General features: G+C 34.8%; 33 protein-coding genes across 37 annotated transcripts in view; 16 read left to right on the forward strand and 17 right to left on the reverse strand.

The window, feature by feature from the left end:
* Positions 1–352: 352 nt before the first annotated feature.
* On the forward strand, positions 353–11425 carry LOC101889639 (isocitrate dehydrogenase [NADP] cytoplasmic). Of its 2 annotated transcripts, none has more exons than XM_059126338.1 (2): positions 353–511; positions 9988–11425. In XM_059126338.1, exon 2 carries the CDS (start codon positions 9988–9990, stop codon positions 11215–11217), a length of 1230 nt encoding a protein of 409 aa, XP_058982321.1. In that variant the 5' UTR covers positions 353–511; the 3' UTR covers positions 11218–11425. The 2 variants fall into 2 exon arrangements, with proteins under 2 accessions (XP_058982321.1, XP_005182663.1); XM_005182606.4 differs by lacking the exon at positions 353–511 and adding an exon at positions 8464–9035.
* Positions 11426–17058: 5633 nt separating this feature from the next.
* On the forward strand, positions 17059–25249 carry LOC101889477 (uncharacterized). 2 transcript variants are annotated; one of them, XM_011293832.3, is made up of 9 exons: positions 17059–17532; positions 17609–18032; positions 20766–21170; positions 21231–21599; positions 21663–22034; positions 22091–22462; positions 22561–22693; positions 24184–24323; positions 24388–25249. In XM_011293832.3, exons 1-9 carry the CDS (start codon positions 17299–17301, stop codon positions 25149–25151), a joined length of 3213 nt encoding a protein of 1070 aa, XP_011292134.1. In that variant the 5' UTR covers positions 17059–17298; the 3' UTR covers positions 25152–25249. The 2 variants fall into 2 exon arrangements, with proteins under 2 accessions (XP_011292134.1, XP_005182662.2); XM_005182605.4 differs by having other exon boundaries at positions 21681–22034.
* Positions 25250–30267: 5018 nt separating this feature from the next.
* Positions 30268–39619, reverse strand: LOC101888826 (rab GTPase-activating protein 1-like). Of its 2 annotated transcripts, none has more exons than XM_011293831.3 (9): positions 39409–39619; positions 35483–35875; positions 35051–35422; positions 33819–34960; positions 33667–33751; positions 33359–33462; positions 32577–33296; positions 31768–32220; positions 30268–31203 (listed from the first exon to the last, which is right to left on the reverse strand). In XM_011293831.3, exons 1-9 carry the CDS (start codon positions 39611–39613, stop codon positions 31003–31005), a joined length of 3675 nt encoding a protein of 1224 aa, XP_011292133.1. In that variant the 5' UTR covers positions 39614–39619; the 3' UTR covers positions 30268–31002. The 2 variants fall into 2 exon arrangements, with proteins under 2 accessions (XP_011292133.1, XP_058982291.1); XM_059126308.1 differs by lacking the exon at positions 39409–39619 and adding an exon at positions 35994–36109 and having other exon boundaries at positions 30272–31203.
* A 3005-nt stretch (positions 39620–42624) lies between these two features.
* LOC101888650 (heat shock 70 kDa protein 14) lies at positions 42625–44498 on the forward strand. The gene has a single exon (XM_005182599.4). The coding sequence runs from the start codon at positions 42762–42764 to the stop codon at positions 44283–44285; it is 1524 nt and encodes a 507-aa protein (XP_005182656.1). The 5' UTR covers positions 42625–42761; the 3' UTR covers positions 44286–44498.
* Positions 44499–44534: 36 nt separating this feature from the next.
* LOC101888479 (DNA primase small subunit) lies at positions 44535–51586 on the reverse strand. Its single transcript, XM_005182598.4, has 4 exons — positions 51398–51586; positions 47039–47264; positions 46750–46906; positions 44535–45621 (listed from the first exon to the last, which is right to left on the reverse strand). Exons 2-4 carry the CDS (start codon positions 47232–47234, stop codon positions 44598–44600), a joined length of 1377 nt encoding a protein of 458 aa, XP_005182655.1. The 5' UTR covers positions 47235–47264; positions 51398–51586; the 3' UTR covers positions 44535–44597.
* On the reverse strand, positions 47546–50353 carry LOC101888304 (PHAF1 protein CG7083). The gene is made up of 2 exons (XM_005182597.4): positions 49632–50353; positions 47546–49553 (listed from the first exon to the last, which is right to left on the reverse strand). The coding sequence occupies exon 2, from the start codon at positions 49527–49529 to the stop codon at positions 48180–48182; it is 1350 nt and encodes a 449-aa protein (XP_005182654.1). The 5' UTR covers positions 49530–49553; positions 49632–50353; the 3' UTR covers positions 47546–48179.
* Positions 51587–51914: 328 nt separating the features above from the next.
* On the reverse strand, positions 51915–53223 carry LOC101887960 (peroxisome biogenesis factor 2). Its single transcript, XM_005182595.4, has 4 exons — positions 53050–53223; positions 52915–52992; positions 52413–52844; positions 51915–52355 (listed from the first exon to the last, which is right to left on the reverse strand). The coding sequence occupies exons 1-4, from the start codon at positions 53086–53088 to the stop codon at positions 52041–52043; spliced, it is 864 nt and encodes a 287-aa protein (XP_005182652.1). The 5' UTR covers positions 53089–53223; the 3' UTR covers positions 51915–52040.
* A 102-nt stretch (positions 53224–53325) lies between these two features.
* LOC101888129 (coiled-coil domain-containing protein 186) lies at positions 53326–57038 on the forward strand. The gene is made up of 9 exons (XM_005182596.4): positions 53326–54190; positions 54522–54734; positions 54794–54977; positions 55041–55195; positions 55262–55404; positions 55463–55643; positions 55710–56243; positions 56298–56657; positions 56718–57038. Exons 1-9 carry the CDS (start codon positions 53486–53488, stop codon positions 56790–56792), a joined length of 2550 nt encoding a protein of 849 aa, XP_005182653.1. The 5' UTR covers positions 53326–53485; the 3' UTR covers positions 56793–57038.
* A 275-nt stretch (positions 57039–57313) lies between these two features.
* Positions 57314–58174, reverse strand: LOC101887676 (PRELI-like family). The gene is made up of 2 exons (XM_005182593.4): positions 57846–58174; positions 57314–57777 (listed from the first exon to the last, which is right to left on the reverse strand). Exons 1-2 carry the CDS (start codon positions 58026–58028, stop codon positions 57391–57393), a joined length of 570 nt encoding a protein of 189 aa, XP_005182650.1. The 5' UTR covers positions 58029–58174; the 3' UTR covers positions 57314–57390.
* Positions 58175–61970: 3796 nt separating this feature from the next.
* Positions 61971–63934, reverse strand: LOC101891815 (uncharacterized). The gene is made up of 2 exons (XM_005182619.4): positions 63325–63934; positions 61971–63263 (listed from the first exon to the last, which is right to left on the reverse strand). Exons 1-2 carry the CDS (start codon positions 63368–63370, stop codon positions 62116–62118), a joined length of 1194 nt encoding a protein of 397 aa, XP_005182676.1. The 5' UTR covers positions 63371–63934; the 3' UTR covers positions 61971–62115.
* A 3568-nt stretch (positions 63935–67502) lies between these two features.
* On the reverse strand, positions 67503–76304 carry LOC101887504 (uncharacterized). Its single transcript, XM_011293829.3, has 4 exons — positions 76168–76304; positions 70850–72705; positions 68570–68868; positions 67503–68498 (listed from the first exon to the last, which is right to left on the reverse strand). Exons 2-4 carry the CDS (start codon positions 72701–72703, stop codon positions 67895–67897), a joined length of 2757 nt encoding a protein of 918 aa, XP_011292131.1. The 5' UTR covers positions 72704–72705; positions 76168–76304; the 3' UTR covers positions 67503–67894.
* Positions 76305–101060: 24756 nt separating this feature from the next.
* On the forward strand, positions 101061–154862 carry LOC101891287 (calphotin-like). Its single transcript, XM_020036450.2, has 2 exons — positions 101061–101150; positions 154274–154862. The coding sequence occupies exon 2, from the start codon at positions 154304–154306 to the stop codon at positions 154811–154813; it is 510 nt and encodes a 169-aa protein (XP_019892009.1). The 5' UTR covers positions 101061–101150; positions 154274–154303; the 3' UTR covers positions 154814–154862.
* On the forward strand, positions 121563–122802 carry LOC101887335 (mucin-7). The gene is made up of 2 exons (XM_005182591.3): positions 121563–121684; positions 121750–122802. The coding sequence occupies exons 1-2, from the start codon at positions 121673–121675 to the stop codon at positions 122506–122508; spliced, it is 771 nt and encodes a 256-aa protein (XP_005182648.1). The 5' UTR covers positions 121563–121672; the 3' UTR covers positions 122509–122802.
* On the reverse strand, positions 135604–136694 carry LOC101901797 (uncharacterized). Of its 2 annotated transcripts, none has more exons than XM_005182590.4 (2): positions 136263–136694; positions 135604–136140 (listed from the first exon to the last, which is right to left on the reverse strand). In XM_005182590.4, the coding sequence occupies exons 1-2, from the start codon at positions 136272–136274 to the stop codon at positions 135853–135855; spliced, it is 300 nt and encodes a 99-aa protein (XP_005182647.1). In that variant the 5' UTR covers positions 136275–136694; the 3' UTR covers positions 135604–135852. The 2 variants fall into 2 exon arrangements, with proteins under 2 accessions (XP_005182647.1, XP_011292129.1); XM_011293827.3 differs by having other exon boundaries at positions 135608–136143; positions 136263–136693.
* Positions 146102–147369, reverse strand: LOC101891645 (pupal cuticle protein G1A-like). The gene is made up of 2 exons (XM_005182618.3): positions 146980–147369; positions 146102–146910 (listed from the first exon to the last, which is right to left on the reverse strand). Exons 1-2 carry the CDS (start codon positions 146989–146991, stop codon positions 146104–146106), a joined length of 819 nt encoding a protein of 272 aa, XP_005182675.1. The 5' UTR covers positions 146992–147369; the 3' UTR covers positions 146102–146103.
* Positions 150656–151308, reverse strand: LOC101891465 (A-kinase anchor protein 14-like). Its single transcript, XM_020036449.2, has 2 exons — positions 151297–151308; positions 150656–151192 (listed from the first exon to the last, which is right to left on the reverse strand). The coding sequence occupies exons 1-2, from the start codon at positions 151306–151308 to the stop codon at positions 150683–150685; spliced, it is 522 nt and encodes a 173-aa protein (XP_019892008.1). The 3' UTR covers positions 150656–150682.
* A 3959-nt stretch (positions 154863–158821) lies between the features above and the next one.
* LOC101901633 (retinin) lies at positions 158822–159459 on the reverse strand. Its single transcript, XM_011293826.3, has 2 exons — positions 159392–159459; positions 158822–159309 (listed from the first exon to the last, which is right to left on the reverse strand). Exons 1-2 carry the CDS (start codon positions 159401–159403, stop codon positions 158887–158889), a joined length of 435 nt encoding a protein of 144 aa, XP_011292128.1. The 5' UTR covers positions 159404–159459; the 3' UTR covers positions 158822–158886.
* Positions 159460–164391: 4932 nt separating this feature from the next.
* LOC101901469 (calphotin-like) lies at positions 164392–165005 on the reverse strand. The gene is made up of 2 exons (XM_011293825.3): positions 164946–165005; positions 164392–164872 (listed from the first exon to the last, which is right to left on the reverse strand). Exons 1-2 carry the CDS (start codon positions 164955–164957, stop codon positions 164399–164401), a joined length of 486 nt encoding a protein of 161 aa, XP_011292127.1. The 5' UTR covers positions 164958–165005; the 3' UTR covers positions 164392–164398.
* A 2232-nt stretch (positions 165006–167237) lies between these two features.
* On the forward strand, positions 167238–167796 carry LOC101891115 (retinin-like). The gene is made up of 2 exons (XM_005182615.3): positions 167238–167249; positions 167323–167796. Exons 1-2 carry the CDS (start codon positions 167238–167240, stop codon positions 167794–167796), a joined length of 486 nt encoding a protein of 161 aa, XP_005182672.1.
* A 2608-nt stretch (positions 167797–170404) lies between these two features.
* Positions 170405–170968, reverse strand: LOC101901308 (calphotin-like). Its single transcript, XM_020036444.2, has 2 exons — positions 170957–170968; positions 170405–170878 (listed from the first exon to the last, which is right to left on the reverse strand). Exons 1-2 carry the CDS (start codon positions 170966–170968, stop codon positions 170405–170407), a joined length of 486 nt encoding a protein of 161 aa, XP_019892003.1.
* Positions 170969–171383: 415 nt separating this feature from the next.
* LOC101890941 (retinin-like) lies at positions 171384–171961 on the forward strand. Its single transcript, XM_005182614.3, has 2 exons — positions 171384–171451; positions 171518–171961. The coding sequence occupies exons 1-2, from the start codon at positions 171440–171442 to the stop codon at positions 171959–171961; spliced, it is 456 nt and encodes a 151-aa protein (XP_005182671.1). The 5' UTR covers positions 171384–171439.
* A 3195-nt stretch (positions 171962–175156) lies between these two features.
* Positions 175157–175865, forward strand: LOC101890767 (calphotin). The gene is made up of 2 exons (XM_005182613.4): positions 175157–175240; positions 175317–175865. Exons 1-2 carry the CDS (start codon positions 175229–175231, stop codon positions 175794–175796), a joined length of 492 nt encoding a protein of 163 aa, XP_005182670.1. The 5' UTR covers positions 175157–175228; the 3' UTR covers positions 175797–175865.
* A 2702-nt stretch (positions 175866–178567) lies between these two features.
* Positions 178568–178969, forward strand: LOC109612408 (uncharacterized). The gene has a single exon (XM_020036443.1). The coding sequence runs from the start codon at positions 178568–178570 to the stop codon at positions 178967–178969; it is 402 nt and encodes a 133-aa protein (XP_019892002.1).
* A 9224-nt stretch (positions 178970–188193) lies between these two features.
* LOC101890426 (cuticle protein LPCP-23-like) lies at positions 188194–188634 on the forward strand. Its single transcript, XM_020036446.2, has 2 exons — positions 188194–188255; positions 188325–188634. Exons 1-2 carry the CDS (start codon positions 188244–188246, stop codon positions 188610–188612), a joined length of 300 nt encoding a protein of 99 aa, XP_019892005.1. The 5' UTR covers positions 188194–188243; the 3' UTR covers positions 188613–188634.
* A 2825-nt stretch (positions 188635–191459) lies between these two features.
* Positions 191460–191913, reverse strand: LOC101901139 (cuticle protein LPCP-23-like). Its single transcript, XM_005182586.3, has one exon. It carries the CDS (start codon positions 191891–191893, stop codon positions 191465–191467), a length of 429 nt encoding a protein of 142 aa, XP_005182643.1. The 5' UTR covers positions 191894–191913; the 3' UTR covers positions 191460–191464.
* Positions 191914–196488: 4575 nt separating this feature from the next.
* On the forward strand, positions 196489–205958 carry LOC101900961 (cuticle protein-like). Its single transcript, XM_005182585.4, has 3 exons — positions 196489–196913; positions 205008–205012; positions 205389–205958. Exons 1-3 carry the CDS (start codon positions 196509–196511, stop codon positions 205942–205944), a joined length of 966 nt encoding a protein of 321 aa, XP_005182642.2. The 5' UTR covers positions 196489–196508; the 3' UTR covers positions 205945–205958.
* Positions 205959–207972: 2014 nt separating this feature from the next.
* Positions 207973–208786, reverse strand: LOC101890251 (uncharacterized). Its single transcript, XM_005182610.4, has 2 exons — positions 208735–208786; positions 207973–208671 (listed from the first exon to the last, which is right to left on the reverse strand). Exons 1-2 carry the CDS (start codon positions 208744–208746, stop codon positions 207973–207975), a joined length of 711 nt encoding a protein of 236 aa, XP_005182667.1. The 5' UTR covers positions 208747–208786.
* A 6109-nt stretch (positions 208787–214895) lies between these two features.
* LOC101900601 (chymotrypsin inhibitor SCI-III) lies at positions 214896–215370 on the forward strand. Its single transcript, XM_005182583.4, has 2 exons — positions 214896–215034; positions 215093–215370. Exons 1-2 carry the CDS (start codon positions 214959–214961, stop codon positions 215293–215295), a joined length of 279 nt encoding a protein of 92 aa, XP_005182640.1. The 5' UTR covers positions 214896–214958; the 3' UTR covers positions 215296–215370.
* A 16292-nt stretch (positions 215371–231662) lies between these two features.
* LOC101890087 (A-kinase anchor protein 14-like) lies at positions 231663–232316 on the reverse strand. The gene is made up of 2 exons (XM_005182609.4): positions 232147–232316; positions 231663–232086 (listed from the first exon to the last, which is right to left on the reverse strand). The coding sequence occupies exons 1-2, from the start codon at positions 232156–232158 to the stop codon at positions 231679–231681; spliced, it is 420 nt and encodes a 139-aa protein (XP_005182666.1). The 5' UTR covers positions 232159–232316; the 3' UTR covers positions 231663–231678.
* A 709-nt stretch (positions 232317–233025) lies between these two features.
* On the forward strand, positions 233026–233588 carry LOC101889922 (A-kinase anchor protein 14-like). The gene is made up of 2 exons (XM_005182608.4): positions 233026–233088; positions 233158–233588. The coding sequence occupies exons 1-2, from the start codon at positions 233077–233079 to the stop codon at positions 233563–233565; spliced, it is 420 nt and encodes a 139-aa protein (XP_005182665.1). The 5' UTR covers positions 233026–233076; the 3' UTR covers positions 233566–233588.
* An 8890-nt stretch (positions 233589–242478) lies between these two features.
* LOC101900425 (neuropeptide-like 3) lies at positions 242479–243173 on the reverse strand. The gene is made up of 2 exons (XM_005182582.4): positions 243021–243173; positions 242479–242957 (listed from the first exon to the last, which is right to left on the reverse strand). The coding sequence occupies exons 1-2, from the start codon at positions 243030–243032 to the stop codon at positions 242739–242741; spliced, it is 231 nt and encodes a 76-aa protein (XP_005182639.1). The 5' UTR covers positions 243033–243173; the 3' UTR covers positions 242479–242738.
* A 41563-nt stretch (positions 243174–284736) lies between these two features.
* On the forward strand, positions 284737–286345 carry LOC105262154 (lipase 3-like). Its single transcript, XM_020038646.2, has 2 exons — positions 284737–285459; positions 285647–286345. The coding sequence occupies exons 1-2, from the start codon at positions 284860–284862 to the stop codon at positions 285734–285736; spliced, it is 690 nt and encodes a 229-aa protein (XP_019894205.1). The 5' UTR covers positions 284737–284859; the 3' UTR covers positions 285737–286345.
* A 381-nt stretch (positions 286346–286726) lies between these two features.
* The window catches only part of LOC105262155 (lipase 3-like), a 3286-nt gene continuing 1654 nt past the window's right edge, over positions 286727–288358 (forward strand). Inside the window, exon 1 of the mRNA XM_020038647.2 lies at positions 286727–288358. This exon is cut by the window's right edge and continues 411 nt beyond it. The gene's annotated coding sequence lies outside the window, so the exon portion shown is untranslated.

A 288358-nucleotide genomic window follows, 5' to 3' on the forward strand; every position in this document is an offset into this window, starting at 1 on the left:
TTTTTTTTTTTTTTTTTGGAATTTTTATAAATATTTTTTACAGTCTCTGTATATTTTATATATTTTTATAACCAAATTAAATCAACATTGAATCTGGATTTCAAAATAAATTGCACAAATTTGATAAGCATAAAAAACTCTACAAATAAACAGCTACCTCTCTGATTTGGTCACCTTAATCTCTGCGAGTCGTGTGTATGGCTATGCGTTTTTGTTGTTGTTGTTAATTTCTGTATTTTCTGTTATTTCTTTTATTTTCTCATACGTTTTTAAGCGTCACTGATTTGGCTGGCTGACTGGCTGGCGCGATTGTTGGCTATCTCCTCCTCTTTGGCCGTTTCTGTAGTTTTCTCCTAAACAAGTTCCGCCGCAAGTTATCAAACACTCATTCATTCGGTTCAGTCTTCTGTCGTGTGTCGTTGGGAGTGGTTGTGGCTTTTTTCAAATCGTCCCCACAAAAAAGTGTTCGTTCATTTAAAATCGTTAACCCAGTGTAAAAGAAAGAAATAAGGTGAGTTTGTGTGTGCGTGAATAAAAGAGGATCTCTGTAATATTAAATCTTAAAGAATATTCTAAACTATTTTAAATAATTTTAAAAGATTCTAATTTCATTGTGGAATAACATTTTAATTCCATAAAATAAACTTTCTCTTTTGGTCACAAAATAGCCACATATTGAAGAAGAGTACCGCATTCATATGCTGCCACACAAGTTGTTTTTGTTATTGTCGGTTTTTTTCCTTCTTTCATATCTTTTTATCCATTCAAAATTCAAATGCAAATGTGTGGAGGATTGTTATTATGCAGCTTTGTTGCTGTTGCCTCACTCACCATTCATTGCATTCCCCATTGAAAAAAGAGTAGGGCAAAGAGCATTTCAATGCCATGAGAACTTTGAGCCCTTTCTCTTCTCCGATACAATGGGAGTATTTAAAGGTTTTTATTCTTGTTTTCTCATGATTGTTTCGATATGTTCATTGGCCTTTTTTAATGGATTTTCTTTTAAATTTAAAAATTTCTTTTGGCAACTTGTTTAACTGCTTTTTTTCAACAACACCTGCTTGGACTGGAAACGTAGATAAGTCACATAATTTTGGACAAACAGACACAAGAACAAATCTAGAACATTCCCAAATACTTTGGAGAGAAGAATATTATAACTTTTTCCGTTGGCATGGAAAATAAAAATTAGGTATATTTTTTAAATCTAGTCCCCATTAATAACGCGATTTTGTAGAAATTTGATATTTAGTAGATTTTGGATAGATTTTGAAATAACGTTTGTTTGAAAACATGTGTTGAAATGTAAAAATAGGGATGTCAATGTCAACCAAAATGTACATTCATTTATCCGATACCACCAAATTTAACCTTTTTTGTTGGGATAGAGGAGCTCTTCATATTACAAACCAGCAAATCAATATATATCGTATTCAAAACAAAATGACATCAGGGGATTATATTGAAAAATAAAATACTACTACTATGCCACTTAAATGGCATAATGACCAGAAAGGGAACAACTGTAGTTTAGTAAAAACTCATCGTTTTTTTAATTTTTTCCGTGTTTAAGACCCCGGCTAGACCCGGATCCACTTAACCGATGTAGACAACATAGGTATCATTTGAAATTTTATGAATACCTATCCAACAAGTGGCCGCATGGTTATTCATTAACGCTTTTTTAAGTAGCAGGCCTTCGGCCGGTGCTTGCGATTTCCTCCTCAGGGTATGCCCCACACCGGTTAACGCGAACCAAAATTTTTAAAATTTGATACCTTTTGTAAATAGCCGACCTTCAGCCGGGTATTAGCACAAATTGTAGCACTTTGGAAAGATAAGAGTGTCGGCTATAATTTGGCATAAATTTCGTTGACCCCCATATTAGAATTTTTTTTTGAATTTTTTTAAGGTTTTATAAAAAAACCCGGGTCCAAATAATTTACAATAAATTCCGAACCGCTTATAAATAACCCCATTATGAGACCACTATGCTTATATCGGGTAAGTTAATCGGGTTTTGAACCCACACTTTCGGATCTGTCCCCCAGATAATGACTCTAAACATATGGCAATATACACACAAATAGTTCCAGGTCCATAAAATAAGCATTTAGAATGGCCTGGATAATGCCATAATTTGAAGCTGGTCATGTAAACATATAGTAATTTATTTTAACTTTGTATGAAGAACAGGCAAAAACTGGTCTTTACAATGTGTATGTTCAAGCGAAATATGGGACTCATATTTCTCAAGAATAGTTTTATAGAAAAACTTCCTCAAGAACTGCATATTTCCTTTTTTTCTGATTCTTGACTAATAATCTGAGAAATACCAATTCCAGATAAAATTAAAATAGAAACTTCTGGATGATCAAAATAGGTGCTGGTAAAGAATTAGACCTTCTCCTGTTGGACTAAAGATTGATGTATTTAAATTTCGATCAGTTAATACATAGCAATTGCACCTGCAAAGTAGAAAAAGATAGGATTTTTTTGGAAATGTATAATAATCATATTAAAGGTGAGAATACATAAATCGCTTTTTTGGCTGGCTTAAGTTATCCGCATGGCTTCTTCGGGAAAGCACAAAGGAGCATAGGGCCATAAATCAAGTCAACCTTAAACGCCAGTCAAAAAAAGGCTTTTAATTACTCTCACCTTTAGAGATCCAAGTATGAAAGGGGATCTTCAGCTCACCTGATTACAAAACGATCTGTCAATTAAATTCGCTTACAACCAAAACAAAGACAAAACATGATTTTTACTGCTAGGTGCAAATATTTGATTGGCCATTTTAAATTTGTTGTAAAAATAAAAAGAATAACATACACACAAAATTCTGATAAAAATTATTTCAAAGAATATGTATAAAATTTGCAAAAGAAAAGAGTTACCAGGAAGAGTTAATTTTTTCCGTCCCCAAGGATAAAAAATGAGAGAAAATGGAGTAAACTTTTTCAAGTGAAGTTTACACATTACAGGTGTATTCGAACTACTTCAGCATGGAGCATGTAGTAAAATCCAGAAACAAATATAGATTATTACCAATAGCTGTCTCAGAATACCGACCACAACTGAAGCACATAAGTAATACATCGAATTTGGAATGAGGGATTATGGCACTATGTTATTCCATTTCTTAAATACAATATTGGGTTTATTTATTATGGAAACGATTTTCGACTTGTCTAGGCTTAAGATTGAGGCATTGTAGGTTCCAAAAAAAAACTGTAATTTAATGCGACGAAACTTTTTCTTCAAGTCTTCGAACTGAAAAACTTTCCTTTCGATAATAACTTAAAAAAAACCTCGGAGCCAACAAATTAAATATTTGGGATAGCCGTTTAGACTTTTTGAACTTTAAACCCTTTCTCTAGTAAATTTGTTAATTCCAAACCAAAATCAAAAGAAGATCAAACCAAAACAAAAATACAAAGGTTAAATGCAAATTTCCCTGTCTTTTTTGTTTTTGGGCTTTCTTTCTTTTGTATTTCATTGGATTACCAAATTATTCCACTCTTCTTGCATACATGCATAATGAAGTTTTAAATAAAACAAATGTTTTTCATTGCAAAAGTGGCTATAAATATTCATTTCGATTATTTAAACATTATTAATTTCCATAGCCTTAAATGTCTGCTGCAACAAGTGCCGACTGGAGGACGGAACCAGGGGTTAAAAAACGAGGTTGGCCACTTCAAGTATAACTTATTTGAAATTTCTACACCTTCTTCCATCTTATCTCATTCGCACTTGCTCGTTATTATTCGATAAACAAAAAAACGCAAAGTATATAGGGTATAATTAATTTTTTGCTTTATTTTACAATTTGAATACTAATCGCAATGTGTTAGTATTGGTGTTCTAATATTTGTTTGTATCATTCTACAAAGTTTCTAAATAATTCTACATGTGTTGGAAAGCAAACAAACATGAACACAATGATTTGCAATTTATTTGTTAAATTCGATACGAACCTCGGAATGTTCACAATTGTTTGCTAGAGATATCACCGCAATTAGAGGTTCGAATTACTTTTTGTTTTTATTTATTTTGGAATTTGAGATTTTAAACAGAGCAGTTTAAATATTAAATAATAATTACAAATGATGTGGTTAAATACCTTGCAAATGTTGGTAGTTTTGGAATGAGTGTGTAGGAGGCAAATTTTAAGAATATGGGCAAAAGTAAGAGTGGTAAGAGTAAAGAGAGAAATGTTTTCTGGAAGGAGGTGGAAGGAATCTTTGGGAAGAGGTAAAAAATCTTGAAGAATTTGGTTAAAAATCCATGAGTTATCAGTAAGAGTATTCAAAAGAAGAAAAGAACTGAATTTTGAAATAAATGTTAGGACAGAAAAATGTGGTCGAAATCCTCGACGACTGTCCGTCCGTCTGTCCATGTATTTTTTGTGAACAAAATTCGGATCTCATTTATTGTCCGTTTCAGATGAAATTTTTAAACAATATTTGTTTGGTCCAGGGACGAAATTGGTGAGAATCGGTTCAAATTTAAATATAGCTTCCATATATATCTTCAACCAATTTCGGGTTAATTGTGGCCAATATCAGTCCAAATGACTTAAATTTTGGCACATCCGACCGAATTTAGTCTAGAATCAAGTACATCAAATTTGGTGAAAATCGGATCAGATATAGCTATAGCTCACATACATATTTTTCATCCGATTTAGTGTTTAAGTCCCTTACATTCGTAATATGCACCCCACAAGAATGATATTTGGTACCAGGTATCTGATACAGAACAGAAATACCTCTGCCAAATGTTATCAAGATCGTCTCAGATTTGGATATAGGTTCCACATATATCTTTATCAGATTTCAGTTTTTTTTTTTTTTTTTTGTGCAACAAATGGCTAATAACATCCCAAATGGACTGAATTTTGGCATTTCCGATGGAATGCAGCCTAGAAACAAGTACTTCAAATTTGGTGAAAATCTGTTCAGATATGGCTATAGCTCCCATATAAATGAATACAACAATGATATTTGACACCGGGCATCAGATACTGCTCGAAAATTTTATCGAGATATACATCCTCATTCGATACGATACGATTATTGCTCAGCATGTATGTAATATCAGCCCAAATTAAATAGATTTTTTCATATTCAAACGAATTTTACCTTTTGGTGAAATTCGATCCGGTATATCTATGGCTCTAGTAAATATTTTTAATATAATCCTTATCAAAGCCATATACAGCAATCTTATTTGGTCCACAGTTGGTATGACTACTTCACATAATATCCCATATTTTTTTTTTTTTTTTTTTTTGTTGCGGAAGCTCTACTCAATAGGTATAGTGGTCTAGAGTATCATATAGTCGGCCCACCCGACTTTTAATATCTATTAAACATTTATTTTATTTATTTTTTTTTATTTATTTATTATTAATTTTTTTTTTTTTTTTTTTTTTTGAAAATTATATTGCGTCCTCTATTTTATCCATTTCAATATTCCAAAAACTCAGTTCCTAATTTAGCATTTCTTCATTTATTTCTTAAAATATATTAATTCAATACAATTGTATTCCAAATAAAATGCACTTTGTACTGAGTTTTAAAAATAACCAAAAAAAAAAATCCGAACAAAAATCAGAATTAATTAATTAATTATAAATGTCTAGACTCAAAAAATCGTGTTTAAAAAAATACAACAAAAACAAATTATGGTCAGATTCATCGATCGTATCACACCACAATTGCTATTGTTGTTGTCAAGTCTTCTAATCTGCAAAAGAAATTATCATCAGTCCGGCGATGTTATCTGAATTTGATTCTTGAAAAAAAATTTGTTAAACTCAGAAATACATTGTCATGTTGAATGAACAAGAATATAATATGCCTTTATAAAAGTAACACAAGGAGACTCAATATCCCCATTTTGACCAAAACATAAAAAATTAGATATTGTTTGAAAATTCATTTTAAAAAAATCAAGATTACAAACCCTTTCAATTAATAACTTTTGATCAAACATCAGCCTGAGCTTGTTCACAATTTTAACTCTCCAAATTTCTACTAAAATCCAAAAATTCTTCAAAAGTATTCCAGTCTCTCGAAAGACTATTTTAAAATTCTTAAGATTAGTTTTTAAAATGTACTTATGTTTTTCCATATTCTCCTAATTGGACAGCTTAAATTTATTCTTTATAACTATCTATCACACACCCATTTATTAATTTGCATAAATAAATAAAAAAAATACCTTATTATTTTCTAATTTGGATTTCAAACGTGTCCACTTGTTCTAACAAAAGTAAAACATCAGCTGATTTTCTTCTTTGTTCACCTACTACAACCCACAATTCTTTTTTGTAACGCGCCATTTCTATGTATCTTCCCCCCAACAACAACAACTCTACTCTCTCTTATCTCTTGGGCATAAATAATTGATTTGCCAAACCCCAAACTAAAAAGCAACAACTACTTACTTTGCATAACCTCCGCCCGGCCCGGCATTGTGTCAATGTCATCGTACGCGTTTGCCGTCGTACGATGTGTGTTATGTCTGTCGTGAGTCGTGGACGCACTTTTTATCTCCTCTGCTCTCTTCTTCGTGCCAAAATTTTTCCACAATTTAATCAATAGAGTAGAGTAGTTGTTAGTGACACTCTGTTCACACATACCAAAATATCAAACTATAAATGGTTTATATGATTGTGTGAGTGTGTTAACACACTTTACGATTTGTTGCTTCGATTGTTTAACAAACACAAATAAAAGGGGGCAAAAACAACAACAAGTCTTGTATTTGTATGTAGAAAGTTAGAAATGAAAAAAATTAGGATAAATAAAACTAAGGCAAACAAAAAAAAACCGGCTGGCGTGATGTTATTTTGTTTTATAAAAGCAAACAACAAAAACAACGAGAGGGTTAGAAGATTACATTGCAAAAAAAAAAATACTTTTGGGAGCAACAATGTTGAGAGTTTTGTGGGGACCATGAAAAGAAAATAATTGGAGAATTTCGTTGCATAAATTCTCTTCGCCTTAATTGGATAAATATTAGAGGGCTGCCTAGAGATTACGGTTAAAAATGCTGACTTATTTGTTCACCTTAGACAAAACTAAAACTCAGAAATGTTACGTTCTTGTTAGTCATAGTGTGGTGGGTTAATTGAGGCAAGCTTTTCCGATTTTGTCGAGCTTTTACGTATTTACTTTTGGTATTTGGAATATAATGTAATTTTCATTGAAAATGTGTAAAGTTAGGATTGTTCTTCAATAAATGGTTGCAAAAAACAACCATTTTCGAAAATTTTCACTATTCCAAGAAGAGAAAAATATTTTTTCTTTAAACTAACATTACACAATGTATTTGTTTTTAAAACAAACTAAAATCCAATGGAGAACGCTAGGTGTGTCACCAATTGTATTGTTATACCTATATGTATAATAAATAGTATTACTGACCTACATTAAAAGTGTAAAGTAATATGTATTTCTAGTCTCAGAACAAATCCAATTGTAATAAAAAAAAACTTAGTTGATTGCACGTTTTTTAAGGTTATCGGTTGACAATTATAATTTTTCCCTGCAAATCTATTAATTGTTTATATTTATAATAATAATACCAAAGCATTGCGCATTTTTTGATAATATTAATTTTAGTATTAATAAAAATAATTTAATGTTGCTAAGATGCAGTGAAATGCTGATAAAACCTGTTGAATTTTTAAACAGCGTCGGACAGAGATATTGCAAAATATTTTAAGGCGTCATAGAGGAATTGTTGTGACGTTATGAAGTATTCTGATTATTGTGTATTTGTTCCTATGAGGCTTAGAACCAATTCAATGAAAGATCTAAGCCCCAAGGTAATGATGCAAACATTGTGAGAAATTAGTTTTTGCTAGTCGGATTGTATTATTCATTATTATAAACCCTCCAGAATATTTTCGCATTTATTCTGATGCCACGGTCGATTAATATGAGCGGAGAGCAACCATCGGTTGTTATGGCGGCCCACAAATTGAATAAATGTCACTGACAATTCGTAATAAAATTGACACTTCTTTACACTCAACAAAACGCCATCACTTGTGACAATTTCATTTGAACCCTATGATTTATCATTCTTTTCTCCAACAAAAGAAAAGTTTAAGGTCCTAAGAGGTTTGCCCTTGGTTTCAATTGCACATTTTTAACTAATATTGATTTTCAAATTTTAAAAGTTTCTATAATTTTATTAATGCCCTCATATTTTGCAATAAAAAATCTCTTTATTCACCCATGCAATTATCATCATTTCTCCCTTCTAAGAAGAGAAATTCCCCACAAAGAGAAAAACACAATGATGTGGCAAAAATGCCGCATAATTAAAAGTCTCTCTCTTAAAAGTCCCCTTTCGACAAAACAGAAATGCAATTGAGAAACGAAGCAAAAACATTTTTGCTCAGCATTCATCATTACGTAGTGTGTTGGTCAACTGATAAAGTACCGGGTTAGGTTGCCGGCGGTAGCGAACGTCAATCGTATTCGTGTTTTGTTTTCCTTTTTTCTTCATATCAGTTGTGTCGAGTGGATTGTGTTTGTGTGGTGCTTTAGAACATTTTACGAGTAGATAATACAAAAAATATACTTTCATGAATAGTAATTTACAAATGTTTCTGTGAAATCTTATCAGTTTTTATATTCCCCAACGATTTTCTGTTATCATTCAAAAAAGAGAGATTTGTTTTGTGGAAATAACAAAAAAATAAACGAAACATTGCATAACCTCTCCAATCGTTGAGATTCGTTCAAAAGTACACAAGTCCATTTTGTCCATCCACTCATCGTATCAGTCTTTCTTTAAGTGTTAACATTCGAACGTGTTCAGATTTTTATTCGAAATTATTTAAGAATAGCAAATAAGTGTAAAATTTAAATTCAAATTTATACAAAAATACCTGCTCCACCACCACCGAAATGTTCTCTTTACGTTTGGCCACACGCTGTTTGTACTCTGCCCCAACCTTGTTGAGGTCTTCAGTTCAAAAAACCGCTTTCATGATGGCTTATGCTGGGGTAAGATAGAGAGAGAGAGGCGAAATAATTGAAAAAACACACAAAAATAACAACAACATATGATCAAAAAAAAAAAAAACAAAAACTTGAAGAGCAAAGAAATTTGCAAGTTTTAAAAACATATGGCAAAAATGCGAGGGGTATTGGCAAAGTGTTTGATAATTGGGGACCAGATTTCCATTATAGAGAGGAGGCTTTCTGAAGTGCCACAGGCGGCCTATGGGTAGAAGACCTATAAATGGCATTTCTTGTACAGGTTTTTTATGGATAGAAGTCTTTCCACAGACTTCTATGGATAGAAAATCTTCCACGGGTCATCCATTAATAGGAGACGTTACGCAGAATTTCTGTGAATGGAAGACTTTGTACTGCCATCTTTCAATAGAAGTCCCACAGCATATATTTTATGGTCGAAGGCCTTTCACAGATCTTTAACGAATAGAAGACCTTCCACATTTATTTTTTCGAGAGGTCTTCTAAAAAAACCTCTGGAAGTTCTTGATTCTATGGAAGATCTCAGGAAGGCATCGGTGGAGAACACATGTAAGACCTTCCATCTAAAAAGAAGACCGTGTCTTACATTCAGAGAAGAGTGCTGGTAGGTCTTCTATATTTTAGAAGGATTTCGGTCTTCTGAATTCCACTAAAAGCTATTATTTTATTTTTTATAGACCTTTTAAGAGCCTTTTTAGAAGACTTTGAAAGACCTTCTATCTGTAGAAGACCTCCGGAAGATTTCCTATCTGTACAAGACACCTAGAAGAGGGTCTCAAGATGTCCTTTCATCTCAATTAGGTCACTGTAATGTTTTTTGGATATATTCTACCTTGACGACACCTTTCTCTTAAAAAAAAAAACTCATAATATTTTTATTTTACTTTCATTTGTCTTTTTTCTTTCACATTGAAATAAATTTATTAATTTTTCAATTTTCTTCTTCACCTACTTTCAGATGGCAACTAAAATTAAAGCTGGTCCCGTCGTTGACATTTTGGGTGATGAAATGACCCGCATTATTTGGTCCTCGATCAAGGACAAGTTGATTTTGCCCTTCTTGGACATTGAATTGCACACCTATGACTTGGGTATGGAACATCGTGACAAGACCGACGATCAAGTTACCATCGATTGTGCCGAAGCCATCAAGAAATACAATGTTGGCATTAAGTGCGCCACCATTACTCCTGACGAGAAACGCGTCGAAGAATTCAATCTGAAGAAGATGTGGAAGAGTCCCAACGGCACCATTCGTAACATTTTGGGTGGTACTGTGTTCCGTGAAGCTATTATCTGCAAGAACATTCCTCGCTTGGTCAGTGGTTGGGATAAGCCCATTGTTATTGGTCGTCATGCTCATGCTGATCAATATAAGGCAACTGATTTCGTTGTCCCTGGTGCCGGTACCTTGACCATGACCTTCACCCCTGCCGATGGTGGCGAGCCTGTCAAATATGAAGTCCATGACTATAAGGGTGCTGGTGTTGCCATGGGTATGTTCAACACAGATGCCTCCATTGTTGACTTTGCCCATTCCTCGTTCAAATTCGCCTTGGCCCGTAAAATGCCTTTGTACTTGAGCACCAAGAACACCATCTTGAAGAAATATGATGGTCGCTTCAAGGATATCTTTGAGGAAATCTACAACAAGGAATACAAGAAGGACTACGAGGCTGCCGGTATCTGGTATGAACATCGTTTGATCGATGATATGGTTGCCTATGCCATGAAATCCGAAGGTGGATTCGTCTGGGCCTGCAAGAACTACGACGGTGATGTCCAATCGGATTCCGTTGCCCAAGGTTATGGTTCTTTGGGTCTTATGACCTCAGTATTGCTCTGCCCCGATGGCAAGACCGTTGAATCGGAAGCTGCCCACGGCACCGTTACCCGCCATTACCGCATGCACCAACAAGGCAAGGAAACCTCCACCAATCCCATTGCCTCTATCTTTGCCTGGACTCGTGGTCTGTTGCACCGTGCCAAGTTGGACAACAACGCCGAATTGCAGAAATTCGCCGAAACCTTGGAAAAGGTCTGCATCGATACCATCGAATCCGGTTTCATGACCAAGGATTTGGCCATTTGCATTAAGGGCATGAACAATGTTACCCGCAGCGACTACATGGAAACCTTTGAATTCATGGACAAATTGGCCGAAAACTTGAAGAAAGCCCTCGCCTGACTAGCTAGCGGAGATAATAAGTCTCATCTTTAGATTTAGTTTATATGGTGTCCCATAATTTAATATATTTTTTTAAATAATGACCGCAAACAATTTGTGTCCCTCCTCCACATCTTTGCATTTTATTTTCGTTTTGTTTTTTTGTGTGTGCGTGTACTGACTGTAACATGAAAGAGTTTTATACAACACCATATTGGCGTTTGAAAAACGTGACCAATGTAAAACGAAAATTTATAAAACTATTTACTATAATAAAATGAAATTCATTTTTATACCTTTAACAGAAAAAAAAATTCAAAAATGTTTTTAATCATATATATCTGTGTGAGAGGAAATTTTAGGAAATCACTGTTTTCTTAAAAACTAAAGAAGAAAGACATCACAGGAAGTACTGGATGTTCATTTCCTGACAGCTAAAAGACCATTTATCAATTCTAAAAGTTATATCATTAATTGGAGATCTGTTTTTGTCCTTGCTCCTTAGGAAAGATTTCGAATTTATCGTAGTCCCCCACACGACAGTAGAAATTATAAACATAAACCATAAAATGTGACTACGTTGCTCCCAGAGTCTGTAACCCAAGATTTATTGTAATCATTCTATACTGTCCTGATGTTGTGAATCCCATCTGCATTTAAAATTAAATCCACTTGAGACGACTGTCAATAAAATCAAGTTCATTGGCACGTGCTGACCCAGTCAGTCACAACAATAGATTAGCAGGAGGATGTATATGTACATTTAAAATAGGCTTAATCAAGAAACATGCTAGCCAAAGTAATCCGTATAACCTTTCACGAATACATATATTTTTCTATTTCTTTGTATTTTCTTCTCAATATTCCGCCAATCGACGTAATCCAATTTCAAGGTGATTGAAAGGAACAACAAAGAAACAACGAATATCTTTCGAATTCAATGTCTGTGTCCGACCCAGTTGCTTCAATCATCTTTTGTTTAGTACCGCCAACGCTTGAGTACTTAAATTTTGCAACGATCCTACACCACCATTCCCTCACCTCCGTCGTTGTTGCATTCTTCTGTAGTTGTACTTTTCGTTTTTGGTAAAATTTAAATATTAAAGGTCTTTAACCTGACCATCAGCCAATGCAACCAATTATTGTGGGTGAAATGAAAGTGTAGTTCGCCCACCGTTCCCCCTCTCGGGGGTGTTTGTGTGATTTTTGTCGCAAAAAGCGTTGCAGCTAGAATGTATGCATGTAAGTTATTTGAATGTTTTGTTTTATTTTCTGCCCCCTTCAATGGAAAATGAAAACATTCTTGTTTTGACACATGTATGACCAGTAGACTTCTGGTGGATTACCACTCAGGCACCTGTGCGTAACGTAAGAATTATTCAATAGGCTGAAGTGTACAGTGTTTTAGGAAATTTTGAAAATATTTTTTGAAATTCATTAAATTTAATTTTTTTCTAAATATTTTTTTAATAAAAATTCACCAACATGGATATTTTGAAAATATTTTTTTAATAAAATCCACTCACGTGGATTTTTTTAAATATTTTTTTAATAAAATCCAAAAACGTGGATCATGTAAAAATCCTTTTTTTTAATAAAATCCACTAACGGGAATTTTTTACAGATCCACATACGTAGATTTGTTAAAAATATTTTTTAATTAAAATCCACAAACGTCGATTTTTTAAAAATATTTTTTAATTAAAATCCACAAACGTGGATTTTTTAAAAATATTTTTTAATCAATCCACAAACGTGGTTTTTTTTAAATTATTTTTTAAACAAATCCACAAACGTGGATTTTTTAAATTATATTTTAACCAAATCCACAAACGTGGATTTTTTTAAATTATTTTTAATCAAATCCACAAACGTGGATTTTTTTAAATTATTTTTAATCAAATCCACAAACGTGGATTTTTTAAAATTATTTTTAATCAAATCCACAAACGTGGATTTTTTTTAATTAAATATTTCTTTTATAAAATCCACAAACGTGAATTTTTTTAATTAAATATTTCTTTTTTTAATAAAAATTCACCAACATGGATATTTTGAAAATATTTTTTTAATAAAATCCACTCACGTGGATTTTTTTAAATATTTTTTTAATAAAATCCAAAAACGTGGATCATGTAAAAATCCTTTTTTTTAATAAAATCCACTAACGGGAATTTTTTACAGATCCACATACGTAGATTTGTTAAAAATATTTTTTAATTAAAATCCACAAACGTCGATTTTTTAAAAATATTTTTTAATTAAAATCCACAAACGTGGATTTTTTAAAAATATTTTTTAATCAATCCACAAACGTGGTTTTTTTTAAATTATTTTTTAAACAAATCCACAAACGTGGATTTTTTAAATTATATTTTAACCAAATCCACAAACGTGGATTTTTTTAAATTATTTTTAATCAAATCCACAAACGTGGATTTTTTAAAATTATTTTTAATCAAATCCACAAACGTGGATTTTTTTTAATTAAATATTTCTTTTATAAAATCCACAAACGTGAATTTTTTTAATTAAATATTTCTTTTATAAAATCCACAAACGTGGATTTTTTTAATTAAATATTTCTTTTATAAAATCCACAAACGTGGAGTTTTTTAATTATATATTTCTTCTATAAAATACACAAAGGTGGATTTTTAATTAAATGTTTCTTTTATAAAATCCACAAACGTGGATTTTTAAAAATATTTTTTTAATAAAATCCGCAAACATGGATGTTTTAAAAATATTTTTTAATAAAATCCACAAACATGGATTTTTTAAAAATATTTTTTGATAAAATCCACAAACGTGTATTTTTTAAAAATAGTTTTTTAATAATATTATTTTTCAATGATTTTTCAATGATATATATAAATTTTTATTTTTTTTTAATAAAACCCACAAAAGTGGATTTTTTAAAGTAATTTTTTATTCAAATCCACAACCGTGGATTTTTTAAAAATATTTTTTAATCAATCCACAAACGTGGATTTTTTTAAATTAATTTTTAATCAAATCCACAAACGTGGATTTTTTTAAAATTATTTCTTAATCAAATCCACAAACGTGGATTTTTTAAATTATTTTTTAATCAAATCCACAAACGTGGATTTTTTTTAAATTATTTTTTAATCAAATCCACAAGCGTGGATTTTTTAAAAATACTTTTTTAATAAAATCCACAAATGTGGATTTTTTTAAAAATACTTTTTTAATAAAATCCACAAACGTGGATTTTTTAAAATTTCTTTATTAATAAAATCCACAAATGGGATTTTTTTAAAAAATTCACAAACGTGGATTTAATTTTTTTTCAAACACCTTTTTTCATAAAATCCACAAATGTGAATATTTTTTTTAAAAATACTTTCTTAACAAAATTTACAAACGTGGATATTTTAAAAATATTTTTTTAATAAAATCCACAAACGTGGATTTTCTAAAAATATTTTTTTAATAAAATCCACAAACATGGATTTTTTAAAAATACTTTTTTAATAAAATCCACAAACGTGGATTTTTTTAAAAATACTTTTTTAATAAAATCCACAAACGTGGATTTTTTAAAAATACTTTTTTAATAAAATCCACAAATGTGAATTTTTTTTAAAAATACTTTTTTAATAAAATCTACAAACGTGAATTTTTTTAAAAATACTTTTTCAATAAAATCGACAAACGTGGACTTTTTAAAAATACTTTTTTAATAAAATCCACATATGTGGATTTTTTTTAAAAATACTTTTTTAATAAAATCTACAAACGTGGATTTTTTTAAAAATACTTTTTTAATAAAATCCACAAACGTGGACTTTTTAAAAATAATTTTTTAATAAAATCCACAAATGTGGATTGTTTTAAAAATACTTTTTTAATAAAATCCACAAATGTGGATTTTTTTAAAAATACTTTTTTAATAAAATCCACAAATGTGGATTTTTTTAAAAATTCCTTTTTAATAAAATCTACAAACGTGGATTTTTTTAAAATTTCTTTGTTAATAAAATTCACAAACGGGATTTTTTTTTTAAAAAATCCACAAACGTGGATTTAATTTTTTTTTAAAACACCTTTTTTCATAAAATCCACAAATGTGAATATTTTTTTAACAAAATCCACATACGTAGATTTTTTAAAAATACTTTTTTAATAAAATCTACAAACGTGGATTTTTTAAAAATACTTTTTTTAATAAAATCTACAAACGTGGATTTTTTTAAAAATACTTTTAATAGAATCCACAAACGTGGATTTTTCCAATTTTTTTATTAATAAAATCCACAAACGTGGATTTTTTTAATTTTATTTATTAATAAAATCCACAAACGTGGATTTTTTTTAATTTTATTTATTAATAAAATCCACAAACGAGGATTTTTTTAAAATTACTTTTTAATAAAATCCACAGACGTGGATTTTTTTTAAATTACTTTTTTAATAAAATCCACAAACGTGGATTTTTTTAAAAATACTTTTTTAGAACAGTGTTTGGCTTGCTTGTTTGGGATACCATAGTATTTTGTTGTTGCAAAATCGTCAGGCAAAATCCCATTATTGTTGTTTTTATAAAAACAACGTTTCTTTATGAGTGGAGAACGATGGTAATGTTTACCAGGGGGTAAGGCAGGGAATACCTAGGTTTCGGAAAGAGCCACCAATCCTCATCAGTTCCCTTGTTTCTTGTCTGGGATATTCTCCCCAGAAGTTATTTTAAAAAATAACTTCTATGACAAAAAACATTTTTTTACCCAAGTGACGAGATCGTAAGCTCAATAGAAGAGGAACAAAAGAATTACATAAAACTAAAATTCTTTTGGAAAATCTTCTAAATCTTACAACCGCACTTATAAACATTTACATTTTTCTCCACTTGTTATGCTTTCGTTCAACCTGGTAAACATTACCATCGTTCTCCACTCATAAACAAACGTTGTTTTTATAAAAACAACAATAATGAGATTTTGCCTGACGATTTTGCAACAACAAAATACTTTTTTATAAAATCTGCAAACGTGGATTTTTTAAAAATACTTTTAATAAAATCCACAAAAGTGGATTTTTTCAAAAATACTTTTAATAAAATCCACGAACGTGGATTTTTTTAAATTTCTTTATTAATAAAATCCACAAACGCGATTTTTTTACAATTACTCTTTTAATAAAATCCACAAACGAGGTTTTTTTTTAATTACTTTTTCAATAAAATCCACAGACGTGGATTTTTTTAAATTCCTTTTTTAATAAAATCCACAAACGTGGATTTTTTTAATAAAATGTACAAAACACGAATATTTAAAAAAAAATTAATAAAATCTACAAACGTGGATATTTTTAAAAATACTTTTTTAATAAAATTTACAAAACGTGGATATTTTTTAATAAAATTTACAAACGTGGATATTTTTAAAAATATTGTTTTTGTAAAATCTACAAATGTTGATTGTTTTTATAATAAACAATAGTATTTATATGTATTTTTTATAATCAAAAAATATTTTTTAAAATTAAAAAAATAAAAAAATATATTTTATAATTAAAAATTATTTTTTTTATCTAAAATTTAGAATAAAAAAAATTATTTCTGTTTTTGTGGGCTATCAAATTCTGTATTTTTGTAAACCCATGTCCATGGGTCCCTTTCGGAAGCAAACATAAAATACACTTCTATGGTTTCTTCAATGTTCTTTTTTGTTTTCCTGACTGCAAGAATTGTTAACTATATTTAACAACGCGCCTACAAAACAATTTGTTGGTAGAAATTTGTTGCGAAAACAAAAACAAAATCCCAATGAAAAGCGTGGGGAACCAACAAAATCATGGAGAATGGCCCTTATTAAATTTTCGCCCAGAGCTGGCTGCAGTCTAAACATAACTTACCAGCAGACAACATGCATTAAGCAAACGGTTGGAAATTTAAAATAAAACGTTTTTATTTTTTCTACACCCATCCTTCGCTCTCGTTCTTTGTCTACGCACCTTACATAAGTTTATTAAACTTCGTTTTTTGGTTAAGTTTTTACGTTAAAAATAAAATTTAAAATACTCTATTTCAATTTAAAAACACACACACGCGTTCATATCCTCCCCGCGGCTTAGGATATGTTATCCAATACGGGTTTAAAGAATCTAAATATCTTTGTCGTTCTGAAACGGACCTATGTGAATATTGCGGTCGTCTTCGTATGTCTGCTATCCTCGGTTGTGGCGGCATATCCTTCGAATACCTACAAGGATTTGGATATATGCAATCACTGGAATGGTCGTCGACATTTCCTGGAATTGGGCGAACGTGGCGAATTGCATGCGCGCAATGTAACCACATCGGCATATCGTGTAGGATATTTCAAAACGCTTTTGTTTGCAATTTGGATTATAAAACGACATCAAACAATTTTTCAAAATTTTCCAGAGTACCCTGTATTCGTCGGCCTCATCAACTTCCTCTCCATCCTCGGCCAATGGGGCGACGGCTGGTGCCAACACCAATTTAAATGGCGCCAGCAATGCCTTGAAACTCCGTTCCAATTTGGATTTTTGGTATCAATGCAACCTGGAGTTGGTCACCTGTGCCGAATGTGTCATACGCATCACCGTCACCTTTGCCAATTTCTCCAAGACCTGTGAACGCATCGCCAACACAGCCGTGGGCAAGTCCTCCCTGTGTCCCTGTGAACACATACAATTTTCGGAACCTCCGTACGACAATACGATATCGGGTCAAGAGTTTTGCGGCGAGGGCAAAGTGTTTCGCAGTAAAACGCGAACGCTGTTGCTGAAGTTTTTCTATCGGGCAACCAATAGTCATGTCTTTTCGTTGCAGTACTTTTCCGAACGTGAGTAAAGGTGTCTAGTTTTAGGTGGAATTAAAAAAAAATCGGATATATGTATATCTTTATCCTGGTGGTGGAAAAGAATAAAAAGGACTTTGACAGTGATTTAAAAATAGAAAATTTATATAAAAAGCCCCAAGAGGACGCGATATTTGGAAATGTAGAGGTTGTAACTCCATTGTTTTCTGAAACGAAGTGATTCTGGTGCCGTATCCCAGAGTGCACCCCGGTTACACAATTTTCTTTCGCATCAAAAAAGAATATATTTCGATTTTATAATAACCATTTTCGATTGCATTTTCAATAATCCAGGAAGCCCTACACTTTTTTGTTATTTGCCTCGTTTTGTTGTGTCTCACTGTTCCGTGATTCGAAGAACATTCGCACTTGACCAAATTAAATTAAAAATATTTACTGTGACTTGAAATCAATATTTTCAACAGATATTAAAAAGCAATATTGGAAAGGAGGATTTTTTTAAAAAATCTTCTTTCAAAGGCTATCAGAATTGTGGATTTTTGGAAATATTTCCAAAAGGACCATTAGAAAGAGGATCAATCGTCGGTTTTGTTTTTATAATCAGAGGCACCAAAGTGGACTTTAAACATATTTTTTCAAGGCCCAACAGAGCAACATACATAAATTTTTGGAATATTTTATAAAATACTATCAGAGACAAAAGAAACTTATTAGGATTTTAAGAACAATTTTTGAGAGACCATCAGAGGCACTGATATGGATTCTTATTATTATTATTTTTGGAGGACCAGCAACGGAGGCACAAATGAGCATTTTTGGGAATAATTTTTCAGGGACCATTGGCGAATATTTTCTGAGGGACCCGTTGTAGGAATAAACGTGTTTTTTTAAGTATTTTTGTGGGAAAATTGGGGCACCAAGAGTGTTTGTTAGTAATATTTGTTTTAAAGTAACATCGGAGGTACAAACATGGATTTTTATAAATATTTTGTAACGTTCAATCTTGAATTTTTACGAATTTTAGATTGTGGCACAAAAGGGGTTTTTAGGAACATTTTCTGAGGGACCAAATTTTATTTGTTGGGACCATCGAAGTCCCAAAATTGGGGTTTCTAAGAATATTTTAATGAAGGAACATCAGAGGTATAAACATGTGCCGTGTTCCAGAACTGCAAGATTGTAAAAGTTTTTACTACGATAACCGATTTTAGTAGATTTTTGCAGGGTCTGGAACAGAGCAATGGTTTTTAATGAATATTTTTCAGGAACATAAGAGGCACAAACAGGAGAATTTTTAGGAATATTTTTTGAGCCACAAACCTGAATTTTAAAAAGGTCTTAAAGAAACCACCAGACCACAAGGGACCATCAGAGCATAAAATGTTCAATTTTGGTCCTGGAAAAACGATTCTGAACCACTTTGCCTTGGTGTCTGATAGTATTGCAAGACTGCTTCTCGACATTTAATTATCGAATTGGATTTAATTATTGAATCATTTGGGCGCCATCAACCCAGAAATGAATGTTTAAATATACCCTCAGCCTTATGACTACCGAGGGTATATGTCATTTGATATGGCCAAAACGTGCCTCATCGAAATAGCGGGCTTAGAACCTAGGTCTATTTAGACCAAATTCGTTTAAGGACATTTGGAGTCGATCTATGGGTTTCCGTCCGACCGTCCATCTGTCTGTCTACCTGGCTGGCTGTTGCGCACGATAACTCTCGATGGGAGTATCCGATTTGGTCCAAATGTGGTACATCGTAAAATTATTGCCAAACTTATATCTAGTTAAGATATGGGCTATATCGGTCTACTCCTTTTGGTATCTCCCCCATGAAAGAAAATATCTTGTTGCACGGAAAGAGAAATGTTAATCCGATTTTGCTCCAACTTTGCAAATCATAATATTTGCATCAATCGATCCACTCTATAAAGTACCTCCCCAAAAAGGGTCAAAATTTTTAATAATTATAACTCTTATAAAATGTAATGTAAGTGTCCGATTGTCTTTAAATTACACACATAACAATATTTTTGTTAGCCCAAGGTCTGGTGTGAAGATGGAATATATCGGTCTACTCTTTCTGGAATCTCCCCTACAAAGGGTCAAAATTTTGAATATCCAGGAAGATCATAAAACACGAAATTAACATCCGATTCCATTCAGGCTTGGCGCATCTCAACACAAGATCTGTTGTAAAGATGATAGAGATCGGTCCATTATTTCTGGTACCTCCCCCACAAAGGGTCGAAGTTTTGAAAAACCAAAACGATCATAAAATCCGAAATAAGAATCTGATTCTTTTCCATCATCCGAAATAAGAATCTGATTCTTTTCCATCATCAATATGTTTATTAGCCCAAGGTCTGGTGTGAAAATGGGATATATCGGTCCACTGCTTCTGGTACCTCCCCCACAAAGGGTCTACATTCTGAATATCCATTAAGCTCATAAAACGCAAAATTAACATTCGATTCCATTCAGACTTGGTAATCTCAATATTTCAATATATATATATTTTTTTGCAGAGTGTTTTCACTTGGGCGCCAATAATAAAGAAATAAAGGTTAAATTTTAAGATAACCTTATCTTGTTTGTCCAACTTCGGTTTGAGTAAACCAGGGTTCGGATCATTCAAATTTAAATTTTGTTGACCATTTTAGGACATCCCAGAGCCACCGTCCTAACATTTAATTATGCCTTATAACATTTCTTCCCTTTTAAACTATTTAACCCGTTTATTCTCCACAGGTAATGTAAAAATCGTTAGCGGTATACCGCGACAAACCGACTTTTCGAATAATCCAAATAGCAATGTACCCCAGATAATATCCACACCCTATTTCCCCATGAATTATCCGCGAGATTATGGTACTGAGTACATACTGACATGTGATTCGGACAATTGTCATGTCCGTTTGGATTTCACCGATTTTCAATTGGGTCTGACATCGACAATGGAAATATTCGATTCGAATGGTCAAATGGTGGACTCATACACCGGTGAACATTTTCGTCCGCCCATCATCATAAGTACGGGCAAATCGTTGTTATTGCAATTTCGTGGTAACGGGGTAGCCAGTGCTGGATTTCGAGCCGAAGTTACGTTTGTAACGCCCAGTCAGCTAAAGGAAGATCGTTTGATGCCGTATACTGGTGAGTGAGGGAGAAGTGATTTTTTTATTATTTTCCAATTTTGAGGTGTTTCTCTGTCAGATTGTGGTGGCTTGGTTTCTGGACCTGGTGGTGCCATTACCATGATGAATATGATTGAAAATGCCACCGATGTGCGCATGTTCGATTGTATTTGGATCATTAAACCCAGCAATAATTACATTATGATGAAGACCCACATCTCGTTGCGTGTCGATGAGTTCCACAGCATGGCCTCACGTTCCGATTTGACCATACGCCAGGGCACCACCTCCGATGCCCCGGAAATAGAGGATGTGATGTGGCCCAATAACGGAATGTCCAAAGAGAATCATGTTGTACCCGTCCTAACGGGTTATTACATACGCCTGCGTGGGGTCTTTGGCATGTCCTCAAAACTGGCCATAGTCTACAGTGTCTTCAATTATTTGAGTAAGTATTTAACCCCTAAGTTAGGATTGTTTGTGTTTGGCCTATATGCAACATTGTATGCAGATCCCTATGTCCATTTAGATTGCTACATTGGGTCGGAATTCCTGTGCAACAACAACCACTGTATATCGATTCGTTTGCATTGTGATGGTTTCGATCATTGCGGCGACGGCAGCGATGAACCCGATACCTGCGAAGAAGATTGGGCCCATTTGCAAAACGATCGTCGTTGGTATTCGCATAAACCGAATTATTATTTTCCCAAAATTGAACAGTATCCGGATTTGAAAACGGCCACGGGTATCTTTGTGATCTCAACTTTGGGGATTTTTGCTGTACTCTCCGGTTGGATGGTAATACTCTATAGGATGGGTGTCAGGGCCAGGCATCAGAGAGAACTGCAAAATCATTTGCAAACCATAAGCGAGCTGTTGGGTATGTCGGGATATGTATTCCAACTTTTATATTTTATTAAAGTTCTCTTTCCCCAGACCGCCAAGAGGAAATCATTCCCGATGAACCTCCCAGCTATGAGGCCCCACCCGACTATGAGGAGGTGATAAAAATCGGCATGGATCATGAAATGCGTGAGCCACGTGATCGCCAGCGCAAACATCATCGACGACGTCGCGATCGCAGCTGTAGTCGAGCCAACAGCAACACCACGGTCTCCTCCACCGTACCCATACACAATTTCAGCGATATGCCCTCAACATCGGCAGCAGCTTCCGAAATCTACAACTTACGCAGCACCCCCGAAACCCTAATGGAGCTAGAGGGTGCCACAGCCAGTGTTGTAACGCCGACCGTAGTAACTACGCCGGATTTGGTTCAGCAGGTGGCAAGAGCAACACAAAATTGTGGTAATATGAAATGAATATTTTTCAATAGTATCCGCACCCCACCTCTCGCCTATTTTGAGAACCTGTTTTCTATATCAACTAAAGAATCTCGTTTGCAGGTATTGCAGGCACGTCTCAAGCATCAGAGACAGAGGCAGCGCAAGCTACATGCCAGTGTAATTGTAAGGGGCAGATGGGCCAATGCCTCCCGGCCGCAGCTGTAATCGAGAATATCGTCATAACACCCAATTCGTGAGTATTGTGAAATTTAAAAAAAATGGACTCCATTAAAAAAATAATTTTTTAAGTCATGTCCAAAAATATTTTTGAAAAAAATTCTCGACTTCTGATAAATTAATTTTGGAAAATGCACTTCAAAAAATCCACGATTTCTGCTAGAAATTCAAGACATCAGCTGGTCCGAAAAAATATTTTAAAAAAATCCACGATTTCTGCTGGAAATTCAAGACATCAGCTGGTCCGAAAAAAATATTTAAAAAAAATCCACGATTTCTGCTGGAAAGTCAAGACATCAGCTGGTCCGCAAAAAATATTTCTAAAAAATCCACGATTTCTGCTGGAAATTCAAGACATCAGCTGGTCCGAAAAAATATTTTTAAAAATCCACGCTTCAGCTGGACCTTGAAAAAATATTTTTAAAAAATTTAAGACTTCAGCTGGACCAAAAAAAATATTTTTAAGAAATCCGCGTCTTCAGATGGACCTTGAAAAAATATTTTGTAAAAATCTACGTCTCCAGCTGGACCTTGAAAAAATATTTTTAAAAAATTTAAGACTTCAGCTGGACCGAAAAAAATATTTTTAAAAAATCCACGTCTCCAGCTGGACCTTGAAAAAATATTTTTAAAAAATATTAGACTTCAGCTGGACCTTGAAAAAATATTTTTAAAAAATATTAGACTTCAGCTGGAACTTGAAAAAATATTTTTAAATATCCACGACATCTACTTGATTTGAAACAATATTTTTAAAAAATCCACGACATCTGCTGGCCTTGAAAAAATATTTTTAAAAAATACACGACTTCTGCTGGCCTTGAAAAAATATTTTTAAAAAATACACGACTTCTGCTGGCCTTGAAAAAATAATTTTAAAAAATACACGACTTCTGCTGGCCTTGAAAAAATAATTTTAAAAAATACACGACTTCTGCTGGCCTTGAAAAAATAATTTTAAAAAAATCCACGACTTCTGCTGGCCTTGAAAAGATATTTTTAAAAAATCCACGACTTCAGCTGGACCTTGAAAAAATATTTTTAAAAAATCCACGTCTTCTGCTGGACCTTGAAAAAATATTTTTAAAAAATCCACGTCTTCTGCTGGACCTTGAAAAAATATTTTTAAAAAATTCACGTCTTCTGCTGGACCTTGAAAAAATATTTTTAAAAAATCCACGTCTTCTGCTGGACCTTGAAAAAATATTTTTAAAAAATCCACGTCTTAAGCTGGACCTTGAAAAATATTTTTAAAAAATATTAGACTTCAGTTGGAACTTGAAAAACTATTTTTAAAAAATCCAAGACGTCAGCTGGAACTTGAAAAAATATTTAAAAAAAAACCAAGACGTCAGTTGGAACTTTAAAAAATATTTTAAAAAAATTCACGTCTTCAGCTGGAACTTGAAAGATATTTTAATAAAATCCACGATTTCAGCTGGACCTTGCAAAAAATAATAAAATTTGAATAAAATTTAAAATCAATACAATATTTCTTTCTTACAGCTCCCCCAATACACCCCAGATGGAAGAAAGTGCTCGAGATTTTTGTGATGATTCCTTGAATATATCCTGCACATTGGGTGTCATGCATCCAGTGTCTGCTCCAGTCCCTGGTATTGCCATAAACGAAAATATTAATGAAGGTAAAGTTACAAAAAACAACATTTCACCTTTATTGTGACCCCTTTCCTTCTCTACTCTTTTCAGCTACAACTCGACCCAAGAGTTCTGTCAATTGTACTGAACACACATATTTGAAGAAAACATGGATTGTTATGAACAACGATGGCAAAGGCTATCGGGTGCAACGTTTACGTCCCACCTTCTCCTCACCTGAATCATTTCTAAGCGATTGGTCGTGCTATGGTGATTCGCAGAATTATGGCTCCATATTGGCGCATGATCTACGGTCCATTGTCAGCAACAACACCAGCAATTGTATCTCGGATATATCGCGAGATCCATCCTATGATAATGGCATAAGTTTCAATATGCCCCGAGCGAAAGGCACGGGCAGCTGCAGCAGCAGTGGGAATAAAACTCAAGAGGCCAGTTCGTCTTCGTTATATACGGAAAGTCATAGTGCAAATCAAAATGAGGCCATAACCACGCAACTGATAATGACCAGTCTTGAGCAGGACAGTGATGATGATGATGAACGCAGTATTTCTTGTTTCAGCGGAGTCAATAATCCCTTTAGAACGGTGAACAACAATAAAACCAAATACACCACAGTGGCCGGGAGCAGTTATGGAGGTGGCAGTGGCGGTGGTGGCGGCAACAATGGTGTTGCACGCAATCGCCGCCGCCACTGTCGCAGTAAATCCTTTACAAATTCCGGCCGCTTCAATGATGCCCGGCAGCAGAACACCATCAAGCGTAGCTCGTCGGCTAATCTGCTGCAAAGTTTCGAAAGTGTTAGTGAAATTACGAATAGTGATAGCAAGGAATCGACGATATATTTAATTTAAGGTTATGTATGTGTATACGTATGTAGGTAGGTATGTATGTATGTATTTATAGGTGATTATATGCTTATGCAATTCAACAAACAATGTATGTAAGTAAACTAACAAACAAAAAAAACAGAAGAGTGGTGTGATGAATGATAGCCAACAAAAAAAGGAAAACCAATAAAATAAATTAACATTGTTTTATTTGATTAGATTAATCGATTTGTAAACAAACAAGACAGATATATGGCATCAGCATAATTTCTTCAAAAATATGAAATTACTCATCAAACATTTGAAAGTTGTATCTTGTGTACAAATTTTAATCTGGTGTTAAGTTGCAATTTCGAAGTATTTTTTGAAATTAAAATATAAACTTCCTGTAAAATGGCAATGTTTGAAGATTTTTTCAAGGACCTCTGGAATAGAATTGTTGATTTAAATAAAGCAAGGGCCATCCTGACTAAAATCTTGTTTATTTTTTTTTTGCTATAATATTTTTAGATTTAATTCCTGTAAGGAAATCAACGATTTTTAAGAATAAATTTCCAAGGACTTTGATTTGACATTGACTTAAAAAAAATTAAAAAATTAAGGACTCCAGGTATCGTGAATTATTACAAAGAGTTCCTGGCCAAATTCAAACGCCATAATTTTTACATTTTTTTAAATTTTATTGAATGAAAGCAAAAAATGCCGGAAATAGCATCAAATTTTCGAATACGTTTAGATTAGTTCGAATTGGTCATCTTTAGCACGAATTATGGCCTTCAAACGGCCAATGAAACCGTCACACACCGCCCCAATGTTGCTCTGCGATATTTTGGCCCATTCCCGGCGAAGCGCTTGCTTGAGGTGATCCACACTTTGGTATTTTTAGTGCCAACTTTGCTTTCCAAAATACTCCGGACACAATAGTCCAACGGATTGGTATCCGGACATTTTTGTGGCCATTGTGCGCTGGAAATGGAGCGAGGAACCTCATTTTGTAACCATTCTTGGGTGGCGCGTGCTGAGTGCGATGGTGCTGAGTCCTGTTAGCATGTCCAAGGTCTGTGGGCAAAATGTTTGCCCGCCCAAGGCTTTAATACACCCTTCAGAATATTTTCGAGATAATTTCCACATATATTCTGATGCCACGGTCGATTAATACGAGCGAAGAGCGTCCATCGGCTGTTATGGCGGCCCACACCATCACCATGGCCGCGCTTGAGTTCTTGTGGCCAACCGAAGGTGCACATTTTCAGCTGACCTCTTTGGCAAGTAAACACGATCATTTTGTTTGTTTACAAACTGCTGAACAACGAATGTTTTCTCATCGGAGACGGAGAAAACCAAATTCGGCAGTTCACCACTTTCGGCCAAGCGAAGTAACTCTTTACATATTTTGAATCTATTTGCTTTCTGTTGCTGTGTAAGTTCTTGCACTTTTTGGAATTTCAATGACTTTTCCCCGAGCTCATTTTTCAATATTTGCCGAATGGAATATTGGAATGTGTTCAGCTTACCAGCCATTTTCGGCCACTGAGAAGCGGGCTTCGATCAAATCGCTTCTTTACTTTTCGAACCATTTTTGCTTATTTCGCTTCTTTCTTCCGTTCACTTCCTTGGCTTTACCCCGAGCTTATTTTTCAATATTTGCCGAATGGAACATTGCGATATGTTCCGCTTAAGAGCCATTTTTCGGCCACTGAGAAGCGGGTTTCGATCAAGTCGCTTCTTTACCTTTCGAACCATTTCTGCTTATGTTGCTTCTTTCTTCCGTCCACTTTCTTGACGTCGGACTACCCAACCAGTATCACGGTAACGAGCGATGGTACGAGACACAAAAGATTTATTCACATTTAAATGCTGGAGTGCTCTAACGATAGCCACTTGTTGTTTTCCAGTCAAATATAAAAAAATCACACTATCACGCTTGAATTCCATCACGAATAACTTTTTTTCTGAAAAATTCTCACCAAAATGCTTTTGTACTCTTGTAAACAATATAATGAGCTGTCACTGGAATAATTTTAAAAGCTTTCGGAGGAGTGGCTTAGATATGACAACAGTCTGAAGTTAGTTGTAGTTTTTTCATCTCACCCTGTATGTTCCATAACTATTTTTCGCCTGACATAATATCTAAGCCTTTACAAACCCATTATATGCTAACTGTTGCATTGATGTTTGGTACGATATATTTTATACAGTCTACATATACCTCAGTCAAAATTAATGGAGGTAGATTCATATTCATATAAAACTCTCAGATACATAATCCATGCGATTCCAAATATGAACCGAATAAGCGAATTCAATTATGGACATGATTTCTGCCATTTTTGTACATTTTACATGGAAAATGTAACCTTGTGTAAGGTATTGGGTAGTCGACCTCATCCGATTTTTATCCTTTCCATGCGGATTTAAATAAAACAAAACGAATATGTGGTTATATGTTTTTTTTTTTTTTGTAATTTATTTATTTCATTTTGAGTCATTTAGGGTGTAGTATGTGTGGTGTGTATGTGGGTGTATAGTAGAATAGAAGTTTAAAAAATATTTGGGAGAAACTGGAATAAACATATATTAACTTTTGACAACTATGTATGTTTATATACACCATGGATAATTATTTCAAATAAAATTTGCAAATAATTTGGGTAAGTTATCTAAAATTAAATCTTTTTATAAAAGATCTTTAAACCTGTAAATTTAAAGTAAAAAAGGTTAGCAAACATTTTCAACCTCTTTTATTGGTATTGAAATAATTACATTTAATCTAGCTAGAGATGGATTAAATCTTATTTTTTCAAAAAAGGAATGTCATAAAATTGTTGAGTATAAACATCTGATAACAAATTAATTGCCATTTTGTTAATTGAAAAATATAAAATTAATCCTCTTTACAAAAAATGTAAAAAATAAGGAGAAATTATAGCGCAGTAGAATCCCTAAAAATAATTGAGAGTATCGGATTGAGGAGGAAACAGTAGGATGTGTAAATAAATTTCACTTTTTTCGAAATGCATAACATTGATCTTTCGACCGTCAGTATAAGGCAAATTGATTAGGAGCAAAACAGAAATACTAGCTTAGATAGGTATTTAGTAAATCCCTGTTCATCAAGTTTGTGTTTTAACATAACAAAAAAAATATATGTGTTTTATTATTAATATTTCCCTTTTGTTACTTATTACATTAATACATATATAGATAAATGTATGTATGTATGTATTTATATACTTGTATTGTTTTTCGAGATTTTTTATTTTGCGAAGAAATATATAATCTATAAGCCCTTATTTTATACTACATAAATATAATGTGTCTGTGTGTGTGAGAGTGTATTTCCATTAAATGTGAAGTTTGCAATGTTACTTCGTGTTTGTTGTTGTTATTACTATTAATTTTTTATTGATGACTAATTGGAGAGAATTAAATTTTACTCAAAATCACATGATTTGTATATTGCCCTTTCAGGAGTGTTGTTTGCCGTTGTGATTTTGTTAAGAAAATTTTTTTCCTACACCTTTGAGTCAAATAAAAATTAAAATTTCGGTTGATTAAAAATAAAAATTATAACGTCGATTTGACCGGAAAGATGGGCCGAAGTCTCAAAATACCGAAAATCAGGAGAGGGTTGTACCAAAAGCGGACCTACTTTGAATATTTTTTCGAGATGTAGAACTATCCCATTGAGAAGCCGAAATATGTACCTAAAGTTCACTTGGTAGGAAATTAGGTCCAAAAACCTTGAAAAAATACCGAAATGCAGCAGAGAGCGGACTAACACTGAATATTTTCTGCGAGGAGTTAAACTACCCACTGAGATCCCAAAATTTCAAAATATAGCTGATTTAATTTGTAATGGGGACCAAAACCTTAAAATATGTAACATCAAGTTATACCATTATATGGGACATCTTCCAAATACGAATGTACATTGAATATTTTTTGCAAGGTGTTAAATTACACACTGATTTCAATTTACATGTTATTTGGTTGGAAATCGGGAACAAAATCTTCAAAAAACAATTTAAAAAGTATCAGACGGTTTTGGCGACAGATGTATACCCTTAGCCAATGTCCGATTATTTAAAAATATTTTGACTTCTGTCATGATTATTCAAATTGTTGACTATCTATGACTTGGGATCCGAAGGATTGGGCCAATATTGTCAATTTCGTATCGCAGCTAAATAAATATGATATAAATATTGCGACGTGCAAAATCATAAATCCATATTCACCTCAGGTTTCTGAAGAATCGCTGACTTATTTCGCAAGTTATGGTAGAAATAAGTATTGCGACCGCTTGTGGGTGAGGTACCAGAAGGGGTTCGCAGATTTATATCATCTTTACAACAGATCCTGCATTCTGAATCTGAATGGAATCTAATGTTAATTTCGCGTTTTATGAGCTTCAAGGATATTCTAAAATTTGACCCTTTGTGGGGGAGGTACTAGAAGGAGTGGGCCGATATATATATTCCATCGTCACAGCTGATCTTATGTTAGTAGAAATAATGGGATGTGTGAAATATGAATAGAACCGGATGCATATTTCCGATTTAATAAACGTTTTGGTTATTCAAAACTTTGACCCTTTGTGGTGGAGGTACCAAAAGGAATGGTCCGATCTCTTCCATCTTCATAACAGATCTTGTGCTGATTATTTAGATGTGCCAATTCTGAATGGAATCGGATGTTAATTTCGTGTTTTATTAGCTTTAGGAATATTCAAAATTTTGACCCTTTGTGGGAGTGATACCAGAAAAAGTGGACCAATATATTCTATCTTCACATCAGATTTTGGATCAATAAAAATATTGTGATGTGTGTAATTTGAAGATAAAGGGACACTTACATCACATTTTATTATAGATATAACTTTGGGGGGAGGTTCTTAAAGCAGTGGACCGATATTGTCCGCACCTGACCTAACACTGATACAAATATAAGGATTGACAAAGTTGGAGCAAAATCGGATTATCCTTTCTCTTTCTGTGTTGACATTTTGTGGGGAGGTACCAGAAGTAGACCGATATTGCCCATCTCCGAACTCGATCCAAGTTTGACAATAATATAACAATGTACTCAGTTTGGATCAAATTGGGTACTCCCTTCGAGAGTTATCGTGAGCACCAGCCAGACAGAGGAAAGGACGGAAAGAAAGGACATCGCTAGATCGATACCAAATGTCCTGAAATGGATTTGGTTCAAAGAGACCTAGGATTTAAAACCGTTATTTCAATGAAGCACGATTTGACCGTATCAAATGATATGTACCCTCTCTAGCCATATGGCTGAGGATATATTTACCAAATGGGTTGTGCACCAAGAAGTGGACCTTAATTGAATATTTTAGGTGAGGAGTTTAACTTTCCACTGAGCATCCGAAATGACAAATGTCAAAATTGGGGTTTAAATGTTCCAAATACCAAAGATTAGGAAGTACAATTATATAGGAACTACACTGGATATATTTTGCGAGAAGTTAATCTACCTACAAAGAACTTAAACATCAAATTACAGATGATTTAATTGGAAATTAAATCCTAAATCTTCAAAAAACCATATAACAACAAATCTCATCTTCAATGCTTTACTTTAAAAGCCTACAAAGATTGATGAAAAATAAACTAAAAATCAACCATGAAATTACAAATAAAACAAATAAATTACAAATCGCATCAAGACACTAATAAGCCTCCATAGTTCTCGAAAAAAGAGGTGTAGGATACAACATAAAGGACTATTTCCTTCACGTCTAATTCTGTATTTGTTTCTTTTTTGTTCTCTGTATATATTTAGTACATTGCGATTGTTCGGAATGTTATACTGAGTTTGTGAATAATTAACACAAATAGTACATTATTAATAATTACTGCAGTTGCTGTGGTTGTGGTTGGGGCTGCTGTTGTTGTTGGTGCTGTTTTAAAGTCTCATTCAAAAGATGTTTTCCAGTATTTTCCAAAGGTACCACCATTATATTGCGTAAGCTATCAATACTGTTGCGTAGACGGGCAGCCTGGAATTTTGATGGCAATTTGGGTGAGTTACTCACAGAGAATGCCTTGAATTCCTGTAATTATTTAATTAGGAAAAAAACAATAACAGACACAAAGAAAGAAGACACCATAACGTTTGCATTAATTTATTTTTCTTTGTTGATTGATTATATTTACAGTATGTTTTTATCTGGGAATTCTTAGACGAAATATAACAAATAAGGAAAATAAACTAAAAACTAAAAGATTCGAAAAGAATATTGCATTTATTTTTTGAAAGCAGAAAAGTTAGGCGGGGCTTTAAGCTCCTAAGGACTGGCTTTGTATTTTGTTTTGGGAAAAAGCAATTTTATGTAAACAATAAACGAGAGTATATTATTAGATAATATAAATATAACATAAATTAGAAATTAAGGTATATATGTTTTCACAAAATAGAATAAATAAAGTGTGTATATATAACAGTTATTGTCATGTTTAACAAAAGATAAGTAAATTTAATGAAAGCAGGGATATTATAAAATAAAAAAAATTAATTCGATATCGGTGCAATCAGTTGCATTCTTGGCAACTGATAAATAACTGTAATGTGCTGTAATGATGTGTCATTTGAAGCGTATAACTATACACTAAGATACCTGATGTCCAGATGGTGAATTTGTCTCACTCCCAGTCGCCGATGACATATACGACTGAAATGAAGCTTGCTGTTCACGATTGTTGCGTGGCGTCACCTTTTCTTGTAGAGTATTTAATGTCTTGGAAAACCATGGCTGCCAACTGTTACGATTCGATTGCATCTCTGTAATTGTGGTACTCAGTTGATGATTTAAATCTTGATTTTTACATTCGGCTTCGACCTGGGCCAACTTTGCTTGCGCCAATTCCAGTTCTAGTTCACGTATATGCTGGAGTGCTGCATTTAGGGGATCCAACGGACCCAAAGTGGCTTCATTTGCATTTGTATTAATATTTGTTGGAGATCGATTGTCGTTCCGACTGTTGGACGACATTGTTGGATTGATGGCATTGTTGGCGTGCATGTCCTTTTCAATGTGTTTGGAACAATTTTCACATTTAGCCACGGTGCTCTGGATTAGACAAAAAATGGGAGATAGGTTAGTCAAAAATATTTCCTAATATAAATCAAAACAAATATATTTGTAGGGTATAAATATCCTTCCTTTAGATTGAAGGCTGTAAACTAATTAAAAAAGTCTATGGATGAAAGATCATGTATAGAAATTCGATAATTACATATCTTCAATGGGTCTTCTTTAGGCAATAGACTATGTAAAGCCGAAAAATCATATTAGGAAAATATCTTAAACTTTTCTGTATATAATAGGTTTTCTATATCTAATAAAAATATAATTTTTTAATCGATTTTTTAAATCCACAAATCTTAATTATTTCTTTTAAGAAAATATTCCAATCATATTCTCACCATTAAATTTCCCAATGTCTCATTCATTGTTGTCATATCCTGTTCCAAACGTTGTATAATCTGTTTATAATCCTGTATAATATTCGTATGCTTCTTCTCCCGCTCAATGGCACGTTCATTAGCCTCCGCTAATTTTTGCTGAAGTTCATTTATTTCACTTTGTAGCTTTCGCCTTTCGGCACCAAAACGATTCTCATAGATTTGTGACTCTTTCTCCAAACGTTCCTTGTCCTGTTTCTGTAGTTTAAATTCATCTTCGTAGAGTTTAAGTTTCTTAATTTTACGTTCACAGGCCATTTTCATTATTTTTGTCGACTGGCTGGGACTGCGACATTTTTTGGGTAAAGTGACACGGAAATATTTTAGAATACCCTCGAAATCAAGTTGACGCAAATCATTTTCACATATTGACAGCAGTGTGAGGGCAACTTGAAATAGAACATTAATGCCATCCAAGAGGAAAACGTCGAGTACATGAAAAACAAAACACAACGGGAAACGTGCTGTGAACAGGGTTAGAAACCATTGTGATGCATACATATGCGTCTCAATGCCACAATTGAGGAAATGTTCATGTAATTTGGGTAATTGATCTTTGATCAAACGTTCCAGCTGATAGTGTCGTAAATATAATGCCTCAAAGCCTTGCTTGTAAAGATCACGTAAGCCATAATCATACATTAGTGTGACTAGGACGCAAAAAGCATCCTCTTCGGGCATCTGCAAGAATAAAAAAAATAAGACATTGAAAAAGAAATATTTCTTTATTATCAAAAACTTACGTGCAGAAGTAAACTGGCAGCTATAAAACTTAGACCCTGACAATATCCAACCTCGCTGTCATACACAGCATAGGCCTTGGAAACTTTGAAAAGGGCATCTTGACCTAAATAAAAGAGAGTTTAAATTAAATTTATTTAAAGAAATTACTTGATATATAGACACAGACAATTTCATAAAAGGCACTTAAAGTTCCCATTCCCGAATAATTTTGGATTTCTTTTATGAACTTGATTCTGTGTGAATGCTAAATTAAATTATTTGTAAATTAGTAATTGTTTTTGAAAAATTTTTTGTTTAAAATACTTACCAGACCCTCCTGTTTCCCGGAAACATTTGTGAGCTGGAAATGTCCTATGTATATCCCGTAATATAACAGTCTCACATTTGGTTTCCTGCAAAAAAAAAAACATTTTCTATTTTTTTACTATTCTTAAACAATATTGAGAAAATAAAACGTACTTTGGTTATTAAAATCTTATACATGTCAAGCATTTCTGTTTTAGATTCTATGCCAGCCAATTTCTTCCAAATCATTTCACGCATTGCCTCCGGTATACCGACTCGAACCAAAGGTGCCAAGTTTTTGGGTCTTTTCTCTCCATCCCATTCCCTTAGGACGGGATCCCATTCATCCAATGTGTTTTGGGGACAATCTCTTGGTACTTCACCAGTACCACTTAGTAGAGGTTCATCTCCATCGGACATATCTTCCGAATCTGTTGGGCAATCATCTTCAATGGAGGCAATCGACGATGAACGTACAATGCGCTGCAAATTGTTCATGCCAATTTTCAATAAATACGACGACGATGACGAGCTTTGTTGTGGCTGTTCAATGATTTCTTCGGCGGGATCTATTGAACTTACTTTCCAGCTGAATTCATCGGTTGTACGTTTTAAGTGTAAATAAAAACGTAATGTCATGGGACGTTTAGAAATGAAATGATCCATGATTCGTAGCTCGCCAGCCGACTGTATGGTGACGGGAGTTTCAATGACGAATCGCACGGGTTCCTGTATGCCGCGCATAACAATGTCCACAGCTACGGTTAGAAAAGTTTTTGACGTTTCAACATTTAATTGTTCAAATGCTTTTTCACTTGTCTTCCATTCGGCCTGTATGTGATAGGGATTCAAACAAAGTGGCGTAATGGGTGGTGGAGCATCGCCGCTGCCACCACCTCCTGAGCTACTGTTATTCGAGGAAGCAGATTGTTGCACATAGCCCATGGATATCATATCGATTAAACGCATATCTGCCTGCCTCACCAATTTGCCGGGACTCAGGAGAACTCCAAAGCAGCGATCTATAAACAAAGGTTGCAATACTGTCGACGGTGTTTGTTTAACTGTGATGTAGACTTCTTTGTCGGTATTTGCTCGTAATTTAAATGTACCACGATCACGTGGTACCGGAGCATAGGAGTTTTTAGCCACCTTTTCTCTTATCTCAAGTGATACATGGAATTCATAACCGGCCGTGTTAAGGGGATTACCACTTATGTCGGAAGTAATGGAATTCATCATATTATTCTCGGTGGCCGAAATCAGGCTGCACGTCATGCTGGGCGGATAGGTTTGGAAAGCTTTTTGGAAGCAGGCTAAAAAAAGAACAAAATAGTATGAACTTACAATTTTAGCTGAAGTTTACCACCAACGGATGGTTGATGATATGGTTTATCTTTACTCACCGCTAACTTGATTTACTGCCTCCGGTATATGGCAACGAAATACATGACACTGAAACAGCGATTCACCATGCAACCAGGTGAAAGCAAAACAACCATGCTCAACGGTTTCAATCGGTCCACGAAAATATAAAATTATACTTTGTACTTCATAGGCTTGTATTTTGCTGTTGGTTTCGGCATCGTGCAAAACAACCAGACCGTCCGAACAATTCGGAATGCTAATGGAGATCTTTAGGCCATCGGCTGAGGTGCCGCTATTCAATTCGCTCATAATGCGATAGACATCCGTTTCCGATTTGGGGGCATTGATATTGGCCGCACCCAAATAGGTGACACCCGAGAAAATCGTGCAGCCTTGATCGATTTCTGAAACTATCGATATCAAAAGAGAATTGAAATATTCAATTTTCTTTATTTGATTATGAAACTTACTGTCATCATCGGTGTCATTCTTTTCTGGTTTCATAATATCCTGTTTTTCATCCAAATCGGCCCCATCACCTTTTACCCTTTCGCCAAGGGGTAGCTCCTGTGTTAGGGGTGGTGTTGCTGCATTACCATCTGTACAATCGTAAAATACTGATTGTCCCACACGATTTAAGTCCGAGGTGGAATCATCACTTTTGGGTGTTGGCGTATTACTGCCCGCATTACCACTCAAATGATTGACCAGAGTTTTTGTTTTCATTGTGGCAGCGTTATCTTTGGACTTATCCAATTGTTGGGGTACCACCAAAGCAGGACTTGTTGTGCCCGTCAGGGGTAGTGTTAGTGATTTCTGTTTAACACTGATTGCTGTTGTTGCTGCTGCTGCGCTTGAACCACCTGAAAAGAAATAAAAAAATGGAAAGAAAGAAGAAAAAAAATGACATAAAAACTGCGTGTGTGAATGAATTTTTTATGAAAAGCAGTGATTGATAAAGTACAATTTGTTGTTGTATACCTAGTTGTGAGAGAATATTATTTGTATACGAATTTAATTTTGGAACTTAAAAATGCCAGAAAGGGGGCGTCATGTGCAACACACATTTTTTAAGGGCATTGGAGTATAAAGTGTGTTGTTACCATAGCAGCCAATTGTTAACTGATTTTGTTTTCAATCTACAGCAACATTGATTTACACAGCTGTCTTCACTGTGTGAAGTTATAACAAAGGTTCAGTTGAAGATTGTCACTTCTTATCGATTCATAAATAGTGAAATAAATATTAAAACAAAGGCGAACCACAAGATACCCTACACCACTACCCTTAAAGTTGAATTTTCTTCAGATGTAAATCCCTTTTGGCTGTCATGAGCAAACCCTTAACTTACTTAACTGTAATCCCTAGGGGGTACTATTACAAATATTCAGCTGGGGATAGTCACTTCTTACGGATACATAAACTGGAATAACAAAAAATTAATATTAAAAGAAGAAAATAAAACCAGAAAAGTTAATAGTTGAAAAAGCAAGAGCGGGAACGATCTACACCACTGTCTCTAGATCTAAAACCATTTTGATTAGCATGAACAAATCTGTTTAAGTATTGACCTAAAAAATTTGTTTCTATTGCGAATCAATTCGAAGCCTAATTCCTAGTTTAGTAATGCTAGGTGTTATAATTAGGGCATTAATTTGCAACTTAAAAGTCGGATATTTTTATATATATATCGTTGTTACAGAGTGCATATTTCGGCTGCGGAGAAAAAAATATCAAATTGGAGGAGTAATATATATTGGAGCTATAGCTATATCTGAACAGATTTCGATCTTATTTGGCATACTTTTTACAGGCCTAATTTGGTCGTATGTGCAAAATTCCATACTATTTGGGCTGATATTACACGTTTGGAGCACAAAAGCAAACCGGGCGAAAATATATATGGGAGCAATATCTAAATGACTTGTGCAAAATTTCATCTGGATCCACGGTTTCTTGTACCTCTCACACAGAAGGTCAAAATTTTACAACTTCAATTTTTTTTATCACCGCAATGTCAGGTGCGAGAATAGATAATATCGGCCTACTCCTTCTGGTACCTCTCCCACAAAGGAGTTAAAATTATGAATAACCAAGGGGCTTACATAATGCCCAAAAAGCATACGATTTTTTTCAAACTTCACATATCCCAATATTTATATCAAAACAAAATCTGTTGTTAAGACGGCCAACTCCTTCTGGTACCTCTACTATAAAAGTTTAAAATTTTGAATATCAAGAATGCTCTTAAAATGCCAAAAAATATTCCGATCTTCAAATTTCACACATCCCGATATTTCGATCCGACATCGATCTGGTGTAAAGATGGAGGAGATCAGTCCACTCCTCTGGTACTTTCTTCACAAGGGAATCCTGTTTCTTTTCCAAAAACACAGATCCCAATATTTATGTTTCCTCGCGTATCCGATGATTTCTGTCATTACAAAATTTGCTTTGAAGATATACTATAGCGGACCATTCCGCCTGGTACCTCGCCCACGAAGTGGTCAAAAAATTTAATAACTAAATTTGTCTACTCACACGCCATTTGGTGGAAAAGTATAAAAGTTCAAAATTTTGAATTACAAAAATTCTCTTCAAGTGCCGAATAATATTTTGATCTTCAATTTTCACACATCTAAATATTTCAATCCGACACGCGTGTAAAGATGGAAGAAAGCAGCCTTCTGGTACCTTCTTCACAAGGGAGCCCAAATTTGAATAACAAAATCGCTCATAAAACAATGTTTCTTTTCAAACTACACACATTCCATTATTTCTATCAATACATCAACACAGATCCCCCACAAAGGGGTCAAAATTTTGAATAACTAAAATGACAAATAATTTTCCGATTTTTCTCATATTTCACACATTCCAATATTTTTACCAACACAAATTATTTTGATATGCATTTCCAGATAGGTCTCTGGTGGAGGGAGGTATAAAAATGTGGACGTGGTATCTGTTTATCTATATCCCCGGTATATGACTAAAGTGACTTTAAACAATGAAATGTCCAATGCAAATTTTGACATTTTTTAACTAAAAATGTTATATTTTTTACATTTTTTAAGATTGTTAAAATGTTTTCCTATATTTATAGATGAATTCTACGCTTCTGGAAATTCGGCCTAGATATGACCTACTTAGTACATAGTGAGTCTATGGCACATCGAGCTGTTACAAACTTCTGGATTTAATCAAACTGTTCACATAGTGGCGTAGAGTATACGTGAGTTCAACTGTTTTATCAATTTCATATCTGTTTCAACGAAAACCAATGCGATCGCATTGTTGTATTTAAATTGGATATCTTTTTAAATTTCCTTATCAAATATGAGCTTTATGTTTTCGTTAGTTCCTCATTTATTATGAATGAATATTGGTACTTCTGCAACAAGTGCAATCAAAAAAATTAGGTGAAGTATTTCTAGGCTGTAAGCTATATTGCTGTATGGAATATCTTTGCCATCTAGAGAATGTTTATTATGATTTTGAAAAGGTTTAAATATGAAATTTGATAAAGACATATATGAGAGCTGTGGCGTTATATAAACTAGTCTTGAAACATCTCATAATATTCGTTGGAGAACGCATACGATACAATATTTCAAATTTGGTGATACCCATCGGTTTGTTAAAACCAATATAGAGTCAACATTTTTAATACACCTCAAAAACATACGTCACGTTTCGGTTATGCCACCCTGTTTGGGAATTTTAAAGGTTTTAGCAAAAATTTCCAAATGGGTCAGAGATTTCTCTAGTTCCAATTTCTCATCGAATAATAGTCGCCTGATTTTGTATTTTTATGATATCTAACACAATATCCACCTTACAGTTTCAGATTTTCATTGGATAGTTTTGTATGCAGCTCTACTATTTGATATAGCTCAAATTTCAAATTAATTTACCCTAGTTATTCCATATTATGGCAACGTGTGTTTTGCTGGAGGGTATAAAAAGTTCGGCACTGTTTAAGCATTTCTAACCTGGTTTCTTTAGAATAATAATTTGGTCAAAATAATATATTTTTACTTTAATTCAAACAATTCTATTTAATCTTCTTGGTATATACAAACAAAAAATGGAAAGAAATCAATATGCAGCTGCCTATCTTCTTCAACAATGATAAGAGTTGGTGGTTACCAAAGACAAGACACACTCATGACAATTATTAAAAGAAAACGAAAAAACGATACTCCCCAGTCAATTGCATTATACTATGTACGGAACAAATGAAAATAAATGTGTGTGAGCAAGCATATACCCCCATACATCCTAGTCTGTTGGTTTTCTAAAAGGATACTATGCAGCTACTACTTCACCTACTTAAGTTGCAATAATTTATGAAAAAACAAATATACAGCCAACAACTAAGAGGCATACATACCCTCACTCGATTTGTCAAGTTCCAATTCTGCCAATGCATCTGTCATGGCATTTTGTATATCCGAGATATTGCGATTATTTGCAATATCCAATGAGGGCTGCTCTAGATCCATGGGTGATGTTACATTACTATCCGTAACGATTTCATACTCTCCACTGGTTGTTATAGACGATTCGGAAGATTTTGTGCTTAAATTATCATCCATGTTAGATAAAACGAACGTTTTGCGTTCTCACGTTTGCAGTTTGGGGGGTGGTAAATGTTTACAATGTAATTTTTTATGCAATATATTTCATTGTTTTTTTATTTATTGATAAAATGCTTTCACATGAAAGTAAACTTTTGTTTTATTACTTTTTCAATGGCCGATGACGATGACGAATCGGCTGTGTTTCTTTTTTCCTTCTACTGCGTTTTGATTACAATGAAGTGGGGCTGAGGTTGGCTGCTGGCTATTGTTTGACACCACACTCAATTAACTTTGAAGGGGGGGCCAAATTTTGGCATAAGTTGAGTTTAGGGGCTATGCTTGGATTGACCTGAAATTTTTACCGCAGGTAGGTATTTGTAACCTGATTACGGCAATGTAATTTTTTTGTGGGGGAAATACCCGGTTACCCGGTTATTCGACCCAAAAGTTCGGATACAACATCCGGTTTATATCCGGTTCTACGTAACCGATATCAATAAAATGGGTATCATTTGAAAGCTTATGAAAATACCTATCCAACAAGTGGTCATATGACGGGGTTGCTGGAACCGGTTTCGGAGAAATTTAGGAAAATGTGAATTTTTGTATGAGTAATTTTTGAAAAACCCATAAAAACTCGAAAATGGACCCATTATAAGGTCTTAAAATCTATACACAATATTATAGCTAACACTATTGCCTTTCCAAAATGGTGTCACATGTGTTGATATCTTTTGTAGTTCCGAAGATATTGACTTTTAAAGTCGTTACTTATGAAAGCAGTTTGAGTGAACCCAAGTTTTGTGTCGGGTTTAACGTTCTTGTTAATCCGCTTTGTTTTTAATTTGGTGTTGTTAGAATATTATGGATCGCGTAGTCGGTGTTGGACATATCCCAGAGGAGAAAATCTTAAGCCCCGGCCGAAGGCCGGCTGCTTACAAAAATTACAATTTTTAGAAAAACTATGGATCGCGTAGCCGGTGTTGGACATACCCCAGAGGAGAAAATCTTAAGCCCCGGCCGAAGGCCGGCTACTTTCGAAAACTACAGTTTTTAGGAAACTATTGATCGCGTAGCCGGTGTTGGACATACCCCAGAGGAGAAAATCTTAAGCCCCGGCCGAAGGCCGGCTACTTACAAAAATTACAATTTTTAGAAAAACTATGGATCGCGTAGCTGGTGTTGGACATACCCTAGAGGAGAAAATCTTAAGCCCCTGCCGAAGGCCGGCTACTTACAAAAATTACAATTTTTAGAAAAACTATGGATCGCGTAGCCGGTGTTGGACATACCCTAGAGGAGAAAATCTTAAGCCCCGGCCGAAGGCCGGCTACTTACAAAATGTACAATTTTTAGAAAAACTATGGATCGCGTAGCCGGTGTTGGACATACCCCAGAGGAGAAAATCTTAAGCCCCGGCCGAAGGCCGGTTGCTTAAAAAAGCTATAAAGGTCAAAGTCAAATGCGTCTAGACTGGAGAAAAATATAATTTAATGAATTCTATCTCTTATATCCACGGAACCACAAAAGATATCAACACATATGACACCATTTTGGAAAGGCAATAGTGTTAGCTATAATATAGTGTATAGATTTTAAGACCCTATAATGGGTCCATTTTCGAGTTTTTATGGGTTTTTCAAAAAGTACTCATACAAAAATGCAAATTTTCCTAAATTTCTCCGAAACCGGTTCCAGCAACCCCGTCATATGACCACTTGTTGGATAGGTATTTTAATAAGCTTTCAAATGATACCCATTTTATTGATATCGGTTACGTAGAACCGGATACAAACCGGATGTTGTATTCGAACTTTTGGGTCGAATAACCGGGTAACCGGGTATTTCCCCCACAAAAAAAATACATTGCCGTAATCAGGTTACAAATACCTACCTGCGGTAAAAATTTCAAAATGATCCGAGCATAGCCCCTAAACTCAACTTGCTCCCAAATTTTATGTACATTTTTCACATTTCGCTTTGCAAAAAAATCTTTGCAACGATTTTTAACATTTCTCAAAGTGTTCTTCACTTATTCATATATTCTTCGTTTTCCACATTCAAACACACGATCACGCTTTGTATCTACGATATTTTATATATAATTTTCGTTGAAATAAAAAAATTATTATTATTGTTTATCTGAGAGAATCCAAGTGAAGTAAAAATTATTCGAGTCGAGTCTTCTTCTTTTTGATGTTGCAAGTTATACAAAGCGAAATGATAACATTTGGAATTCTATGAACTATTGTTGTCTTGCTCTAAATAACAATGAAAGTAGGGTATGCTATGTGCGAAAGTAATTTGAAGGAAAATGTAAACAAGGTGAATTTTTGTAATAAATTTAATTTCCAATTCCGTTTTAATATATTTAAAAATAGTGAACCAAATATCACAGATTCTAAAAATGCATGAATCTTAATAACCAATTAATAAAAATTAACGGAAAGACAAAGGAGGTAAAGTGATTAGTCGCGTTAGGCGGATCGTCCCTTCATTGGTTTATATATGCTTAGTTTCATCAAATTTCATTACATGATATTATTCGTGTGTAGAATGGGACTTATAAATGAATAGAGGTGAGAGTACATAAGCAGCTTGAAACCTTCGCATGGCATATTATGTGACACATCATGCCACAGCCGCACTCAAATCCTGCTTTCGTTTCCTACCTATAAACTGACATTAATATGCCTGGCCATGATGCCAAGCTGCTGGTGTACCCTCACCTTAACTTTATGTTTTTCGATGTTTGGAGAACACTCCAGTATGGATTACAATCAACTTCCACAAATTTTACTATCAAAACCAAAAAATTTATAAAAATTCCATAAATATTTCTTAATTTTGTAAAACTAAACTAAAAATGTATGCATTTTTTTATTTTTACATTTATACCATAACCAACACTCTGTAAAGTTGAATGGGTTGTCCAAAATATTAATTTCACATGAAACAATTGTCGAAATGTTAATTCAAAATAATTGATAACACCAATCATTCGAAACTCGATCTAGATATCCCTCAACACCATGCCGCAATTTTTTTGACAGACGAAGGTTATAGCATAGAAGGAGGATTAGCTTGTGAAAGAATTTATAGAAATTATTAAAAATTTGTGAATAAATACCTAGTTAAGAACATTAGAAAATTGCAAAAAACAATGTGGCCTCGTTTCGGTGTAAAGGTGGGCAACAGTACCCTATGTATTGCTCAAGTTAAACCCTCGGATACAAAGCCCGATGTGATAGCCAACAAACAGGGTGACAGAACATCCCAAGCATGTCTGCTATGGGATGGAGCAGAGGAGATTGAATGTGGCTTGACGGCGAAACAAAAGATGTCTTCTAAGCCGAAACAGGCTGTAGCCAATAGTTTTCAATTCCTTAAAGAGCCCCAAGATATGTCCGAAGAATTTCTGGCAAAGGCACAGAGAACCATACCATGTGAGTACAACAGTGAGAAGCACACGTTCATTTTGAAAGCAACCCAACCATCAGACGATGACGAAGATAAGGTAGTGGCAAAAGAACTCTCCGCCTTTGCTGTGCAAGTTAAGCTATTTGAATCAGAATTGGAGCTGGCCAAACAATATTACAATGAACAAGGCAAACCCACGGTGGTGCTATCAATTCCCAGTTATTATCCCGAGAAGTCTTGGCCATTGCTGGCTAAAGCAGCGGAAAAGGCTGGCTTCCATGTGGCTCAGATTGTAGATGAGCCGACGGCAGCTATACTAGCCTACGGTATTGGCGAGGAAGATGGAAATGATGAATCAAAATATGTATGGACAATCAAATGTGGTGGTATTTATTCACATTTTGCTTTGTATGAAGTGAGACATGGACTCTATACAAAAATTGAATGTTTTGGTCCATTCCCCATTGGAGGACAACAATTCACCGAAGAACTCGTCAAGTTTATATGTGAAGAATTCCAACGTAAATACAAATTAGATCCACACGAAAGCCGGCGTTCATTGGCTAAAATACGTACTGCTGCTGCCAATTGTAAACATATTCTGTCAACACTGCCATCTACACAACTTTACATCGATTCCCTTATGGACGGTGTGGACTTTAATGTACAAATGTCGCGGGCACGCTTTGAAAGTCTCATACAACCTGTTATTAGTAATTTTATGCAAACGCTTAATGAGAATGTGGAAAAGGCACTGAAGAACCACCCACATGTGAAAAAGATCGATTCAATTGTTTTACTTGGTGCCACTACACAAATTCCCAAACTACAGTCTGCCATATCCTCGCGTTATCCTGATGCTGATATAAATAGCTCAATTTCGGCCGATGAGGTTGTAGCCGTTGGATGTGCCCGTCAAAGTCTGTTCTTGGTAGATAGCGAAAAACAAGTACTTGAACCCTCGGAGGAGTGTGACTGTGTTGAAGAAGAAGTAACCATATGGCATGGAACACCTGAAGATGATGCTAATGCTCAGAAATTATTAAATCCTGGTGATGTACTTCCAAAAACTGTGGTCTTGAATATTAAATTAAAAGAATCCTCCCTGGATTCGGAAACATTTCAAATACGCTTTGGAACAGAGACTGTTCAAGTTAATGTTCACAAGGCGGCAAGTAGCATACCTGAAGAGGGCTTTGTACGTTTGGAAGCGGATATACAGAAAGCCGAAAATAGCTCACCGTTGGTTCGTCTGAAATGTATATGATCTTGGTTCGCATAAGTCCACAGAAAGCGGCCTACAAAAAGGAGGATGAGGATGCACGACGAGCTCTGTTGTATGCAAAAATGTTGCCTGGAATTATGTTTTTAAATCCCCCGTACACGCAGAACGCCTTTAAATACATATTGCTTGTTTTTTAGTCTAAAGAAATTCCTTTTATTTAAAATAAAGTAACAACATTTTTCGTATTAGAGAAAATATGAACTAATTTTTGAATGGGAAACACAAATGGAAGCAAGGTTTTGATCTAAAAAGTTTAAATGTTTATTAAAAAGGTTTGTACATATAAACGGTGCTTTAAAATTCCATATTAATTTCATTCAGTTTTTTAGACTTGGCCTTTAAGCTAGTCTCCAGTTTGCGAACAAACTCCTCAAACACAACTACACCTTTGAACATGCTGGTCTTTTTGTAATCCTTAATACGTGACTTTTCGTCAGCCTCATCTTCAGCTTTATTCTTTTCATCGAAGGCATTGATTTCCTGTAACAGCTGGGCAATGGTGGGCACAGTTGTGGGATTGAATTTACCAGCTACACTAGCATTAAAGGGGACACAAACTTTACCCGTTGAGGGGTGTATACAAAAGGGAGCTTTAAGTAAATGATTAAAACCTTTTGTGACATTTATATCCAAACGCGGGTAGAGACACGCCAATTGTATTTCCTCAATGATATTCTTTAAACGTCGGGACCATACCGACTGTGTGGCATTGCAGCGCATAGAATTGGCGTAACGTTTAAAAGCCTCCCACACCTTTAGGGCGGGTGCGCCATCTTCAACATTGTTGAGCAAAAACTGTTCGGTTTCTTGGCGAGCCACCTCATCGCCAATGAAGTTACACAGCTTCTCTATGCCCTTGGGTGAACTAAAAAGATTTTGATCTCTTAAAATAATCTCCTCAAAGGCGGGTTCAATAATTTGATACGCTCTGCGGACACTATGATGCATTCTTTCGCCGATAAATACCCGCGAAACACTGGCACCATTCGAGCCCATTGCATTATTTATTATCTGTAGATATTCCGCCACAGCCGAACGTCCCTGGGTATCGAGATGACGGGCTTCGTAATCACATATCCAACAATGTATACCACGTCGTCCGGAGAATACCCAGAGAATATGTTCCCAGCCGAAATCCTCCTTAACAGCTGTATCCAAGATATTAGCAGCTACTGCCATAAATTTCCAGCATTTTTGGCAAACACTTTTATCGCTGCAACACGTGCGCACATCATCATAATCCGTCATATCTATATCGAAGACAAGTTCACGTTGAACTGGAGCCATGGCGGCGGCAGATATGCGATTATTTTTGGGCCTGTAAGGAAATTGAAAGAAAAAAAATACATTTCAAATTAAATAATGGTCCAGGGATAGATTTTGAGTTCAAAGAGAGTGATGTATTCAATTTTCAATGCAAACATCATAGGAATAATATCAAAGCCTATGCAAAATTGCAAAGCTCTATATTTTATAATAATAGCCATGGTAGAAACGATGATAAAAGATATATTGTGATATCAACAGATGGACATAAACAAGAATTTTAAACCGGGGTCTTCGACTTGTTACAAGGAGTCATGATGAAGCATAGACAATGTATTTCAAAAATCATTTTTGGTTCCTATAAAACATAAAAAAGTCCCCAAATTATGTCATTTTCAAATCCTAATAATTATCATGCTAGTGAAATTAAAAAACCACGTGTATAGTCCTCTAGAAACCCCAATAAAATCGATTATAAAATAAAAGTCTTTCTAAAAAATCACGTCTTGGATGATTCACAGAAACCTTTATAAAAACTGTGTTGTATTCGCTATTGATTAATCCAAGAAATCTGTATAGAGTCTCCTTTTATATTTGTCCTCGGACAATCCTAGAATTCTTTAAAAATCCATGTTATAGTTGCTTTGGATCAACCAAGAAAACTATAAAATCTACTTTTCTCGCTGCTCTTAGAAAATGTTAGAAGTTTTTTTAATTCGTGATTAATCTTCTTTCAAATCGACAATTGTAATCACCCTTGGACCATCCATTTTAATAGTCGCCCTTAGATTCTCATAAAAATCTACGTTTATAGTCGCCCTGGGGTCATCCTAGAAATATTTCAAAGATCCACATTTATAATCTTAATTACATCTACTTTTCTAGATTGCGGTGAAAAGTCCTAGAAGTCTTTCTAAATGTGGGCTTTTCTTCCGCCCATGGATCATCATACAAATCATTTATAATCTACTTTTATGATTCTCTTGGATCATCCCTATCTACTTTTTAGGTTTGGTGGATTAACGTAGAATATTTTTTTTTGAAAGATCCATTTTGGAATCATATTTTAATTATCCTGGAAATCTTTAAAAATTACCCATTTCCATAGTCCTTCTTTTGTATCGATTTGATACATATATTTCTTTCAACCTCTAAAAGGAGGCTCTTCACATTAACTCACCTTGTGTTCATAACAGCTCCTATATCAATCTTAAATGGACATCTGGTGCATAGTTCCTTTTCGAATTCCTGCTGGGTTTCAAAACATAAATAACGTATGTAAATATCATCGTGTAGAGTAAAGGAGATTTCACGATTGACAAAAATGCCATCCTCAGCTGCAATGAAGGAAGCAATATACGCACATAAAACACATGAAATCAGAAACATTACATATTTACATTGGCGAAAACGATCATGTCGAAACAAAAGATGTATTTTTATTGTTTCTCTAATCGTCGGTTACTTACATAGGCCATAAGAAAGCCATCTGTAAAATGGTTTGTGCGGAAACAAACGCCTATAATAGACAGGTAGCATATCAGGTAGACATTCTGGATCATATACAGCTGCATATGTTGTTTTCTTTTGTTTCTCGTCGGGATTTTCTGCTGTCACAGGTTCTGTGGTGGTAGAGTTGGTGTTTTCAGTCTCCATTTCGGGCATTGTGTCTGACTTTTTGTTTGAGATTTTTGTCTGGAAAGGAAGTAGGATGGAGGATTAGCAATGTTCTTTGAAACTGATTTGAAAAAAGCATTTAATTTTTGAAAAATGAGGTTGAAACATTTTCTTTGAAAATTGTGTACATCCTACAAAACACATTCAGCGGCTTATTTTTGGCACCTAAAGGAAAGTATACATAATTTCCAAATATTTATGAAATATCCACTCTATTTTAATAGCCTCAGAGTACTGCATATATCACTTACAGCTGTCTTTTTATACAAATCTTTTTATTAAATCCAAAGTCATATATATTTTTTTTAATAAATTTTCTTTTATTTTTGGTTTTTTTGTTGTGTTTTTTGTTTGTTTTAAATGTTAATAAAACATTAAAGAATGATAAAAGAATAATTGTTAATATTAATTTAAAATTAAACGTCGTACATTAGCAATGTTCATATTCGTCCATATCCGACAAATAACAAGCTACCTCCAAATAATGAAAGTAGTTGATGATTTACAGATCATATTTCATCATACACCGAATGATTTTTTTGCATTTTTTACTATTATAAAGAATTATTTTTTTATTTAATATATATATTAAATATATTTGATTATTAAGAATAATTATACTTTTTTCTTTTTTTTGGGAGAATTTGCTGAACAATTCCTCTGATTTGTGTGACGAAAAATGGCCATCACACTCACATGTACTCACTTGTTGATGGGTGGAGACCGACAGATTGACCACCCACCATCAGATTAGCTTAACATCATGTTGCATGCATGTTGCCTGCCTTACGAGTTAGGCCTTTGTGCTTGAGAATTCATATAACTAATGTAGAATATTATAGTTAATAATATATATGATTTAGTTTTCGAAAACTTTATATGTATGCGGTTGCGTGTGTGTGTAAATGTTCTTGGATGCCCTTAGCATTATTTTCACGCCACAGTCAAACGTATATCTTGCATTTTATGCTGCTGCCATAGATCTTCGGCGGGTTTTGTGGGCGCTGTACTGTATAGAGTGACCGAAGCTATGTGATTATTTGACATAACTTCAAATATGATGTCCTGGTAGCCATAACAGAATGTAGATCCAAATGGATTGGCGGTATTGGTCGAACTGGCTCTATGCAATACCACTGGGCGTTCTGAGGGAGCCATGGCAGCACTGATTTCATTCCATTTCGAATAGGCATTAATGTTGACGGGTGCAGTCGTTGAGGCAACAGTTTCGGCAACACTGCTGCCACTGCCATAGGAAGCACGGGAACCACCATTGTCGGTCAGTTGAGAACGTTCAGGTTGTAGTTGAAACTGGAATTCACAGCGGTGATACATATTAAAGTTGAAATGGCCGGGATAATTTGTATGCAAAATGAATTTTTTACAGGTCTGGGTGCGGGCATCGAAGAGCACATCAATGCCCAGCGTGAAGTAATTAAAGAAAATATCACTTCGCTTCGATTGAGCCTGGCGATTGACACTGGAGGAATGAATTTTCATTTTATCTTCACTCTTGAAGAATATACGATTTGGGGCTCCCAATTGTGTGGTTACATCCTGACAACTGTCGCCAAAGTGTATCTCTTTGGTGAAGCATTGGCGTCGAGGTTCCAACGAACGTCCGGAACCTTCGGTAAATAGTTTCAAACGTAGTCCTTTGGTACAGCCCAAAACCGATCTCAGAACTGTGGCCGATTCCAAATACAATTGACGATGATAGCAGGATAAGGGCAGTGGAGGTGTCTTATTTTCGGCCACATTACTACCAGCATACAGTGACATTTTGGAGACCACCGGTGATGCTCCGCTCAAGAACACCAACGAGCCCAAACCATGAGCATAGCCAGCATGCAATTTACTATCAACGGGAAAATAGAAACTTAGACCACGAAAGTGTAAGGCAAACAGTTGTTTGGCTGCATCATAAACACCGGGATGTGTGGCACCAAATGAGTGCTCGATTTGTTCAATGGAAGGCAACACTTCGGGAGAATTGAAATATACACCGCCATACTTGAGCTTCACCAATTTCATGTTGCACACTTCAATGATCTTCAGACGTTGGTTGACGGGATCAAATATTAAACGTAAACCGTCCTGCGGCAAATTGATGATAATGTCCACACCCAATGGGTTGGTGTCTGAATACAACACCTGGACACCCTTGATTATGCCCACCTGGGACTGTATGATGGCAATTGCCTGAGAGAAATGCATACCCAAAACGAATTCCCAGGCATCACAGCCCAGAGAAATTTCGGGGACAATTTCTAAGTCCAGCATTGTTTAGAAATGTTACAAAGTAAGCTAAAAATAGAACAGACAAATGTAAACAAGACAGTGAGCGTTAAAATTAGAGTTGCGTTTTCTAAACAAACATCATACCTTTGTTTATTTTGTGGGTTCCTAATTAATATTTGTTGTTGTTGTTGTATTGGCAGACTTGGGCAGTGTTGAAAGTTGATGTGTGGGTGTGTGTGTGTGTCGGTCTGTGTAGCCTCCCTACGCCTTTTATGTGTTTAATCAAACAGCATATATTCAAATTATTCCCTTCTTCGTTAAATTAGTATTAGATTTTGTTTTTTGCAAGGTCTTTGTTCGCTTGAAAAACTTGACCCTGATATGAGCAAATCGACTATTCTCTCCGTATGTATGGGTGAGGATTGATTGTGTTTGCTGCTCAAGATGATGATTCTTTGTTTATTTTGATGAAATACAACGGCTGACTGGGCTACTGTATCTTCGCTTGACGTTCCTTTTTTAAATTAAAACGTAATTCTTATTTAACGACTTCATTCACTTTACAGCAAACAAACAAACAACAACAACGACAATTGACCAACCAAACTATATCTTATTATTGATTATTTAATATGGTCTGGACAATCTTTGCAAAATACGATGTCGTTGATTATCGTGGTTATTCGCTTATAATATTTCTTGTCTTTTTTCGACTATATCTCTGCACTTTGTTTATTTCGTCTTATTTTATTTAATTTTTTCTCTGTACTGCTGCTGCTGCCCAAAACGAAAATCACTCAACACATTACGATTTACACTCAACACAACAAAGAAAACACCAAAAAACACTCAATCGAAAGAACAGATGACAGAGTAGGAAGTCGGAGGAAAAATTCGGACGGCGTTAACTTTTGCAAAATCTATTTGACAATGGCGTGTAGAATTTTACGCCAAATGTCAAGGTGGACATTTTTAGCTCCTTCCATTGTATACACGTTCATACCTTTTACATTAGGTATGTATGATAAATTGTCATTGTAAATTGATTAGTAATTTGTACAGAAAGAATTTAAAGGATATATTGCAGTATAAAACGACATTCCGTAAAATCCCGTAAGAAACCCACAGTTTTACAAAGTGTAGGTGTTGCACTTTTAAACTGTTGAGAAAATGGAATCAAAATTGCAAATTTTAAAATAGTTCTATAGCTCTTATTTACTAAAGTTTCAGTTTAACGAACAAATTTAAAAAAAATCTTAAATGAAACACAAATAGCCCAATGCTTCTGATTCTCGCCATATTCCACGCTACTTTACAAAAATGCATCTCTTTCCTACCCTTCTCGAACATACCCTCAGTCATTTCGTTAAAAATTATGCTTTTATTTACGTTAATCTACAAGAATACAGTTGTGTCGAAGAACTAAAAAGGTTCTACTACTTTTGCCACTTTTACACATTTAGCCAATGCAACCATTCATGTACTGCAAAAGGCGGCAAAATTATCACATCTCATTAAACAAATGCAATTGGTCGTGCAACAGAGGGAAATTCAATTTGACATTTTATTCAATTAAATTTCACGTAGTATTTGATTTTTCTAATGAAACTAAATGCACTATTTTGTTAAATTTTAAGGTCGTCTGCAATTTTAATAAAGAATTCTACGAATACACATATCTTTCAACTTTGTTAATTTATTTGGTATCATCTTATATGAAACTATTCGTAGTGACTACTGGAATGTATTTGTTGCAGAGATAAAACTATTGGCAACCCTGTGGTGGAAACTCCTTCTCTACTTGGCATCACTTTTACATTGCTCTCTTTTGTTCTTTTGCAAAAAAAAAATTGGCGCAATGTTGTTTACATGTTTTGCTAAGATGCGATTCATTTTCAAACTTTACTTACATTATTAATAAATAGATATATTTAACAATATCTATATATGTATGTACAAAAGATTCACTGTAAACTATTATTGCTTCAACTTTTATTCTTTGTTTCGGAATATTTATTTATTTTACACACAAATTATTCAGACGTGTTTTCGCACTTCACTTTCTTGTTTCTTTTTGAGAGAGTGACAAACGATAATTACTAATTACTCATATGTCAAATATGAGAGTAACTGATCTTTAATGGTACCTTAAATTTCGGCGTACGACATTCGATGAACTATACAATGGCCACCATGATTATAAATATTTAAAAATCTAATTTCACTTTATATTATTCTTTTTATGAGGACATCTGTCAAACTGCAACTGCCTATGAACCTTTGTGAATATGTGTCACAACTGCGAGGCTAAATTTAGCACATTTTCATTCAATAAGTTCTGTTGTAATTAATTTGAGAAGTTTACTGTTTCCGTGTTAGCTTTCCTCCAATCTCTTTTGAAATCAATCTATAATGAAAGTGATTCAATTTGATTTATTAAATTTTATTTCACAGTTTCGTTTGTATATAAAAAGTATCCCTATATCCGTATTTATACTCTGCTTAGAATAGATCCAACTACATAGTAATTGTTATACATAATTCACAGCTCGACTACAGGGGCTCTATGCCATTAGCTGAAACTGGACTATCACAAGCGGTGCAACAAAATTTCGAATCTGTCGATATATTGGCCGATAAACAATAATAACAGTAGATATGTTCACAACCCATATAGTGGGGCAATGTGGGGCGCTGGCCACAATATACACAAGTTGTGGTGGGAGTTAATTTTGGTTTACGATTAGCCGGTCGCAAGAAATTACCAGCTTCATCAAGGGCTTCTGATTTCTTAAAAAAGAATAAATTCCGTGCAACTCGTTGCAGTTTACGGAAATTTATGATGGGCAGGACTAAACCCAAAATTTCCTAAATAAAAAAACATATTAATCGATTAGTTTTTATAATTTTAAGATCATAGCTTACCATAAAGCCACCCCATAACAATTCACGGGTCAAATATTTATAACCAATATCACGCCGCTGGTTGTGACGTAAACTTATATAGTCTAGACCGAGCAGGAAGTCAATGAGAGTAGGTTTACGGCCTGTTTTCAAGAATCGAAAGAAATTCAATACCGACAACACCAATGCGGCATTCTCTCCATATTCTATGGCCTTAGAGAGCCATTCAACACGATGACTTAAACGGCGTTCCTCCAATTTTTTAATATAACTGGGCAGGACAGTGAGACAGAAATGTAAAACCAATCTGGATATGGTCAGACGTTCCGAGTCGTAAGCTAAAACCAATAGCTGCTGTCCAAATGTTGAGCATCGTTTCCCTACCGAACCAAACCAAATGGCCGATTGTATTAGCAAATCCAATTCCGGTTGTATTTTTAAGTATAATATAGGCTAGAATAAATTTCGAAGAAATAGTTTTAAACCGTATGTCAGTACATATATCCATGTGTAGTTTGCTTACTGATATTGCCTGTATGTTTTCCAGCAAATTTTCCCTTATCATACGAGTGATATCTTTGTTCAATGAGATAGCGTCAATCTGTAAAATTATTTGTTAGATTTTCTGTTTTATAGTATTGTTTATTGCCACACAAACCTGATTGACTCTGGGTACATATTGGTTTTTGGTCTCCATCGGCTAGTTTTATTAAAATAATTTATTTTAACATTTGTGGGAATTTGCTGGGCAGGTTGTTACTTCTGGTCAATGGTCAATTTGAGACAACAACAACGAGAAAAGTAAACAATGTTATTTTTCATGCTCTCTCACTTTTTTCTCCAACAGCTGATTGTGCGCTGTCAATTAAAATGTTATCAATGTTCAGTGACTGCGATTGGCAGAGATATTATATCCCTGTGATTAGCAATGAGAGAGGGAAAGAGAAGTCTTGACGCGTAAACACAAGGAGAAATTTTTTCACAAGCAAATATTGCAAAAATAAAATATTTTCTTGTCAAACAAAATGTGTTGTTAATTAAATAAAGCGGATTTAAGTTGCTGCAACTAATAGAATACAAAAGGAAGAAACAAAATGGAGGAATCCTCAGAAAACACAAAGCCAGTCACAACAATACAGAACCAAAATCTACATCTCGTAGAACTACATTCCATTGATAATGAAAGCACCACCACAATCAACAACAATAGCAACCCACAATCAACACAAGCACCCATTGATGTTGTGGAGGAGAAGGCGAAGGGTGACAACAGTGATCAGGTTGGAAGTCACACAGATGTAGAAATTGTAACGATGCCATCAAGTCCAATTAACGCCATCGAAATTGAGACAAAGTCGGAGAATGCATCAAAAACAGAAAATAATATGGAAGATATTCAATCAATTACAGAAAACGCTGCAAGTGACATCAATTCCAACGAAGGCAAAGAGGGGGAATTCTTGTATACCTGTACAAATGTAACAACGTCACCATCTAAGGCTAATGATGTTGAAAGTGTCACAAAATCTGATACTGCGAAAGCAAGTTTTTCAACACCGAATTCGCCCTCATCTTCAATACGTTATATGGATTTGGTGGAAAAGGCGGCCGATATTATAGAAGTCCACCAACAGCAACAACCATCTACTGAAGAACTAACTAAACTTAAAGAATATGAGGCCAAGTTACAGCAACAACAGCAACAGTTGGATCAACTACAAGCAGCTTTGACCCAGAAAGATAACATGATATCATTGTTCCAGAGGGAAAATGCCATATTGGAGAAAGAAAAAGAATCGGTATATTGAAATCTGAAAATATGTTCAAAAGAAGAATTTGAGTTTATGGAGCAATGAAGACAATCCCCAATATATCCCAAAAAGACCAGTTTCATTCAGGAAGATTATTTTGTTTCAACACAAGCACCCTCTTAGATCGGAAGAACAGATTCTATTGTCAAGTTTGCCGATATACTTTCCCTTCTTAAGAAAATTTCCTTTGGAAACTCAGGACCCCTGTGTCCTATGCATATTTTTTTAAATACTTTTTTTTGAGATTTACTATAATATTTTTATATTTTGAGATTTACTATATATTTATAATATTTCCTACACTTTTTTATAATTTTAGTTCCGAAGAGAAAAAGATTTGGCTAACAAGGCCAGAGAATCGACGGTCATTCAATTTGCCATAAAAGAGAAAAGTGTGATTGATGCAAAAAAGGAAAAAGAAGTGGTTGAAAAACAATTGGCCGATGCTAAGAAAGAAATCAAGAACTATACCACAAAATTTCAGGCCCTGAATGAAGAGAAGTCCCGAATAGCTTATTTAATGGACGAAAAGGTGAGAAAATACATTTTCAAAAAATTAATTTTTAATAATTACAATTCCATTTCTTCCAGTGCAACGAAGTAAGAAAATACCAAAGAGAATGTGAAAAACTAAAGACCGATTATGGTCATTTGGAATCGAAACTGAAATACCACATGAATAAACTAAATATGGAAACCGAAGCCAAATTGGCGTTGGAAAAGAAATTGGAAGAAGAAAGGAATGCACCAAATAAAATGGAAGAAAAAGCCAATGGTAGGAATTGAAAGAGAAATGCATTTTCAACCAAACTCAAATTTTATTTGACTGTTTTTTTAGAAAAATTAAAAATAGAATTTGAAGCCCAAACAATACTACTGAAACATGAAATTGCCAGTAAGACTGAACATTTGGACAAACTGCAAAAGGAAACGGAATCGCAAAAGGAAACAATTAGACAATTACAGGAACAGCTAAAACAAGAAACCCAGGAGGTACGAAAGAATGTGGTTTATACATGTCAGGGGAGTTAATAGTGCATATGTCTATTTTTATTTAAGAAATCCCAATTATCCGAGGCCTATAATCACCTGCAAGAGGAACACAATCAAATACAAAATTCCTATAGCGAAGAAATGTTGCAATCGGCCAAATTGCGGGGCCAGCTGGAGGAGTTACAAGTTTTGAAGACACAAAATACTTTGTAAGTGAAACAACAATCATTACTTAATAACATCGAATCATAATGGGTGTCATTTCAGAAATGAGGAGAAAATAGCAAATTTATCTTCGGAACTTGGCGATGCCAAACAGAGATTAGCAGACAATGAACAGGACTTGAAATTGCTGCATGACCGAGAAAAGGAACTACTTAGCTTTAATATGGAAATGAGTGGCAGCATAGTGGACCTGCAAAATCAAATATGTTTGTTAAAATCAAAGGCATGTATTTGTTAAACAAATCTTTATGATAATTTTAAATAATTGCTCAAAATCTATTGTTCTTAGGCACAAGGAATCGAAGCTGAAAATATGCTACTGAAAAAAGAAAAATCTGCCTACGATGAAAAATACTTGGCTCTTGAACAGCAATTAAAACAGGAACAATTACAAAAGAACGAGGAACGGCTGCTGTTGGCTAAACATCTGTCCGAGAAAACTAAGCTATACGAAAATACCAAACTGAAATTGGAAAATGTTCAGGGTGATTTTGAGGCCACAAAAAATAAACATAATACAATTGTAAAAGAACTCCAAAGGGAAATTATGAAATTGAAAAAGACACCAGATCAACAAGGTGATGCACCACGTACCTACATATGTTCCAGATGCGAACAAACCACGTCTCAAAACAATGGCTATCATAAAAGTGCCACCGATGAAAGGTTAAATGCAGAAACGAAAAGGTCACATAGCCGACAAAGCAGTATCAGTACCACAGTACAAAGTGTAAGCTCAACAGCGGGCAGCAGAAGGGGTAGTGAGTCTTCCGAATCTGATACCGTGACGGGAAGGGAATTAGATTTTAAAGATGAAAATAAGGTAAGCAAAATTAACATTGATGCTTACATCAAATTTAAAATCCACAATTTTTAGGGACCTTCCAAAAAACATTTAGTCGAACGTATTCTACGTTTACAACAAGCTTCCGCCCGACAAGCTGAGAAAATTGATTTCCTCGAACAGCATAGCCTCTCGTTGGTAGCAGAGCTGCAAAAGAAATCCAAAGTCGTCCAACACTATATGTTGAGGGAACAGGCTGGAGCCTTAACCTCTTCGAAAAGTGATCAAAATAAAAGCGAGTTGGCAAAATATGGCAATGGCGTTATGTCAGCCATATATGGTGGCATCAAGGGAGTCGAGAACAAAAGCATGTCTCTAGAATTGTCCCTAGAGATTAATAAAAAGCTTCAAGCTGTCCTGGAGGATACTCTATTGAAAAATATTACGCTAAAGGTGAAAACAAAATTTAAAAAAAATTGAATTTTTCGTAATTTTTTTTGTTTTGTTTTCTAGGAAAATTTAGATGTGTTGGGTTTGGAGGTGGATAATCTAACAAGAAAATTAAGACAAATGGAATCCAAACGCTAATTATAATCGAGATCGATATATAAATTTCTAAGTATTATTTATATTCCCTATTAAATTTATTGTATTTATGTATGAAATTTCTTTCGTATACTATTATCTCTATTCCAAATGATTGCTCCAATGAATGCATTTGATTAATTGTGTGTTTGTGTCTCAACGAACAAAGGATGTACTTGTATGTGTAAATATTAGAATAATTTATTACAAAAAGAAAAATAAAAAAGGTTTCATACCATAAAAAGAAAATTTCCTATTTACCTTTTTGAATTTTGATTAAGAGGAGCCAGGACCTTTTTATTTTCTTTTCGAACTGAATCCACGTTTTATAAAATCTTCATATTTCATTACAATTTTCTATTAAGGACACTTTGAGGACAAATGATTTTTGGACACAATCGTTTTTCTACCGTGTTTTAGGGATTGTTGAAATTTAACATTCCTAGTGCTCATCCATCCTACCGATTTCATTGTTAAATATACTCACACCATGTATTGTCACTCTTTAAAATTTCTTAGTCCACTTGCTTTTCCATATTTTTTTTTTTTTATTTTAACTTCATCCTAGATTTACTTTTCTATGCAGACAACAATTTAACACTTATAACACACCTTCATACAACTTCTTGGCTATGACAGAGGGTTGACCCAATCCCATAGTGACTTGTATTGTGGGTTTTTCGCCCTCCTTGGCGAGACGTACAAACTTATTATCGGTTTGCTTAAAATGCACCTTCATTTGGGGATTTTTGTTTCCCGTCTCCTCGGAAATGAATTCACGTAGCAATGGAGGGAATTCTACATAGGGACTAAGAATCTTTTCTTCGACTTTTGCTGTATTTTGTAAATATTTAGGTTCATCCTCCTTGTCCACTAATTCATAATCGGCCTTGTAGCTTGTGCTGAAAATTTCCACAGGTTTGGGTAGGGTAACACCACGCCAGGTTTTCTCCACGGTCACCTTAACTTTGCGGGGCTTATCACCGTCCTGGAAATTAAACATATTCAAACTTTAATATTACATAGTTATGGAGATGGTATATTTTGTCACATTACCTCTGCATCCACAGTATCAACCTTCAATATACGCATATAGCAAGGCTCTGGGTAACGTTGGAACATGTTGCGTACCACCAACCGGCCAACACCGAAATCTTTCAGATCTCCCACAATTTCCCATAAGGTTTTACCTTTGAAATCGGTGGTGCGTCCGATGTACTTAACTACTTTGGCTGCCATTAATAAATCTTTATAATTTCCGTGGTTTCACTCAAAAATTAAAGAATTAAAAAGTTGCGGGGTGTTACGTGTTACGATTCCGAAGCACGGCAAGCTCACACAAAAATGCCGAGAATAAAGAAACAATGTGGAAATGGATAATAAAGTTAAAAATCAAAGCAAAAACAACGACTGCTAAAGGGTTCTAATAGATTGAAAATGTCAGTCTATAGGGTTCTATAAGTTCGAAATGACCATTGTCGCCCAACAAAGCAGCTGATCCTTTACTAATGGAAGTAGTACCCATGGTACAATGATATCAAGGTAGGGCTATGATACCATATGATTTCAATTTTTTTCTTTTCTTGGCTTAATATGTCATCTATATTTGTTTATGTATGTGTTTCCTTTTCAATAACAAAAAAATTGTTCAGAAAACATTCAAATTGGGGTGTTTTCAAATTGTTTATTTCAACGTATGCATCGACAAAATCTAGAGTTTTTGTAGCGAAATAATCCTTTAGAGATATATAGAACCTGGTTTTGAAAAGAAGTGTTGATCTTTCATTCAGTTTTCGCGGTTTTCAATTATTTTTTCAAAATAAATGCAACAAGTTGTTTGATTTTGTTATTGTTTTGATACTATTTCTGACATTACAAGCCAAACAGGTAGACCTCTATACTTGCAATTTTTTCAAAGTTGACCTACCTTCTCTTCATTGTACCATGGTAGTACCGAATATGAGCCAACGAAATGAAAAATTGGGGGTGTATTTGGGAAGGCGCTTTAAAAAACGGTGCTTTTGGACTTTGACTCTGTTGGTCTCGTTGAAAAAGTATTCTCAAAACTTCGTTTGTGTAAGAGATACAAGTTCATGGATTGAAAAACCCAACGTGTGACAATTAGCAAAAAGCAAATCGAATGATTTTTATTAATTGAATTCTAAATAAAGGAGGTTTTCATATTTTAATAAACAATAGAGCATTGCAAAAATGTTTATCTTTTATTTTAATTTTATTTTCTATCATTTGACCTGGAAATTAATTTTAACGCGTTGCGTTTAGCTTCCTTTATTTAGGCTATTGCGAGAGAGGTTTCGGTCGAGTGTATTTTAAGGTAAAATGCTTTGCATTGTTTGAAGCTAAAATAAATAAGAATAAAAGGTAAGTTCTGAATGGATATCTGACTCTAAGGATAACTAAATCCATTAAATCTATAATTTGTATTTTCAGAAATGGTAAGACCTATGTAGGATTTGCGGGAACGAGCTAGGGGAATGTAAAGCCCTTCTATTTCATGTTATTAGTGGATAGCATATCTTCGCCTCTTCTTTAACTTCAATCAAAAAGCTTTGGCTCCAAGGCAAACTAGTGGAAAGGTTTAAGAAAATGAACAAAATTAAATCGCATTTTGAGTTTACGCAAATCATTTTCGTTTTTTAAATTCCGTTTCGCGTTTTGTGGCCCCGATCTTAAGAAATTTAAAGCTGCCGCGTACTTTGGAATCGAAAAGAGGAAAAAATCAATGTAAGTTTAGATTAAATATATTGTAAGGATAATCAATTTTAAAATTTATCAAATTTATGTTTTCAGATGCGGTAAGTCCTTTACTCGATGTATACACGATATAGCAGATAAAGAGTTACGAATTGTTACTTATCGGAGAGTTTTACAAATGTATGGCAGTTTGTGCCCAATACTGCAGATGCATGCCATTATCATCATTTATTTTTGATACCGAATTCTTCGATACAACATCTGAATATATGTAAACTGATGGTGACATTGATACCATAATAATATGATAGTAATTATCATTACTTTGTCTTCCAAAAACAAGGAAGGTATACTTTGTGCTCGTTTCTCGACGATTCATTCTACATTCTAATACGACTATAACCTTGTTGAGTTAGTCCACATATATAATTATTTATTTTTTCAATAGTCAGCAAAAAATCAAAATTTTTTAAAATCAGTAAGATATCACTTTCATTCAGATAACATTGAACCAAGGCGATATAACAATTTGGGTTATGCTGTTTAAAGTGTATTTGAAGATATGGATGAATTGCCCTTTTTTCTACTTTCCAGAAAAAAAGTTGTATGGCCATTTCATCAACATAGACAGGATATTGTGATAGGCGAAAAGTGCCCAACCAACGAAATTATATTTATTTAGAAAAAAGGTTAATATTTTTTCGCTAGTATAAATTATCTCCAATTTATAATTAGTTACGGCGGTGGTATAATATGGATGTACTTAGGACCTCCGTCTAGTTATGCCATCTTTCTTAAAGCACTACCACCTGGAAGATTCAGGATGGACTTCTATTCCGACTATAAATTATCTAGGTCTTGAGAATTGATGATAAAACATTTTCAATCAAGATGACTAAGTAAACCACCAAAATAGGTAGAAGATTTCTGATAAAAATATCGTTGCAGATCCACGTTTTGACTTACCCTCCGTTTAGTGGTACTGGTTATAAGTATTTTGGAGGTACTAATCAGATTTATATATCACATTTTAGAACTTGAATTGGAAGAATTTAAAATTTGTATACCAATCTGAACTATCAGATTTTTGAAGTTGAAGTGTTATATGTAATATCTTACGCATTGTGAGGGAATTGTAAGAACTTTCGTCAAAATGGTGTTTATCATTACACAATCCGGTGTCTGCCAACCATTCTATTTGGCTTCAATGTATGTTATGAATATTTTGTTATAGACACTCTGAGCATCAAACCTCGTTTTTTTAAATATTTATTTACCTATTTGTCTATGACCTATCTTAGTCAACAGAGTTGGTTCTTAGAAAAAATCAACCATTTGAGTTTCAGTTATAATCGTGATTTTTTAAAAATTTCATGGACTGTAATAGTTAAATTTTGAAAATAGATTAGATTGAGATGTGAAAGTGGATAATTTTTAACAGTTATTAAGGCTATTATTACAGGATTTTAGGAATATTATCCCATGGACTTTTAGATATAACTTCGTGGATATTTAAGAGAAATGATTGGGAATTTTTTTTAGTTTAATAAATATTAGTATTATAAGAATATCCGTTTATGGACTACCGGAGTCAAAACTCTGGACTTTAAGAACATTTTTTAATAGTTTTTGAGAGATATGATCGTAGATATTAATGGAATTTCAGAGATATGAAAATGGAGAAATAATTTTAGATTTTTAAAGGCCATAACAGAGAATCATTTTAGGACTATATGGAAGAATTAATCATGTTATAATAGTTGGTTTAAAACGTATTTCCATCTGAGCTTTAATTGTGGATTCATGCATTTTAAGAGTAACATTTCCAGGGATAGTCGTAGATATTTAAGATTTTTTCATGAATTATAAGAGTTGTAGTCGTATTTTTTTAATTATTCTACCATGTATTTTAAGATTTAACATTGTATTTTTTAAGAATAGTCTACAATCATGGGATTTTTGGAATACTATCTTATAGGATTTTAGATATATAATCGTATATTTAAAGGGAATTAATCGTGAATATGGCTGCATTTGAGAAGAAGGGCTGTAATCATGATTTCATAAGGGTATTTCTTGGACTTTTCTTTTTTTTGGAATTATAAAAATAGTCTTCCACTTGAAAGCTTTAAAGGTAGATGGTGAAGAACCTTTTTTATGAACTTTCAGTGTCAAAATCATAGAGTTTTTAAGAAGAACTATCAGAGTCAAAATCGTTATTTATAAACTTACCGGAGTCAAAGTTGTATATTTTTTAATATCAATTCTTCGAAATCTTAGAGCCCAAGTTGTGGAAATTTTAATGCTATTCTTTGAAAGCTGATATACAAAAAATTGTTTTTAAGAATTTTTGTGAATAGCTACCGGTGTTTAATTCTTGAAATATTTAAGACTACATTTTTTTAAGTACTACGAAAGTCAGATTCGTAGATCAATAATTTATTCTATTTTTATTAAATGGGATGATATTTATTTTTATTGCTTTTTCTCTTACAATTAAAAATGATTTGGATTACTGTAGTATTTGGATGCGTTTAGTTTAGTTTATATTTTTGATATAACTTAAAAATTATATAACATTATAAAATATGAAAAAGTTAACATTACATTTCTATTGCTTTTCACCATTTTCACTTCGATCAATGGAAGACGAATGTTGGCTCGGATGTCGACTGCGTTTACCACCCGAATGTACTTGATGGACAAATGCCTGTGCATCTTCAAATGAATCGTCTGCCGAGGCAGATGGTGGATGTTGATGAGTGCTATCGTGTAGTTCTTTGGTTGCATGCGCAGCCGCCTGAGAGGCATTCACCTGGGCCTCCGCGGCCGATGATGAAGCTTTTAGGGCTGCTTCTTTGGTGGCTTCGTAATCAACGGTTGCTTGTTTTAATTGCTCCTCAACTTGCTCTAGACGAGTTTTAGCCTGACCCACCATTGTCGACTGGGAAGCCAATTGATTGGCAACTTCCTGGGCAGCTTGGTCGGCGTGATCCGCAACCGCTTTGGCATTATTAAGGGCCCCCGTGAGTACAGATATTTGATTGCGGGCAGCTCGGGCAGTTTGTTGGGCCAGCTGGGCTGTTGTTTGTGCCAGCTTTAGTTGCTCCAATTCACGTGAAAGAGCTTGTTGAGCCATACCCGCTTGCTGCTGTAGTTCATGAAGAAGTATTTGTTTGCCTTCCAAGGCTGCTTGGGCGGTAGCAGCTGCTTGTGTGGCCGCTTGGGCTAGGGAGTTTTTGGCCAAAAATGCTGCTTGTTTGGCGGCGGCATGCTGAGATGCCACGGCACTGTAAGCCTGATGGGCAGATCCTTGGGCTATGGACCGCAAACCACTGCCAATACCGTAACCAGCTTTGGGAGCACTTGAAATTGTTTCACTTGTTAAATGATACGACACTGAGGGAACACTGCTTGCTGAGGAAACTTTTATTATCTGTTTGGAAGCACCACCCTTTCCTGCACCACTGCTCAAGTGATAATTGGAAGGGGCTGGACCGCTGGCTGGAGAGCCTGCTATTTTATAATCATAGTAGCTGTCATCATATTTAGCGTTAATTGGACCACCAACTCCACTTCCAGTACCATCATCCTGAAAGGAGATTTCATGATCAGGTGCTGAGTGCTGCGCCTGGTGGTCTTGGGGTATAAAGAGGGCACTACCACCAGCATGTGGACTACCCAATGAAGATGACGATTTGTATATGTAACCATTGCGTTTTGTCAGACGTCCCACTGCTTCCCCGGAAGAGTGAAGAGCTGGAAAAGGGAATAATTTGTTAATATGTTTTACATATTTAATATTAAAAACGGATCCTACCTAAAATAACGCAAGTTACGATTTTGAATGTGATGCCGCTGTTCATTACTATTCAACAATTATTTAAGGTATGTCCACTGAATGCTTGTTGTACATCAATTTTATACCACGGCAATGAAATGCCTATAAGACTTCAAACATTTATCGATTCCACTTAACCAACCAAGCCTGACTATCATCACCGTGGGTATATGAAGTCTGAACACATGTGGAACAATTTGTTAGCATGCTTTTTAGCCACCACCTCTCGATATACTATATTTTTCACATGTTTTAAAGCCAGTAATTGCTTCAATATTCGTTAACATTTTCAATTTTTCTTTTTTCGAATTTTTCCACAATATTATTATTAATATTTTCTAAAGCCCCTCTCCCTATACTTTCGCACTGGACATAGTGTGAGTCTTGGGCGTTGACGTTGATTGCTTTGAGGAAGTTTTCTTTTGGCTGGCTTATTTAATGGTTCCTTGGCATGCTTTTTTTTTGTTGTATGAGCAATAGAAAGAAGTTCATTTTGGATTCCATTGACACCGATGTATTTGCATTTAAGCAACAACTTAAAGGCAGTTTTGTTTACAAGCCATGTCCCTTTCATGTTAATGTTAGTTTTACGTGTTTTTTGATTTGTGAAAGCAAAAAAATATTGATTAAAGCAAAATATTGCTTGTTGTTTGTAAAACAGAGATTTTACCTTTTTTGTACACCATACCTTATTAATAATAAGGTATATTGGAAAATAATTTCCATAATTAATAATTTTATTTTATAATTATCAGTATTTTTCAGGATATTAGAGCTTTAGTCCGGGATATTCAAGAATATTTTCTTAGACATTATCACATGTATAATTGTGATTTCTTCGGTATACATGAACTATCTAGGCTATTATCTTAAAATTTTTAAGATCTATCAGAGCTAAACTCGTGGAATTTTTAAGAGTATTTTTGTGGACCATCATGTTTTGTTATAGTCATTATATCAGATATTCGGTATTTTCAACAGAAAATTACGAACACACAATTTTAGACACATTTCTCAATGGAATTATCTCAAAATTGGTATTTGAAGTGGGTAATGGGTACAATCTTGGTTTTTATGAGCCTTTTAAATCAACTTCGTGTGTTTGATTTTTTGGTATATCAGACACATAATTAAAGATTTTTGAGAATACTTTTTCAATTCAGGAAATTAACGTGAGCTCCTTAATTGCTATTTATTAAGAATATTTCTCCATCAACTTCATGTTTTTTTTTTTGAGAAAATATTTTCATAATTTTTATACCCTGCCCCATTCTATGGAGGGTATATTAACATTGTCATTTCGTTTGTAACTCCTCGTAATATTTATAATAGATCCTACAAAGTATATATATTCTGGATCAGTGTAAAATTCTAAGACGATCTAGCGATATTCGTCTGTCTGTTGTAATCACGCTATCTTTCAAACGAATTGAGATAGAAGGCTAACATTTTGCATACTAGCATAGTTTACCAGTAGGCAGGTTAAGTTCTTAAATGGGCCATGTCGGTCCACGTATTCGTATAGACCCCATATAACGGTACCTCCCGATATTCGGTATTTTCATGATTTTAGCAACAGTTTTTACCGAAATTATTTCAAATTTCATATTTGAAGTTCGTAATGGGTACTGCTGCCTATGACAAAAATGTTTGTATCCGGTCCACGTCCTCGTACAGCCCCCATATAACGGAACCTACGGATATTGGACATTTTCATGGTTTCAGCGACATTATTTACCGAAATTATTTCATATTTCGTATCTGAAGTTCGCACTGGGTACTACAGCCTATGACAAACATTTTTGTATGCAGGTCCATGTCTTCGTATAGCCCCTATATAACGGTAGCTCCCGATATTCGACATTTTGATAATTTCATCAACATTATTCACCGGAATCTTTTCAAATTTCGTATTGGGAGATGATAATGGTTACTACAACATATGGGAAAATAATTCGTATGCAGGTCCACATCTTCGTATAGCCCCTACATAACGGTACCTCCCGATATTTTCATTATTTTAGTGACATTATTTATCGGGATAGTTTCAAATTTGGTATTTGAAGTTCGTAATGGGTACTGCAGCCCATGACAAAATTTTGTAAGCAGGTCCACTTCTTCAAGTTTTTTTTTTTAATTTTTTTCAAGTTCCTTCCAAATGGTGGAGGGTATTAAACCGGCCGAACTTAGCTGCTTTTTTACTTTTTTTAAGATGGAAACGTGGATTTTGAGAATAGTTTTCACCATTTATTTTATTTAAAGAATTTATTTGACTTACAATCAGGACTTCTTATACATATTTTTTGAGGACTATCCAAACCAACCAGATAGATAATTGTCTTTATTCTTAAAAAAAAAGAAATTTTTTAATAACTTTAACAGAAAATTAAGATCCATTTTGTCTCTTGATATGATTATACTTACATTGAAACATACGTATCGGAACTATAGCTATATTTTAATCGATTTTCCCAAAAACCTATCCCATTTGAGCTGATATTATACCTATGGTGCACAATAAACCTGAAATCGAATAAAGCTATGTATGGGAGCTTTATCGAAATCTGAATCGATCTTGATAGAATTTGTCAGAAGTATTTGTGGACTGTATCTGATATCTGGTACAAAATATCGTTCTTTTGGAGTGCATATTACGAATGTGAGGGACTTAAACACAAAATCGTATGAAACATATATATTGGAGATATAGCTATATCTGAACCGATCTTCACCAAACTTGGTGTACTTGCTTCTAGACTGAGTTCGGTCGGATGTGCGAAAATGTAGGTCATTTGAACTGATATTGGTCATTTGGTGCACAATAAACTTGAAAACGGATAAACCTATATATGGGAGCTATATTGAAATCTTAAGCGATCTTGATATTATTTGTCAGAAGTATTTCTGGGTACCTGGTACCAAATATCATACTTGTGGGGTAAAACATATATATTGGACCTCAAGCTCGAACAACACTTGTTTCATTAAAATATAAAAAGGTCGAATAAAAAGAAAAACATTATTGGAGCTATAGCTATAGCTATCATTATCATTAAATTTAATGTACTTGTTTCTAGACTGAATTCAGTCTGATGTGCCAAAATTCAGGTCATTAGGATTGATATTGGCCATTTGGGGCACAATTAACCCGAAATATATATACAAAATAAGCTGGACACTCATATGAACCAGTTTTCCTATATAAGATAAAAAATATCTCCAGGAAATGGAAACATCCAGGAGTAAACTTAAATGGAAATGAAAGAGTAAACAAAGCTTTGAGATGCTGGTCAATATATAGAAGGACAATAGGTTCAGGATATGGACTAAATCCATAAACGACAGAAGCAATTTTCTAACGTATGTCAGCAGTCAAATTGACAGCAATAGAAAAAAGAGCAATATCCGAAAATTTGCAGAAAGTCGAACGAATATATTGCGTAGGCATAGAACGATATAGAAATCAATTTTTTTTATTTTCAAAATTCAAATGTGAATAATTTGAGAAAATTTTATAAGATATGGAATCGTCGATTTGTTAGGAATATTATTTATGGAATATCTTAGTTATAATCCTGAATTTTTTAGGAATGCGTTTTCTTGGATGTTTAGTGTAATGCACAGTAAAACTTTTTCTCTAAACTCTCTTTTTTTTTTAAAAAATTTGATTGATCTTTTTTCAAAACATTCGTAATCTTCCATCTTCATATCATCAGCCAAATGGCTGGATGAATCGCGCCGCCATCCCCCCCCCCAATCTGGCTAACATTTAGAATAGCCATAACACTCATAAAATGCGAAATAACCATCGTATTCTTTTTAAACTTATCACATTCCAATATATTTACCAACACAAGATCTGGAACGGGACATTCCCTCTGTTACCTTTCTCATAAAGGGCAAGAATTTTGAATAGTTATAATAATTACATGCGAATCAAAATATGGATTTTCTTGTATAATCGCATATTTCAAAATTTTTACCACTCCTGGCAACTCTCATAAAATTAAAAATAATTATTTTTATATTTTCAAATAAAAGTTGTTTTTTTCCTGCTAAAATTTGTTTGCGTTAGTTTTATTAATTTAACACTCCAGCGATTTTGTTAAACTCTCCCTATTATTTGGAAATTCTTCTAAAATAAATATAGGTTGCCATTTTATTTATAAATAAAAATTCACTTTATTTAAATAATCATTCATTACAAAAAATAAATTAAATACATATATAAAAAAATTAAATAGTTTTTGTTTCTATGTTTACGTGATCAACGGCGTTTTCACGCAACAATCTCAAATGACAATAAAAAATAATACAAAAAAAAAAAAAAAAAAAAAAACAACAAACAATAAGGATTAAAACAAAAAACAATAAATACATAAAGCTGAGAGCACGTCAGTTATCGGCTTACAACACTAACAAAATAAATTAAAAGCTCGTAAAAAAAGACAGACATTGAAAATTTGATGGCGATTTAAAAGTGAAACTCAAATATGTCCCGCGATTGGCAACATCTTCGAGTCGTGGTCACTGGCGGTGTGGCTTCCAATCATTTATAGTATTGAGTGATTTGACGGATCCAGTCCAAGTAGTGGGAAACCTTAACATAGACACCAGGAACATTAGCCTGGCCACAGCCAATACCCCAGGACACCACACCGGCAACTTGCCAGATGCCTTGACGTTCACAGACCAAGGGGCCGCCACCATCACCTTTGCAGGCATCTTTGCCCTCCTCACCGCCGGCACACAAGAAACCGGGATTGAGTTTGTAGCTATAGCCGAGACGGGTTTGACGCAGCTGGCTTTCACACTGGTGATGGGAGAGAATTGGCACATCGACTTCTTTGAGAATGTTTTGGTATTTGCCGTGTTCACCGAAGGCATCCTTGCCCCAGCCCGTGGTCCAGCAACGGGCACCGGTGAAGTCGGAGTATTTGTCGGGCAAACAGGCGGGGCTGATGTGAGGATTTTTGCTAAAATCAACAGGGCTATCCAATTTCAACACAGCCAAATCGTTGTCCAAGGTACCGGCATAGTATTCAGGATGGATGTGTACGGAGACAACGTCGCGTTCAATGTAGGGGAAGAACTCAACATCATGGTTGACATCCCATTCACCCAGACGGGCTCTCAAATCGAAGCCATTTTGACTGTAACGAGAGGGAAGAAATGTACTAGTTAGCTATGACGAAAAAATTGAGGTTATACTGCCAAAACTTACGCCTTAATACAATGGGCAGCTGTAATCACATGTTGGGCATCAATGAGCGTGGCACCACAGGCATAAATCGATTCTTTGGGATCCTTTTTCAAGATGGCCACATGCCAGGGATATTCACCGAATTCACTGTCACCATCAACATAGACGGGGTTCTTAATGCGACCAGTAATGCCAGCAGCATTGCGTACACCACAGCGTCCAAATTGTTGTGGGGGTGGTACAGGGCGCAAGGGGCGGCGGCAGCAGACTTCATTTACACGGCAGGTCTTCTCAACGGGACGGTTACCATAGTAGGCACGCTATTGGAAAAAGAGAGATTAAAAAAAATTAGTCGATGGAAAATAGGAAAATAATTTTGGAATATTTGTAGGGACATTTTGGAATTGGACCGCTTCGTCACTACCTCTTGTAATTTGGCAGTATCGGCCATAACACTACTTTTCCTATCAAGAGTTTCTTCATGATCTTGCACACTACGCCGACGACGATCTTTGGGAAATGTAACATATGAACTACCCTCTGCCGTGCCAGGAGCTTGGGTGGGTATGTTATGGATTTGTAAACCCTTTCCTTTGCGATTTCTTTGAGATTGTCCAAAAGTTAGGGACTGATTGCCATTTGAGTTGCGATCATAAATAATCTCGCTTCCTCCAGCTGCCGAACCACCATAACCAGTGTTATAGCCTTGATCTGGTGGATAGGAGTTGGAATTTCCAAAGCCACTATTACCACTGGGAGGATAAGATGGACCAGTGGGATAATTGCCAGCACCATCGCCACCACTTCCTGTACCACTGGGTGGATATGAAGGACCGGTGGCATGGTTGCCATTGCCAGTTCCACTGGCTGGAAACGATGAGGAAAATGATTGATATGAATTATGACTGGAATGTTGCTCCACATGATGCTGAAAATGATGCTCAACATGTTGCTGATGGTGTTCTACAACATGATGTGCAGGATGTTCTTTAACATGATGCGGGTGATGTTCTTCAACATGTAGCGGATACTGCTCTTCAACATGTTGAGGAGGATGTTCCTCAACTTGTTGCTGGGGATTGTCCACAAAATGTTGCTGATGATCGTGATTTTCAAAATGTTCCTGATGATGTTGACCAAAATGTTCCGGATAGTGGTCATGATGATGATGATGTGGCGGATGATCATGTATCGGACTTGGAATAGGGTGCACCTCTGGTGATACAATTTGTGGTCCACTGTGGTATTCAAATATCGGTTTGCTTGGATACGTTTCCACCTCATAATGTTTGAAGTCCGTTGCATAGGGATGCACACTTCCATGACCTGTTATTATTTCAGGTTTATACTCAGAATATATGGGACCAGGTCCGGTTATAATTTCCGGATGATGCTCATGATGATGATGATCGTGTTCGAAGCCTGTATAATGCTCATGATGATGATAGTGATGATTTTCAATCAAAGTCTCTTTGGGTTTCAAAAGACTGCCAATCTTTGAGAAAATATTCAAATTGGGTGTGACATGAAGATTGACCAAAGGTTTGACAACTTTTTCACCAAATTCGGTTTTTTGCACCTGCACCGAAACCAGAGGATTGACATGTATCAAACCCAGATTCAGGCCATTCGGACCTATGGCTCCAAAGAAGGGATTTTGAGCTGGATAATGATCACCCAAAACATTCGACGGATAACCCGCCGGATTATTGGGATAGGGTAGGCCGAATGAGACACCATAGGTGGGTAAGATTTTACGTTGGACCAATTGAATGGCTGCTATGGCTCCTTGATTGTCAAAGATGCGCTATGATGGAGGGGAAGGAAGTTAAGAGATTTGTTAGGCACCACAGCAGAGAAAAAGAGAGCGAATTAGGAACATGTTCATGGGGACATGTTGACACATTAGGGAGGCGTTGGTGTTTGGTGCGTGCGTTCTTTGCGAGCTCAGCTCTGGGAATTGTGCGGTTAACATACATGGCTTGTTGTAGTTGTTGTTTTAGTTGGTATTAGTTACGCCAAGCACATACGCCACCGCTCATAAACTAATCTCTTACGCAGCGAACATGGGACATCCCTGATCAAGGTGTTTTCTGCTGATATGGCCTTCAATCTTCTAAACTTCCTCCTGGGTAACTTGACATATGTTTACGAAGGGGCAGCGTAGTGTGCAACATTAGAAACTGTTTGCTTAGGATAATATTAGGAATTAAGTGTTTAATTTTTTGCTTGGAGGCGGGCAGGTTAAAACGGTACCAAAATTTTAAGAAATTTGCAAAGCCAAAGTAATGAACTACTTACCCCTTCAGCATCTAATGGCAAATCGGCAGCTTCATCTTGCTTATCCTTGGCTGCTTCTGCTTCACGTTTGCTACGTTTCTTTTCACCCTCCTCTTCGTGCTTCTTCTCTTCGGTAGCTGAGTCTTCTTTCTTTTCAGGCATGGCATTGGTGGTGATGTTGGCTGCGGCCTCATCACTCAAAGCCTCAATATCCTTACCCAAATTACGGGGATCAATGGCCAAAATCAAATCTTCCTTGCGGCCAATACGGTCAGCAGCTGGGCACTGGTTGAAGGGAACACATTGGCAGTCGACATATTGGTTGCGAGATGTGTCATAGCCTGCACCGTTGTTGTAAGAAGATTGGTCATAACCCGAGGTAAGGCTGTTGAAATTGTTCGAGGATGAAGCTTGGATGCCGCCGAAGTTTTGCAACTCCTTTTTGTAGTAGCTGGGATTTTGACTGTGATAACTGGAGCTAGAGCTGGAACCAGAGCCATATCCAGCATTGCTGGAACCCGAGGCATAACCTGCATTGCTGGAACCAAAACCAGTAGTTCCGGAAGCAAATTTGCTGCCCGAGTTAAAGTTAGAACCAGAAGAACCAAATCCTGTTGATCCATAACCATTTGAGCCAGCACCTCCGGCCGATGAACCAGCACCAAAGGAACCCAAACCGTTGGGTTTGAAACCATTGGAAGTCTGAGACAAAAGGCCACCCTGGGAAGCAGCATTGAATCCGGCATTGTAGGAATTTTGACTTTGTCCACCAAAGGAGGCCGAAGTTTGGGGATTGAAGGCTGTGGAGGATTGGGCCAAGGCAGAGAAATCAGTATTTATGGTTTGGCCATTACCCAAGGGAACGGGCACGGTGGGTACCTTTGCAGAATCGCCACCATCAACATGATGGAAATGATGATGGACATGTTGCTGGAGACCGGCAGCACTGGCTGAGACGGCATTGGCAACAGTACCGCCCACAACAACCTTGGTGCTAGAGGATTGGGAAGCAGAGGCCGATGATTGGTGACTATAGAAATTGGTTTGTTGGGAACCAGCGGCATGAATCTTTTCGGGATTTTCAAAAGCATAAGGAGGGATCTTGTTGCTAGCGCCATTACCGCTGTAAACAGGACCTGGAGGTTTGCTACCGTAAATTATGGCACCGGGTGGGGGTTTGTTGAAGGTAGTCAAACCGGAACCATCAATGGCCGAGGGTGGTGGAGACTCCAAATAGGGACCATTGTAGTTGCCTCCTGGGCCAGAGGGTCTGTAACCAGGTTTGTAAGATGATTCATAGCCAACCTTGCGTGGTGGACCAAAAGAGTTAACCGATGATGGAGGAGGTCCCATGGGAGGACGACCATTGTAGAATCCAGGTGGTGGCATGGGTTTGGCTGGTCCATAAGGTCCGCCACCGAATTTATTGGGTGGTGGTGGTCCCTGGGCATAAATGGTCGAATAGTATTGACGTTTGCCCTCGGTCTCACAGCTCATCAGACCCAAAGAACACAACTTATCACGCACCAGATTGCGGGCCTGCATATCATCACCCTGCATCAAGGCCTGATCAACATTACCATCAGCATAGACCTGATCGTAGTCATTCAAAATTCTACCCTCACGTCGGGAAGTGATGAGTTGTTCAACCAATTCATTGACCTCGGTTTCGTTGCTGTAGATTTGTTCATGAACGGCGTAGTTGCGACCTTGGACATCTTCCTGTTTGGCAGCTTCAGCATCGGCGGATCTACGAGCCAGCATTGATTCCTTCACCGACCAGCTGTCCGTGGACCAGGAGGGTTCTTCGGCTTGCACCGAACATATGGCCAATAAAACGGCGGCCAATACGGCCCACTGCTGTGTTACTCTCATGTCTACAACGAAGAAGAAAAGAAAGACAAACAACAATAACAAATTATTAACCTTCAAAATAACAATTTGGGATGGTGATAAATGTGAATGGTTATGAATATTAAGTAATCGTCGTTTCGCGCCGATTCGAAACAAACAAATTTGGCCTCGATCCCTAATACTTAAGTGGTCATTGTGCTACTTTTTCAAGCTCTGCGGCATTTCTACCAACATTTCAAAACAAACCCCATACCGGGCGTTGAAGTCTAGGCCAGCGGCAAAGCGCAGCGAAGAGTGGCACCCAATATTATTAACAATGCGGCTGTTGGTAAAACTTGTTTTGATTTGATTTTCTGGAGACTGACTCAACGAAACGCCAGAGCGTGGCTAATTTTGTTACTTTTACTTTCATTTTAAGGTCATTAGCTTGAGGCCGGTAATGTTGTTGTTGAAAATGCTCGCTCACTCACTCTCTCAACAACTCATTCATGGCTTACCGCTTGCTTGCTAAACAATCTCGGTATATCATCTCCAGCCATGGTAAATAGCCATGAAGCCGTCCGATGACTGAGTGCGCTGGCGCAAATGGTTAAGCAATATTTGATTATTTTTCTCAGATAATATTGGAGCATCTAAATTGAAAAAAGAAATAAAACATTTCAAGCGTGTTTTATTAAGTAATTTACTTTAAGCAGCAACTTTTGTGGTAGTCTTCCCTGAGACAATTTTGAGCTTATTTGCAAAGTGGTTTTGCAATTCAATTAAGTTAATGTAAAATTAAAGTTTATATCAAGCTGTTGAAGCTTGCCAGCTGGAGCTAAGAGGAAGTTGTAAATTTCCCCTCCATACCCTGTCGACTTTTTGAAAAGAAATGTATTTCTTTTTTGGTATGCATGACATAACTTAAAGCAGTTTTATCTCCCCGAAAATGAAATGCTTTAACACGCTTGATGTGCGGGGGCTGTATAATTTTCCCCCTTCCCTTCTCAGGTAATTGTTTTATTTCTGGAGCACAAAATGTTATGCAAAAAAAAGTTGAAGCGTTGGCGGCTCATGATCATTGCAAAACTCTGTTGTAAGTCTCCAGCGAAACCGGATGTCTGCCTTGCCCATCATCCATGGCTTTGCGAACGTACAAATATATATATCTCCATTGCATGACGTTATTTTTTTGCGTTATGTATTCCTCTACATGCCATTGTTTCCTTGCAATGTTGCATTTTATGTAAATTTTCTTAGTGGGTAATTCTGGGGATTTGGAAAACTATTGCGTTTTTGTTTGATTTTCCCTAATTTGCATTTGTTTACAACAATTTTTTCACAAATTAAATAAAAAAAGGGAAAATTGTAAAGGAAATTTATGAATTTTACAGGAAATGCGTTGTGGAATACTAATAATGTTGACCATTAATATGTGGTTAATGACATCGAGGAAATGCACGTTGATTCTTTCCATTTCAAAGAAAAGGTTGCAGACTAGATTAAATTGTGTTGTTCGAAATTTTGAAGAACATTTATTTAAACTAACCGTTTCTTGTGGTATTACAATTTAATTAAAACATTTCTTTCTTTCTTCTTTACAGAATTTTTGGAAAAAGATCTAGCCGAAATTTAAACAGTTGATTGAATATTTAACATATTTGCATTTAAAGTTATTGAGTCGAAATATTGTCCAAACAAGGAAGCGCTTCATGAAATGCCCATAAATGTATTATTTTTTACTCTAAATGATATAAGGAAAATCTTCGTGGAATCTAATATTTGCATTTAAGGTTGTTACACCGAAAGAATTTTTGAAATCCCGACAAAAATGTTCTAAAACACTAGTCGTTGTTCTTGCGCCTAATATGGAAAAATGAGAAATATTTTGACGAACCTAGTTCAGTGACTCCTGTTAGTGAATAGTTCAATAAAATTGAGTTGGATATGAACTGGGCAACACAAAAGTTGGCCAATAAGTTCATCGATATTTTTCGTGTCTTTCATGTATCCTCTACATTCTACTTGTCTGTTCCTTAATCCTATTTTTGTCTCAATATCAGCATAGTTTTTATTGGTTAGACACTTCCTATAGTTCTATAATGTTGATCTTTCTTTTAGTTCATTTAGTTTTTAGTTAAAGGTTAGTTCAACTTAAAGTAACTTCATGTAGAAAGGACTATATTAGACATAGGAATAGATGGGTTAAGGGCATCAGAATAATAGGATCTCATGAATGAGAGAGATGGACCTGGTTCTGACCGATCCCTTTGGAGAATAGTTTTAATTATAATAGCTACAAACAGAGTCCTCATAAATACTCAGTAATATTTTTAAAGAAAGGCCTCCTAATGGAACTTTTTTTCCAAAAACGTTGAACGAAATTTCAAAACATTCAAAGCTTGTTGTAAAAATCGAATTCCTATCTGATGTTCAAAACCTATCGGTTGAAGGTATTTTTGTTTAATAAATAAACATTAAACCAAAGGAACAAGATGAGCCGACGAAGCCACAACCAATGAATGAGGGAGATGGATCTAGTTCTGGGCGTTCCTTTCGGGGAATAAAGTATTCACTTGAGCAAAACACCCGTGTTTTCGAATTAGAAAAGGTTTACTATAAAAAATATTATGTTCAACAGGGATTTGAATTAGATTTTTGTAATAAAAAAGTAGAAAGGAGACTTGAAGCATTAAGCGATTTTTAAAATAAATTGATTCCTATGGGAGGTTTTTCTTCAACAAGCTTAAGAGCGGGGGAGGAATTTTTGAAACCGTAACTGATAACTCGAATTAAGTTCAGACCGTTCCATTTAGAGAACAGATTCAAATATAAAAGCTCTCAGATTAAATCTCTATAGTATTGTTTTATAGATTAATTTTATTTCAAATCCGTTTTGAAATTTTATGATTCAAAATTATACGAAAATATTCTCACAGTGAATCTTTTATGCCTATTTTGGAAATTAGGGTGGCAACATAGTTTAATTTCGCTTTAAAAACTTTGATAACGGTTTTAAAATTTCAAAAAAAAATTCCACAATAATCAAAATGTGAATTACTTCAATACATGAAATTATTGCCATTTCACATTTTTTACTAATCATTAAAGTAATGTAATGTGCCAAGGAAATTACACATTTTGCACCAAATCATAAGTTTTTTTTTTGGGAAGCAAATATTTGAAATACTCTTCGCACACCATTTTCAATTCACCATGAAATGGATAATTGTTCGTTTTGTCTTTCATTTCATTTTGTTTTTTTGCACACTGCAATTTTTTATGGCTTGTAATTTTTTTCTTCACTACTTTTCTTGCCGCATTTACTTCTTCATTCACTTTCGGTTAGTGCTATTATTATTATTATTTCACATCTTTTGTGTGTGTATGTTTGCCTGTTTTGTCATTTCGAATCCAAGGTCTGCGTTATTTCATAATCAAACATTACTTGTTTTTCACCTTTTTTTTATTATTTTTTGCTCTTTTGTTGTTTTTGGTAAACTCACTTTATGTTTTTGTTTATTGTCGTTTGTAATCCTTATGTAATAAAATTTGGTTGTGGGGAGTTTTGTAATTTAAATAAATATCCTTCTTGTCGTTGTAGTGGTTCCCTGTTTTACTGGAGATCCACTTCGTTTGTTGTCTTAACGTTGACTGTGCTCTATTGGCCAGAGCCGCTTCTTTTTATACTAAAAACAAAACTAGCATGAACAGACAAAACAGCTGGTATAATCTGCTCGCTTATACGCAAGATCACCTAGCCCAAACAGTCAGCAGTGTCTCTGCTTGGATTTTTGAGAAAATCTCCCAAAATCAAATCTCAATACACGAAATTTTTTTGAACTAAAACTTAACTTTGTCGCATTTGGCTTGGTTTACTCTTAAAGCTTTGTGTGGCCTGAGTCGTGTCGTGACGTCAATAAGTTTTGGCCAAATTAAATCTACTCACATTAACAGAAGTGACAAATATTATTTCAGTCTCAGCTCTAGTACACATTTCTACGAATAATTGGAGGACGCAGTAGGGTAGGGTTTTTCTTTAGTTGTTCTTCGATTTTTGAATTCATTATTTTATTTATTTGAGGACAAATCGGTGGAGATTCGCAGTATGAATTATTAATTAAGAGTTACAAATGAAAACAATATATTGATTTTATGACTCATTATGGCCCTTGGCAGTCTTCAATAAATATTGAACTAATATAAAAACTAATTGACTATTAAAGCCATCAGCGAGGATTTTTTTTTTAACATTTTTAGGGTCCAAAAACCCACAATTTGTACCTTTTGTGAGTTGTACCATAAATATTGTACCATAAATATGCCCTATTGCCCGTTTGCGGGGAAGATACCATTCCTTACTGAATGCATAGCATTGTGCGAATTTAGAAGAAGCATCGTTGAATTATTCATCATTTTAAAAGAGTTAGATTAATTCCAAATGCTGAGTCTTTTTGGGAAAGATACCATAAGGAGCGGGCCTAAACCAAAAAGCGTGAATTTTTTAAAAATATTTTTTTCACAAAAAATATTTTTTCCATAGAAAAAGTACGTCGATTTTCTTTAAAACATTTTTTCGAAAAAGGACATGAATTTTTAAAAAATATTTTTTCCATAAAATCCACGTCCTTGGATTTTCAAAATAATTCATAAAAAAGGACGTGGATTTTGAAAAAAAAAAAAAAATATATACCAAAACCCGTGGATTCAAAAAAAAAAAATCATAAACCAAAACCCGTAGATTTTCTTAAAAATATTTTTTTCTTAAAAAAAATTGGATTTTCTTAAAAATATTTTTTTCCATAGAAAATACTGGATTTTCTAAAAAATATTTTTCGATAAACAAAACGTGGATTTTCTTAAAAATATTTTTTCATAAAAACAAAGAGGTGGATTTTCTTAAAAATATTTTTCCATAAAAACAAAGAGGTGGATTTTTAAAAAAATATTTTTTTTTGCATAGAAAAAAGTGCAATTTCTGAAAAATATTTTTCAATAGAAAAAACGTGGATTTTTCTTAAAACTATTTTTCCATAGAACAAAAAATACGTGGATTTTTAAAAAATTGTTTTTCCCATAGAAAAAAATGGATTTTCTCAAAAATATTTTTCGATAGGAAAAACGTAATTTTTTTAAAACTATTTTTCCATAGAAAAAAAAGAACGTGGATTTTTAAAAAAATGTTTTTTCCATAGAAAAAAAGTTGATTTTCTGAAAAATATTTTTCGATAGAAAAAACGTGGATTTTTCTTAAAACTTTTTTTCCATGGAAACAAGGAGGAAAATAGTTTTTTCCATAGAAAAAAAATTGGATTTTCTGAAAAATATTTTTCGATATAAAAAACTTAATTTTTTCAAAACTATTTTTCCATAGAAAAAAAAAGAACGTGGATTTAAAAAAAAATGTTTTTCCATAGAAAAAAAATTGGATTTTCTGAAAAATATTTTTCGATAGAAAAAAACTTAATTTTTTCAAAACTATTTTTCCACAGAAAAAAGTTGATTTTCTGAAAAATATTTTTCGATAGAAAAAACGTGAATTTTTCTTAAAACTATTTTTCCATAGAAAAAAAAAAGAACGTGGATTTTAAAAAAAATGTTTTTTCCATAGAAAAAAGTTGATTTTCTGAAAAATATTTTTCGATAAAAAATGTGGATTTTTCTTAAAACTTTTTTTCCATGGAAACAAGGACGTGGATTTAAAAAAAATAGTTTTTCCATAGAAAAAAAGAACGTGGATTTTCAAAAAATTGTTTTTCTATAGAAAAAACGAGATTTTTCTTAAAAATATTTTTCCATAGAAAAAAAAGAACGTGTATTTTTAAAAAAAAATTTTTCGATAGAAAAAAAAACGTGAATTTTCTTAAAACTATGTTTCCATAGAAAAAAAGGACGTGGATTTTTAAAAAATTGTTTTTCGATAGAAAAAACGTGAATTTTCTTAAAACTATTTTTACATAGAAAAAAAAAGACGTGGATTTTTAAAAAGAATATTTTTTCCACAGACCAAAAACGTAGATTGTTTTAAATATTTTTTCATAGACCAAAAGACAATGGATTTTTAAAAATATTTGTTCATAGACCAATAGACACTGGTTCTATAAAAAATATTTTTTTAAAACCTCCGTTTTGAGGGTATTATTTAAAGGAACTATCAGACTCAAGACTATGAACTTGGGCCACTCTACAAGAAACTGTCAGTGCTGAAAGAATATTTATAAGAATAAGCAGAGCTATTATCCTGGATTTTAAGGACATTGTAGACTATCAGAAATGTAACATTTGGCTTATAAAGGCGGCCTTTTAAGGAGCTGTCATAGCTGTAATCATGGTTTCCGAATATATTAGTGAGGTAATCCTAGGATTTCAGGGATATATTTTGTTGGACTACAGGGTTGCCCATATTCGACGGACCCATGTTTTTTTTGGGCCCATTCCAATCGACGAGGCTTGTCCGCAGGCAACACTCTTTGCGTCAATTGAATTTTGTACGGGAACAAATGAAAATCAATGCGAATAATCTGTTGTAAAGTGGACCGAGCCATGCCCAACTGCTGAGAACGGCGTTTTTGGGATGTTCTTGGGGACCTCTCAACACTGGCTCGTACGGCAGCGATATTCTCGGCCGATCGCCTCGGTCGACTTTTATATGGCCTCTTCGGATTAGAAAGAGCCTTACCAGTCGAAAATTTTTCGTATAAACGCTTAATGGTGTTCTTAGAAGGCGCACTTCTCACATTTGGTAAAAATCTGCTTGGACTGACGCTTCAAACGCGGTAGGTCATTAAGCGATGTGACATCGCTGTCAAAAGTTATGGCGTTGCCAGATGGGTCCGTCGAATATGGGCAACCCTGTATTTATTACAACTATAAATCTGAGTTCCCAAATACAAATTTTCGAATCTATCAGGGAAAAGTCGTGAGTTTTTAATAACTTTTAATGACGGGTTTCAAAGCTATAATCGTGAATTTTTAAATAGTATTTGATTATGAACTCTCAACGCTCATTGATTTGTATAAAAAATGTATTTTTATAAATGTGTATGATTTTTACTTAAATTAAAAGAGCCTTTTAAATATTGCTGTTTGACTCACACCTACACGATTTTATGCAAATTTTATAAACTTTTCAAATATTTTTTTAAACATTTTAATCGACTACTTTCGGCATTCCCTAAAGATAAAATAGCCCAGCCAAACATTTGTCTGTCTGTTTGTCCAGCCCTCTCTGTAGTCTTGATTTGCTACTCGTCTCCCAGCAATTAAGCGGTGTTAATCAGATTATTAAAAAAGTTAACCAAATTTTACTCTGACCTTGAATTCGAAATTGTCTTTCGTTTTATTTATAATTAAAGTGGACCAAAAATAGACCATCATTTTTATGTACCCCCAAACGATGGATGATTCATTGCTTTTTATGGTAGTTTTGGCAAAGCACTGCATATCATTGTTGTTGTCAATTACTTTTTAATAAAATTTAAAAATTGTATGGCGTCTCTCAGAGCTGGATAAGAAAATGTTGTTCACGTTGTAAATTCGAGTGCGTGCAGTGTATATTAAATGAAAATAATGATTCCCAAACTCCGTGTCATTCGATTTTTGTTTACATTTCCAATAATAGGGAATACGTTGGTGTATTTAAAAGAGACGTGCCTGAAGGTTGTCTCCATCAACAAAATACATAAACTAATTAACAGTAGTTCGGCAATAAATTATCAAAGGGTTAGAACTGTTCGAAGACATAATACCAAGAACTTCGATTTTTTTTCTAATTTCAAATTTCCAAATCTATTGGGTTTTTATGTTCAACTTTGATTTCGCTTTCAATAACCTTAGCGAGTTCAAAGAACCAGTCGAGAAATTCCCACGAATCAAAATAAATACTAAATATAAATATCAAACCATTTTGGCACACTTTTGGCACATCAATCAACTGGTTTGAGTTTTTTGGGCTATTTTTAATTCACGAGAAACAGAAACTGAAAAAAAAAATCATTTAGAATAATTTTCGTAGAAATCAATTAGCATTTTGAGAGCTAATCAATTCAAATGGCCGAGTCAGTTCATACTTCAAGACAACTCGGTGTGAAACACTGACCATACTCAATATTTCGTTTTTGTCTACCCTCCTTCCATTCCATTCGTGTTATATTCGTCAGTCAAACATTATTGTCATGATTTTTTTTGTTGAACAGCAAACAAAAAATAATTTATTTGGTTTTGTTGTTGTTGTGAATTTTAAAATTTTAATAAATGAGTTGGTTGGTTTGTATTTTGGCATGTATTTAGATATCAATGATCTTCGGTAATTCCGAATGTCGCTGCTAAGTGGTTAACCCTTTGGGGAGCAATTTGAATTATTTGGTTTTATTGAAAAAAAAAAAAATCATCTAATAATTATTTATAATTGTTTTTTATACCCTCAACCATACCTAGTATGGAGGGTATATTAAGTTTGTCATTTCGTTTGTAACTTATCGAAATATTCATTTTAGACCAAAAGTACCTCCCTTTATTCGTTCTTTATGGTTCACCCGAATTGTTTCTAATTTCCTATTTTAAGTTCGGAATCGGTACTACAGCCTATGAAATAAAATTACACATGGAGGACCACTCCTTTGTATGGCTATACGGTTTTTATTTATGTGGTATTTTCCAGCTGCTTTTTTAATTTTTCAAGTTCCTCCCACATGGTGGATGACATTAAAAGTTCGGTTCGCCGAACTTAGTTCCTCTTTACTTGTTATTATATCAATTTGTTGTAATCTTGCTAGAATCCAAACGGCATCTGATAGAAAGCTAATATTTTAATAATCTAATAATCTTTTGCCTAAACACAGTTCGATTGTAACGATTGAATTGTAACTCCCGGTATCTTAGTAATTTTAGCCTCAGTTTTTAGCGGAATAGCTTTAAATTCGGCGTTTAAGCTTATAACGGGTTCTACGCCCTGTTCAGAACATTTCCTATACAGGTCGATATTTTGGAATATCCCCAATATAATTTTACCTTCTTAATCTATCGAAATCTTATTTTACATTTTATGAGCCTTTTGATTATTTAAAGTTTTAATTCTTTTGAGGGAGGTACCTGAAGAAGTGGACCGATATCTATCATCTTCATAGCACATTTTGTTTTTGTTTTGTTAGCGTTTTTTATTTTGGATATTTTTCACACCAGATCTTGTGTTTTTTAAAGATATTAGGATTTTGTGAAATTTGAAGAGAATTGAATTACTTATTTCTCATTTTATAAATGTTATAATTACTCAAAATTTTGGGGAGGTACCTTATGAGATTTTGTGTTGATTGAAATATTGGGATGTGTCGAGTTTGAAAGGAATCGGATGTTCATATGTCGTTTTATGAGATTCATGATAATTCAAAATCTTAGCCGGATGCGGGGGATGATCCTTTCTTGTTGTATAAGGTTGATTATTTCCTGTGAAAATTTTGAGATTTTGTTGGGGAGGCACCCGAAGCAGTGGACCGATATTGCCAATCTCCGAACTCGATCTTAATTTTATGTCTAAAATTTTTTGTTTCAATGAGGCACGTTTTAGCCTTATCAAATGATACCCTCTGTATCCATATGACTGAGGGTATAAAACTACACCCATGTTGATCTTCTTGAAAGAAGGTATTTGCAAAAACGACGTTTTAAAAACATAATATATCTTGGCTTCTATGAAAAACTTATTTAAACATTTCTCGTCTCTAAAAATTCTACGTTTGCTGGCCTACTTGAGGAAAATATTTTTAAAAAATACAGGTTTATTGGCCTCCTTGAAAAAATATTTTTTTTTTTCGAAAACAACGTTTGTTGAAAAAAAAGATAATAAAAAATAAAAACATGTTTGTTGTCCTTCTTTAAATTGGTCTCTAGAAATAGTATTCTTTAAAAAATCCACCTTTTTTCTTTCAGGAAAAATATTTAACAAAATTGAGTTTGTTATTAAAAAACCTAAAGTGTTTGGTCTCGTTGGAAAATATATTTAAAAAAACCAAGATTGAATTGTTATTAAAAAATCTAAAGTGTTTGGTCTCGTTGTAAAATATATTTAAAAAAACCAAAATTGAAAAATAAAAAATCTTCATTTATTGACAAAAACCACGTTTGTTGTTTTTTTTTAATATTATAACAAGTAAAGAAGCAGTAAATTCGGCCAAGCCGAACTTTGAATATCTTCCACCATTTGGAAGAAATTTGAAAAAATACAAAGTAAAATCCGTTAAATGCCGAATATAGGGAGCTACCGTTATATTGGGTTCTCGAAGGCATGGACCTGCATGGTGAATAATGTCGCAAAAACATCAAAATACCAAATATAGGGAGGTACTGATATTTAGGGGCCTATGCGAACTCCTGGACATGCATTGAAAATTTTTTGTCATGCACTGTAATACCCATTAGGAACTTCAAATACGAAATTTGAAACATTTCTGGTGAATAATGTCGCTGAAATTATCAAAATACAAAATATAGGGAGGTACCCATATATGGGGGCTATTCAAAGACCTTGACATATATAGACAATTTTCTGTCATAGATTGAAGTGCATATTAAGAACTTCAAATACGGAATTTGAAAAAATTACGGATATTAGTGTCGCTGAAATCATCAAAATACCGATATATGGGGCTATTCAAAGACCTTGACATATATAGACAATTTTCTGTCATAGATTGAAGTACCTATTAAGTACTTCAAATACGGAATTTGAAAAAATTCCGGATATTAGTGTCGCTGAAATCATCAAAAAACCGAATATGGGGAGGTACCGATATATGGGGGCTATATGAAGACTAGACTCGCTAAAATCACAACTAAACGTGGACCTATTTTCAATACCAAAAGTCCTGCAGACGAAACACACATTTGAGTAACATTTTATCAACCTACTTCAATTCGTTCGGAAGCTAGAGTGATTTCCGAAGACGGACCGACAGACGGACGGTCATCGTTAAATCCACATAGAATTTGTGGGGTCTAAAAAGTATATTTCGAGGTGTTACAAACTTAACATACATGGAGGGTATGTACTACGGTGGATGGTATAAAAATATACGTTTGGTAAGGAGGCCACAAAAAATCTTCATTTATTGTTTTTTTTTTTTTTTTTTAGCAAAAATATTTAAAAAAAAATGCACGATTGTTGTTTTTTTTTTGGAAAACATTTCTTAAAAAATACACGTTTGTTAAGTAGGCCACCAAAAATAACTGAACAAATACATTTAATATCGTCTTGAAAAATATATTAAAAAATTCTCTGGTTATCTCCTTGAAAAAAAAAAAAAAATTAATAAACACGTTTGTTGGCCTGCTGGAATATTTTTTCCAATATTGGTAAGTTATTAAAAATATTTTTATATAAAAACAAGTAAGCAAAGGCTACAGTCGAGCGGGGCCGACCGTTGAATACCCTACAACACTATAATAAACGATACAGTTTATATAGGCGAGATACTCGAAAGAATTCCACAAGATATTGCGACAAATTTAAAAAAGAAAACCATCAGGTTTCGTTCTCTAATTTTCGAATAATAGCAACTTAAACTAATTTGCTCATTTCCAATTTATTGGTAGATGTTGCACGTAAATGGTCTTCCTAGATCTGGAACCAATACTTCCCAAAGACCTATAATCTCTCAGAAGTGGCAAAATATTAACATTTATTATTGGTTTTTCACTGAAACGCATCTATATGAGATACAGACATTTGACTATATTCGTTAACGAAATAGTCAGAAGTGCGTATTTCCTGTATTTGTGAATTCTCCAAAAAGTCTCTGGAATAGACATTTTCGTATTTTGTCTACAAAAGTTGGCAAACTATTTCACACATTGAATATTTTTGGATGGCCATCCAAAACTGCTTGGCTTTTGCAATGTCCGGTAACCCCCTTTCAAATGTGCGTGAGGATCGGGCGATAATTACGACCTGCCGACAATTTTGCAGTTTTTTTGGTCCATTTCAACCCCTAAATATATGGCGATAATCTCCAAAAAGAGTAGGCTTCTATTCTGACCCTCATCTTATCCCCATGCAAAATTTCGTAAGGATCGGGCCATAAATTTGATCTGTATATGATATCCTGATATCCTAACTACTTAGTTTTGTTAGCTGTAGAAATATTACCAAATGTTTAATTCAAAATGAAAATATGCCAAAAATATGACAAAATTGAAAAAATATGAGAAAATGTTACAAAATCTATATTTTCATCTTTAGGGAGATATTTTTATGCAATTTTTTAGAAGTTTTTTCTTTCCTGCCAAGAGGCCATTTTGAATTAATGAGAACTGTCGAAATCAGTTCGGCCGTTCTCGACATATAAGAGATCTTTCAAGCATATCTTCTTTAATAGACATATATATCGCACATATTTTGCTATATATCCGATTTGTTGGATGTTAACATCAATGTATAGGTCAGAAGTAACCTTGTCATGGCTTTGTGATTTCGTCGGGATTTAAAATATTAGCGGTTTAATGAAAAATTTTGAATTTTTTCAACACAAAATATATGGTCTATTTTACCCGCTAAATATTATCCGATGACCACCCAAATTGGTAGGCTTCTTCCCCGCCCTAAACTCTAGCTACATGCATTCGCGTCGATTGGTCTATAATTGCGACCTGTATAGCTACTGCAAAATCCGAAATTGTTTCAGTATTTGGTCCATTTCAACCCCTAAACATTTGGCGATCATCTCAAAAAGAAATAGGGTTCTATTCTGACCCGACCTCCATTCCAAATTTCGTGAAGATCGGGCCATAATTGCGACCTGTAGAGTGATTACAAATTAACATGGACAGACGGACAGACGGACGGACGGACGGACGGACATACATAGCTACATCGACTCATCTCGGCGAGATAGGATGATCCATATATACTTTCCTATGTGGGAAACCAATATTTCGAGGTGTTACATAATTTTTGGGCCAATCAAACTTATAATACCCCCAACACATAGTGTTGTAGGGTATAAATATTATTTTAATATTTTAAAGAATCCAAGTTGATATGACATATTGTTTCTGTTGTCCTTTAAAAAAATATAAAAAACACTTTGTTTGTAAGTCTCATAAAAAATATAATTTAAAATTTTGGTCCTCTTGAAAACAAAATTTAAAAATATTTTAATATTTTGGTCTTCTCGAAAACAATATTTTTAGAAAATTCAAATTTTTTTTGGTTCCTTAATTTTATTTTTATTATTTTTTTTTGATTTTTTTTTTAATTCTAAATTTTTTTTTAAATTTTTGATGGCCTTGGTACAAAAAAAATCCTAGTCTGTAGGTATCTTTGAAAAAAAACTATTTTTAAAAATTCCCGGCGGTTTGCCTCTTTAAAAATATCAAAAGAAATCCACATTTGTTGTTTAATTAAAAAATGTATCTTCTAATTATATACGTGTTGTATTTATAACAAATCCATGAAAAATATATAAAAAGTAAATATAGACGTTGTCTTCGAAAAAAAAAAAATATTTACTATTTACTATATTTTCGTTTTGGGGCAAAAATCTGTTTAATACTTATATTTTTTGATCTTTTGGTTTATTTAAGATCTCGTTTGTTTATCTACTGCAAAAAAAATATTTTGATCTCCTTGAAGAGAATTGTAACCCTTATCTATCCACGATGGGTTAATTTAAGCCAACATTTGTTGTTTAAACCTAAAATAATCACACGCACAAATTGGATTTTAATGTTTTAGTACACGAATATGGTATTAAAGCCCTGGTAGCCGGCTTTTGGCTTTAAAATTCAAAACACACGAGCGGTGTACCCAAGCACATTGATGACGTATTTGATGGCATTGGGGTATTTTAAGAAACCAAACGCAGTTTGAGTCATCCGAAACCAGTGTTACTCGAAATTGGGGAACTGTACTAACAAATTATTTTTTACTGCATTGAAGGGTCAAACTAAACACGACAATAACAACAAAAACAATAAAAAACATAATTTAAAAAAAAAGTATGTGTTTTTTGTTTTTTTGGGGAAGCCTTAGTCATTTACCAGTCTGTCCAGTTTCGGTATGGATTTGACCTGAGGTTTGTTTTGACGTCACATTGTAATGTTTTTTTTTGTCCATGTTGTGGTCGAAGTTGTAATATCTGTGCCATCCATCCAGCCATGCATCCATCTGCCAGTAATGGGCTCCATCCATGTATTTGACAAGACCTTAAAATGAAGTATTTTGAATTGTTTTTAATTATGGAGAATTGTGAGTGTGTTTTTTTGGATTTCTTCAGCTGACATATTTCTTTTGACATTAATCATCTCCTCTTATTGCAATTTGTGGTCTGTTGCTCTTGTTTTTTTTCGAACATCTTTTACAAGTTTTTATTTTTGGTTGCTTGCGTCTTGTATGAAATCATGATTTGTTTTTGGCAATTTGGTTGAAGTGTAGTTTTGACACATTTTGTGTTTTGGTTCGGACTTGTTGCTGAAGTTGTTGTTGTGGTTGAAATGCTTGTGTTTACTCGATATTGCATAATATTTGTTTTTGTATAGTTTTTTTTTGTGGCTTTCCACTTCATTCATAAAAAAAAACTGTTGGAGATGGGACAGGTTTTGTGTTGTTGTGTTGTATGGATTTCGATTTTGTTTGGATTATTATTTTATATTTAAATTGGTGTTGACACATTAGTGCGAATTTAATTGGATTTAATTTCGTCGAGGAAATGCTTACGAATAAAGCAGGAAGAAAAGAGTTTTTTCTCAATGAATTGTTTGGAGAAGCTTTTCCTGGGCCAGAATATAGCGGTGCACGTAGACTTTAAAGAATACTTTTAAAACTACCAATAAAGCCATAAGAACATTTTTTTTTCATTTTTTCGCGGTAACAAAAAATTGTATATATATTTTTTAATAAAATATATTTTTTATATATTTTATTTTTTATATTTTTTATATATTTAAAAAAATATATATATATTTTATAATGATTATTATATTTATATTTTTAATAGACTTTTAATATACTCTCCATAAACAAACGAACGTAGATTTAAAAATATATATTTTTAAGAGACCAACAAAGGTGAATTTTTTAAAAAATAATTTTCCATATAACCAATAATCGTGTTTTTTAACCTTTTTAAGGAAACCAACAAAATAGATTTTTTTGAGTCTATCAATGTGGATTGTATAAAAATGTTTATCCAAGGATACCAAAAGAGTGGGGGTTTTAAGAATTGTTTGTTTTGCATAAGACTAATATGGATTTTTCTTAAAATATGTCTTTTTATGCTGACAATAAAGGTGGAATATTTTAAAGTATTTTTTAGGAAAACGGAGTCAATAAAAGTGGATTTTTTAAAAAATATATTTTTTAAAAAGACCAACAAACGTGAATTTTTTTTAAAAATATTTTTAAAAGGAGACCAACAAACGTGGATTTTTTTTAAAAATATTTTTAAAAGGAGACAAACAAACGTGGATTTTTTTTAAAAATATTTTTAAAAGGAGACCAAAAATCGCGAATTTCTTATATTTTTTTAAAAAGGCCATCAAACGTGGATTTTATAAAAAATATTTTTCGAAGAAAATATGTAATTTTTAATATATTTTTTTAAGAAGCCCAACCGATTTTATAAAAAATATTTTTCGGAACCTTAAAAACAATAATAAATATACCTTTTTTTAAAGAAGGCCAACAACGTTGGATTTTTTAAAATATTTTTAAAGGCGTCAATAAAAGTGGATATTTTAAAAATATTTTTTTATATGACATCAGAAAACGTTTAGACCAACAAACGTGAATTTTTTAAAAAATATTTTTTTAAGGATACCAACAAACGTGGATTTTTAAACGTGGATTTTATAAAAAATATATTTTTTAAGAAGACCAACAAACGTGGATTTTTTAAAAAATATATTTTTTAAGAAGACCAACAAACGTGGATTTTTTAAAAAATATTTTTTGAAGAAGATATGTAATTTTTAATATATTTTTTTAAAAGCCCAACCGATTTTATAAAAAATATTTTTTGAAGAAGACGTGGATTTTTAATATATTTTTTTAAGAAGACCAACAAACGTGGATTCTCTTAAAATATTTTTTAAGAAGACATGTAATTTTTAATATATTTTTTAAGAAGCCCAACCGATTTTATAAAAAATATTTTTTGAAGAAGACGTGGATTTTTAATATATTTTTTTAAGAAGACCAACGTGGATTTTCTTAAATTATTTTTGAAAGAAGATCAACAAAATGTGGCTTTACTTAAATAATTTTTCAAAAAAGATCAACAAAATGTGGATTTTCCTAAAATATTTTTCAAAAAAGATCAACAAAATGTGGATTTTCATAAAATATTTTTTTAAGAAGACCAACGAGGATTTAAAAAAAAAAAATTAAAAAGCCCAACGAAATGTGGATTTTCTTAAAATATATTTTTAAGAAGACCAACAAGGATTTTATAAAAAAAAATTAAGAAGCTCAATGAAATGTGAATCTTTTAAACTTCAAAAAAGTGGATTTCCAAAAAAAAAAAATTGAAGACAAACAAATGAGTATTTTTCAAAAATATTTTTTAAGAAGACCAATAAACGTGAGTATTTCAATTTTTTTAGAAAGACCATGAAACGGGGACAAACGTAGAGTTTTCAAAAAAATATATTGTAGGAAGGCCAAGAAAAGTGGACAAACGTGGAGTTTCCAAAAACAAATAGAAGACTAATTTATTTTTTATCCTGGATTTTTATACCCTCAACCACATGGCTACTGAGGGTATATATAACATTTGGTATAGCCTAAACGTGCTTCATCGAAATAAAGTTTCAAGACATTTCGGGTTGATCCAGGGGTGTCCGTCTGTCTGGCTGGTGCGAACGACAACTCTTGAAGAGAGTATCCGATTTGGTCCAAACTTGGTACATTATTTGGGAGCGACCATAGAAGCTCAAAACGTTCACAGAAAATAATTTACTTCATCGGGCAAGAACGAATCATCTTGTTTTAAATTTATATTCTTCTCGGTGGTAGATCAGGTGCGAAAATGAACAATATCGGATAACTCCTTCTGGTACCTCTCCAAAAATGGGTCAAAATTTTGAATAGTTATTACTGTAATAAAATGTGAAAAAATAGTCCGATTGTCTTCAAATTTCGCGCATCTCAATATTTTTATCAAGAAAATATCTGGTATGGGGATGAAAAATATCGGACCACTCCTTTTGGTACCTCCCCATAATGAGGTCAAAATTTTGAATAACAAAACGCTCATAAAAGCGAAAAAAAACATCCGATTCTCTTTAAAAAGGACTTTGAGAGGATGCAAGATCTTTCAAAGAACATTAATTAAAATTTTACATATTTTTATGAATTGCCGTATTACTTCCTTTGCCTTTGAAAACAAATACATGTTTATGATTCTCCATGCAATTATCCAAACTGCATTTTAACCTAACCACTTTTGAATGCACATACATAAATCTGGTTTCAACTCAGTGTGTCACTGTGTTAAGCGAAGACTACGGCATCGAAATCGACTCTATGCTCCGCCATTAAGTAATGTTATGTCATGCGGCAAAGGCAGTTAAATTGATGAGGCCAAAGTGGCTGTGCTGCGGCAAAGCGACTTCATTGTCAGTCATTTTGGTTGGGAATTCCCCGAAATAACAGCCATGGCTTTTCCAGTTTCTCAATTGAGAGGTAAAGTAAAGCATCAGATAGCAGAACAGACAGTTTCGCACTACAATCGACTTTGGTTAAAGTACAGGAAATAAGAATTGGAGGCTTTAATTTTTTTTTGGCAAATGACCGAAAAAAGTCTATGCTGCCATTGCTTGACTTTTTAAACTGTGAGTGAATTGTGGTGAATTGCGCCTTCACGTGTATTATGTTTTTTTAAGCTTGTTTGATCTGTCTGTATTATTATTTGTTTTTTGCTGTTACTGTTGTTGTTGTCATGGAGCATTGACTCGAAACTGAGCAACAATTGTTAGCTAATTTGTTTGGGATTTTCCCAAAACATACATTTCGAAGGCGCCCAGTTTAAGTTTTCGTTTTCTTTTTGGATTGCCGTTGGCTGTTTTGGTTTTATGCTGTTGCGAATTGAATGCAATGCCTCAGTGCGAATATATCCGCATTTGATTTGGGAATGAAAAACTATTAAATTGATTTGAAACTTTTTTTGTTGCACATAGGCGAAATTTTAAAATCAAAAAAGATTTAAATCATTTTAAATCACGTGCTAAAGCTCGGATGGTCCTTGCAGAAAAAACATGAAACGTATTAATTTATTGGTCCTTAAAATATATCTTTAAAAATTCCAATTTTATTTCTATGGACTATTAGAGCTTTAGTCGTGGATTTTAAATTAAATTAATTTTAAAATAATACTAAAATGTAGAAAAAGATGAATACTATGTATTGGACAAACGAAATGTGCCAGAATTCTGAAATTGTGAATGAGAGTCACTGATAAAGGGCAAGATAGATGTAGCGAACGGTTTTTGGAAATTCGAACTTTAAGGTTAAGAACTTCTATTTTTGGTATTATGTGAACGGATAGAGCTAAAAACTTGAAATTTGGTATGAGAATCAAGGTTGGAAAGTAAGTTTGATTCATACATGGTTTGGGAAATATGTACCAAGAGTGCGAACCGTACTAAATTTCGAACACTTTGGTTTAGGTTGAACGGATAAAGCTGGAATTTTGCAATATTGTATTGGAGTCCATGTTAGTGGTGGGTTTGTGATATAAAGAGGTGGTTCTGGAAATGTGTACTACAAGTGCACGAAAAGTACTAAATAGTACTATATTTGGTATTGAGTGGACAGAAAGTTCCTGAAATCTGAAAGTCGGTATTAGGGTTGCTGTTCATGTGTAGCCTGTCCATTGTAAAAAAATACTAAATGGTACTATATTTGTTGGGGCGAAAGGATAGAGATACAACTCTGAAATTCGATATTTAGATTATTGATGGTATCTGTGTTTGAGATTTTCGGGGGTTTAAAAAGCGTCCTATATTTGTACGAAAAGTATTAAATGCTACTAAATTTGGTATTGGGTGAAGGAATAGGGCTGAAATCCAGAAATATGATCAAAATGTAGCTGGTATCTGTGGTAAAGATATACAGGTGGTTTGGAAATATATACTATAATTTTACGAAAAGTACTAAATAGTACTAAAAATCCTGAAATTTAATATAGATGTCACTTTAGTGACTGTAATTAAGATATGGAGGTTGTTTTAGAAATATGTACCATAATTGTTCGATAAGTACTAAGTTGTACTAAATTGGACATTGGGTAAAGGAATACAGCTAAAATTTTAAAATTTGATATTGAGGTCTCTTATATCTGGGATTGAGATCTGGAGCTCATTTTGGAAATGTGTACTAAATGGTACTAACTTTGAATGTCTAGGTTAAAGAGATTGGTGTTATTTTGAATATTGTAACGTGGTTTTGTCGTCGGCTTGGATAGGGTCAGTCGTATCCAGGGTCGCCATAAGGACCCACTAAACCTTACGGAATTAAAACAATTTATTTTTCCTTCTTGGGGCCAAAATTAATGTTTATTGATATAAGTATAAGTAGCTTGTACTTCAAATAAAATGCGACAGGTTGATAGACCGGGGGATTTTTGCGGTAATGACGGGTTGTTTTTAGGTTTGGGTTCTGCGATGGTCGGTACGACGATGATAGTGTAATTCGGTGAATTTGGCCGATGATCGGGGAAGGAATGATATGATGAGTTTTAAGATGGTGTCCGGGAGTTCGGTTAATGATCGAAAACAACGTTGCGATGATCTTCGGGATATCGGTTGATGATCGGGAACGACGATGCGATGATGGAAATCGCATCGTCGTTCCCAATCATCGAAAATTCGGAAATTTTGATCGAAAATACGGAAATTCGGTTGATGATCGGGAACGACGATGCGATCGATGGGTTTTAATACTATTTCTACGGGGTACGATCACAAACTACTACATAATTGTACGTACGGGGAATTAGAGCCCCTGAGGGGTACAGTACACCGCATTTTTTGTGGGGAACGGAAACCTCCGTGGGGTACAGAATACCGAGGTCTCTGAGTGGTACGAAAAGCCGAATCTTCCGTGTGGTACAGGAATTCGAAGACTCTGTGTGGGACGGAAACTTTCGTGGGTACAGGAAATCTAAGTCTCTGTGTTATGCATTAACATGGCTTCCACTATGGGACGCCCTTCCAAAAGAAGTTAACAACACTCGTCGTAAACGACAACCAAAAATACGGTAACAGGCTCCCTGCAGTAGCCTGCCGCAAGTAGCAGGCTACTTAAAAAAGATATTCTATAAAAATTAGAAATACTTTTTGAGTTCCTTGAAAAAAATATTATCCTTTAAAATCCAAATGTGGGTGGGGCTTGGCTCAGTTGAGGTCTTTGAAAAAAAAAAATATTCATAAATATCCACGTTTGTGGCTGTATTGGTATTTTTTTCATAAATTCCATATTTTATAAATTCTTAAAAGGTAAGTGGACCTAGGCTCCTCCGATTCTTAAAATAATTCCTATGATGTGTAGTTGAATTTAAGTTTTAATATTGATTTCCCCCCAATGTAAAACGAAAATAAAAATGAGAAGTGGAAAACTACCGGCATTTGTGGCTTAAGTTTTTTTTCTATTTATCTTCTCCTTAAATAAATGGGAGCATGACCTTCAAAAATAAATGATTGTAATCAATTATTTGTGGGACTACATTTCATTATATCTAGCGACGTGTAGGGAAGAAAACTGTAACAAATCCCTAGTCATTGTCAATGGCGATCATCATAAAAGCCCACACTCAAATCATCGAGTATGTGCTGACAAAACGAGCTACTCAGCTCTATGAATCATAGCGGAGCTTTGCTTTTTGTATTGAATAATTTTAATAATGGAAGATCACATATTGTTTGCTTTGAAGACAAAAGCTTTGATGTAAATACATGATTATTGTTGTGGCGTATTTCGCAATTGGCCAACAATGTATGTATGTATGGGGATTGTGACAACGAAATACCGCTAGCGCCATCTATGTGTGCGGCTAGCAAAGTAGTAATAATTGCCAATGTTTCCAAAATGGCAATAACCACTTTGAATAACTGTTTGGAAATATGTTTTTGGCAGATATTTGGAATGCTTTGTGGAAGGTTACAGCGTTTTCTTTTGTCACATTTATTGAGCAGCATCTTTTGAAGTGAGCACACGATCGAACGTGTGCGCAGCTCTTCATAGTGTTAGCATATGGACATATTTAGCAATGAAAACATATTGAAAACTCCCACTCAAATAGGTCTATTTTTTCAAAGGCAGTAGACAATAGATGATCGATGAAAGTGAAAAAGAGATAAAAATGTTTGCAAACAGTTATAAAAACAACTAACAAAAATTTAGAAAAACGATTTTTTGTATAGTGTAATCTAATGAACTATGTGAAACTTTAACAATTTAAATAAATCCGGTAAAAAAAGTTAAAAGTCTGTCGGAGCCCGATGCATATTTAGTAGAGATTCCGTAACAAAAGTATTTATTCAAGTAGATCATACTACCTATCAATATTTGGCTTTAGAGCTGTTATAGTTTGCTATAGAGTGATTGATATCATTTGGAGAAGGGTTATATTAAAAAAATATATATCGGAGCCGAGTTGCACAAAATGGAAACGTACATCCCGAAATTCACTACATTTGGGTTGATATTAGCCATTATCTCCGGAATAAACCTGAAATCGGATTAAGGATATATAAGGGAGCAATATCCAAAATTTAGCCGTTCTCGATAAAATTTGGAAAAGATATTCCCGAGCTTTATAAGATATCTGGTACCAAATATCATTGTTGTCGAATGCATATTAAGAATCTGAGGGGCTTAAACACCAAATCGGATGAAACATATACATGGAAGCTATAGCTATATCTAAATCTCATATATAGCTTTATCCGATTTCAGGTTTATTGTGCACCAAATATTTAATATCAGTTCAATTGGAGTTGATTTTTTGCATTCAGCCTAGGAGTAAATGCTTCGTTTTTAGTAAAAATCGGTTCAGATATACCTAAAGCTCCCATACATATATTTCATGTTGTTTGGTACCAGCTCAAACATACCTCTGCAAAATTTCATCAAGATCGGTTGAGATTTGCATACATACCCATACATATCTTTATTCCATTTCAGGGTTATTGTGCACCAAATGATAAATATCAGTCCAGATGGAGTGGATTTTTGCACCTATGACCAAATTCAGCCTAGGAGTAAATACCTCGAAGTTTATAAAAATCGGTTCAGATATAGCTATAGCTCCCATATATATGTTTCATCCGATTTGGTGTGTAAGTCCCTCACATTCGTAATGTGCACTCCACAACAATGATATTTGGAACCAGATATCAGATTCAACTCAGAAATACCTCTTCCAAAGCACGCATATATATCTTTATTCGATTACAGGTTTATTGTACACAAAATGTTGAGGCTTTTTGCACTTCCGATCGAATTCAACCCAGAAGTAAGTACTTCAAATTCGGTAAAAATCGGTTCAGATATAGTTATAGCTCCCAAATATATGATTCATCCGATTTGGTGTTTTAGTCCCTCACCTTCGTTATATGCACTCCACAACAATGATATTTGGTATCTGATATCAAAACTTAAAAATATCTCTACCTAATTCTATCGATATCAATTCAGAATTGGATATAGCTCCCATATATATCTTTGTCCGATTTCAGGTTTACTGTGCACCAAATGGTATATATATTTTTAATATAATCCTTCTTGGAATCATGCCTCTGTCAAATTTGGTGGAAATAGATTCAGAGTTGAATATACCTGCTCTAAAGCCATACAACGCATTCAAAAAGGTTCATAAACAAAATTAACGTATATTTGTAACTAAATATACATAGTGGTGTAGGGTATCATAATTTCAGCACCGCCGGACTTTTGACCTTTATTTACTAGTTTCTTGTTGAAATTGAATTTCGGTGAGCATTTTAAATTTAACTTTGTTAGGTAAAACTTCATATTATACTTCAGAGCTCAAAAATATTACGAGGATACTCTAAGAATGCAATTAAAAAAAATATATATATATATATATATTATTTCATGCTTCATACCAACAGTAACTTACATGCGAAACGTTAAAGCACGGAATTCTAGCACTTAGTACTTATTTTGGAATTTGGCACTTTATGGTCCAAATTTTAGTACAAATTTCTACCCGAACAATTTTTTTTGAATTATTGAAAATGAATGAATTTGAATTAGTTTTTTTTTTTAATCTCACACAATGCCACATTAGATCTATATGTACCCTCACAAGGAGCATAGATCTTGGAGTTACATATGGCAGAACGCTTTAAATTTTTAATATTATTTTAAGTAAGCCTAGCTTGAATTATCGCTAGAGTCATAACTTCAAATGTTATTACAAACTGATTTTTGAAATCTATCCGCCACCTTCGTTTTAATGTTGGTGGTAATTAGCTCATAATTTAGCATCATCATATCCTAACTACCTAAATACTCTAAATTTTCCGACTTTTATTGATTTATTGTTATTAATGTGTTTTTTACTTTGGACAGCCAAGAGAAGTGCAATAAAAACCTGATTTGCATTATATGGCCCCATGATATTTATGTATGGAATTGTGTGTACTCTGAAGACGGAAGTGGCTCTTATTTTTCGTTAGCGTAGCTAAGTTCCCTTTTATGGTAATTATGATGCAACAATGGCTGTGAAGCAAAGGTTAAGATTTTAAGATGTAACGGCTTGTTGATCTTTTCAAATGAATTTTTACTTTTATTTTGGTTATTTACACTTTGGGGTCACAGCGAAACTTGGAGTTACCTGACTTTCTTTCAAATGTCTACATATGTATATTTGTATGTATTTCTGTACTTATTCAACCATGTGGAACATTTTTTAACGGCAATAAATAACACTGGTGTACAGAAACTAGCAACGAAAATCTGCTATAAAAAATTTTAATTTTTTATTCTGAAAAATGTATGTACTTTTTATACACTCAGCCACATGACTACAGAGGGTATATATCATTTGATATGGCCAAAACGTGTCTCATCGAAATAACGGTTTTAGACCCTAGGTCTCTTTGGACCAAATCCGTTTCAGGATGGCACGATAACTCTCGAAAGGAGTATCCGATTTGCTCCAAACTTGGTATATCGGAGATAAATAATTTCGGCCCACTCCCTCTGGTACCTCTCCCACAAAGGGTCAAAAAAAAAAAAAAGGATTTTATTGCACAGAAAGAGAAAGGATTATCCGCAGAAAGAATTATTGCAAATCCCAATATTTTTGCCAGTGTTAGGTCAGTGGCGAAAATGGACAATTTCGGTTCACTCCATCAATTTCCTCCCACACAAAGGGTAACATTTTTGAATAATTATAACTCTTTTAAAATTTGATGTAAGAATCTAATTGTCTTCAAATTATAAACATTACAATATGTATGAAGATGGAATATATCGGTCCACTTCTTCTGGTACTTCCCCCACCAGGGGTCAAAGTTTTGAATAACCAAAACGATTATAATATCCGAAATAACCATCTGGTTTTCTTCAAATTTTACACATCCCATTATTTGTACTAACTTAAGTTCTGCTGTGAAGATGGTAGAGATCGGACAGTTCCTTCTGGTGCCTCCCCCTACAAAGGGCCAACATTTTCAATATCCATGAACGTCATAAAACGCGAAATTAACAACCGATTTCATTCAGACTTGCTGCATCTCAATAATTCTATCAACACAAGATCTTGCTAGTCAACATTTTGAATATCCATGAAGTTCATGGAACGCGAAATTGAAATCCGATTCCATTCAGACTTGGTACATCTCAATATTTCCATCAAAACAAGATCTGTTATAAATATGGTAGGGATCGGACCATTTCTTCTGGTACCTTCCCCACATAAGGCTCAAGATCACCATCCAACTCTCTTCAAGTTTCCCACATGCAAACATTTTTGGTAACACAAGATCTGTTATGAAGATGAGATATATCTGCAAACCCCTTCTTGTACCTTAGCCACAAAGGATCACAACTTTCAATAATTTTATCTATCATAACTTCGAAACAAGTCAGCGATTTTTTACAACTAAATATTTCTCTCAACCCGAAACCGGAGACGAATATGTAATTTATAATTTGTCTTAAAAATAATGGAATCGTTTTATTAAAATATGTCTTTTAATAATTTCTCTTATTTCTCGTACTAGAATATTACAAAATAAATCCCCTTTTCTATCTTTTCCGATAGATTTCATTTGACTCCAAACCAGAACACCAAAAAAATTCCCTCGAACATCATACCCCAATGTCTTCCTTTAAATGGAAGTTAGTAGTCAGTGTTCCCATTTGGGAAATTCCCGAAAACTTTTCAAAAGAACAATGGGTGGCAAATGAATTACTTATTTGGAATACAATGAACTTTAAGGCTGTCTCTTGTCCTTAGACATTAAACCGAAAACAAATATCATATTTATGGCCAGACAAAATATTGTCATAATTTTAAATTACAAATAGTTACTTTCCCTTTGCTCCTACTTCCCACTTTGCCCCTTCTCTAGCTACTTTAATAGAGATTTTTTTTTGCCAAATTATTACTGAATATCGTATCGTTAAAATTGTCCATCAAAAATAATTCCCATAGATGAATGAGTGGAATTTATCACATCTCTGTGATAAGTGATCCTAATTGGTTGATTATTTGTATTTGAACTGCCAGAGCGGGTTGGTATCCTGCTGGGTTAAGTAACCACTTTATTGTTGTTTGTTATGTTGTTGATTTGCTCCCTCGTTCTCGTTCTCTCTCCCTCTCTCACTTTCGTTCATCCATTTTGTCATTTCAATGAAATGTAAATTCTATAGTCTAAGGTCACAACAAACTGTGGGATATCAGAATCCTGTATCGTAGCAAAATAAATGGGAAAGACCGAGTACCTTCCAAGAAGAACACATATTTTGTTGGTATTGGATGTTTATATATTTTGCTGGGAGTGAAGTCTGAGAAAAAAAGGCAAACAAATGAGATCAACGGTAGTGGAGAATATCACAGAACCCTATTGAATGCAGTGATAAGTTCGTCATTCCGTTGTAACTCATCGAAATAATAATTTTAGATCAAACTAAGTATTTATATTCTTGATCAGCGTAAAAATATAAGGCGAATATGACGGTACCCCCGATATTCGGTATTTTGATGATTGTAGCCAACTTTTTCAATGGAATTGTCTGAAAGTCTACATAAGGAGTTCCTTCTGAGTATTTTACCCCCTGGAAGAGTGTTGTCTATATGGGTTCACGATATCATACAGGGTGATATAAAAAACTTCAACAAAGCCAAATTTTAGAATAAGTTCAGATTTGTTCGAATTGGTCACTTTTGGCACGAATTATGGCCTTCAAACGGCCAATGAAACCGTCACACGCTGCCCAATTGTTGCTCTGCGGTATTTTAGCCCATTCCCGGCGAAGCGCTTGCTTGAGGTGATCAAGACTTAGGTATAATTTAGTGCCAACCTTGCTTTCCAAAATACTCCAGAGACAATAGACCAACGGATTGGTATTCGGAGATTTTGGTGGCAATTGTGCGCTGGAAATGAAGTGAGGAACCTCATTTTGTAACCATTCTTGGGTGGCGCGTGCTGAGTGCGATGGTCCTGTTGGAATGTCCAAAGTCTGCGGCCAAAATGATTGCGTGCCCAAGGCTTTAATACACCCTCCAGAATATTTTCGCGATAATATTCGGCATTTATTCTGATGCCACAGTCGATTAATACGAATGGATAACGACCATCGGCTGTTATGGCGGCCCACACCATCACCATGGCCAGCGCTTGAGTTCTGCTGGCCAACCGGTGCACTGGTGCACATTTTCGGCTGACCTCTTTGCAAGTAAACACGAACATTTTGATTGTTTACAAACTGCTGGACAACGAATGTTTTTTCATCGGAGAAAACAAAATTCGGCAGTTCAGCACTTTCGGCCAAGCGAAGCAACTCTTTAGCTCTTTTGAGTCTATTTTCTTTCGGTTGCGGTGTATGTTCTTACACTTTTTGGAATTTGAATGGCTTTACCCCGAGCTCATTTTTCAATATTTGCCGAATGGAATATTGCGATATGTTCAGCGTAAAAATATATGTCCGTCCGTCCGTCCCCTACACAAATGTTGATGAATTTTGCAACAGTTTGATGCATTTGCGACACTTTTTTACCGGAATTGTTTCAAATTTCGTATTTAAAGTTCGTAATGGGTAATGCAGCGTATGACAAGCAAGTTAAAAAGCAGTAAGTTCGGCCGGGCCGAACTTTGAATACCCTCCACCATTTGGAACGAATTTGGAAATTTTAAATTTTAAAAAATTCTGTTAAATTATAAAAATACCGAATATAGCCATTATATTGGGGTCTATACGACGTGGACCTACATAGGCATTGTTTGCTATTAGCCATTACCATATTTAAATTCGAAACTTGAAATAAACGGTGAATAATATAGCTAAAATCATCAAAATATCGTATATAGGGAGGTACCGTTATATAGGAGCTGTGCGAAGACCTGGACCAGCATAGACAATTTTCTGTCACAGGCTATAGCATCCATTATTAACGTCAAATACGATATCTCAAACAATTTCGGTGGGTTTTGTACCTAAACTCGTCAAAATACTGAATATAGGGAGGTAGTGATATATGGGGTCTATACGAAGACCTGGACCTGCATAGACATTTTTCTGTCACAGACTATACATTACGAACTCTAAATACGTAATTTGAAACAATTCCGGTGAATAATGTCGTTAAAATCATGAAAATACCGAATATAGGGAGGTAGCGTTATATGGGGGCTATACGAACTTAACCTGCCTACTGGAAAAATAAACACGTGTGCAAAATTTTGGCCTTCTATCTCTATTCGTTCAAAAGATAGAGTGATTACAACAGATAGACGGACAGACAGACAGCCGGACGGACATGGCTAAATCGACTTAGAATTTTATGCTGATCAAGAATATATATACTTTGTTGGGTCTGACATGAGTATTTCGAGGAGTTACAAACGGAATGACAAAGTTAATATACCCTCCATAGCAGAGAAAGATTCAAACTTCTTCCACCCAGCTTTAAACTGACTGACTGTTAAACCCTACCAACCATCTAAGCTGTAGCGCAAAAGCAAATTATTTTGTTATTGTTGTTGTTGTATTTCAGTGTATTTTATTTTTTTCCATTGCATTCAAATTCCGCAGAATGAGAAACAAAATTTAACGAAACTCATACAAAAAATAAGTTCCACATAAACTCAAAATTAAACTCTTCAAATTTTTCTTGGTATACTTTCAGGCAGTGAACGGCTTTGCATTTAAAAAAAACAAACCAAAGCTTTAATTCCCTCAATAGGCAATGCGGTAGTGTGAAACTTCAGCAGGTGTGGCATAAGTCAGCTAAACAGCAACAAGGTAAGTTTGAATTAGTTTAAGTTTATAAAATCAGACAAACTACTTACATATTTTGCGGCATAGGCATAGGGCAAGTGTTGGACCGTGGTCACGGCTGCCGGTATTACAGCCGAGGTGGCTATTAGTGGTGCTGCGGCTGCATAGACTGGCGATATGGCCTCAACATAACTGGCATGTTTTGTATTGGCTGGGGCCTCGGCTGGCTGGGGATGTATTTCTGCCAGCAGCGGTGTTGAAATCGACAATGCCATGGTGAGGCTTATGAAGGCTAGGATCAAAATCTGAAAAATTTAATTTAAAAATTCGCATAAAGGATTTTGAAAAAGTTTTTCTCTGAGCTTACAAATTTCCACATGGTCAGCTTGTTCCGATTTGCGTTGTGTTTCAGTTTTTACTATTAACAATTGTGGCATGGGACTTGCTTTTATACTTTTTGTCTGTCCCTTGGATGGCGAAGGATGAGTAGGTTGTGTGCATTGGTATTTGATGTCTGCATTTAGAACTTGAAACCAGTTTCAATTAATGGAAACTATGCATCTTGTTGTGACTTAACGTTGTTTTGTGGAAAAAGGTTCTTTTTGCAAGTTCTTGGCGTATTAACCCATTGTGGCGTATAACCCTTGAGATAAATAGAGAACGGACCATATATTATTTGGAAAACCAATTAAAAGGTTTAATATTGTTTAATTTCACTCCTTCTAAAAAAATGAAGTTAATGATAGTAGTAAGCCATTTTTTTTTTTTTTTTGTATTATGTAACTAAGTCAATGCGATTAATTCGATTCGCTAGAAAGTCTCCATTAAGTTTTGGTCTCAAATTAAAAATTCCAATTGATGCCCACATTTAAAGATGAAAAATCTATTAATTCATACCTAAAACAATTTAGCAAAGACAATAGTCGTGCGTGGCCGACCATGTTATACCTTACACAACTTTAAAATATTGAAAAGGCCTGTTAGGCTCAAATCCATTTTGGTCGATTTCTTTTTTTCCCCCAACACAGTAAAGGGTAAATTTTTCAAGAATAGTTGTTTTAAAGTCCAATAGACCAATAAGCGTAAATTTTTGAAAATTGTTTTTCAAGAATCCGTGATTTTTTAAAGTATTTTTTTTTAAAGAAAAACTGACCAATAAGCCTGTGCTTGTAAATATTTTTTCAATGTCCTGTGGATTTTTAAAGATTTTTTTCAAGGACCCGTGGATTTTGGAAGACTTTTTTCAAGGACTCGTGGATTTTTAAAGAATATTTTTCGAGGACCAACATACTAATAAGCGTGGGTGTGTACATTTTTTTTAAGGACACGTGGACTTTTAAAGAAAATTCTTTCAAGGACCAGTGGATTTTTAAAGAATATTTTTGAGGACCAACATACCAATGAGCGTGGGTGTGTAGAGAATATTTTTTCAAGGACCCGTAGACTTTTATAGAATGTTTTTTAAGGACCCTAGATTTTAAAACAATATTTGTTAAAGAACCTGTGGGTTTCCAAAGAACATTTTTTCAAGGAGTTGTGGATTTTTAAAGAATGAATTTCAACGACCAACAGACCAATAAGCGTGGATTTGTGAATGATCCATGGAGTTTTAAAGAATATTTTTTCGAATACCAACAGACCAATCGTGAATTTGCAAGGACATTATTTAAAAAACCCTTGCACTTTTAAACAATATTTTTTCAAGGACCTGTGAATTTTTAAAGAATGTTTTTTTAAGGGCCAGTGGATCAAGGATATGTGGATTTTTAAAGGATATTTTTCAAGGACCAAAGGGCCAGTAGGCGTGGGTTTGTAAATAATATTGTTTCACGGACCTGTGGAGTTTTTAAGGAGCATTTTTAAATCATTCGTGTATTTTTAAAGAAAATTTGTTCAAGGACCAACAGACCAATAATCGTCAATTTGTATAGGACCCGTGGATATTTAAAGACTATTTCTTTGTAGATTTATAACAAACATTTTATAAGGACCAGTTGATTTTTAAGGAACATTTTTTCAAGAAGCCGTGGATTTTTAAAAAAATAATTTTTGAAGAACCCGTGGATTTTTAAAAAAATATTTTTTCAAGGACTCGTAGACTGTAAAGACCAACAGATCCATAAACTTGGATTTGTAATAATAGGATGGATTTTTAAAGATCAATAAGCATGGCTATGTAAAGAATATTCTTTCAAGGACATGGGTATTTTTCAAGGACCAACAGATCCATATTCTTGAACTTGTAAAGAATATAAACGTAGATTTTTAAGGACCAATAAAACTGGATTTTTAAAGAATATTTTTTAATGACCTGTGGATTTGTAAAGAAAATTGTTTGAAGAACTCGTGGATTTTCAAGGAATATTTTTTCAAATAAGCCTGAATTTGTAAGGAAATTTTTTTCAAGGACCCTTGGATGTGTAACTCATATTTTTTCAAGGACCAATAAGCATGTATTTATAATGTATATATTTTTTAATTATCCGGAGATTTCAAAGACCCTCGAAAAAAACTAAAATCAGGAGGTATCTTTGAAATCAGAGATTAACCTTAAATAGGGTCCATACCGAAGAGTAGAAATATTGAGGTTCCTTTGGGTATGGTTAAGGCAATGTGAAGGATTGTATAGAAGCTTTGGTCGGAGAACTCCAAACCCAATTGGAATTTTGACCTCTCAACTGCTTTAAATTTGTAGAGTATAAAAGAAAGATTTTTTATAAACCACAATTATTGATCTTTTTAAGAGATGTGTTCCATAAAAAATTCATAAATTTTGGTATACACATTTTTTTTTGTTCAGAGACTGATATTGGAATTTAAACTAGAATATTTCTTCTTTTGACACTTTCCCCAAAAAATAACTTTATTTTGAAGTATTTTGTTATTAAATAAGCCGTAGAAAATGTAAACACATAATTTTAACTTGTAGTATATTCATTTCGAATGTGATTTCCTCGATAGTGAAATTTGGTGTAGAATATTTCCTCATTTGATTTTCTGTATAAATAGAAGTTGTATGCTACTTTCATCTGTTAACTCGAAAAAAAGTGGGGGAAAAATTTATCAAAATATAAGGAAATATTTTCTCTAATCTCATATACTTGATATATAATGGAAACAGAATTTCTATTATTTAGTTATGAATAAATATTTTTGTCTTTGACGTTATCCTTTTAAAATGTGGATTCACAGAAAAATTTTGCATAAACTCACATAAAGTGCGACTCAGACCTTAAAATATGTTTTTATAAATTCCTGGCGTTTAAGTTATATTTAAACTTTTCATGTATTCTGTGATTTTATATCAAATAATTTTGTAATTTTGCAATTCTGCAGAAATAGAGTTTTTAATAATTCTTTTAAAAATAGAACCTCCCAAAGGGTTAATTTGTTTAAAGATATTTTGCATACGGGAAACCCTTAAGCGGTACCATGCCAATCGAAGAATCCTTCAGTGATTTCTCCGTCTTTGATTCTGTAAATAAACTTGATTTTCCTCCAGTCACAACGTCATGTAGATTGTGGCATGCTTGCAAGCGAATGTAAATAGGCTTTGGATCTAAAAGCATTGTCATGTTGCAAGGTGGCATGTCTCTTGAAGCATTTACACTGGGCCCGAAAAGAAAATATAAATAAAAAGCCTTTTATTTATTATTTTACAAGTCATCAAGAATAATACGTCTTACCTTTCCATTTTCTTTAAAACGTCTTCTTTATATATTTCCAACATCCTTTATTTATTTAAGTTTTTTATTTTTAATTTACAATTAATTTGTTAATAGGTATGACTTGTCTGTAGCTCTCAGAGAATATCGGGTGACTGGTGTATTCCTTTTCTAGGAATGACTTGAAATTATTTTTCAAAATATCAAAAAAAGAAAAAGAAAAAGAACGTATTCCCCATTGCGATGTCACTGAACCGCTCCAGCTGCAAATGTGCATTTTCTAGAAGAAAAAAACAACAACAACTATTGGAAAAATGTCAGTTGGCAGTTTGCTGTTGGTTATTGCTGTTGGTTAACATTTACCCACATTTATTGGTGTAAATGATGACCAGGATGATGTTGATGACAACGATGTTGTAAGACTTGGAGTTCAATTCCCTTGGCCTCTCAGCGAGATAAAGCTTAACTCTCAATATGGTTATGGATCAATGTCCCCGTACCAAAATGACCACAATAGGAGGAATAACCTCTTGCTCCAACTGCTCCGATGACGTTCTTGGGGATGTAGGAAATTTACTATTGATTTATTTCGCACCAACCTATCTCTGTTGTTATCCAGGGATATCGATGAACTACTAACGACCGTATTGTGTGTGTGTGATTTTTTTTTCCAATTCATCACACGCTGCCGTTTGACAGATGCGACGCGCCTCTCTCTCCCTCGCTCGCTCGGTCGTTTTCATCCAGGTGGCATTGAGCTCAAATCGACGCAAATCTATTGTTTTCTGGTATTTTATTGTTTATATCGTCGTTTGACCTTGTTGCCTTGAACTTCATGAACTTCTTCGAGAGCTTAATGTTGTTTATTTCATGTCAAATGGCCGCACAAATAAATGACCCACCGAAAGACCGAGCGGTCATATGAGCCATATGCATATACCTGTGTCGTCGCACTCAAGGTGTGAATAATAAACGGACAGAATAATCCTTTTCATATGTTTGTCACCTGATTCTCTTGGTGTCTCGTAGGCAGTAAACAGCATCCTATGGGGATGAGGAAGTACAAAATGAAAGGCCAAAGAAAAAATCTTAGAAAGGGTAAAAAATGGAAATGATTTTTTTGACGGAGATACAAAAAATAATTTTTTTTGGAGATTGGGAATAATTGAATTTAAATTTTATGAAATTCATGGAGATTTATAATGGATTCCATAGTTGTAATTACTAGTATTAGAAGTTATAGTAAAGGTAGCTGCAAATAAATGAATTAGAAAATAATTAAACAGTTGTGGTTGTTACGGACAAATATTCTTGGTTTAGATTTAGGAGAATCCTGCCTTTAAAATGGCGCCCGAGCCGGATCAGACGGAGAGAGGGAGATAGAGTGAGAGGAGCCGTGAGAGAGACTAAGACAGCGTATTAATTGGTGTCCTTTAAGGGTATATTAAGGATTGCATTCACAAATTCAAATGCGAAGTAGAAGAAATGGTAGAAAAGCAGAGAGAGAGAAAGGTAGAGAGAGAGAGTAAAAAGAGACCTCAGAGATTACAAAAGACTTCTATAAAGTAAGGTTGCATATGAGCCCAAGTAGGGACAGTGAGAGCTAGACAGTGTATGAATTGGATTTTCAAGTCTATCGTCCAGAATTTTGGTTAGTGAGCTTACGATATTTAATAGAGTGGACCTTTTCAAATACACCAAGGAGTTCATCTGCGAAATAGACGAACCTTTGGTGGAGCCGAGAAACAGAAAAGGCTGACGTGCTTACCGTAGCCTAAGGGGAAATCTGTGGTTACAGTGGTGACTTTTTAAAGAGTGGATCAAAATAGACTAAGCATTGGATGAGCCGAGAAGAGACCGACGTGTTTACCCTAGCCTAAGAGGAAATCTGTAGTTACAGTGCCGACTAAGCAGGGATAGTGAGAGCTAGTGTAGTGTCCAGAATTTCGGTTAGTGAGCTCACGATCCTTAATAGAGTGGACTTACTCAAATACTCTAAGAAGTTTATCTAAAAAATAGACGAAGCTTTGGAGGAGACGAGAAGAGACCGGCGCGTTTACCCTAGCCTAATGTGAAATCTGTGGTTACAGTGGCGCCCAAGCAGAAACAGTGAGAGCTAGACAGTGCATGAATTGTGGTTTCGAGTGTAGCGTCCAGAAATTTGTTTAGAGAGCTCACGACCTTAAAAAGACTGGACCTACGCAAATACCCTAAGGAGTTCATCTTCAAAAGAAATGGAACATTGAAGCAGCCGAGAAGAGAGTTAGAGTGGCGCCCAATCAGCGAATTAGACGAAACGGTGGAAAAGCCCAGAAAGAGATGAGACAAAAGACTCCTCCAAATTTTGGCGGTACATGTGTGTGATGCAAGACCGAAACTAAAAATTACTGAATTTAAAAACAAGAAAACCGCAACTAATTTCAGAGGGGCCGAACTCTAAATACCCTCAACCATATTCAAGAAACTTGGAAATTTTTGAAAAAAAAAAAAATCTTCGAAAAATACCGTTTAAATGAAAACCGTTATATGGTAGCCTTACGAAGACTAGGACCTGCATACTCTATTTTTTGTAATAGGCTGTAGTGAATAATGTCGCTAATAGCATCAAAATACCGAAAAAATGGAAATACCTCCATATGTGGGCCATACAAAGACGTGGACCTGCATAATCAATTTTCTGTCATAGGTTGAAGTATCCAGCACGGACTTCAAATACGAAATGTGAAATAATTCCGGTGAATAACGTCGATAAAATCATCAAAATACCGAATTTCGCGGGGTATCGTTATATGGTGGCTATACGAAGGGACGTGGACGTGCAGGGGCGGTAGTACCCATTACGAACTATTAATACGAAATTTGAAAAAATTCCGGTCTCTAATACCATAAAAATACCCAATATTGTAGGGACTTTACGAATATGTGGACCTGCATAAGTAATTTTTTGTCATAGGTTGTAGTACCTATTAGGACCTTCAAATGCGAAGTTAAAAAACAATTCCGTTGAATAATGTCGCTAATATCATCAAAATGCCGAAAAACGGAGGTACCTTTATATGTGGGCTATACAAAGATGTGGACCTGCATTTTTCTGTCATCGGTTGAAGCATCCATTACGAACTTCAAATACGAAATGTGAAACAATTCCGGTGAATTACGTCGATAAAATCAACAAAATACCTTATATTGGCAGGTATCGCTAAAAGCATCAAAATGCCGAATATCATGAGTTGTGATTATATGGTGGCTATACGAAGACATGGACTTGCATACACAATTTTTTGTTAGAGGTTGTAGTACGCATTAAGATCTTCCAATACGAAACGTAAAAAATTCCGGACCTTAATGTCTCTAATGCCATAAAAATACAAAGACGTGAACCTGCATACACAATTTTCTCCCATAGGTTGTAATACCCAATAAGGTCTTAAAATACGAAATTTGAAACGATTCCGGTCTATAATGTCTCTAATACCATAAAACTACGAATATTGGGATGTACCGTTATGTAAGGGCTTTACGAAGACATGGACCTGCATAAACAAATTTCTGTCATAGGTTGAAGTATCCATTACGAACTTCAAATAGGAAATTTGAAACTATTCCGGTCTATAATTACGCTAAAATCATCAAAATGCCGAATATTGTGAGGTATCGTTATATGGAGACTATACCAAAACGTGGACCGACATGACCCATTTGCAAACTTAAGCTGCCTACCGACAAAATACACATGTGTGCAAAATGTAGCCTTCTATCTTAGTTCATTCGAAACATAGCGTGATTGCAACAGACGGACAGACAGACAGGCGGACATCGCTAAATCGACTTAAAATTTTACGCTGCTCAAGAATATATATACTTTGTGGGATCTCACATGAATATTTCGAGGAGTTACAAAAGAAATGACATTTATTTAATATACCCTCCTTATTTTATTATAGCCTCCATAGTATTGTGGAGGTTATAATAAAGCTGAACAAGTTTAGTAGTGGGGCATATGTTTTTAGTAAAATAAGAATTCTATTTTTTAGGAATGTTAAAAGTATGAGCCGAAAATTACCTTATCTCTAACGGAGAACTTGGTTCATGATTTGGTATGACTTCTGTTGCTTCTATATGTGTCCAAGAGGCTATATTGTCCAGCTCAACATTTTCAATTTTGACCTGGTTATAATTTCAAAATAATTTTCCATGAAATTCCAAAGAAGATTAAATTTTAAATTTCCTGGCACACTCAAAGGACATAACAAATACCTCCCATCCTTTACCGCATTGGTAAGGAATTGGAATATTTCTTTAAGACATTACATCCAAAGCAGGACATATAATTTTTCAATAACGTCATAAATTTCTATTCATTGGAGCTACGTCACTACTAAGTCGGGGTCGGGATGTGGGGAGGTCCTTTTCACATCACAAACCATGCCATTTCATTTCAAATGCTTACAAAAATTGACATAATAACAAAGCGAATGATAACCGAAAGATATGACGACGATGATATCAATACGATACAAGAACATATAATAATTTTGATTCAAACAAATACAGGTTGCAAAATAATCAGAGTGGAGATACAAACAAACAAATCAATTTGTAAACGAAAAGAAGACGAAGAAGAAGAGCGACAAATAATTGCTCAATTGTGGGTGTTGTCCATATCAGTTTCGTAGCCCATTGTGGGAATATATCGAAATGCCACCAACAGAGAGTAGCAATTAAATAATAATGGTGTGGATAGACAATATGTATTTGAATGTGAGTGTGTGTGTGTTTGTATTCTGAATGACCACAAAGGAGACAATTGCCATAGAAACGCTTTCGGAGGGAGGGGAGGGGGAGACAGGTTCACACATACATATATACATGTAAAACTGCTTTGAATATGAAAATGCCTGTCAAGGAGTCTATCGCCCATAGAAATTTTAGCTGTAAAGAATGCTATGCCATTACCCCATTTGCTTTTGCAAGTCAATGTATTGCAATAATAAGACGTAATTTACTCTCGGTCTATTATTCAAAATTATGACAATTTCAGATTCCTGTGTATTTCAAAGAAATTCAATGCTAATTGAAATTAGAGCAATTTCTAGATGTGTTATGATTGGCCTGATAGGGAGCTAACCACTTAGAATGAGTCGAAGTTGTTGCAAAAATTGACTAATGTGTTAAGAAAAAAATATTTTTTTTCACAAAAAAAAAAAAAAATTATAATGAAGATTCTCGCTTTAATATAAATTACTATCTTAAAGACCCGCCTCAATGACGCAGCTAGCATAATTTTTGTGGAACACAGCATTTTTCGTGCAGTTTCCCTACCGAAACCGCCATTTTGATTAGAAAATCGTAAAAATTCGCTTATCTGAAATCATTTGGGTCACATATAGCCAAAAAGTACTACTCGAGACCTTTCATTTAAGCACCGCCTCAATGACGCAGCTAGCATAGTTTTTGTGCAATTCAGCATTTTCCATGCAGTTTCCCTACCGCCAACACCACTCTGGTTATTCGTCCTAGTCGGGAAATTGTGTAATTTTCCTGTTAAATTAAATTAGGAGAATTGTTATTACCTTAGTATTTATCAAAAATACGTTGATTTATCCAAAAAATGGTAAAAATCAAAACTATTTTTCAATTAACTCCTTGCGCACCAACACAAAATATAAGTGGTTTGTGCCTTTGCTTTTATATTTTACAACTTATCTCCACGGACATGATAAATGCTCATGTTGAAGACAATTTCTAATTTAGATTCAACCCTTTATTATAGATGACTTCCTCGCGGAACAACCTAGGGTCTCAAACTCTTTTTTCAATGAGGCATATCTTTGTCTTATTAAATTATATATATAACCTGCGGGTACTAGTGGTATGAACGAGAGGATGTATAAAGCCATGTGGACATAGAGTCCATTCTTGGCTGCTGTATTGGCCAAAGATGTTTACTTCGTGGGCAAGAATAGCTCTCTCTATAGACATGACAAAAGTCTCCTCTTGTTGCTTGGAAATATGTAGTAGAGCATTATTTGGTTTTGGTTATTCAAAACTTTGACCCTTTGTGGGAGAGGTACCAGAAGGAATGGTCCGATCTCTACCATCTTTATAACAGATCTTGTGTTGATGGAAATATCGAGATGTGCCAAGCTTGAATGGAATCAGCTGCTAATTTCGTGTTTTATGAGCTTCATGGATATTGTTCTGTGATGAAGGTGCACTTTTACATCGATTCGATTGTATAAGACTAGGGGTACTGTAGATGCATGACTTCACGCGTTTTTTTTGTGCTTTCGTAACATTGTTACATTTTACCGTATGTAAAACCAGTCTTAAAGTCGGGCGGGCCGACTTTATGATACCCTACACCACTTTTCTAATTTAGTAGAGCTCCACATAACAATTAAAAGATTTTATGGGAGAATTCAAATCATAATTATAATTTAAAGTTCAAAAGACTAAATATGCCGAAGCATTTGTATCTTTTAAATTCGGACTTGTATTGCTCATTTGATATATATGGGAGCTATATCCAAATCGGAATCGATCTTGAGAAAATTTGGCAAAGATATTTCTGAGCTGTATTTCATATATTTCCCTGAATATTGTTGTTACGGAAAGCATATTACGGCTGTGGTTGAAAAATATAACAAATCGGATTATGATGATGATCGGATGAGCTATAGCTATATCTTAACCGATCTTTACCAAATTTGACATACTAGCTTCTAGACTCAATTTAGTCGTAAGTGCCAAATTTCATCCCATTTGGGCAAATATTAGATATTTGGTGCACAATAAAAGGTAAATCGGACGAAGTTATATATGGCAGATATATCCAAATCCAAACCAATTTCGATAAAATTTAGCAAAGATATTTTTGAGCTGAATTTGATATACACCTAAGTCTGTTTTTACACGGTAGATTGGTCCCAGAAGAAAAAAAAACCGTGTAAAAAAGACATTGGTCTTATACAAAAATGGGTGATTTGTTCCTAATCTCTAAAACCTATTAAAATTAGTGAAAAACAAGAATTTTTAAGAACAAGAATTCATAAAATCACCGATTGCTTAATTGCAATTTAATTTTTCTTTATAGTTCTTAGTGTGGCTTCATTTAAAGCGAACGTTTTTCCAAGAGCAGTTGAGCCTTCTCCATTTCGAAGGCTATCTAAAATTTTAATCTTGGTTTCCAAAGAAATTGCCTTCTCTTTTAGTTTTTTATCTGACATTTCCTTTTAGGGATACATAAAATATTTAACAAAATTAAGAAACATAAATAACTGAATAAATACAAAATATTTTTTTTGGCTTACCTTTTATCTTAATGCGTTAAAATTAAGCTTAAATTTAAAAATTTAAGTACATAACATTTCAAATCGTGCTAAATGGAATAAAATCGTGTAAAAAAATAAAAATATTCAATTTTCAAACCGTGTTATATCAAAACCGTGTACAAAAAGACCGTGTAAAATCAGACTTAGGTCTGAACCGATTTCGATCAAATTTGGCGTACTTATTTTCAGGTCCAATCTAATCGTACCCTCAAAATTCCATACTATTCGGACTGATATTACACGTTTGCTGCACAATAAAAGGCAATTTCAAAAGGGTTCGTCCTTGGGTCAAACAAATGATTTGTGCAAAATTTCATACGGATAGGGCAATAAATGCGAACTGTACTTTGTTTACAAAAATACATGGACAGACGGACGGACGGACGGACGGACATGCATAAATCAACTCAGAATGTGATTCTATCTAACAACACGTAGTGTGTCATTTTCAAAGAAAAAAAAACTTCTTATGGGTTTCCACATTCAAGTACAATGGCAACGCTAGGAGCATTATTAAGCATTCTAAAACCAGTAAGGAAAAGTCAAAAGTCGGGCGGGGCAGACCATATGATACCCTACACCACTATGCGTATTTAGTAGAGCTCCCGTAACAAAAAAATGTTATAGTGGCAATTTATGCGGAGTAGATCATACCAACTTATTAGAATGCGTATCATGACTTTAGGGTAGTTACTGTTTGGAAAATATATCCAACTCTGTATCGATTTTCAACAAATTTAACGGAGAATTGTGTACCTCTAGTACCAATATAGGAATTATATAAAAAATGTTTATTGGAGCAATATATATATACCGGACTGAGTTTCACCAAATGGTTAAATTCGGTTGAATATGAAAAAACCTTTCCAATTTAGGCTGCAATATGTAAATATATGGTGGAGATCGAATCGAAGGTATATAAAAATCAGAACCGATTTCGATAAAATTTGTCAGAGGTATTTTCGAGCTGAATCTTATGCCCGGCATCAAATATCATTTTTGCGGAGTGCATATTACGCATGGGATGGATTTAAATCGGATGAAATATATAAATATATATTGCAAAATGGTCAGGCTTTATCCCTTTATTGTTGTTTTTATAAAACAACGTTTATTTATTAGTGGAGAACGATGGTAATGTTTACCAGGGGGTAAGACAGGGAATACCTAGGATTCGGAAAGAGCCACCAATCCTCATCAGTTCCCTTGTTTTTTGTCTGGAATATTCTCCCCAGAAGTTATTTTAAAAATAACTTCTATGACAAAAAACATTTTTTACCCAAGTAAAGGGATAAAGCCTGACCATTTTGCAACAACAAAATACTACGGTATCCCGAACAAACAAGCCAACACTGTTCTATATGGAATTTGTTTAATTCGTCCCTAGTCGACAATAATTTGGCGGATTGCCTGCTGCGGTCTCGAAACACTTCCGTCATATCATTGCCACCTCCCGTGGTTTCCCTCCGCGCTGTTCTGCTTGTTGTGGCAGCAGAATCTGAATAATTTTCCCTGTCCGATATATTTGTCATGTAAGCAGTGGAGGAATTCTTCGTACCTGTGCTTTTATTGACTGTAGGTGACAATGCGTCCACAAAAACATCAGCATTGTCTTAAATGCTTTATGGAGATTGTAAAGGGTTCAGATCTACCATGGCGTAGCCTGCGTACCGCGAAAATGACTTGGCGGATTGACTGAATGCTGCCTCGAAACACTGTCGTTGATCATGTCCAAAGTCAGAGTATTGTCACCTCTCGAGTTTCCCGTCCTTGTTGTTCGCTTTGTGGTGGTAGAAGAATCAGAATAATTTTTCGTGCCCGAGATATTTTTCATGTATGGAGTTGAGAAATACTTTACACCTGCGGTTTTATTGGGTGAGGGTGTCAAGGCGTCCACTCTAGCATCAGCCAAAGTGATTTTTTTTTTGAGTTGGTTGGTCTTTCATGCGTCATCGATATTTGAAGGGACAGAAGACCAAGGCATAGCATCCGTACTAAATCCGAACCGATTTTAACCAAAACTTGAAGTACTTGCTTCTGGGCTGAATTCCGTTTGAAGTGCCAAAATTCAGTCCATTTGGGCTGATATTAGCCATTTGGTGCACAAAAGAATCGGTTAAAGATATATATATGGGAGCTATATTTAAATCTGAACCGATCTTGACAAAAATTTTATGCACTTATTTCTGAGCTGTATCATCATTGTTGTGGAGTGCATATTACGCATGTGAGGAACTTAAAACCCCAAATCGTATGGGGGCTATACCTATATCTGAACCGATTTTCAACAAAATTTTCAAGAACTTGTTTCTAGTATGGATTCAGTTGGAGTTGCCAAGATTCAGTTTATTTGGGATGATATTAGCTATTTGGTGCACAATGAACTAGATATCGGATAAAGATATATTTGATAGCTATATCCGACTTTGACCCGTTTTCGATAAAATTTCACGGAAGTATTTTTCGGTTGTATCTGATATTAAATATCATTTTTATATAGTGCATATTACGAAAGTGAGGGACTTAAAACACCAAATCGGATGTAACATATATATGGTAGCTATAGCTATATCTGAACCGATTTTCCAAAAATTTGATGTACTTGCTTCTAGACTGAATTCGCTCGGATATGTCAAAATTCAGATCATTTGGACTAACATTTGTCAACAATTGACCTGAAATCGGTTGAAGATGTATGTGGGAGGTATATCTAAATTTGATCCGATGTTCATCCGGGTATAAAAAGAAAATTTCTTATGCTCATATCTGCAATTTGCATACCAGAAGGAGTGGATTCAAAATTTTTACCCTTTGTGGGGAAGGTAATCGAATGATCGTTCATTTTTTTCAGGAGGGTATATTAAGTTTGTCATTCCGTTGTAATACCTCGAAATATACATTTTAGACCCCACAAAATATATATTCTTGATCAGCATAAAATTCTATGTTAATTTATTCTATGTCTATGTCCATCCGACTATCCGTCTGTCCGTCTGTGGAAATCACTCTAGCTTCCGAACGAAATTAAATAGGTTGATAAAATTTTACTCAAATGTGTATTATGTCTACAGGACTTTTGGTATTGAAAAATGTAGGTCCACGACCACGTATAGCCCCCATATAACAGTACCCCCCGATATTTAGTATTTTGATGATTTTAGCGACATTATTTACCGGAATTGTTTCAAATTTTGTACTTGAAGTTCGTCATAGATACTACAGCATAAAACAGAAAATGGGCCATGTAGGTCCACTTCTTCGTATATCCCCCATATAACGGTTCCCCCCGATATTCGGTATTCTGATGATTTTAGTGACATTATTTACCGGGATTGTTTCAAATTTGGTATTTGAAGTCCGTAATAGATACTACAGCATAAAACAGAAAATGGGCCATGCAGGTCCACTTCTTCGTATAGCCACCATATAACTGTACCTCCCGATATTCGGTAGTCTGATGATTTTAGTGACATTATTTACCGGGATTGTTTCAAATTTCGCAATTTGAAGTTCGTAATGGATACTACAGCCTATGACAAAAACTTGTCTGTGCAGGTCCACGTTTTACAACTCCCATGGTTCTTCCCTCTATATTCTGAATTTTGATGATGAAATAGATTTTTTTTGAAAGTTTCGCATTTGAATATTGTAATAGCTTGTGACAAAAGTTACCTATGCACCTCGTACAGACCCTAATATACGGCTACATTCGATATTTTTAAGATTTTAACAGAATTATTAACGGATTTTATTTTTTTTTTTTTTGAAAATTGTCAATTGTGTACCAAATGGTGGAGGGTACTCAAAGTTCGCCCCGGCCGAACTTACAGCCTTTTTACTTGTTCTATGTTTCTTTAGTTTCTTTGAAAATGTTGATCTTTCTTAGGTTCAATGTTGCCTAACTCTGAACTTGGTCTAAGTTTGACCATAATTGTCCAACTGCTCCGAAACCTACTCCGTAAAGGGTCAACAGTTTGAATAATCATAAACCCATATGTCGGCAAAACCGACTGATATTATTTTATTTGTTTTTATTTTCCTTCCTATTTAACTTTACAGTACCGTTTAAATTTTGCTCAATTTTTTTTCATTAATATTAATCGAGTTTATTTCAGTCAATATTTTCTCATAAAACATACAAAACAATTCCTAATAATTGCTTTAATGCAATAAATGTTACTTACACTTAATTCAATTTTGTATTCTTTCCCTCAAAAATAAAATATTCCAAACAATTCCTGATAATTGTCCTAATTCAATAAATGTTAATAGCCCTTGATTCAATTTTTGTTTTCTCTCTCCCTAAAAAAATTAAATATTCATATTTTTTCCACATTTGCATGGGGCCAAAGGTAAAGGTGAATATTCGTTGTTTTTCCTAATTACAAAAACAAATAAACAATCTAAAAATAGATTTGAATAAAGTCCCTGCCTAAAATTGATATTAACAAAGAAATTAAATCTAATTAAAATCACAAACTAAGTTAACGAGGAGGACGTCACACCATTTATTTTGCGGGATATTACGCTTCAAATTATTTTCACTTTGGGCAGGAAAAATATAGAGAGGAAAACACTTATGCCGTAGCGATTATGGCAAGAATAACAACAACAACAATGACATCTTAAAAGCATTATAGATTTTGTTAATTCAATTAACATAGCTATTTATGGCGTTTATGGCAGTCGAAGACAATTTTCTGACGTCACAATAATTTGGGGGGATGGTGGATGGATGAAAAATATACATATTTTATTATTGATACAGTTTCAAATGACAAGTTTTGTAAACAGGGTGTACATTTTGGGTCGTCGAAATCAGAATTTTTTCATACCCTCCACCATACTATGGAGGGTATATTAACTTTGTCATTCCGTTTGTAACTCCTCGAAATACTCATGTCAGTCCCAACAAAGTATATATATTCTTGATCAGCGTAAAATTCTAAGTCGATTTAGCGATGTCCGTCTGTTGTAATCACGCTATCTTTCGAATAAATTGAGATAGATGGCTAAAATTTTGCATACATGTTTATTTTTCCAGTACGAAGGTTAAGTTCGTAAATAGGCCATGTAGGTCCATGTTTTCATATAGCCCCCATATAACGGTACCTCCCTATATTCGGTATTTTGATGATTTTAGCGACATTATTCACCGGAATTGTTTCAAATTTGGTATTAGAAGTTGCAAATGGATACTACACCCTATGATAGAAAATTGTCAGTGCAAGTCCATGTCTTCGTATAGCCCCCATATAACGGTACCTCCCGATATTCGGTATTTTGATGATTTTAACGACATTATTCACGGGATATGTTTCAAATTTGGTACTTGAAGTTCAAAATGGATACTACACCCTAAGACAGAAAATTGTCTGTGCAGGTCCACGTCTTCGTATAGGCCCCATATATCAGTACCTCCCTATATTCGGTATTTTGATGATTTTAGCGACATTATTCACCGGAATTGTTTCAAAATTGGTATTTGAAGTTCTTTATGGGAACTACAGTCTGTGACAGAAAAATGTTTGTGCGGGTCCAGGTCTTTGTATAGGCCCCATATATCAGTACCTCCCTATATTCGGTATTTTGACGATTTTAGGTACAATACCCACCGAAATTGTTTGAGATGTGGTATTTGAAGTTCGTAATGGATGCTACAGCCTGTGACAGAAAATTGTCTATGCTGCTCCAGGTCTTCGCACAGCTCCAATTTAACGGCACCTCCTTATATACGATATTTTGATGATTTTAGCTACATTATTCACCGTTTATTTCAAGTTTCGAATATGAAATATGGTAATGGCTTATGACAAACAATGTCTATGTATGTCCACGTCGTATAGACCCCAATATAACGGCTATATTCTGTATTTTTAAAATTTTAACAGAATTTTTTAAGGATTTTATTTTTTGAAAATTTTCAAATTCGTTTCAAATGGTGGAGGGTATTAAAAGTTCGGCCCGGCGGAACTTACTGCTTTTTAACATGTTTACACTTTGGTATGCCCTGAGTTAATTCTGCCTTTGGAATGGGACGCATTAGTACCTTTGAGAAGGTATTTTAGAAACAGCTACTAATACAAATTCAACATCTTAATACGTATGTACCAATAGAAAAAGTCAAAAGTCGGTTTAGGCCGACTATATGATACCCTGCATCACTATGCATATTTAGTAGAGCTCCCGTAACAAATATAATTTGGTTTCAGAGGGAACTAATATATGGAAGGCATGTCCAATTCTGAATCAATTTTCACTAAATTTGACGGAGACATTTTAATCTTTTATACCAAACAACATTGCTATAGAGTGTAGGATATCACTTCGACAAAAATGTTTATCGGCGTCGAGATGCACCAAATAGAAACGTACGACCCGAAATTCTCTCGATTTTGGGCTAATATTAGCCATTATTTGAACAACAAACCTGAAATCGAATTAAGCATATATATGGGAGCTATATCCCGATCTTAGGCGATCTCGATAAAATTTGTCAAAGGTATTTCCGAGCTCTATAAGATATCTGGTACCAAATATCATTGTTGTCGAATGCATATGACGAATGTGAGGGACTTAAAGACCAAATCGGATGAAACATATATATGGGAGTTATAGCTATATCTAAACCGACTTTCACCAAATTTGTAGTACTTGCTTCTAGACTGAATTCGGCCAGATGTGTCAAAATTTAGGTCGTTTGGGCTGATATTGGCGTTTTGGTGCACAAATCGGAATCCAAATCTGAACCGATCTTGATACAATTTGGCAAAGGTATTTCTGGGCTGTATCTGATATCTGGTACTAAGTATCATTCTTGTGGGGTGCATATTACGAATGTAGGAATGAAACATAAATATGGGTGTTATAGCTATATCTGGACCGATTTTCGCCAAATTTAATGTACTTGCTTCTGGACTGAATTCGGTTACATGTACCAAAATTCAAGTCATTTAAAATGATATTGGCAATTTGGTGCACAATTAACCTGAAATCAGTTGAAGATATATATGGAAGCTATATCCAAATCTGAATCGATCTTGATACAATATGGCAGAGGTATTTCTGGGCCGTATCTGATATCAGGTCATTTGGACTGATATTGGTTATTTGTTGCACAATTAACCCGAAATCGGTTTAAGATATATATTGGAGCTATATCTAAATTTGAACCAATTCACACCAATTTCAATGGGGTTCGTCGTGGACCAAACAAATATTGTTTGGAAAATTTTATCTCACTCGGAAATTAAAAACGACCTGCATTTTGTTCACAAAACTGCATGGACAGACGGATTGACATGCATAAATCGAATTAGAATGAATTCTATGAAGATCCTTCAAAGTAATTATGGGTCTATAATCTTAACACTATGTGGTGTGGGCTATAAAGAGTAAAGTAATTGACTGACTGATTGAATGACTTAAGCTGAAGTTAAATCTTGAAATTTTGGGTGAGGGTCACTCTTGGTCCTAACGGGTCAGACAAGGCTGGGTTTTTTTAAATTCGTACTAGAACGGTACCATAAGTATTAAAATGTACTAAAAATCGCCCCGTTGTATTTGAGGAATCAGTAGGGCTATATCTCTTACATTTGGAATGCGGGTCACTGATGAAGTCGATTGGGACGATTTGGAAAAATTACTATTGCATTGTTGGATTGAGGAGTAGAGATAGTTTTGGAAATTCGTCCTTATGTGCACGATAAGTACTAAATTTGGTATAATTTCTATTTTGGTGAACCAATGGAGCTGGAATAATGAAGTTTGCTAATAATTTGGGTATACCGATGCAGGCTAAGGAAATAGGTTGTTTTGAAAATTCGTACTTATGAGCACTAAATTCGGTACAATTTAAATTTTTGGGTAACCGGTGGAGTTGGAATCCTAAATTAGATTGTATTATGTAGGTAGTTTTGGAAATGTGTATTTTTACGTACATAAATGTACTAAATTTGGGATAATTTATATTTTAGAGAACCAATGGACTAATAAGATTTCTATCGCAGGATTGTGGTATTTAGGAAGTTTTGGGAATTCGTACTAATGTATACTTAATGGTACTAAATTCGGTACAATTTGGGATATAGAGTTAGTTTTGGAAATGTGTACTTTTACGTACTTAAATGTACTAAATTTGGTAAAATATGGACAAGTTATGGGTAAACCGATAGAGTTGGTATCCTGAAATTTGGGTTTGGAGGTAGTTTTCGAAATGTGTGGTTATGTGTACTTCATGGTAATTAATTGGACACATTTTGTATTTGGGCGAACCGATTGGGGTGGAACCCTGAAATTTGAAATTGGGATTACTGTGGGAGTGTATATTTGAAAAATCGTACTTATGTGTACTAAATTTAGTAAAATTCGGATTGGGGTGATCCGATAGGGCTGGAATCCTGAAGTTGGGGAATGAGATTTCTATGGGATTGTATGATTGAGCTTCGAAATAGTTTTGGAAATTTGGAGTATAGGATTGGGGTACTTAGGAAGTTTTGGAGATTCGTACTTATGTGCACTATAATTAGCACAATTTGGATTTGGGTGAACCGATTGAGCTGAAATTCCGAAATTTGATTTAAAGGTCACTGTGCCGGGTTAAGATATGGAGGTGGTTTTGGAAATGTGTACTATAATTGTTCGAAAAGTACTACGTGGTACTGTATTGGGTATTGGGTGAAAATTTTATATTGAGTACTATTTTGATATCTGGTGTTGGTTTTGGAAATGTGTACTATAATTGTTCAGAAAAGTACTAAATATCACTAATTTTGGAATTGAGTGAAGGAATAGAGGTGGAATCCCGAAGTTTGATATTGTGGTCTCTGTTGGTATCTCATGTTGAGATCAGGTGGTGGTTTTGCAAATGTGTACTATAATTGTTCGAAAAAGTACTAAATGGTACTAATTGCGGATCACTCTTGGTGTCTATGATGGATTGCAGATTGTTTTGGATATGCGTAGTAAATGTTACTAAATTTGGTACTTGTTAAAAACGTCAATAATGTTTAAAACCTGGGTGGAAACATTTTGTCAAACAGAATGAATTGTGCATTTGGCATACAAAAAATCCTATCTCGAACTGTTGGAACGAATCTAAAATTTTAAGGTATACCTTTTGCTGACGAAATAGCGGCCACTTGCTAGTTTGTAATAAATTAACACAAGTGTTGTTATTAAAATCATAATTTTTGCTAAATTTGCTAAATAGAACAAAAGCCACTCCGTAACTTAATCTGAATTTATTGTAATGCATCAATAGCGACATCTATCCTCCCATACGAATTTTCTTCTAATGTCGTCAATCAATCAAAATAATAATTGAGATGCATTGAAGCATTTAGGAAATGACATCAACATGAGTGGCGGATGATGGGTAAAACCCCTTTTGATTGCTTCCAAAGCCGTCGTCCAAAGACCTATAAAAGCCGAACTCTAAAACACGTCAGACTATCAGTTTAGGTTTGACTATTGTTAATACATAATTAGTTTTTGTTGATTAAAAACACAACAATACGGGAGCAGTTTTGAAAGATTTCTAAGCAAAATGTTCAGACTGGTAGGTCAAAGGGAAAGAAAAGCTTCAGGAAAATTTTTGAAAACATTTTTTCCCCAATTTTTTAGTTACTTTTCACCTTGGCTTTGGTTAACTTAAATGAGGCTTCCTTGTCGAATTTGCATTTGGTGGTACCCGACGATTCCTACACGGTTCTGAGCAGTGGCAAATTATCAGCATCCTCGTTGCGTGGCAGCAGTTCGGTATCACTGTCGAATGCAATTTCCGCCGAAGACACCTCCAACAGTGTGGAAAATGAAGAACAGGCCTCAGAGGAAGCCTCTGCCGCACCATCAGCCGCTGTTTCAGCACCATCACCCGCTCCTGCCTCCGGAGCACCAGCACAACCAACAAGTGCCCCAGCCGCTGCCTCGCCGGCTGGTGTAAATCGTGCTCGACCAAGTTCCAATTTGTCTGGTCTCTCATCGGTTAGTTTGTCTCGGCCCTCCGTTTTGGTATCTTCTTCCACAACGGCTCAAGCATCGGCCTCATCTCCCTTGGTCTCGGCCCGATCATCGACCACCATACAACATCGCATCTTGCCTGCCGAGACAATTCCCCTCCCCATTACCATCTCCCAGCGGCCTGGTTTGCGTACCGTCATTGCACCCGAAACCATAACCATTCAACAGCCCATCATTGCCCGAGTGGGCGAGGTTGTACAACAAATTCCCACCGCTGTATCCCACCAACGTCAAACTGTGGTTCACAAACACGCCCGGGTGGTAACACCCATTGTGGCACCCGCTGTTCGTACCCTCACATCTCAAATTGTCCGAGCCTATCACACTCCCTTGGTCTATGCTCCCCAAGTGACCACAAACTGAAACGGGGTCACCTTCAACCACTCTCATCTCAAGCGCTTAGAACATTTTTAGAGAGCAAATCGTAAATTTTGACAAATTCATTTTCATTCCACAATTTTGGTTTTATTTTTCTTCTTCACTAAGACTAAGTTTTTCATTTTCGTACTTTTACTGAAAACCCCATTTTCTTTGGCTGCCATAGACATAAATGTTAAGAAAACTCAATGAAATTCATTTTTTTATACACTTTTCGGCTATGTATGTAATTGGCTTAGTATTTAGATGAATAAAAAAAAGATTGTATTATCAGCAGAATTTCATTGGTTGATTTATTTGGGAAAGGGAGGTAAATGGGTCAAAAGGGTATTTTTGTTGAAGCTTCTGGAGAACATATGTGTGGGTGATTGTTGGATGGGAAATCTATATTTGTTGATTTAACTATGGGGACTACAATAGTATTGCAGGTGTGGGGTGAAATATTCTATGGCTCTTTTTCAGAAGCTGCGAGGTCTTCTAGTCACTGAAAACTCTAAATGCTAACTCTCAGGCAACTCAGTTGGAAATTATGAACCTTGAAGTGAAAAAAGGGGACAGCACCGAAAATGATCCACACACTTATATCTATTATGTTGAGCAGAAAACGTTGTATAGGCAGAGTCATTTGACTACAGAGTGTATAAACGCCAAAAAACGTGCCTCATCCGTTTCAAGACATTTGGAGTCGATCCAGTGCTGTCCTTCCGCCCGATGACTCTCGAATGTAGGATATGTAATAAATATATCTACACTCCTTCTGGTACCAGCCTCACAATGCGTTATATTAATAAAACAGTAAAGTAATTGAAATTTTGGTTGAGGATCACTCTTGTTCCGAAAGTGTCAGATAATGTTGGGTTATTGGAAATTAGTGCTAGAACAGTACGAAAAATACAAAAAGGCTTCTAAATATGGTACGTTTTGTATTTGACGATTTTTATTATTATTTTTTTTTAATTGAGAATGAGGGTCACAGATGGAGTGCATGACGGGTATACCAAAGAGTACGAAAAGTACTAAAATGTACAACATCAGATACTATTTCCTGTTATCTGAATGATTAGAGCTTACAACTTAAAATTTGAGGAGTAGGGTCGATGTAAGGAGTTGGCTTTGGATGTGTGTACTCATGTACACGAAAAGTACTAAAAGGTACTAAATTTGGTACAATTTGAATTTGGACTAACGGATGTAACTAGAATACTGGAATTTATAGATTAACATTATAGACGAAGTGTGGGATATGAAACGAAAAGTACAGAATGGTACAAATTTAGTACAATTTAAATTTTAGGAGAACTGGTAGAAACCTGAAATTGGATGCAAATTTCTATTGGATTGCATGATGTAGGTAGTTATGGAATTTTGTGCTCATGTGTACTAAATTCGGTACAATTTGGATTTGGGTAAATCAATAGAGCTGATATCCTGAATTTTGGAAATTCGATAACTGTCGGAGTATAATATTGGGATATAGTGATGGTTTTGGAAATTTGTACTTATATGTACTATAGGGGTGGAATTCTAAAATTTGGAATTGGGATTACTTTGGAAGTGTAGGATTGTTGTGTGTAGAAAGCTTTGGAAATTCATATTAATGTGTACCAAATGGTACTAAATTTGGTACAATTTGGATTCTGATGAACCAATAGAGCTCCTATCCTGATATAGTTTTGTAAATTTATACTTATATACTAAAATGTACTAAGTTTGGTATAATTTGGATTGGAGTCAATCGATATAGCTGAAATCCTTAAATTTGGAATTACGCTTTCTGTTGGAGTGTAGGATTACTAAATGGATATAGTTTTGGAAACTGTACTATATTTACTAAAATGTATAAATTTGTATTTGGGCGAACCGATAAGGGTAGAATCCGGAAATTTCGAATTAGGATTACTTTGGAAGCTTTGGAAATTCTTACTTATGTGCACTAAATGGAACTAAATTTGGATTAGAGTGAGTCGATAGAGGTTGAATTCTAGATGCTGAAATTCTTTGGAAGTGCAGGATTGTTGCATGTAGCAAACTTTGGAAATTCGTATTTATGCGTACTAAATTTGGATTCGGCTGAACCGATAGGGCTGTAATCCTGAAACTTGGAATTGGCATTATTGTTGGAGTCTAAATTGCGGTATTTAAGAAGCTTTGGAATTTCGTACTTATGTGTACTAAATGGTACTAAATTTGGTAAAATTTGGATTTAAGTGAACCAATAGGGCTGCAATTTATATTGCATTGTAGATGCAGGTTCTTATGGAAATTTGTACCTATGTGTACTAAATGATATTTAATTTGGCTCAAATTGGAATTATGGTTAACCTACATAGCTTGAATTCTGAAATTTGTCTAAGGGCCGTTGTGCATGTGTAGCCTGGACATATGGAGGTGGATTCGGAAATATGCATCATATTTATACGAAAAGTACTGAATGATATTAAATTTGATATTGGGTGAAGGGATAAAGATAAAATTCTGAAATTTGATATTTGAATTACTGATGTTATCTGTGTTTGAGATTTGGCGGTGGTTTGGAAAATCAGCCTATATTTGTACGAAAAGTACTACGTGGTACTAAATTGTGTATGGGGTGAATGGATAGAGCTGCCAATTTTTGAAAACTTGATATTGAGGTCTCTGTAGGTATTTGTGATTAAGAAATGGAGTTGATTTTGGAAATGTGTACTATAATTGTACGAAAAGTACTAATTGGTACTGAATTTGGCATCGGGTCAAGGAATAGAGCTGTAATCCCCAAATTTTATATTTAGGTGTCTGTTGGTATCTAATGTTGAGATCCGGTTATGGTTTTAGAAATGTGTACTATAATTGTAGGAAAAGTACTAAATAGTACCAATTTTGGTATTGGGTGAAGAAATAGAGCTGGAATTCTAAAATTTGATATGGACGTCACTGTTGGTGTCTGCGGTTGAGAGAAGGAGCTGGTTTTGGAAATGCTTACTATAATTGTACAAAATGGTACTAAATTGGATGTTGGGTGAATGAATGAATCCAGAGTCCCGAAATTTGGTATAGATATCACTGTTGGTGCCTGTGGTTAAGATATGAAGGTGGTTTTGGAAATGTGTACTATACTTTTTTGAAAAGTATTAAATGGTACTAAATTGGTTATTGGGTTAAGGGATAGAGCTAGAATCCAGAAATTTGATATTGATGTATTTCTTGGTATCTTACCTTGAGATCTGGAGTTGGTCTTGCAAATGCGTACCATAATTGTTAGTGAATGTTACTAACTTTGGAACACTGTTGGTGTCTAGGTTGGAGATATTACTAAATTGTGTGTTGGGTAAAGGGTTAGAACTAGAAATTTTGAAATTTGATAGCGAGGTCAACTTTTGTCCCTAGTGTTAACGTACGTTGAAGTACTTTTAAACAGAAAAATTTGATATGGGTTCAATGTGCAATGGTTTTACTATTATCCTCCTCGGTAAACTTCAAAATGAAAGATTTTGAAGACTCGGGGTCTAAGACTAAAAAAAAGCATTTACAACCTCGAATGTATCCTGACTTGTTTTCAACAAAAAATCCTAGGGACATAGCTTAGGCTGTATTGGAAATGTATTGATGATGCATTCCAGCCATAAAAAGTTTTACCATTTCCCCTAATCTCCCCCGTTATGTTTGTGGCGGCATTGTTCATTATCTTTCAAGTGCTTATTATTTGTCCCTACATTGTTACATAATATTGACCTTTTAAACGTTTCCATAGACCACTTCTTATGTAATTGCAAATCATTGCGACGTCAATACACTCGCTATTACCAAATACATATTCCTTTCCGCCATTCATGCATCCATCCCAACCCATCTTTCCATTTGTCCACCCAATTTCCAATGTATCGAAACTCAGTTCGACGAGAGCATGTCATTCATGTGAAACCAATAGAAATTTAATCGGATTTCATTTACCCATCTTCTTCTGCTACTGCTCCCGCTCCCGCTGCTGTGCTTCTACTTCCTTCCATTTTGTTCTTTCGATTGTTTGATTTTGTTACCAAGTTCAACTTTTCGTTTCAGTGATTTCTATGTTCAGCTGTCACAATAATTTGCAGCAGTTTCTTTTTTTCTGTTGTTATTGTTTATCAGATTTCAAAATGGTGAGTTTTTTTGCGATCCAATATTTGTTACTGATTATGTAATGGAATGACATTTGAAAGCCTAGGAGGTTGTATTCTACTGGGTGTAAGGGCTTTAATTCTCAATAGCAAGTGCCCACACCTTCTTCAACTAAAAGTCTATCTAAAAATTTTTAATTCGTTCCAACAGTTCGTGTTAGGTCTTTACATGTCCTACACCATGCTATGGAGGATATATTAGGTTTGTGATACCGTTTGTAGCTCATCGAATAATCATTTTAGACTCCTGACAAGCGTATAATTCTAATTCGATTCGATTTAGTCATACTCGACCGTCGGTCTATCTTAATCATGCTATCTTCCGAAAGAATTGAGCTAAAGTTCAGAAATTTAGTACACTTGCGTTTTGGTCATGGACTTAGATCCAGTTCGAAGATGGGTTATATTGACCATATTTTTTCGTATTGCCCTCTTTAAACATTTCCAAGATTATATGCAAAATTTTCAACGGAATTGTCTGGAATTTGTTATTTGAAGGTGGTTACGGATTCCTAACCACCTTGTTAACATAAGTCCACATTGCGGTATGGCTCCCATATATCGATACCTACTCATTTGAAGAATATCGACGATCTTCGGCATATTTTCGAAGGGAACTGTGTCTGGAATATGGTATTCGTAAATGTTTAGGGTTCATAACCAACTTGCAAAAAAAAAAGAGTTAATATAGGTCCATATTGAGGTAAAACTCCCATTAGTACTAACGGAACTCTATCTTTATTCGGTATTCTAATGGATTTCCCTAATTTTACAAATTTTCCGAAATTTCGTATTTGAAGTTTCTAATAAGTATCTAACTGGCTTATAAAATATTTTTGATATGGGCTTTTGAATTCGTGTTTATCATGGCGGAGGATATCAAAAGTCCGGTCTGACTACAAAATCTACAATCTGTTCAGTTTGATGAAAATTTTTAATTTTCAGACTTTGAAGGTTTTATATATTATTATTAGGAGGACATTACTAAAACCATTGCTCAATGGCCCCAAATCCAATTTTTCCGTCTAAAACAATGTTAACGTCTCCATATGTAAACTATAAAAACCAACAGTGACTTCAATATGAAATTTCAGAACTTCAGCTCTATCCCTAGACCCAGAACCAAATTTAGTAATATTTAGTACGCATATCCAAAACAATCTACATCTCTTCATCCTAGAGACCAACGGTGATGCAACATTAGTACCATTTAGTACTTTTCGAACAATTATAGTATACAATTGTAAAACCACCACCAGATCCCAACAGCAGATACCAATAGAGACTTCAATATGAAATTTTTGGGTTCCAGCTCTATGCATTAAGTAATTTTCTAAAAATTATAGCACGAATTTTCAAAACAATCTCCATATATCAACCTCAGATGCTAACAGTGACCTTAATATCAAATTTCACGCCTTCACCTCTTAAATTTCCCCCATTACTAAATTTAGTACTATTATAATACACATATCCCAAACCAGCTTCTTATCTCAACCACAGACACCATCAGTGACGTCCATATCAAATTTCGTGATTATCTTCACCCAATTTAGTACCACTTAGTACTTTTCAAACAATTATAGTACACATTTCCAAAAACTACCTCCCTATCTCAATTCAAGATACCAACAAAGACCTCAATATCAAATTTGAGGATACCAGTTCTATGCCTTCACCCAACACCAAGTATAGTACAATTTAGTATTTTTCCCACTATTTTAGTACACATTTTCAAAAACACCTCCATATCTCAATTACAGATACCAGCAGTTATATAAATATCAAAAATATAAAAAAACCTTCGCCCAATACCCAATTTAGTACCACGTACTTTTCGAAAAATAATAGTACATATTTTCAAAAACACCTCAATAACAGACATCAGGCGTGACATATATATAAAATTTTAGGATATCAGCTCTAGTCATTCTCCCAATACCAAATGTAGTAATATTTAGTACTTTTTGTACAAATATGGTAAATATATCCATAACCAGCTCCATATCTCAATTGAAAATACCAACAGTAATCTGAAAATCAAATTTTAGAATTTTATCTATATCCCTTCACCCATTATGAAATATATTACCATTCGGTACTTTTCGTACAATTATAGCATACATTTTTTTAAAACCATCTTCATATTTCAATAGTACCTCAATATCAAATTTGGGTATTCCAGCAGTATACCTTCACCCAATACTATATATGGTACCGTTTAGTACTTTTCGTACAATTATAGTACATATTCCCAAAACCACCTCAATATCGTAATTCCAGATACCAACAGAGATCTCAATATAAAATTTGGGTATTCCAGCCCTATCCCTTCACCCAATTCAAAATATACCAGTACCATTCGGTACTTTTCCTAAGATTATAGTACACATTTCCAAACCTACCTCCATATCACAATTTCATATACCAAAAGAGACCTCAAAATCAAATTCCGGGATTCTAGCCCTATCCCTTTACCAAAGATCAAATTTAGTACCATTCAGTACCTTTCGTACAATTATAGTACAAATTTTCAAAACCAAGTCCATACCTAATTTCTAGATGCCAATAGAAACCTCAATAACAAATTAGATTGGAATTCGTCCTAAACTAATTTTTTTCAAATTTAGTACCATTTAGTACAGTTCGAACACTTAATACACATTTCCAAACCCAGCTTTATATATCAAACTTACTTTCCAACCTAGATTCTCATACCAAATTTCAAGTCATTCAGGGCTGTCACAGAAACCATGTCGGTTTTGCTTATTGTCGTTTTTGTAAACCAATGTTGGTTTCATTTGGTGTCATGAAACCAAGTTGGTTTTGTCAATTTCGAATGTAAATAAAACCAATGTTCGAAACAGCTGTTGTTGCTTACATGTGTTATTTGTCATTGAAATATCAGTAAAAGTAAAGTAAATAAAAAAAGGAATAAGTCGCTATAAATAAAGTAAGATGGCATCAGCAGTGGTAGTTTTTGTGTTGTTGGACGAAGAACGCTCAGAAAAGGTGACGAGAAAAGCTCTTAGAGATTTCAGCAACCCACTGGAGTTGCCGGAGATAGCGTAAGTAAATTTTTTTATTGTGAATTTACTCATAAAGCTGCTTTGCAGATTTATGGTTTATGGTCCTTTAAAAATTCTTTAAAAAATCCTTAAAAAATCCACGTTTATAGTCATTTAAAAAATCTTAAAAAAATCCACGTTTATAGTCATTTAAAAAATCTTAAAAAAATCCACGTTTATAGTCATTTAAAAATTCTTTAAAAAAATCCACGTTTATAGTCATTTAAAAAATCTTAAAAAATCCACGTTTATAGTCATTTAAAAAATCTTAAAAAATCCACGTTTATAGTCATTTAAAAAATCTTAAAAAAATCCACGTTTATAGTCATTTAAAAAATTTTAAAAATCCATGTTTATGGTCCTTTAAATATCCTTTTAAAATTCTTTAAAAAAATCCACGTTTATAGTCCTTTAAAATTCTTTAAAAAAATCCACGTTTATAGTCCTTTAAAATTCTTTAAAAAAATCCACGTTTATAGTCATTTAAAAAATCTTAAAAAATCCACGTTTATAGTCATTTAAAAAATCTTAAAAAATCCACGTTTATAGTCATTTAAAAAATCTTAAAAAAATCCACGTTTATAGTCATTTAAAAAATCTTTAAAAAATCCACGTTTATAGTCATTTAAAAAATCTTTAAAAAATCCACGTTTATAGTCATTTTAAAATTCTTTAAAAAAAATCCACGTTTATAGTCCTTTAAAAATTCTTTAAAAAAATCCACGTTTATAGTCCTTTAAAAATTCTTTAAAAAAATCCACGTTTATAGTCCTTTAAAAATTCTTTAAAAAAATCCACGTTTATTGTCCTTTAAAAATTCTTTAAAAAATCCACGTTTGTAGTCATTTGAATATCCTTTAAAAATTGTTTAAAAAATCCACATTTTTGGATATCCTTTAAAAATTGTTTAACAAATCCACATTTTTAGTCCTTTGAATATCCTTTAAAAATTGTTTAAAAATCCAAAGCAAATGAAAAGTGTCAGCTCTAAGCAACTTGGTTTATTTCGAATAACAAAACCAATAACATTGGCTTCTATGACAACCAAAACCGATAAAATTCTAATTCGAATATAAAACCGATAACATAGATTTTCATGACACCAAATCATTTTTTCTTTTCGTTTTTAAAACCAGTAGTGACAAAATTGGTTTCTGTGACAGCCCTGATTATTTCACATAATACCTAGCCATACCATTTTAGAAGTTTGGTACCATTTCGTAACCTTAGAGTTCGAAATTCCAAAAACAATTTGCTGCATCTATCATGCATCTCTCTATCAGTGACTCTCATACCAAATTCTTGCTCATTTCCTTTGCCCAATAAAAATTATTCAAATTTTAGTACTTTTCTTATCCTTTTAGTATGGACTTTCAAAAACCCAGCCTTATCACACACCTACGCACCAAGCCTAGCCTTCGTGCAAAATTTCAAGATTCTAGCTTCAGCCGTTTCATTTGGGCGTTAATTGTAGGTCAGTCAGTCAGTTATTTCACTACACTATTATATACATAAATTATCCGATAAAAGGATAAAAATACTTGTTCCTGTTCTCAGTTTTCATCCCCGTCCTCAACTAAAAACCTAGGAATAATGGACATTTATTGGCCAAAGAATAACTAAATATTTCGGGTGATATCTCCGAAAAATGTTTGTAGGTTGAATTAAATAGTTACAATTGTAAAAATTGATTTGAAAACTAATTATTTGATAATGGCAATTTTGGCTGGAAATATACGATAAAATGTAAGGCATTAGAGGGTGCACAAATTTCAAATTGTCATTTCTCATAAACTTAATAATTTTCTGCTGATGAATCTTTGACAACAAAAATAAAATTTTGAAAGTAAATAATTCCTAAATCTTATCCATAATATTGTGTCAGTATTGCAAAATCTATTATCTCAGTCATTCGATTATCTTAGGTCATCTCTACGTCATAAGATTAAGATTATCGAAATCGAATTTATATTTATATTATATATACCAATATGATGTAAATTGAATAATATAACTCGCATTATATAAATGTTGAAATATGATCACATTGACAATTTAATCTCTTTCGTTGTATTCAATTAAGTTTATAACATAAATAAATTTTTAATCTCACACATCGTAATTCATACATGTGGGTGGGCAAATATAAGATAACTGATGACGTGTAATAAGTAATATGTGTGATATAACTATATTACTTTGTAATATATACTTTATAAGCGATTGGATTATGAAATTTAGAGTGAGTGGTCTTATGTAGGGGTGAGGTAAGTGTCGGGGTACAAGGGCTTAGAAAGCAAAAGTAAAACAAATGCTTTCAATTTTTGCAAGATGTTTTTTTTAATAAAAAAATAAATATGTTTAAAATATATTTTGACATGCTTTATGTTCTTGTGTTTGTATATGTATTTGGACTTACAAATAATCAGATGTTTCTTTCGCCTTTTAGAGAGTTATGGTTATTCAAAATATTTACATTTTTTGAGTAATTGCAGAAGGAGTGGTCCAATCTTCACACAAGCTCTCGTGTTGATAAAAATATTGGGTTGTGCGAAATTTTGAGACAATAGGATGATTATGATTGTTCAAAATATTAGGCCTTTGTGGTATGGTACATAATAGAGTCGACTGATATTGTTAATTTTCGCACCTAAGCTATCACTGATGCAAATATGAGGATTGGAAATTTAGAACAAAATCAGATGATCCTTTCTTGTTGTAAATTAAGTTCTGTAAAAATGTTAACCTTTTGTTGGTGGAGGTACCAGGAGGATGAGTCTTGCCCGCCTTGGAACTCGACCTTAGTTTAAAAGTACTAAATGTGGATAAAATTACATACTCAACTCGAGAGTTATTGTCAGACGGACAAACATCCCTGGATCGACTCCAAATGTCCTGAAACAAATTTTGTCTAAAACTGTTCTTTCGATGTTCACCCTTTAACCGCATCAATTGATTTATGCCCTCTGTGGCCATATGGCTGAGGATATAAAAATAGAACCTCAAACACGGGTTTTTTAAAAAATAAGTTTTTAGTAACATCAGAGCCGCAAACGCGGATTTTAAAGAATTTCCTTTTTTTCGTGGATGCACTGATCCTTCACTGTCGATTTTTAACTAATATTATATCGAGTGTCGATTGAGCCACAAGAATTTTAAAAGAATATATTTTAAAGAACCCACAAATGTGAATTTAAAAAAAAAAATGTTTTTTTAAAGATCCACGAAACGATTTCTAAGAAAGGCCCATCAGAGAATTTCTTAAATATACTTTTTCAAGGACCCACGAAGCCTCAAACGTGAATTTAAAAAAAAAAAAATTTGAACCCACTGAGCCTCAACCGTGGATTTTAAGAAGTATTTTATCGAGGCTCAATAGAGCCACAAATGAGGATTTGAAAAAAATTAACGAATGTGATTTTTTTTTAAAGATCTACAAAACGATGTTTAAGAAATATATTTTCCAGGATCATCATAGGATTTCATAAATATATTTTTGAAGGACTCTCGAAGCCATAAACGTCGATTTTAAGTGTATATTTTAAGGACTATCAGAATATATCTTAACCACATTTTTACAATGATCAACTGAGCCACAAACGTGAATTTTTAAGGAATATTTTCTCAGGCACCAATAGATTCTTAAACATGGATTTGCAAGGAACGATAGTTTTAAGGATCCACGAAACGGTGTATAAAACATATATTTTCAATGACCATCAGAGGATTTCTTAAAAATATTTATTTTTCCTGGGCCCATGAAGCCTATATTTTAAGGACTATCTGAAGATATCTCCAGGATCAACTGAGTCACAAATGTGAATTTTTAAGCACCCACCGATTCTTAAACGAGAGGCTCAAACGAGGATTTTTAACAAATATTTCTTCAAGGAAATTTAAAGAGACATAAACGGGAATTTTTATAGCCCATTTTTTCAAGGATCCTCAGGGTCACAATCTTGAATTTGTAACGAATATTTTTTCTGTGTCACAAACTTGCGTGGGTCAAGGGTATTTTTATTTTTTCAAGGATCAACCGAAATTTAGAAAAATCATCAAGAACCAATTGAGGACAAACGTGTGTATTTTAAGAATATTTTTTAAGGACTCTGCGTATCATTACCATGAGATTTTGAGCCGCAAACCTGGTTTTTAGATATATTTTTTAAATGATTATAATATATAATTTTCCAGAAAAAAAGTTCTTCGTGATGGAATTCAAGCGTGAAAATTTAATTTCTTTATATTTGGCATATCGCAATATTCCATTCGGCAAATATTGAAGGATGAAAAATGAGCCATTGAAATTCCAAAAAGTGCAAGAAGTTACACCGCAACAGAAAGAAAATAGACTCCAAAGAGCTAAAGAGTTGCTTGGCTTGGCCAAATTTGGTGAACTGGTGAACCAAATCCGGCAGTTCACCACATTCGTCTTACCGAATTGCCGAATTTGGTTTTCTCCGATGAGAAAACCAATTTCACCATTCGTTGTCCAGCAGTTTGTAAACAAACAAAATGATCGTGTTTACTTGCCAAAGAGGTCAGCTGAAAATGTGCACCTTCCGTTGGCCACCAGAATTCAAGCACCAGTCATGGTAAAGGTGTGGGCTGCCATAACAGCTGATGGTCGCTCTCCTCTCGTATTAATCGACCGTGGCATCAGAATAAATGCCGAATATTATTGCGAAAATATTCTGGAGTGTGTAATAAAGCCTTGGGCAGGCAAACATTTCGGCCGCAGACCTTGGACATTCCAACAGGACTCAGCACCATCGCACTCAGCAAGCGCCACCCACCAATGGTTACAAAATGAGGTTCTTCGCTTCATTTCCAGCGCACAATGGCCACCAAAATATCCGGATACTAATCCGTTGGACTAGTGTGTCTAGAGTATTTTGAAAAGCAAGGTTGGCACTAAAAAATACCAAAGTGTCGATCACCTCAAGCAAACGCGTCGCCGAGAATGGGCCAAAATACCGCAGAACAACATTCGGGCAGCGTGTGACGGTTTCATTGGCCGTTTGAAGGCCATAATTCATACCAAAGTTGACCAATTCAAACCATTTTAAACTTTTTCTAAAATTTGATGCAATTTCCGAATTTTTTTTTTTCAATAAAAAAAATTAAAAATTATGGCGTTTGACTTTCTTGCAGTTTTTTTATCGCACCCTGTAGATTTTCTCAAGGATGTTTTCAAGAACAAAAAACATTGTTTTTAAACAATATTTTCCCAAGAACCATTTTTTTTTTCAAGGACCAAGTTTCGGATTTTAAGACAAATTTTCGAGACCAGCAGATTGAATATCGTGACGATTAAAGAACTTTTTTCATGTCCAAAAAATCTGCACTTTTAACAAATATTTTTTTAAGAACAAGTAAAGTCATTATCATGGATTAAAATATATATAAGAATTTGTTTAATTTTTTTTTTGAATTTTTTAAAGGACTAATACTTAGAACCAAAGGACGGGAAATTGTGACTTTTTAAGAATATTTTTGGCGAGGACAAAAAACTGGATTTTTTAAAAATATTTTTTCAATGATTAACAGAGGCAATTGTGAATTTCTGAATATTTTTTGAACAGTGCTTGATTTCTTTTCTCTACACTTTTTCCTCGAGTGTACGCAAATCACATTCTTCGATTTGTGGCTTTTGAACAGTGTCTATGTCAAAGATTTCCAGATTGTCTGCATTTTTAGAACATGGAAACTGGTTTGGTTGGTCCCCGTTTTCAATTCACATTGAATTCAATTAAAAAAAGCAAAAAAAAAAAAAAAATACTTTGCAATAACACCAAGACAAGACATGAAATCACACACGTTACAAAAATACGAGACACTCAAAACCAAAAATATGCAACCAGAGACAACAAAGATCATAAAAGATATGCGGATGTTGGTTGGTTGGTTGTTTGGATCGGATTCATCCAATTTCAGATTTTAATTTATGGCCAAAACACACTCTCTTTTTCTTTTGCACAATTTCATTTAACAAAATTGGTAACACTACTACGATTAGACATTATTACAATATACAAAAAAATAAACATACATACATACATAAATACCATTAACATTTATACACTTGGAAGAGGGTGGTGGAGGTGGAAGGGGGAGGTCTTCCACTAATTATTATGGTTATTGTAAACCGGTCGTATATCCAAAAAATCCAAACTTTCTTTTACCTTCTCCGTGTGATGGACCGTGTGATTGAGATTTGTGGGTGCCACATAGCCGAGAGCCCTACCCCGCGGCGAGATCACCAAATGGGCATAGGATTGCGATGAGCCCTGATAGGATACAACCGAGGGTGCGGCATCAATGACCAGCGACTTGGAGGTGACCGGCTGACCCAGTGTGGTAAAGAGGACACAGCAACAGAGCAAACCCACCAAAGGAATTGTGAAATGGTGCTGCTTTAGGTGCAGAGGTGGGGATTCCAGGTGAGGCAAATTGGCGGCCACCAAAAATTGAAATGGAAATTTATGACACACAGACCATATTAATTATAGATTTTACAACAAATCACACTTACTTTGTTGTTCATGATGTTGGACAACTTGGTTGGACGGATCGATGACTGACTGACTGGAATGGCCGCCTGGCTGTTTCGTTGTTTATGGTCTGAAAGAGCTCCACTCACTGACGCTTTGTTTTGGTGATCAACAAAAAACACAAAAACAAAACAAAAATTATTTAGTTTTTCTTGTAATTGTGTTGTTGTTATTATTGTTATTTGCTTTTTGTTAAATGTTTATATCTTTGGTTATGGGTTTATTTTGTTGTCGCTGTGAATGGCTGGTTGGATGGATGGAGTGGCAATTGCTTTGGCATTAACGCGCCGGCTATTGGTGTTGTTTTGTGGTCGTTACTTCTTAAGAGTAACTCAAGAGCAGAGCAGAGTGGAGCACCAGCAACAGCTGCAGTTGATCTGCAAGCCAACATTGCTCGGAATTGAGTGATTTAGTTTGAAAATCTGGCAGGAAGGTAAGCTAATGCTTCACAACAAATATTCATACATATGTATGGGCACACAATTATTTATTTACGTAAACCAAACAAACAAATAACAGCAACAACAACGGCAATAACAACAACAATCGATTGATGTCAGAATACCGAAATATGTACCCAAACCCAAAGGTAGTAGAGTTTGGTAGTAGGTAACTTAAGAAACTCCATTCCATCAGTTCCTTCCTCCCTTCCGTTTCATCCGTCCGACGAAGCCATGCAATAGACGGCAACAAAATCACACAATGCTTGGCAATTGTTTCAGCTCGATTTTTTCGCGCTCATGTTCATGTTGCTTTTTGCTGTTAATTTTTTTATTTGATGCCAGTGTTTTTTTTTTGTGCACAACAAAAAAGTGAAGGTTGTACTCCGTATGAAATATAGACAGACAGACGGACAGACAGACTAACAACCAACCATGTATGTAGAGTTGTAATAACATTTACTCAACTCTGTGTACCTTTTAGAAATAAAAAGGCACGGCTTATAACATTTTTTCCCCGACGTGTTGAAAGCCTTTGCAAACATTATTAATAAAATTCAGAAACTGCAGGTGATATGCGGCAACTTGAAGGGAGCTACGTACGGTCGTCCATGTTTTCAATTATAAATTATAGCCTTATGTAATTATACCCACAGCCATATTGCTACAGAGGGTATATATCATTTGATATGGTCTAAACGTGCCTAATCGAAATAATGGTTTTCAACCCCAGGTCTCTTTGGACCAAATACGTTTCAGGACATTTGGAGCCGTATAGCATTTGATACGGCCAAAATCTGCCTCATCGAAATAACAGTTTTCGACCCCAGGTCTCTTTGGACCAAATCCGTTTCAGGACATTTGGAGTTGATCTAGCAATGTCCTCCGTCTGTCTGGCTGTTGCGCACGATAACCATCGAAGGGAGTATTCTATTTGATCCAAACTTGGTACATCGTAATATTATTATCAAACTAAGATCGTGTTCGGAGATGGGCAATATCGGTCCACTCCTTTTGGTACCTCCCCACAAAAGGTCGAAATTTTCCAAAAAAAAATATATATTTTACTGCACCGAAAGAGAAAGGATAATCCAATTTGCTCTAACTTTGCAAATCCTAATAATTTCATGAGTGCTACGTCATGTGCGAATATGGACAATATCGGTCCTCTCCGTCAAGTACCTCCCCCACAAGGCGTCAAAATTTGGAATAAATACAACTCTTATAACATGTGATGTAAGAGTCCGTTTGTCTGGTGTGAAGATGGAATATATCGGTCCACTCTTTCGGGTACCTTCTTCACAAAGGGTTCAAATTTTGAATATCTATGATGTTCATAAAACGCGAAGTTAACATCCGATGCCATTCAGACTTGGCAAATCTTAATATTTCCATCAACGCAAGATCTCTGTTAAAAATGGTAGAGATCGGACCATTCCTTCTGCTACCTCTGAGGGTTTGCAAACAATATTTGTCCGGCCCAATGACGAACCCTATTGCAATTGGTGACAATCGGATCGGATTTACATATTGCTCCCTTATATTTATTTATTTATTTAATGGCTAATACAAATCAAAATGACCTGTAATTTGGTACATCCCACCGAAATCATTATAGAAGCAAGTACTTCATATTTGGAGGAGTTCAGATATAGCTATAGCTCCCATATATATGTTTCATTTGGGGGTTTAAGTCCCTCACATGCGTAATATGCACTCCAGAAGAATGATATTTGGTACCGGACATCAGGTATTCCTCGAAAATACATCGGTTCAGGTAAGGATGTAGCTCCACGTATATATCAGTCCAAATAACTTGAAATTTGGTGAAAATCGGTTCAGATATAGCTCCCATATGCATTTCATCCGATGTAGGGGTTTTAGCTTCGCACATGCGCAATATGCACTCCACAAAACAATGATCTTTGGTAGAAGATATCAAATACAGCTAAGAAGTAAGTGTCTAAAAATTTTGTCAAGATCGGTTCAGATTAGGATATAGTTCCCATACATAACTTTATCCGATTTCAGGTTTTTTGAGCACCAATTGCCCAATATCAGTCCAAATTACCTGAATTTTGGCATATCCGACAAAATTCAGTCTAGAAATTTGGAGAAAACCGATTCAGATATAGCTATAGCTCCCTTATATATGTTTCAAACGATTTGGAGTTTTAGTCCCTCAAATTCGTTATATGCATTCGACAACAATGATATTTGGTACCAGTTGTCAGATACAGGTCAGAAATAAGCGCCTAAAATATTGTCAAGATCAGTTCCGATTTGGATATAGCTCCCATATATATCTTCAACGTCTTAAGTCTCACGTGCGTAATATGCACTAGAGAAGAATGATATTTGGAACCGTACATCAGATACTGCTCGAAATTACCTTTGCCAAATTTTATCGAGATCAGTTCAGATTGTATATGTATATCTTTATCCGATATCAGGTTTATTGTGCGTTAAATGGTTAATATCAGCCCAAATGGACTGAATTTCTTCAATTACGACTGAATTCATCCTATAGACCAGTTCTTCAAATTTGGTGTAAATCGGTTCAGATATAGCTATAGCTTCCGAATGTATTTTTTTATCCCATTTGGGGTTTGAAGTCCCTCACAAGCGTAATATGCATTCCACAACAATGATCTTTCATATCATATACTGCCCAGAAATACGTCCGCCAAATTTTTATCAAAATCGGTTCAGATTTGGATATAGCTCCCATATATATCTTCAACCGATTTCGGGTTAATTGTGCGCTATATGGCCAATATCAATCAAAAAGTTCTGAATTTTTGGTACATCTGACTGAATTCAGTCAGAAGCAAGTACATCAAATTTGGAGAAAATCGGTTCAGATATAGCTATAGCTTCCATATATAGGTTTCATCCGATTTAGGGCTTTAAGTTCCTCACATTCGTAATATGCATTCGGATACAATGATATTTGTTACCAGATATATGGAAGTGCTCGGAAATACCTTTGACAAATTTTATCGAGATCACCTAAGATTTGAACGTAGCTCATATGTATATCCTAAATCCGATTTCAGGTTTATTGTGCAGATAATGGCTAATATTAGCCAAAATGGAGTGAATTTCGAGACGTACGTTTCCATTTTGTGTAACTCGTCTCCGGTATTTATTATACCCTACAACACTATGTGTTGGGGGTATTATAAGTTTGATTGGGCCAAAAATTATGTAACACCACGAAATATTGATTTCCCACATAGGAAAGTTTATATGGATCTTCCTATCTCGCCGAGCTGAGTCAATCTAGCTATGTATGTCCTTCCGTCCGTCTGTCCATGTTAATTTGTAATCAAGCTGCAGGTCGCAATTATGCACCGATCCTCACGAAAATGGAGGTGGGGTTATGGTCAGAACAGAACCCTATTGTTTTTGGAGATGATCGCACGATATCTAGGGGTTGAAATGGACCAAAAACAGAAAATTTCACCGATTTTGCAGTTGCTCTATAGGTTACAATTATAAACCAATCGACGCGAAAATTTACATGGAGTTAGAGTTTAGGAGTGGGCAGAAACCTACCAATTTGGGCGGTCTTCGGACAATAATTAGCGGGTAAAATAGACCCAAACTTTTATGTAAGAAAATAGGAAAATGTCCACCAAAACGCGAATATTTTCAATCCCAGTCAAATCAAAAATACATTAAAATATCACTTCTGACCATTACAGTGATGTTAATAGCCAAGAAATCGGATATATAGTAAAATAGGACAATTCATTTCATGTAAAAGAATTGATCTTATTTATTCTGCTTATAAATCAAGAACCGCTGGGCCGATTTTCACAATTCCCATCATTTCGGAATGGTCTCTTGCCACAAAACAATAAAATCTAAGAAAATCGCGGAAAAATATACCAATAAAAAAGTGAATATCTTTTGTCGAATTTTTTAAATTTTTGTCATATTTTTTATCGCATGCGTTTTTTTCAATTTGACTTACAATTTTGAATTGTAAATTTTCTAAATTTCTGCACTCCCAACACTACATTTTGAGGGTATTATAGGCATATTGCAATTATCGTCCGATCCTCACGAAATTTTGCATGGGGGTAGGGTTAGGGTCAGAATAAAAGCCCATTGTTCTTAAGATGTACATTTAGAGGTGCAATTGGACTAAAAAACATTTTTTTTTAAATTTGTAGTCGCTCTATAGGCCACAATTGAAAACTAATCGACGCGGAATTTCGCATCAGAAGAGAGTTAAGGACCGGCAAGAAGTCTAGCATTTTGGATGACCATTGGATTTTATTTAGCTGTAAAATAGACCACAACTTTTGTGTGAAATTGTTTTGAATACTTAACAACACTACGGAGTGCGTAAATATTGGCCAAATTCTCCGGGTCAAAAAACTAAGGGTAATCACTGGGCGGGGGTCTTTGACATTATTTCAAAAACGAAATATTCCAAAATGGATTTGGATATAAGGGGACTTCGAACATATTGTAGTGTTGTAGGTATCACATGGTCGGCCCCGCACGAGTATAGCTTTTGCTTACTTGTTTTTTTAATATAATCCTTCTCCAAGTGATATCATGCACTCTATAGCAAATTATACTGCTCTAAAGCCAAATGTTGATAGGTCGTATGATCTACTCGAAATAAATTATTTTGTTTTGTTTGTCCGAAGATCTTGATAGTTGGTTTTTTGAAATATTTGTGGGTACAATGCATACTCTTAAACTTGTTCAATATTGGTATACGTTTAGGAATAGTCCCGACTGAGATATTCTTAATGCCTTATCAATATATTTCGATTTAATTGACTATAAGTCTTATTTTGAATTGCAATGGATGTATACTATTCCTAAATTTTGACATATGACCCAAACTCCAACCAAAATTTGGTCCGCAAAAAAACATAACGCTATTTCTTACTTAAATTTCCTCAACTTATGGTCTAACTCCGGCTGGATAAACAAATTGGGAAGAAATGAAAAATTTCAACATATTTTCCTCCAACTCCTCACTCTAAGATGCAGTATTGAACGTGACATTTCAATAAACAAGTCATGGGATAGCCACCCTCTCAATGTAGCAGCAGCAAAGTGTCTGAATCTTATTTAACAACAAAATAAATCTGTGAAATAAAAACAACAACAGCAAGTGCTAATAACCGAACTTATTACTCAGCAGATTGAGGTAATAGAGCGACACCAAATAATCGAAATAACCAGTTAAAGAAGGAATGACTCCAAACCGCAAATTAAACTCAACAATTTGGCTGAAGTGTGCGCGCGCTGGATGTTGTTGGTGTTGTGATGAAGTGAGCCAGCCAGCCAGCCAACCGAAGAGTATTTGGGCTGGAAATTGTCGTGGCTGGCTGTCTTTCCGTCCGTCCGACCCTCTGGCTGTCTGCCACTCTATGCGTTGGTTTGAGTATTGACTTACAGCTAATTTCAATACAGTTCGAATACTGGTGCAATTGAAAGAAAAAAATCAAAGCTTTCGTCCGTATGCCACAACAACAGCAAATATTTGGAGTTGGCAGACTAAAGAAAAAAAAAGCTGTTAAATATCGAAAACTCATTTGAGTGATTAATTGATCGGCAAAAAAATGAATATCCAAAGTAACGAGAAATTAAGAGGAAAGGAATTTATGAGCTATGGGTGTCGTGTTTTATGGTTTTTTTCATATTGTTTTTGAAAGACAACACATATGAGTTTATCCACGATAAAAACGGCCTCTAAATCCCAGGCAAAATGTCAAATCAAGAGAAATACATTAGTTTTTAATTAGACGTCTGGCTTGAAAAAATCTTTCAATATTCAAATTCAAGGGGAATTCTTCTGCTACTCCGCACGTCTTCTTTTATCTTCTCGTCTTGGTATGGGAGTGTCTTGAAATCGAATTTAATATATAAGTATGGAATAATTATTAGAAATAGCAATTATTTTTAAATAACCAAACGGAAGTAGCAGATCACAAACTGAGGGAAGGCTGGAAATGGAAGTAAGCTTTAATTGAAATTTTGAAAAAAAAAATAGAGTTCTAAACTGATTTCCTCTTAGTTTTTATTCGCATTATTGCTGCTGATCGCCTCAACCTCTGCCGGCGTGATACGCCACGAAACCACCCATGGATCCACAGCATATTCCCATCAAACCATAACCCATGGCATGGCAAAGGATTCCAAACTTAAGATTTTGACACCCACTCATGAAGGACTCATTGTGGGATCCTCTACAAATCCAATCCTCTCCAAAGTAGTGTTTCCAGAGGAACAAAATACACAGCAGCTAGATACCATTCCCAGCCATCAGTATTCCAATAAATATATTTCGGCAGATCCTTCGATTTCATATAAAGGGGAAACTCCAGTCCTCAATAGTCCTGTGCACACCCCAGCCCATTTGGCATTTTCAGCCCGGCCCATAATGTTCCAAATGTTACCAAAATTATACCAGCACCCTATATAAGTTATAATGAATTTAAGGCTAATAAGGCCCACTAATTGCTAAAAATAAAAAGAGGACTTTTTCGTAGATTTTTAAGAAGGATCAAACCTGGTTTTTTAAAGTTTTTTTAAGGATCAAACCTGAATATATGAGAATTTTTTTCATGGAAGAAATGTGGATTTTAGGAATATGTTTTCAAAGATCGAAAGTAGATTTTATGAAGTGAATTTTTAAAAATATTTTTCAAGGATCAGAAATATCATCTAAAGTGTTTTTAATATATTTTTTTTTCAAGCATCAGCAGGACAATCAATCTTTGACCAATCAAACGTGGATTTTAACAATTCTTCCAAAAGTTTTTTCAAGGCTCAGCAGCGCCATCAAACGTGGATTTTTAAATTTTTTTTGTAAGGCTCAGCAGTTTTTTCGAACGTGGATTTTTTAATTTTTTTTCAAGACTCAACAGCGCCATCAATCGTGGATTAAAAAAAATTTTCAAGGATCAGTAGTGCCAAACGTGAATTTTTAAAGTTTTTTTCAAGGCTCAGCAGCGCCTTCAAACGTGGATTTTTAAAATTTTTTTTAAGGCTCAGCAGTTTTTTCGAACGTGGATTTTTTAATTTTTTTTCAAGACACAACAGCGCCATCAATCGTGGATTAAAAAAAAAATTTAAAGGATCAGCAGTGCCAAAAACGTGGATTTTTAAAAAGTTGTTTTTTCAAGCCTCACCAGCGCCATCAAACGTGGATTTTTAAAAATTTTTTTTTTTTTTTCAAGCCTCAGCAGCGCCATCAAACGTGGATTTTTAATTTTTTTTTTAGAGCTCAGCAGTTTTTTCAAACGTGGATTTTTAATTTTTTTTCAAGGCTCAACAGCGCCATCAAACGTGGATTTTTAAAAAGTTTTTTTTTTCAAGCCTCAGCAGCGCCATCAAACGTGAATTTTTAAAAAGTTTTTTTTTTCAAGCCTCAGCAGCGCCATCAAACCTGGATTTTTAAAAAGTTTTTTCAAGCCTCCGCAGCGCCATCAAACGAGGATTTTTAAAAAGATTTTTTCAATGATCAAACGTGGATTTTTTAAAAAATAATTTTTTCAAGGATCAGCAGCGCCATCAAACGTGGATTTTTAAAAAGATTTTTTCAAAGATCAAATGTGGATTTTTAAAAAGATTTTTTCAAGGATCAGACGTGGATTTTTAAAAAGATTTTATCAAGGATCAGACGTGGATTTTTAAAAAGATTTTTTCAAGGATCAGAAGTGGATTTTTAAAAAGATTTTTTCAAGGATCAGACGTGGATTTTTAAAAAAGATTTTTTCAAGGATCAGATGTGGATTTTTAAAAAAAGATTTTTTCAATGATCAATCAAACGTGGATCTTTAAAAACATTTTTCAAGGATCAATCAAACGTGGTTTTTTAAAAAAGATTTTTTCAAGGATCAGACGTGGTTTTTTAAAAAAGATTTTTTCAAGGATCAGACGTGAATTTTTAGAAAGATTTTTTCAAGGATCAAACGTAGATTTTTAAGATGATTTTTTCAAGGATCTAACATGGTTTTTTAAGAAGATTTTTTTCAAGGATCTAACATGGATTTTCAAAAAGATTTTTCAAGGATCAAGCGTGGATATTTAAAATGAATTTTCAAGGATCAAACGTAGATTTTTAAGAAGATTTTTTCAAGGATCAAACGTAGATTTTTAAGAAGATTTTTTCAAGGATCAAACGTAGATTTTTAAGATGATTTTTTCAAGGATCTAACATGGTTTTTTAAGAAGATTTTTTCAAGGATCTAACATGGATTTTCAAAAAGATTTTTCAAGGATCAAACGTAGATTTTTAAGAAGAGAAAAAGAATTTTCAAGGATCAAACGTAGATTTTTAAGAAGATTTTTCAAGGATCTAACATGGATTTTCAAGAAGATTTTTTTAAGGATCAAACTTGGATTAAAAAAAATCAAAGATCAGCTGTGCCATCAAATTTGTATTATTAAAAATATTTTTTCAAGGATAGGCAGGGACATTAATCGTGGCTTTTTAAAAAGATTTTTCAAGGATCAGCAGGCCAATCAAAGATGGATATTCAAGAAGATTTTTTAAAGGATCTGGTGGTGGTTTTTAGGAAGATGTTTTCAATGGTCAGCAGGACAATCAAAGGTGGTTTTTTAAAAAGATTTATTTCAAGGATCAAACTTGGATTTTTCAAAAGATTTTTCAAGGGAATTTTAAAAAGATTTTTTTCAAGGATCAAACATGGATTTTTTGAATGAATTTCTCAGGGACCTCTGGGCCAAAAAACTAAGATTTTTAAGGCAATTTTTTCAAGGATTAAACGATTTTCTCCAGGGATTATTGGGTCAATCAAAAGCGGGGTTTTAGAGAAGATTTTTTCAATAATATCTTTTTTCAAAGACCCCAAAAGTGAACATATAGGATACTTTTTAAGGATCAAATGTTGATATTTAGAAGAATTTTTTCACGGACAACTAGCCCAATCAAATGTGGATATTTATTGGCATTTATTCAAGGATTAAACATGAATTTTCATGACGACGTTTTTAACGATAAAATGTTGACATTTCAAAAATTTTATGTTTTCATCAGCCCTATGAAAAGTTGATCTTCAGGAATAACTTTTCAAGAACCATAAGGTCAATCAGACGTGGATTTTTACCATGATTTTTAAGGAGCACTAGGATCAATTTTAAAATCAGTATATCTTCTCGTAGAAGACAACTTAGTCTTTTCATAAAAAACCAATAGGACTTTCATAGAAAAAATGGGGTTTTTATAAAAGACTAATTTTTTCCTGTTGGAATATCAGCATTTTTTCTTCTTCGAAATGGAAACGTTTACATTTAAATACTTTTCAACAATTTATTTTATTTCATTTCACAACAAACATATCAAACAAATATGATGATCATTCAACTCCTTTCTCCCATTCTAATGGACATAGACGGACTTGACAACGGGAGCGGCATGAACAACAGGTGATACAACCGAGGTGTGATGATGAACCTGAACATTGGAATGATGGCTCACAGCTTTGGCCACAATTGGTGTGGCAATGGTTTTGACAACTGGAACAGGAGCAGCAGCAACAGTGTGGACAACTGGAGCGGCATAGGTCTTGACCACAGGGGCGGCATAGGTGTGGACAACTGGAGTGGCAACAGTTTTGACAACTGGTGCGGACACAACTGTCTTAACAACGGGAGACACAACCGAAGTGTGATGATGGACTTGGGTGTTGGAATGATGAGTCACAGCCTTAGCAACAATGGGGGTGGCAATGGTCTTGACCACAGGGGCGGAGTAGGTGTGATGGACAACGGGAGTGGTAACAGTCTTGACAATGGGAGCCGAGTAGGTGTGGACAACGGGGGCGGCAACAGTTTTGACCACAGGAGCTACAGTATTGACCACAGTAGCTGGAGCGGCATAGGTGTGGACAACGGGGGTGGCAAGAGTTTTCACGACAGGAGCAGCAGCATAGGCGTGGACAACCGGGGCGGCAACAGTTTTCACGACAGGAGCAGCAGCATAGGTATGGACAACTGGGGCGGCAACAGTCTTGACTACGGGAGCAACAACATGGCTGGTGCTGTGTACTTGACTATAGCTTTGGTGAGACACAGCGGAGGGGACAACATGAGCCACTTTGGCGGCTACCACAGGCTGGACAACATGGGTTTCCGACACAAGACCAGGTGTGGCCACAGCTACCGCCAATAAAGCAAAGAATGAGAACTAGGAGCGAGAATTGGAAATTTTTAGATTAATTTGAAATATTTTTCAAAACAATTTTGAATTTCTTACAAATTGGAACATCTTGAGGTTTTTTGGTGGTGGTTCGGTTGCTATCACTGGATAATGCCTGAAGTGAATGATAATTTACCATTGAAAGGGTGTCTATTTTATATAATTCATCCAATTTGACAATTTTTGTGGGCCATTACACGCTTGCTATTATGCTTCGAATTTCTTTTATTCCAATTTGACCTTTATGGGGGTTTTGTTGCTCCACAATGGCCAGCGATTTTCAAGTGCTTTGACAATTTTTGCACTGCATAGCCACCACTAGGGTATGTAGGTATGTAGATAGTTGGTTGATTAATTGGAGCTCATTAGCGTTGTTATTGAATGTAAACTGCTTAAGCTATAGAAACCGAATTTAAACTTCCTCCATGGCAAGTAAACGTTGTTGTTGTTGTCTGCAAAACGGGGGAAAATGTAAAAAAATCAAGAATTAAGAAATCGGAGATAACAGATTTTTTCAAGAATCAAACGTGGATTTCTAAGAAAATTTTTGAAAAAGGGCAATTTTAAGTGGATTTTTAAGAAAACTTTCGATATTTTTTCTCAAGGAATACACGCAGATTCCAAAAGGATTTTGAAGAATTTTCACCTATAATGTGTTATTTCAAGGATCAAATGTAGACATTAGAAGGATTTTTTCAGTGATGAAATGTGGATGAAATGGATGTTTCAAATATGATTTATTTGGAAGATTTTGTACAATAATCAAACAAGTATTGACCAAACAAGGATTTTTAACTTTTTTTCGAACGTGAAGCAGAAATAATCCAAAGTGTTGAGAGTGGATTTTTAACAAGATTTTTTCAAGGATGATTTTCAGAATTTGAAGTGGATTTTCAGAACTTGATGTCAATGCTCAAATGTGGATTTTTAAGAAGAATTGTTGAATCATAAGCAAGATTTAAATGTAAATTTTAAAAAAAATTATTTCAATAATCGGTATGATTTTTCAAGGATCTATACGCCAATGAAACGTGGAATTTTAAGAAAAAAATTCTCAAGGATCAGTAGACCAGTAGATTAAATGTAGATTTTTAAGAAGATTTTTTTTAAGTGGGAGCATCAAACGAGATTTAAGGAACAATAAGATCAAATCCGTTTCAGGACCAAGTTCGTTTCAAGGCATTTGGAGTGATTTAGCGATGTCCGTCCGTCTGTCTGGCTGTTGCAGACGATAACTCTCGACGTGAGTATCCGATTTGGTCCAAACTTGGTACATCGTAATATTTTTGTCGAACTTAGATCAAGTTAGGAGACGGGCAATATCGGTCCACTCTTTCTGGTACCTCCCCCACAAAAAGTACAAATTTTCATAGAAAATATCTTACCGCATAAGAAGGGAACGGATAACCTGATTTCGTTCAAAGTTTGCAAATCGTGATATTGGCATTACCGCAAGATTGGTGCGATTGGACAAGATTGGACTACTCCTTCCAGTTCCACCTCCACAAAAAGTCAAAATTTGGCATATCATTACAAAATCGGGTGTAAAAATGGAGTTTATCGGATCATTCCTTCTGGTACCTCGCCCACAAAGGTTGAAAATTTGAATATCATAAAATGCAAAATTAACATCCGATTCCATTGGCACATCTCAATATTTCTATCAATACAAGATCTGTTATAAAGATGGTAGATATCGGACCATACCTTACCCACAAAGGGTCATAGTTAAAACATGTCAAAATATATTTCAATAAACGGATAAATTCTGAGGGTATTAATCTATCGGCAAGACCGACTGATGCTCTTTAACTTTTTTTTTCTGAAATAACTAGATCAATTAAACGTGAATTTAAGAAGATTTTTCAATGATCAGTAGGCCAATCAAAGGTAAAGTTTTAAGTATGGAATGTGGATTTTTTGGACCATTTTTTTAGGGATCATAGGACAATTAAACGAATTTTCAAAAATAAATTGGAAAGGAAACCACTATTCTATAACAAAAATATGCCTGGATATAATGGAGCAAAATCATCACTGAGAAGACCAATATTTATTCGAATAGAAAGTCTATAGATCATCTTTTAGAACAAGTAAAAAAAGCAGCTAAGTTCGGCCGATCCCAACTTTTTATGCCCTCCACCATTCGGAGGGAACTTTAAAATATTTAAAAAAAAAAAAACAAAAAATCCGTCGAAAAATACCGCTCAAATGAAAACCTTTATATGGGAGCTGTCTTAACGATTCCGAACTTCAAATACGAAATTTTACGCAATTCCGGTAAATAATGTCGCTTATATCATTAAAATACCGAATAAAGGGAGGTTTTATTGTATGGGGGCTATACTAAGGTGTGGAATTAAATAGACAACTTTCCGCCATAAGTTGTCGTATCCATTACGAACTTCAAATACGACATTTGACGCAATTCCGGTGAATAATGTTGCAAAAATTCTGGAAATACCGAATATCTCGGGGTAGCGTTATATGGGTGCTATACTGAAACGCAGACATATATAGACAATTCTTTTTCAGGGGGGAAAGTAGTCACGAAGAATTTCTTGTGAGGAATTTCAGACAATTCCATTGAAAAAGGTTATTAAAATCATCAAAACATAGAATATGGGGCAATACGATATCGTGGACCGATTTAGCCCATCTTCGAACTTGACCTGCCTGCCGACAAGAGACTGATCTGTGCCAAAATGTAGCTTCCTATCCTAATTCATTTTGACTCTAGCGTGATTACAACAGACGGACGGACAGATGGACAGGGCTAGATCGTCTTAGAATTTTACGCTTATCAATAATACTTTGTTGGGTCTAAAATTAATATTTCGATGAGTTACAAACCTAATGACGAACTTAATATACCATCCATATTATGTTTGGTGGAGGGTATCAAAAATGTTTTCCCATAATTATTATCCTAGGTCTTGATCTATATGGTTTCTCCAAGAAGAACAAAATGGTAATAGATATTTCATATTTCTTAAAAAATCCTAAAGAACACTTGTTACCTAAGAAGTCCTTAATATTCGCAGGTAGAAATCCGATGCTATTGCATTTGAAGAAACCTGCTGTCAAAGACGAAGACCCAAATCTTCACATGGAAAAACAAGTGGACTTCTTGCAAGACTTAGAAAATAGGTTTTCGTTCAGTAATTAATGAATACTTCAGAGGAGACAACCAAATAGACTGTTCTGCAACAGAGTCTAGTTTAAAATTGCTCAAATTCCTTAAAATAATAAAAAGTATATATCTGAACCAGAACGGAAAAGAGTCCGCTATTCCGGAAGGCTTTTACTACCGAAGAGATCAAATTAATAAATTCCAACCGTTACCAAACAATACCAAACATCTCAGGAGAATAAACATCACCTGTGGCAAATTTCCGTTTCTTGCTAAAAATTCGATGCGTTTGGGAGGGGCTTTGTCATTGGGACAAAAGCCAATATCTGTTCTATAATTCCAAGTATTTCTGGAGAATTACTTAGCTCATAACTCGCAGGTTATATATATGATGTGGTTAGAACTAATGATGCCCTTTTAGAAAACCCATACTCTCAACCGATATCATAACCCATGAAATGTTGTACGCATTAGGATTTTTACAAATGTTTGTCCGTTTGATCCGCAAAAAAATCATGGTAAAGGAAAAAAAAAATTTGAATTTTTTTTTTGTATTTATTTAGGGACAAAAATAACAAAAAACATGTTCCGCAGCGAAACTTGGATCATTCAACTCCTTTCTCGTTTTTAATGGACGAACACAGATTTAACGACGGGAGCAGCATGGACGACAGGAACAACGGGGGATGACACAACAGTTTTAACCACGGGGGCAGTGTGGACAATGGGGGTGGCAAAAGTTTTCACAACTGGAGCAGAGTAGGTGTGAACAACAGGGGTGGCAACAGTCTTCACAACTGGGACCACGGGGGCGGCTACGGTCTTGACCACTGGAACAACAGGGGCTAGAGTTTTGACAACAGGCACAACAGGGGCGACGGTTTTAACCACAGGCACAACTGGGTCTACAGTTTTTACAACAGGAGCTGCAGCATAGGTGTGGACAACGGGAGTAGCCACAGTCTTCACAACGGGAGCCACAACATGGGTCTTGCTATGGATTTGACTGAAACTTTGATGGGACACTGCGGTGGGAATGGTATGGGCCACTTTGGTTACAACAGGTTGCACCACATGGGTTTCCGTTACCAAACCAGGAGCAGCCATGGCCACAGACAACAAGGCAAACAAGGATACCTAAGAGGGAGATTTAAAATATAAATCGATTCAATTCAGTTGTCAGTGGTAAGAAAAATATCAAATTTAATTTGAGTTTCTTTTTCTTTTTCGTCACAACTTACAAATCTGAACATTTTGCTGGGTGTTTGAAAAGATTTGGTTATTATCACTGAAATGAGTGTGAAGTGAATGATGGTTGATGGCGACAATTTGCAGATTTTATATGACTTTGGCTTGAAACTATTTGACTTTGTCATTGTTATTCTATGTGTAGCTGACCTAACTTAAATAAAATATTGAATTGTCTCAGGTACTCAATATCGTTTTCTTAAGTTTTTGTATAGTTAATGATTTACTCGTGGAGAAGGAAAATAAAATAGTAGTATTACTTTCATTATTATTGTTAAAAATTGTATTATTCTTATTGTAAGCTTATGATTTTTCAAATGGCCATCTGTTATGAATTACCTTGCAACTCACTTTTAACATTGAACTTGAACGGAAGTAAACTTTGAGAAAACTTTTGCCAAAGAAATATGCAAAATGTACATTTAAAAAAAAAACGAAGATATAAAACACTCTAAAAATGCGAAAAACTTAATAAAAGAGGAGTAATGGCCAAAGTAAGGAAATGAAGTGTTAATTGATAAAACACCCTAAAATCGCAAAAAACTCAATAATAAACGAGTTAATGCCAAAAGGAAAGAAATGACAAAATGTTCAATAAAAGAAAACAAAGACCATGAAAAACACGAAATAATCAATAATAAAGGAGTTATTGCCAAAATCAAAAAAGGAAATGTTAATTGATAACAAGTAAAAAATTAGCTGAGTTCGGCCGGGTTGAACTTTGAATACACTCACCAATTTGGAGCAAATTTGGAAATTTCAAAAAAAAAAAAAAAAATAAAATAATAATAATAATAAATAAATAAGTCTGTTAAAAATTTAAAAATACCGAATATAGGTCTATACGAAGACGTGGAACTACATTGGCAACTTTTGTCATAAGTCATCACAATATTTAAATATGAACTTGAAAAAATCCGTCTAAAATCATCAAAATACAGTATATAACGAGGTACCGTTATATCAGGCCTATACGAAGACCTGGACCTGCATAAACAATTTTCTGTCCCAGGCTGTAGTACCTATTAGGAACTGCAAATACGAAATTTCAAACAATTTTGTTGAATATTGTACCTAAAATCGTCAATATGCCGAACGTAGGGAGGTACTGATATGCGGAGCCTATATGAAGACCAGGACAAACCTAAGAACCCACAAACCTTAAGTAAAAAACGAGTATTTATAATTTCAGGGTTTTATTATAATTCTCTGGTTACTGTTAATTTGAACCGATAGCTTCGAGTTGTCGGTTCGGGAGCATTCGGGTCCTCTGACGTTGTCGTAGGTGTAGACTCGAAAGTATCTCGGTTGATGCCGATTCGGGAGTTGTCGGATTGCTGTCGGCTCGTAGGTATTCCGATAGATATCGACTCGGGAGCATTCGGTTTGATGTCGACTCGGGAGTATTCGGGTGGATATCAATTCGGGAGTATTCGGATTGATGATTGATTGAGCGTGGTTGAAGTGTTTGCTAACGAGTACTAGTTTTCGAGAACTAAAATATTAATCCGGCTTATGCAGTTAAGTGAATGAGAATTTCTTTGTATGAGTTTAAAAATTACTGGTTTATTTCGAAGATGCAAGGTGAATGAAACGGTCACGTTTGTTTGTTTTGCCACATTTTGCAAACATCATTAAAAAAATCGACCTATACATACAATGTTTCGCCATTGGAGCTATAACCCATTTTGACTTATAAATACCAATTTTTAGACAAATCCGCGAAAAAATGTTGCGAAAATCATCAAAATATTGAATATCGGGAGGTACCGTTATATGGTGGCTATACAAAAACGTGGACCGATATTTAATTTTCAATACCAACCATCCTAGACACAATACACATTATTCTGCCAAATTTTGAAGCTCTACGTCAGATACTCTGGGCTCTATCGTGATTTCAACAGACATACGGATAGACATGCAGACGGGGTCTACGACGAATATTTAGGAATGTTACAAGGGCGTTCCCAAAGTTAATATACACTCCTTTTCAAGGTGGATGGTAGAAAAAACGTAAATTGAAAACACCCTAAAAACGCAAAAAAATCTATAATTAAAGAGTTATGGCCAAAGTAGAAGAGATTTTTTCGTTACTTAAAAAACGAAGTAATTAAACATACATTCAAGTTATGGCCAAAACACAAAATTTAATTTTAATTCTGTCGAATATAATCGATTGGCGAAATTATTAGCCATTTCATAAATTCTTCCTTCCGGAATCAGGGTTAATTAATCATTCATTTCAGCTATTTTATTAAGTTGCAAAAAAATCATTTGATTTATTGTTATTAAATAGCCATAAAACAGAAGCAGTAAATTATTGAGAATATTTTGTTTTGAATTGAAGCCAAGTGCTTCAAAATCTCAAGCACTCTTAATTAGCCATAACAATTCAATACCGATTGCTCTTGAAAACTAAATACTATGAAGTGGTAATAGATCTCTCCATAGTTTTTGTTGTTTTTTGGTTTGGTCAACGGGAGTTGTTTGAAGTTCACTTCAGTTCAAGTTCAATGTTAGGCTGATTTGGCGAATCGAAGCACAATTGATGACCGTAAAAAAAATCGAAACATGATTTTGATAATTTCAAAATTTATTATTTAAAAATAATATTTTTACAATGGCTACACAATTTGCGAAAAAAACTAGTTTTTTTAAAAAAAGAAAACAATATTAAATTGAGTAAGGTCAGGTCTAAAAATGGAAACAAACAAAAAAACCTTAGGGTTTTCAGTTTCAGACAAGGACTTTGCAATTTGCTATATAAAATTGACAAATTGTCACCATCAACCATCATTCACTTCAAGCTTATTTCAGTGATAACAACCAAATCTTTTCAAAAACTCAGCAAAAATGTTCGGATTTGTAAGTTGCGATGAAAAAGAAAGAAACTCAAATTAAATTTGACTATTTTCTTTCCAATGACAACCGAATTGAATCGATTTATATTTTAAATCTCCCCCTTAGGTCTCCTTGTTTGCCTTGTTGTCTGTGGCCATGGCTGCTCCTGGTTTGGTAACGGAAACCCATGTTGTGCAACCTGTTGTAACCAAGGTGGCCCACACCATTCCCACCGCTGTGTCCCACCAAAGTTTCAGTCAAATCCATAGCAAGACCCACATTGTAGCTCCCGTAGTTAAGACTGTGGCTACTCCCGTCGTCCACACCTATGCCGCAGCTCCTGTAGTGAAAACTGTAGCCCCTGTAGTACCTGTGGTTAAAACCGTCGCCCCTGTTGTGCCTGTTGTCAAAACTGTAGCCCCTGTTGTTCCAGTGGTCAAAACAGTTGCTCCTGTTGTCCCAGTCGTCAAAACTGTAACCGCCCCCGTGGTCCCAGTTGTGAAGACCGTTGCCACCCCTGTTGTCCACACCTACTCAGCTCCAGTTGTGAAAACTTTTGCCACCCCCATTGTCCACACTGCTCCCGTGGTTAAAACTGTAGTGTCATCCCCCGTTGTTCCTGTCGTCCATGCTGCTCCCGTCGTTAAATCTGTGTTCGTCCACTAAAAACGAGGAAGGAGTTGAATGATCCAAGTTTCGTTGCGGAACATGTTTTTTTTTTTTGTTATTTTTGCCTTTAAATAAATTAAAAACAAAACTTTAATTTTATTTGAGATTCACCTACTTTCCAGTACCCCACATTTAAAGCCGAGATATATTATGTAATAGGACTAGAGGGTCAAATGGCTATTTGAAATTTGTGAGAATTATACCTTGGATAAAATTAAGGTCAATTGGTGATGCAAAAATCGATCCAATTCGTGGGATGAGAATCATGCCAAGGCCCGAGTTCGATTGAGGATAAAGACTTTCTTAACGGCGGTAAATTTTTTACGGTATGGGGTCGTAGGTCAATAGAATATATATCCTGCAAGCAATTGGAAATGTGTACTTGAGAGTTCCCAAAAACGCTTGGAATTATGGAAAACAAATATTAAGGTTTGCCCCAATGAAAATGCCACTAGCAAACACATCATTGCATTTATTTAAGCAAGAGAGGTTAAAAAAATTTGACATAGATGTTTCTTATACTCCTAAGATATTTAGTATTGAAATCGACTACATCGGTCCACATTAAGTAAGAGCCGCAATATTGCAGTACCCTTTTTTTTTGATATTTTGAACGTTTCGACCAAATTCCCTAATCAAATTCCCTAATTAAAATAGTGAAAATAAGGAGGTACCATGGGGGCTATACCAAAACGTGGACCTGCACAGCCACTTTTCTGTCATAGGCTGTAGTATCCATTACGAACTCCAAATACTAAATTTGAAACAATTCCGGTGAATAATGTCGTCAAAATCATCAAAATACCTAAAATCGGGAGGTGCCGTTATATAAGGGCAATACGAAGACGGGGACCTGCATAGCCACTTTTCTGTCATAGGCTGTAGTATCCATTACGAACTTCAAATACCAAATTTGAAACAATTCCCGTGAATAATGTCGCTAACATCATCAAAATACCGAATATCGGTAGGTATTGTTACATAAAGGGCTATACGAAGACGGGGACCTGCCCGGAAAATTTTCTGTTACAGGCTGTAGTATTCATTTTGAACTTCAAATACCAAATTTGAAAAGTTTTCGGTGAATAATGTCGCTTAAATCACCAAAATGCCGAATAAAGGGAGGCACCTTTATATGGGGGCTATACGAAAACGTGGACATGCACAGACAATTTTCTGTCTTAGGCTGTATTATCCATTACGAACTTCAAAACCCAAATTTGAGTAAAATTTTATCAACACAGACGGACAGTCGGATAGACGGACGGACATCGCTAACTCGACATAGGATTTTATGCTGATCAAGAATATATATACTTTGTATATTGTATATATAAATGTATCTTAATATATCTTCCATGCTATGGTGTAGGGTATAAAAACATATTGGTCATCTACGAAAGAAAACTTGGTATTCTTAATAAAGAGATTAACAAATGTTATCCTTGAAACAATTTTCTTAAAAACGACATTTAAATACAAATTTTATTTTTGAAAAAGATATTCCTAAACCATTAAAGAAAGTCTTTAAGTCGGGCGGGGCCGATTTTATGATACCCTACACCACTTTGCCAATTTGGTAGAGCTCCACATAAAAATTAAAAGTTTTTTTATGGGAGAATTCAATCATACATGCTAGGATTATAATTATAATTTAAAGTTCAAAGGACTGAATATGCCGTAGCATTTGTATCTTTTAAATTCGGACTTGTATTGCCCATTTGGTGCACAATTAATTTGAGATCGGATAAAGATATATATGTGAGCTATATCCAAATCTGAACCGATCTCGGTATAATTTAGCAAAGATATTTCTGAGCTGTATTTGATATATTTCTCTGAATATCGTTTTTACGGAGTGCATATTACGGCTGTGGGTAACAAATATGACAAATCGGATGAACAGTTTATATGGGAGCTATAGCTATATATGAACCGATATTTGACATACTAGCTTCTAGACTCAATTCGGTCGTAAGTGCCAAATTTCATCCAATTTGGGCAAATATTAGACGTTTGGTGCATAATCAAAGGTAAATCGGATGAACAATATGTATGGGAGCTATAACCAAATTTGAACCGATCTCGATAAAATTTAGCAAAGGTATTTCTGAGCTGCATTTGATATATTTCCCCAAATATTGTTGTTACAGTGTGCATATTACGGCTGCGGAGGATAAAAATAACAAATCTGTACAAAATACTTTGTACATACTTTTGAGTGCGATTGAGGCGCTGGGAAAATGTAGAAATAAAAAATAAATGTTCTAAAATTAAATATTTCCCAGCCGCCATAAAATATCACATATGAAGAATTCAGTGATCTTGTGCGCTGACGCATACGATAATGTGTGAGATAATAAAGTTTATGACCCACAGGCACAGATATCGATGCGCTCAGTAGATGCACAAGACCACTTGAATGAAATTACAAGCAGCCCTGCAATGTTCTCCATTCAATATTAGAATAGATAAGAACAATTGTGTGGCTGCGACTAGGTTAAGTTAGATTAGTTTCAGTAGTACGTAAGGAACATATTTCTTAAATAAAATCAGAATTGAATCCACAGCCAAACCATTCGGTTGGTTTTCTTTTCTCATTCAAAATCGGATGAACAATATATATATGGGAGCTATAGCTATATCTGAACTGACTTCGATCAAATTTGGCATACTTATTTTCAGGCCTAATTTGGGTGTATGTGCAAAATTCCATACCATTCGGGCTGATATTACACGTTTGGTGCACAATAAAAGGCAAATCGGACGAATATATATATGGGAGCTATATCTAAATTTTGACCGATTCAATAGGGTTCATCCTTGGGCTAAACAAATGATTTGTGCAAAATTTCATCTGGACAGGGCAATAAATGCGAACTGTACTTTGTTTACAAAAATACATGGACAGACGGATGGACGGACGGACGGACGGACAGACGGACATGCATAAATCGACTCAGAATGTGATTCTATGCAGATCATCAAAAGGAACTAAGGGTCTATCTCGTTTCCTTTTGCATGTTACAAACAAATGCACAAAGACATAATACCCTGACCCACTTGTGGTGTATGGTATAAACATCGATCTTTGACTCTCAATCCTCTTAAAATCCACGTATGATTGTCCTACTGAAAAAGTGTGCTGTAGAACCACTCTTGGTCTCTAAAATTATCTTCTTATAATCCTCGTTAAATTGGCCCATTCATCCTTGAAAATCTCAGATTTGATTGGCCTTAAAATCCAGTTTTAGTCCTTTTGAACTTTAAAAAAATGCTAAAAAAGCTGGTTCGAATAATATAAAAATCCGCGTTTGATTCGCCTACTTATACTTGAAAAAAAAAAAACAACATTTGGATTTGATTTCTTCCTGGAAAAAATCTTAAAAAATCTACATTTTATCCCTGCAGAAATCACCATGAAAGTCCATGTTTGATCCTAAAAAACTATTTAAAAATTCACTTTTGATGCTTAAAAAATCTTCTTATAATCCATCCGTGATTTATCTTTGAAAAATTCCTACAAATCAATGTTTTACCTTTTGAACATTTTTTTCACAAAATCCACGTCTGATCAGCCAACGGATCCTTGAAATTATCTGTTTAAAATCCAGGTTCTGATGAACCTTTAAAAATTGTTCTTAAATCCATTCATCTTTTTACCAATGCTTGAAAAAACATTCTTAAAAATGATCCTTGAAAAAAAACTTACTAGAAATTCTTCAAAAATGCTTCTTAAGGGTCCACCGAGAGTAAACTTGAAATATTGGTACACTTGGAGCACTCTCTCATGAGTAAAAGCACTCTCATGAGTAAAAGCACTCCATCTTGCTTCGATTGTGCAAATATCCAAATTGGTGTCCTTGACTAAGAGAGGGATTTATGGTAATTTGGCCATCAAAATCCTAAAACGTTTCAACAGTCCAGAACAGTCCTGGTAGAAACTTCGTTAACACTCAGTAGAATCAACAATAAATTTTAGTTTTCACTTCGTATTATTTTTTTTTTTTTCATAAAATTAAACAACAAAATATTCAAATCGTATCACAGGTCAACATATTCTCTCCACTTTAATGATGGATGGTGTAGGCAGCTGGAGCAAAGGTTTTCACAACTGGAGCGGTGTGGACAATGGGAGCAGAGTGGACAAAGGTAGCTGGGGCAGAGTGCACAACAGGAAGGGCATGGACAACAGGTTGCACGGTTTTCACAACTGGAACATGTTCGACGGTCTTAACAACGGGGACATGTTCGACAGTCTTGACCACAGGAACGACGGGGGCAGCATGGACAGTGGTCTTAACGACGGGTGTTACAATGGGTGCAACGACGGCTTTGTTGTGGACACGGGTGAAACTTTGATGGGAAACGGCGGAGGGGGCACTGTGGACAACGGCACCGACTTTAGTGAGAACGGGTTCCTGGACAACATGGTGGGTTTCGATGAGACCAGCCTGGGCGGCAGCCAAGCAGAAAAGGGCAACAATGGCAATCTGGAAGGGAAAAGGGGGGGGAGAAAATCGGAAGAAAATTAAAATGTATCGCTGAAAAGATTTGAAAGATCGTTCAACTTACAGATTTGAACATTTTGTTTAAGTTTGTTGAGGGGTGTTGTTGTATGTTGAAATAGTTCGCAAGTAACTGTTGTTGATTCCGGCAAACACTTTGGTTTTTATACTTCCACTCCAAAAAAAAAAAAAAAACGGTGTTTACGCGGTGTAGGCCAGCAGAATTATTCTCATTGCTGTTATTATTGTTTTGAAATGTTTTTTTTTTTTTTTTTTTTTTTTTTTTTTTTTTTTTTTTTGGAAAAATCCCTTCATTACTTGTGTGCTCGCCGCCGCACTCACGTTTGCAAACGTCATTTTGTTTTGTTATTGTTTTTTTTTTGTTGTTTCATTCATTGGGGCAACTTCTTGTTTCTTGGCTTTGGCCTTCATCTTTGCCTGAACATTAATCTCAGTATTTTTTCCAATCTTTTTTTTTTTAATTTTGAGGAGTCTCTGACTGGCCCCCGTCATGTAGACGTAGTCGTCGTCGTCATCGTTATTATCAGCATCGTTGTCTCATAAAATCTTCTCAGCGCCGCTAAACCCAGATCATTGCGTCTGCGCACAGGCTTATGTCTTATTTTCTGATTGGCGATGTTGTCGTTGTTGTTGTTTTGTATGTTGTTGTGTATTCAGATAACAACATTTTTAGTACTTTTTTATTATTGAAATTTTGGCCATAATCAATTTGAGGTAAGAAACCAAAAACAAAATGGGATTGGATTAGTTGTTTTTTTATTTTGGTAATTATTGTACTTTAATTGATGAAGGTTGGACACATTGTTGCTGTTGTTGTTGTTGGTTTTTAATAGTATATTTTTTTTAAATTGATTTTGTTGTTATCGGTTTTATATGTGGTTGGCTTTAACGCCCTGCATGTAATATGACTCTAATCAATTATTTGATTTTAAATTCAATGTGAGATTTAAGAGTGGTCTTGATTAAATCTATGCCTTAGGCGGGGCAACAGGGGTGGCTGTTACGGAAAGCTACCATATGAAAATCTTGTTAAATTAAATAAATCAATTAACGTATTATAGGCCCAGCATGCTTTGACTTTGAGTCAGATTGTTCAGATACGAATAATTTGGCAGTTTTTTAGGAAAATTTGTGCAGCCTCGGTTTTTTTTATTCTGTCACAGAAGTAATACGAGAGTTGTTCAAAAAGTATTGCATGTTATGTTTGTTAATTTTTTTGTGCTGCTACATACTTAGAATGGAATAAAAGAAATAAAAAAATGTTTCTCTTACTTTTTTAAAACATTTTTATATCCTACGGGTATATCCTAAGGGTACTATGTCCTTGTTCTATTTTTTGTATCATGGAGAAGAAAGCGTGATAGACTGAAAATTACTTTTGAGGACCTTTCGGAACTGATTTATGCATGTCAATCTGTCTGTCGTCCGTGGGTCCATGCATTTTTGTGAGCAAAATACATGTCACATTTCTTACTCGATTGAGATGAAATTTTCCACAAATCATTTGCCTGGCTCAATGACGAACCCAATTGAAATTGGTGATAATCGGTTCAAATTTAGATATAGCTCCCAAATATATCCTCAACCGATTTCGGGTTAATTGTGCACCAAATGGCCAATATCAATCCAAAAGGCCTGCATTTTGGCACATCCCACCGAATTTATTCTAGAGACAAGTAAATAAAAGCATTTCATCCTCACATTCGTAATATGCACTCCACAACAATTATCTTTCGAATTTTAGCATTTGGTAAAACCCGTTCCGGTATATTTATATCTATAAATATTATTTAATATATTTCTTATTGAAGTCATATCATGCACTATGCAGCAATGTTATTTGGTACTAAAGAGCCTCCGTCAAATTTAATGGAAATCGATTCAGAGTTGGATATAGTTCCCAAATTGTGACTCCTCTAAAGCCATGATTCGCATTTAAATAACGTTCGTAGTTGGTATGATCTACTTCACATAAATTATATTTCTACGTGTCCGGTTTGGACTATATAGACTATTTCCTGTACTTTATATGAAATATGTGATAATGTTTCGAAAATATGGAAATATGTGTGAGGTACCATATACATTGGATCAAAGCATTCCACTTCTTCTAATACTGATGAACATATGTGGACGTTCAAAATTTGAAAAAAAAAATCACACCAATTTTGAGGGAATAATATTTAATCACAACTTTAACTTTTGTGGATGAGGTACGAGAGGGAGTGAGTCGATAAATTTCATATTCACATCAGATTTTTGATTGAGGAACATATTAGGATATACCAAGTTTGAAAAGAATCACTATCTGCTTTTACACGTTAAAAGAGATATAAGTATTGCAGGCTGTGAACCTTTGTGGGAGAAATACCAGAAGGGGGAGGCCGATAGCTATCATTTTCGCAACAGAACGTGATGACTGATGGCCCTTTCGAAAAATATTCTTTAAAAAATCCACGTTTGTGCCTCTGATGGCCCTTTCGAAAAATATTCTTTAAAAAATCCACGTTTGTGCCTCTGATGGCCCTTTCGAAAAATATTCTTTAAAAAATCCACGTTTGTGCCTCTGATGGCCCTTTCGAAAAATATTCTTTAAAAAATCCACGTTTGTGCCTCTGATGGCCCTTTCGAAAAATATTCTTTAAAAAATCCACGTTTGTGCCTCTGATGGCCCTTTCGAAAAATATTCTTTAAAAAATCCACGTTTGTGCCTCTGATGGCCCTTTCGAAAAATATTCTTTAAAAAATCCACGTTTGTGCCTCTGATGGCCCTTTCGAAAAATATTCTTTAAAAAATCCACGTTTGTGCCTCTGATGGCCCTTTCGAAAAATATTCTTTAAAAAATCCACGTTTGTGCCTCTGATGGCCCTTTCGAAAAATATTCTTTAAAAAATCCACGTTTGTGCCTCTGATGGCCCTTTCGAAAAATATTCTTTAAAAAATCCACGTTTGTGCCTCTGATGGCCCTTTCGAAAAATATTCTTTAAAAAATCCACGTTTGTGCCTCTGATGGCCCTTTCGAAAAATATTCTTTAAAAAATCCACGTTTGTGCCTCTGATGGCCCTTTCGAAAAATATTCTTTAAAAAATCCACGTTTGTGCCTCTGATGGCCCTTTCGAAAAATATTCTTTAAAAAATCCACGTTTGTGCCTCTGATGGCCCTTTCGAAAAATATTCTTTAAAAAATCCACGTTTGTGCCTCTGATGGCCCTTTCGAAAAATATTCTTTAAAAAATCCACGTTTGTGCCTCTGATGGCCCTTTCGAAAAATATTCTTTAAAAAATCCACGTTTGTGCCTCTGATGGCCCTTTCGAAAAATATTCTTTAAAAAATCCACGTTTGTGCCTCTGATGGCCCTTTCGAAAAATATTCTTTAAAAAATCCACGTTTGTGCCTCTGATGGCCCTTTCGAAAAATATTCTTTAAAAAATCCACGTTTGTGCCTCTGATGGCCCTTTCGAAAAATATTCTTTAAAAAATCCACGTTTGTGACTCTGATGGCCCTTTCGAAAAATATTCTTTAAAAAATCCACGTTTGTGACTCTGATGGCCCTTTCGAAAAATATTCTTTAAAAAATCCACGTTTGTGCCTCTGATGGCCCTTTCGAAAAATATTCTTTAAAAAATCCACGTTTGTGACTCTGATGGCCCTTTCGAAAAATATTCTTTAAAAAATCCACGTTTGTGCCTCTGATGGCCCTTTCGAAAAATATTCTTTAAAAAATCCACGTTTGTGCCTCTGATGGCCCTTTCGAAAAATATTCTTTAAAAAATCCACGTTTGTGCCTCTGATGGCCCTTTCGAAAAATATTCTTTAAAAAATCCACGTTTGTGCCTCTGATGGCCCTTTCGAAAAATATTCTTTAAAAAATCCACGTTTGTGCCTCTGATGGCCCTTTCGAAAAATATTCTTTAAAAAATCCACGTTTGTGCCTCTGATGGCCCTTTCGAAAAATATTCTTTAAAAAATCCACGTTTGTGCCTCTGATGGCCCTTTCGAAAAATATTCTTTAAAAAATCTACGTTTGTGCCTCTGATGGCCCTTTCGAAAAATATTCTTTAAAAAATCCACGTTTGTGCCTCTGATGGCCCTTTCGAAAAATATTCTTTAAAAAATCCACGTTTGTGCCTCTGATGGCCCTTTCGAAAAATATTCTTTAAAAAATCCACGTTTGTGCCTCTGATGGCCCTTTCGAAAAATATTCTTTAAAAAATCCACGTTTGTGCCTCTGATGGCCCTTTCGAAAAATATTCTTTAAAAAATCCACGTTTGTGCCTCTGATGGCCCTTTCGAAAAATATTCTTTAAAAAATCCACGTTTGTGCCTCTGATGGCCCTTTCGAAAAATATTCTTTAAAAAATCCACGTTTGTGCCTCTGATGGCCCTTTCGAAAAATATTCTTTAAAAAATCCACGTTTGTGCCTCTGATGGCCCTTTCGAAAAATATTCTTTAAAAAATCCACGTTTGTGCCTCTAATGGCCCTTTGGAAAAATATTCTTTAAAAAATCCACGTTTGTGCCTCTAATGGCCCTTTGGAAAAATATTCTTTAAAAAATCCACGTTTGTGCCTCTAATGGCCCTTTGGAAAAATATTCTTTAAAAAATCCACGTTTGTGCCTCCAATGGCCCTTTGGAAAGATATTCTTTAAAAAATCCACGTTTGTGCCTCCAATGGCCCTTTGGAAAAATATTCTTTAAAAAATCCACGTTTGTGCCTCTAATGGCCCTTTGGAAAAATATTCTTTAAAAAATCCAGGTATCTCGTTCTGATGGTCCTTTAAAAATATTTTTTCAATTGTCCTTTAAAAAAATATTCTTAAAAAAAACCCGCGTTTGTGATCTGACGGTTTTTGACAAAATATTTTTTAAAAAATACACATTTCTTGGTCGGATGGCCCTATGTTTTTCAAAAAAAAAATTGAGTTGAAGTTTGTGATGGCTTTTGAAAAAATACTCTGTCGTTTCCAATAAAAACTCCCATTTCTGTAATTTATTAAAACAATAACATTTTATTTAAAACATAAAACTATATAATGGCAACCGAAGATTTAATGATGGACGACATGGGCAACAGGAGCAGCATGCACAACAGGGACCGAGTGAACCACAGGAGCAACTACGGCAGCATTGGAGTGAATTTGAACATGAGATTGGTGGGATACTGCATGACCAACAACGGGGACAACTGGGGCAACAGTCTTTACCACTGGCACAGCTGGAACAACGGTCTTGACAATGGGGGCAGCAGCCACGGTTTTAACCACAGGCACAACAGGTTCAACAGTCTTGACAACCGATACAACGGGGGCGGCATGAACGGTGGTCTTAACCACAGGGGTTACAAGGGGGGCGACAACAGCCTTGTTGTGGACTCGGGTGAAACTTTGATGAGAGGTGGCAGAGGGGACGCTGTGGACCACAGCACCAACCTTGGCCAAGACGGGTTCTTGGACAACGGTATGGTGTTCGGCAACCAATCCGGGAGCGGCCAAAGCCACGGAAATGCAAGCGAAGAAGGCAACCTAGAAATAAGTTAAGGAAGAGGACATGAGTTAAGGATCCATAAAACAAATAAAGTAAGGTGGAATAACTTACAAATTTGAACATTTTGGAAAGATGAAGTTTTTGTTAGGTTTTTTGAAAGCTCAAACAAAACTGATACCTGTTTGACAAAGTTAAGAAGTTTTTATAGCTCACTGAGCCAAGACTCACTGCAACCTAATCAATTATTTTCAGGGCAACAACCACCACCTACAATGAACTTGAACTTTATGGATTTATTGTTTGTTTCAATTGAACTTCACTTCAATTCATTGAATACTTGGATCGGATTTGTTATTCCCTCTCGCAGATGAATGTAAATTAGAATCATAAATGAAGTCTCCACAGCATAATTCAAGTTTATAGGGTTAACAGAAACCGGATTTTTTTTTTTCAAATAGCCACCAATCAATGGTTAACAATGTGTGTGTGATATATTTTTTGTTTGTATGAGTTACGTTGCTTTGCATTTTGTGTCGAACTTAATTGACTACTTAAAGCTTTAAGTGGTTTCATTTCCATGCCCATTTTAAATGGGCCAACATTTTTGTCTCCGGGGGTAATTAAGAAATAATTAGTGATATTAATTTAAAAATTTAATTTTTCATGAATTCAGCATACAATGTAATGGGTTAGAATCTGGGGTGATGAACATATGATACCCTACACAATACTTATAATGAATAAAAAAATTTTAAACAGAGTTTTTGCAAATAAATCTTTTTCATGAATATATAACATTGAAAAAAAAAATAGTAAAAAAAATCCACAAAGTCCCTGAAAACGATGTTTGTGGCTCTTACTAACTTCAAAAATAAATCCCCAAAAATAACCAAGTTAGTAGATGTGGTGATTCTTAAAAAATTCTCCTTACATGATCCTGATTTATGGCATTAAAAAATCCGCGTATGTAGCTCTAATGGTCCTTTAAAAAATATTCCCTGAAAAAAATCCACGTTTGTCGCTTCGATAATCCGTAAAAATATTCATTCACAAATTCAAGTTTTTGATTCTGATGAAACAAGTAAAAAGCTGTAAGTTCGGCAGGGAACGATTTTTTCAATTTTCAAAACAAAAAAAAAAAAACGGTTAAAAATTCTGTTAAAATCTAAAAAATACCAAACGTAGCCGTTATATTAGGGTATATACGACGACGTGGACCTGCATAGGCCGAATATAAGGGGGGTATCGTTATATGGGGGCTATACGAAAACTTGGACCTGCACAGACAATATTCTTTCATAGGCTGTAGTATCTATTACGAACATCAAATACCAAATTTGAAACAATTCCGGTGAATAATGTCACTAATATCATCAAAGTACCGAATATCGGGAGGTATCGTTACATGTGGGCTATACGAAAACGTGGACCTGAACTGACAATTTTCTGTACGAACATCAAATAATAAATTTGAAAAATTCCGGTGAATAATGTCGTTTAAGTCATCAAAATATCGAATACCGGGAGTTACTGTTATATGGGGGCTATACCAAAACGCGAACCTATCTGGCCCATTTTGCCAAAAATCCTGCAGACATAATATACATTTACGTAAAATTTTATCAACCTACTTCATTTCGTTCGGAAGCTAGAGTGATTTCCACAGACGGACAGAAGCATAGACGGACGGACATCGCTAAATCTATATTTAGTGATTATATTTCGAGGTGTTACAAACGGAATGACAAATTTAATATACCCTCCATACTATGGTGAAAACAAGGTTTGAAACTCCACTGTTTTAATATCCTCTTTTCGGTCTGTTTTATTTATTTATTATAAGTGTGGTGTAGGGTATCCTATGCTCAATTCTCGAAAAAATTAATTTTGAAATAAATATTACTAATTATTTCTTAATTACCCGCGAGACAAGAATTGCTCGGCCCATTTTGAATGGGCATGGTAATGAAACCACTTAAGACTAAGTAGTCAATTAAGCTCAACATAAAATGCAAAGCAACATAACACATGCGAACAAAAAATATATCACACACACACATTGTTAACAATTGATTGGTGGCTAGTTGAAAAAAAAAATCCGGTTTCTGTTAACCCCATGAACTTGAATTATGTTGTGGAGACTTCATTTATGATTCTAATTGACATACATCTCCAAGAGGGAATAATAAATCCGATCCAAGTATTCATTGAAGTTCAATTGAAACAAACAATAAATCGATAAAGTTCAAGATCATTGTAGGTGGTGGTTGTCGCCCTGAGAATAATTGATTAGGTTGCAGTGAATCTTGGCTCAGAAAGCTATAAAAACTTCTTAACTTTGGCAAACGGGTATCAGTTTTGTTTGAGCTTTTACAAACCTAACAAAAACTTAATCTTTCCAAAATGTTCAAATTTGTAAGTTCTTGTGTCTTACTTAATTTGTTTTATGGATCCTTAACCATTGTCCTCTTCCTTAACTTATTTCTAGGTTGCCTTCTTCGCCTGCATTTCCGTGGCTTTGGCCGCACCCGGTTTGGTGGCCGAACACCATACCGTTGTTCAAGAACCCGTCTTGGCCAAGGTTGGTGCTGTGGTCCACAGTGTACCCTCGGCCACCTCTCATCAAAGTTTCACCCGTGTCCACAACAAGGCTGTTGTTGCCCCCGTCGTTACTCCTGTTGTAAAGACAACCGTCCATGCTGCCCCCGTTGTATCGGTTGGCAAGACTGTTGAACCTGTTGTGCCTGTGGTCAAAACCGTGGCTGCTGCTCCCCTTGTCAAGACCGTTGTTCCAGCCGTGCCAGTGGTGAAGACTGTTGCCCCAGTTGTTCCCGTTGTCGGTCATGCCGTATCCCATCAATCTCATGTTCAAATCCACTCCAATGCTGCCGTAGTTGCTCCTGTGGTCCACTCAGTCCCTGTTGTGCATGCTACTCCTGTTGCCCATGTCGTCCATCATTAAATGTTATTTTATGTTTAATTAATTTTATGTTTTAAATAAAATGTTATTGTTTTAATAAATTACAGAGATGGGAGTTTTTTTTTTACCTTCGATCAATTTTTAAAGGACATCTTCAGGGCCCAGTTTGTAGATTTTTTAAACAATATGTTTTCAGGTGCCATCAAACAAACGTGTTTTTTAAAATAATTTTTTTTTTTTTGGATTTTTTAAAAATATTTTTTCAAGGGCAATTAAATGTGCAAACGTGGAATTTTAAAGAATATTTTTTAGGGGAAATTGGAAGCATAAACGTGGAATTTGTGGCCATCAGAGCCACAAGCTTGGATTTTTTACAGAATATTCTTTCAGCAGATATCAAAAACGCGTTTTTTTAAAGAATATTTCTTCAAAGGGCCATCGTGGATTATTTAAAAAATAATTTGCCATCAGACCAGAAAATGTGGATTTTTTAAAGAATATTTTTTTAAGGCCATCAAACCAAGAATCCTAGGTTTTTTAAAGAATATTTTTTTAAGGCCATCAAACCAAGAATCCTAGGTTTTTTAAAGAATATTTTTCAAGGGCCATCAGACCAGGAAACGTGGATTTTTTAAAGAATATTTTTTAAGGGCCATCAAACTAAGAATTCTGTTTTTTTTAAAGAATATTTTTCTAGGGCTATAGCAAACGTGGATTTTTTAAAGAATATTTTTTAAGGGCCATCAAAGCAATAATCCTGTTTTTTTTTAAATAGTATTTTTCAAGGACTATAACAAACGTGGATTTTTTAAAGAATATTTTTTAAGGGCCATCAAAGCAATAATCCTGTTTTTTTTTTAAATAGTATTTTTCAAGGACTATAACAAACGTGGATTTTTTAAAGAATATTTTTAAGGGCCATCTGAGCCACAATCGTGAATTTTTTAAAGAATATTTTTCAAAGGCCCATCAGAGCCACAAACGTGGATTTTTTAAAGAATATTTTTTCAAAGGCCCATCAGAGCCACAATCGTGAATTTTTTAAAGAATATTTTTCAAAGGCCCATCAGAGCCACAAACGTGGATTTTTTAAAGAATATTTTTTCAAATGCCCATCAGAGCCACAATCGTGAATTTTTTAAAGAATATTTTTTCAAAGGCCCATCAGAGCCCCAAACGTGGATTGTTTAAAGAATATTTTTTCAAAGGCCCATCAGAGCCACAATCGTGAATTTTTTAAAGAATATTTTTTCAAAGGCCCATTAGACCAAAAAAGTGATTTTTTTTTAAATATTTTTTCAAAGGCCCATCAGACCAAGAAATGTGGATTTAAAAAAAAAAAATTTCGAAGGCGCATCAGGCCAAGAAAAGTGGATTTTCAGATCAAGAATCGTGGGTTTTTTTAAGAATATTTAAAAAAAAAAAAAAACCGGTTTTTTTAAAGAATATTTTTTCAAGGGCCATCAGACCGAGAATCGTGGATTTTTAAGGAATATTTTCTCAAGGGCTACCAGATCAAGAAACACGGAGTTTTTAAAGAAACGTGGATTTTATAAAGAATATTTTTCAAAGGACCATCAGACTAAGAAATGTGGATTTTTTAAAGCATATTTGTTAAAGGACCATCAGACGAAAAGAAACATGGATTTTTTAAAGAATATATTTCAAGGACTATAACAAACGTGGATTTTTTAAAGAATATTTTTCAAGGACTATAACAAACGTGGATTTTTAAAGAATATTTTTCAAGGACTATAACAAAAGTGGATTTTTTAAAGATTTTTTTTCAAGATTCATAAGAAACGTGGATTTTTTAAAGATTTTTTTTCAAGATTCATAAGAAACGTGGATTTTTTAAAGATTCAAAAAAAACGTCGATTTTTTAAAGATTTTTTTTTCAAGATTCATATGAAACGTGGATTTTTTAAAGATTTTTTTTTCAAGATTCATAAGAAACGTGGATTTTTTAAAGATTCAAAAAAAACGTCGATTTTTTAAAGATTTTTTTTTCAAGATTCATATGAAACGTGGATTTTTTAAAGATTTTTTTTTCAAGATTCATAAGAAACGTGGATTTTTTAAAGATTCAAAAAAAACGTCGATTTTTTAAAGATTTTTTTTTCAAGATTCATAAGAAACGTGGATTTTTTAAAGATTCAAAAAAAAACGTAGATTTTTTAAAGATTTTTTTTTTCAAGATTCATATGAAACGTGGATTTTTTAAAGATTTTTTTTCATAATTATATTTAAATATATTTTTTAAGGGCCATCAGACCCAGAAACTTTTGGCCTTTTTTTAAAGGATATAAGACCATCTAACGTCATTGCTTAAAGACTTTTAAAGGAGTATTTTTCAAGGACCATCAGAGGCTAAAAAGTGGACTTTTAAATAAATATTTTTTCGGGGTCATCAGAGGTACACACGTGGAAATATTTTTTTTTTAAGTACAGGAAACGTACAATTTTTGAAAATTGTTTAAATAAAATTTGTTTTTTTTTTTTTCAGGTACGTGATATAAGTTCCACAGCACTTCGTGGGATTTAGGTACGTTTTTAATGATTCAAGATAAGTTCAAAAAAATTGATATAACAATTGATTGCATATTTTATTAAAGACATAAAATTCAATCATAAAACCATTTTCTAAAACTTAATGATGGACAACATGGGCAACGGGAGCAGCGTGGACAACAGGCACGGTGTGAACCACTGGAGCTACTACAGCAGCATTGGAGTGGATTTGAACATGAGATTGATGGGATACGGCATGACCGACAACGGGAACAACTGGGGCGACAGTCTTGACCACTGGCACGGCTGGAACAACGGTCTTGACAATGGGGGCAGCAGCCACGGTTTTAACTACAGGCACAACAGGTTCAACAGTTTTGACAACGGATAAAACGGGGGCAGCATGGACGGTTGTCTTTACAACAGGTGTAACGACGGGAGCGACAACAGCCTTGTTGTGGACACGGGTGAAACTCTGATGAGAGGTGGCCGAGGGGACACTGTGGACCACAGCTCCAACCTTGGCCAAGACGGGTTCTTGAAAAACGGTATGGTGTTCGGCCACCAAACCGGGGGCGGCCAAAGCCACGGAAATGCAGGCGAAGAAGGTAACCTAAAAAGGATGAAGTAGGGATAAATTTGAATCTATTGGCAGAATTTAAGTGTCTTTTTTGACAAGCCAATAACTTACAAATTTGAACATTTTTGCCAGATTTACTTAAGGGTAGATTATGTTAGGTCTATTAAGACTCAAACGAAACTATGAGTTTCCTTTAATTGAATTCAGTAATTTATAGCTGCTTTGCCTCCCACAAAAATACATTCAATGAACTTGAACTTCATTGATAGCTTCTTGTTGAACAAGCGTTTTTTTAAGCTAGCATTGCAATGATCGGGCAGCAGTTGTGTTTTGTCATTGGAATTTTTTTTTCATTAAATCATAATTCTGGTTTTAAAAACTATAAACAAATTGGGCAATGCATTGGTTTTTCAGTTCTAAGTGTTTTCAACTACATTGTCACGAGACCTGGTCAACCAGTAGTGAATCCAAATTGTTGTCATTGATCTTGGGTACCAAAAATTGGTATAAATAATTTTCAGTTGAGAGAGGAAATTATCAGTTCCAAATCAGCTTTGACAAAATCAACATTCCAACTTTACTTTTTATCTCAAAATGTTCAAATTTGTAAGTTTTTTGATTTTAATTTTTATTTTAAAACAAATCCTTTAATATCATTAACAACTTCTATAGGTTACCCTCTTTGCCTGCATTTCCGTGGCTTTGGCTGCTCCCGGTTTGGTGGCCGAACACCACACCATTGTTCAAGAACCCGTCTTGGCCAAGGTTGGAGCTGTGGTCCATAGTGTCCCCTCTGCCACCTCTCATCAAAGTTTTACCCGTGTCCACAACAAGGCCGTAGTTGCCCCTGTCCTCACTCCCGTTGTTAAGACCACAGTTCATGCTGCCCCAGTTGTGCCTGTAGTCAAAACTGTTGCTGCTGCCCCAATTGTCAAGACTGTTGTTCCAGCCGTGCCAGTGGTGAAGACTGTTGCCCCAGTTGTCCCCGTTGTTGGTCATGCCGTATCCCATCAATCTCATGTTCAAATCCACTCCAATGCTGCCGTAGTTGCTCCTGTGGTTCACTCGGTCCCTGTTGTGCATGCTGCTCCTGTTGCCCATGTCGTCCATCATTAAATTGTGAAAAAGTGATTGAATGTTTATGTTTTAAATAAAATAGTTATTTTATTGTTAAATTAAGCTCCTTTTATTTTGATCTTATTGGCAAAAGAGTAAAAAAGTAAGGTTATCCACTTGAAAAAAGTTTTGAAAATAAACAAAAGCGCCGTTTTGCTCGATTGTGGCGAATTGTTGATGCTTTTCTCCATGTGCAAGCTTGAGTTATGTCAAAAACGCCTATGCCAAAGTCGCAAGTAGAATAATGTTGGGGTCACACCAACAAAAAAATTTTGCAACATTTAGAAGGCGAAATATGGAGACTATTAAAGCTTGATCTAATACCGGCAGAAATGTAGAATAGCGTAGTCTTTAGAAAATGGTGGACTATTTTCCGTTTTATGAATTTGTAATTGTTGAAAATGTTCACCATTTTTGGGGGAGGTACATGTAGGAGAGGCTCGATATTGTTCAATTTCTTACTTCTTCTTAGGCTGGCATAAATATTGCGATGTGGGAAGTTGCAATCATTTGATGGCCCTTTGAAAAAATATTCTTTAAAAAATCCACGTTTCTTGGTCGGATGGGCCTTTGAAAAAATATTCTTTAAAAAATCCACATTTCTTGATCTGATGGCAATTTGAAAAAATATTCTTTAAAAAATCCACGTTTCTTGGTCGGATGGGCCTTTGAAAAAATATTCTTTAAAAAATCCACATTTCTTGATCTGATGGCAATTTGAAAAAATATTCTTTAAAAAATCCACGTTTCTTGGTCGGATGGGCCTTTGAAAAAATATTCTTTAAAAAATCCACATTTCTTGATCTGATGGCAATTTGAAAAAATATTCTTTAAAAAATCCACGTTTCTTGGTCGGATGGGCCTTTGAAAAAATATTCTTTAAAAAATCCACATTTCTTGATCTGATGGCAATTTAAAAAATATTCTTTAAAAAATCCACGTTTCTTGGTCGGATGGGCCTTTGAAAAAATATTCTTTGAAAAATCCACATTTCTTGATCTGATGGCAATTTGAAAAAATGTTCTTTAAAAAATCCACATTTCTTGATCTGATGGCAATTTAAAAAAAAATATTCTTTAAAAAATCCACATTTCTTGATCTGATGGCAATTTGAAAAAATATTCTTTAAAAAATCCGCGTTTCTTGGTCTAATGGCCATTTAAAAAAATATTCTTTAAAAATCCACGTTTCTTGGTCGGATGGACCTTTAGAAAAAAATCTTAAAAAAACACGTTTATTGGTCTGACGGCACTTGAAAAAAAATATTCTTTAAAAAATCCACGTTTCTTGGTCTGATGTCCCCTGAAAAAATATTCTTTAAAATATTCACGTTTTTGCCCCTGATGGCCCTTGAAAAAATATTCTTTGAAAAATCCACGTTTCTTGATCGGATGGACCTTTGAAAAATATTCTTTAAAAAATCCACGTTTCTTGGTCTGATGTCCCCTGAAAAAATATTCTTTAAAATATTCACGTTTTTGCCCCTGATGGCCCTTAAAAAAATTTTCTTTAAGAAATCCAAGTTTCTTGATCTGATGGCTCCTTAAAATATTCTTTAAAAAATCCTTGAAAAAATATTATTTAAAAAAATCCACGTTTCTGATCTGTTGGCCCTTGGAAAAAAAATATATAAAAAATATTCTTTAAAAAATCCACGTTTCTGATCTGTTGGCCCTTGGAAAAATATTATTTAAAAAAATCCACGTTTCTTGGTCGGATGGGCCTTTGAAAAAATATTCTTTAAAAAATCCACGTTTCTGATCTGTTGGCCCTTGGAAAAATATTATTTAAAAAAATCCACGTTTCTTGGTCGGATGGGCCTTTGAAAAAATATTCTTTAAAAAATCCACGTTTCTTTGTCGGATGGGCCCTTGAAAAAATATTCTTTAAAAAATCCACGTTTCATGGTCTGAATATTTTTTTAAAAAATCCACGTTTCTTGATTCGATGGCCCTTGAAAAAATGTTCTTTAAAAAATCAACGTTTCATGATCTGAATATTTTTTTAAAAAATCCACGTTTCTTGATCTGAATATTTTTTTAAAAAATCCACTTTTCTTGGTCTGATAGGCCTTTGAATTTTTTTTTAAAATATACGTTTCTTGGTCTGATGGGCCTTTGAAAAAATATTTTTTAAAAAATCCACATTTCTTGGTCTGATGGGCCTTTGAAAAATATTCTTTGAAAAATCTACGTTTGTGGCTCTGATGGGCTTTTGAAAAAATATTCTTTAAAAAATCCACGTTTCTTGGTCTGATGGGCCTTTGAAAAATATCCTTTAAAAAATCCACGTTTCTTGGTCTGATGGGCCTTTGAAAAATATTCTTTAAAAAATCCACGTTTCTTGGTCTGATGGGCCTTTGAAAAATATTCTTTAAAAAATCCACGTTTGTGGCTCTGATGGGCCTTTGAAAAAATATTCTTTAAAAAATCCACGTTTGTGGCTCTGATGGGCCTTCGAAAAAATATTATTTAAAAAATCCACGTTCCTTATGACCCTTAAAAATTCCAAGTTTCTTGATCTGATGGCCCTTGCAAAAAAATCTTTAAAAAGTCCCAGTTTCCTGGTCTAATGATCCTTAAAAAATATTTTTAAAAAATCCACGTTTATTGACCTGATGGTCATTAAAAAAATATTCTTTAATAAATCCACGCTTCTTATAGCCCTTAAAAAATATTCTGTAATAAATTCACGTTTCTTATTGCCCTTTGAAAAAATATTTTTTAAAAATTAACGTTTGTGTCTCTGATGGCCCTTTGAAAAAAAAGTTTACAAAATACGGGCCTTTAAGAAAAATTCTCATTTGTGGCTCTAAAATTCTCCCATTCTCCATTTCCTAAAAAAATTACTGTACTATCTCATTACTACAAATCACACCGGATTACCTGCCACAAAAATCGCGTCCAATGACTTTTCAAAAATTTCTGGTTATTGGATTTCCGTTTCTTTTCGTTATGCTTTTCATATGTCATTCGTTCTGGCTACTGTATTTAAGATAAAGACAAAAAACAAAACAACAAATGCGTAGCAAAGCAATTGGTTTTGTGAATGGGAACATGAAATCGATCTATTGTCACCGGAGTTCAAGATCAGTGTAGGCGGACATAAGCGTGTAGTTGTCTTACAATTTTGCTAACAACAACAAAAGTTCTTCTCAAGTACCAAATCACAAAAAAATTCGGCTATAAAATCAATTGCTCGGCATTCAGAAGCCATCAGTTTCCTACGAGACAAACTAATCACAAGACACAACAAAACCTTTTCAAAATGTTCAAATTCGTAAGTGGAAATAGGATGTTTTGGAATCCTTTGTGAGTTCCTTTGACAATTAATTGGTTTCTTTGTTTTATTTTAGGTTACTTTCTTCGCTTGCATTGCTGTGGCTTTGGCCGCTCCCGGTTTGGTAGCCGAACACCATACCGTTGTCCAAGAACCCGTCTTGGCCAAGGTTGGTGCTGTGGTCCACAGTGTCCCCTCTGCCACCTCTCATCAGAGCTTCACCCGTGTCCACAACAAGGCTGTTGTCACCCCAGTTGTTGCTCCTGTTGTCAAGACCACCGTCCATGCCGCTCCAGCTGTGTCTGTTGTCAAGACTGTTGAACCTGTGGTCCCCGTTGTTAAAACTGTTGAACCTGTCGTCCCTGTTGTCAAGACTGTTGCTGCCGCCCCAGTTGTCCACACTTATCATGCTGCTCCAGTTGTCCCCGTTGTTGGCCATGCTGTCTCCCACCAATCTCATGTCCAAATCCACTCCAATGCTGCTGTAGTTGCCCCAGTTGTTCACTCTGTCCCCTTGGTCCATGCCGCCCCCGTGACCCATGTTGTCCACCACTAAGAGTTGACAGTTAGTAACGAATTTTGAATTTTATGTTTTTTAATAAATTTTTATTTTGAAAGTTGTAAATCATGAGTTTTAATATTAGGATAAAAAAATCCAAGGAACATCAGGGCCATCGGACCAAGAATCGTGGATTTTTTAAAGAATATTTTTTCAAGGGCCATCAGACCGAGAAACGTGGATTTTTTAAAGAATATTTATTTGAAGCATCATCAGAGCCACAAACTTGGATTTTTTAAAGAATAGTTTTCCAAGGCATCATCAGAGCCACAAACGTGGATTTATTAAAGAATATTTTTTCAAAGCATCATCAGAGCCACAAACGTGGATTTTTTAAAGAATATTTTTTCAAAGCATCATCAGAGCCACAAACGTGGATTTATTAAAGAATATTTTTTCAAAGCATCATCAGAGCCACAAACGTGGATTTTTTAAAGAATATTTTTTCAAAGCATCATCAGAGCCACAAACGTGGATTTTTTAAAGAATATTTTTCAAAGCATCATCAGAGCCACAAACGTGGATTTTTTAAAGAATATTTTTTCAAAGCATCATCAGAGCCACAAACGTGGATTTTTTAAAGAATATTTTTTCAAAGCATCATCAGAGCCACAAACGTGGATTTTTTAAAGAATATTTTTTCAAAGCATCATCAGAGCCACAAACGTGGATTTTTTATAGAATATTTTTTCAAAGCATCATCAGAGCCACAAACGTGGATTTTTTATAGAATATTTTTTCAAAGCATCATCAGAGCCACAAACGTGGATTTTTTAAAGAATAATTTTTCAAAGCATCATCAGAGCCACAAACGTGGATTTTTTAAAGAATAATTTTTCAAAGCATCATCAGAGCCACAAACGTGGATTTTTATAAAGAATATTTTTTCAAAGCATCATCAGAGCCACAAACGTGGATTTTTTAAAGAATATTTTTTCAAAATATCATCAGAACCACAAACGTGGATTTTTAAAGAATATTTTTTCAAAGCATCATCAGATCCACAAACTTGGATTTTTTTAAAGAATATTTTTTCCAAGCATCATCAGAGCCACAAACGTGGATTTTTTAAAGAATATTTTTTCCAAGCATCATCAGAGCCACAAAAGTGGATTTCTTAAAGAATATTTTTTCAAAGCATCATCAGAGCCACAAACGTGGATTTTTTATAGAATATTTTTTCAAAGCATCATCAGAGCCACAAACGTGGATTTTTTATAGAATATTTTTTCAAAGCATCATCAGAGCCACAAACGTGGATTTTTTAAAGAATAATTTTTCAAAGCATCATCAGAGCCACAAACGTGGATTTTTTAAAGAATAATTTTTCAAAGCATCATCAGAGCCACAAACGTGGATTTTTATAAAGAATATTTTTTCAAAGCATCATCAGAGCCACAAACGTGGATTTTTTAAAGAATATTTTTTCAAAATATCATCAGAACCACAAACGTGGATTTTTTAAAGAATATTTTTTCAAAGCATCATCAGATCCACAAACTTGGATTTTTTTAAAGAATATTTTTTCCAAGCATCATCAGAGCCACAAACGTGGATTTTTTAAAGAATATTTTTTCCAAGCATCATCAGAGCCACAAAAGTGGATTTCTTAAAGAATATTTTTTCAAAGCATCATCAGAGCCACAAACATGGATTTTTTAACGAATATTTTTTCAAACCATCATCACAGCCACAAACGTGGATTTTTTAAAAAATATTTTTTCAAGGCAGCATCAGATCCGCAAACGTGGATTTTTTAAAGAATATTTTTTCAAGGCATCATCAGATCCACAAACGTGGATTTTTTAAAGAATGTTTTTTCAAGGCATCATCAGATCCACAAACGTGGATTTCTTAAAGAATATTTTTTCAAAGCATCATCAGAGCCACAAACGTGGATTTTTTAACGAATATTTTTTCAAAGCATCATCAGAGCTACAGACGTGGATTTTTTAATAAATATTTTTCAAAGCATCATCAGAGCTACAAACGTGGATTTTTTAATAAATATTTTTCAAAGCATCATCAGAGCTACAAACGTGGATTTTTTAATAAATATTTTTTAAAGGCTATTGGAGCCACAAAAGTGGAATTTTTAACGAATATTTCTTCAAAGCATCATCAGAGCCATAAACGTGAATTTTTTTTAAAAATATTTTTGCAAGGGCCATCGGAGCCACAAAAGTGGATTTTTTAACGAATATTTCTTCAAAGCATCATCAGAGCCATAAACGTGGATATTTTTAAAGAATATTTCTTCAAAGCATCATCAGAGCCATAAACGTGGATATTTTTAAAGAATATTTTTGCAAGGGTCATCATAGGTAGAAACCTGGATTTTTTCAATTTTTTTTCAAGGGCCATCAGAGCCATAACTTTTTTTGAAATTTTTAAATTTTTTCTATAATATTATTATTTTTCCCGAACCCTGATAGGCATTACTACAATTTTTCTGATATTTAATAGGCAATGACCAAACAAGTTTTAACGAGCTCACCTATAAAGATTTCTTTTCAACAAAATTGGTTACTTTAATGACACGAGGAGACGTAAAGCCACTTATTGTTTGAAAAGCAAATCGTAAAGACAATTGTTCCACAAAGCCCAATGCTACCACCACTTTGTGTGATCTTTATATAAAAGAATGGTCGTTACAACTTAAATGGGCAGTTTTAATTTAAAGTTTTCAAAAGCCCGACAGGTATTTGTTCGAAATGTTTAAAATTGTAAGGCATCTCCTTCGGTAGAAAAAAATCAAATACTTTAAGATGCATATTTTACAGATAACCACCTTGACATTTCTCACCCTGGCCGCGGCAGCTCCTGGTCTCCTACGGGAAGTTCATTCTACAGATGCACCAGGTCACGTAGCTGTTGTGGACACCAGCTCGGCCTCGGCTGTAACCCATCAAAGTTTTACCAATTTAGTTCACAATGTTCCCGTTGCTCAGTCTTATGCCTCCGACACTGCTCCAGTAGTCTATACCGGTTACACTGCAGCTTTACCACTTGTAAAAACGATGACAACGACCTTAGTGAAGTCCGACCCTGCACCAGTTGTTCACACCTATACTGCAACTCCAGCCAATCTAACCTATGCTGCCACACCAGTCCTGTGTGCCACACCGTTGGTAAAAAATATCCAAGATTTCCCAGTGAAAATTTATTAAAATCTATCCTTGAAAAAAATAAGCTTTTGGATAAATTTCATGTTTTCAAGAAGACCAGGAAACGTAGATTTTTTAAAATTATTGTCAGGAAGAGACTAAAGGTGACACAAACGTGACTTTTTTGAGGAATATTTTTCCTTTTTCCAATAGAGTCACAAACCTGGAGTCTTTGAGGTCTTTTTTCAAGAAAATCCAAAAAAAAAACGTATTTTTTAAAGAATTTCCTTTTTAAGCTAAAATTCTGCGGTAAAAAAATATTTTAGAGAACTTTCAAAGCTACAGTTTTGGCATTTTAAACAAGTATAAATGGTTTTAAGCCAAACTTTTTATACCCTCCCATGAAAAGGGTAGAATATGATAATTTAGATTATCAATCTGTTTTTAATAAAAAAAAAAAAAACAAATAAAATATCATAAGCCGACAGATGCGCAGGGTGAGATAAAAAAACTGCAACAAAGTCAAACGCCATATAAATCGGGAATAAGCATCCAGTTGTCTTCACACTTCGAACAGCCTATTATTTCCACTAACACAAGATTTCCAATGAAGATGGGTCCGATCTTTATAGTACCCTCCTCACAAAGGGTTACAATTTTGAATCTCCATGAAGCTCATAAAGCGCGAAATGCGATACCATTTATTTAATATTTCCATCAAGACAAGATCTGTTATAAAGATAGTAGAGATCGGACCATTTCTTCTGATACCTCCCCACATACAGGGTGAGATAAAAAACTGCAACAAAGCCAAAAGCCATATTAATTTTTTTAAAATTTATTGAATGAAAGCAAAAAATGTCGAAAACAGCATCAAATTTCAGAATAAGTTTAGATTTGTTCGAAATGGACAGCTTTGACACGAATTATAGCCTTCAAACTGCCAATGAAAACGTCACACGCTGCCCGAATGTTCCTCTGCGGTATTTTGGCCCATTCCCGGCGAAGCGCTTGCTTGAGGTGATCAACACTTTGGTATTTTTTAGTGCCAACCTTGCTTTCCAAAATACTCCAGACACAATAGTCCAACGGATTGGTATCCGGAGATGAAGCGAGAAGGGGTTGGTAGATATACATCATTTTCATAACAGATCTTGCGTAAAATATTTGAATGCGTGAAATTTGAATAGAGTTGGATGTTTATTTCGCTTAATTTGAGCGTTTTGTTTCTTAAAATCTTGAACCCTATGTGGGGGAGGTACCAGAAAAATGGTCCGATCTCTACCATCTTTATGACAGATCTTGTTTTTATGGAAATGTTGAGCTGTACCAAGTCTGAATGGAATCGGATGTTAATTTCGCGTTTTATGAGCGCCATTGACATTCTAAATTTTGACCCTTTGTGGGGGAGGTACCAGAAGGAGTGTACCGATATATTCCATCTGTGATGTGTGAAATTTGAAGAGAGTTGGACGATTATTTCTGATTTGATAATCGTTTTGGTTATTCAAAACATAGACCGTTTGTAGGGGAGGTCCCAGAAGGAATGGCCCGATCTATAACAGATCTTGTGTTTATAGAAAAATATTGAGATGTATCAAATCTGAATAAATTCGGAGATTAATTTTGCGTTTTATGAGCTTCATGGATACTCAAAATGTTGACCCTTGTGGGGGAGGTACCAGAAGGAGTAGACTGATATATCCCATCTTCACACCACACCGTGGGTTAATAAAAATATTGTCATGTGTGTAATTTTAAGAGAACCGGATGCTTATTTCGGATTTTATGATCGTTTTGGTTATTCAAAACTTCGACCCTGGGGGAGTTAACAAAAGCATTTGTCTGATCCCTCCCATCTCTATTACAGATCTTGTGTTGACGGAAACATTAAGATGTGCCAAATCTGAATGGAATCGGATGTTAGTTTTGCGTTTTATGAGCTTCATGGACATTCAAAACTGTTACCCTTTGTGGGGAAGGTACCAGAATGAGTGGACCAATATTTTCCATCTTAACACCAGATCTTGGGCTAATAAAAGCATTTTGATGTGTGTAATTTAAAGGTAATCGGACATTTACATCATATTCTTATAAGAGTTATATTTATTCAAAATTGTGACACTTTGTGGGGGAGGTTCTTGATGGAGTGGACGGTATTTTTCATTTTCGCTCCTGACCTAGCACTGATGCAAATATTAGGTTTCGCAAATTTGGAGCAAAATCGGGATATCCTTCTTTTTCTGTGCAATTAATTTTTTTTCTTTAAAAATATTGACATTTTGTGTGGGAGGTACCAGAAAGAGTGGCCTGATATAGCTCATTTCCGAACTTATCTAAGTTTGACAATAATATTACGATTTACCAAGTTTGGATTGGATACTCCCTTCGAGAGTTATCGTGCACACCAGCCAGACAGACGGACGGACATCGCTAGATCGACTCTAAATGTCCTGAAACGGATTTCGTCCAAACGGTTTAGGGTCTAAAACCGTTATTTCGATAAGGCACGTTGTGGCCGTATCAAATGATATATACCCTCTGTGGCCATTTGGCTGAGGGTATTAAAATAAAACGAATAGCAAAATCTATATTATCATTTAATTTGCTTGGCAAAAACCTTCAAAATACCGAAACCCGAAAACCACTTGGTGGACCTAAATTGCACATTTTTGTAAGGTGAGAACAAACCTATCGAGAACCCCAATTACTAAGTTTCAGCTAATTTGAAACCTTCAAAATACCGAAAATAGGTAGGTACTGTTACTGGGTGAACCCGTAGCGAATAGTTTTTGCGGGGATAAACCAGACCTTCTAAGAACTTCAAATGTAAAGTTTTAGCTAATTTGGTTCGCTGATTGGAAATTGTGGTAGAAACCTGAAAAATACCGATAATCGTGTGGTACCGTTATATAGGGTCTATACCAGTTAGTGACCTTAATCGATCTTTTTTGCAAGCAAAGAACAGTCCTACCAAGAACCCCAAATGTGAAGTTTGATCTGATTTGTTTGGAAATTGCGGCAGAGATCTTGAAAATACCGAATACCTGGAGGTACCTTTATATGGAGGCTATACCAATTAGTGGACCTGAAGCTAAAATATTTCGTAGGAAGAGAACGGACCTAGCGAGAATATCAATTGTCAAGTTTCGAAATGAAGTAGGCTTAATAAAATTGTACTTAGATGTATTTTAGGTCAATACAATTTTTATTTCCTCCACCATACTATGGAGGGTATATTAACTTTCATCACGCTATCTTCCGCACGAATTGAGGTAGAGGGCTAAAATTTTGCACACATGTTTATTTTTTTAGTAGGCAGGTTAAGTTCGTAAATGGGCCATGTGGGTCCACGTTTTCCTATAGCCCCCATATAACGGTACCTTCCTATATTCAGTATTTTGATGATTTTAGCGACATTACTAAGCGGAATTGTTTCAAATTTGGTATTTAAAGTTCGTAATCGATACTACAGCCTATTGCAGAAAATTGTTTGTGCAGGTCCACGTCTTCGTATAGACCCCATATAATTGTATCTCCCAATATTCAGTATATTGACGATTTTAGCGTCATTATTAACCGGAATTGTTTCGAATTACGTATTTAGAGTTCGGAATTACAGTCTGTGGCAGAAAATTGTCTATGCAGGTCCAGGTCTTCGTATAGGCCCCATATATCAGTACCTCCCTGTATTCGGTATTTTGACGAGTTTAGGCACAATATCCACCGAAATTTGAAGTTCGTAATGGATGCTAGAGCCTACGACAGAAAACTGTCTATGCTGGTCCAGGTCTTCCCACAGCTCCGATATAACGGTACTTTCCTATATACGATATTTTGATGATTTTAGCTAAATTATTCACCGTTTATTTCAAGTGTCGAATTTGAATATGGTTATGGTTGGTTATGGCTTATGACAAACAATGCCTCTGTAGGTCCACGTCGTATAGACCCCAATATAACGGCTATATTCAAGATTGTTAAAATTTTATTTTTTTTTAATTTTTAACGGATTTTAATTTTTGAAATTTTCCAAATTCGTTCCAAATGGTGTTCGGCCCGGCCGAACTTACTGCTTTTTAACTTGTTGGTATTAAAAATGCGCCACATAGGCCCAATTTATGATATTGCCCCCATATAACTGTTTATAACCACAATTTTAAGCTGAATTTGCTAATAAATATGCAGTTTGTGTTCCCAGTATGTAGAATCTCGCATAAAACCATCCCTATAGTCCCCATGCAACTGTAGCTCCAAATATTCGGTATTTTGATGACATGTCGGAATTATTTATAATTTGGAATATTGAGCTCACAATGGGTACTAGTTCATATGACAGGAAATGGATTGTGCAGATCCACGTCTGCGTCTCCTTATATACCTTATTTTGATGATTTTGGCTACATTTTTAAACAGAATAATCTCACTTTTTGTATTTGGAGTTTGTAATAGGCACCTCCTTCATTCCAAGTTTTCTGGCTTTTTTAAGAAACTAAAAACTATGGGCATACTTCCATTCATATTTTACATAATTTTTTGGTTAACAATGTTGCCCTATTTCAATGGGTCAGTTGGGGTATTAAATCTTTTATTGTTGTGGTCTTTGTTCATATTTCCACGCACAATTTTGAAGATGATGGTATCAATGCTTTGCTCTTCAGATGCTTATTGTAACTGCTATGGCTTGGGCATTTAGTAAGCGTTTTTATTTAATTTTTTTCTTCACACACACACACACTTTTTCTGTAAGCGCGTAGAAGTAATCAAATTTTCATGGCTAATGGCCGAACAAAAAATGTTTCAATTTCATCTGTTATTTCATCTTTTATGTTTTCACTCGGCATCTTGAATTGTTTATAATCTTTTAAGCGTGCAGTTATTATTTGGATGCGACTAATGGTTTATCGCTTCCAACACATCATTAATTATCTTCGATTTAAATTAGAATATTACGTTTAAAAATTATTACGAAGATGCTGAAGCGAGCGGTTTCCTTGAGCGATGAAAAATTGTCTTCTAATGGCTTTGAGTGTGGCATTCCAAAAGAATGGAATGTTGTCGAAAATTACTGTCAAAATTGTCAAATGCGAATCAATTACACTAGGGTACAGAAAAGTTTTAAATTTTTTATACACTTAGCCATATGACAAGAGAGGGTATACAGGGAGAGAAGAAAAAACTGCAACCAACTTCAGACTGTTGTCATTTCTAAGCCACTCGGCCGACAGCTGTTAAAATGATTCCAGTGACAGCTCATTATATTGTTTAGAAGCGTACAAAAGCATTTTGGTGAGAATTTTCCAGAAAAAAAGTTAATCGTGATGGAATTCAAACGTGGCTGGAAAACCACAAGTGGCTATCGTTAGAGCACTTCAGCATTGGCATGTGAATAAATCTTTTGTGTCTCGTACCATCCCTCGTAACCGTGATTCTTGTAGCATATACCGACGTCAAGGAAGTGGACGGAAGAAAACAGCAACATCAGCAGAAATGGTTCGAAAAATAAAGGATCGACTTGATCGAAGCCCGCGTCGCAATGGCCGAAAATGGCTCCTTAGCTGAACATATCGTAATTTCCCATTCGGCAAATATTGAAAAATGAGCTCGGGGTAAACCCATTGAAATTACAATAAGTGCAAGAACTTGCACCCCAACAAAAAGACAAGACACTCAAAAGAGCTAAGAAGTTGCTTCGCTTGGCCGAAAGTGGTAAACTGCCGAATTTGAAGCCATTGAAATTCCAAAAATTGCAACAACTTTCACCGCAACAGAAAGAAAATAAACTCAAAAGATCTAAAGAGTTGCTTCGCTTGGCCAAAAGTGGTAAACTGCCGAATTTGGTTTTCTCCGATGAGAAAACCTTCCTTGTCCAGCAGTTGGTAAACATACAAAATTATCGTGTCAGCTGAAAATGTGCCCCTTCGGTTGACCACCAGAACTCAAGCGCCGGTCATGGTGATGGTGTGGGCCGCCATAACAGCCGATTGTCGCTCTCCGCTCGTGTTAATCGACCGTGGCATCAGAATAAATGCTGAATATTATCGCGAAAATATTCTGGAGGGTGTATTAAATCCTTGGGTACGCTTACATTTTGGCCGCAGACCTTGGACATTCCAACAGGACTCAGCACCATCGCAATCAGCACGCGCCACCCAAGAATGGTTACAAAATGAGGTTCCTCGATTCATTTCCAGCACACAATGGCCATCAAAATCTCCGGATACCAATCCGTTGGAGTATTTGTGTCGGGAGTATTTGGGAATGCAAGGTTGACACTAAAAAATACCAATGTGCCGATCACCTCAAGCAAGCGCTTCGCCGGGAATGGGTCAAAATATCGCAGAAAAACATTCGGGCAGCGAAGGCCGTTTGAAGGCCATAGTTCGTACCAAAGATGACCGATTCGAACAAATCTAAACTTATTCTAAAATTTGATGCTATTTCCGACATTTTTTGCTTTCATTCAATAAAATATTAATAAAATGTAAAAATTATGGCCTTTGACTTTGTTGCAGATTTTTTTTCTCACCCTGTTTATTCTTGATCAGCATAAAATTCTCCGTTCGCCGTCCGTCTGTGGAAATCACTCTAGCATCCGAGCAAATTGAAGTATGTTGATAAAATTTGTTTCATATTTGTGTTTGGTCTGCAGGACTTTTGGTATTGATAATGGGTACAGATTTAGGTATAGTCCCCATATAACTGTACCTCCCGATATTCGGTCTTTTGGCGATTTTAGCGACATTATTCACCGGAATCGTTTTAAATTTCGTATTTGAAGTTCGTAATGGCAACTACGGTTTATGACAGAGAATTGCCTATGCAAGTCCACGTCTTCGTATAACCCCTATATAACGGTATCTTCCGATATTCGGTATTTTGACGATTTTAACGACATTATTTAAAGGAATTGTTTCAAATTTCATATTTGAAGTTTCTAATGGGTATTACAGCCTGCGATAGAAAATTTCCTCTGCAGGTCTTCCCATAGACCCCAAAATAATTCATATATTCGAAATTTGTATGAATTTAACAGAATGTTTTATTTATTAACTTCTTTTTATACCTTGCACCACAAGGTGGTCAGGGTATTATGTCTTTGTTCATTTGTTTGTAACAGGCAAAAGGAAACGAGATAGACCTATAGTTCCTTTTGATGACCTGCATAGAATCACATTCTGAGTCGATTTATGCATGTCCGTCCGTCCTTCCGTCCGTCTGTCCATGTATTTTTGTAAACAAAGTACAGTTCGCATTTATTGCCCTCTCCAGATGAAATTTTGCACAAATCAATTGTTTGGCCCAAGGACCCTATTGAAGTTGGAGATAATCGGTCGAAATTTAGATATAGCTCCCATATATATCTTCGTCCGATTTGCCTTTTATTGTGCACCAAACGTGTGATATCAGTCCGAATAGTATGGAATTTTGCACGTACGATCAGATTGGACCTGAAAATAAGTATGTCAAATTTGATCGAAATCGGTTCAGATATAGCAATAGCTCCCATATATATTGTTCATCCGATTTGTTATTTTTGTCCTCCGCAGCCGTAATATGCACAACAATATTTGGGGAAATATATCAAATACAGCTCAGAAATACACTTGCTAAATTTTATCGACATCTGTTCAGATTTGGATATACCTCCCATATATAACTTCGTCCGATTTACCTTTTATTGTGCACCAAACGTCTAATATTTGCCCAAATTGGATGAAATTTGGCACTTACGACCGAATTGAGTCTAGAAGCTAGTATGTCAAATTTGGTAAAGATCGGTTCAGATATAGCTTTAGCTGCCATATATATTGTTCATCCGATTTTTCATATTTGTTACCCACAGCCGTAATATGCACTCCGTAACAACGATATTCAGGGAAATATATCAAATACATCTCAGAAATATCTTTGCGAAAATTAATCGAGATCGGTTCCGATTTGGATATAGCTCCCATATATATTTTTATTCGATTTCAAATTAATTGTGCACCAAATGGGCAACACAAGTCCGAATTTAAAAGATACAAATGCTTCGGCATATTTAGTCCTTTGAACTTTAAATTATAATTATAATCATAGCGTGTATGATTGAATTCTCTCATAAAAAATTTTAATTGTTATGTGGAGCTCTACTATATTAGCAAAGTGCTGTAGGGCCCCGCCCGACTTTAAAACTTTCTTTATTGGTTTTTTGATAATTACGTTCCAAATGGTGGATGGTATGCAAAGTTTGTCCCGGCTGATCTTACTGCTTTTCAATTTGTTACAAATACATTTTTGGTGTCTCTAATGACCCTTGAAATTCTTTTCTCATCAGTTCTAAAGCTATTTAAAATGTTATTTAAAACCCCAGGTTATAGACTCACTTTGAAAAAAATCTAAAAAAAAATTATTGCCGTGATTGTCCTTGAATAAAAGTTTTTAAGTACCCATGAATGCTAGGAATATTCCTAAGACAATGCTCTAAGTGTGTATGGCATCAGAAGGTTCTGCCGTATTTTTTGTTGTACAAACCTTAAGCTTTCCTTCCATTAATGTTTCATTAAAATTAGTTAAACAAATTTTTGGGAAACCATTCTTAGTCTGTTTTTTGCCTTTAAATGTCTAGTCCGCATAATTTTGAATTTGAATCTAATATATGTATCCTGGGGAAACATAAAGTATTTTATCTCGCGTAAATACTGCAGCAAACCATTTTACTTATTTATCTTGTAGATAAATTTCGGATACGACCGAAATAGACTCTACGATTTTTATTGTAGTTAATTAATTCATATTTTTTTCTTTATTACATTTACATCCAATACCAAACATGTAGAACTTATTTGAATAATATCCACTCAAAATCAAAATTACAAAATTAAAATGTAAATATAGTATTTTTTCTATTTTTGAATCTTTTGTAATGCATTAAAATAGAATTCTTTGTGATAAACCTAATCTCTAATCGACTACATTGTGGGCTTAACAAAAGACTCAGGAACTAGAACTCCATTGAAATGCAAATTTTGTTACAATTTATTTGGTCAGCTTTTCTAAAGCACCACAATTAGGGCATTCCAAGCCATGGCGTTTTGGATGTCATTATTATGGATAATTAGTTTAATACAATAGCCCACAACAGTGATGAAGGTATTCTTCAGTAGATCTCCAAACAAATTAAGACAACCGGTCTTCAACAAAATTTGCTTAGATGTGTGCATGTTTGAAAATGAATTTTTAAATTTTTTTTTTCTTAAAACATATAAATGAAGCAGCGAAATTGACAAGAATCATCAGTGAATTGACAGCGTTTCAACAACAACCAATCAACCAACTAAAACCCTCCAACAAAATGTTCAAATACGTAAGTTTTGAAATTCCAAAACAAAATTCTGAAACTAAATCTAAATTACTTCATAATTCTATTTTGCAGTTCGCCCTTCTTGCTCTTTTGGCTGTTGCCGCCCAGGCTGCTCCCGGCTATGTGGCCCACCACAGCCATGCCTATGTCCAGCCGGCGGTTTATGCCGCTCCCGTGGTTCATTCCTATGTTGCGGCTCCGGTTGTAAAGACCGTGGTGACCCCAGTTGTTCACACATATGCCGTTCCCGCTCCCGTTGTACACACTTATGCTGCCGTTCCCGTTGTAAAAACTGTTGTCCACCCGGCTCCATTGTACAAGACTGTGCCACTTGCCTATGCTGGACATTATCATCATTAAGTTAAGATTAGTGTTGTTTTTTGAATAAAATATTTTTTTATTGTTGAAAATTCTGAGTTTTATTTTCTTAATTTTTTTTTCTCGAAGAAAAAACAATTCCTCAGTCGCTACTGAGGCCAGATTTTTTCTATCGAAAACAAAATAATCCTCAGTCAGTACTGAGGTCGGATTTTTTTTTTATCGAAAAAAAAAAAAAATCCTCAGTAACTACTGAGGTCGGATTTTTTTCTATAGAAAAAATAAACCTCAATCACTACTGAGGTCGGATTTTTTTCTATAGAAAAAAATAAACCTCAGTCACTACTGAGGTCGAATTTTTTTCTATAGAAAAAAAAAACTCATCCTCAGTCACAGCTGAGGTCGAATTTTTTTCTGTAGAAAAAAAACTCATCCTCAGTCACAGCTGAGGTCGGATTTTTTCTATAGAAAAAGATAAACCTCAGACACCACCGAGGTCGGATTTTTTTCTATAGAAAAAAAGTCATCCTCAGTCCCTACTGAGGTCGGATTTTTTTCTACAGAAAAAAATACTCCTCAGTCCCTACTGAGGACGGATTTTTTTCTATAGAAAAAAATACTCCTCAGTCCCTATTGAGGTCGGATTTTTTTCTATAGAAAAAAATACTCCTCAGTTACTACTGAGGTCGGATTTTTTTCTATAGAAAGAAATACTCCTCAGTCAGTACTGAGGTCGGATTTTTTTTTGCTATAGAAAAAAATACTCCTCAGTCAGTACTGAGGTCGGATTTTTTTTTCTATAGAAAAAAATACTCCTCAGTCCCTACTGAGGTCGGATTTTTTTTTCTATAGAAAAAAATACTCCTCAGTCAGTACTGAGGTCGGATTTTTTTTTTGCTATAGAAAAAAATACTCCTCAGTCAGTACTGAGGTCGGATTATTTTTTTGCTATAGAAAAAAATACTCCTCAGTCAGTACTGAGGTCGGATTTTTTTTCTATAGAAAAAAATACTCCTCTGTCAGTACTGAGGTCGGATTTTTTTTTCTATAGAAAAAAATACTCCTCAGTCAGTACTGAGGTCGGATTTTTTTTCTATAGAAAAAAATACTCCTCAGTCAGTACTGAGGTCGGATTTTTTTCTATAGAAAAGAATACTCCTCAGTCAGTACTGAGGTCGGATTTTTTTTCTATAGAAAAGAGTCATCCTCAGTCACTACTGAGGTCGAATTTTTTTCTATAGAAAAGAGTCATCCTCAGTCAGCACTAAGGTCGGATTTTTTCCTATAGAAAAAAATTCATCCTCAGTCACTACTGAGGTCGGATTTTTTCCTATAGAAAAAAATTCATCCTCAGTCACTACTGAGGTCGGATTTTTTCCTATAGAAAAAATCAAATGCCTCAGTCAGTACTGAGGTCGGATTTTTTTCTATAGAAAAAATCAGATGCCTCAGTCACTACTGAGGTCGAATTTTTTTCTATAGAAAAAAAAAAAAATGCCTCAGTCACTACTGAGGTCGGATTTTTTTTCTATAGAAAAAAAATGCCTCAGTCACTACTGAGGTCGGATTTATTTTCTATATAAAAAATGCCTCAGTCGCCATTGAGGTCGGATTTTTTTCTATAGAAAAAAAAATGCCTCAGTCGCCATTGAGGTCGGATTTTTTTCTATAGAAAAAAATGCCTCAGTCGCCATTGAGGTAGGATTTTTTTTTCTATAGAAAAAAATGCCTCAGTCGCCATTGAGGTCGGATTTTTTTCTATAGAAAAAAAAATGCCTCAGTCGCCATTGAGGTCGGATTTTTTTTCTATAGAAAAAAATGCCTCATTCACTACTGAGGTCGGATTTTTTTTTCTATAGCAAAAAAATGCCTCAGTCACTACTGAGGTCGAATTTTTTTCTATAGCAAAAAAATGCCTCAGTCACTACTGAGGTCAATTTTTTTTTCTATAGCAAAAAAATGCCTCAGTCACTACTGAGGTCAATTTTTTTTTCTATAGCAAAAAAATGCCTCAGTCACTACTGAAGTCGGATTTTTTCTATAGAAAAAAATAGTCCTCAGTGACTACTGAGGTCGAATTTTTTTCTATAGAAAAAAATAGTCCTCCGTCACAACGGAGGTCGGATTTTTTTCTGTAGAAAACAATCGTCCTCAGTCTCCGATGTGATTTTTTTCTGTAGAAAAAAATCGTCCTCCGTCACAACGGAGGTCGGATTTTTTTGTATAGAAAAAAGTCATCCTCAGTCACAACTGAGGTCGGATTTTTTTCTATAGAAAAAAATAAACCTCAGTCACAACTGAGGTCGGATTTTTTTCTATAGAAAAAAATAAACCTCAGTCACTACTGAGGTCGGATTTTTTTCTATAGAAAAAAATACCTCCTCAGTCACTACTGAGGTCGGATTTTTTTCTATAGAAAAAAATACCTTCTCAGTTACTACTGAGGTCGGATTTTTTTCTATAGAAAAAAATACCTCCTCAGTCACTACTGAGGTCGGATTTTTTTCTATAGAAAAAAATACCTCCTCAGTCACTACTGAGGTCGGATTTTTTTCTATAGAAAAAAATACCTCCACAGTCAGTACTGAGGTCGGATTTTTTTCTATAGAAAAAAATACCTCCACAGTCAGTACTGAGGTCGGATTTTTTTCTATAGAAAAAAATACCTCCACAGTCAGTACTGAGGTCGGATTTTTTTCTATAGAAAAAAATACCTCCACAGTCAGTACTGAGGTCGGATATTTTTTTCTATGGAAAAAAAAAATCCTCAGTCACCAAGGCCTGATTTTTTCCGCCTATGAATTAAAACGAAACTGTCTTTATGGAGTTTTCAATCCAAATCTTTGAAATATATTTATGTGACTAAATAACAACGTGAAATCATTAAAATCCTCTTAATGGAAAGCAGTGTAGGCAACGGGAGCAGAGACAACAGTCTTTACCAAGGGAGCAGCATGGACAACTGGAGCAGCAGCGTAAGTATGAACTACAGGAGCAGCTACAGTCTTAACAACAGGAGCAGCAGCATAGGTGTGAACAACAGGGGTGGCAACAGTCTTAAGGACAGGAGCAGCAGCATAGGTATGGACTACGGGAGCGGCGGCAACAGTCTTGACCAAGTGAGCAGCGGCAACTGTGTGGACTACAGGTACTTTCCTCTCCAAATTGGTGAAACTTTGATGGGTAATGGCCGAGGAGGCACTGTTATCAACATAGGCTGTCTTGGTCACCACGGGCTGGACAACATGATGGGTTTCGGTAATCAAACCTGGGGCAGCAGCGGCAACAGCCAATAAAGCAAAGAGGGCAACGAATTTGAACATTTTGAAGGAGGATTGCTTGATTTCACAATGCGAATGAAATTGAACTGATGATTTGTTAAGGGAAACATTTTGGTTTTATACTGAAAATTTAGTTCAGCACATAAAAGTGCTATGGAATTAGTGTTGTTATTATATTAAGTTTGATGGAAGGGCGTTTAACCGGTTCTCGTTGTACTTCTCTTTATTCATGGCACTAAGTACCACAATATCACATACTTTATTTTTCTTAAATCGACTTCAATTTGCTTTGTTTGTATGGAGCTACTAGCTACCGAGTTGAACGTACAAAAAAAAAAATTACAACAAAAATAATACAAACTTCAAATCTTTGCTGACCCATGTGTGTTGGCCCGTAAGAAGTTATTTTTTTCAAAAGGAATATTTTTGTGGGGAAAGGATGAAAAAATTAAAACTCACAAATTTCTTTAAAAAATTCTTCTCTTAGGATTCTTCTCTTGGCTTCTGAAAAAATACTCTTTTAACATTCTTATTTGTAGCTCAAATAATCCTTCGAAAAAATCTGCCTACAATAATCTTGGTCTGTGGCTCTGATGGGCCTTTGAAAAATAAAAAAAAAATAAAAAAAATGTGTTTTTGATGGCACTTTGGAAAAACTTATTTTAAAAAATCATATCCTGTGGTACAGATGGTACTTTGAAAAAATCTTTTTTAAAAATCCCGGCCTGCGACGCTGTTGGGGTTTGAAAACATATTCTTTAAATAATCCACGTTTTTGGATTTGACAGGCCTTTGAAAAATATTCTTAAAAAATTCACATTTGTGGCTCTCAAATATTCTAATAAATCTACTGTTGTGGCTCTGATGGTTGACAAAAACTATTAAATTATTAAAAATCCACGTTTTTGGCGCTGATGGTTGATAAAAAATATTCTTTAGAAACTATTCTTTAACAAATCCTCGTTACGGTAATGGTCCTCTCAAAAATCATCAAAAATCCATGTTTGTAGCTGTGATGGTCAATTAAAAAAATATTCTTTGAAGAATCCACGTTTGTGGCTCTGACAGATATTTGAAAATATTCTTAAATAAGTAAAAAAGCAGTAAGTTCGGCCGGGTCGTACTCCACCTCCACCAATTGGAACAAATTTGTAAATTTTCAAAAAAATAAAATTCGTTAAAAATTCTGTTAAAATCTTATATTGTTATATTGGGTTAAATACGAAGACGTGGACCTGCATAAGCAACTTTTGTCATAAGCCAATACAGTATTCAAGCACGAAACTTGAAAAAATCCGGTGAATAATGTAGCCAAAATCATTAAAATACCGAACATTGGGAGGTACCGTTATAATTAGGCTATACGAAGACCTGGACCTGCATAGAAAATTTTCTGTCACAGGCTGTAGTACCCATTAGGAACTTCAAATACGAAATATCAAATAATTCCGGTGAATAATGTACCTAAAATCGTCAAAAAAAATACCGAATATAGGGAGGTAATGATATATGGGATATATGCGAAGATCTGGACCTGCATAGACAATTTTCTGTCATAGGCTGCATTACCCATTAGGAACTTCAAATACGAAATATGAAATAATTCCAGGGAATATTGTACCTAAAATCGTCGAAATACCGAATATAGGCAGGTAATGATATATGGGATATATGCGAAGATTTGGACCTGCATAGACAACTTTCTGTCATAGACTGTAGTTCCCATTACGAACTCTAAATACATAATGTGAAACAGTTTCGGTGAATAATGTCGCTAAAATCATCCAAATACCGAATATAGGGAGGTACTGATATATATGAGGCCTATAGGAAGAACTGGACCTGCATAGACAATTTTCTTTCATAGACTGTAGTTCCCATTACGAACTTTAGGAACTAAATTTGAAACAACTCCGGTGAATAATGTAGTAAAATCGTCAAATATCGGGAGGTACCGTTGTACATGAGCCTTTCTTTTCCATTGGGTAAAGTACTCAGAAGGAACTCCTGGTGTAGAATTTCAGACAATTTCATTGAAAAATTTGGAAAAAATCATGTGGAAAATATCAAACATCGCGAGGTACCATTATATGGGGGCTATACGATATCGTGAACCTATATAGATAATTCTCTTCTAGGGAATAAAGTACTCACAAGAAACTCATTGTGTGTATTTTCAGACAATTCCGTTGAAAATGTGGCTGGAGTCTTAAAAATATCGAATATCGGGGGTTACCATTAGCCCGTGGAAGCCAATATTCTTCCACAGGGTAAAGCATTCAGAAAAAACCCCTTATGTGGATTTTCGTTAAAAAATTTGGCTACAAATCATCAAATTACCGAATATCGGTGGTACCGTTATATGGAGGCTATACGATATCGTACACCGACATAGTCCATCTTCGAACTTGACCTGCCTGCAGACAAATTTTAGCTTCCTATCTTTATTCGTTTTGACTTAAGTGTGATTACAACAGACGCTCAGACGGGCGGACGGACAGAATGAGGAATTTAATATATCTTCCATATTATGTATGGTGGAGGTTATAAAAATCCACGTATGTGGCTCTGATGGTCCGAAAATTTTCTTAAAAATATACGCTTGTGGCTCTGATCCATCTTTATGGCTCTAATAGTCCTCTAGATCCTCCACGTTTGAAGTTCTGATGGTGGATAAAAAATATTATTTAAAATAAACCAGTAAAGAAAGTCTTAAAGTCGGGCGGGCCGACTTTATGATACCCTACACCTCTTTGCTAATTTAGTAGAGCTCCACATAACAATTAAAAGTTTTTATGGGAGAATTCAATCATACGCGCTATGATTATAATTATAATTTAAAGTTCAAGGACTAAATATGCCGAAGCATTTGTATATTTTAAATTCGGAATTGTATTGCCCATTTGGTGCACAATTAATTTGAAATCGGATAAAGATATATATGGGTGCTATATCCAAATCTGAACCGATCTCGATAAAATTTGGCAAAGATACTTCTGAGCTGTATTTGATATATTTTCCTGAATATCGTTGTTACGGAGTGCATACTACGCTTGTGGGTAACAAATATAACAAATCGGATGAATAATATATATGGAAGCTATAGCTATATCTGAACCGATCTTCACCAAATTTGACATACTAGCTTCTAGACTCAATTCGGTCGTAAGTGCCAAATTCCATCCCATTTGGACAAATATTAGACGTTTGGTGCGCAATAAAAGGTAAATCGGACGAAGTTATATATGGGAGCTATATCTAAATCTGAACCGATCTTGATAAAATTTAGCAAATGTATTTCTGAGCTGTATTTGATATATTTCCCCAAATATTGTTGTTACAGAGTGCATATTACGGCTGCGGAGGACAAAAATAACAAATCGGATCAACAATATATATGGGAGCTTTAGCTATATCTAAACCGATTTCGATCAAATTTGGCATACTTATTTTCAGGTCCAATCTGATCGTACGTGCAAAATTCCATACTATTCGAACTATTATTACACGTTTGGTGCACAATAAAAAGCAAATCGGACGAAGATATATATGGGAGCTACATCTAAAATTTGACCCATTATCTCCAATTTCAATAGGGTTCGTCCTTGGGCCAAACAAATGTTGTTTGGAAAATTTCATCTTAATCGGATAATAAATGCGAACTGTACTTTGTTTACAAAAATGCATGGACAGACGGACGGACATGCATAAATCGACTCAGAATGTGATTCTATGCAGATCATCAAAAGGAACTATGGGTCTATCTCGTTTCCTTTTGCCTGTTACAAACAAATGCACAAAGACATAATACCCTGACCACCTTGTGGTGTAGGGTATAAGAAGACCATCTTTATGGCTCTAATAGTCCTCTAGATCCTCCACTGATGGTGGATAAAAAATATTATTTAAAACATGCATGTTTGAAGCTATGAAACAAAATCGAGTTCAACAAATTCTCGCTTGTGGCTCTGATGGGGCTTTGAAATATATTCTTTATAAATCCATGTTTGTGGCTCTAATTGTGGCTAATAAAATACTTAAAAAAAAAAAACAGTTTAAAGGCCTGATAGCTTCCTTCAAAACTCTTTGGAAAAATCCTGGTTTGTGGCTCTGATTGTCGATTTAAAAATAGGCTTCATACGAGGAAATTGTTCCCTAGTTGTTGTGTAGACCCAGCCTATCATTTTGTTTGTTTTAACTTCTATTTTTATTTTAACTTCCTTCTGTGGGTGAAAAAATTTGCTAGTAATGTTGAAATTGTCTTCATTATTTAATTATTTTTTTTTTTTTTCAAATACGTCACAAAAATCTAAAAATAGCAAATCATGTTGATTAATACTATGTGTGCCGATAAGAAATCATTTTTGTATATTTGGTACATTCAAACTAGAACCTGTATGAGTAATGCACACAATCAATGGTAAATGTAAGAAATATGAACTAAAGTACACAGTACTTAGTGTCATGAAAAAAAAATAATTGAAAAACCGGTTCGTTTAATGCCTTTCAACCAATCTTGACATAGTAGCAGCACGAACGCCTTCATAGTTTAGGAAACCGCATTTAATTCTTTTTCGTATAAAATCAAAGTGATTCCCTTAGAAAACCATCAGTTCTATTTCATTATCTTTGTGAAATCAACCAATCCTCCTTCAAAATGTTTAAATTTGTTGCCATCTTTGCTTTCGTGGCTGTTGCCGCTGCTGCCCCAGGTTTGGTTACCGAAACCCATCATGTTGTCCAGCCTGTGGTGACCAAGACAGCCTATGTTGATAACAGTGCCTCCTCGGCCATTACACATCAAAGTTTCACCAATTTGGAGAGGAAAGTACCTGTAGTCCACACCGTGGCTGCTGCTCCCGTCGTCAAGACTGTTGCCGCCGCTCCTGTAGTCCATACCTATGCTGCCGCTCCTGTCCTTAAGACTGTTGCCACCCCTGTTGTTCACACCTATGCTGCCGCTCCTGTTGTCAAGACTGTGGCTGCTCCTGTAGTTCACACTTACGCTGCTGCACCAGTTGTCCATGCCGCTCCCTTGGTGAAGACTGTTGTCTCTGCTCCCGTTGCCTACACCGCTTTCCATTAAGAGGATTTGCTTGATTTTTCATTCTATAACGATGTTATTTAGTCATTTAAATATATTTAGAAAATTGAATTGAAAATTCGATAGAAAATTATTTTGTTTGATTTAAAGTGGTGTCCTTTGGAGCAGGAAAGAAGGACTTTACCTAAAATTGGTGAAGAGTTGTTTGGTGTTGTAACTATTTATACCCTACACCACAAGGTGGTCAGGGTATTATGTCTTTGTGCATTTGTTTGTAACAGGCAAAAGGAAACGAGATAGACCCATAGTTCCTTTTTATGATCTGCATAGAATCACTTTCTGAGTTGATTTATGCATGTCAGTCCGTCTGTCCGTCCGTCTGTCCGTCCGCCTGTCTATGTATTCTTGTGAACAAATTACAGGTCGCATTTATTATGCGATTGAGATGAAATTTTCCAAAAAATATTTGTTTGGCCCAAGGACGAACCCTATTGAAATTGGAGATAATCGGTCAAAATTTAGATATAGCTCCCATATATATCTTCGTCCGATTTGCCTTTTATTGTGCACCAAACGTGTAATATCAGCCCGAATAGTATGCAATTTTGCACATACAACCAAATTAGGCCTGAAAATAAGTATGCCAAATTTGATAGAAATCGGTTCAGATATAGCTATGGCTCCTATATATATTGTTCATCCGATTTGTTATTTTTGTCCTCCGCAGCTGTAATATGCACTCTGTGACAACAATATTTGGGGAAATATATCAAATGCAGCTTAGAAATACCTTTGCTAAATTTTATCGAGATCGGTTCAGATTTGGATATAGCTCCCATATATAACTTCGTCCGATTTACCTTTTATTGTGCACCAAACGTCTAATATTTGTCCAAATGGGATGGAATTTGGCACTTACGACCGAATTGAGTCTAGAAGGTAGTATGCCAAATTTGGTGAAGATCGGTTCAGATGTAGCTATAGCTCCCATATATATTGTTCATCCGATTTATTGTATTTGTTACCCACAGCCGTAATATGAATTCGGTAACAACGATATTCAGGGAAATTTATCAAATACAGGTCAGAAATATCTTTGCCAAATTTTATAGAGATCGGTTCAGATTTGGATATAGTTCCCATATATATTTTTATCCGATTTCAAATTAATTTCGCACCAAATGGGCAATACAAGTCCGAATTTAAAAGATACAAATGCTTCGGCATATTTAGTCCTTTGAATTTTAAAATATAATTATAATCATAGCGTGTATGATTCAATTCTCCCATAAAAACTTTTAATTTTTATGTGGAGCTCAACTAAATTAGCCAAGTGGTGTAGGGTATCATAAAATCGGCCCGACCGACTTTAGGACTTTCTTTACTGGTTTTTACTCTGAATCTGAAAGTTTTTTTTTTAACGACAATACAAATTTCCAAGTTCTGGAATACACAGAAGATTTGTAGAAAGGAAGCATCCATTTTCTCAATTAAAATGAAATACTTTGGACTGCCAAAGCTTATTTCCGAACTTTCGTCATTTTCAGCCAAAAGTGGGTCTTTTTCCTGGAATACTGCCAGTAACAGCCAAATGCCTCGAATTTCGATCATATTTTTGTCATTCTTTTGTGGAATGATTTTTCTTTAAGGGTCTGCGTGCTATACGTTTATTTTTATACCCTCCACTTTGGAAAGGAGGGTATATTAAATTTGTCATTCCGTTTGTAACACCTCTAAATATTCGTCATAGAACCCATTAAACATAAATATTCATGATCAGCATAACATTCTAAGTCGATTTAATTATGTCCGTCTGTCTGTTGAAATCACTATGCAGGCCACATCATTTTACGAATGGAATGGTTGGTATTGAAAATGAGGTCCACATTTTGGGATATCGGCACATATAACGGTAGCACCCGATATTCAGTAATTTGAGGATTTTTTAGACCTTAGATCTCTTTTTGGAACACATCAATTTCAGGACATTTGGAGTCGATCTAGCGATGTCGGTCCATCTGGCTGGCTGATGCGCACTATAACTCTCGAAGGGAGTAGCCGGTTTGACCCAAACTTGGTACATCGTAATATTATTATCAAACTTAGACCTAGATCGGAGATGGGCACAATCGGTCCACTCATTCTGGTACCTCTCCCACAAAATGTCAAAATTTTCAAAGAAAATAATTAACTGCACAGAAAGAGAAAAAATAATCGGGCTTTGCTCCAACTTTGCGAATTCTTATATTTGCATCAGTTCTATGTCAAGTGCGAAAATGAACAATATAAGTCAACTCCATCAAGTACCTCCCCCCACAAAGGGTCAACATTTTGAATAATTATAACTATTATTAAATGTGATGTAAGAGTCCGATTTCCTTCAAATTACATGCATCACAATATTTTTATTAACCCAAGGTGGGGTGTGAAGATGGGTCCACTCCTTCTGGTAAAGGGTCAAAGTTTTGAATATCCAAAACGATTATAAAATCCGAAATAAGCATCCGATTTTCTTCATATTTCACACATTCTATTGTTTCTACTAACACAAGATCTGCCGTGAAGATGGAATATATTGGTCCACTCTTTCTGGTACCTCCCCCACAAAGGGTCAACATTTTGAATATCTGCGAAGCTCATAAGTCGCGAAATTAACATCCGATTTCATCCAGACTTGGTACATCTCAACATTTTCATTAACACGAGATCGGTTATAAAGATGGTAGAGGTCGGACCATTCCTTCTGGTACCTCCCCCACAAAGGGTTAACATTTTGAATAACCAAAACGATCATAAAATCCGAAATAAGCATCCAACTCTCTTCAAATTTCACATATCACTTTTAAAAAAGGGGTTATAGTTTCAATTAGGTCCAAGTCCAATGTCCTGGAATGCCAATAACTTAATATTCGGTTTTTTTTTTAATTTCGATCCCAAAAAACCAAATTTAAAGCCAGTCAGTTGAAAAGGATGACTATGATCCTCAAAATACCTATAACTGGGTACTATAATATAATGAAGGCTATACCAAAGCATGGACCTGCTAAAAAACTTTTTTGCAGTTCTACATTCCACAGAACCACAAAATGTCATATTACAGCAGAATTGTGTCGTTAAAGTACCGAATATAAAGATATTGGGAACATAAGCAGCAGTGGATCAATTTCAAAAATCCTAGCAGTAAATTAATGTCAGTGCCACTTTTGAAAGTCCTTTCCTAAATATTGCGGCTCCTATTATCATTTCATGAAATTAACTGTGGATCAAGAAAATATATACTTCATAGGGTCGCAAATGATTAATTCGTGATGTTACAAAATGTACAGGGTTGCCCATATTCGACGGACCCATGTTTTTTTTTGGGCCCATTCCAATCGACGAGGCTTGTCCGCAGGCAACATTCTTTGCGTCAATTGAATTTTGTACGGGAACAAATGCAAATCAATGCGAATAATCCGTTGTAAAGTGGAGCGAGCTATGCCCAACAGCTGCGAACGGCGTTTTTGGGATGTTCTTGGGGACCTCTCAACACTGGCTCGTACGGCAGCGATATTCTCGGCCGATCGCCTTGGTCGACTTTTATATGGCCTCTTCGGATTAGAAAGAGCCTTACCAGTCGAAAATTTTTCGTATAAACGCTTAATGGTGTTCTTAGAAGGCACACTTCTCACATTTTTTTAATGTTTTAAAAGCACGTTGAGTTTTCACAATTGACTTCTTGTAAATTTCAACTATTTCAGAGCGCTCGCGTGGCGTGTATTGGTTCATAGTAAAAATCTGCTTGGACTGACGCTTCAAACGCGGTATGTCATTAAGCGATGTGACATCTCTGTCAAAAGTTATGGCGTTGCCAGAAGGGTCCGTCGAATATGGACAACCCTGTATCATCACAACCTCCCATTTGTGTCGTATGAGAAAACACGTAAAAATCTACTTATTTTTGACAAAACATCTTAAAAATTTTAGCGTTGATGCATCTACCTTTATTTTTCTAACATGGGTCGTACTTAGCAAGAGTATGATATTACAGGGTGAGATAAAAAACGGCAACAAAGTCAAACGCCATAATTTTTTAATTTTTATTTAAATTTTATTGAATGAAAGCAAAAAATGGCGGAAATAGCATTAAATTTTAGAATACGTTTAGATTTGTTCGAATTGGTCACCTTTGGCACGAATTATGGCCTTCAAACGATCAATGAAACCGTCACACGCTGCCCGAATGTTGCCCTGCGGTATTTTGGCTCATTCCCGACGAAGCGCTTGCTTGAGGTGATCGACACTTTGTTATTTTTTAGTGCCAACCTTGCTTTCCAAAATACTCCAGACACAATAGTCCAACGAATTGGTATCGCAAGATTTTGATGCCAATTGTGCGTTGGAAATAAAGCGAGGAACCTCATTTTGTTAATATTCTTGGGTGGCGCGTGCTGAGTGCGATGGTGCTGAGTCCTGTTGTAATGTCGAAGGTCTGCGGCCAAAATGTATGCGTGCCCAAGGCTTTAATACACCCCCAGAATATTTTTGTGATAATATTCGGCCTTTATTCTGACTCCACGGTCGATTAATACGAGCGGAGAGTGACAGTCGGCTGTTATGACGGTCCACACCATCAACATGGCCGGCTGTTGAGTTTTTGTGGCCATCCGAAGGTGCACATTTTCAGCTGACCTCTTTGGCAAGTAAACACGATAATTGTGTTTGTTTACAAACTGCTGGACAATGAATGTTTTCTCATCGGAGAAAACCAAATTCGACAGTTCACCGCTTTCGACCAAGCGGAGCAACTCGTGAGCTCGTTTAAGACTATCTTCTTTCTGTTGCAGTGTATGTTCTTGCACTTTTTGGAATTTTAATGGCTTTACCCGAGCTCATTTTTCAGTATTTGCCGAATGGAATATTGCGATATGTTCAGCTCACGAGCCATTTTTCCGCCACAGCGATGCGGGTTTCGATCAAGTTGCTTCTTTATTTTTCGAACCATTTCTGCTTATGTTTCTGTTTTCTTCCGTCCACTTCCCTGACGTCGGGCTATGCTACCAGTATCACGGTAACGTGCGATGGTACGAGACACAAAAGATTTATTCACATTTAAATGCTGGAGTACTCTAACGATAGCCACTTGTGGTTTTACAGTCAAATATAAAGAAATCACGCTTGAATTCCATCACGAATAACTTTTTTTCTTGAAAATTCTCAGCAAAATGCTTTTGTACGCTTGTAAACAATATAATGAGCTGTCACTGGAATAATTTTAACAGCTGTCGGACGAGTGGCTTTGAAATGACAGCAGTCTGAAGTTGGTTGCAATTTTTCCATCTCACCATGCATTCGATGAAAATCTATCTATGTTGATATTTTTAAATACTAATGTTTTGAAAATTTCCTCGAAAAATGTTTAATAAATGCCCACAGAGGCGGATTTTTTTAAAGATAATTGTTTTTTGAGGACCAACAAACGTGTTTTTTTAAAGAATATTTTTTTAAGGACCAATAGACGTGGATTTTTTCAAGAATATTTATTTCAAGAACCAACAGACGTGAAATTTTTAAAGAATAATTTTTGAAAGACCTACAAAGGCAGCATTCAATGAAAATCTATCTATGTTAATATTTTTAAATACTAGTGTTTTGAAAATTTCCTCGAAAAATGTTTAATAAATGTCGACTAGATTTTCAATAGTTCCAGACGTTTTCAATAAATTTGCTGCAAAATACTTCATCTAGTTTCACATTTTGGTATATTCCTCATAAAAGGGTGTTTTCCACATTTCGATATACTGTTAGTATAATAAGCTATAATTTTTAACAGCATTTAATATCGAGGAATAAGAAAACGGTGTATACTTCATGAAGTACATTATAGAACCAATTTTTGGTAATGACATTTTTTCTGGTTGTTGGTTACCTCATGATTCAAAATGATTTCAGGATCTCAGATGATATAAAAACTAAATGCAAAAAGTTTGTATTGTGACTCCACTATTTAATATAGCTCCGAAGTAAATTATGTCGGTCCACATTTTATTGTAGCCCCCATATTGCGGTACCTTCTGGTATTCTGTATATTGACAATTTAAGCCATAAGAGGATTGTTTAAAATTCGTTATTCAGTGACCGTAATGAGTTCTAAATCCTGTGGCAGAACTGGTCAATATATGCCAGTATAGCCTACTTTATCATCACTTTTTGAAGCCTTATATAGCATACTTTAACTGATTTCATAAATAATGAAACTGGTTTGAATATTGAATTCCGATATCACTCGATGTGTCAACTTTTTAGTATTTTGATATATTATTCGGAAAAATATTCTAGGTATACATTTTTAATGTCGATGTTGGCATATGGTGTCCGTTGGAATTGTAATTTTCGAATTTCGAAAAAAGGAAAGTGTCGATTTTCGAAATTCGAAAAAAAAATCTGAGTTATTCGAAAAATTTTTTTTTTCGAAAAAAATCGGAATGAAGTACAATTTTCGAGTTAATGAAAAAAAAAAAAAAAAACAAAATATTCTTAATTGTAATCGGTTTGTGCTCATTTTTGTCGTTAAAATCTTTTTGATATCTTTCTTAAAATCGAAAAAAAACAAGTAAAAAAGTAGTAAGTTCGGCCGGGCCGAACTTTGATACCCTCCACCATTTGGAACGAATTAAAATATTTTCAAAAAATAAAATTAAAATCCATTAAAAATCTGTTAAAATCTCGGAATGTGTCGATATATTGGGGGGATAAAGGCAAATCTATGTCTAGGGATAAAGTACTCACAAATAACTCCTTGTATAGAATTTAAGACAATTCCGTTTAAAAATGTTGCTAAAATCGTCAAACTACCGAATATCGGGGGTACCGTTATATGGGGGATATACGATATCATGGAACTCCCTGTCAGGGGGTAAAAGGTTCACAAAGAACCCCTTGTGTAGAATTTCAGACAATTCCGTTGAAAAATGTGGCTAAAATCATCAAAATACCGAATATCGGGGGGTACTGTTATATGTGGACTGTGTGGTATCGTGGACCTATATAGATAACTCTCTTTCAATGAATAAAGTACTAACAAGGAACTCGTTGTGAGGATTGTCAGACCATTCCATTGGAAAATGCGACTAAAATCATCAAAATCCCGAATATCGGGGGATACCGTTATATGGGGTTTATACGATATTTTGGACCTATATAGACAATTCCCTTTCAGGGGGTAAAGTGCTCACAAGGAACCCCTTGTGTAGAATTTTAGACAATGCCGTCGAAAAATGCTGCTAAAATCATCGAAATATCGAATATCGGGGGATGCCGTTAAATGGGGGCTATACGATATCGTGGACCTATATTGATAATTCTCAGCCAACGGATAAAGTACTCACAAAGAACTGCTGAAAAATGTGGCTAAAATCATCAAAATACCGGATATCGGGGGTACCGTTATATGGGGGCTATACGATATTGATCACCGATATAGCCCATCTTCGAGATCTGGGTAAAAGTTTAGCTTTCTATCTTAATTCGTTTAGCCTGTTGCGTGAAGCCAACAGACGGACGGACAGGGCTAATTCGTCTTAGAATTTTACTCTGATCAAGAATATATATACTTTGTTGGGTCTGAAATGATTATTTCGATGAGTTACAAACGGAATGATGGACTTAATATACCCTCCAATTAACAATTGTGCTGGGTTGAACTTGATTTTTGCTAACTTGTGTCCTTTATTTTTTCTCAATATTTTTAACTTTTTTGGAGATATAACATTTTTTTTTTTTTTAGAAATTTTCAGCTATGCCGAAATAACTACCCATTTTCATATTTTTTCGTCCGATTTTCCAATATTATGACTATTATGGTTAACAAAAATCCAAAAATTCCAGCCTATTGAAAGCGGAACTACAGGACTTTGGCCCAAAATTATCAATGGTAAATCAAAAATCTTAAATGTCTAAGTCATTGCATGCGTCATGTCATTCCGAAGCCATTGTCTTGTCACTGAAATTGTAGACAAAAACAATGACATTTATTTATCTATATCGGGATTTGTAGCCATAAAATCTGTTTTTTTTTTTTGTTTTCCTATAACTAATAATATTCTAAATTCTATTTTTGGTTGTACGCAAAAGTTCCGGTAAGGTACTTATTGTTTATTTTGTATTGATTCTACAAAAAAAAATTTCATTCATTCCCAATTCTCAAGAGATTCAGGTTTTTCGTTGGTGTCATATGTTTGATAACACACAACAGGGCAGTAAATACCAGAAGCTTATGTTCTTTTGTTTTGATTTTATTTTTCTTCTTTTTTTTCTTTAATTTTTTGGTACTTGTGGGCAATCGGCAAGAACTCTGTGATAATAAAAAAACTACGTACCTGATCTTGGTACTTAGTGTCATAAACGCAAATGGAGATTTTGGAAACCGGTTGAAAATGCCCTTCAACTATTTCCAACGTAGCAGCACATGGTTTCATGCACTGAGCAATTTTTTTATTTGGTATAAAATCAAAGTGATTCCCTTGGCATATCATCAGTTCCATTTCATTCTCATTGTGAAATCAAGCAATCAACTCCACCTTTTTTCAAAATGTTCAAATTTGTTGCCCTCTTTGCTTTCGTGGCTGTTGCCGCTGCTGCCCCTGGTTTGGTTACCCAAACCCATCATGTTGTCCAGCCTGTGGTGACCAAGACAGCCTATGTTGATACCAGTGCCTCCTCGGCCATTACCCATCAAAGTTTCACCAATTTGGAGAGAAAAGTCCCTGTGGTCCACACCGTGGCTGCTGCTCCCGTTGTCAAGACCATTGCCACTCCAGTTGTTCATACCGTAGCTGCTGCTCCTGTGGTCAAGACTGTTGCCGCCGCACCCGTAGTCCATACCTATGCTGCTGCTCCTGTCCTTAAAACTGTTGCCACCCCTGTTGTTCACACCTATGCTGCCGCTCCTGTTGTCAAGACTGTGGCTGCTCCTGTAGTTCACACCTACGCTGCTGCCCCAGTTGTCCATGCTGCTCCTTTGGTTAAGACTGTTGTCTCTGCTCCCGTTGCCTATACTGCTTTCCATTAAATGTAATTTAATGGATATTTCAAGATGATCGCTGTTATCTATTGCTTTAAATAAAATGAGTCTGTTAAATTAAAAACTTTTTGATTTTTTCATTCCTCAAATTGGGGTTTGGGGGAGCTTAAAAATATCTTTAAAGAAAAACCTCCTTGAAAGGTTTTATTCAAAGGAGTCCAAATTTGTGGTAATCTTCAAATTCTTAGAAGGCTCGTTGCTTATAGTCAGCTCTTATCTCATCACCTTTAACAAACCTTGCTCTCAGCACTATCTTTGCGAAAGCTCTCTATGAAAGGCACTTTTTCTATGGAAAAAAATCTGGCCTCAGTGTCGGAAAAACTTTTCCTGTAAAAAAAAATCTAGCCTCAGTGTCGAGAGCATTTTCGTTTTCTGTAGAAGAAAATCTCGCTTAAGTGTCGAAGTAATTTTTTTCTAAAAAATAATTGGCCTCAGTGCCGGAGTTATTTTTTTTTTTTTTGAGGAGGAATTCTTCGTAGCAAAATTTCCCGCCATGATGATTTTGCCTCAGTGATTGAGCCATTTTTTTCGAAAGAAAAACCATTTTTTCTTTGGAAAAAAATCTGGCCTCAGCACCGGAGGCATTTTTTTTGTTATAGAAAAAATCTGGCCTCACTGTTGAATGCATTTTTTCTATAAAAAATCAGGACACAAAGAATTTTTTTCAGGGACCAACGGACCTGGATTTTTAAAGAAAATTTTTTTTTTAAAGAATATTTTTTTTCAAGGACCAACAGACGTGGATTTTTTAAATAATATATTTTTCAACGACCAACAGACGTGGAGATTTAAAGAATATTTTGTTCAAGGACCACCAGACGTGGTTTTTTTAAAGAATATTTTTTTCATGGACCAACAGGCGTGAATTTTTTAAAGAATACTTTTTTAAAGGACCCACAAGCGTGTATTTTTTAAAGAATATTTTTTTCAAGGACCTTCAGATTTTTTAAAGAGCGTGGATTTTTAAAGAATATTTTTTTTTCAAGAACCAATAGACGTGGATTTTTTCAAGAACCAACAGACGTGGATTTTTTCAAGGATCAACTGACGTGGATTTTTTATAGAATATTTTATTCAAGGACCAACAGGCGTGGATTTTTTAAAAATATTTTATTCAAGGACCAACAGGCGTGGATTTTTTAAAAATATTTTTTTAAGGATCAACAGACGTGAATTTTTAAAAAATATTTTTTTCAAGGACCAATAGATGTGGAATTTTTTAAAAAATATATTTTTTCAAGGATCAACAGACGTGGATTTTTTAAAGAATATTTTTTTGAAGGACAAACTGACATGGATTTTTTAAAGAATATGTTTTTTCAAGAACCAACAGACGTGGAATTTTTAAAAAAAAATATTTTTTTCAAGGACCAACAGACGTGGATTTTTTAAAGGAAATTTTTTTTCAAGGACCAACAGACGTGAATTTTTAAAGAATATTCTTTTAAAGGTCTAACAGACGGAGGATGGATTTTTTAAAGCATTTTTTTCAGTGACCAATAGACGTGGGATTTTTAAAGAATATTTTTTCAAGGACCAACAGACGTGAATTTTTTAAAGAATATTTTTTCAAGGACCAACAGACGTGAATTTTTTAAAGAATATTTTTTCCAAGGACCAACACAAGTGGATTTGTTTTAGGAATATGTTTTCAAGGACAAACAGACGTAATTTTTTTAAAGAATATTATTTTAAGGACCAACAGACGTGAATTTTATGAAGATTAATTTTTCAAGGACCAAGAGACAGACGTGGATTTTTAAACGAATATTTTTTTTTCAAGGACACAGAGATGTGAATTTTTTAAAGAATATTTTTTTAAGGACAAACAGATGTTAAAAGAAAAACTTGATTTTTTTTTTTTAGAAAAATATACTTAGGTTCATTAACGGCAGATATTTTTCTGCCTTAATCTCTTAATTTTGGATTTCAGCTTTGAAAGCTTTTAGATTTAAAAGAATAAGCTGTAATATTCTATAAATTTTTATTTAATTCAATTATTCGATTTCACAAACTCTAATGGACCACAGCAATTGGTGTCTCTACATATGCATGTAGGGTGGTGGAAGCGGCAGCCAAGCTCTTCAGCAAAGGAGTTCCATGAAAGGATATTTCTGAGGGTGGTACAGCAACAACAGCGGCTGGAGTGAAAACTGGTGAACTGACAACAGTGGGTGCTACGACAGCGGAGGGAAGGCTTGCCACTGGAACTTCAGCTGCAGTTGGGGCACTGGCATTAGCAGATTCGGCACTTACTACCGAGGCAGTATCATCACCATTTTCCGAAGACTTTACATTGGCAGCTTCTGAATTTTCTTGCTCGGCTTTGGGGGTTGAGGTTTCCACAGCATTTTCCACGGACTTGACTTCAGCAGTTTTAGTTAGAGGTTCTTGGGGAGCCGAAGCAGATTCGGTGGATTCAAAATTACTATTTGCTTTTACCTCTGCCTCGGAAGGTACGTCCACCACAGGGTGGCCAGCCACATTTTCGCTAACTGAGTTGACACTGACAGCAGAAATAGTGGTCTCCACAGGCACGGCAGGGGCTGCAAGGTCGCTGACAACATTTGTCCTGCCGTGGACAACTGTTTGACTATGGCTGCTATAAGCCGATGGAACGGCATGGATATTATGTCCCACCGTACCCAAGACCAACTCCTCTGTAAGCAAACCAGGATAGGCCTGAGCCAGGGCAATTAAAGCTGTTACGAAAATCTATAAAGGGACAAAAATTTGTTATTTCTGGTATTAGGTTTTATTTCCTGAGTTCTTAATTACCAATTTGAACATTTTGGCTGACAAATTTCTTAATTTGAATTCACACAATGAAACTCCAATAAGAAACTGATACATTAACAAAAATAATTATGGTCTATTTATAGTTCTATCAAATAAATGTTGTGGCATGTGCCATGTCATCGAGAGGTTTCGATAATCTAGTGTGTTTGGGTAGAATGACACAGTGGGGCAAAAACGGGATAAAAGTTGCTATAAAAAAATCAGGCCTCAATTAATGAAAAATTTTGTTTTCCAGAAAAAAATATTCTTTCAAAAATCCACATCTGTTGATCCTTGAAAAAATATTCTTTTGAAAATTCAAGTGTGTTGGTCCTTGAAAAAAATATGTTTTCGAAAATTAACGTATGTTGGTCCTTGAAAAAATGTTCTTTAAATAATCCACATTTGCTGGTCCTTAAAAAAATATATTCTTTAAAAAATCCACATCTTTTGGTCCTTGAAAAAAATATTCTTTAAAAAATCCACGTCTATTGGTCCTTAAAAAATATATTCTTTAAACAATCCACCTGTGTTGGTCCTTGACAAAAAAAATATTCTTAAAAAAATCCACATCTGTTGGTCCTTTAAAAATATTCTTTAAAAACCCATGTCTATTGGTCCTTGAAAAAATATATTCTTTAAAAAATCCACGTGTGTTGGTCCTTGACAAAAAAAATATTCTTAAAAAAATCCACATCTGTTGGTCCTTTAAAAATATTCTTTAAAAACCCATGTCTATTGGTCCTTGAAACAATATTCTTTAAAAAATCCACGTTTGTTGGTCTTTGAAAAAAAAAATTCGTTAAAACATCCACGTTTGTTTGTCCTTGAAAAACATATTCTTTAAAAAATCCACGTCTGTTGGTCCTTGAAAAAAATATTCTTAAAAAAATCCACGTCTGTTGGTCCTTGAAAAAAATATTCTTAAAAAAATCCACGTCTGTTGGTCCTTGAAAAAAATATTCTTTAAAAAATCCACGTCTGTTGGTCATTGGAAAAAATATTCTTTAAAAAATCCACGTTTGTTGGTCATTGGAAAAAATATTCTTTAAAAAATCCACGTCTGTTGGTTCTTGAAAAAAAAAATATTCTTTAAAAAATCCACGTCTGTTGGTTCTTGAAAAAAATATTCTTTAAAAAATCCACGTTTGTTGGTCATTGAAAAAAATATTCTTTAAAAAATCCACGTTTGTTGGTTCTTGAAAAAAATATTCTTTAAAAAATCCACGTTTGTTGGTCTTTGAAAAAGATATTCTTTAAAAAATCCATGTCTGTTAGTCCTTGAAAAAAATATTCTTAAAAAACCCATGTCTGTTTGTCGTTGAAAAAATATATTCTTCAAAAAATCCACATCTGTTGTTCCTTGAAAAAAAACCTCTTTAAAAAATCCACGTCTCTAGATTCCTGAAAAATATTCTTAAAAAAATCCACGTCTGTTGGTCCTTGAAAAAAAATATTCTTTAAAAATCCACGTTTGTTGGTCCTTGTAATAAAGTATCCTTTCAAAAATCCACGTCTGTTGGTCCTTGAAAAAAATATTCTTTAAAAAATTAAAGTCTGTTGGTCCTTGAAAAAAAATATTCTTTCAAAAATCCACATCTGTTAGTCCTTGAAAAAAAATATTCTTCAAAAAATCCAAAAGTCCTCAGTCCCTCATTTAAGAAAGAACTCAGTTAGTAGGAATTGTTTTTCTATCCCACTGTAAATCATGTAGCCATCCAAACACATGTGGGCATTATCATTTCAATTATTTTATTGTTAGTTACCAAGAATTATTCAATTATTGCGTCAAGAATGTGTCCATCGGTTATGTTGTATTTTCTTTAAAGTTCAATTGTATCTAATGTTGCATGCCTTCAATCTTTACAGAGATTTTAAAACTGGTCACCAAACAATGGTCAAGAACACCGAAGGCCATGATTAAACATTTTTCAACTTTTTGTTACCTGTGTATCAAACTTGTTTCTCTTGGCGAACACCCATAGGCTAAATTATTTACGAGTTTTGGTAGCCAACAGAATGTGTTAATTGTTAAAGTAAGCTACTGAATTGAGACCAACTGGATTTATTTAATTTATTAAGGAAGTGCATTAAACTCTAGTTGATCAGGAAAAGTGGAAGAAGATTCTTATGGGAACGATTGTAAATGGTATGAAATGGGAAAAAAGCCTGGTTTTTAGTATGTACGTTTCCCAGCAAGTTCGTCAAACTTTAACAAAAAGAATAAGTCGACCTCTTGGTGCCTTTCACTGTCCTAGTTCCTGGCAGGAAAAAGCAAAAAATTGAAATATCGCCAAATCCATGAAGGGAATAAAATATGAGTCAATTGATTCGTGGGTCTTGGCCATATTTTCCTACCGACCATCCGACACATACGAAAAGTATTAAAATGTGCTATAAATGGTACCCTCTGTATTTGAGAAAGCAGTAGAGCCAGAAATCTTACATTTGGAGAGAGGGTAGCTGATGGGGTGTATGATAGATGTGCCAAAGGTATTTTGGAAATTCTCACCGAACGAAAAGTACTAAAATGTACTATATTTGGTACAATTTCGTATCATGTGAACGGTTAAAGCTAAAAACTTAAAATTTGGAATGGGGATCAAAGTTGGGGAGTAGAGTCGATATAAGGAGGTAGCGTTGAAAAAGTGTATTCATGTATATGAAATGTACTAAACTATAATAAACGGATGGAGCTCGAAACTTGAAAAATGAAATTAACATTTTTCGAGGAGTGTAGGATTGGCATGTGTAGGAAGTTTTCGAAATTTGTTCTTAAGTGCATGAAAAGTACTAAGTGGTGCTAATTTTGGTACAATTTTGGTACGATTTAAGTGAACCGATACAGTTGAAATTCTAATATTTAGAAATTCATTGCATTCTAGGTTTGAGGTAAGAAGATTAAAAAATTCATACTTATGTGTACTATATGATACTAAATTTGGTACAATGTAAATTTTGGGAGAACAATAGAGACGGTATCCTGAAAATATAAAGGGAGAGATAAAAAACTGCAACAAAGTCAAATGCCATATTTTTCTAATTTTTTTTAAATTTTTTTTGAATGAAAGCAAAAAATGTCGGAAATAGCAACAACTTTTAGAATAAGTTTAGATTTGTTCGAATTGGTCATCTTTGGCACGAATTATGGCCTTCAAACGGCCAATGAAACCGTCGCACGGTGCTTGAATGTTGCTCCGCGGTGTTTTGGCCCATTTCCGGCGAAGCGCTTGCTTGAAGTGATCGACACTTTGGAATTTTTTAGTGCCAACCTTGCTTTCAAAAATACTTCGGACACAATAGTCCAACGGATTGGTATCCGGAGATTTTGGTGGCCATTGTGCGCTGGAAATGAAGCGAGGAACCGCGTGCTGAGCCCAAGGCTTTAATACACGCTGCTAAATATTTTCGCCATAATATTCGGCATTTATTCTGATACCACGTTTGATTAATACGAGCGGAGAGCGAGCATCGGCAATTTGCAATTGGGAGTTTAGGATTGAGGTATGTAGGAAGCTTTCGAAATTCTCGCGCAGCCATATAGCTAGAGAGGGTATATATCATTTGATACGGACAAAACGTACCTCATCGAAATAACATTTTTAGACCCTAGGCCTCTTTGGACCAAATCGGTTTAAGGACATTTGAAGTCGATCTAGCGATGTCCCTCCGTCCGTCCTTCTGTCTGACAGGTGCGCACGATAACTCTCGTATCTCGAACAAGTACCTCCCCCACAAAGGGTCAACATTTTGAATAATTATAACTCTTATAAAATGTGAAGTAAGAATCCGATTGTCAGTTTTTTGCAATCTCAAGGTCTGGTATGAAGATGAAATATATCGGCCTGGTAAATTTTGAATATCCATGAATCTCATAAAACGCGAAGTTAACATCCAGTTCCATTTAGCCTTTGCACATCTCAATATTTCTATCACCACAAAAACTGTTATAAAGATGGTAGAGATTGGACCATTCTTTGTGGCACCTCCCTCAAAAAGGGTTAAAGTTTCGAATAACCAAAGTGATTACAAAATCCGAAATAAACATCCGATTCTCTTCATAGTTCACACATCCCATCTATTAACACAAGATCTGCTGCGAAGATGGGATTAATCTATCCACTCGTTCTTGTATATTCCCCATAAAGGGTCAACATATTGCATATCCGCGGAGCGAATTTAATATCCGATTCCTTTCAGAATTGGCAGATCTCAATATTTCCATCAACACAAGATCTGTTATAAAGATGGTAGAGATCGGACCATTCCTTCTCGCACGCCTCTTCAAATTGTCAAAGTTTTGAATAACCAAAGCGATTATAGACCCGAAATAAACATCCGGTTCTCTTCATATTTCACACATCCCATTAAATCTTTTGACACAATATCTGCTGTGAAGATGGAATTTATCGGTCTACCCCCGTAAAGGTTTAAAATTTTGTATATCCACGAAACTCATAAAACGCGAAATCAACATCCGATTCCATTCAGACTGGGTAAATCCAGATATTTCTATCAACACAAGATATGTTATCTGATCGCTCCAAATTCTTCTGCGTATTTCCTGAAAATAGCATGTTAACTATGCCCAGTATCTGTGCTATCTCAATGTGTTAGGTCGAAGATTCCAATACATAAAAAAATGTTCGACTAATGATATATATTAAGCTAACAAGTAAGCCGTACATACATCGAGATTTTGGAGCATAGCAATCATAAATATTTTCATACTAATTCTGATTTAGTTTTTTAATCTGGATATACTCTCGATTTCGAATTTATGCATATTCTTATGTGTTCTTACAATAGAATCAAAATAGTAATTTTAAAAATAAGTCCGAAGTGTGTCTATTATTCGTTGATTTCCTTCCGAACACCATTTTTTGCTACCTGCATCTGGAATCAACCCCATATTTTGTTTTTATACCCTACACCACAAGGTGGTCAGGGTATTATGTCTTTGTGCATTTGTTTGTAACAGGCAGAAGGAAACGAGATAGACCCATAGTTCCTTTTGATGATCTGCATAGAATCACATTCTGAGTCGATTTATGCATGTCCGTCCGTCCGTCTGTCCATGTATTTTTGTAAACAAAGTACAGGTCGCATTTATTGCCCGATCCAGATGAAATTTTGCACAGATCATTTGTTTGGCCCAAGGATGAACCCTATTGAAACTGGAAATAATCGGCCAAAATTTAGATATAGCTCCCATATATATCGTCGTCCGATTTGCTTTTTATTGCGCACCAAACGTCCCGAATTGTATGGAATTTTGCATATATTAGGCCTGAAAATATGTATGCCAAATTTGATCGAAATCGGTTCAGATATAGCTATAGTTCCCATATATATTGTTCATCCGATTTGTTATTTTTGTCCACCGCCGCCGTAATATGCACTCTGCAACAACAATATTTGGGGAAATATATCAAATACAGCTCAGAAATATCTTTGCTAAATTTTATCGAGATCGGTTCAGATTTGGATATAGCTCCCATATATAACTTCGTCCGATTTACTTTTTATTGTGCACCAAACGTCTAATATTTGTCCAAATGGGATGAAATTTGGCACTTACGAGTCTATTGAGTCTAGAAGCTAGTATGCCAAATTTGATGGAAATCGGTTCAGATATAGCTATAGCTCCCATATATATTGTTCATCCGATTTGTTATTTTTGTCCACCGCCGCCGTAATATGCACTCCGTAACAACGATATTCAGGGAAATATATCAAATACAGCTGAGAAATATCTTTGCCAAATTTTATCGAGGTCGGTTCAGATTTGGATATAGCTCCCATATATATCTTTATCCAAATGGGCAATACAATTCTGAATTTTAAAGATACAAATGCTTCGGCATATTTAGTCCTTTGAACTTTAAGTTATGATTATGATCATAGCGTGTATGATTGAATTCTGCCATAAAGACTTTTAATTGTTATATAATTGTCTACTAAATTAGCAAAGTGGTGTAGGGTATCATAAAGTCGGCCCCGCCAGACTTTAAGACTTTCTTTACTGGTTTTTTTATCATTCAAATAGCAAACTTAGCTTTCTCTATAAAGAATCAAGAAAAAAATGACGATGACTTCAAAAGCTCTGGCATTCCTATAAATACTGCGTCATCTACGATGAGATCTTCATTTCGAAATTGAACAACACATTCGACGCATTCAGAATATAGAGTTGAAAGAAGAAGAAAAAAACAAAGAAGAAGATGAAGATTTTATTTGCTGCATTCCTAATTGTCGTTCTGGCGGCACTGATTCATGGCGGCTGCATTGGAAGACCACGTTAGTAAACTTCGTTTGAAAGCAATAAAAAAAGGAAAATAATTTTCAAAATTTTTAGGCACCCCCTCTTGCCATGAGGACAAGGACGAGGGCACCGAAAAGGAGGGCTATGTTGGCCGCCGCATGTGGTACTACAGCAAGGAGACACGCCAGTGTGAACAGATGCAGTACAAGGGCTATGGCGGCAATGATAATCGTTGGTGTACCTTGTCGGAGTGCAGCCATCATTGTGTCTACGAAAGTGGAGATGTTGGAGAGTGAACATTTTGTGTGAAGAATTTTTGAAATGTGAAAAAAGATGTTTTCGAGATTTTTTTTCTGAGAATCATACGGCAAAATATAATTTGTGGGAATTTAAATAATTAAGTGTTATGATTTTTGATTTTTCGTTATGTGTATTTAATGCGAAAATAATTAACATCCAATCCACAAGTAGTTACAGAAGAACTTCGAAAGAAATGCTGACTTCCTCAAAATATTCAAGAAAACACTTTTTATACCCTCAACCATATGGCTGAGTATCTAATATTGAAATATGTGGACGAGGTTTAAAAAAAATGTAGAAATATTTCGCTGTTTATGACAAAGCTCTGTTATAAATATGCTAAAGATCGGACCACTATGTGCTATTGACAACGTCCAGTATCTGTGCTATAGCAATGGGTCAGGTCGAAGATTCCCATACATAATAAATGTTCGACTAATCATATATATTAAGCTAACAAGCAAGCTTTACATACATCGAGATGTTGGGGAATAGCATAAATTGGGAAAATTTCGCCTTCCTTAATTTTAGTGCAAATATTACCCTGTGCAACTAAATCGGTTACTTCCCCAAGATAGCGAGCGAACAATTAAACTGATTTGCGTCTTTCATTCAGCATTTACCATACGTAAATTCCCCATCTGCTATTATCTATACATACATACGCATAAACGTCTTCAAACATGTCCAACAATAATAACAAAGCGAATTAATAAAAAAAACCACTCCTTTAAATCTCTCACTAAGAACGTGTCTGGCGTACGACCGCAATATTGTATCATATTCGATTTAAAAAATTTGAAAACAAAATCGAAATGTGTGGGAGTATTATTTAATTTGTTAAGTCGTCGTGATGTATTAAACAAGAACAGTTCTGGGAATTTAATTTTGAGAATAACCTAAATCAATAATCAGATTTGGGTTTCAAATGATAACAACAAAGCGGATTTATTTTGAAAACAAATTAAACAAGTTAAAAACTTTCAGTCGGTTTTGCCGACAGGGTGAGATAAAAAAAACTGCAACAAAGTCAAATGCCATAATTTTTAAATTTTTTTTAATTTTATTGAATGAAAGCAAAAAATGTCGGAAATAGCATCAATTTTTAGAATAAGTTTAGATTTGTTCGAATTGGTCACCTTTGGCACTAATTATGGTCTTCAAAAGGCCAATGAATGTTGCTCTGCGGTATTTTGGCCCAATCCCGGCGAAGCGCTTACTTGAGGTGATCGACACTTTGGTATTTTTTAGTGCCAACCTTGCTTTCCAAAATACTCTAGACACAATAGTCCAACGGATTGGTATCCGCAGATTTTGGTGGCCATTGTGTGCTGGAAATGAAGCGAGGAACCTCGTTTTGTAATTATTCTTGGGTGGCGCGTGCTGAGTGCGATAGTGCTGAGTCCTGTTGGAATGTCCAAGGTCTGCGTTCAAACTGTTTGCTTGCCCAAGGCTTTAATACACCCTCCAGAATATTTTCGCGATAATATTCGGCGTTTATTCTGATGCCACGGTCGATTAATACGAGCGGAGAGCGGACGGACAACGGCTGCTATGGCGACCCACACCATCACCATGGTCGGGGCTTGGGTTCTGGAGCCAACCGAAGGTGCACATTTTCAGCTGACCTCTTTTGCAAGTAAACACGATCATTTTTTTTCACCACTTTCGGCCAAGCGAAGCAACTCTAGCTCTTCTGAGTCTATTTTCTTTCTGTTGCGATGTAAGTTCTTGAATTACAATGGCTTTACCCCGAGCTTATTTTTTAATATTTGCCGAATGGAATTTTGCGATATGTTCAGCTCACGAGCCATTTTTCGGCCACTGCGACGCGGGTTTCGATAAAGTCGCTTTTTTACTTTTCGAACCATTTATTCTGATGTTGCTGTTTTCTTACGTCCACTTCCTTGACGTCGGGCTACGCCAACAGTATCACGGTAATCAGCGATAGTACGAGACAAAAAATATTTATTCACATTTAAATGCTGGAGTTCTCCAACGATAGCCACTTGTGGTTTTCCAGTCAAACATAAAGAAATCACACTTTCACGCTTGAATTCTTTAACTTTCTTTAACTCGAATAACTTTTTTTTTTTCTGGAAAATTCTCACCAAAATGCTTTTGTACACTTTTAAACAATATAATGAGCTATCACTGGAATAATTTTACCAGCTGTCGGCTTAGATATGACAGCAGTCTGAAGTTAATTGCAGTTTTTTTCTTCTAACCCTATATATCCAAATTTATAAAGAGTTCATCAATTCCATATTCATCTCAGGTTTCTGGTTGAGATAACTATTTAGATATAGCACGTTGTAAAGAATCGCTGATTTGTTTCGCAGTTATGGCATGATAAATTACTTAAAAATTGTCACCCTTTGTGAGTGTGGTACCAGATATATATCATCTTCACAACAGATCTTGTGCTTATTTCGAATTTTATGATCGTTTGGTTATTCACTTCACTTCACTTGTGGTGGAGGTACCAGAAGGAATGGTGCGATGTCTGCTATCTTCACAACAGATCTTGTGTTATCGAAAATCTTGAGATGTGTGAAATATTAAGAGAACCGCGTGCTTATATCGGATCTATAATCGTTTTAATTATTCGAAACTTTGGCACTTTATGGGGTTAGGTGCGAGAAAGAATGGTCCAATAATTTCGCGATTTAGGAGCTTCATGTATATTCAAAATGTTGACCCTTTGTGGGGGAGGTACCAGAAAGAGTGGACCGATATATTCATCATCTAAGCACCAGACTTTGGGTTAATAAAAATATTGGGATGTGTATAATTTGAAGGCAAGCATACTCTTACATCACATTTAATAAGCGTTATAATTTTTCAAAATGTTGATCCTTTGTGGGGAAGGTACTTGATGGAGTGGACCGATATTGTCCATTTTCTCACCTGACCTAGCACTGATGCAAATAAAAGGATTCGAACAGTTGGAGCAAAATTAGATTATCATTTCTCTTTCTGTGCCATAAAATATATATTTTTTTTAATTTCGAACTTTTTGGGGGGTAGGTCCGGTAGGAGGGTATGCCCATCTCCGAACTCGATCTAATTTTGATAATAATATTACCATGTACAAAGTTTGGGCCAAATCGGATACTCTCTACGAGAGTTATAGTGCGTACCAGCCGGCCAGACAAACAGACGGACGGACCTAGGGTCTAAAACCACATTGGCATATACATGATACATCAGACACGTTTTGGCCGTATCAAATGATATATATCCTCTCTAGCCATATGGCTGAGGGTATAATTAGTGACAGACTGACTTACTGATTCATCAACGCCCTGGCGAAACGACTGAAGCTGAAATCGTAAAAATTTCCATGTGGGTCAATGTTGGTGGATAGGGGCTGGATTTTAGGAAATTCGAACTACAAGTGTGCTAAAGGTACTAAAAAGCACTAATTTTCGCACACTTGATATTTTGTGAAGGGGTGCAGCTAAACTCTTGACATTTGTTAAGTTTGGGCAGTAGTGCTTATATAAGTACTAAATGGTACTAAAATATATTTGTACTAGCTTCGGTATAAATTGTTTTGGTTGAAGGAAATGTTCTGGAAATTTGAAATGCTGGCGTACCGGTGGGTACAGTTAAGATAAAGAATTCGGAATACTGAAATTTAATAATGAGGTCTTTATTGGTTCCTGCAATTTATTTAAGTAGGTGGCTTTGGAAATGTATGCTATATTTGTACGAAAAGTACTAAATCTGGTACAATTTGGAATTGGCCGAACAGATAGTGTTTGAAATCTGAAGTGTGGTATTAGAGTCGCTGTTCACGTGTAGCCTGGACATATGGTGGTTTCGAAAATGTGTATTATAATTGTACGAAAAGTACTGAATGGTACTATATTTGTTATTGAGTGAAGAGATAGAGTTAAATTTTGAAATTTGATATTTGGTTTACCGATGTCATATATTTTTACAAAAGGTACTAAATGGTACTAAATTCAGTATTGGCTGAAGGGATAGGGCTGGAATTCCAAATTTAAGATTGAGGTTCAATTGGAATCTGAAATTGAGATATGGAGATGGTTTTGGAAATGTGTACTGTAATTGTACGAAAAGTACAAAAAAGTACGAAACTTGGTATTGGTTGAACAGATAGATCTTGGCAAATCTGAAATTCAGTATTAAGGTTGCTGTTTATGTGTATCCTGGATATTTGGAGGTGGCTTCGAAAATTTCTAATAGAATTGCACAAAAAGTACTGAAAGGTACTATGTTTGGTAATGGGTGATGGGCATTTGTTTTGGAATTGTGTACTATAATTGTTCGAAAAGTGCTTAGTGGTACTATATTGTGTATTCGTTGAAGTGATGAAGCTGGAATCCCGAAATTTGATATTGAGGCCTTTATTGGTGAAAAATGTGTACTACAATTTTTGGAATAGGGCTGAAATCCCGAAATTTGAAATGAATGTCACTGTTGGTGTCTTAAGGTAGGGTTTTTCTTTTGGAATTGTGTATTATAATTGTTCAAAAAGTACTAAGAGTTACTACATTGGGTATTGATTGAAGTGATCGAACTGGAATTCCGATATTTCATATTGAGGCCTCAATCAAAATCCAAGCTATCTATCTGGTGGTGATTTTGCAAATTCTTACTATAGTAGTTTGAAAAATAATAAATGGTACTAATTTTGAATCATTGTTGATGTCTAGGATGGAAAGTTGTAGATTGTTTTGGATATGTGTACTAAAAGTTACTTAATATCGAATTGGGTGAAGGAATAGAGTTTAAACTCTAAAATTTGGTATTGAAGTCACTGGTTTCTAGAGTCTACATATGGAGACGTTGAAATAGTTTTGGACAGAAAAATTGGATGTGGATCCATCGGGCAATGGTTTTTCCTATATCTTCCGGCTTAACTTTATTATAGTAAAAACTCTAGATTTTTTTGATTTCACGAAAGTATTGGGGAACGGTCTCGGATGCCCAGATAATTGACCAGAAAATATGGGTCCAGACTCGGGTTAGAGTCGGACCTACTAAATCGATATGGACAATATATGTATCATTTAAAAGCCAATGAAAATACTTGTCGAACAAGTATAGTTATTTGACGCGAAAGTTGTATTAAAAGTATTGCTTTTTTAGACCTGGATATTTTAAATCCCCATTTTTATGGGAATCCCCAACATTTATACAAAGTTATAGTTGAAGCTGTGACCCTTCCAAAATGCTAAAATATGTGATATTATCTTTCCTGGCTCCCCACAAAGTGCCCACTTGTTGGATAGGGATTTCCATTAGCTTTCAAATGATCCTGGCATCTGGGAAATGGATTATACCACCTATGGACCAAATACCATTGCTGTATAGCGTAGAAATGAAATGATTTATATTAAAAAATAGGTATACCGGACGGAGTTTCACCAAATGGTCAAATTCGGTTGAATATGAAAAAAATGCATTCAATTTGGGCTAATATTACATATATACTGAGCAATAACCGTAAAGTCGGATGTGAAGATGTATATCGCAGATACATAGAAATCTGAACGGATCTCAATAAAATTTGGCAGAGGTATTTTCGAGCTGTATCTGATGTATGCTCTCAAATACCATTGTTGTGGAGTGCATATTACCCATGTGAGTAACTTAAAACCCCGAATCGGATGAAACATATATATGGGAGCTATAGCTATATCCCAACCGATTGTCTCCAAATTTGATGTACTTAATTCTGGACTAAATTCGGTCCGATGTGCAACAATTCGATGCATTTGGGCTCATATTAACCCTTTGGTGCACGAAATATCGGATAAAGATATATATGGAAGCTATATCCAAATCTGAAGCGATCTTGACAAAATTGATGGTACTTATTTCTGAGCCAAAGAATATTGTTGTGAAGTGCAAATCGGATGAAACATATATATGAAAGTTATAGCTACATCTGATTTTCTCCAAATTTGACGTACTTGCTTTTAGATTGAATTCGGTCGGATGTGCCAGGTCATTTAGAGGTGTCAGATCATTTGAAGGTGCCAGGTCATTTGGACTGATATTGGCCATTCAGTCCACAATTAACCCGAAATTAGTTGAAGATATATATAGGAGCTATATCTAAATTTGAACCGATTCTTAAAAATTTCAATGTTGTGTGGAAAATTTCATCTCAATCGGATAATAAATGCGACCTGCATTTTGTTCATAAAAATACATGGACAGACGGACTGACATGCATAATTCGACAGAGAAAGTTATTCTATGAAGGTCTATGAAAAATAACTATAGGTATATCTCGCTTCCTTCTCCATGTTAATATTCACAACGACATAATACCCTCACCACTAAGTGGTGTAGGGTATAAAAAGTCCTAACACTAATGTTTGAAAGAATATAAAATTTTAAGGTGGACTTTTTGCTGCTGAAATAGCGGGCTCTTCCTATTCTCCCACTTCTGGCCTTTTAGAACTCCCATCGTTTAGTAGGTATTTAAATTTATTTACAACGAATTGAATTGAAAACTGTTAAAGACCCCTTCCTTCTATCTCATTGTCATGGCAACAATAAAATAATCATAAAACTAAATTATTCTTAAATCAATTACCACGACCGCCATAAAAAAAAACGAAAATAAAACTAAGAAACAATCATCAACAATTTTAAATCCCATTGAACTTTTACACCTCCGTTGGACATCAGCATCCAAAAAAAAAAAAAAACTCTTGATCGATGATTGTTACAATGAGTTGAGGATTTGTAACTAAAATTATTTTTGGATGCCCTTAAAGTGTCCATAATCACAATGGAGGGTAGGTAGGTCATTATTATTTCGATTATTTTGGTTTATTGTGTGTTTGTCATGTCGCTGGTTTTTGTTAATGGCCGTAATTTTTGTTGAATTACAGCTGAAACAGTTGTAAACATTCTTGGCGCTTGTAACTCAGAACTTCAAGGTTATCCACCTTGAAATTACAAAAAAAGAAAAAAAAAAACATAATCAAACAATCTATTTTTGGTCCACATCACGAAAATAACCAAATAATTTTTACCAAATTGTAGATTAGTGCCCACCACCAAACAGGAGGAAACTGGAATTGTTGTGGCAAAGAGCATTAGCATTACAAGTTTTTTTCTAAGCCCAAAACAATGCAATATCAATAACCTTTAATGCTGCATGATACAGCATTTCGAGATTTATAGATTAAAATAAATTTTAAAATTTTAAGGCAGTATTGGAACAGTTCATCGTCACCGAATCAGGTTAAAGGAAAACTGTTGAAAATTGTTTGCTTTCGTATGTGATTGAAATTATTAGTAAATATTACCAACAAAACCGAGAATACGAATTTGGACCATTTCATTATACCCTCAGCCATATGACCATAGAAGGTATATATCATTTGACAAAATGTGCTCATCGATATAATGGATTTAGACCCTAGGTCTCTTTGGACAAAATTCGTTGCAGGATATTTGGAGTCGATCTAGCGATGTCCATACGTCTGCCTGTCTGCCTGGTGCGCACGATAACTCTCGAAGAGAGTCTCTGATTTGGTCTAAACTTGGTACATCATAATATTATTATAAAACTTAGATCGAGTTCGGAGAGGGGCAATATCGGTCCACTCCTTCTGGTAACCCCCCAAAAAATGTCGAAATTTTCGAAAAAAATATTATACTGCACAGAAAGAGAAAGGGTTTCGGCGATGTGCAATATCGGTCCACTTCTTTTGGTGCCTCCCTAACAAAAGGTCGAAATTTTCGAAAAAAAATTTTTACTGCACAGAAAGAAAAAGGACAACCCAATTTTGCCCCAACTTTGTAATTCCTAATATTTTCATTAGTGCTAGGTCAGGTCCGAAATATCGGCGATGGGCAATATCGGTCCACTTCAATAAGTACCTCCCCCCCAAAGAACAGAAAGAAAAAGGACAATTCAATTTAGCCCCAACTTTGTAAGTCCTAATATTTTCATCAGTGCTAGGTCAGGTGCGAAATATCGGCGATGGGCAATATCGGTCCACTTCAATAAGTACCTCCCCCACAAAGAGTCAAAATTTAGAATAATTATAACTCTTATAAAAATTAATGTAAGAGTCCGATTACCTTCAAATCGCACACATAATAATATTTTAATTTACCCAAGGTTTGTTGTGAAGATGGAATATATCGGTACATCCTTCTGGTACCTCCCCCAAAAGGTCAATATTTATGAAGCGCATAAAACACGAAATGTACATCCGATTTCATTCAGGCTTGGTACATCTTAATATTTCCATCAACACAAGATCTTTCTAAAAATTGGTAGAGATCGGAAAGAGAAAATGTTGAATAACCAAAACCGAAATAAGCATCTTGTTCTACTCATATTTCACACATCGCATTATTTCTAATAACACAAGATTTGCTGTAAAGATGGGACATACCGGTCCACTTGCTCTGGTTCCTCCCTCACAAAGCTTCAAAATTTTGAATATTCTTGAAGCTCATAAGACGCGAAATTAACATCAGATTCAATTCATACTTGGTACATCTCAATATTTCCATCAACACAAGATCTGTAATAAAGATAGTACATATCGTACCATTCCTTCGAGTACCTCCCCCAGAAAGGGTCAAAGTATTGATAAACCAAAACGATAATAAAATTTGAAATAACCATCCGGCTCCCTTCATATTTCACACATCCTATTATTTCTACTAACACAAAATTTAGTGTGAAGATGGGAAACATCGGTCCACTCCTTGTGGTACCTCCCCCACAAAACCTCAAAATTTTGAATTTTTATGAAGTTCTAAGAACGTTAAATATACATCAGATTTAATTTAGACTTGGTACATCTCAATCTTTTCATCAACACACGATCTGTTATAAAGATGGTAGAGATCGGACTATTCCTTCTGGTACCTCACCCACAAAGGGTCAAAGTTTTGAATAACCAAAACGATTATAAAATCCGAAATAAGCATCCGATTCTCTTCGTATTATACACATCCCATTATTTTAACCCAAATTCGGCTATGAAGATGGGATATATCAGTCCACTCCTTCTGGTACCTCCCCCCCAAACGGTCACCATTTTTGAATATCCATGAAGCTCCGAAAACGGGAACATTAACATCCAATTCCATTCAGACTTGGTATTTCACAATTTTTCCATCAACATCAAAGATCTGTAATAAATATGATAGAGATCGGACCATTTCTTCTGGTACCTCCCGTACAAAGGTTTCAAGATTTTGAAAAACTAAACCCTCAATAAGCATCCAGCTCTTTTCAAAGTTCACACTTTTAAACATTCTGTTGTGAAGATGATATATATTCGTGAACTCCTTGTGGTACCTCTCCCACAAAGTGTCACAATTTTCAATACTTTTATCTGTCATAATTTGCGAAACAACCTACCGGAAATCTGAGCTGAATATGGAATTTATGATTTCGCATAAAATTGGATACATATGTTCGAATTTCTTGGAATTTTCCCATACTTATATTTTTATCTCTATTAGATAAAGAATAACAAGTAAAAAACAAGTAAGTAAAGGCTACAGTCGACCTGGGCCGACCGTTGAATACCCTACAACACTATAATAAACGATACAGTTTATATAGGCTAGATACTCGAAAGAATTCCAAAGATATTGTGACAAATAATATAAGAAAACCATCAGGTTCCGTTCTCTAATTTTCGAATAATAGCAACTTAAACTAATTTGTTCATTTCCAATTTATTGGTAGATTATGCACGTAAATGGTCTTCCTAGATCTGGAACCAATATTTCCCAAAGACCTATAATCTCTCAGAAGTGGCAAAGATTAACATTTATTATTTGTTTTTGAACGAAAAGCATCTATATGAGATACAGACATTTGACTATATTCTTGAACGAAATCAGCGCTAACGAAATAGTCAGAAGTGCGACTTTCCTGTATTTGTGAATTCTCCAAAAATTCACTGGAATGGACATTTTCGTATTTTGTCTACAAGAGTTGGCAAACTATTTAACACATTGAATATTTTTGGATGGCCATTCAAAACTGCTTGGCTTTTGCAATGTCCGGTAACCCCCATTCAAATATGCGTGAGGATCGGGCGATAATTATGATATGCTGACAATTTTGCAGTTTTTTGGTCCATTTCAACCCCTAAATATATGGCGATCATCTCCAAAAAGAGTAGGTTTCTATTCTGACCCTCATCTTATCCCCATGCAAAATTTCGAAACGATCGGGCCATAAATGCGATCTGTATATGATATCCGGATATCCTAACTACTTAGTTTGGTTAGCTGTAGAAATATTACCAAATGTTTAATTCAAAATGAAAATATGCCAAAAATATGACAAAATTGAAAAAATATGAGAAAATTTTACAAAATCAATATTTTCATCTTTATAGAGATAATTTTATGCGATTTTTTTAGATGTTTTTTCTTTCCTGCCAAGAGGCCATTCTGAATTAATGAGAACTGTCGAAATCAGTTCAGCCGTTCTCGAAATATAAGAGATTTTCCAAGCATATCTTCTTTGATAGACATATATATCGCACATATTTTGCTATATATCCGATTTTTTGGATGTTAACATCAGTGTAAAGATCAGAAGTAACCTTGTCATGGCTTCGTGATTTCACCGGGATTTAAAATATTCGCGGTTTAATGAAAATTTTTAAATTTTTTCAACATAAAAGATATGGTCTATTTTACCCGCTTGCGACCTGTATAGCTACTGCAAAATCCGACATTTTTTTTCAGTATTTGGTCCATTTCAACCCCTAAACATCTGGCGATCATCTCCAAAAGTAATAGGCTTCTATTCTCGCCCGAACCCCACCCGTGCAAAATTTCGTTAGGATCGGGCCATAATTGCGACCTGTAGCGTGATTACAAATTAACATGGACAGACGGACAGACGGACGGACGGACACACATAGCTAGATCGATTTAGCTCGGCGAGCTAGGAAGATCCATATATACTTTCCTATGTGGGAAATCAATATTTCGAGGTGTTACATAATTTTTGGCCTAATCAAACTTATAATACCCCCAACACATAGTGTTGTAGGGTATAAACAGTAAGTTCAGCCGGGCCGAACTTTTAATACCCTTCACCATTTGGAACGAATTTGGTAATTTTCAAAAAAATAAAATCCGTAAACAATTCTTTTAAAATCTTAAAAATACCGAATGTAGCCTTTATATTAGGGTCTATACGATGACATGGACCTGTGTAGGCCACTGTTGTGTCGTGAGCCATTACGATATTCAAATGCGAAACTTGAAAACAAATCTTATGAATAATGTATCTAAAATCATCAAAGTACCGAATAAAGGGAAGTACCTTTATATCAAGGCTATACGAAGAGCTGGACTAGAACAGCTAATTTTCTGTCACAGGCTGTAGTTCCTATTAGCAACTTCAAATACGAAATATCAAACAATTTCGGTAAATATTGTCGAAATACCCAATATAGCGAAGTACGAAGGGATGGGCCTGCATAGACAATTTTCTTCATAAACTGTGGTTCCCATTACGAACTCTAAATACGAAATTTGAAGCAACTCCGGTGAATAATGTCGATAAAATCGTCAAAATATCAAATATTGGGGGGGGGGGGGTACCGGTGTATGTGGGCTATACGATATCGTGGACCTATATAGACAAATCTCTTCCAAGAGGTAAAGTGCTTAGAAAAAACTTCTAGTATGGATTTTTAGACAACTTCATTGAAGAATGTAGCTTAAACTATCAAAATACCGAATGTAGGGAGGTTCCGTTATAAAGGAGATATACGATATCGTGGAGCTATATAGACAATACTCTTCCAGGGGGTAAAGTATTCAGAAAGAACTCCTTAAGTGGATTTTCAAACAATTTCGTTGAAAAATATGTCTACAATCATCAAAATACCGAATATTTGGGGAGTACCGTTATATGGGGTTCTACGATATCATGGACCGATATAGCCCATCCTCGAGCTTGACCTGCCTGTAGACATAAGACTGATCTGTGCAAGATTGCAGTTTGCTATCCTTATCCGTTTTGACTCTAGAGTGATTACAACAGATGGACGGACGGATAGGGCTAAATCTTCCTATAATTTTACGCTGATAAAGAATATATTTAATTTGTTATGTATAAAATTATTATTTCGATGAGTTATAAACGGAATGACGAATTGGACGGTATAAAAATGAAATACTTCGGTCGAAAATATCAGGTACCACACGCACATTTTGACATTTTCTAAAATTTATCACATATCTAAGTAAGGAAGTAACGAATATAGCTCAAAGCTGGCTCGTCGAAAAATTGTTATCATACTTTTTAGGTCCGATACGAAATATATGATATTGGCCCATTCCTTCGGAACCTACTCCATAGAGGGTCAAACATTTGAATAATCATAGCAGAAGTCAAAATATATTTGAATAATCGAATATTGGCTTGGGGTATACATCTTCCGGCAAAACCGACTGACACTTTTTAATCATTTTGAACTTTGTAATGATAAGCAAAATTTGGTCCATTGGGACCAATTGTTCTTCGACTTTAAAAAATAGACGAATGACTATATAAAGGTTAGCTGTCACAAAAAAAAAAAAAAAATAGAATTTAAATCTTGGCATTAAAAATAATCTGATTATCCCATTATTCGACCTTGCACATCATCATCATCCTTTGGCTTCAAAGGCTATTTTTCGGCTTATGAGACTAAATCGAAGAAATCAATTAAATTTAATTGGCTGGCTGACATACGGCAAGACGGACATCAGTAAACAATCGTCAACACAGACTAAATGTCTGTCGTATATTACAAGGCATCATTACATTAATGGCTCAATTTTTGTTTTGTGGAGTCTGGCAATTTGCCTCATTCTGAGGTAGCCAAAATAAAAAAAAAAAAATAAAACACATATGAAGTTTTTTGTGAACGCCACTATATTTCATGTTTATTTTTTGTGTCTGTTTTTCTTTCTTTTTTTTTGTATTTTTTTATTGTTTGGACAAGTGCCACTTAAGTGGCCCATAAAAAAGTGCATAAATCTGGCCACTAAACACATGGAACACTCGATATCTTGCCATCACTCATCAACGCTTCTCAATTAATCTTTGATCTCAGATTTCGCTTTAAAGGAGCTGTGATTAACGGGCAATTCTGAAAACACATAAAAATACGTTTTATGTCAAATTATTTTTTTGGAAGGTTTGTAATTTTTCAGCGAGATTAACAGTTGTTATGTTAATCTAGTTTAAGGACATTTGTTTTAGATCAACAGACAGATGAGGGCTTGAAATGCTTCATTAAAATGTAAGAGGTAAGTAGGTTTGTAGGTCTGCATGACTGACATTGACACGATTTATGTGGAGTTTTTCTCAAAACTAAAATAACTTACAGACAGAGATAATAAAAAAATAAATAAAAAAGTAAATTAACTATTCCAGCTACTGATTATAAATGGAATAATACTGATATCGTATTTTGAATCATTTATATTTTTTAATAAACTAATTTTTCACGAAAAAAAACTCTAGTCCTGGGTAGTCAAAGAATTTTTCTACAGCAAAACCGCTAGTCCCTGGGGCCAGAAAAATGTTTCTATAAAACAAATCTAGCCCAGTGGAGCATGAAAACTTTTTTTCTGTAGAAAAAAAATTCTAGCCCAAAAAACCTCAGGTCCAGGGAGATTGAAACTTTTCTACAGAGACAACTATAGTCCCTGAAGGCCTCAGAATTTTTTGTATAAAAAACTCTAGTCCCTAAAGACCCGAGAATTTTTTCTATAGAAAAAAATTCTAGTTCTACTTAAAACACTGGAGTCCCGAAGGCCTGAGGATTTCTTCTATAGAAAAAAGTTCTATTCGTAGGAGGCTGGATATTTTTTTTTTATAGAAAAACTCTAGTCCTGGCTACCTAATAATTTCTTCTATAGAAACAATTTTAGTTCTGGTGGTTTGAGAATTTTTTTCTATAGAAAAAACTCTAGTCCCGGGGCCTCCGAAGTTTTTCGATAGAAAAAACTCTAGTCACGGGGCCTGAGAATTTTTTCTATTGAAAAAATCTAGTACCTGGAACGACTTAGAATTTTTCTATAAAAAATCCCTAGTCCCGGGGGCCCTAAGATTTTTTTTAAATCCTAGTCCCGGGGGCCTAAGAATTTTTTCTATAGGAAAAAAATCTAGCCCAAATAACCTCAGGTCCCTGGCGACTGAAACTTTTCTACAGAGACAACTATAGTCCCTGAAGGCCACATAATTGTTTGTATAAAAAACTATAGTCCCTAAACACGCGAGAATTTTTTCTATAGAAAAATTGTAGTTCTATTGAAAACACTGGAGTCCCGAGGGCCTGAGAATTTCTTCTATAGAAAAAAATTCTATTCGCAGGAGGCTGGATATTGTTTTATAGAAAAACTCTAGTCCTGGCGGCCTAATAATTTCTTTTACAGAAAAAAATTTAGTTTTGGTGGCCTGAGAATTTTTTCTATAGAAAAAACTCTAGTCCCGGGGCCTGAGAATTTTTTGTATAGAAAAAACTCTAGTCACGGGGCCTGAGAAAATCTAGTACCTGGAACGACTAAGAATTTTTCTATAAAAAATTCCTAGTCCCGGGGGCCCTAAGATTTTTTTAAATCCTAGTCCCGGGGGCCTAAGAATTTTTTCTATAGGAAAAAAATCTAGCCCAAATAACCTCAGGTCCCTGGCGACTGAAACTTTTCTACAGAGACAACTATAGTCCCTGAAGGCCACATAATTGTTTGTATAAAAAACTATAGTCCCTAAACACGCGAGAATTTTTTCTATAGAAAAATTGTAGTTCTATTGAAAACACTGGAGTCCCGAGGGCCTGAGAATTTCTTCTATAGAAAAAAATTCTATTCGCAGGAGGCTGGATATTGTTTTATAGAAAAACTCTAGTCCTGGCGGCCTAAAAATTTCTTCTACAGAAAAAATTTTAGTTTTGGTGGCCTGAGAATTTTTTCTATAGAAAAAACTCTAGTCCTGGGGCCTCTGACTCTAGTCATGGGGCCTGAGAATTTTTTCTATTGAAAAAATCTAGTATCTGGAAGGACTTAGAATTTTTCTGTAGAAAATCCCTAGTCCCGGGGGCCTAAGAATTTTGTTTATAGAAAAACCTCTAGTGCCGCGACGGGACTGACCCATTTCCATAAGAGTAGAGTAGATGGGCTCAAAGGCCATCTACTGTAGAGTAGTTGGGCTCAAAGGCCATCTACTTTAGAGTAGATGGGCTCAAGGGCCATCTACTTTAGAGTAGATTGGCTCAAGAGCCATCTACTTTAGAGTAGTTTGGCTCAAGGCCCATCTTTTGTTGAGTAGATGGGCTTAAAGGCCATCTACTGTAGAGTAGATGGGCTCAAAGGCCATCTATTGTAGAGTAGATGGGCTCAAATGCCATCTACTGTATAGTAGATGGGCCTAAAGGCCATCTACTGTATAGTAGATGGGCCCAAAGGCCATCTACTGTAGTGTAGATGGGCCCAAAGGCCATCTACTGTAGAGTAGATGGGCCCAAAGGCCATCAACTGTTGAGTAGACGGACTCAAATGCCATCTACTATAGCGTAGATGGACCCCAAACGCCATATACTGTATATTAGAAGGTCCCAAAGGCCATCTATTGTAGAGTAGATGGGCTCAAAGGCCATCTACTTTAGAGTAGTAGATAGGCCCAAAGGCCATCTACCGAACAACTCGTCCCAAGTATTCACGAGATTGGACCGTAATAGATGTGTCTACTGTAGAAGGGTCCAATATGCCAATAGGGGCCTGGGAAAATAAATTCTTTATCCACGAGTAAATTGGGGTCTTGAAAAGCGTATTTTAAAATATGCCACTATGGGCCCTAAAAAAATATTTTTAATCTCGCTAGAAAATGGGGGTTTTAACATTTATTTATACAAAGTCACGACTTATTAGGTGTCTTGTAATGGGAGATCTTGTTAGAATATATTTTAAATACCTCTATTTTATCATGGATTTCTAAATAATGTTCTCGTTGATTTTTTAAGAACATTTCTGCAAGGCCCCTTTTTTATCGTGGATTTTATAAGAAGATCGTCTTGCACCCTCTATTTACCCGTTGATTCTTTAGGATTATTTTTCCATGTTCCTATGTCCTAGTAGTTTTTTAAGAAGATGCTCATGCCCGGGCGAGGTTAGTAAAAAAAAAAAAAAATATGAGTCAAGAGAGGCTCTACAGAATTATTCTTTTAAAATCCACAAGAGGCCGGAAAAATATTCTTAAAAAAATCCGTGATTGTATCCCTTTTTGTCATTCTTAAATATTAAAAATTAAAAATGTTTTTTTTTTATTTCAACAATTTATTTAATTAACAAATCTTATACAATATCCTTTTAACAACATTTTCGCACATCCTCTAATGATGATGATGGAGAGAGACCAAAGGAGCAGAGTGCACAACGGGAACGGAGTGGACAACTGGTACAGAGTGTACAACGGGAGCAACATGATGGACAACTGGTGCGTGGATAGTCTTGACAACGGGAGCAACATGGTGAACAGTCTTGACAACAGGGGCAACATGATGGACGGTCTTAACGACGGGAGCAGCATGGACGGTGGTCTTCACCACGGGAGTGTAGACAGGTTGTACGACAGCCTTGTTGTGGACTTGGGTAATACTTTGATGGGACACAGCTGAGGGAGCAGAGTGCACAACATGTCCTACCTTGGCTACAACGGGTTCATGGACAACATGATGGGTTTCCAAGATACCAGCGGAGACGGCAGTGGCGGCCAAGCAAAGGGTGGCGAAAATGGCAACCTATTTTAAAAATGTTTATTAAAATAAATTCGGAATTATTTGTTTTGTTTTAGAACTTACGAATTTGAACATTTTGTTGTGATTGAGGGGGTTTGAGGTTTATTGGTTGTTGATGGAACAAAAGCTGAGCTCGAACTGATACCTTAGAACTTCTTTGGCGGACTTTATATACTAAGCTCTTGGCTAAAGAGCACATAAGTGGCTGGCGGAGTTTTATGGATTTACAACTTAAACAGGCGTTAATGCAAACCTTCAATTTTATCCACCAGTCATTGTGAGCAGCTCTGGAGCAAAAAACAATTTATCAAAAAATTATAAAAAAAAACAAAAACTCTCATGAGGAAGAATAGCCAGCCAGCGAGCCATATGGCAAATTGAAGTATCTGAAGGCGCTACGCCAGCCCTCCAACAATGCCGGAGCAATCAGTCAAACAGTAGCTGTCGAAAACAAAAAACAAATCATAAAAATGGCCTTCATTGCGAGTAGCCGCAGCTTGATTACCAGCTACAAATACCAACCCGTTTGATTGAATCAAGCGACTCAATCGAAGTTGAAGCTGCTGGCTTGGCTTGGACAAAACGCATGCGCACTACTGACACATATTGGTGGGCCTGAAGTCTTTTAGGCCGCTTAACGCTTCCACATCGCCACTCAATTATCTGATGGTTTATTTTGATTATTTCAGCTTGTTCTTTTTCTCCTTTACCAGGGGTATGATAATGGTTTGACAGCACTTGTTGAGGTTATGACAATAGATTATGATTTTGAAAAAAGGGCCCACTCGCAGAGAATGAAAGAGGGATTATTCTACGAAGTGCATTCAAGGTGGACCACAATTTGAACAACCAAATATTTTAACAAACTTCATAAGAGATCTGCACAGAATTGTATTTTGTATAAAAGTCTCAATCTCCTGGTCTAAGGGCATCAGTAACAATTTACTCATACAACATACAACTTGTATTATCAAACAACTCTCCATAAACAAAATGTTCAAATTCGTAAGTTTACTTTTTTTTTAATAAAAATTACAATTTGTATTCATATCCAATTTTTATAAATCTTTTTAGGCTGCCATTTTCGCCACCCTCTGCTTGGCCGCCACTGCCGTCTCCGCTGGTATCCTGGAAACCCATCATGTGGTCCATGAACCCGTTGTAGCCAAGGTAGGACATGTTGTCCACTCCGCACCCTCAGCTGTGTCCCATCAAAGTATTACCCAAGTCCACAACAAGGCTGTCGTACAACCTGTCTACACTCCCGTGGTGAAGACCACCGTTCATGCTGCTCCCGTTGTCAAGACCGTCCATCATGTTGCTCCTGTTGTCAAGACTGTTCACCATGTTGCTCCCGTTGTCAAGACTGTCCATACTCCAGTTGTCCATCATGTTGCTCCTGTTGTACACTCTGTTCCAGTTGTCCACTCCGTTCCCGTTGTACACTCTGCTCCTTTGGTCTCTGTCCACCATCATCATTAGAGGATATTTGGGAAATTGTTGTTAGCTGATGTAGGATCAAGTTTTGTTTGTTAAATAAATTTTGAAAAAAAAATAATAATGGAACTTTGATATTTGGTATGGGGGTCATTCTTGGTTGAGATGAGTCGGAATATTAACTAACTTCTCTAACTTTAATGGATCAAAAATAACCATAAAGCACAAAATAGTATAGAATTTTAACCGAAGGATTGAATTTGGATATTCAGCATGGAAATCACTCTTTGTATTAAGGTGTGACGGACGGCACAAGTTTTGTACTAATAGTACTAAAAAGTGTACCACATTGTTATGGACCGATAGAACTTTGAATATTTGAAAATTAAGATCAATCTTAATGTGAAGGTAAATTTTTGATTATTCGATATTATTGATATTGAGCTACCAGCAAGATCATGAAGCCCATCAAGCGAATCTGAATAGCATTCATACTGATGCACTTACATACGTAGTTAACAATTAAAGTATGAACGCCATGCTCGGAGTCCACCTCCCATCCATTGCAGCTGAAGAAGTGGAACTCCTAAATCTTAACATCGAAGCAGAACCGGATTAATCCGTCTACAAACAAATCATCACATTGTCGCTATTACAACAACAACAATTATTTTCAAATGGGCGTTACACTTTAATTATACCCTCAGCCATATGACTACAGGGGGTATATATCATTTGATACGTCCAAAACGCGCTTCATCGACATAGTGGTTTTAGATCCTATGTTTCTTTAGATCAAATCCAATTCAGGACATTCAGAGTCGATTTCTTGATGTCCATCCATCTGTCTGTCTGGTGCGCACGATAACTCTCGAAGGTAGTATCCGATTTGGTCCAAACTTGGTATAACGGAATATAATTATCAAACTTTGATCGAGTTCGGAGATGGGCAATATACGTCCACTCCACCTGGTACCTCCTCCACAAAAGGTTGAAATTATCAAAAAACAAGTAAGCAAAGGCTACAGTCGAGCGGGGCCGACCGTTGAATACCCTACAACACTACAATAAACGATACTGTTTATATAGGCGAAATACTCGAAAGAATTCGACAAGATATTGTGACAAATAATAAAAGAAAACCATCAGGTTTCGTTCTCTAATTTTCGAATAATAGCAACTTAAACGAATTTGGTCATTTCCAATTTATTGGTAGATGTTGCACGTAAATGGTCTTCCTAGATCTGGAACCAATGTTTCCCAAAGACCTATAATCTCTCAGAAGTGGCAAAAGATTAACATTTATTATTGGTTTTTGATTGAAACGCATCTGTATGAGATACAGACATTTGACTATATTCTTCAACCAAATCAGCTTTAACGAAATAGTCAGAAGTGAGTCTTTCCTGCATTTGTGAATTCTCCAAAATGTCTCTGGAATGGACATTTTCGTATTTTGTCTACAAAAGTTGGCAAACTATTTCACACATTGAATATTTTTGGATGGCTATCCGAAACTGCTTGGCTTTTGCAATGTGGGGTAACCCCCATTCAAATGTGCGTGAGGATCGGGCAATAATTACGACCTGCTGACAATTTTGCAGTTTTTTGGTCCATTTCAACTCCTAAATATATAACGATCATCTCCAAAAAGAGTAGGCATCTATTCTGACCCTCATCTTATCCCCATGCAAAATTTCGTAAGGATCGGACCATAAATGCGATCTGTATATGATATCCTGATATCCTAACTACTTAGTTTTGTTAGCTGTAAAAATATTACCAAATGTTTAATTCAAAATGAAAATATGCCAAAATATGACAAAATTGAAAAAATATGAGAAAAAGTTGCAAAATCAATATTTTCACCTTTAGAGAGATATTTTTATGCGATTTTTTAGACGTTTTTTCTTTCCTGCCAAGAGGCCATTCTGAATTAATGAGAACTGTCGAAATCAGTTCAGCCGTTCTCGACATATAAGAGATTTTTCAAGCATATCTTCTTTGATAAACATATATATCGCACATATTTTGCTATATATCCGATTTGTTGGATGTTAACATCAATGTAAAGGTCAGAAATAACCTGTCATGGCTTTGTGATTTCGACGGGATTTAAAATATTCACGGTTTAATGAAAAATTTTGAATTTTTCAACACAAAAGATAAGGTCTATTTTACCCGCTAAATATTATCCGATGACCACCCAAATTGGTAGGCTTCTTCCCCGCCCTAAACTCTAGCTATATGCGAAATTCCGAGAAATTCGATTGGTCTATAATTGCGACCTGTATAGCTACTGCAAAATCCGATATTTTTTCAGTTTTTGGTCCATTTCAACCCCTAAACATTTGGCGATCATCTCCAAAAGAAAAAGGCTTCTATTCTGACCCTAACCCCGCCTCCATTTTAAATTTCGTGAAGAACGGATCGGAATTGCGACCTGTAGAGTGATTACAAATTAACATGGACAGACGGACAGACGGACGGACGGACATGCATAGCTAGATCAACTCAGCTCGGCGAGCTAGGAAGATCCATATATACTTTCATATATGGGAAACCAATATTTCGAGGTGTTACATAAATTCTGGCCCAATCAAACTTATAATACCCCCAACACATAGTGTTGTAGGGTATAAAAAAAAATATGTTACTGCATAGAAAGAGAAAGGATAATCCGAGTTAGTTCCAACTTTGTAAATCCCAATATATGAGTCAGTGCTAGGTCTGGTGCCCACACCATCAAGTACCTCCCCCACAAAGGTTACAAATTTTGAATATTTATGACTCTTATAAAATGTGATGTACGAGTCCGATTGTCTTCAAACTACACACAGTGAATATGGACTATATCGGTCCTCTCCTTCTAGTACCTTCCCTACAAATCCTCAAAATGTTGAATATCCAAGATGCTCATAAAACGCGAAATTAACATTCGATTCCATTCAGACTTGTCACATATCAATATTTCTATCAGCACTAGGCATGTTATAATGATGGTACAGATCAGCTCATTCCTTGTGGTACTGCCCCCACAAAATTTTGAATAACCAAAAAGAATATAAAATCCGAAATAAGCATCTGGGTCTCTTCAAATTTCACACATCTCATTATTTCTACTCACACAAGATCTGCTGTGAAGATGGAATGTATCGGTCCACTGCTTCCGGTATCTCCTCCACAAAGGGTCAAAATTTTGAATATCAATGAAGCTGATAAAATGCGAAATAAACATCCGATTCCATTCGGACTTGGTGCATCGCAATATTTCCATTAACACAAGATCTGTTATAAAGATGGTAGAGATCGGCCTATTCCTTGTGGTACTGCCCCCCACAAGGGTCCAAATTTTGAATAGCCAAAACTAATATAAAATCCGAAATAAGCATCTGCTTCTCTTCAAATTTCACACATCTCATTATTTCTACTAACACAAGATCTGCTGTGAAGTTGGAATGTATCGGTCCACTGCTTCTGGTACCCCTTCCACAATGGGTCAAAATTTTGAATATCAATGAAGCTCTTAAACCCGTATCTACATCCGATTCCATTCAGACTTGGTACATCTCAATATTTCCATCAACATAGGATTTGTTATGAAGATAGTAGAGGTCAGACCATTTCTTCTGGTACCTCCTTCAAGATTCAATATGGGTTGAAGATTTTGATAAAAAAAAAAACTCTCAAAGAAGGCGAAGTAGGCACCTCTTAAATTTCACACATACAAACATTTTCTCTAACACAATATCTGTCATAACTTGCGAAATAAGTCAGCGATTCGTTACAACTTCCTATATCTAAATATTTCTCTCAACCAGAAACCTGAGATGAATGTGGAATTTATGATTTCGCATAAAATTGGATATTAATGTTCAATTTTCTTGTAATTTTGCCCATACCAATATTTTTATCTGGATAGGATGAAGTGTGAAAATGTAATACATCGGTCCACTATATCTGGTACCTGACGCACATTTCAACATTTTCCAAAAATTGTCACATATTTATAAAATAAATTAAAGGAAGTAGTCGATATTGTCCAAAGCTGGCGTGTCGCAATATTTATATCATATTTATTTTGGTCCGATATGAAATGGACAATACTGACCCATTCCTTCGAAACGTACTCCATAGAGGGTCAACTATTTGAATAATCACAACATAAGTCAAAATATATTTAAATAATCGAACATTGGCTGAGGGCATACGTCTGTCGGCGAAATCGACTGATATTTGCAACTTGTTTTGTATTGAACTTAATGGCGCTTCTTCTGAATTTCCTTGGATAATACCAAAATAATAATTTACATTTTTCATCTTTTTCAGCTTCCTTGGATTACACATCTCTAGAATGTTATCCAGGTAAATGAAAAAAAATTATAATAATTATTTTTCCAATTCTTAATATTATTCCAATTCCTAATAAATATGCCCCATACCTATACACAGTGAGATGTATAGGCATGTTTTGCTTTTTGATGTTCTGTGTTGTAAAAGGTTTTATAAACTAAAGTATTTTATAGCTATTGAAGCAAATTCATTTTATTTGTATTCACCGGTAATTTTGCTGGTGGCTTTCTAAAAATCTTCGAAATAATAATTTTAGACCTTACAAAGTATATATACAGGGTGAGATGAAAAAACTGCAACCAACTTCAGACTGTTGTCATTTCTAAGCAACTCGTCTGGCAGCTATTAAAATTATTCCAGTGACAGCTCATTATATTGTTAACAAGCGTACAAAAGCATTTTCATGAGAATTTTCCAGAAAAAAAGTTATTCCTGATGGAATTGTGATTTCTTTATTTTTGGCTGGAAACCACAAGTGGTCTTCGTTAGAGCACTCCAGCATTTAAATGTGAATAAATCTTTTGTCGCTCGTACCATCGCTCGTTACCGTGATACTGGTAGCGTAACCCGACGTCAAGGAAGTGGACGGAGGAAAACAGCAACATCAGCAGAAATAGTTCGAAAAGTAAAGAAGCGACTTGAACGAAACCGGCGTCGCAATGACGGAAAATGGCTCGTACGCTGAATATATCGCAATATTCCATTTAGCAAATATTGAAAAATGAGCTCTGGGTAAAGCCATTGAAAATCCAAAAGTTGCAAGAACTTACACCACAACAGTAAGAAAATATACTCAAAAGAGGTAAAGAGTTGCTTCGCTTGGACGAAAGTGGTGAACTGCCGAATTTTGGTTTTCTCTGATGAGAAAACAGTCGTTGTCCAGCAGTTTGTAAAAAAACAAAATGATTGTGTTTACTTGCCAAAGAGGTCAGCTGAAAATGTGCACCTCCGGTTGGCCACCAGAAACCAAGCGCCGGCCATTGAGATGGTGTGGACCGCCATAACAGCCGATGGTCGCTCTCCGCTCGTATTAATCAACCGTAGCATCAGAATAAATGCCGAATATTATCTCGAAAATATTCTGGACGGTATATTAAAGCCTTGGGTACGCAAACATTGTGGCCGCAGACCTTGGGCATTTTAACAGGACCATCGCACTCAGCACGCGCCACCTAAGAATGGTTACAAAATGAGGTTCCTCGCTTCATTTCCAGCGCACAATCGACACGTTGGACTATTGTGTCTGGAGTATTTTGGAAAGCAAGGTTGGCACTAAAAAAATACCAAAGTGTCGATCACCTCAAGCAAGCGCTTCGCCGGGAATGGGCCAACAACATTCGGGCAGCGTGTGACGGTTCCATTGGCCGTTTGAAGGCCATAATTCGTGCCAAAGATGACCAATCCGAACAAATCTAAACATATTCTAAAATTTGATGCCATTACCGATATTTTTTGCTTTCATTCAATAAAATTTAAAAAAAGTAAAAATTATGGCTTTTGACTCTGTTGCAGTTTTTTTTATCTCACCCTGTATTAACTTTGTCATTACGTTTGTAGCTCCTTGAAATACTCATGTTAGACCCTACAAAGTATATATATTCTGGATCAGGGTAAAATTTTAAGTCGATATAGCGATGTTCATCTGTTTGTCCGTCCGTCCGTCTGTTTTAATCACTCTGTCTTTTGAACTAATAGAGATAGAAGTCTACAATTCTGCACACATGTGTATTTTTCCAGTAGGCAGGTTAAGTTCGTAAATGGGCCTTGTCGGACCATGTTTTCATTTAGGCCTCATATAACGATTCCTCCCGATATTCTTTTTGATGATTTATTCACCCGAATTACTTAAAATGTTGTATTTTAAGATCTTAATGAGATCTACGGCCTATGACAAAAAATTACATATTTGTGACATAAGCGACACTATTCGTATTTGCAGTTCGGAAACGGTACTACAGCCTATGACAAAAATACTATGATTTGTGTAGCCCTAATATAACACTTTTCATTGAAACGGTATTTTTATACCCTGCACCACAAGGTGGTCAGGGTATTATGTCCTTGTGCATTTGTTTGTTACAGGCAAAAGGAAACGAGATAGACCCATAGTTCCTTTCGATGATCTGCATTCGATGATCCGTCTGTCCATGTATTTTTGTGAACAAAGTACAGTTCGCATTTATTACCCGATCCAGATGAAATTTTGCACAAATCATTTGTTTGGCCCAAGGACGAACCCAAAATCGCTAAAAATTAAGATATAGCCCCTATATATATCTTCGTCCGTTTTGCCTTTTATTGTGCACCAAACGTGTAATATCAGCCCGAATAGTATGGAATTTTGCACATACAATTTTGCCTGAAAATAAGTATGCAAAATTTGATCGAAATCGGTTCAGATATAGTTATAGCTCCCATATATATTGTTCATCCAATTTGTTATTTTTGTCCTCAGCAGCCGTAATATGCACCCCGTAACAACGATATTCAGGGAAATAAATCAAATACAGCTCAGAAATATCTTTGCCAATTTTTTTTTTGAAATCGGTTCCGATTTGGCTATAGCCCCATATATATCTTTATCCGATTTCAAAATAATTGTACACCAAATGGACAATACAACTCGGAATTTAGAAGATACAAATGCTTCGGCATATTTAGTCCTTTGAACTTTGAATTATAATTATAATCATAGCGTGTATGATTGAATTCTCCCATAAAAACTTTTAATTGTTATGCGGAGCTCTACTAAATTAGCAAATTGGTGTATCATAAAGTCGGCCCGCCCGACTTTAAGACTTTCTTTACTGTTTATTTTTAAAAATGTTTTTTTTTTTAATTGACTTGATTTTTTACGACAATTTGCCAAAAATTGAGTCGATTTTATAACCTACACCACATAGTGGTATGTGCATTTGGAGAAAGAAGCTAAATAGACCCATAGTTACGTTTGAGGATCTTCACCACTTTCTGAGCCGATTTATGCATGTCAGTCCGTCCGTCTGTCCATGTATTTTTGTGAACAAAATGCAGGACACATTTATTATCCGATTGAGATGAATCTTTCCAAACAATATTTGTGTGGCCCATGGACGAATCTTATTGAAATTGGTGAGAATCGGTTCAAATTAAGATATAGCTTCCATAAATATAGATTTCGGGTTAATTGTGCACCAAATGGCCAATATAGTCCAAATGTCCTGAATTTCGGTACATCTGACCGAATTCAGTCTAGAAGCAAGTAGACATGCTTATTAAGTCACTCACATTCGTGGTATGCACTCCACAAGTACTCCAGATATCAGATACGGCCCAAAAATACCGCTGTCAAATTTTATTAAGATCGGTTTCAGGTTTATTGTGAACCAAGTGGCTAATATCGAAAAATCGCTTAAGATATAGCTATAGTTATTATATAAATGTTTCATACGATTTTGTATTTTACTCCCTCTCCTCTCCACATAAACGATATTTGGTGCCAACTATCAGATATAGCATAGAATTACTTGTGTTAAATTTTGTAGATATATGTTTACATTAGAATGTAGCTCCCACATATATACAGGGTTGCCCATATTCGACGGACCTTTGGGCCCATTCCAATCGACGAGGCTTGTCCGCAGGCAACATTCTTTCCGTCAATTGAATTTTGTACAGGAACAAATGCAAATCAATGCGAATAATCCGTTGTAAAGTGGACCGAGCCATGCCCAACTGCTGAGAACGGCGTTTTTGGGATGTTCTTGGGAACCTCTCAACACTTGCTCGTACGGCAGCGATATTCTCGGCCGATTACCTTGGTCGACAATTGACTTCTTGTAAATTTCAATTATTTCAGAGCGCTCGCGTGGCGTGTCTTGGTTCATGGAAAAATTTTCTGGAATTATGAGTTTTACTGCCTATGATAAAAAATTACATATTTGTGACATAAGCGACTCTATTCAACGGAATGGTTTTAGTTCGTTGCAGTTCGGAAATGGTACTACAACCTATAACAAAAAATTTCTTCGTGTAGCCCTAATATAACAGTTTTCATTTAAACGGTATTTTTCTATGAAATTTCTTTAAAATTTTCAAGTTCCATCCAAATGGTGGAGGGTATTTAAAGTTTGCCCTGCCCAAACTTAGGTGCTTTTTTACTTGTTTTTACTATTTTTTTTTTGAGTTATTGTCAACAAATCGTGTTTTTTATTTCCTTTTTAAATTAACCATTGTTGCTATTATTTTGGATGTAGATAAATTTCGATGAATTTTATTTATTGATGCTGCTATAGGTTTTCCATATAGCGAAGATGAAGGACCTTTTATGATATTTTTTAGGACAGAATGTCTTTTATATTCTTGTTAGTCCTATGGCGATGAAAGACTCTCCCAAGATCTACTAATTTTGTATCTAACTCGCAAATATTATTGCTCTTATTTCATTATTCCTATATTAGAAATCTTGCATACTTTTAGGCTCCCCATTTATTTTTTACTCTATACCCACACACCCTCAACAATGTAATTTTTATCAAATCGATTCTTTTTGAAGTTGCATACAAAAAACTGTGTATATTTTTTTAAGAGTATTTTTTACATTTTTATATTTAGCAAAAAAATAGATGAGAATATTAATGAGAAAGACAAAATCAAAAAATATAAAAAATGATTTAAGAAATTAAAAAACGAAAAATTCCACAGTACAGGGTACACGACAATGGGACATTCAAAAAGAAATCTCCAAAAACGGAATGACGTTGAACAATATGAAGAAGAAAGGGGGGAGTGGCGGCGGCAGCAGGCGTTTTTTTATGTTGTAATGTAAGCAATTGGCAAGTATGGCTGTGATCGGGTCGTCGTCGTCGTCGTCGTCAATTCAAAATTTAACCGACAACAACGTGGCCGGGGTAGACTGGGCCATAGGGACCGACAACACGGACAACGGGGCCGACCAAAGGATGACCGACATAGCTAACAACTGGACCGGGCACCAAGGGCAATAGGCTGGGAGATGGTGCTGGGGCTGGTGCTGGGGCAGGAGCTGGGACAGGAGCTGGTACGGCAGCGGCGAAGGCCAACAAGAGGGCGAAGACAGCAGCAATCTAGTTGAGGGAAAAAAGGCAATGGATTATTTTATCCTAGAACCAGGAGGGTTGCCAACTTACGTATTTGAACATTTTGTTTAGTTAATTGGTTGGTTGGTTGTTTTAGCGTTTGCTAGTTGATTTGTTTGCTCTGAAAGGGCTGAGAACTGTTTGATGCAATTTCGAAATTATGCCATGGTTTATATATTAATGGCTTACATGGTGAGCGAACAGTAAAACACCCCATATTGGAGACTCCCTACAAAGACCGCACATGCATGCCGTCGATCGTAAGTGTTGCATCAGCCATTAGACCCCCTTGGGACTCTAGTTCTGAACACCGCTCGACTGCCATGATTGGCAGCAACATGTTCCGGGGAGGAGGCTATAGTCTTACCAAGACGCTACCAAAACCAGTGCCCGCTCTTGGCTGGCGTCGCCTGCCATTGATTTTGTGACGCTGTGTGTGTGTGTGTGTGACAATTGTTGGCGTTCCAATTGATTTGTGGTCATTTAATATGGTTTGCCCCTATCATTTCCAGTTGTTGCACTTGAACCTGAAATCTTGTTGGTGTCAATATTTTATAGTTTGCCTCTCCTTTCCCTCTCTCTCTCTATGACAGTTTTCTACTCCATCTAATGCCAATGTTTCCTACTCGTTGGCGGCTGGTTTGTTTCATATCATATATGGTTTGTATGTGTCCCCCTTTTCCTCGATACCCCCCCCCCCCCCTCTTTGTAATACGCTTCAATCGCTTTGAGCCATTTTCATTAGTTTCTGTTCGATGTTCTGTTCTGCTTGGTGAGTTTTCTGTCGCTACCTACTTGATTGTGGTATCGAATTACCACCACCTTACACGTTTGTAAATATTTATGATCTGAGCGGTGATTTGTTTAATCGAAAAAAAAAACATTGGAATATCTTTTCACTGCAGTCTATAATTTATGGCCTCAAACATTGCATTTAAATTGTATTATTTAAAACTAGTCAGGTTTGAAATAGAAGTAATGCAAAAATGATTGAAGGAACTGTAATGAGACCCAAATGCAAATTTGATTGGACCCTCAAAAACCGTTACAAAAAATGTGGATTTTTTAAAATTATTTTTTAGAAATATTACTCAAGAATCAAAGGATTTTTTTACATTTTTTCGACCCTACAAAGTACATATAGTCTGGATCAGTGTAAAATTCTAAGCCGATTTAGATATGTCCGTTTGTTGTAATCACGTTATCTTTCGAAAGAATCGAGATAGAAAGCTAAAATTTTGCACACATGTGTATTTTACCAGCAGGCAGGTTAAGTTCGAAAATGGCCCCCATATAAGGGTAACGTTTTCGTATAGCCCCCATATAAGGGTAACACTTAATATTCGGAATTTTGTTGATTTTAGCGGCATTATTTACTGAAATTGTAACAAATTTCGTATCTGGAGTTCGTAATCGTACTACAATCCTGACGGAAAATTGTCTATGCAAGCCCCCGTCTCCGTATAGCCCTGCCAATGTTTGGTATTTTGATTATTTTATATTTGATTCATAATTGAAGTTCGGAATCTATACTATAGCCTATGACAAAATTACTTATGCAGGACCACGTCTTTGTATAGCCCTCATATAACGACTTTCATTTGAGCGGTTTTTTTTTCGACGGATTTTTCTTTGACAGTTTTTAAGTTCGTGCAATATGGTGGGGGTATTAAAAATTCGGCCCGGCCTTAATTGCTTTTTTACTTGTTTAAATTATTTTTTAGAAATATTTTTCAAAAATATTTTTTTTTTTTTAATTTCATCAAGGAAGAAAGCTTATTTTTAAAATATTTTTCAACAAAATCAAGAAATATCCTTCAAGAAAAAACAGATTTTTATGAATATTTTATAAGATTTTTTTTAAGGACCAACGTATATTTATGACAATGTTTGAAGTTCGAATGGATTTGTATAAATAAACTGCAGGGTTCGTCATATAAATTTTTCAAAAATTCTATAAAAAGAAGAACTACTGAATATTTTTTTCTGTCCAAAACTATTTCAACATCTTCATATGAAAACCCTAGAAATCAAAAGTGATATCCGTTTCAAATTTCAGGACTTCACCTCTATTCCTTCAGCCAGTACCAAACTTATTAGCATTTAGTACGAATATCTAAATCTGTCTACATATTTCCATCCTTAGCACCACAGCTATCCAAAATCTGTACCATTTAGTAATTTTCGTACAAATATATTATGCATTTGCAAAACCACCATCAGATAAAAAATAAACCTCAATATCAAATTTCGGAACACCAGCTGTATAAATTCACTCAATACAAAATGTGGTAACATTTAGTACTTTTCGTATGATTTTTGTACTCAACCGTTCGATATCTCACTTCAGACTCAAACAGTTATAAATAATATTCCTTCATCCAACGACAACTTTAGTAATTTAGTACTTTTCGAAAAATTATAGTACGCTGTTTCAAACCCTCTTCCAAATCTCAACCTTAGGTAAATACAAAATCTAAATCTTATCTTAATACCAAATTTCAAAATTTTGTTTCTATCCCTTCTCCAAGACCAAATTTAGTACCCTAGTACTTAGTACTTTTCGTAGAATCATAGTACACATTTGCAAAACCACCACCAGATATCAAAACCGGAAACCCACATAGACCTACATATCAAATTTTGGGATTCCAACTGTATTTCTTCACCCAATACTCAATTTAGTACCACTTTGTACTTTTCGAAGAATTATATTACACATTTCCAAAAGCACCAGGATTCAAGCTTTATCGGTTCACACCAAATTTAGTATACATAATTACTTTCAAGTTTTCAAAGTTTCCTACATACCACAAATAATCATAGAAATCCGAAATCAAATCTTATTTCCAAATTTCAGAGCTCTATCGGTTCACCACAATTACAACTTGTACCAAATTTAGTTCTATTTTGTTCGCACAAGTACAATTTTCCATAACAACCTGCATCATACAATCCAATTGAAATTCCAGCCCTATCGGTTCACCCAAATCCATGTTTAGTACCAAATTTAGTACACATAAGTACGAATTTCCAATTTCAAAATTCCAGATGTATTATTTTACCCAAATCCAAATTTTACCAAATTTAGTACATTTTAGTGTATATAATTGCAAATTTTCAAATATACCTCCATATTCCAATCCTACACTTCGACAGTAATCTTATTTCCAAGTTTCAGGATACCAGCTCTATCGGTTCATCCGATGCGAAATACCAAATTTATTACCATATAGTACAAATATGTACTAGTTTTCATAACTACCTACATCACACAATGCAATAGAAATCTTATTTCCAAATTTCAGGTTTCCAGCTCTACCCGTTCTCCCAAAATTTAAATTTTACCAAATTTAGTTAGTTAGTCTTCTTTTACTAATTTAGATTTTAAGGACCACAAATGTGATTTTTTTAAAAAAATATTTCCAAAGACTATTGAACCAATGACCTTTTTTTTACCCTCCACCATACTATGGAGGGTATATTAACTTTGTTTGTAACTCCTTGAAATACCCATGTCAGACCCAACAAAGTATATATATTCTTGACCAGCGTAAAATTCTATGTCGATTTAGCGATGTCCGTCTGTCTTTCTGTTGTAATCACGCTATCTTTCGAACGAATTGAGATAGAAGACTAAATTTTGCACACGTGTTTATTTTTCCAGTAGGCAGGTTAAGTTCGTAAATGGACCATATAGGTCCACGTTTTCATATAGCCCCCATATAACGGTACCTTCCGATATTCGGTATGGTAAGGATTTTAGCGACATTATTCACCGGAATTGTTTAAAATTTGGTATTTGAAGTACGAAATGGATACTACAGCCTAACACAGAAACTTGTCTGTGCAGGTCCACGTCTTCGTATAGCCCTCATATAACAGTACCTCCCGATATTCGGTATTTTGATGATTTTAAAGAGATTTTTCACAGGAGTAGTTTCAAATTACGTATTTAGAGTACGTAATGGGAATTACAGTCTGTGACAGAAAATTGTCTGTGCAGGTCCACGTCTTCGTATAGCTCCCATATAACGGTACCTCCCGATATTCAGTATTGTAATGATTTTAGCGACATTATTCACCGGAATTGTTTTAAATTTTGTATTTGAAGTTCGTAATGGATACTACAGCCTATGACGGAAAATTGTCTGTGCAGGTCCACGTCTTCGTATAGGCCCCATATATCAGTACCTTCCTATATTAGGTATTTTGACGAGTTTAGGTACAATACCCACCGAAATTGTTTGAGATATCGTATTTGACGTTAGTAATGGATGCTATAGCCTGTGACAGACAATTGTATATGCTGGTCCAGGTCTTCGCACAGCTCCGATATAACGGTACCTCCCTATATACGATATTTTGATGATTTTAGCTACATTATTCACCGTTTATTTCAAGTTTCGAATTTGAATATGGCAAGGGCTAATGGCAAACAATACCTATGTAGGTCCACGTCGTATAGACCCCAATTTAACGGCTAAATTCGGTATTTTTAGAATTTTAATATAATTTTTAAGGATTGTATTTTTTGAAAATTTCCAAATTCGTTCCAAATGGTGGAGGGTATTCAAAGTTCTGCCCGGCCGAACTCACTGCTTTTTAACTTGTTACTTGTTTAAATTATTTTTTAGAAATATTTTTCAAAAATATATTTTTTTTTTCAATTTTATCAAGGATCAAAGCTTATTTTTAAAAAACAATTCAAAAAAATCAAGGTCTCAGACGTACACTTTTTCAAAAATATCTTAAAGGAATACCCTTCAAGGTACAAGGGATTTTTATGAGTATTTTATAAGAATTTTTTCAAGGACCAACGTATTTTAAAGAATAGTTGAAGTTCGAAGGGGTTTTAATAATAAACTTTCCAAATTTCTGTAAAAAAGAACTACTGAATATTTTTTTGAAATTCTATTTTTGTTTAAGTACAATTTTTCCGGTTAATAATAAAAAATATATATTCAGGTGGCTAAGTCGGTTGGCCATGCAGCAGCCTAAAATATTGGTTTAATTTTGAAGTACATTATCAATTGTATGTAGCTGTATTTGAGCAATGCCTTCACAAATATTGTCCTTTAAGGCGCCAATTGTCTCTGGCCGGTCGGCATAACACTTATCTTTCATAGCAACCCACAAATTATAGTACAACGTTGTCAAATCTCAGGTCCAGGGTAGCTAATCGATATCAGATCTGAGAGTTGATAATACGATCTTCCAAAAAAAAAAAAAAAAAAAAAGTCTCAAAACATCAAGTCTAACTTCGCACAATTTCTTTAGTTTGACAAAGATTTTTAATCAAAACTTCCAACATCCTTCTTAATTCTACGACTTTCAAGATTTTATACATTATTCAAATGTTTCCTTTTTCGGAAATAATCGTAGAAAAAGGTTTACCTTTTACACCAAAAAGTCTTCAAAATCGTTAATTTTGAAGCTTACTGAGTAGGATATGAGTAAGACCATTGCACAATGGATCCGCATCCAATTCTGCTGTCCAATACTACTTTAAAGTCTCCATATGTACAGTCTAGAAACCAACAGGGACATCCATATCAAATTTCAGGACTTCAGCTCTATTCCTTCAGCCAATGCCAAATTTAGTACCACTAAGTACTTTACGAACAAAAATAGTACACATTTCCAAAACAACCTCCATATCATAAACACAGGCACCAACAGTGACATGAACATCAAATTTTAGGAGTTTAGTTCTATTCCTTCACCTAATTCCAAATTTTGTACTTTTCGTACAAATGTGGTACACATTTCCAAAACCACCTTCATTTTTCAAGTCCAGATACAAACAAAGACCAAACTTGAGGATTCCAGCTCTTAAATTTTGCCCAATTCAGTACCATTTAGTACAAATATAGTACATATTTCCAAAACCACCTCCACATCTTACCCAAGACACTAGCTAGTTCAAATTTCAGGATTTCAACTCTATTCCTTCACCCAATACCAAATTTAGTAACATTTAGTACGCATATCCAACAACGTATATCCAGCAATATTACAACTTTCCATCCTAGACACCAATAGTGATCCAAACTTAGTGCTTTTTGAGCAATTATAGTAAGCATTTGCTAAACCACAACCAGATATCAACGGAGACTTCAATATCAAATTTTGGGATTCCAGCTCTATAAATTCACCAAATACCAAATTAAGTTCAATTTAGTACTTTTCGAACAACTATAGTACGCTGTTTCAAACCCTCCTCCAAATCTCAACCTTAGATAACAACAGGTATCTAAATATCAAACTTCAAAATTTTGTCTCTATCCCTTCTTCGAGACAAAATTTAGCACCACTTAGTACTTTTCGTACAATCATAGTACGCATTTGCAAAACCACCACCAGATCTCAAGACCGGATACCATCATAGACCTCAATTTCAAATTTTAGGATTCCAAGTATATTCCTTCACTGAATACCTAATTTAGTACCACTTAGTACTTTTCGATAAATTAGAGTAAGCTCTATCGGTTCACACAAATCCAAAGTATACCAAATGTAGTATACATAAGTACGAATTTCCAAATTTTCCTGCATTCTCCAAACAATCATAGAAATCCGAAATCAAATCTTATTTTCAAATTTCAGAGCTCCAGCTCTATCGGTTCAACACAAATACAAATTGTACCAAATTTCTATTTTGTTCACACAAGTACAAATTTCCATAACAACCAATAACAACAATCCAATTGAAATTCCAGCCCTATCGGTTCACCTAAATCCATATTTAGTACCAAATTTAGTAGACATAAGTACGAATTTTCAATTTCAAAATTCCAGTTGCATTGTTTTACCCAAATCCAAATTGTACCAAATTTAGTACATTTTAGTGTATGTAATTGAAAATTTTTTACCTCCATATTTCACGTGATATGAAATGGTAACAAATACGGTACATTTTAGTACCTTTCGTACACTTTTAGTGCGAAATTTCAAATTCTCTTTGGTACATCCATCATACACACCATCAGTGACCCTTATTCTAGTTATACTGCTTCCACAAATACAAATAGTACCATATTTAGTACGTTTTAGTATTTTTCGTATCGAATTTCCTAAAACCCAGCCTTATCTGACCCCTTCGGACCAAGAGTGACCTTCACCCAAAATTTCGATATTCTAGTTTCAGTCGTTTCTTTTGGGCGTTGATGATTCATTAAGTCAGTATATCAGTCCGTCAGTTAGTCAGTCCTTACCCTTTTATTAATTTTGATTTTAAGGACCACAAATGAGAATTTTTTAAAAATATTTCCAAAGACTAGTAAACCAATGACCATTTTTTAAAAAGTCTGTTTAAAGGAGCTGGAAATGTGGATTTTTTAGGAATTTGTATCAGGAATACTTTTCATTGACCTATGGCAGATCTATGATTATATGGTAGATTTATAAAGAATTGTTTGTCTATAAAAAGTGGGTCTTCTTTGTATAGAAGACCTAAAAAGATTTATGTATATGGTGGGTCTTCTATATATAGAAATCCTGTATAGCATTTTTTATGAAAGATATGTAAAAGATCCATCGCCTATAAAAATTTTTATATTTTTAAAAAAAATCTCCTCTCTAGCGATCATTTCCAAACCAGTGCAATTAATAAACACATTTTATTGATTAATATTGAAATAGACATTTTAGCCATGTAAAGCGTTAACAATTGTCAATTGTTGTTATTTCGAATGCCCTTATGACAGGGTGTGGTCCAATATTTATGGCAACTTGAAATAGTTAGCTCATTATTGTAGACAGAGGACTACTAAAAACTCTATGGAATTAATTTCAGGACTTGTTCTAAATAAATCTAACAAATGTTCTGAAAAAAAAAATTAATTTAAAAAATTGAGTTATTTATTAAGATCATATTTTATTTTCAAACATTTTTAATGTTATATATTAAACTAGCTGAACCCGGTGCGCTTCGCTACCCCTTTTGATTTTATATGCATTCAAAATTTTATTTACGAATATATGTTGGTAAAAAAAACAAATTTAAAAATTAAAAAAAAAAAATTATTGCACTACTTTAATGCGTAAATAACCAAAACCATTAGAAAAGCAGTAACATGACATACATACACGAAGGGTTTGTCCTTCGGATTTATTTATTTCATAGCAAATACCAAGCGTGCAGTAAACTGCAATCTTTTGAAGTTGAGTGGCATTTCTATTGCAATTAGTGAATTCGAGATAGCAACATACTTCGCCGTAATAAGCGTATTTCAAATCAATTGTTGTGTTGTTTTTTAGTGTTAGCCTAAGGCGTTGTGAGTCAATGGTTCTTATTTAAATAATATCCCAATCTGATCCGGTTTAAATATAATTTTAAAAAAAATTACTTTTACACCAAATTCCGCCGTACCTTTTATATTTCATTGAAATTGGTGCGTCAAATATGTGAAATCGGCCGAGAATATATACATGGGAGCTATATATCTAAATCTTAACTAATTTCCAATTAATTTGTCACATTTATTATTGTAACCAAATTCCGACACACATTCTGAATTTCATTGGTATCGGTCATACATATCATGTTTAGTGCATAACATGTCGTACCTTTATATACGCCATCCCTTTGATATTTCATTGAAATTGGTGCGTCAAATATGTGAAATCGGCCGAGAATATATACATGGGAGCTATATCCAAATCTTAACTAATTTCCAATTAATTTGTCACATTTATTATTGTAACCAAATTCCGACACACATTCTGAATTTCATTGGTATCGGTCATACATATGATGGCCGAAATATATATGTTAGCTATACCCAAACCTCAACTGATCTCAATATAATTTGGCAATTTTTTCTGGTGCCAGATTTTGTCTCTCTCGCTTTGGGTGCATCAAATATGTGAAATCGGCTGAGTATATATATGGGAGCTATAATCAAATCTGAGCGTATTTGAATATAATTTGTCAAATTTATTTTTGAACCAAATTTAGTCACTCATGCCGAATTTCATTGGAATCGGAAATACGTATCGTGTTTTGTGCATCAAATATGTGAAATCGGCGGAAAATATATATGGGAGCTATATCCAAATCTGATCCGATTTTAATATAATTTGACTAATTTATTTTCTAATCAAAATCCCGTTACATATTCCGAATTTCTTTGGAATCGAACATACATATCGTGTATGGTGCATAAAATACATGAAATCGGTCGAAAATATATATGAGAGCTATATCCAAATCTGAACCGATTTTAATATAATTTGACGAATGTATATTTGTTTTAATTTCCGCTACACATTCCAAATTTCATTGAAATTAGAGATACATAGCGTGTTTGGTGCATCAAATACATGAAATCGGTCGAAAATATATATGGGAGCTATATCCAAATCTGAACCGATTTCAATTTAATTTGACAAATTCATTTTGGCTCCCAATTCCGTTACTTATTTTAAATTTCATTACAATTGGAAATACATATCGTGTTTGGTCCACCAAATACATGAAATCGGCCGAAAATGTATATGGGAGCTATATCCAAATCTGAACCGATTTCAATATAATTTGACAAATTTATTTTCGGATCAAATCCCGTGACACATTCCAAATTTCATTGGAATCGAACATTCATATTGTGTTTGAGGCATCAAATGAACGAATTCGGTCGAAAATATATATGGGAGCTATATCCAAATCTGAACCGATTACAATATAATTTCGCAAACTTATTTTTGTTCCAAATTCCGTTACGTGTTCCAAATTTGGAGACTGTATCTTCAATCAATCAATAGATATGTGCATATAAAATCTAAATTTTTGGGAGGTACCTCTGATTCTGATGCTATATCTCCAGTTCCAAGTGGAAATTCAAAAATGTATATAGCCTATGTTACTTTCAGGCGATGTTGCAGTATATATGGAAATTTTCAGGAAAATCTATTCAGCGGTTTTCGAGTCCATAAATTACAAACAAACAAACAAACAAACATACAAACATTTTCCTCTTTTATAGATATAGAAGAAGAAGATAATATGTTTCCCTTCGAATATTAATTGGTTTATGATCTCATCTCATGGTAAAGAACAAAACTGCCAGGTTACCAATGGAAGGAGATAAAAAAGATACAAACATTAATTTGCAATTATAATTAAAAAACACCTTTGCGTAAGAAATTATTTTAATTAAATGCAAATTTTATTCTGCAAACAAACTGTATTAAACAAGTGCCACAGTTCTTGTTGCGGTTTTTTGTCATTATATAAAAAAGAAGTTTAATGGAAAAATATCAGGGTTCGGAAATCATGAAGCAGTTAAAAGCTGTGACACAAGTGTCGGTTGAAAAAGATTTGGATTTGATAACAAGTAAGCAAAGGTTATAGTCGACCGTGGCCGGCCATGTGATACCCTATCACACTATAGTTTGCTGTAAAGTTTCTGTAGACCTGAAACTCTTTTGACTGGAATCAACAAAACCCCAAATATCAAAGTTTATTCTCCAATTTTCGCTTGATAGAGATGTAAACCAGTAAGGAAAGGTAACAAATTGGGCGGGGCCGACTATATGATACCCTACACCACTATGCGTATTTAGTAGAGCTCCCGTAACAAAAAAGTTTATATTGAGAGTTTATGTGAAGTAGACATTGCTGTATTGTGCAAGATTTGACTCCGATAAGAATTATATTAAAAAAATATTTATTGGAGCAATATATATACAGGACCGAGTTTCACAAAATGGTAAAAATCGGTTGAATATGAAAAAAAATATTAATTTGTGCAGATATTATATATATGGTGGATAATAACCGTTAAATCGGATGAATATATATATCGGAGGTATATTACGACACCAAATCGGATGAAACATATACATGGGAACTATATTTTTATCTGAACCAATTTTCACCAAAAAAAAAAACTGCAACCATCTTCAGACTGCTGTCATTTCTAAGTCACTAGTTCGACACCTGTTAAAATTATCCCAGAGGTAGCTCATTATATTGTTTACAAGCGTACAAAAGCATTTTGGTGAGAATTTTCCAGAAAAAAAGTTATTCGTGATGGAATTCAAGCGTGATGGTGTGATTTCTATACGTTTGGCTGGAAAACCACACGTGGCTATAATTAGAGCACTCCAGCATTTAAATGTGAATAAATCTTTTGTGTCTCGTACCATCGCTCGTTACCGTGATGCAGGCAGCGTAGCCCGACGTCAAGTAAGTGGACGGAAGAAAACGGCATCATCAGCAGAAATGGTTCGAAAAGTAAAGAAGTGACTTGATCGAAACCCGCGTCGCAGTGGCCGAAAAATGTCTCGTGAGCTGAACATATCGCAATATTCCATTAGGCAAATATTGAAAAATGAGCTCGGGGTAAAGCTATTGAAATTCCAAAAAGTGCAAAAACCGCAACAGAAAGAAAATAGACTCAAAAAGCCAAAGAGTTGCTTCGCTTGGCCGAAAGTGGTGAACTGCCGAATTTGGTTCTCTAAGATGAAAAACCATTCGTTGCGCAGCATTTTGTAAATAAATAAAATGATCGTGTTTACTTGCCAAAGAGGTCAGCTGAAAATATGCACCTTCGGTTGGCCACCAGAACTCAAGCGCAGGCCATGGTGATGGTGTGGGCCGCCATAACAGCCGATGGTCGCTCTTCGCTCGTATTAATCGACCATGACATCAGAATAAAAGCCGAATATTATCGCGAAAATATTCTGGAGGGTGTATTAAAGCCTAGGACACGCAAACATTTTGGTTGCAGACCTTGGACATTCCAACAAGACTCAGCTCGCGCCACCCAAGAATGGTTACAATATGAGGTTCCTCGCTTCATTTCCAGCGCACAATGGCCACCAAAATCTCCGGATACCAATCCGTTTGACTATTGTATCTGGAGTATTTTGGAAAGCAAGGTTGGCACTAAAAATACCAAAGTGTCGATCACCTCAAGCAAGCGCTTCGCCGGGAATGGACCAAAATACCGCAGAACAACATTCGGGCAGCGTGTGACGGTTTCATTGGCTGTTTGAAGGCCATAATTCGGGCCAAAGGTGACCAATTCAAACAAACCTAGACTTATTCTAAAATTTGATGCTATTTCCGACATTTTTTGCTTTCATTTAATAAAATTAAAAAAAAAAAATGTAAAAATTATGGCGTTGGACTTTGTTGCAGTTTTTTTATCTCACCCTGTATGTGGGCTATACCTATACCTGTATTGTGTACTGGTTTGATCCCGATATTAGCAATTTGGTGCACAATTAATCCGAAATCGGTTGAAGATATACATGAAGCTATATCTTAATTTGATCCGATTCTCACCAATTTTAATAGGGTTCGTCCTTGGGCCAAACAAATTTTGGCGGACTAACGCTCAAAAGTCGACTAAGAAAGTGATTCTATGAACATCCTCAAAAGTAACTATGGGTCTATCTCGCTTCCTTCTCCATATTACAAACAAATGCCCTCCTGACAAAAAATCGTCAATATTTTAAAAATATTTTTGTGGGAAAAATATGTCAATTCATTTCAAGAATATCCAAAAAATGTTCGTTTCTCAGCTATGGACAATTTTTTTCAATGACCTTCTGACAAAAATCGTAGAAGACATTTAAAAGATTTCATGACCTGCGGGTGATTTCAAGTTGAATTATATGATTAAATTAAATTTGCATTATCCTAAATTTAGAAGTATTTAGAACACATTAGTACTAATATTTTGACTTGATGTACAAACTTTTTCAACCTGACAAAAAGATTCCCTTTAAAAAAAAATATTTTGAGGATTAGCGGCCTAGAAAAATTATTTTTACAAAGCTTTTTTTGACTGTAAGGACCTTCCAAAAAAAAAAAAAAAAAAAATATATATATATATATATTAGAGACTCAAGAATTGTAAGGTCTTAGTGGCCAAAAAAATGGGAATAATTTTCAATAAAAAAAGTATTCACTGCCTTTGGAATATGGAAAAAATACAAGTTTGTGTGTATATACGTTTTTACTTGGACCCAATGGACAAATTGGATTAGTAGCCCATCATTTTAAGTAGCCGCTGTATTAATTAATTATACCTTAGAAAAATCTTGGATTTTTGGCCAACACCATTTTTTAAGAATACAAGAATAACAACATCTTTGCGTTGGAATTTCAATTTGTAATGAGTTCAATTCCATAGCGTCATAATTCTCCTTCAAACTATAACATAATACATATTTCTCCAATTTAAGTTATTCAAAGCCCATAACATTGTTTCCATTTATCCAGTACCGATTGCTCTATTTAATGTTCTAATTTAAATCTACATATGATTTAATATCCTGAAAGTGATTTGTGGGGACATGTTTAAACGCTGCAATGAGCAAACCACGCGACTTGAGAACGAATAAACCACCAGACGACAACAGCGGCGACAGGCAATGCATACGATTATCTGGGGCACAAGGCAATGGAAAAGCTATCTAACTAACGGTAACTAACCACATACCTAAGAGAATGTTTAATTTATTCCGACATTTATTCCGAGATTAGCGATTATGTGCTAAAGATAATTTAAAAAACATAACAGAAAAAAGTAAACAGGAATTATAAATAATACTGTCTTATTTTGCTCTTGGTGTCATAGAGCTCTGGATGTGAAGTGGAACTATTTAACCCATGTCAAGGAGATCTGTAACAACTTGTAGATTTCTAAACTTAATTTGGAGGGTATATTAAACATTTTATTCCAGTGGCAACGTCTGGAAATATTCATGTGATTTTGGGGGTTGCAGATGAATTGATATGAAATTTCTTCTCATTTTCTGTGGTTTTAAATTTAATAAAGGCACAACTACTGCAAAATTCCCTCCTTATCTCTAACCTCTATTCCCACATCATTCCTCCAGTTGAATTTCAATAGAGTAGGGTATCTGCTTCTTCTAGCGAACTTTTCCTAGTAGATTTCTAGTTCTTGCTTGCTATTTTTATATTCTTGATCAGCATAAAATTTTATGTCGATTTAGCGATGTCCGTCCGCCTGTCCGTCTGTGGAAATCACTTTAGCTTCCGAACGAATTGAAGTAGATTGATAAAGTTTTACTCAAATGTATATTATTTCTGCAGGACTTTTGGTATTGAAAATGGGCCATGTAGGTCCACGTTTTGTTATAGCCCCTACATAACGGTACCTCCCGATATTCGATATTTTGATGATTTTAGCTACATTATTCACCGGAATTGTTTCAAATTTGGTATTTGAAGTTCGTAATGGATACTACAGCCTATGGCAGAAAATTGTCTGTGCAGGTCAATTTCTTCGTATAGCCCCCATATAACAATACCTCCCGATATTCGGTATTTTGATGATTTTAGCGACATTGTTCACCGGAATTGTTTCAAATTTTGCACTTGAAGTTCGTAATGGATTCTACAGCCTACGACAGAAAATTCTCTGTACAGGTCCATTTCTTCGTATAGCCCCCATATAACAGTACCTCCCGATATTCGATATTTTGTGGGTTTTAGCTACATTATTCACCGGAATTGTTTCAAATTTGGTATTTGAAGTTCGAAATGGATGCTACAGCCTAAGACAGAAAATTGTCTGTGCAGGTCCACATCTTTGTATAGCCCCCATATAACGGTACCTCCCGATATTCGTTATTTTGATGATTTTAGCTACATTATTCACTGGAATTGTTTCAAATTCGGTAGTTGAAGTTCGTAATGGTTACCACAGCCTAAGACAGAAAATTGTCTCTGCAGGACCATGTCTTCATATAGCCCCCATATAAGGGCACCTTCCGATATTCGGTATTTTTATGATTTTAGCGACATTATTCACCAAATTTTTTCAAGTTTCGCATTTGAATATTGTAATGGCTTATGATAAAGCTTGCCTATGCAAGTCTACGTCATCGTACAGAACCTAATATAACGGCTACATTCGGTATTTTTAAGGTTTTAACGGAATTTTTAACTGATTTTATTTTTTTGAAAATTGCGAAATTCGTTCCAAATGGCGGAGGGTATTCAAAGTTCCCGGCCCGGCCGAACTCACAGCTTTTACATGTTTTTAATTTAACAGAGCCATTTTTACAATTTTCACTATTCCTGTTCTTTAAAAATAAAAAAAATATATTTATTCCTCCTTATCTCACACCCCCACTCCCACATCAATCCTCCTCTTGAATTTCAATAGAGTACTGTGTACAAATTTGTGTCTCACGGACTTTTTCCTATTAGATTTCTAGTTCTTGCTTGCTATTTCTTTGATTGCATTTCTTGCTGATTATTGTCACAATTTATTTATTTTTTCCTCAGACCTGCTGTGTTTGAAATTGCCAAGTATTTCTTATCCTTCCCATCAATGTTATATGGAAACTGGTAAATTATTTAAAAAATGGTTGGAAGTACTTCATTTGAAAATTATAATTTATTATGCTAATTTCATGTGTATTCAATTTAATTTCAATTGAGTCATTTAATATGTAATTGAGTTTGATAGAATTGTTTGATATAAATATTGGTGCGAACTCGAAAAAGTTAGGTATAAACTAATCTGATGTTATTGAAAGGTACTTTTTACCAAAGACAGTGAATTTTTAAAGAGAGTTAATAATTCATGAAAAAATATTTAAAAAAAAAAACTACCGAACAACAGACTTAACAATTTTTGAAAGGATGATATCCTAAACTATGTTCTTAAAAAATATGACTTCTGGCCATGGAGTCACTAAAAAAATTTTTTAAAATAAAAAGATCCGATGTCTTAACTTCCAGAATAAAATAATCTCATGGAATGGACAATAATACATCCAAAAGCCACTCAATCTCAAATAAATTACTAAGTATTGGCCTGAATGTAAAATTCGCAAAAATAATTTTTGTTATTAAAAATTCACCATTCCGTCAGTCCGAAAAATCCAAAATATATTAAAAAAAACAAAAGTTTGTTTGGATTAAAACTCCAAAAGAGTACCGGAAATTTGGTCACGACGGCTTTCAAAAAAATCCATGATTTCTTTAGAAGAACTCGTAAATTCTTTGAAATTACAAAAATCAGAATTTTTATTCAGGAAAAACTTGTAAATAGAAATAAATCATTAAGAATTTACGCGTTGATGCTCTGAAAAAATACATTTTTTTATTATGACTGTTCTGGCGATTTGTGTCGTCGATTCTCTGAGAGATATTTCAGAAAAATCGATGATTATTGGTTAGATGATACTTCAAATAATTTCTTGAGAAAAAATCACGATTTTACAAATACTTCTTTATAAAATTAAAATTTATTCTTATTTATTTATTTTTTTATCAATATGCTATTCAAAATATTCTTCTATCAACTACACTCTAGCGAAACCACAGTCAAGGTAACGGATTTGAAATTACGGGGAAAGAAGACTATGTTGAGCTTGACACTATTTTTGTATTCATGAAAAACCATGCGTTTCTCTCAGGAGATCCTTCGAAAAAGTTTGAAAAAGTTGATTTTTAAGCAAATGTATCCATAAATATTTTTAGAAAAACACGATGATTGTTTGGGTGGTAATTGAAAAATATGTATTTTAAACGACTATTTTTGGTCAGGCTGACCTTCAAAAATTCCAATATATATTTTTTTTCGAGAAGTTTCTCTCAAAAAAAAAAAAAAAAAAAAAAAAAAAAACGATTTGTGGTCAATTCCTTTAAAAAGTCTCGAATTTTTGGTCAGATGTTCTTCAAAATATTCTTACAATTCATGATTATTATCGCAATATCCTTACTCCAAATGATTTTAGGAATAATCGATATTTCAAAATATTCTAAAAAAAAAAATTACAAAACCCACGATATTTTTTAAGGTTGAATATTTTTCCTAAAATATTTTTTTTTTTAATTTTCTGTTTATGCATAGAACCAAAAAAAAAATACTTTTGAATCACGGTTGGTTCAAAAAGTATTCAAAAAATCCAATTTAGTCTCTAAAAATTGTTTTAATGAAATTCCTTCCGATAATTACGACATGTATACCCCCGCAACACAAAGTGTTATACGACGTAAAAAATTTTACGAATATAAAATTCAATATTGTAAGTTATATTCAAAATATCTCACGCGACAAAAAATATGACAGAATATTACAGAAAAATATTAACGTTTTTACTGGCATTTTTATGTGATTTTTCAAGAATTTATTCTTTTCTGATAAAAGGCCATTCAGAATTGCTCCAAATAAATCCAGCCGTTCTTGAGTTATAAGAGGTTTAACATACATCCCTTTTTTTAAAAACCTCAGCTATTTGGCTAGAGAGAGTATATAACATTTGATACGGTCAAAACGTGTCTCATCAAGATAACGGTTTTAGACCTTAGGTTTCTTTGGACCAAATCCTTTTCAGGACAGTTGGAGTCGATCTAGCGATGTTCGTCTGTCTTGAATATGCGATTTCATATAAACTTGGTACATCGTAATATTATTGTTGAACTTAGATCGAGTCTGTTATAAAGATGGTAGGGATCGGACGATTTCTTCTGATACCTCCCCCACAATGTGTTAAAATTTTAAATTACCAAAACGATCACGATAAACATCATCTTGGTACCTTCTCCATAAAGATTCAAAATTTTGAATAATTATAACTCTAATAAAATCTTCTTTCTTCTTCTATCTTCTTCTTCTTCTTCTATATCTATAAAAGAGGAAAATGTTTGTACGTTTGTTTGTTTGTTTGTTTGTTTGTTTGTAATTTATGGACTCGAAAACTGCTGAATAGATTTTTCTGAAAATTTCCATATATACTGCAACATCGCCTGAAAGTAACATAGGCTATATACATTTTTGAATTTCCACTTGGAACTGGAGATATAGCATCAGAATCGGAGGTACCTCCCAAAAATTTAGATTTTATATGCACATATCTATTGATCGGTTAAAGATACAGTCTACAAATTTGGAATGTGTAACGGAATTTGGAACAAAAATAAGTTTGCTAAATTATATTGTAATCGGTTTAGATTTGGATATAGCTCCCATATATATTTTCGACCGATTTCGTTCATTTGAAGCCTCAAACACAATATGAATGTTCGATTCCAATGAAATTTGGAATATGTGACGGGATTTGATCCGAAAATAAATTTGTCAAATTATATTGAAATCGGTTCAGATTTGGATATAGCTTCCATATATATTTTCGGCCGATTTCAAGCATTTGATGCACCAAACACGCTATGTATCCCCAATTTCAATGAAATTTGAAACGTGTGATAGATTTTATCTAAAAAAATTTATTTCCCAAATTATATTGAAATCGGTTCAGATTTGGATATAGCTCCCATATATATTTTCGGCCGATTTCATGTATTTGGTGGACCAAATAAGATATGTATGTCCAAATTTAATGAAATTTAAAATAAGTAACGGAATCGGGAGCAAAAATGAATTTTTCAAATTATATTGAAATCGGTTCAGATTTGGATATAGCTCCCATATATATTTTCCGCCGATTTCACATATTTGATGCACAAAACACGATACGTATTTCCGATTCCAATGAAATTCGGCATGAGTGGCTAAATTTGGTACAAAAATAAATTTGACAAATTATATTCAAATACGCTCAGATTTAATTATAGCTCCCATATATATACTCAGCCGATTTCACATATTTGATGCACCCAAAGCGAGAAAGACGAAATCTGGCACCAGAAAAAATTTCCAAATTTTATTGAAATCAGTTGAGGTTTGGGTATAGCTAACATATGTGTGGTTACAATAATAAATGTGACAAATTAATTGGAAATTAGTTAAGATTTGGATACAGCTCCCATATATATATTCTCGGCCGATTTCACGTATTTGACGCACTAATTTCAATGAAATATGAAAGGTGTGGCGGAATTTGGTGTAAAAGTAATTTTTTTAAAATTATATTTAAATCGTATCAGATTGGGATATGATTTTAATAAGAACCATTGACCCACAACGCCTTAGGCTAACACTAAAAAACAACACAACAATTAATTTGAAATACGCTTATTACGGCGAAGTATGTTGCTATCTCGAATTCATTAATTGCAACAGAAATGCCACTCAACTTCAAAAGATTGCAGTTTACTGCACGCTTGGTATTTGCTATGATTGCAATGAAATTTGGAATATGTGACTGGATTTGATCCGAAAATAAATTTGTCAAATTATATTGAAATCGGTTCAGATTTGGATATAGCTCCCATATATATTTTCGGCCGATTTCAAGCATTTGATGCACCAAACACGCTATGTATCCCCAATTTCAATGAAATTTGAAACGTGTGATAGATTTTATCTAAAAAAAATTTATTTCCCAAATTATATTGAAATCGGTTCAGAGTTGGATATAGCTCCCATATATATTTTCGGCCGATTTCATGTATTTGGTGGTCCAAATAAGATATGTATGTCCAAATTTAATGAAATTTAAAATAAGTAACGGAATCGGGAGCAAAAATGAATTTTTCAAATTATATTGAAATCGGTTCAGATTTGGATATAGCTCCCATATATATTTTCGACCGATTTCATGTATTTGATGCACCAAACACGCTATGTATCTCTAATTTCAATGAAATTTGGAATCTGTAGGGGAAATTAAAACGAATATACATTTGTCAAATTATAGTAAAATCGGTTCAGATTTGGATATAGCTCTCATATATATTTTCGACCGATTTCATGTATTTTATGCACCATGCACGATATGTATGTTCGATTCCAAAGAAATTTGGAATATGTAACGGGATTTTGATTAGAAAATGAATTAGTCAAATTATATTAAAATCGGTTCAGATTTGGATATAGCTCCCATATATATTTTCCGCCGATTTCACATGTTTGATGCACAAAACACGATACGTATTTCCGATTCCAATGAAATTCGGCATGAGTGGCTAAACTTGGTACAAAAATAAATTTGACAAATTATATTCAAATACGCTCGGATTTAATTATAGCTCCCACATATATACTCAGCCGATTTCACATATTTGATGCACCCAAAGCGAGAAAGACGAAATCTGGCACCAGAAAAAATTGCCAAATTTTATTGAAATCAGTTGAGGTTTGGGTATAGCTAACATATGTGTGGTTACAATAATAAATGTGACAAATTAATTGGAAATTAGTTAAGATTTGGATATAGCTCCCATATATATATTCTCGGCCGATTTCACGTATTTGACGCACCAATTTCAATGAAATATGAAAGGTGTGGCGGAATTTGGTGTAAAAGTATTTTTTTTTTAATTATATTTAAATCTGATCAGATTGGGATATGATTTTAATAAGAACCATTGACCTACAACGCCTTAGGCTAACACTAAAAAACAACACAACAATTAATTTGAAATACGCTTATTACGGCGAAGTATGTTGCTATCTTGAATTCATTAATTGCAACAGAAATACCACTCAACTTCAAAAGATTGCAGTTTACTGCACGCTTGGTATTTGCTATGAAATAAATAAATCCGAAGGACAAACCCTTCGTGTATGTATGTCATGTTACCGTTTTTCTAATGGTTTTGTATATTTACGCATTAAAGTAGTGCAATAATTTTTTTTTTAATTATAAAATTTGTTTTTTTTTAACCAACATATATTCGTAAATAAAATTTTGAATGCATATAAAACCAAAAGGGGTAGCGAAGCGCACCGGGTTCAGCTAGTATACTATAAAAGTCCATAAAACGCGAAATTATCATCCGAGTCCATTTAGACTTGGTACATGTTAATATATCCATAAACACAAGATCTGCTATTAAAATGGTAGAGATCGGAACATTTCTTCTGGTAGGGTTCAAGAATTTGAAAAGCAAAACGCTCAAAGAAAGCAAAATAAGGTCAAACTCTCGTCAAATTTCACACATCCAAAAACTGTTGTGAAGATGATATACATCTGCCAAACCCTTCTGGTACCCCACCCACAAAGGGTAACAATTTACAATTTCAATACTTTTATCCGTCATAAATTGCGAAAGAAGTCGGCGATAATTTACAAATTGCTGTATCAAAATATTTCTATCAACCAGAAATCTGATATGAATATCTAATTTATCGAAATTTATGATTTCGTCCATTTTAACCCCTAAATATTTCAGAATCATCTCTAATCTATTCTAATATACATGTAAAATTTCGTGAGGATCGGTTCATATTTGCGACCTGTAACGTGATTACAAATTAACATGAACAGACGGATGGACATACATAACTTGTTCGACTCAGTTCGGCGAGACAGGAAGATCCATAATTGGAAGATAATAATCCGAGGTGTTACATAATTGCTGGCCCAATGAAACTTATAACAGACTCAACGCATAGTGTTGCAGGGTATAAAAATCCAAATTTTCATACAGCAAGGAAGTCCCAACCATATTGTTAGAACTCCACAATTTATATTTAGCTGGGAAGTCTCGAAAGGTTTTAATGAAATTTCTATTTCTGGAAAGAAAATTTTTTAATCCACGATTTATGTACATATATTTTTAATAAATCATAAAATAATTTGTAAATAGTTTTGAAATCTTTTGATTTTTTAATACCTGACAAAAAGTTATTTAATAAAATACGAAATTTTCATATAGCTAACAACTCTATATATATTTACAAAAAAATCACGGTTACATAGTCGAAAAGTATTTACTTTTTATTTAATTATATATAAATACTAGCTGAACCCGGTGCGCTTCGCTACCCCTTTTGGTTTTATATGCATTCAAAATTTTATTTACGAATATATGTTGGTTAAAAAAAAACAAATTTTATAATTAAAAAAAAAATTATTGCACTACTTTAATGCGTAAATATACAAAACCATTAGAAAAACGGTAACATGACATACATACACGAAGGGTTTGTCCTTCGGATTTATTTATTTCATAGCAAATACCAAGCGTGCAGTAAACTGCAATCTTTTGAAGTTGAGTGGTATTTCTGTTGCAATTAATGAATTCAAGATAGCAACATACTTCGCCGTAATAAGCGTATTTCAAATTAATTGTTGTGTTGTTTTTTAGTGTTAGCCTAAGGCGTTGTAGGTCAATGGTTCTTATTAAAATCATATCCCAATCTGATCAGATTTAAATATAATTAAAAAAAAAATACTTTTACACCAAATTCCGCCACACCTTTCATATTTCATTGAAATTGGTGCGTCAAATACGTGAAATCGGCCGAGAATATATATATGGGAGCTATATCCAAATCTTAACTAATTTCCAATTAATTTGTCACATTTATTATTGTAACCACACATATGTTAGCTATACCCAAACCTCAACTGATTTCAATAAAATTTGGCAATTTTTTCTGGTGCCAGATTTCGTCTTTCTCGCTTTGGGTGCATCAAATATGTGAAATCGGCTGAGTATATATGTGGGAGCTATAATTAAATCTGAGCGTATTTGAATATAATTTGTCAAATTTATTTTTGTACCAAGTTTAGCCACTCATGCCGAATTTCATTGGAATCGGAAATACGTATCGTGTTTTGTGCATCAAACATGTGAAATCGGCGGAAAATATATATGGGAGCTATATCCAAATCTGAACCGATTTTAATATAATTTGACTAATTCATTTTCTAATCAAAATCCCGTTACATATTCCAAATTTCTTTGGAATCGAACATACATATCGTGCATGGTGCATAAAATACATGAAATCGGTCGAAAATATATATGAGAGCTATATCCAAATCTGAACCGATTTTACTATAATTTGACAAATGTATATTCGTTTTAATTTCCCCTACAGATTCCAAATTTCATTGAAATTAGAGATACATAGCGTGTTTGGTGCATCAAATACATGAAATCGGTCGAAAATATATATGGGAGCTATATCCAAATCTGAACCGATTTCAATATAATTTGAAAAATTCATTTTTGCTCCCGATTCCGTTACTTATTTTAAATTTCATTAAATTTGGACATACATATCTTATTTGGACCACCAAATACATGAAATCGGCCGAAAATATATATGGGAGCTATATCCAACTCTGAACCGATTTCAATATAATTTGGGAAATAAATTTTTTTTAGATAAAATCTATCACACGTTTCAAATTTCATTGAAATTGGGGATACATAGCGTGTTTGGTGCATCAAATGCTTGAAATCGGCCGAAAATATATATGGGAGCTATATCCAAATCTGAACCGATTTCAATATAATTTGACAAATTTATTTTCGGATCAAATCCAGTCACATATTCCAAATTTCATTGCAATCATAGCAAATACCAAGCGTGCAGTAAACTGCAATCTTTTGAAGTTGAGTGGCATTTCTGTTGCAATTAATGAATTCGAGATAGCAACATACTTCGCCGTAATAAGCGTATTTCAAATTAATTGTTGTGTTGTTTTTTAGTGTTAGCCTAAGGCGTTGTGGGTCAATGGTTCTTATTAAAATCATATCCCAATCTGATACGATTTAAATATAATTTTAAAAAAATTACTTTTACACCAAATTCCGCCACACCTTTCATATTTCATTGAAATTAGTGCGTCAAATACGTGAAATCGGCCGAGAATATATATATGGGAGCTGTATCCAAATCTTAACTAATTTCCAATTAATTTGTCACATTTATTATTGTAACCACACATATGTTAGCTATACCCAAACCTCAACTGATTTCAATAAAATTTGGAAATTTTTTCTGGTGCCAGATTTCGTCTTTCTCGCTTTGGGTGCATCAAATATGTGAAATCGGCTGAGTATATATGGGAGCTATAATTAAATCTGAGCGTATTTGAATATAATTTGTCAAATTTATTTTTGTACCAAATTTAGCCACTCATGCCGAATTTCATTGGAATCGGAAATACGTATCGTGTTTTGTGCATCAAATATGTGAAATCGGCGGAAAATATATATGGGAGCTATATCCAAATCTGAACCGATTTCAATATAATTTGAAAAATTCATTTTTGCTCCCGATTCCGTTACTTATTTTAAATTTCATTAAATTTGGACATACATATCTTATTTGGTCCACCAAATACATGAAATCGGCCGAAAATATATATGGGAGCTATATCCAAATCTGAACCGATTTCAATATAATTTGGGAAATAATTTTTTTTAGATAAAATCTATCACACGTTTCAAATTTCATTGAAATTGGGGATACATAGCGTGTTTGGTGCATCAAATGCTTGAAATCGGCCGAAAATATATATGGAAGCTATATCCAAATCTGAACCGATTTCAATATAATTTGACAAATTTATTTTCGGATCAAATCCCGTCACATATTCCAAATTTCATTGGAATCGAACATTCATATTGTGTTTGAGGCTTCAAATGAACGAAATCGGTCGAAAATATATATGGGAGCTATATCCAAATCTAAACCGATTACAATATAATTTAGCAAACTTATTTTTGTTCCAAATTCCGTTACACATTCCAAATTTGTAGACTGTATCTTTAACCGATCAATAGATATGTGCATATAAAATCTAAATTTTTGGGAGGTACCTCCGATTCTGATGCTATATCTCCAGTTCCAAGTGGAAATTCAAAAATGTATATAGCCTATGTTACTTTCAGGCGATGTTGCAGTATATATGGAAATTTTCAGAAAAATCTATTCAGCAGTTTTCGAGTCCATAAATTACAAACAAACAAACAAACAAACAAACAAACGTACAAACATTTTCCTCTTTTATAGATATATATATAATATATATATAGAAAGAAGAAGAAGAAGAAGAAGAAGATAGATACCGAAAAAATGTAATTTACAACCCCAAAATTCTTCTTCAGAAAAAAAAAATATTTTTAAAAATACTTAATTTTGTGACTACATAAATATTTTTAAAAATTTAGGACTCTTGGTCTCTTATTTATATCAACGAATAGTCTTTAAACAGTTTTAGAAAATCCATAATTTATTTTTATTCGGGAAGTCTGCAATTTTTTTAATAAGCGGCATTTGAAAAATATGTGTTAAAAAATGACATTTCAAAAATGCTCTATTTTTTCTAAAAAAAATATTATTTTTGAATTCACAACAAACCTTTGAAACCTTTAGTTAGAAATCTTAATATTATGAAACTAATTGCAATTATAATTGAGCCACAAACAATAATTTTGTAATAATTTGTAATTTTAAAGGACCCTGATAGCCGCTAACTCGGATCAACATATTGTTGTTCCATTTTAATTTCAACAACCAATTTGAACGGGAAGTGAAATAAGTAAAACTTTCCTCATAATAATAACTTATTATTAGATAATTTAAAATAAATTACACATTTTACAAAACTAATTGCTCGTTGTCAACCTTTCAACGTTGAGCGTTCTTATCAATCAATCTAAGTGTGCTCTGCATGCAATCATAATTAACAAATAATTAATTGCAAATAATTTGCAACGATCAAAATAGAAGGTATATCGATAATAAATCATTAATAATTATGCATAGATGGGAGAAAAATAATCGCAATAAATTATGTCTTGTAATAAATGTCTGAAGTATGAGTTTAAAAATCTCCTTCATGGGGGGCTATGGTGACGCCAAGAAATGACTGTATGCAGTGAACATTTACTTATAATTACACAATTATAATTATTACAATTAGAAATTACAGGAATTTTTAAGAAAACTGAAAATATGTTCTACCAGGGTGTGAATCGCAATACAAGCTGCTGATTAGTATATAAAAAGCCTTGTTGGTCAGACAAGGAAAACTTTCTCGTTTTGTTTCTTTTGTTTTTTAATCTATCAATAATCTGCATGGATTTGTCCTGAATTTTCTTTGGTACTTTTCAAAGCCTATTCGAGCTACTAGATCTGGAATTTTGATCACATATTTTAAATATATATTTTTAACGAGTTTCTGAGCAACAAAAGGTGATTTTTGAAAATAGTTTTCAGGGACTAACTTAGAAATAGTTGTGAATTTTTAAGGCTTTTTTAACGGCAATAATACAGTAATCGAAGATTTAAAAAAAAGAACTATTTTATCAAAATCTACTATATTTTGGTTCTTGAAAAACTGTTCTTCAGAAATCCACGGAAGAAAAAATGCACAACATTTTTTGACCTGGAAATATTCTAGATAAGTCCATAATTATACCCTTAGCCGTATGGTTAAAGAGGGTATATATCATTTGATACGTTCAAAATGTGCCTAGTTGAAATAACGTTTTTAGACCCTAGGTCTCTTTGGATCAAATCCGTTTCAGGACATTTGGAGTTGATCTAGCGATGTCCGTCCATCTGGCTGGCTGATGCGCACGATAACTCTCGAAGGGAGTAGCCGATTTGACCCAAACTTGGTACATCGTAATATTATTATCAAACTTAGATCGAGTTCGAAGATGGGCAATATCGGTCCACTCCTTCTGGTACATCCCACACAAAATGTAAACCTTTTTTAAGAAAATTATTTACTGAACACAAAGAGAGAGGATAACCCGATTTTGCGCCAACTTTTTAAATCCTAATATTTGCATCAGTGCTAGGTCAGGTGCGAAAATGGACAATATCGGGCCACTCCATTAAGAACCTTCCCCACAAACGGTAAAAGTTCGGAATAATTATAACTCCTATAAAATTTGATGTAAGAGTCCGATTGTCTTCAAATTTCACACACCCAGCAATTTTATTAACCAAAGGTCTGGTGTTAAGGTATGGTGTTAACACCCAATTTCATTTAGACTTGGCACATCTGAATATTTCTATCAACACAGGATTTGTTATAAAGGCGGTAGAGATCGCACTATTTCTTTTGGTACCTTCCCCACAAAGGATCAAAGTTTTAAATTACAAAACCGTTTATAAAAACCGAAATAAGCATCAGGTTCTCTTTATATTTCACACATTCCATTATTTCTACTAACACAAGATCTTTTATGAGGATGGGATAAATCGGTCCTTTTGGTACCTCCTCCACAAGGGGTAAAAATTTTGAAAATCCATGGAGCTCATAAAACGCGAAATTAACATCCGATTCCATTCCAGACTTGGTACATCTCAATATTTTGATCAACACAAGATCTGTTATAAAGATAGTAAAGATCGGACCGTTTCTTCTGGTACCTTCCCCACATAGGGTTCACTTTGAAAAACAAAACGCTCAAAGAACGCGAAATAAGCATTCGACTCTCTTCAAATTTCACACATACAAACATTTTTGCTAACACAAGATCTGTTATGCGGATGATACATATCTAACCCCTTCTTGTACGTAACTCACAAAGGGTCACAATTTTCAATACTTTTATCTGTCATAATTTGCGAAACAACTCAGTGATTCGTTATAATTTGCTATATCTAAATACATGTCTTTCAACCGGAAACCTGGGAGGAATATGGAATTTATGATTTCGATAGAATTGGATATATAAGTTTGATTTTTTGTAATTTTGCCCATACCAATACTTTTATCCGAATTATTTGAAGTTTGAAAATGGAATAGGTCGTTTGACTATATCTGGAACCTCACGCACATTTTAACATTTTTTAAAAATTATCACATATCTATATCTATAAAAGAGGAAAATGTTTGTACGTTTGTTTGTTTGTTTGTTTGTTTGTTTGTAATTTATGGACTCGAAAACTGCTGAATAGATTTTTCTGAAAATTTCCATATATACTGCAACATCGCCTGAAAGTAACATAGGCTATATACATTTTTGAATTTCCACTTGGAACTGGAGATATAGCATCAGAATCGGAGGTACCTCCCAAAAATTTAGATTTTATATGCACATATCTATTGATCGGTTAAAGATACAGTCTACAAATTTGGAATGTGTAACGGAATTTGGAACAAAAATAAGTTTGCTAAATTATATTGTAATCGGTTTAGATTTGGATATAGCTCCCATATATATTTTCGACCGATTTCGTTCATTTGAAGCCTCAAACACAATATGAATGTTCGATTCCAATGAAATTTGGAATATGTGACGGGATTTGATCCGAAAATAAATTTGTCAAATTATATTGAAATCGGTTCAGATTTGGATATAGCTTCCATATATATTTTCGGCCGATTTCAAGCATTTGATGCACCAAACACGCTATGTATCCCCAATTTCAATGAAATTTGAAACGTGTGATAGATTTTATCTAAAAAAATTTATTTCCCAAATTATATTGAAATCGGTTCAGATTTGGATATAGCTCCCATATATATTTTCGGCCGATTTCATGTATTTGGTGGACCAAATAAGATATGTATGTCCAAATTTAATGAAATTTAAAATAAGTAACGGAATCGGGAGCAAAAATGAATTTTTCAAATTATATTGAAATCGGTTCAGATTTGGATATAGCTCCCATATATATTTTCCGCCGATTTCACATATTTGATGCACAAAACACGATACGTATTTCCGATTCCAATGAAATTCGGCATGAGTGGCTAAATTTGGTACAAAAATAAATTTGACAAATTATATTCAAATACGCTCAGATTTAATTATAGCTCCCATATATATACTCAGCCGATTTCACATATTTGATGCACCCAAAGCGAGAAAGACGAAATCTGGCACCAGAAAAAATTTCCAAATTTTATTGAAATCAGTTGAGGTTTGGGTATAGCTAACATATGTGTGGTTACAATAATAAATGTGACAAATTAATTGGAAATTAGTTAAGATTTGGATACAGCTCCCATATATATATTCTCGGCCGATTTCACGTATTTGACGCACTAATTTCAATGAAATATGAAAGGTGTGGCGGAATTTGGTGTAAAAGTAATTTTTTTAAAATTATATTTAAATCGTATCAGATTGGGATATGATTTTAATAAGAACCATTGACCCACAACGCCTTAGGCTAACACTAAAAAACAACACAACAATTAATTTGAAATACGCTTATTACGGCGAAGTATGTTGCTATCTCGAATTCATTAATTGCAACAGAAATGCCACTCAACTTCAAAAGATTGCAGTTTACTGCACGCTTGGTATTTGCTATGATTGCAATGAAATTTGGAATATGTGACTGGATTTGATCCGAAAATAAATTTGTCAAATTATATTGAAATCGGTTCAGATTTGGATATAGCTCCCATATATATTTTCGGCCGATTTCAAGCATTTGATGCACCAAACACGCTATGTATCCCCAATTTCAATGAAATTTGAAACGTGTGATAGATTTTATCTAAAAAAAATTTATTTCCCAAATTATATTGAAATCGGTTCAGAGTTGGATATAGCTCCCATATATATTTTCGGCCGATTTCATGTATTTGGTGGTCCAAATAAGATATGTATGTCCAAATTTAATGAAATTTAAAATAAGTAACGGAATCGGGAGCAAAAATGAATTTTTCAAATTATATTGAAATCGGTTCAGATTTGGATATAGCTCCCATATATATTTTCGACCGATTTCATGTATTTGATGCACCAAACACGCTATGTATCTCTAATTTCAATGAAATTTGGAATCTGTAGGGGAAATTAAAACGAATATACATTTGTCAAATTATAGTAAAATCGGTTCAGATTTGGATATAGCTCTCATATATATTTTCGACCGATTTCATGTATTTTATGCACCATGCACGATATGTATGTTCGATTCCAAAGAAATTTGGAATATGTAACGGGATTTTGATTAGAAAATGAATTAGTCAAATTATATTAAAATCGGTTCAGATTTGGATATAGCTCCCATATATATTTTCCGCCGATTTCACATGTTTGATGCACAAAACACGATACGTATTTCCGATTCCAATGAAATTCGGCATGAGTGGCTAAACTTGGTACAAAAATAAATTTGACAAATTATATTCAAATACGCTCGGATTTAATTATAGCTCCCACATATATACTCAGCCGATTTCACATATTTGATGCACCCAAAGCGAGAAAGACGAAATCTGGCACCAGAAAAAATTGCCAAATTTTATTGAAATCAGTTGAGGTTTGGGTATAGCTAACATATGTGTGGTTACAATAATAAATGTGACAAATTAATTGGAAATTAGTTAAGATTTGGATATAGCTCCCATATATATATTCTCGGCCGATTTCACGTATTTGACGCACCAATTTCAATGAAATATGAAAGGTGTGGCGGAATTTGGTGTAAAAGTATTTTTTTTTTAATTATATTTAAATCTGATCAGATTGGGATATGATTTTAATAAGAACCATTGACCTACAACGCCTTAGGCTAACACTAAAAAACAACACAACAATTAATTTGAAATACGCTTATTACGGCGAAGTATGTTGCTATCTTGAATTCATTAATTGCAACAGAAATACCACTCAACTTCAAAAGATTGCAGTTTACTGCACGCTTGGTATTTGCTATGAAATAAATAAATCCGAAGGACAAACCCTTCGTGTATGTATGTCATGTTACCGTTTTTCTAATGGTTTTGTATATTTACGCATTAAAGTAGTGCAATAATTTTTTTTTTAATTATAAAATTTGTTTTTTTTTAACCAACATATATTCGTAAATAAAATTTTGAATGCATATAAAACCAAAAGGGGTAGCGAAGCGCACCGGGTTCAGCTAGTTTCATATAAAGCGAAGGAAGAAGTCGATATAGTTCAATCCTGGCACGTCACAATATTTATATTATATTTATTTAAGTCCTACAAAAAATTGACAATAATGGCCCATTTCTTCGGAACCTGCTCCATGGAGGGTCAACAATTTAACAGAAACAACAGAAATCAAAATAATTTTAAAATAATTGGCCGAGGTATACATTGGCCGAGGGTATACATCTGTCGGAAAAATCGACTGATACTTTTTAACTTGTTAAGGACTGTAATCGGGAGGGACTAATATAGCAAGGACTAATTTTCAGTGGTGGATTTTTTTTGAATATTTTTTAATGTTGTTGTTGTATATTGTTGACCTGTTATATTTATTTTACTTATTTGGTTAATAGCTTGGCTTAAGGTCATTAAAAAACTATGTTTTTATTTTTGAATTTTTCCTTTTTTTATTCATCCAATATTTCGATTTCCTCCGGAAATCATCTTCAGGGATCTGTTTTACAAAAAACACAAATTACAAACTGATTTTAACAATATATAACACAATAAATAACATACATTTTTAAAGTAAAAAGCTCGTCTATTGAGTTTAAATGTCACTATCAAACTAAGTTTTCTTTCGTCGGTGTTTATGAACTAGGCTTCTGTAAATGTGAGCACAATGGTCTGTATCGGTTTTATAATTAATTCGTTTGTCATTTGGTAAACTTATAATATGTAACATTTCCAATGTAAATCGTCTTTTGTAATTATTTTCTTGTGCTAATATGTCGACGGTTTTAAGGTCGGGTTTATGTCCTGTCAATGTGCAATGTGCAGCTAAAGCAGTCTTCTGTTCGAGAGGCTTGTCACTTTTTTGATCCGATTTATGTCCGGAAAGTCTAGTTTTTAATTTCGTCTTTGTCGTGCCGACATATGACTTTTGGCATACGTCAGCGTCGTCCCCATTACATGTTATCCTATAAACTACATTGCACTTGTCCTCATTCTTAATTTTAGATTTTGTTTTACTAAACAGACTGTCGACATTATTACGAGATTTAAACGCTAATTGATAGTGGTCCTTATTGTAGATGTTTGATTTCTCAGAAAGACTTGGTAAATCAAACATCTACAATAAGGACCACTATCAATTAGCGTTTAAATCTCGTAATAATGTCGACAGTCTGTTTAGTAAAACAAAATCTAAAATTAAGAATGAGGACAAGTGCAATGTAGTTTATAGGATAACATGTAATGGGGACGACGCTGACGTATGCCAAAAGTCATATGTCGGCACGACAAAGACGAAATTAAAAACTAGACTTTCCGGACATAAATCGGATCAAAAAAGTGACAAGCCTCTCGAACAGAAGACTGCTTTAGCTGCACATTGCACATTGACAGGACATAAACCCGACCTTAAAACCGTCGACATATTAGCACAAGAAAATAATTACAAAAGACGATTTACATTGGAAATGTTACATATTATAAGTTTACCAAATGACAAACGAATTAATTATAAAACCGATACAGACCATTGTGCTCACATTTACAGAAGCCTAGTTCATAAACACCGACGAAAGAAAACTTAGTTTGATAGTGACATTTAAACTCAATAGACGAGCTTTTTACTTTAAAAATGTATGTTATTTATTGTGTTATATATTGTTAAAATCAGTTTGTAATTTGTGTTTTTTGTAAAACAGATCCCTGAAGATGATTTCCGGAGGAAATCGAAATATTGGATGAATAAAAAAAGGAAAAATTCAAAAATAAAAACATAGTTTTTTAATGACCTTAAGCCAAGCTATTAACCAAATAAGTAAAATATTTTTTAATATTTTTAGGTACTCTAATCGAATATTTTTCTGAAGAATTTTCATTCAAAGACTTTTATTAACGATTTTTCCGATTTTTTTTTGTTTGGAGACTGTAATCACATGTTTATGAAAAATATTTTATGAATTTTGGGGTTGGTACAGAAAAAAAAAATAATTTCTGCAAAGTAGCTACAATCTTGTTTATAATCAATTATTTTTTCCAATTGGGTATTATTATGGGTTTTTAAAAATAATTGTAGTCTGATTTTTATACCCTCCACCTTGGAAAGGAGGGTATATTAACTTTGTCATTCCGTTAGTAACATCCTTAGATATTTGTCGTAGACCCTATATAGTAGATATATATTCATAATCAGCATAAAATTCTAAGTCGATTTAACGATGTCCGTATGTCTGTCTGTCTGTCTGTCTGTCCGTCTGTCTGTCTGTCTGTCTGTCTGTCTGTCCGTCTGTCTGTCCGTCTGTCTGTCTGTCCGTCTGTCTGTATGTCCGTCTGTCTGTCTGTTGAAATCACGATACAGACCACATTATTTGACGTAGAGCGCCAAAATTTAGCAGAGCAATTTGTATTGTGTCTAGGATGGTTGGTATTGAAAATGAGATGTATCGGTCCACGTTCTGGTATAGTCCCCATATAACGGTACCTCCCGGTATTCGGTATTTTGATGATTTATGCCACATTTTTTCACTGATTTGTCTGAAAATTGGTATTTGTAGGTCATAGCGGGTCCCTGTGCGTGTGGCAAAACATTGCATGTATAAGTCCAAGTTTTGGTATAGCCCCCATATAAAGGTACCTCCCGATATTCGATATTTTGATGGTTTTTCTCACATTTTTTCACGGATATGTCTGAGAATTGGTATTTGTAGGTAATAATGGGTTCTAGCTCTGGTGGCGAAACTTTGCATGTATGGATCCATGATTTGGTATAGGCCCCATATAACGGTACCTCCCGATATTCGGTATTTTGATGATTTATGCCACATTTTTTCACTGATTTGTCTAAAAATTGGTATTTGTGGGTCATAATGGGTCCTAATACATGTCGCGAAACATTGTATGTATAGGTCCACGTTTTGATATAGTCCCCATATAACGGTACCTCCCAATATTCGGTATTTTGATGATTTTTGACACATTTTTTCACGGATTTTTCTGAAAATTGGTAGTTGAAGATCATAATGGGTCCCAGTTCGTGTGGCGAGTCATTGTAATTATAGGTCCACGTTTTTGTTTAGCCCCCATATAGCGGTACCTCCCGATATTCGGTAATTTGATGATATTTGCCACATTTTTTCACGGATTTGTCTGAAAATTGGTAGTTGTAGATTATAATGGGTCCCAGTTCGTGTGGCGAGTCATTGTAATTATAGGTCCACGTTTTGGTATAGCCCCCATATAACGGTACCTCCCGATATTCGGTAATTTGATGATATTTGCCACATTTTTTCACGGATTTGTCTGAAAATTGTTATTTGTAGGTCATAATGGGTTCTAGCTCCTTTGGCGAAACATTGCATGTGTAGGTCCACGTTTTCATGTAGCCCCCATATAACAGTACTTTCCTATATTCGGTATTTTGATTTTTGATTTCAGCGACATTATTGACCGGAATTATTTCAAATTTGGTATTTGAAGTTCGTAATGGATACTACAGCCTAAGACAGAAAAATGTCTGTGCAGGTCCACGTCTTCGTATGGCCCCCATATAACGGTACCTCCCACCAATATTCCGTTTTTTGATGATTTTAGCGTCATTATTCACTAGAATTGTTTCAAATTACGTATTTAGAGTTCGTTACGGGAATTACAGTCTGTGACAGAAATAAATTGTCTATGCAGGTCCAGGTCTCCATATAGGCCCCATATATCAGAACCTCCCTATATTCGGTATTTGAAGATTTTAGGTACAATACCCACCGGAATTGTTTGAGATGTGGTATTTGAAATTCGTAATTTCTGCTATAGCCTGTGACAGAAAATTGTCTATGCAGGTCCAGGTCTTCGTACAGCTCCGATATAGCGGTACCTCCCTTTATACGATATTTTGATGATTTTAGCTACATTATTCACCGTTTATTTCAAGTTTCGAATTTGAGTATAGTAATGGCTGATAAACAATGCCTATGGTGGTCCACGTCGTATAGACCCCAATATAACAGCAATAATCGGTATTTTTAAAATTTTAACAGAATTTCTTAAGGTTTATATTTTTTTTTAATTTCCAAATTCGTTCCAAATGGTGGAGGGTATTCAAAGTTCGGCCCGCCCGAACTTACTGCTTTTTAACTTGTTTTTAATACTTTTTCAGTAACTATCATCATTTCATTTTCTTTAGTTTATATTAAATATAGAAAAATGGTGTGCATTAAAAAAAAATGTTAATTTTATTGACATCCCGTTAGAGCTATAAAATTTTCCAAATTTCAAATTTTTCAAAATATTTTGAAGTTATTTTCTACTTTCATTAGAATATATATTTTATAGCCAATTGGAGTATTTAGACCAATTGGCACCTTGGCAATTATTAAAATATTATAATAAAACATTCGGGTCATTTGGGGCACTTAGGATGTGCCTAAGAGAAAGCTAGATCGACAGGCGCATGATCATGACCACTTCACCTCCTCAATATTCCACTAATGTCTTCCAATCACATGGAGTCTATAAAAATCCTTTGATTTTTTGAATCATCAAATAATGCCATATTTTGCTGTAATCATTGAAACTGTCTCCTTCTCATACCAATCTCAACAACTTCTTATTGCATTCCTCATTTATGCAGATACTTTTATTTAATTTACTAACCAGTAGCTGTAAAAACAAACCATTTGAAAATTTATGATAATTTTATTGAACATATTTCGTGACACATTCATAATAAGTATTGAAAAAAAAAACTCCGACAAACCACACGAATGAATGAATCTGAAACCGGTCGTTTTTAATTTTCTTCAGCTTCATTCAAAACTCGTAATGAGACTCATTTGCTTTGGCGGTTGATATTCACTCTGTGTAGAGTGTAAAACGGTAAATTTTCGGATTGGCTTTCAATTAACAATGAAAATATCACGATTTTTATTGCTTTTGTTGTTCATGTTTGGCTAACTGCTTGCTCGCCCGAACTGTTATTATAACAATATAAATTATTTACTTAATTCAATAATATTTGCAAAAAACTACTTTTCAAGCGGTTGAGTTTGTCTTGTAAAGATTTCTGGCTTCCATTCTTCGTCGGTTCCGGCTCGATAATAGGCGCCTACTGACAATCCGCTCATTAGCTCGTTTAACATTGGCCATAGGCGTAATTGTTGTATTGTTGTTGTTTTTGTTGTTGTATTTGTTTAACCAAAAGGTGTTGTTTATTTAAAGCAGCTGTCAACAGCATCCAGTTTGTTTGGCTTGCTAATTTGCACTGAATGCCTGTCAGGCTGTCGCCCTGCCGGTCTACTTGGCGGATCTAATAATAATAATCTTTCGGTTGGGTTAGAACAATAAAAGCTTAAGTTTAACTGCAGTGCAGATAGCTATAATTTTTAATAATGTAGCTTTCAAGGCGCTTTGCACATTTTAGATTGGAGCTTTTCGTATAAGGCAATAAGAAACAGTGGGCAAATTTACACAATTTTTGTATTTAAAAAGAATCATTAGTTTTCTGAGCTAAAACCAATTTTTAAAAAAATTTAAATGCTTTTACATACTGGAGTATTTTTTAGGAAAGAATCTATCTTCGTCCTAAACAAATATTTTTAAATATTTTCTGAACTAGAGTAGTAGAATTTTTAAAGAGTCCACTTCAATTCGGGTTGTACTCGTGTGTGTCTTTTTCAATCTCCTATTAGAGTTGAAATTCGATTCTCTTAAAATATTTTTCGAACATAAATTTTTTACAGGATTTTTAAGAAATGTTTCCAATAGAGAGGTATATCTATAATTGTAGATTTTTTTAGTATTTTCCACTTTCTTTCAGAGCTATGATAGTAGATTTCTAAAAAATATTGTTTCAAGGACCAATTTAATAATCCCTAAACTACTTACTATCAGAGCTATAATGCATATTTTACAAATATTTTGCAGATTCACATCAGGACCTAAAGGAATTGATTTACAACAAGTAAAAAAAATAAAGTTCGGCCGGGCCAAACTTTTAATAGCCTAAACCATTGGCAACGCTGTTAAACTTTAAAAAAACCATAAGGTGGGTGAGGCCCTTATATAGGGGGCCATTTCAAAACGGGAACCTCTATAGACAATTATATACTTCAAGAATTGTCATCTACCAAATCTTCTTAAATACCAAATTTTAAACAATTGCGTGGGTAAATGTGACTAGGATTATAAAAATGACTAATACCGGGGTGTATACTTATATGTGCTCTATAGAAAATGTGGACCTAAATAATGCAAATCTAAAAAAAACTGCTACAAAGTCAAACGCCTAATGTTTACATTTTTTTTTTTAATTTCATTGAATGAAAGCAAAAAATGTCGGAAATTGCATCAGATTTTAGAATAAGTTTAGATTTGTTCGAATTGGTCACCTTTGGCACGAATTATGGCCTTCAAATGGTCAATAAAACCGTCCCACGCTGCCCAAATGTTGCTCTGCGGTATTTTGGCCCATTCCCGGCGAAGCGCTTGCTTGAGCTAATCGATACTTTGTTATTTTTTAGTGCCAACCTTGCATTCCAAAATACTCCAGAAACAATAGTCCAACGGATTGTTATCCGGAGATTTCGGTGGCCATTGTGTGCTGGAAATGAAGCGAGGAACATCATTTTGTAACCATTCTTGGGTGGTGCGTGCTGAATGCGATGGTGCTGAGTCCTGTTGGAATGTCCATGATCTGCGGCCAAAATGTTTGCGTGCCCAAGGCTTTAATACACCCTCCAGAACATTTTCGCGATAATATTCGGCATTTTTTCTGATGCCAAGGTCGATTAATAAGAGCAGAGAGCGAACGTCGGCTGTTATGGCGGCCTACACCATTACCATGGACGGCGCTTTAGTTCTGGTGGCCAACCGAAGGTGCACATTTTCAGCTGACCTCATTGGCAAGTAAACACGATCATTTTGTTTGCTTACAAACTGCTGGACGACAAATGTATTCTCATCGGAGAAAACCAAATTCGGCAGTTCACCAATTTCGGCCAAGCGAAACAACTCTTTAGCTCTTTTGAGTCTATTTTCTTTCTGTTGCGGAGTAAGTTCTTGCACTCTTTGGAATTTCATTTGCTTTACCCCGAGCTCATTTTTCAATATTTGCCGAATGGAATATTGCGATATGTTCAGCTCACGAGCCATTTTTCGGCCACTGCGACGCGGGTTTCGATCAAGTCGCTTCTTTACTTTTCGAACTATTTCTGCTGATGTTGTTCTTTTCTTCCGTCCATTTCCTTGACGTCGTGCTACGCTACCAGTATCACGATAACGAGCGATGGTACGAGACACAAAGGATTTATTCAAATTTAAATGCTGGAGTGCTCTAACGATAGCTAGCCACTTGTGGTTTTCCAGCCAAATATAAAGAACTCGCACTATCACTCTTGAATTCCATCACGAATAACTTTTTTTTTTGGAAAATTCTCACCAAAATGCTTTTGTACGCTCGTAAACAATATAATGAGCTGTCACTGGAATAATTTGAACAACTGTCGGACAAGAGGCTTAGAAATGACAGCAGTCTGAAGTTTGTTGCAGTTTTTTCATCTCACCATGTGAAAGTGCAAGAACTTACACCGCAACAAAAAGAAAAAATAGACTCATAAGAGCTTCGCTTGGCGGAAAGTGGTGAACTCCCGAATTTGGTTTTCTCCGATGAGAAAACATTCGTTGTCCAGCAGTTTGTAAACAAACAAAATTAAGGTCTGTTAAGATAAATTCCGAATTTAACTAGCGAGGACACAAACCACGAATTTAACATAGAAAATAACAGCGCTCTGTTAACGTTAACAGAGCCAAACGAATATAGTTTTTTCCTTAAAAATATTAATTTATATTAATTTTTTATATAAAACGGCCAAATAATACCCATATCTACACATCATAAATTATTGTTACAAAGACTGCAAGGTTACAACCATCTATTAACTGTAACACAATCGTATGTGGCAGGACATACTTTCAACCCACAACGCCTTCCAGGATCTTTCTTCTGGGTCAACATACATATCAATGGAAAGCTTATGAAGAGCACTATCCATTGACATCATAAAAAGTTTAGAATTTTCGGATAGTTTCCGAGGTATTTGACCATTTCTGGTGAAATCCTTTGAACAGGATAATTCCATTGGCCAATACGCTTTCCAGGATCTTTCTTCCGGGTCAACATACATATCAATGGAAAGCTTATGAAGAGCACTATCCATTGACATCATAAAAAGTTTAGAATTTTTGGATAGTTTCCGAGGTATTTGACTATTTCTGGTGAAATCCTTTGAACAGGATAATTCCATTGGCCAATACGCTTTCCAGGATCTTTCTTCCGGGTCAACATACATATCAATGGAAAGCTTATGAAGAGCACTATCCACTGACATCATAAAAAGTTTAGAATTTTTGGATAGTTTCCGAGGTATTTGACCATTTCTGGTGAAATCCTTTGAACAGTATAATTCCATTGGAAAATACGCTTTCCAGGATCTTTCTTCCGGATCAACATACATATCAATGTATGTTGGACCGTAAGAAAGATCCTGGAAGGCATACAGTCATATTTATTTAAAATAATTTCTCCAGAACTGGCTACTTAACATTAAACATTCGTGGTATGTTATTAACATATACAGGCATACAGTCATATTTATTTAAAATAATTTCTCCAGAATTGGCTACTTAACATTAAACATTCGTGGTATGTTATTAACATAGGAATGATCTATATTTGTGAATAACTCAAGCTGTCTTTGCGCCAAATGTATTGTTTGCTGTTTTATTGAGAGAGAGAGAGCTAAAACTGTTGTGATTTCATGCAAAATGTTTACATATGGCGAATAAACTAGCATCCACTCGGATGGTGCGGTAGTCTAACCTTCAAACTGGTCGTGTCGTGGGTCCCGGGTTCGATTCCCGGTCAAAGCATTTTTTACATATATATATAAAAATATATATAGAAATATATTTTTTTTTAATTTTTCTCTAATAACATTTCTATTTGATTCACTTTCCATTTATACCCATATTGTTCAGAAAAATCAGACTGAATGAACATTTTGCAATGGAATTACACTTTTTAAAATATTTCACCAGAACTGGTCAAATACCTCGGAAACTATCCAAAAATTCTAAACTTTTTATGATGTCAATGGATAGTGCTCTTCATAAGCTTTCCATTGATATGTATGTTGACCCGGAAGAAAGATCCTGGAAAGCGTATTGGCCAATGGAATTATCCTGTTCAAAGGATTTCAGCAGAAATGGTCAAATACCTCGGAAACTATCCGAAAATTCTAAAATTTTTATGATGTCAGTGGATAGTGCTCTTCATAAGCTTTCCATTGATATGTATGTTGACCCAGAAGAAAGATCCTGGAAGGCGTTGTGGGTTGAAAGTATGTCCTGCCACATACGATTGTGTTACAGTTAATAGATGGTTGTAACCTTGCAGTCTTTGTAACAATAATTTATGATGTGTAGATATGGGTATTATTTGGCCGTTTTATATAAAAAATTAATATAAATTAATATTTTTAAGGAAAAAACTATATTCGTTTGGCTCTGTTAACGTTAACAGAGCGCTGTTATTTTCTATGTTAAATTCGTGGTTTGTGTCCTCGCTAGTTAAATTCGGAATTTATCTTAACAGACCTACAAAATTATCGTGTATATTAGGCATAGTTGTCAGCTGAAAATGTACACTTTCGGTTGGCCACCAGAACTCAAGCGGCGACCGTGGTGATGGTTGTGATTGATACCGAATATTATCGCGAAAATATTCTGGAGGGTGTATTGAAGCCTTGGAACCGCTAACATTTTGACCGCAGAGCATGCACATTCCAACAGGACACAGCACCATCGCACCATTTCCAGCACACAATGTCCACCAAAATCTCCGGATACCAATCCGACGGAATATTATGTCTGGAGTATTTTGAAAAGCAAGATTGGCACTAAAAAACACCAAAGTGTCGATCACCTCAAGCAAGCGCTTCGGCGGGAATGGCCCAAAATAACGCAGAGCAACATCCGGGCAGCGTGTGACAGTTACATTGGCCGTTTGAAGGCCACAATTCGTGCCAAAGGTGACCAATTCGAACAAGTCTAAACTTATTCTAAAATTTAATGCTATTTCCGACATTTTTGGTTTCATTCAAAAAAATTAAAAAAGATGTAAAAATCATGGTATTTGACTTTGTTGCATTTGTTTGATCTCACCCTGTATAGGTCCAACTTTTGGTGTAACAGTTACATAATGATACCCCCGCTTTAGATATATTCCACAATATGTAGGATAGAGTTTCGACACACATTTGTATTTTGTCAGCAGGCAAGTTAAGTTCGAAAATGGGTCATGTCGGTTCACGGTTTCTTATAGCCCCCATATTACGGTACCTTAAAAATTTTGGTATTTTGACGATTTTAGCGACATTATAGACCGAAATTGTTTGAAGAATTGACAGTGAATTTCCACGTTTTCGTATGGCCCCCATATAATGGTACCTCTCGATATTCGGTATTTTCATGATTTTTGCGACATTTTCACCGGAATTGTTTCAGATTTCGTATTTAAATTTTTTAATGAGAACCACAGCCCTATGTATGTCCACGTCTTCATATAGTCCCCATATATCGGTTTTCTTTTAAGCGGTATTTTTCCGATTTTTTTTGACATTTTTCAAGTTTCTTCCAAATGGTGGAGGGTATTGATAGTTCGGCCCGGCCGAACTAAGTTGCTTTTTTACTTATTTCCATTTAATTTTACCAAATCTTGGCCATTTTTTCCAATCCATTTGGTTGAAAAGTTTTATTTTGGAGTTTTGCCTTTCCAAGCCAAGGTTTATTCGAACATTGAATTTCAAACATTTTTCGGACCCAAAATTATTATTATTTCTGCTTTGCTGGCACACCCTATTATACAAATAAACGTTATGCTCATTTGTATGCAAATAATTCTCTCCTACTTGGAGTGCTTTGAAAATTTACAATTATTTAATTGTAGCCGTTGATGGAAGACTGATAAACGATGAAAATTGGAATTAGAAGAAGAAGCATGACTGTCAAGTTTTCTTCCTTGACAACATCGGCTGGCCGACGACAGTGGTTGAAGTTTTTTCGTTTAGTTAGTAAAAGTGGCAATGAAAGGTCAAGTTGTTGCAATCGGCATACTTGTGGGAATATTTGCAGGAGTCCGCAGTCAAACGGCAATAAATACGGTAATTTTTATCGCTAGAGGTCAAATATTTAAAGAAAGGAAAATTAAATTAAGCAATTATTGTGACTTAATTTCAGTGTGATAGAATCCGACAACATAGCTATCCGCGTGAAACACACAACGTCACCACAAGTGATGGTTATATTTTGACATTATTTCGAATACCAAATTCAGGTCCAAATCGGAAGGCAACTCAGAATCCAGCCATGTCCTTCCCCGTCCTTATCATGCATTGTCTGTCATGTACCTCGGATATTTTTGTGGTTACCGGACCAAATGATGGCCTGGCTTTTTTGTTGGCCAATGCTGGATTTGATGTGTGGCTGGGCAACTCCCGCGGCAATAATTACGCCCAAAAACATATATCTCTCTCACCATACTCGGTGGATTTTTGGTCCTTTTCTCTGGATGAAATTGCCAAGATTGATATACCAACAAAAGTGGATTATATTCTCCAGGCGACAAATCGTAGCAAAGTACATTACATAGGTTACTCGCAAGGTGCTGCAGTTCTCATGATGTTACTCTCCACGAATCTGGCGTATGGCGAAAAAATAAAATCTACTCATTTATTGGCCCCTCCCATTTTTATGTGCCACATTCGTACACCTTTGGTGTATTTTCTGGCCCAATTTCTGGGCGAACCGGGACCTGCAGCGGAATTATTCGGAACATTTCCCAGTCAGGGGGCAACGGCTTTCCTAAGAACTCTGGGGCATTTGTTGTGTAAAAACCAACAAAATCAACTCTTTTGCAAGGAGGTGTCGAATTTCTTCAGTGGCTGGGGTTCAACCTATTTGAATATGGTAAGTCCACAGATGAAAATTTTCAATTTTCTATTTGAAATGTTTGACTTTCTACGTCAAATTTTGACGGAAATTTGATAATTCTCTCTTCCGAGTGAAGCTTATAATGACCTAAGGATATGACATTGAAAACTTCAATCTAGTCTAAGAAGTTTACAGCTACTTTTTCTATTCTTCCTGTTTTCAGACCATCTTACCGGAAATATTGCTCAGCACCCCAGCCGATGGTTCGAATCGTCAGTTCAATCAATTTTTACAATTTGAAAAAAACCTGTGAATTTAAGGCCTACGATTATGGTCGGGAGGGAAATATATTGAAATATGGCGCAGCCAAACCTCCGCAATATGATTTGGCGAATATTCACACCACGGAACCCATTGAAGTTTATTTTTCCGACAATGACAATATGGCACCGCTGGAAGCGTTGAAGGCTTTGCACAAAGTAATGGGTAATCGCTGCAATTGGAATCACCTAAAACTTAGTAAATATAACCATTTTGACTTCACCTTGGCCACAAATGTTGGCGTTTGTATTAACAGCTGTTTGGTGGCTAAATTGAGGATGTATGAGGGTCAACCGTTTGAGGAAAATCTATGTAAATATTTTACGAATAAAACATTTTGAAAATGCATATGTTGGGGAAATCTTATTTGGATTTTACACCCTTCAACACCTCGAAATATACATTTTAGACCTCACAAAGTACATATATTCTTGATCAGCATAAAATTCTGTCCGTCCGTCTATCTGTCTGTCCGTCCGTATGTCGAAATCATTCTAGTTTCGGACGAAATGAAGTAAGTTGACAAAATTTTACTCAGACGTGTGTTTGTTCTCCAAGGTCTTTTGGTATTGAAAATGGGCCATATAGGTCCAAGTTGCGGTGTAGCCTATATACACGGTATTTTGATGTAATTTTTCACCGGAATCGTTTCAAATTTCGTATTTGCGTTTCCTAATGTCTATATAGCTCCAGGTCTTGCTTTAGAACCCATATAACGGTACTTCCCTATATTCGGTATTTTGATGATTTTAGTGACATTATTCATCCGAATTGTTTCAAATTAGAAATTGGTACTAAAGTTTATGACAGAAAATTGTCTATTCATTTTAACAGAATTTGTAACGGATTATATTTTTATACCTTCAGTACCAAAAACTGAAGGGTTTGAGACCCTAGGTCTCTTTGAACCAAATCCGTTTCAGGACATTTGGAGTCGATCTAGCGATATCCGTCCTTCTGGCTGGTGCGCACGATAACTCTCGAAGGGAGTATCCGATTTGATCCAAACTTGGTACATCCTAATATTATGGTCAAACTTAAATCAAGTTAGGATATAGGCAATAGTGGTCCACTCTTTCTGGTACCCCCTACAAAAGGTCGACATTAAAAAAAATATTTTACTGCACAGAAAGAGAAAGAACAATCCGATGTTGCACCAACTTTGCATATCCTAATATTTTGATCAGTGCTAGGTAAGATGCGAAAATGGGCAATATCGGTCCACTATCAAATAATTATAACTCTTATAACATTTGATGTAAGAGTCCGATTGTCTTCAAATTAAACACATCAAAATATTTTTATTAATCAAAGGTCTGGTGTAAAGATGGAATATACCTGTTCACTCCTTTTGATACCACCCCCACAAAGGGTCAACATTTTGAATATTCCTGAAGTTCATAAAACTCGAAAACAACGTCCGATTCCATACAGACTTGGTACATCTCAATATTTCCATCAACACAAGATCTGTTATAAAGATGTTAGAGATCGAACCATTTTTTCTGGTACCTTCCCCATCAAGGGTCAAAATTTTGAACAACAAAACGATCATAAAATCCGAAGTAAGCATCCGGTTCTCTTCAAATTACACACATCACAATTTTTTCATTAACCCAAGGTCTGGTGTGAAAATGGGATATATCGGTCCACTCCTTCTGGCATTTCCCCCACAAAGCGTCAACATTTTGAGTATCCGTGAAGCTCATAAAACGCGAAATTAACAACAGATTCCATTCAGAATTGGTACATCTAAATATTTCCATTAACACAACATCCTTTTTGAAGATGGTAGAGATCGGACCATTTCTTTGCTACCTGTCCCACATAGGGTTCAAGGTTTTGAAAAACAAAACGCTCAAAGAAAAAGAAATAAGCATCCAACTCCCCTTAAATTTCACACATACAAACATTTTTGCTAATATAATATCTGTAGTGCAGGGTCACACTCGCTGATCTGAGTCGATCTAGCTATGGTGGTCCGTTTGTCTGTCCATGTTAATTTGTACAGATCGCAATTATAGCCCGATCTTCCCGAAATGGAGGTGGGGCTAGGGCCAGAATAGAAGCCTATTGCTTTTGGAGATGATCCTATGATGTTCAGGGGTTCAATTGAACCAAAAACAGGAAAATTTTCCTGATTACACAATTGAAGACAATCGACACGCCTGAGAATAGATTTAAGGACAAGTAAGAATTTTAGCATTTTGGATGACGATTGGATTATATTTGGCTGAAAAATGGACCACAGCAACTAACAGCACGACGGAGTGCGTAAATATTTATATTATATTTATATAGGTCCGATATGAAATGGACAATATTGGCTCATTCGTTCGGAACTTACTCCATAGAAAGTCAACAATTTAAATAATCATAACTCAAGGCTGGGGGGTATACATCAGTCGGAAAAACCGATTTTACTTGTTTTCTTGGAAGATGTTAACATTTCGAAGGAGGAGTTGACCGAACCATTTTCGATCTCGATCTAAATTTGACAATAATATTACGTTGTACCAAGTTTAGACCAAATCGGATGCTCCCTGCTAGAGCTATCGTGCGCACCAGCCAGACAGACAGACGGACGGATATCGCTAAATCGACTCCAAATGTC

This window comes from Musca domestica, unplaced genomic scaffold, assembly GCF_030504385.1.
Source record: "Musca domestica strain aabys unplaced genomic scaffold, Musca_domestica.polishedcontigs.V.1.1 38, whole genome shotgun sequence".
NCBI classification, from domain to species: domain Eukaryota; kingdom Metazoa; phylum Arthropoda; class Insecta; order Diptera; family Muscidae; genus Musca; species Musca domestica.

Coding starts and splice junctions, on each gene's coding strand:
- LOC109612408 (XM_020036443.1), top strand. CDS start 178,568: ATGCATATTTTACAGATAACCACCTTGACATTTCTCACCCTGGCCGCG.
- LOC101891287 (XM_020036450.2), top strand. CDS start 154,304: ATGGCTGCTCCTGGTTTGGTAACGGAAACCCATGTTGTGCAACCTGTT.
- LOC101887676 (XM_005182593.4), bottom strand. CDS start 58,028: ATGGCAGCCAAAGTAGTTAAGTACATCGGACGCACCACCGATTTCAAA. Junction 57,778..57,845: donor TTGATACTGTGGATGCAGAG/GTAATGTGACAA, acceptor TTTAATTTCCAG/GACGGTGATAAGCCCCGCAA.
- LOC101888826 (XM_011293831.3), bottom strand. CDS start 39,613: ATGGATGATAATTTAAGCACAAAATCTTCCGAATCGTCTATAACAACC. Junction 33,297..33,358: donor CTGCCAGTTTACTTCTGCAC/GTAAGTTTTTGA, acceptor TTATTCTTGCAG/ATGCCCGAAGAGGATGCTTT. Junction 32,221..32,576: donor AGACATTGGGAAATTTAATG/GTGAGAATATGA, acceptor TGTCTAATCCAG/AGCACCGTGGCTAAATGTGA.
- LOC101900961 (XM_005182585.4), top strand. CDS start 196,509: ATGTTTAAATTTGTTGCCATCTTTGCTTTCGTGGCTGTTGCCGCTGCT.
- LOC101889477 (XM_011293832.3), top strand. CDS start 17,299: ATGTTATCCAATACGGGTTTAAAGAATCTAAATATCTTTGTCGTTCTG. Junction 17,533..17,608: donor TAACCACATCGGCATATCGT/GTAGGATATTTC, acceptor AAAATTTTCCAG/AGTACCCTGTATTCGTCGGC. Junction 22,035..22,090: donor AACCATAAGCGAGCTGTTGG/GTATGTCGGGAT, acceptor CTCTTTCCCCAG/ACCGCCAAGAGGAAATCATT.
- LOC101887504 (XM_011293829.3), bottom strand. CDS start 72,703: ATGAGAGTAACACAGCAGTGGGCCGTATTGGCCGCCGTTTTATTGGCC. Junction 68,869..70,849: donor TGCCATTAGATGCTGAAGGG/GTAAGTAGTTCA, acceptor TTTTTCCAATAG/CGTGCCTACTATGGTAACCG. Junction 68,499..68,569: donor GCTGCCCATTGTATTAAGGC/GTAAGTTTTGGC, acceptor CTCTCGTTACAG/TCAAAATGGCTTCGATTTGA.
- LOC101891815 (XM_005182619.4), bottom strand. CDS start 63,370: ATGAACAGCGGCATCACATTCAAAATCGTAACTTGCGTTATTTTAG. Junction 63,264..63,324: donor CGTAACTTGCGTTATTTTAG/GTAGGATCCGTT, acceptor TCCCTTTTCCAG/CTCTTCACTCTTCCGGGGAA.
- LOC101887960 (XM_005182595.4), bottom strand. CDS start 53,088: ATGGAGACCAAAAACCAATATGTACCCAGAGTCAATCAG. Junction 52,845..52,914: donor AAAACATACAGGCAATATCA/GTAAGCAAACTA, acceptor AATTTATTCTAG/CCTATATTATACTTAAAAAT. Junction 52,356..52,412: donor TGTTATGGGGTGGCTTTATG/GTAAGCTATGAT, acceptor TTTTTTATTTAG/GAAATTTTGGGTTTAGTCCT.
- LOC105262154 (XM_020038646.2), top strand. CDS start 284,860: ATGTCCTTCCCCGTCCTTATCATGCATTGTCTGTCATGTACCTCGGAT. Junction 285,460..285,646: donor GTTCAACCTATTTGAATATG/GTAAGTCCACAG, acceptor TCCTGTTTTCAG/ACCATCTTACCGGAAATATT.
- LOC101900601 (XM_005182583.4), top strand. CDS start 214,959: ATGAAGATTTTATTTGCTGCATTCCTAATTGTCGTTCTGGCGGCACTG. Junction 215,035..215,092: donor CGGCTGCATTGGAAGACCAC/GTTAGTAAACTT, acceptor CAAAATTTTTAG/GCACCCCCTCTTGCCATGAG.
- LOC101888129 (XM_005182596.4), top strand. CDS start 53,486: ATGGAGGAATCCTCAGAAAACACAAAGCCAGTCACAACAATACAGAAC. Junction 55,405..55,462: donor TTGAAGACACAAAATACTTT/GTAAGTGAAACA, acceptor GTGTCATTTCAG/AAATGAGGAGAAAATAGCAA. Junction 55,644..55,709: donor TATGTTTGTTAAAATCAAAG/GCATGTATTTGT, acceptor TATTGTTCTTAG/GCACAAGGAATCGAAGCTGA.
- LOC101901139 (XM_005182586.3), bottom strand. CDS start 191,893: ATGTTCAAATTCGTTGCCCTCTTTGCTTTATTGGCTGTTGCCGCTGCT.
- LOC101888479 (XM_005182598.4), bottom strand. CDS start 47,234: ATGCCCGAAATGGAGACTGAAAACACCAACTCTACCACCACAGAACCT. Junction 46,907..47,038: donor ATGGCTTTCTTATGGCCTAT/GTAAGTAACCGA, acceptor CCTTCATTGCAG/CTGAGGATGGCATTTTTGTC. Junction 45,622..46,749: donor GGAGCTGTTATGAACACAAG/GTGAGTTAATGT, acceptor ATTTCCTTACAG/GCCCAAAAATAATCGCATAT.
- LOC101889639 (XM_005182606.4), top strand. CDS start 8,937: ATGTTCTCTTTACGTTTGGCCACACGCTGTTTGTACTCTGCCCCAACC. Junction 9,036..9,987: donor TCATGATGGCTTATGCTGGG/GTAAGATAGAGA, acceptor ACCTACTTTCAG/ATGGCAACTAAAATTAAAGC.
- LOC101888650 (XM_005182599.4), top strand. CDS start 42,762: ATGTGGCCTCGTTTCGGTGTAAAGGTGGGCAACAGTACCCTATGTATT.
- LOC101888304 (XM_005182597.4), bottom strand. CDS start 49,529: ATGCTGGACTTAGAAATTGTCCCCGAAATTTCTCTGGGCTGTGATGCC.